Source organism: Haliotis rufescens, unplaced genomic scaffold, assembly GCF_023055435.1.
Source record: "Haliotis rufescens isolate VD_foot unplaced genomic scaffold, xgHalRufe1.0.p SCAF_27, whole genome shotgun sequence".
NCBI classification, from domain to species: Eukaryota; Metazoa; Mollusca; class Gastropoda; order Lepetellida; family Haliotidae; genus Haliotis; species Haliotis rufescens.
In genome coordinates this window covers 6,397,439-6,662,092 of record NW_025963968.1, presented here as the reverse complement: position 1 = coordinate 6,662,092, position 264,654 = coordinate 6,397,439, and the positions used below count along the sequence as shown (strand labels likewise).

General features: G+C 40.8%; 3 protein-coding genes and 1 long non-coding RNA gene across 5 annotated transcripts; 1 reads left to right on the top strand and 3 right to left on the bottom strand.

Annotated features, from left to right (window-relative positions):
* The first annotated feature begins 3,817 nt into the window (after positions 1-3,817).
* On the top strand, positions 3,818-18,788 carry LOC124115924 (hephaestin-like protein). Its single transcript, XM_046477090.2, has 12 exons — positions 3,818-4,130; positions 7,349-7,593; positions 8,377-8,592; positions 9,789-10,122; positions 10,646-10,752; positions 11,352-11,517; positions 12,293-12,552; positions 12,674-12,882; positions 12,985-13,132; positions 13,584-13,796; positions 14,524-14,749; positions 15,637-18,788. Exons 1-12 carry the CDS (start codon positions 3,988-3,990, stop codon positions 16,586-16,588), a joined length of 3,219 nt encoding a protein of 1,072 aa, XP_046333046.2. The 5' UTR covers positions 3,818-3,987; the 3' UTR covers positions 16,589-18,788.
* A 1,855-nt stretch (positions 18,789-20,643) lies between these two features.
* Positions 20,644-51,558, bottom strand: LOC124115930. Its single transcript, XR_006858047.2, has 4 exons — positions 51,268-51,558; positions 42,341-42,460; positions 21,353-21,548; positions 20,644-20,750 (listed from the first exon to the last, which is right to left on the bottom strand). It is a non-coding gene; the product is annotated as an uncharacterized LOC124115930 (long non-coding RNA).
* A 47,051-nt stretch (positions 51,559-98,609) lies between these two features.
* On the bottom strand, positions 98,610-203,988 carry LOC124115921 (metal transporter CNNM4-like). Its single transcript, XM_048402612.1, has 6 exons — positions 202,640-203,988; positions 133,702-133,845; positions 109,184-109,315; positions 106,435-106,596; positions 104,793-104,873; positions 98,610-104,099 (listed from the first exon to the last, which is right to left on the bottom strand). Exons 1-6 carry the CDS (start codon positions 203,985-203,987, stop codon positions 103,501-103,503), a joined length of 2,466 nt encoding a protein of 821 aa, XP_048258569.1. The 5' UTR covers position 203,988; the 3' UTR covers positions 98,610-103,500.
* A 15,152-nt stretch (positions 203,989-219,140) lies between these two features.
* On the bottom strand, positions 219,141-259,837 carry LOC124115920 (WW domain binding protein 1-like). 2 transcript variants are annotated; one of them, XM_046477085.2, is made up of 5 exons: positions 259,692-259,837; positions 224,687-224,780; positions 223,423-223,599; positions 221,925-222,090; positions 219,141-221,507 (listed from the first exon to the last, which is right to left on the bottom strand). In XM_046477085.2, the coding sequence occupies exons 1-5, from the start codon at positions 259,767-259,769 to the stop codon at positions 221,045-221,047; spliced, it is 978 nt and encodes a 325-aa protein (XP_046333041.2). In that variant the 5' UTR covers positions 259,770-259,837; the 3' UTR covers positions 219,141-221,044. The 2 variants fall into 2 exon arrangements, with proteins under 2 accessions (XP_046333041.2, XP_046333043.2); XM_046477087.2 differs by lacking the exon at positions 259,692-259,837 and adding an exon at positions 245,444-245,990.
* Positions 259,838-264,654: the final 4,817 nt, after the last annotated feature.

Here is a 264,654-nt window from a genome sequence, read left to right as displayed (position 1 = left end):
TCTAAGACCTGCATCACTTCGGGCTTTCCTCCCGCATTAAGCTGACACGCTGTGATATAACTGGAATACTGTTCAAAGCGGCGTAAAACAAAACTCACTCACTCTACCCACGACATTTATTACACACACTACACAGTCCGAATCACAGTTATATTGGTAGTTGCCTTAACGCTGCACTCAGCAATAATAGTCGAGACAATCCAGTGATTGATATCATGAGCATCGATCCACGCTGTGAGGTTAGGTTACGATCACACCCTATCAACTAAGTAACTGAGTCTGACCATCCGATCCATTAAGTCGCCTTATTACGACCAGTCTGGAATAACGGGGTCTGATAAAACCGGGTTTCTCTTTATATAGTTATAATGAGGAGTGACCGTAAGTGTTTTATTAGGTGAGGTGAGGTGAAATTGGGTTTAACGTCGCGTCCAAGATTATTGCACTTCTATAGCGACGTGCATGCACGTGTATGTGTGTGTGTGTGTGTGTGTGGCTGCTTGTACTAGTCCGGACTGATGCCGATTTATAGTGCTAGCTCACTGAGATACCATGCCGCAGTTTAACATGAATACCCCACTCAGACACAGTATACTGACTCCGAGCCGACCAGTCCTTGTTTTAGCCCCTAAATGCCGAGCGCCAGACAGGGTAACAACAAGTACCATCTTTTAACGTCTTTTTGTATGACGCGACCCGGGATCGAACCCTGGACCTTCCGCTCTCCGGGCGGACGCTCTACCACAAGACCACGGAGGCGGTCGTTTATTAGGTCAACTACGGTATGTGTAATATGGCATACGGATGTGGCAATAATAACAGGAAGCATACACATGACACCTTGGGGAAATATTAATAAAATCTGATAAAACCGAGAAACCGCTTTAATACTTTGATCCCCAAACAATGCTTGTAAGACATTCCTGGTGACACATCTCGATAGCGAAATCACCGCTGAAAGACGCTTTACTTGGCAACCATATAACCAGACTGTTACTCCTTTTAAATATTCTAATTTACAATTAACTAAAACTGTCCCATTCACTAATTGTCCTTTACATAAAATAAACATATTGAATGATTCGATACATGCATGCAGAACGCTTTGAATTAAACTAAGATTACAAAACCCTTTGATAATGAATGGATTGATGGTGATGCAGATTAAACCCTGCATATTAAGCTGGGATTAGGTGTGACATCAAACACGGACTCACAATAAGCAATACGTGCACACGAAGGGATTTCCAGTATACTTTAGTGTCTTGAATACAAAGGGACCAGCAGACTGCAGTATTACAGTCACCAACAGAGGTTAGGAACCCTTAACCTCTTTGAAGTTGCTTAAGCTCCATCTTAACCTTAAACTGTAAATACACTTTAACTTCATTAAAGTTTCAAGCGCGGATATAGCCTTTAAAAAATGGGGTGCACAGCTTGTAAATGAAAAAAAACAATGAATGGAAATATTTCAGGAAACCGTTTGCATTTATAAGCTAAAACCTAGTCAATTAACTGTTATTTTTGTTGAAAACGTGTCACCAAGTGATTGGCTATATATGTTTTTTATATGTTAACATGATTGACATTCCTCAATGGAGTGTTGTGTTGAGTGCGCAAGCCTGTATTTCTAGGAATATCATGGTTGATTATTGCCTTTCTTTGTTTAAAGAATTTATCAATATAAGGCTATATCAAAACTGCACGGTCAACTAATTATACAAAATATTGGTCATTCTCACTCACACACGTACAAATCCCCGCAAGCCAGCCAATCATTCCCTGGCATCACCTGTCATGACGGGAGACCGGCATTGATGAAGTCAACAGCGGAGAGTAACCAGTCTCGATTATCCGACAAAAGTGATTCCTTGCGTAAAAGGCAAACTAGCGGTGAAAATTATGTGAATGGATCACTGAAAATCAGTAATGACACCGGGTGCTCGCGAAAGAAATCATTCTACCACGCCCTATTCATTGCACCATTCCATGTAGTTATATATTCAAGGATGACCCCTAAATCGCGCCTGGTATTGGAGCCCATTCAAATGGCATTTCAAAATACGATCTGTATGTCACCGTACGTTTTTGCACCGCTACTCGTGGTATTAGCCATTGGGTTATACGGTCCAGGTTCTTTGGTGGCGGGGCGATTGGGTAGTCTAGTGGTTAAAGTGTTAGCTCGTGACGCCGAAAGGCCCGGGTTCGATTCCCCACATGGGTATATGGGTGCCCATTTCTGGTGTCCCCCGCCGTGATATTGCTGGAATATTGCCAAAGGCGGCGTGAAACAATACTTACTCACTCACTCTTAGGTAGTAGATGTAGTAAGAACTTATATTGAAAGGCGTTCTTGTGCCTTAGGTATTCTTTCCGTTTCTATTTCGCGAAGCTGATGGAAATTACTGAGTGTGCTTTCAGTGTCGGTGCTTCAAACACGGTGCGTGTTGTTATATACCCACAGTTATCTGGATAGCACTGGCCGCCGTCGCATGGTGTGCAGTGTCAGGCAACGCACACGTAGTAAATTACTGTTTTATGCAAATTGTTTGAGTGGTGGATACTACCGTTAGGGCATGACATGCTTACCCTTTTCGCGAACACCTGGTGTCATCACTGAATTTCACTTATCCATTCATATTATTTACATCACTATTTTGCCTTTTACACTCATTGGTATCTGTTTCATCAAATAATAGAAACTGACGGTTTGTATCCACACAGAAGGACATATCTAGAGAGAACGGAATCGTCGACTACTTAGCGAACACCTGGTGTCATCACCTAAATATTTTTTATTTATCTGACCTATTTCAATCCAACTATTTTACTTCTGATATACGTTATGATATACATTATTGAAATATGCTAAGAACGTAAACCATGACACATCTCCATTATTCCGCTGATTATTTATTATTGTAAAAATTGAAAATATTTCAGTACAAAAAGTCTCCCAATATTAATGAACCCAATACGCAATAATTCTCAGACCTCTGGATGTGGAGCGGTGAAGTAGCCTAGTGGTTAAAGTGTTCGCTCGTCACGCCGAAGACCCGAGTTCGATTCCCCACATGGTACAATGTGTGAAGCCCATTTATGGTGTTCCCCGCCGTGATATGTGTGGAATATTGCTAAAAGAGGCGTAAAGCCATACTCAATCAACCTCCATAGTGCCTTTGCATACCAGCGAATTATGCCCCTGCCATTGCATAGCTCCGAACCGTCGAGTAGACGTTACCGCCATCAGCAACATGCAGTCTGTTTGTTATGTTGTATAACACCTGCGTGAGTGGCCAGGTAAACAATACTCATTGTCACCTGACATGTCTCACACCTGTCGAGCGTCCAGGCCTTCAGATTGCGATTCTTAACTGTTCCCCAGGTACTAGATTAGCTCTCGCGTACATACGCCGACGTTAACACAGCATTGATACAAGACACCATGGGCATATGCTTAGCGTGAAAGAAAAGTCTTAAGACCTTTTGAACTTTTTTTCAGCAAAATAAGTCGCAACTCTGTAATTAAGCAGGAGGGTTGATCACGTCTTTGGGTCTTTCCCTAACGTTCGCTAAGTCACTTCAGGCTTATGTCAACACAGAAAAACATGGGGAAGCCATCTTAGTCTCGGCATCACGTTCATTGGTGACCACAGGGCATGCCAGTATTTACATAACGCGGCCTACTATGATATAAGTCAGTGGTCTCGTATCTACTGCTTTCACTCTCGTACGTAATCACCCCCGACATCTCAGGCCAGTCTTCCACATACTCAGCCACTGAAATCATGCCTACCCAGGCCCTCTAGTCTTCAAGCCCTTTGATGTCAACAGCCTTACTGTGTGCTAGACGCGTCGTCATAATTTTATCTTTTTTTATGTTTGTTCTTAAATATATTTATTCATTATTTTCATTTTTTCCAACTTTTACGCCTGTCTCCTGTCTGGTTGTCTCAGCTTAGCGTCGCCATTGACTGACTAGAACGCATGATGGTTATTATAACGCTGGTGATTGTTCTGGCCCTGTGTGGGGTGAGTGTGTGTAGGGACAGGGAGTATTTCCTGGCAGCGGTGGAGGTGGATTGGGACTACGCACCTACAGGAACCAGTGTCGTCAAGGATGAAGCAGAGTAAGTTTTTGTTTGTCTGTTTGTTTGTTGTTTAACGCCACACTCAGAAATATTCCAGCTATATGACGTCGGTCTGTAAATAATCGAGTCTGGACCAGACAATCCAGTCATTGACACCATGAGCATCGATCCACGCAGTTGGGATACGATGACATGCATCAACCAAGTCAGCAATCCCGTTAGTCGCCTCTTACGACAAGCATGGTCGCCTTTTACGGCAAGCATGGGTTGGTGAAGACCTATGCTTCCCCGAATCTTTACGGTCAGCAGGGTAAGTGAAGGCAATAATGAGCAATATCTTTAGACAGTGAAACCTCGTTAACTCGAACTACGCTTATCTCGAACTACATATTCGACATATGTCCCGACAACTTCGAGTTTCTTTGTTTCATTGTTTATTCGTATTCTGTTATAGGTGTTCTGTTTATTCTAACGACCTTGATTGCGGGAACGTTTTACCTTTCTCCCGTACACCCATCAGGTGGGCAGTATCCATATACCTATCACGAGATGTTATCATCATTGCAAGAATATCAATAGAATTGAAATTGAGACACACATTTTCTCAAAGGTTATGCTGATGAACAATAATGAACTGCCTCAGGGAATTAAAACAAAGTAATGATTTTTATTCAAATGCACGAATATAGCAACTTCTAATCATTGCCTGTACTAGACATAGAGTCTTCTCTGGTTTTATTGAAGTTTGTGCTGCATTCAAGCTGATGACATTCAGGATATATGCCAGAAATTAAAAGGTCACCCATTTTATAATAAATAGTGCTGAGTCCAGTAGTTTTTCAGAGTGGGACGAGGATGAATATAGTATTATTGTTTTGTCACGAACCGCTGAGATCAGGCTTACAACAAAGACTCAAAAAGAGGCTGTTACAAATATCCTCTGATTTGAAAAGCTCACGTTGTCGTTCGCACAGACTTGGGGGCGGCACATTGAAGTACAGAAATATAAGAACAAGTTTAACATATCACCACTCTGTAAATCTAGTGCAACGTCGATTGATCCAATTTCAACATTTTAATGTCTTTCCAATATAGCAGTTCCGTCCCCGACAAAAAAATCTTTCATCAAATCCCAGAAGAGGAAATGACTTAACTTCATAAAAAGTTCATCGTTTAATAAAGCTAAACTCCATGTGATTTCAAGATTATACACGACCTCGTTATAACTGAAAAAACTTTAAATCATGCCAGCAGGGGCGGAGGGGGGGGGGGGGGGGGGGGGGGGTACCGCAAAAGAAGGTTGTACAAGGAGTTACTTGATCCTGACCAATCTCTGTACTTGTTCTGTAAAATGTCGCACACGACTGTTCCTGTCGTCACCATCACGTTGGGCTGTGTCCTGTCAACTTCAAACATTGTTGTTGTTTTTAACGTATATATAAGTTAACGCTTAAAATCGAGATAGGAATTTACGCAGTGCACAATAAGTTATGTCTACTTTCTAATACCATCACATCCAATGATACACCTATGATATATATACATGTTGCTTTACATCGGGTAATAAGATGATACTGGTGTCATCACTGATTTTCAGTGATCCTTTCAATTATTTTTTACTGCTCCTTTGTCTTTAGTACCAAATGGAATCTCTTTCGTGGGATAATCTAAGTTCTTCTCTGGCGTGGGCATTTAATATTATACTGTGCATGAAGTTATTAAACTCTTCAGTCCAGGCAGATTTCTTGTTTTCAACAAATCTTACGATTAATTCCAAATTGCTAAAATTCATGTTATGTTTGCTTGAAAATATTTAACTTCATAGTCCGTTTCTTTGTATTTATGTTAAGATTATATTTCAAGACTTAGCGGTTATCTTGGGACATTAAACTGAATTGCATTTTGGTGCATTACCCAGAAAAAGCCGGAGAAGAGATGATAAACAATATTTCAAATTGTTCTCGACAGATATGATATTGAAAGCGTCATCTAGGAAAGAAAATGATCAGATATGGTTTGTTTGTTTATTTGTTGTTTAACGCCGCACACAACAATATTCCAGCTATATGACGGCGGTCTGTAAATACTCGAATCAGGACCAGACAGTGATTGACATTATGAGCAACGATCCACGCAATTGGAATACGAAGACATGCATACGAAGACATACGAACCCAGTCAGTGAGCCTGACCACCCGCAAGCATAGTCGCATTTTACGGCAAGCATGGGATGCTGAAGAATTATTCTATCCCGGATCTTCACGGGTCGATCAGATATGGAATGACACGTGTATCAAATAATACGATTATTTATGCTCCTGTCTTATGGTTCATTTACCAAAAATATCCGTAAATGAAGAAGTCGAAATGGTCTGGCCTAAAAATGATATCACCTTTGAAAGAGAATGCTCATGATGTACAGTAAACTACGTTTATAACGAACTGAGCGATATAACGAATTTTATTTTAATCCCGACCATTTGTTGTATAAATGCTGTATGTATGCTTATAACGAACTACGGTTATTACGAACTAAAATTAGTGGTCCCTTCGAGTTCGTTATAACCGTAGTTTACTGTATGTTTAAACTTGCACATGTTGATTTACAGGCAATAGTTAGGTCATCCATACTTGACGTCACAAAGGAGAATTTCTATAAAGGAACAAGGAACATGTGCTGTCACTTTGTATGCCACAGTGGAACAAATATATTTCGACTTTGTAACTGAAATCATCGCCTCCAGGAGTCAGAGCACGAGAGATGAAGTGGTGTGGCGGTGGAACTGAATGAACTGATATTTTAAGAATGTAATGAGGAATTTAGCATTAGTATTCAATAGAATGTATTGTGATCTGAGGGGAGGTATGCAGGGGCTATCTTGTTACTACTCATAAACAGAGGCGACATTTTAAAATCAGTTTTCTCAAAATCTCACCAGGAACAGGTATTACTGAGATCAAGGATAAGTACAATGTATCATGCATCTAATAGTTTTATTTATTAATTCCGAGCTCCAGACAGGGCAACACAAAGTAACATCTTTTAACGTCTTTTGGTATAACGCGGCCGGGGATCACACCCTTGACCTTCCGCTCTCGGGGCGAAAACTCTACCACTAGACCACGGAGACGGTCGATTTTCATTAGATGAGAGCTTGATGACTGCCTTCAAAGGAATTGTTAACGGAATGAACACTCATTACAAGTCATGTGAAGTAATACGCTGACACTGTGGTACACTAGTGGTTTCATTCTAGATCGGCCAAAGCATTCATCGAGAAGGGTCCTGACCGTGTCGGCAGCAAGTATCGCAAGGCAGTATACAGTCAGTACACGGACAAGACGTTCACAAAGGAGGTATCCAAACCACTCTGGCTGGGTTTCATCGGGCCGACCTTGAAAGGAGAAGTTGGGGACAAGTTGATCGTCCACTTCAAGAACCTAGCGACAAAGCCCTATTCAGTTCATCCACATGGCGTCAAATATTCCAAGTCGAATGAAGGTAAAGCTTGACATACATTCTCTAAAGCGAAATGCGATATGTTGGGTCAGTTGCAGGCTTTATGAGCGCTTCTTGCTGTTTCGCACTCTGAATAATTGTATGTTCCTGATGTAAGGGTTAAGGGTTTACACGTTTTGAAGGTTCTTGTCCTTGAACTGTTTATGATCTTTGTTTATGATCCTGATTATCTATAAGAACACGACCATATCCTCAATAAAGTGACTTTATGCATTATCATTTAATCCATGCAAGGTCGGAATTCCGAAGCAAGTTAAGCCCCTACTACCTTATATCCCTCTAAGGATCTTGGTGCCTTTCCGATAGGGACACGTGCTATAACCATTGTGGTTGTTGATAAGGGCAAGTACTGGGACGGGTGCCCTCAGAAATAATATATAGAATGCTTGGTAAAGTTTAACATTGACGTATCTATCTCTGAAAGGTTTTGGGGGAATGTGTAGCCTTGCTGTAAACTATTCGCCGTTCTCCTGGATTCGCGTTCCAACAAGAGAATACTATGTGACCCCATTCTTGGCGTTCTATTGTGATAAGGCTGAAACAATGCTAAGTTAATAGCTACGAGAGTAACCTGCTCATATGATCCTGAAAGAGTATTTGAAGTAGAATCAATTGAAAATTGAGAACAATTTACATTTGACTTTAACATACATGTTTTTACCTCACAGAACCCCTAATTGTCCACATGTCGCAAAATAATAATAATAAATACAATACACCTTTTGAGATTATATTTGACAACGCCAATCCGTTGGTGTCTTCTAGGAGCTCTCTACAGTGACGGAACTAAGGATGGAGACAAGATGGATGACACAGTGATCCCTGGTGGAGAGCACACGTACACATGGGAGATAACTGAGGAGTTTGGACCCACACCTGGCGACAAGGCGTGTATCCCCTGGGCCTATCACTCCCACAGTAAGGACGCGGGTAAAGACACAAACAGCGGACTTTTAGGAACGCTGCTCACATGCAAAAAGGGTAAGTGCGTCAGGTGAGCTGTAATCAACTTGAAATGAGTGAGTGAGTATGGTTTTACGCCGCTTTTAGCAAAATTCCAGCAATATCCCGGCGGGGGACACCAGAAATGACAACTTGAAGGCATACATAAACAGATGAAATGTCTCACATGATTCATATAATACACCCTAAGCGAACAATAAGGAAATATTATTTTTGGCAAAAGTGATGTTTGGTATTCTCAAGCCTATGGGATTACAAAATACAAATGTACGCCCCTAATGAAATCTGTTTCGTCGCACAATCAAGTCTGGTTATTCTTATATTTTCAAATTTTCATAACTGAACTGAGGAACGGGTTTTCTGCAAATCTTATTTTAAATTCATTATTTCGAATTTCACACACATTTTCTCTTCCTCTTGGCAAATACGAAATTAGTATTAGTTTTAACTCAGACAAAAAAGGATGAACCCCAAGACAGGATGTAATTCGATGCTAATATTGACGATTGGAATCTTACTTGTCAACACATTAACTACGTTTTACTTTTCATTAAAAATATTTGAACTAGCATTGGTGGTTCATGAAGTCAGAAGGTAGAACGTGGGTATAGATTATGTAACTTAAGCAAACGTCAAGTTACTATAACTTGAACTTCACTTTCTATTAGTTTGTCCATGTTAAAATGTGTAACAGTTCCTGTCATCTCACTGTACACATCGTGGTGGTGTTTAAAATCATACATATGTCGGTAACTAATTATTCTCATTCGTTGTGTTCTGTATATCATTGGATAATGACAATCGATGCTGACACTGACTAAACAACAACAATCGCGGCATCGGTTTTCTTGATAGACAATTTTGAAAAATGGCGCTTGATCCCATTCTTGAATGAATTTGTACATGTCCATGCTCTACAAAGAACCAATTTCGCAAGGATAAGTTAACGAACACATAGTGTCCCGCCGTGATGTTGCTGGATCTTGCTAATACGTTGCAGAACCAAGCTCACTCACTCACTCACTCACTCACTCACTCACTCACTCACTCACTCTACATGCCGTCGAAGATTAATTTATTTAAGAAGCTATTTGAACGTTCCTGCATATACCAAACATAAATGTGAAGACGTTCGCAACTAAATCTCGCAATAGCACATATTCTTGAATTGGGCGAGGTATGGACGTGTTCAGTATTTAGGGTTTAATCAACAGGTGCCCTGGACGAGGATGGTAATCGAAAGGATGTGGACAAGGAATTTGTCGCTGTGTTGAAGATCTTTGACGAGAACCAGAGCTGGTATCTGGACTATAACATGAACACCTGTGAGGACCCCGCGTGTTGTGTGGACCTTGTGAAGGGCAAGGATGATGGGTTTGCGGAGAGCAACCGAATGCATGCACTAAATGGCTACGTGTTCGGTAATGGTCCCAAGTTCGAAGCTTGTTCCGGAGACAAGGTTGTTTGGTACGTCATCGGCATGGGCAGTGAGGATGACGTGCACAGCTTCATGGTGGACGGGGAAAGTATGACGTACGAAGACCACAGGTGAGAGTACGCCATTGACCCTACTTCTGGATCTGTTTCTTAATGTATATGTATCTAAATTTCTGCTCGGATTGGCAACGTCAAAACAAGGTAATTTGGACCAGATATATATACCAAGTTTTCAAAGAGCTGTTTGATCAAGGTTACAGAATTCAAGGCCTCAGTAAAGCTTTCAAAAGGTTTTGTGGTAGACATGTGGAGGACATTTCCGAATATGAGACAATTTTGACATGTTCCCGTGTGTTCTTTCAGTTGAACAATTGACTTGCCTTTGCATGTGTTTGTGACGGATGCCACTGGTGGGGCTGGATACGTTCACAATTTCGAGAACACCTGGTATCATCACTATTTAATAGTGATTCATAAACACATGTTCATGATATAGTCGGAATCGTACAAGAGACTCTGCTTTTTGCCGAGATTTCTTATGAATAAGGAAAGGGTTTTGTCGCTTTTAATAACATAACAAACGAATATATTTTCAACATCCCGCTTAACGTGACACTGTATTTTGTAATTTCAGAGTACTGTCGGTGGATGTGTTCCCGTCCAAATTTGTGTCAGCAGAAATGGTGGCAAGTCATCAAGGCTGGAAGCTTGTGTACTGCAAAGCAAACGACCACTTTGACGGTGAGACAGAAAGTCTGTTCAAATGATTCCAAACTATTAAGTGCTTTATGAGTGAGCGAGTGCGTTAAGTTTAACGCGGCTTGTACACGGAGTGAAATGTTATTGTCTAGCAATTACATTATTACAATGTCAGTCATCACTGAGGAACAGATCCAAGGTGTATCAGCACCGTATCCGTGCTCGTGGGTTTCACCGAAGTGGTAAACGTCTGAGACCTGCATCACTTCGGGCTTTCCTTCCACATTAAGCTGACACGCCGTGATATGACTGGAATACTGTTAAAAGCTGTGTTAAACCCAACTCACTCACTGTGGAACATACGGGATGTCCTATCAATGTCCTTGTTCCATTCCATCAGCTCACAGTGGACCGGTATACTTTGTTGTTTGTTAATTTTGTTTTGGTCTGGGTTGTTTTGCTTTTTGTTTGCTTTTATCTTTGTATTTCAGGGGTGTTCAAAGGACTGATTGAATGCTTGGTAAAATCATGAATATATTTATAGGCTTTTAAAGTGACTCATTTCGATAACCAAGTAAGAAGGGTAACATATTCACTAAGAAAACTAGATGCCTAACTAATGAAAACTGTTCCTTGTCCAGAGGGAATGCAAGGGTTCTTCAACGCGAAGAAGTGTGCGGACAAGCCGGAGCCTCTGATTGAGGAAGGTAATGTCCGCAAAGTGTTTCTGATGATCCACGAACATCTGTGGGACTACCTGCCGTCAGGAGTGGACAAACTCACGGAGAAAGCGCTATTGGATGACAGGTACCCTAGATGTAATTCAGAAGGGACGAGAACGAGCTCTGACAGGGTTTCTATAAGGTCTGGGTGATTGCGAAGTTCCACCATATTACCATAGCGTCATTCGACAAATTCGTAAAACTCACCTGTGGGCATTTATCCACTAATGTATTGGACCCGTGAAGGTCCGGGGTAGAATAGGTCTTCAGAAACCCAGGCTTGCCGTAAAACGCGACTATGCTTGTCGTAAGAGGCGACTAACGGGGTCGGGTGGTCGGACACGCTGTCTTTGTTGATGCACGCTATCGTATCCCAACTGCGTGGATCGATGCTCATGATGTCAATCAATGGCTTGACTAGTCCAGACTCGATTATTTACAGACCGCCGTCATATAGCTTGAACATTGCTGAGTGCGGTGTTAAACAACGAACAAACAAACAAAACAAACGCTAATGTATTGTAAGTAGCCAGTGTTGAAGGGCTACTTTGCACTATGGCTCAAGGTATATATATTATGGACGTCTAGGGTCATAAAGTGAGTCGTTTTGAATGCATAATTTTGCATTTTTCGAAGGATTGTTTCTCGCCTTTTGGGTTCATTTTGCATTACAGTAAACAAGTTTATAACGAACACGCTTATAACGAACTGACGGATATAACGAACCTATTTTTTAGCCCAGGTCATTTGCTGTATATATGCTTATAACGAACTACGGTTGTTACGAACTAAAATTAGTGGTCCCTTTGAGTTCGTTATAACCGTAGTTTACGGTATTTCTTTACTTGCATTATTTGCAGCCCAGAATCTCAATACTTCATCGGCAAGTCCACCGCTATCGGCAGCCAATACATGAAGGCGCGGTTTGTTCAGTATGAGGACAAGGAGTTTCAGAAGGTGAAACGTAAAGGCGTGGACGACTTCCATCTGGGGATCCTTGGCCCCATCATCAGGGTCGAGGTTGGGGAGACTCTCGAGGTCACACTGTGGAACAACGCCACACGACCTTTCTCATTCTACGCTCAGGGCCTCATACAGTATGGACAGGCAGAGAAGGATGGTGCGTATTGACATCCGTTCCACACCATCACAGTCAGTTACACCATCTACACAGTAAGTAACAGTAAGGGTTGACAAAACATTTGTTGTGCATTCTATAACTGTCTATGTCTACTGTCTAGATTCTGTGCAGTCCATCACGACTGGGGGACAGGACTACCGTATGTACCGGTTCTACGTACCTGAGACAGCTGCCCCGACAGACAAAGACACTGCGTGTGTCACCTTCATGTACCAGTCGGCCGTGGATCCGGTCAAGGACATCAACTCAGGTCTTCTCGGCCCGCTGCTGGTCTGTAAGCGGGGTTCTCTGGATGATGAGGGCAAGCAGGTTGGTTTATACATTTATCACGTTGAATTACGATTCCCGAATCGCAAATATTTTATTCCTGATTCAGCATGTGTGAAACTACCTTCTACAATTATATTTCAGAAAGGCGTGGACAAGGATCGGGCGTTGTTCTTTGGCGTGTTTGACGAGAACAAATCCTGGTACCTGGACAAGAACATCGAGAAGTTCACCATAGCCTCCAAGATCGACAAGAAAGATCCAAAGTTCGTGGAATCCAACAGAATGAGAGGTAAGCAAGCAGCATTCAGTAAAATGCCAATGGGAATATATGGTAAGCTAAAATAAAAAAGTCAGTATCTCGAACCAAAATGTTTGAAGAAATCGTGAAATAAGTGAGATTTCGGGATGTAATAAATTAAATCATATTTGTGATAATTGAATCAATGTTTATTAATTATTTTCCCAATCATATTGAACTGTCATTCAGTGTGGGAGGTAACACTTATACTGAAGCGACTATGCTTCTAGTAAGAGGCGACTAACGGGTCGGGTGGTCAGACTCCCATACTTGGTTGATGCATTTCATTGTATTCCAAATGCGTGGATCGATTCTCATGATGTCAATCACAGGATTGTCTGATCCAGACTCGATTATTTACAGACCGCCGTCATATAGCTGGAATATTGTTGAGTGCGGCGTAAAACAACAAACAAACAAACAACTTATCTAAATACTCCAGGTGTGAACGGTCGGGCGTTCGGTAACCTGGGCGGCATGGAGTTGTGTCGGGCGGAGCAGATCTCTTGGCATCTGTTCTGTGTGGGGGACCAGACCGACGTCCACTCCATCTACTTCCACGGCATGGACTTCGACGTGGACGGCAGTGTGAAGGACACAGTGGAGTTGGTGCCGGGCAAATCGCTGTCGTTCGTCACACTCATGTCTCACATAGGTGAGTCAAACACCACGGTCAGACGGGATGTCACATGAGTCAGAAAATATCATGGCGTCTACTTTTGTCTCACTTGCATGTCATTCCTTATCATTTTGACATGTCATACCAAATACATAAAGCTGAATAAAGCCGTCTCAATTTTTTCGTCAAGTCATAAAAAGATTTGAATGTGTCTCATGTAACATTTCATATAGCAAATAAATGTCCGTTGACGACGTACACAAATAGAAACAAATTGGTTTTACGTCCCTGTTATTACATGAAAGACCCGTGAAGATCCGGGTTAGAATTGGTCTTAAGAGGCGACTGACGGGATCGGGTTGTCAGGCTTTTTAACTTTGTTTATGCGTGACATCGTTGCGTAGATCGATGGTCATAATGTCAATCACTGGAACAGCCGGTCCAGACTCAATTATTTACAGGACCCGTGAAGATCCGGGGTAGAATAGGTCTTCAGCAACCCATGCTTGCCGTAAAAGGCGACTATGCTTGTCGTAAAAGGCGATTAACGGGATCGAGTGGTCAGGCTCGCTGACTTGGTTGTTGCATGTCATCGATCCCAATTGCGCAGATCGATGCTCATGATATCAATCACTGGATTAGACAGCCGTCATATAGCTTGAATATTGCTGAGTGCGGCGTTAAACAACAAACCAAACAAAAAACAATTATTCACAGAGCAGCGTCATAAACAGTAAATGACCATGTAGCCGCTTCTCTTCAGGTAACTGGGGTATCTTCGACCGCAACACGGATCACTTCAAGGCAGGGCTCAGCATGTTGTACGAGGTGAAGAACTGCGACTACCTCCACCCCGCCCTCCTGTCCTACACACACCTCCCCAACCCCCCGAAACGCCAGTACTACATCGCTGCCATGGAAACAGAGTGGGAATATGCGCCTTCCAAGAAGTCGGTTGTCGATGATAGCGAATTGACAGATCCGAAGAGGTTAGGAAAATATTTGACGAATTCAAATATTATTTAGGAAAAAACCTAAACAGACTAAACGAAATGCAAGTTTATTTAAACCATGGTCAGGACATAACATATTTTTCTATTTTAGAATGAATGTAGTTCTTGTTTCTTATTGTGTGACTAAGCAAAGCTCATTGGCTGAATCTATAGAATATAATGTGAAATGCTCCTTTTTCTTCTTTTTTTTAATACTTTTTTTATTTATTTTTTTATTTGCAAATAGAAAAAAATGTGTAAAGCTTATTTCGGACTTTTGGATTCTAATTTGTCTGCAATGCTGCTAACACGGGGATATTATTTAAAGCCCATCCCTTCACTCAATCACTCTTCAAGACATCCACACACACACAGTCATCTACTGAATAACTCACTGATCCACTCACTAATCCAACCATCCAGTAACTGATCCACCCACCAAATACCCACCTCACTGATCCACTCACTAATCCAACCATCCAGTAACTGATCCACCCACCAAATACCCACCTCACTGATCCACTCACTAATCCAACAATCCAACAACTGATCAACCCACCAAATACCCACCTCACTGATCCAACCATCCAGTAACTGATCCACCCACCAAATACCCACTCATACACTTACTCTACAATGTTCACTCTGGTACTGATTATCTATTGTTTGATGATAATGTGGAACCTATGACAATCCATAATAGTTCTTGTAGTCCTGTGTGGATGGGTAGCCTAATGGTGAATCCGTTCGCTCGTCACGTCAAAACCCGGGTTCGATCCCCACATAGGTACAAATTGTTGCTGGAAATTGCTTTAAGCGGCGTAAAAATGTAATCTCACATCTAGTCATGGCAACATTTATTGACTGTTCTGTTTGTTTTCCAGCAAGTCCTACGCATTCGCACTCAACGATAACAAACACGTGGGCACCAAGTACCGTAAAGCTGTGTTTAAGGAGTTCCGGGACTCCGCCTTCAGTGTTCCCAAACACAAAGACGCCGGGGACGAATACCTTGGATTCCTTGGCCCCGTCGTCAGGGCAGAAGTAGGCGATGTCGTGGAGATAGTGTTTAAGAACATGGCGTCACGGACGTATTCCCTACATGCTCATCTGGTCAACACAGACAAAGCGAACGAAGGAAGCTTGTACTCCGACCGGACGGACACGAAAACTGACGACGGGGTGCCCCCTGGCGGATTCCATGTGTATCGATGGGAGATAACCAAGGGCCCTGGCTCAAAAGACCCGGCTTGCATATCATCGATGTATTACTCCGCGCACAACCAGGTGAAAGACGCTTACTCCGGGCTGATCGGTCCGCTGATCATCTGTAGAAAAGGTGTTCTTGGCAAGAAGAGGGTTAGGAAAGATGTTGATAAAGAATTCATTTTACTCTTTTCAATCATGGACGAAAATCAAAGCTGGTATCTTGAATGGAATCAGAAGAAGTTTGCAACAGACCAGAAGAACCACGAAGATGCAGAATTTGTAGAAAGCAATAAGATGCATATGATAAATGGGTTTGTATATCAGTCACTTCCGGGTTTGACGATGAACAAAGGGGACACGGTGGCCTGGCACATCCTCGGCTTCGGAGGGACACAGGACATCCACACCGTGCACTTCCACGGCCAGACCCTGCTCCAGCGGTCAGGGGGGGTGCACAGTACTGACGTCATCACCGTGTTCCCCGAGGTGGGGGTATCAGCGATAATGAAGGCTACCAACCCCGGCAAGTGGTTCCTGCATTGTCACGTCAACGACCACATAGACGCCGGCATGGACACGACGTATACCATCTTGGATGTGGAGAAAACAAAAGAAGAGTCGAAATAAATGTTTCAAGGTCGTTTCATTCGAAATGCTTCAGTGTCATTTGACACATAGAAGGGGAAGTTTATTTAAATATAATACCTAGTTTGTTATACCCTTGCTCTTTTCTCAAAAGTAACACCCTAACTTGACCTGCTCATTGATGCCAAGGCCACATTTGAAACGAGAATCCTGATAGTATTATTTATGCTGAAGTTCATTTTTCCGCTTTTAGTATTGTTCACGCAAATGATTATAAGATTTGTATATTTATTGCTATTTATTGCTTGAAATTATATACGAGATGTGCAGAGACATACGCTCGATATTGAAGTGCCAAGTTGTAGAAAGGTCAGAGTGTTTCTTATAAATGTGTGACTGTCATGATAGTTATCTGCTTATTTGATAAACATTACAATGGGTAGTTATTAGAAGTCATCTAACATGACTATACCATTAATACAATATTTCAGAAAGGATATCAGAACTGCTTGAAAAGTCGGTAAGCACAAAGACCATATTGTTTATGTTTTGTATTATTTCGTTAAAAATGTAAAGTACCGCTGAGATAGTTTCCCTTGTGAATTAACTGTATACATCTACATTAAACTACGTTTATAACGAACACGCTTATAAAGAACTGACTGATATAACGAACTTATTTTTTAGTCCCGACCATTAGTTGTATATATGCTGGATATATACTTATAACGAACAACGGTTATTGCGAACTAATATTAGTGGTCCCTTTGAGTTCGTTATAACCGTAGTTTACTGTACAACCAACGTGTGTCCAGGAATATATGTTGAGGGTTCCAATACTGTCGACTGAACTTTTCCTGTCCTTTTGGTAAAGGTAATTCTGCACTGGAAAAAGGAATACGTTCTACAATAGGTCAGCACAATCAATGATGATGATGATGATGATGATGATGATGATACGCAGTTGTGAGACAAACACAACAATGAGTTGTCGTTGTCTGATCACTGATGTTGCGGTTAATGTTTAATCCACCTGAGCTTGTGCCGAGTGATGTATAGCACCTCCAATGTAGCACCTACAATGTAGCAACCCCAAGTAAAAGTACAGAGGATCAGCCGAACAAGGCTCGGCTCGTAATTGGCGTATCGGGACCGTGTGCACAATTACGTGATTACTTCCAGACACTCTGGCTCCAGATACTGACCTTGTCTCGCGAGACCTCTGTGTGTGCTGTGTGTTTCTAAATGTCTTACCTTTCTGGTGAAATGGCAAACCACTAAATATCTCAGCTTGTGGTAAAACATGTACGTGTGTTGTATACAAAACATTCAAAAAAAAATTAAAATTAATCACTTATAATGTTTGTACTGAAAACTTCACCATCTAATAGCGGTTATTGAGTAAAATCGAAAAATGACTTAATCACGTATGATGTTTAATGAGACATTTACTTAAAGAAATGTCTATGTTGGTGATGTCACGTGTATAGTCTGCACTTCCTCGTTGTGTCTTTGATGGCATTACTAAGCTGACAGGAGAGAACTGTGAAACTTTGTGCTTGAATACTTTATTTCTCTACGACTTTTCAGACTACTCATTGCATCGACTAGGTCGACGATTGTTTTCAAGTTCAGCGCCGCCCCCAGCAATATTCCAGCTATATGACGGCAGTCTGTAAATAATCGACTCAGGACCAGACAATCAGGTGATTGGTATTGCAAGCAACGATCCATGCCCTCGGCGTACGATGACAGGCTATCAACCATGTCAGCGAGCCACCCAATACAACAAGTTCTTACGACCAGCATAGGTTACTAGGGACATGGGATGAAGTCCAAGATGTGATCTGAAGTGTCGTGGAGAAATAATATATTCATCAGCCGTAAAGTGTCATGCTTCCATTCCGACTTGTGTCTCACATTTCTTTGATGTCAATGACCTGTGTATATAGTGTCTGGTACCCGTATTGAGGACGGGTGGCTCCACCGATTGGTTCAAACTGGGTCTGTCTATCTACCCCAAAGATGTTTTGTAATAATTAAATCGCATATAAATAGCTAACGAGGGGGAAAGAGGGGTCATATTTCCATCTCCAGCAGTTAGACAGTACTTTCACTGGTTTGTAAGAGTTGTTCAATATGGGCAGAGACCCGTGAAGATTCCGAGGTAGAATTGGTCTTCAGCAACCCATGCTTGCCGTAAAAGGCGTCTTGCTTGTCGTAAAAGGCGTCTAACGGGATCGGGTGGTCAGGCTCGCTGACTTGGTTGATGCATGTCATCGATCCCAATTACGTTGATCGATGCTCATGATGTCAATCACTGGATTGTCTGATCCAGACTCGATTATCTACAGACAGCCGTCATATAGCTGGAATATTGCTGACAACAACAACAAAAACAATATGGGCAGACAACAGGTAGCCGGTGTGTAGAATGTCCGCATAGCATGGTATACCGTGGTTCTATTCCAATAATGAGTGTAAATTGCTAAAACAATGTTGTCATCCTCGCCGTATTGCTGGCGACAAACCATACTCCCTCTTCTTCACATGGGTACACCATGTGCCAAGACATCGCTGAAGGTCTCCATTGTGTATATTACAAAATTAAACAATGCTGTTAGTTTGGGCGGTTTCTGATGCTCACATATCAACGTATGAGGTTGATAACTACTGTATACTGAATGATAATTAAGTTTTGTCGATTACGATTCTGTGTCGTAATGATGGTGTGACGTCAATTATTCTATGCTAACGGACCACCATGTGCTATCCAGCTGTGTTGTTCATAATATTGTTCTCATGCATGCAGAGGTTATGATATATGGCGTTTCAAGTCTTGGTGCTGGATGATCCGCGTCTGATAGAGTTACCAGTCGATGATGTGTATAAACCACCAAGTGATCAAGGAACTTTTCTGTTTAATATCACTACCCATAGCTATTTGTAAATATATATAGAAGTTGAACTTTTTGTTTGTTTTTTGTTTTGTTTTTTTGTTGTTGTTTTTTTTTGGTAGATAATATAATTATATTAGTCAACATGATGCCATAACCAATCTGAAATCATCCCGCTTTAATATTGCTGATGCGGCCTAATGCAATATTTGCTCACTTATTCACTCACTAACACTCTTGTGTATTGGAACCAGGGTTGGACTAGCACCCCCGCACCATTAAACAGGTCGTGGGTAGCGACTCAGTTACATCGGCATGACAGACTCTTGGCGTCGTACCCTGATGGCGTGGCTCGTTCAGACACTGGGTTCTCTCGTCCAGCCTCGATTATTGACAAGCACCCGAGATATAGCTGGGATTGTACGGACTGTTACACGACATCCATACATTCATTCACTCACTCACTCACACACTGCATAACAACTGTCAGTTACGTTTACAAAATACATACCCATATTACCCATGGGGGTAATAAAATAGAGTGTTAAATTTGCATCTGTGTTTTTAATATTCTCAGTAATAATATGATGTCACATTGCTTCATTCTTGGTAACAGTACGATGTGACATCATACATTGTTCATGACGTCACACTACTATTACGTCATCTGAACACATTGAAGTCTCTCTGTGTTGATATTGTTTTCGATATTCTTCATTCTATTTTGCTACCTTAAATATCAATATGGAATACCTTCCACTAAACTTAATAAGTTCAGATTATCAATCCCTCACTAAAGAATGCTGGAAATCCCTCGTCAAAGGGACATCATTCAATGACTCGGGTCAGATAATCCACAGTTCCGTGTAGTTCGTTGGCTTATCTCTAAGTATGCACCTGCATCATCAGTATGGGAGCAACGAACCCAAGACTCCATGTTAACTTCTTCCTGTCCTGCCTTTCCCGGAACACTCGTCGTTAGGGAAGTTCAAGGTCATATTCAAGGTCAAGGTCTTATTCAAGGTCAAGTCCTTGGAAAACACGATCGCTCGTGCAAGTACACAACTATTGTCAGCCACACCCATCGGACTTGTTTCATCCATGACGCGTGGCCGACAAGCGAGGAACTACTGAAATGTACTGAGAAGATCCATGATGATCCGAGCGAGGAGAAAAGCCGAGGCAAACAGTATACACCGGAAGGATTGGGACGTTTTATTCATGACGGAAGTACAGAAAATGATGTAGAGCCATAGCTAAAATAACGGTAGCATCGTGTCATCCCTTGACGCACCCCGAGGACCATTCTGCAACACAAGACGCAAGTACAGTGATGCAGCATGTATATACATAGACCAATACGTAAACTACATCACCATAACAGAATTCCAGTTATATCGCGGCGTGTCAGCTTAATGTGGGAGGAAAGCCCGAAGAGATGCAGGTCTCAGACGTTTACCACTTCGGTGAAACCCACGAACACGGGTATGGTGCTGAAAAACCTAGAAACATAATCGGGGTGAACCGGGATTCGAACCCACAATTATAGGTTTCTGGCGTGCCCAAAGGACGCAACTCTGCACAGCGAATCGCGGCGCCTTAGACGACTGGGCCACCTGTGCCCCCAACAGAGCAAGACACACGTTCTTGTATGCTGTATGTACATGCATACTAGACATATCTTTGTCGGTACATACCTGGTAGATACATTGAAGTGTTTTACATACCCTGATTAGCGATATGTCATCAACATTGAGACGGGGGATGGTTTTACGAATTATGGCCATGTAAGGAAACAAACCCGGATCTTCATCGTTAATGGCTAACGACGTAACCATTAGGCTACTAAACTACACATATGTATGTAATTCATCAGGCGTCAGCTGGACACGTAACCAATATAGCTCACCTGGTCCTAAGCCGTGTGGTGTGTGGCTGGTGGTTGGAAGTCGCGTCACCTTCTGCCGAAGTAGATGTGGACAAGGTCGTCGACACACTTGAATTCATTCGCCGTGAAGTGGCCATTTCGGTCCGAATCACAAAGATCATATATCTGGTAGAACGCTAGGTTCAGGAAAGACGACCTCTTTTGTTGCGGATGCATCCTGTGAAAGAGGAAGAGAACGTTGGATCCCCCAAATAACAAAGTAGGAAATATACAGCTAGTCAACCTCAATAATCCAGACAGATGGCCATTAAAGGTTCATCTATAGGAAAAAAAACACGCCGTCGGGGTGAAGTTACCATAAGGTTCAGGCAGCCATGTGAGTGAGTGAGTGATTGAGTGAGTGAGTGAATGAGTGAGTGAGTGAGTGAGTGAGTGAGTGAGTGAGTGAATGAGTGAGTGAGTGAGTGAGTGAGTGAGTGAGTGAGTGAGTGAATGAGTGAATGAGTGAGTGAGTGAGTTTGGTTTTACGCTGCTTTCAATAGTACTTCAGTTATATCACGGCGAGTCAGTCTAATGTGGGAGAAAGTCTCGAAGTGATGCAGGTAAGTGAGATGTTCCAAGATAGCCATTCATTTCAATAAGTATTCCGCAGAATCTGGACCCCTTTAAACCCTTTCTGGCGTTGTCGTTCTAGAATTAGATGTTTCTCCTGTAAGACTGAAGTCTCCGAGTTTTACCACAAGCTCAGTAGCTTTATCAACCAAGCTACAACAGTTTCTTTTGGCCAAGACATTAAAACTGTCCTCTACTGTGTTGCCAAATGAACATATTACTTAATGGGGTTTTCTTTACGCATAAGCAACAAAATCTCTGCACTTCAATTCAATTCAAAACTAACATATTGTGTTTAGTTTCAACACAATCAGAAAAAAGTCTATAGTGTCACTTAATTTTCCGATCCATCACTTTATGGTTTGTTTACAGTCATGACATAATTACTACTGTGCGAGGTCAGGCAACAAACGCTTGCTTTTTTATGCAAATTGTGAGAGTGACAGGTGCGACCGGAAATGCTTACCCTTTTCGCGAACACTTGATTCCATCACTGATTTTCAGTGATCCATTCATATCATTTTCACCGCCATTTTGCCTGTATTACTGAAACTATATTTTTTGTTATTAAGCTAAAGACATCCTCCATCTCAAACCTCAACAGATATCCCGTCTGCCAATGAAGATTTACTGAAGCATGAGGCACTTTGTAAGTATCCAGTCAGCTTGTTCAACTGTTTAACTCTTAATGTATCTGGCTTCTTTTTTCTGTAGGGGTGGTCGGGTAGCCTGGTGGTTAAAGCGCTCGCTCGTCACGCCGAAGACCCGGGTTCGATTCCCGACATGGGTACAATATGTGAAGCCCATTTCTGGTGTCCCCCGCCGTGATATTGCTGGAATATTGCTAAAAACGGCGTAAAACCATACTCACTCACTCACTCACACTCACTCTTTTTCTGTATACCATTTGTTATTTCTACTGTACATCTGGCTTCCTCCAAGTTTTTGTGTGCAACTTGTTACCCTGCTGTTGCTGATGTTAATTGCCTGCCTACCACTACGAAACATGACCATGTACGTCTTGTTACATCGTTGTGGTCATTCCAGCTTAATAACGATGTATGAATCTTCATCCAAACGTAGTTGCATACAATAAACCAGTAATGGTTTTTCATGAAGCTGTATGTTTTCATAATTTACTAACCAACTTCTAGAATGCCAAACAGTTATCAGCAGTTGATCAACTAACTGTATATAAAATTACAGTAAACTACTTTTATACGAACACGCTTATAACGAACTGACTGATATATCGAACATTTTTTTTATTCCCGGCCATTTGTTGTGTATATGCTGTATATGTGCTTATAACGAACTACGGTTATTACGAACTAAACTTAGTGGTCCTTTTGAGTTCGTTATAACCGTAGTTTACTATATGCCACAATCAGATGAGAAGATTCAACTCGGTCAGGATCTGAGGTTGTTTGGTGTATTAATGTTATAATGAGTGAAGCTAGAACGGCTTGAAATAGCTTTTAATTTAATTATACTGTATTTATTGTTGAATGTTATATTTCAGTCGCTGTGATAACCTATTTATTTAACGCAGGTCAGAACGTCGGTAAAACATCTGGTAGAGTAAATATAAATGCTATTGTTTTGTATGTGTTCTTCAAACTAGACAAGTTAATGTTGAGACGATAAGGATATGTCATTTCTCTACTCCCCAGTCGTAAAGAGATGCTCTCGACCCTTCCGGAAATGTCAGCCATGACAGGAAGTGGGCCTCGAAAGGGCCTCATCTATTTTTATATAGAAACAGGAGACGGCAGTTCTCCTTCACATACTAAATCAGTTCACATGACACTATTTGCTGAAGTGAATGAGATTGCCAAACATTTTACTGCCAAACGAGAAAGTAACTTTCGTTCCAGAAATAACATAATGGACTCTTGTATGTAAAGTTAGACCTCCTGGATCTAATACAATAGATGTAGATATAAGACTCTAAACTCTAGATTTTCAATCTCACAATGACATGTCAAAGAACGCACTGGATAACGCCGGTGTGAGAGTTTGTGTAAGTATCACCATCCTAAAGCTAGAACTTACCATGAGGATATGCCAAGTGAATAAGATAATATACTCTGGAAACAGGAAGGTATAACGTTGAAAAGACTGGAGTAAGAATGGCGTAAAATATGTTGAATTCTCATGCATGGCGTCATCACGATTACACAATCGAATTAAACAATGTATCACAAACAGAACCGAAGTCTATTGCACAGTCCCTCAACGATATTATTTACTACCATATGCAATCCGGTTTACTACAATATACAAACCGGTTTACTACCATATACAAACCGGTCTACTACCACTATGCAATCTGCTTAGCTACCATACGCGATCCGTTTCACTACGACATAGAAGCAGTTTACTGCCATATATAATCCGGTTTACCACCATTTGCAATCCGGTTTACTACCCTATACAAGCAGTTAACTACCACATATAATCCGGTTTACTACCATATGCAACTCGGTTTACTGCCATATACAAACCGGTTTACTACCATAACCGGTGTGCTATCCGTTTTTTTACCCTATACAAGCCTGTTAACTACCATATATAATCCGGTTTACGTGTGTATTAATCTTTATATTCATCAAATTACATATTGGTATATTCATTTACAAATCCACTAACGTAGTCATACTGAGTTTCATTTCCACGTGTTTGTGGTGAGAGGTGAGATTGGATGTTCATAATGTGTTACCTGGTAGATTGTATGTCAATGAGCCCCGTCAGCGTGGATATTTCGGCCACCGTGATATACATGTAGATCATATATTGCCGATTGCGGTGTAATACAACATTAACACACTGAAAAATCACCCTTGTTGTCAGAGTAAGTGAGTGAGTATGATTTTCCACCCTTTTTGAATTATTAGAAATATCGTGGTTGGGGACACCAGAAATGGGTTTCACACATTGTACCTCTTTGAGGAATCGAACAAAGGCCTCCGGCCTATCGCGCGAACATTTTAACCACTAGGCTTCCGTCCGATGCAGACCAACCATTCCTCCACACAGACACCCCATCAACCCTGTCGGTACCTATGACGAGGTTTTCAGTATATCTATAAGTGTTATCATTTGTAAAGTAATAATTACATGTCTATGTCACTCCAAACATTTCTTCAAATGGAAATATACACACAAAATAAGAGATACAAATCCTGGTGTATTTCGAAATTTACCCTACTCGCTGTCGCTATAAAATCCTGCCCCACCGTTGGCACCGTCAAAAACACACGCAAAGGCAAGTAAATTATTCACATGAAAAAAATGGGAACATATGAAACTAGATAGAATAGGGAATGGCATCTGATATCCTGTCACTGATGTGTCACATTTGGAAGGGTCCGCCACATGTCTACCATAAATCGTTTTGAAAGCTTCGCTGAGACCTTGAATGCTGTAACCTTGATCAACAACTTCTGAGCAAGAGTCATATGACGCACTTTGAAGTGATGGTAGAAAGAGTGTGCTTGAGTGTATGTCAGACGTTTGAAATGTAGACACTAAGGGCTGGTGCTGCTTGAATATTGCTCAACTTAAAGGGAAAGTTGACTGTTGGAAAGTTGAAGTAATCCCTCTTGTCATATAGCCTTGTGGAGAGCGTTTTGTTAATCTGATTCTTTATGCAAATATCTGAATATGAAATAGATGAGGCGGTGTCACTGATCTCCTTTATTGGACCAGAAAATGCAGTGACACGCTGGCGCATTTACAGATTTTGTTGAAGCTAAATCAAGCGACACATAATGATAGACATGTCGTCCTAATTTTTCTTAATGATTATAAGCAATTATCAACATTGCCGTTGTTTACAACTAATCAAACGTTCAGGAAAATAAAGCGACAAAAAAAATTCTATATCCAGTAGAAATCTCTGCATAAAGATGAGTCAATTGTACGATTCTGACTATATCACGCGCATGTGTTTATGAATCACTTTAAAATAGAAATAATACCACGTGTTCGCGAAAAGGTCAAAATAAAGAATTGCATCGGACATAATTTTTGTCACTGATGCGTCAAATGTGGACATTCCTCCACATGTCTACCAAAAAACGTTTCATTTAACTTGTCTATTGTGTAAAACATCATCTTTTCCCTGATGATGTATTTTTCCATAATGAAGCTGATTATTAAGCAACTATATGCTTATGCCAAAGGTCAGCTATGTCCTCAACATGTTCAAGTTGCAACCAAATTGCGACAAGTTATCTCAACGTCGCCACTCACTGATGAAACACACCATACACCCTCCACGCATGCACACAAATCTGTTTCGACAACCGACTATTTCCACCAAGTTTCTATAATTTGAAATATTAGTTACCTCTATTTTCGAATTAGGTGTAAATTATCAATTAATCACATCAAAATACAAAAAAAGCATCAATTTGTTCACCGCACACTCCGTCATACCTCCCCGCGTTGGGAAACTATCAAGTCTGAGATAATTTGATGAGTAATATATGAGATATAAACGTGCACCCGAACGTGGGGTTGCAAGACATATAGTGAAAAGTCACGGCTTCTAGTGACGTCGTTCCCTCAATCATGATCTATGGGAACACTATCAGGAATTATCTACGAATAACGATAATATATTGGAGAGTCAACCTACTGCAATGTCGTCCTTTCATACTGCCAAAAATATTAAATAATGGCTTCCTCCCACGCTGAGCAGCCTGCTTATTGATTCCAGCTTGTTCTCAAGATGAAAGCAATATCGTAACTCATTGGTTATAGGCCTTCAACACCAAGACATGATGCCGTCCACAACCTGTCATTGTTACATCAACGTTTGAGGTACTTTATAAAGGCTATAGGCGATGAAGCGAATTGTGCAATATTTGAGCTCGGATGAGCAGCGTGATTAGTTTCGACTTTAGTCTAAACAGAAATTCCTCATTAAAATATTCATCACTCAGAAACTCAAAATTGCTAAGTAAAGGTCTCCTATACAGTTCGCTGGTTTTGTTCGCTGATCCTGGGCGAATTTGTCCGACTAGGGTAAGTGAGTAAAGTTTCACGGCGCTTTTTGCAATAGGTCGTAGAACTCTCTTTGAAATCTTTGTAGAAAGAGCGTGCTCGATTCTACCTCAAACGTTGTGAAATGTAGACACCAGCTGGAGCTGCTGGAATATTGATCGACATAAGGGAAAGGCGATTTTTGGAAAGTTTTTCTCCCTCTTATGCAGAGACCTGAACATAAAAAATGAGGTGGTTTCATTGTTCTCTGTTACATCTCGTTCTCAGGTGGTTAAATCGGTGGAAGGGAATTGGCTATTTGAACGTTTTAACAATATCAGGTCATTGATATACCCAAAATATTTCAGCCCAAATCCCTTGTTTTGACCTTGCGAACCCGAGTAGAAATTCCGATTCATGTGCATAAAAAACAGACCCGCAAGACGCGGAGCACAATTGGTGCCCATGGGGATGCCAACTTCATATGCCTAAAGATCACAAAGATGTTATCAGCGGAGAAGTCCAGCATTTCACAAATTGTTTTCTCAGTAAACTTCAGATGACACATGCTTCCATTTTGGACAATTCATCCTGCACCCCTGAAGACTGAGATATAACTATACCCATGGTCATCACGTCGCGTGGGATAGTGGTGTACAAAGTTGAAAAATCATTTTTTGACAGAATCGAACCCGGTTCTTTTCTGAGATTTCAAAATTTCAAGCAAAGCCTTTGAGTTTTTTTGATAATCAACATGGTATTAACTCCACTTTTCTCAAGAACGTTCAGACTATATAAAGAAAGTCCTTCCTTGATAGCATAAAGGAATGTGGTTAATCTTTAAGACAGAGATTTGGTCGTATAGGTGCCTGACCCAGCAATAAACCTCTCTTTGCACGTATTTGTTTTAGCTCTGGAATCCTGATCAAAGAAAGAATGGACATGTCTTCAAGTCACAAGGAGAATGTATCATACTATTGTGTCTCCTCAGAATAAAAATGCATCAAACTAGTATGTCGCCTCAGAAGAAGAATGTATAATACCAGAGTCTCCTCACAAGGAGAATGTATCATACCAGTGTGTCTCCTCAGAAGGAGAATGGATCATACTATTGTGTCTCAGAAGAAGAATGCATCATACCATTGTGTCTCCTCAGAGGGAGAATGCATCATACTATTATGTCTCCTCAGGAGGAGAATGCATCATACTATTATGTCTCCTCGGGAGGAGAATGCATCATACCATTGTCTCCTGATCAGAAGAAGAATGTATCATACCAGTGTGTCTCCTCAGAAGAAGAATGCATCATACTATTATGTCTCCTCAGGAGGAGAATGCATCATACTATTATGTCTCCTCGGGAGGAGAATGCATCATACCATTGTGTCTCCTCCGAAGGAGAATGCATCATACTATTATGTCTCCTCAGAATAAGAATGCATCAAACTAGTATGTCTTCAGGTTTTAGAGTTAAGTCAAGTGTTGATAGTACTGATGCTTGGTTACGACGGATTTCTTCTTCAGGTAAATTACTGTTATATGCACATAATGGTCATATTCACTGTCAAATATTGTAGGTGAATTAAAAGTATTTTCTCAATCACAGTATCCTAATTCAGGCAACTAAAACTCAGCTGTTCACCCGGGTCCGCATGTAGAAAACAGTTATTTCATATCATCTATTTACTTGTCAATATTATAGTTTAATGTGTATAATTTACCGACCAAGAACATTGTTGACGATTACTTGTACCAACTGCACATGGTGTGCCCAGACCTAATCATAGTTGGAACCCGCACTAGATCATCAACTACATAATGGACATTGGAAAGTTTTGATTTTTTTCCTTTCTTCGTTATAGAAACATTCAATCAACCCCAATATAAAGTATTACCGGTTAGTACAGCAAAGATAATCAACGACCAGCTTCCCATCCTTCAGAGCTAGGTGACTGCCTGCAAAAGCCTGCTTGTGAATATCTTATGTGGGACCCTGTACAGATCTGATGACAGATTTAGCACACGGCGAGAGACCAACATAGTCATATAGACCTCTGTAGTGCAGTCTGAGTCCTATCTACTCATCATTTATTCTAAAACCACCTCATACATTTGACTGTTATGGAGTGAAACCATTCTGAGAATGATCTTTGCAATCTTGCATATATGATTCTGTAAAGACCCACATCTTGGGGAAATAGTTACATATTATTTTAGTTTATGATGATAAATGATGAGCAATCAAGTGTGAAAATGGTGAATATAAACTCAATTATTATCATCTAGGTTTGGGTGACAACCCCCATGATGCTAGAGTCCATGCTTAACATAGCATCGTATTTTGCGTCTTCGAGGTCGATGACAACCCGTTAACCATGCCAATGTTCCATGCTTTCGTGCCCACTTCATTTCCACTTCCAAGCTTATGGACAGACTATGCTCCATGCTCTAGTATCATATCATATGTCTCCTCGGGAGACTGTATCAAACTATTGTGTATCAGAAGAAGAATGTATCATACCATTGTCTCCTCAGAAGGAGAATGCATCATACTATTGTGTCTTCTCGGAATAAGAATGCATCATACTAGTATGTCGCCTCAGAAGAAGAGTGTATCATACCATTGTCTCCCCAGAAAGAAAATGCGTCATATCATTCTGTTGCCTTTGGCTCCGGAACGTCATTTCTTCTGCAAGTACGGTACAAGCTTGCCTCGGTGTTGAGAATGACCTGTGTTTAATCTATTGGGTTAATGTCGATACTTAACGCAGTATCCCCTCCTCCCACGCCTGTGTATGTCCATTTCACGCATGTCTGACTCCACACGTCATTAATCATATAGCTCTTCACTGCAGACACAAGACACCAAACCTGCTTACTTGTCCACTATATCACATGCCCATGATCCGTTTCATCAAATAAAATGATCATCCCAGTTGCCTTACAGCTCGACACAAGGCTCAGGGAGAGTGTGGACAACATCTGCCTTTTCGCTGGTATAGGCAGCAACCCATACGAAGAATGTGATTTATCACGCCCAACAGAAGGCCAGAGGGACGTTTCTCGCACCAATTTGACGTGTTGAGTTGTAGTCATTTAAGCCAGACACGGCCGTCTCGAACGAAGCAGTAGTTAAGGCTCGTTGTGGGTTCTTGTCAATGCGTTCTTGTCTGTTGCCGCAAACTAATTCAGTTTGTTCCTATGCCAGATGGCAGGCCTTCTGTCATTATCACTTGACAGTGGGACCACCTTACCCTCACAGCCTCAGTTCAAACCTTCACTCTTAGTTGTTTCAGTTGGTTAAATTGGCATTGTATTAGATAGGATGTCTGCAATATATATTCGGATTAATAGGATAGCAATCCTGTTGAACCCCACTGATATTGTTCTTCAAATTGTATAAGATAAGAATAATGTGTTAATTAACATGTGTTATTCACTATTTAATAGTGTCCGTCTGTGAGATGAAGACTGGCGTGGTAAATAACATATAGACAACTGCAGGAGATCTGTTGTAATTATTGACTGCAATTCATCATGGACTATTCACCATGCTCTACAAGCTTACTGTCGTTTATTCATAGTTAATGAGTTGTCATTTTCTTCCACACACCTGGGGCACGGATCGTCTAAGGCACCGCGATTCGCGTTGCGTCCCTTGGGCAAGCCAGAAACCTATGATTGTGAGTTCGAATCCCGGTTTGACCTGATTATGTTTCTAAGTTTGTCATCACCATTCCCGTGCTCGTGGTTTCACTGAAGTGTAAACCCCCCCCCCCACACACACACACACACACACATTAAGCCGTGATAGAACTGGAATACTGCTAAAAGCGGCGTTAAACCCAACTCACTCACTCACTCACTCACTCACTCACTCACTCCAAACACCTACAATATGAATGTCTGATAGTCATAGAGAGAATGATAAACACAAACCTTGCAGGTAAAACATATATCCACATCCATCTTCAACTACACAGCTGCTACTCTACTGAACCAAAAATCCTAATGTCTTATGAACTTAAGGTAGCAGAGAAAGCCCAGTTAGTCGGTTTCCAAAGGCACGGGCATACCATAACGGTCAACTTGAAACAGGTCATGTCACGACGACCTGAAAGGACTTCCAAGGTCTACAAGGACTAAGTGAAAACATGGTAGTCTAAAAAAGATCCTATAATTCCATGCTGGTCCACAAAGACCCTGCCTAAACGTTTATAAAAAAAAGTGGTATCAGTATTTACCATAGCATATGCTATAAATATCATTTATGATAAATATTTTCGTCACCACTGACACGATAAAATCAGTTCCAAACGTCAACGCCCGAAAATAATCAGCGTTGATTATCTGCCAAAACAGATTCCATTGGAAAAATGGTGATGGCAATTTTATGAATGGATCTCTAAAATTCAGTGATGATACCAGGTGTTCGCGAAAAGGGTAAGCATGTCCTTCTTCACCAATATCACCCGCCACACTCACAATCAACATAAAAATTAAGGGTTTATTTCTCAACGACAAACCCAGTAATACCCCTGCCATGCGAAGGCGGCCTGCAAACAGCCGAGTTAGGAACGGCGCTATATACAGTGTAAGTGCAATGATCTTGGCCGCGACGTTAAACCCCATTTCAACTCACCTCAACGAGTTAGGACCAGACCAAGACTCGTTACAAACTGGCTTATAACGTACACACTAAACCAAAGACAAAATGTATTTTGTGAGGAGACAAAACACAGTAAAACCTCATTAAAAACATGAAGAACATTTCCTTGAAAAATCTGGATTGACGAAGGTTTGGTACGAAGTAATATTCCTTTGTGCGAATATATAAAATGTCAATGCAAGAGAGTAATTAGAAATGTAAAAGAAATGAAGTTATTTTATTGAAAATCAGTGATGACACCAGTTGGCGAAAAGAGTGAAAACGTCGGAAAGATTTAATCCGAACCAAAGACAAGCACTGTAGTTGTGCGTCCCACACGTTTTCTTGGCACCTTCTCAAATAGAAAAAAAAAACAGTTTAAAAAATGAGTCAAGTTTGATAGGTAATCACTTCAAAATTCGTTCACAGGAAGAGAATTAAAAGTACATGCTTAAATTGTTAAGTGTCCCATGAAACGTGAAAATTGAAAACCAGTGGGGGCGTGATGCACCTGTGGATGGAGATATGTGACGTAGTAGAAAGCCTAACATGTAATGGACGTCTCGGGTTGTTTAATACTTCAGGAAATGGCAAGTCCTATAAGATGAATCGCCTTGGACTTTAAAGTACCATTAGACTTTGAAGACAAATTGTATTTTGCTTCAATAATTTTGTTAATACTTTCTTAAAGACGACATATCATTTCCTTTCTTTTTATCTTATTTTCTACGGCGACAATGACATTTAAAGTTTCATATTTTGGGGAGCAGACGGTTGTAATCCCATCCCACTCTATATATGTTTCTGCGATTCTTTGGCATCGTGCTGTATAGTTTTTATTTCAAAGGGGAAAGAGTATCTCAAAAGAGTATGTATTTAATAATGTTAGGTTTGTATTAGCAAAACAAACTGTTGTGTTCAATCTCCACATTTCCAAGAGGTTAGAGCAAAGACACAGTTCAAATAACATGGCATTACTGTAGGCAGTTTATCCTCGTATCGAAAACTGGACGGACCCAAAGCTGCAGTGCAAATTTACAAACCTGTATTAAATAGAGAATGGCTTCATATTTCAAGTTGTGTTTTCTCTCATCATATGTGTAAGATGTTGAGAATCGACATAAGTCATTATTTAAAAAGTGTACTAAAATGCTGTCTTCGCACGAAAGTGACATTTTTGTGTTAGGTATTCACAGCAAGGAAACTGAAGGTGCACTTTGAAGTTTCTTGTTTTAATTTAAGGGTTATGATTGAGGGCCGTATCAAAAGCTGACCGGAGTTAAAATAATATGTTACTGAATTTCGTTTACCGTATAATCATGCGTTCCCGTTGTACAACACTTGAACCGTGAAAACAATTAACGTAAAGAGAGCAATTTGACGTTTCTTGTTGTTTTAATTTAAGGGTTATGATTGAGGGGGGGCGTATCAAAAACTGACCTGAGTTAGTCCAGATATTAGGGGCTATCGTGCAGATGTGCCTACAAGCATCACATTTGGCACAGGTGTAGAGCAGAACATACTAAATTCATTTTGGAGAGCGCCAAAGCCGGCTCTCCAGCATATTCCTTCCTTTTGCATTGCGGTTGTGAAAGGTCTTGCACCGGAAACTGTAAATGCAGTAGAGCTGGAGTCCGCTGCACGGGGTTATGCAAATGTGAAGGTGGATGTGTGAACAATCACAATACCTCGATCAATGAGATTAAACCTTGCCACAGTGATGTTTACCTTACACTATAAATATTTAAGCTTGTTAGGTTTTTTTTAATACTTATGTTCTCAGTTGAGAACTTTTACTGTGACGTAAAATGACCATAAAAATAAATTTGATTTGAATAAAGTATATTTTCAAGCACTAAATTGTCCCAAACGCACTTCCATGTCAAAACCAAGCTCACATTTGGAATGCTTGAGGTCAAAAACTTACAAAAAGCGCCTTAATTCATGATCCTATGACTTTTGGTTATGAAGTTAGGAGAAAAACAAAAAGGGACTAGCGGCCTTCTTGGATTTTTCCAACATGGCCGCCCCAATGAGCGCCGGCTTTAGCGCCCTCCAAAAATGGATTAAGTATGGTCTGGTCTACACCTGTGCCAAAGTTGATGCTTGTAGACACATCTGCACAATACCTCATAATGGTTCCCTTAGGGCCTGGACTACACACACTTTATGGACAACAAAATCTATGTAAATTATACTGCGATAGCGAAGTTCCGGTGTAGTTCTTTATACAACGGCCAAACAAGTCTTGCTGGACAACAGCTTCAGGATCTGTGCTGACACGACGTTATTACTGTCTAATAAAGAAGTTGTTATCCATAAACTGTGTCTACTTTGACATCCGTCAACTTCTTAGAAATGCCTATCAAAACAATTATACACTCTTCACACAAAAAACGCATAGTTAAAAAATAAGGATATTTATTAAGCCGATGTAAAAGTATCTACACGGAATAAGCGTGAACACAATCAAATGAAATTAGACAAAAGCATTGTCGTCATTGTCAGCATTAATTCAGTTCAGTCATTGCACATGTATAGCCACAAGGGGGCGTCATGGTCAGTACCTGTTCACACCACCTCTTGCAGCCGTCACTGCTCGACACCTCCTTGGCACAGATTGCACAAGTCGTCGGATTTTTTCGTGGGGAATTCTTCGCCATTCCTCCTGTAAGGCGTTGGCGAGCTGTGCCAGTGTGTGGGGACACTGGTGACGTTGACGGACGCGTCGATCATGTTCGTCCCACAAATGTTCAATCGGTTGAGATCAGGCGATTTGGACGGCCATGGAAGGACATTGTTGTTCTCATTAACAAGGAAATTAACTGGTGCACGTGCTGTGTGGGGCCGAGCGTTGTCATGTTGGAACAGCTCCCTCTGGCGGTCCAAAGTTGGGAGGAGGTGAGGACGCAGATTTTGGTCTATGTATCGGTTTGCTGTAAGATTGCCCTGGACAACCACTAACTGTGATCTACCCGTGTAGGATATGGCTCCCCACACCATGACACACCCTCCACCAAATCGGTCTACCTGTCGAACGAAGTTCGGCGCAAAACGTTCATGTCGACGTCGGTATACACGTTGTCTTCCATCTCGTCGTTGAAGAAGAAAACGTGACTCATCGCTGAACCAAACGCGTCGCCAGTTCCTGAGCCTGTACTCTGTTGCACCACCGGACACGTCGTTGACTGTGTAGACGTCGCAAGACAGGTCCAACTTTTGGTCGTCTCGCTCGAATTCCCACTTCCATCAGACGATTAATGATGGTTTGGTCGGAAATTCTTCGCATACCAGGCGCTTGTCCTGCAGTGTCCGTTGCTGTAGAAAATCGATTCCGAAGGTGTTGCAACCGTATGTACCGATCCTGAGCAGGGGTGGTCACCTTTGGTCTTCTGGGATGATCTCGAGTCGAATAAGTGCGGGTATATCGATCCCATAGTCGAGATATGGTGCTTTGGTGAACGTTAAAGTGTCTTGCAACGGAAGAATGGGACTTCCCTGCTTCCAAACGTCCAATGGCGATATTTCGGTCAGCTGCAGTTAGTCTTGGCATTTTTCGATCTCCGTTCACGTCAGAAAGTTCGTAATGAACTGATGAATTTTGTACGGTCTTTTATAGTCAGTGTCTCTAAACTTGTTTCCAACATTTTGCACGTGCATTGTGCTGAAAACTTTTTCTGAAAGCAATTTCCGTGCATCCTTTGCATTTTTGCTGGTAAACGTTTACAATAAACATTTTGAGATGTGTTTGCGCGCAATGCACAAAAAACATGACATGATTAACGGGAAACAAACATAAGAATTGTCTTCATGACGATTGCTGGGGAAAAAAATCTACTTGGAATTCTCAAAACACCTATGCGTTTCTTCTTTTTTTTGAATAGTGTATATCATTAAAATTCCCTCAAAAGAATCCGACCTCGGCAATGTCGGACAAGCCCATTTTATGCACAGGTGGATATTTCCCGCATATTATCACAATCCTCACATCGATTACCTGTACCTTTTCTCCCAATACCGATTGTCATATCTCTCCCGCTTTTGGATTCGATCGTTAGGCCATCGCGTTTATCTGCGTTGCCCAGCTACATACATGGAGAACAACTCGCTAGCGCATCCCTCTAAAAAATAACGTCGTCCGATGTATGACGTCATCAAGTTGCGACCGCCTGTTCGAATCTCCAGAAATGACGTCATGATAAAACAATGTTTTATGTGAAATAAACTACGCTTTGTTCTTCATTGTTCTTTGCGATTAATCGCGTGGCTATCTCATATCATATCATATATGAAGTGAACAAAACAACAGGAATAAAAGGACCGCCTCCGTGGTCTAATGGTAGAGCGTCCGCCCGGAGAGCGGAAGGTCCGGGTTCGATCCCAAGCCACGCTATACCAAAAGACGTTAAAAGATGGTACTTGTTGTTACCCTGTCTGGTGCTCGGCATTAAGGGGCTAAAACAAGGACTGGTCGGCTCGGAGTCAGTATACTGTGGGGTATTCATGTTAAACTGCGGCATGGTATCCCAGTGTGCTGGCACTATAAATCGGCATCAGTCCGGACTAGTACAAGCAGCCACACGCACACACATACACGTGCATGCACGTCGCTATGTAAGTGCAATAATCTTGGACGCGACGTTAAACCCAATTTCACCTCACCTCACCTCACAGGAATATAAGATACCAAATGTATTTTCTGCTGCTGTCTACTTTTGATACGACCCTACGACCACATGCATCTCTCATTGTTAAAGTCAACTGGACAGGGGAGAAATTCACCGGAAGACGACTGATATCAGTGTATGTTGACACCAGATAAAAAGTGGCGGTTACAAACCAGATCAACTTGAATCTAAAAAACGATCACATGTAGAAATCCGTCACCTAATAATTAGTTAAAACACTTTACTATATGGATGTTATCAAGTAGATTTACGAGTGTTTAAAAATATAAGTAATGTTTCTTTCCTTTGAAGTAGTCTGGTGTTTGCATGTACGTGTATTGGAACACATTTTTACACAAGCAGGTACTGATCGACGTTTTGTTTCCCGTAACTACAGGGTAGATGTTCTGTATTCAACTGTACACTATGGCAATATTTCCTCTTCATTGTACATATCCGAGCTGCATTTTCCAATTTCCCCGTCTGTCCATGTCTCCCCGCTTGAGCCCCTCCAGTGTAGTAATTACAAGATTAGGCACCACCGCCCCCGCTGCGATGCTCTGCCAGAAGGGCACTCGGTCATGTTCCTGCTAGGTCAACACTACACCAACACCAAGCGTCTTTGATAGCTTCTTGGCGAGCTGTAAGCCTGCTGACATCGGGAGGCCTGACACAAGTAGTTAATCTTGTTAACTGGATGTAGTTTCGTCAGGACGGTCCGAATTAGGATGTGTTTAGCGATACTTAGACTAATTCGATTAATACACGATTACTGTGCAATGCAATGAAGTTCATTCAAAGCCGTATTTCAATATTTCTGAAAATTATTCAGTATATAACGTAGCTTTCAGGATTGAAGAAATTAGGTCTTAGTTCGGTTAGAAATAAACATTTCTATCTCATAGATAGTCAAATGATCGGTTACAAATTGGCAATTTTATACCAACTTTCATATTTGCAAGACAAGGAATTATTTAGTTGAGGCTCTTCCTTGCGTTTAACAAACTCCAAAGTCAAAATTTGTTTTTGTTTTATTATAAACAAACATATCTTTAACGAAATTATATTTTTTAAAATCTCAGTATATTCCTTTATACCTAATCTGTATGTTACTCAGCTGCTCTTGGCGGCACGGGTTGCCCAGTCGTCTTATACCGCAATTCGCTAGCCAGTGGTGTGTCCTTCACGCGTGCCATAAACCTTGGGTTCGAATCCCATATTCGCCCTCATTTCGTTTCTAAGTTAGTCAGCACAATGGCTGTGTTCGTGGGTTTACCAGAGTCGTAAACGTCTAAGGCCTGCACAAGACCTACCCGTGTCAATCACAGGTCGGGGCGGTCGGGTAGCCTAGTGGTTAAATCGTTCGCTCGTCACGCCGAACACCCGGGCTCGATTCCCGACATGGGTACAATGTGTGAAGCCCATTTGTGTTGTCCCCCACCGTGATATTGCTGGAATATTGCTAAAAGCGGCGTAAAACCATATTCACTCACTCACTCAATCACAGGTCATTACTCCAACAAATTGGTAAGGCTAAATTAAGACGCACTGATAATATGTGGAGCAACTAGTGGTACCAGTCACGAGTCTATATACTCTGAAACTAACCATACACCCTTATCCAAAAGACGGCAATCTCATAAATTAAGAACATTTTACAAAATAGTTAGGAAGTTGGCCCCTGATTATCTATGTAATCTTGTTCCTCCTAATTTCTCAGCGGGCGCACGTTGATATTTAAGAACTTGTTCGCGGCTTCAGACTGTAAATGCTAGAACTTTTAACTCCTACAAATCATTTTTACCCGACACAGTGCGAATGTGGAATGAATTACCGATTAATGTTCAGTCCAAAAATACTGTATATGATTTCACTCAAAGTATCACCGCAACAGAAGATCCTAAAATATTTGGCTTTAACTTTGACTATGGTACCCGCTTCTGCGTTCAAGCATATATGTGTGTACGTACATGTGCATGGATACACTGTTTGGTTATGTACCGATATATGTATCTGTGTAGTTGTGTGTAATTGTATATTCGCATCGAGATATTTGCAACGGAAGATATTCTAAATCTAAATTTATTATTTTATGTACAGTTTGTAGGGAGGGGTGATTAAATAGGCTTGTACCATGTGTTCCCGTGTTGTTTTCGGTGAACCATTGACGTGCCTTTGTATGCGTCAGGGAAGAGATGATGTTTTACACAATAGAAAAGATTTTTGGTAGACATGTGGAGGAATTTCCAAATTTGACGCATCAGTGACAAAAATTATGTCCCATTGTATTCCCTATTTTGACTTGTACCATATCTCCCCGTTTTTATTTCAGGTGAACAATTGACTTGCCTTTGCATGTGTTTGTGATGGGTGCCAACGATGGGACAGGATACGCTCACCTCTTCGCGATCACCTAGTATCATCACTATTTGAGACTGGTTCATAAACACATGCCTATGATATGGTCGGAATCGTACAATTTGCTTTGAGCAGGGATTTCTTACGATTATGGAAGGGTTCTGTCGCTTTTATTTACAGGAATAATGACAGGTGGAGGCAGACATTTGCATGGAAGACGACTTCAGCCAATGGTCCGAAGTCAGTTAGCTTCAATCGGAGTCTAACCAGACGTCCCGTGCGGGGGAGCGAAAGTACAAAACCTATACCGTGTTTTAATTAGAGGCTGCAGTTTGTGCCCTGGCAGCATAGTCTGTTCATTGCCCCCCTCGTTTGGGAGTGAGTTGCCAGCAGATTTTGCTAATTATACCGCGTTATCTCGCTACTTGTGGGGTCAGTTTTACCCCCGCACATCCACGTGGTGGCGGTGCTCATTATTCTCACCAGGGGGCAGTCAGGGGGAATGGCACGCCGGGCACAGTCAATCATACGTTTGCTGAGTTGACTCGGTGGATAATTGAATTCAGGTTACACTGAGTTCGATAAGATCGGTTCGCTAGATCTATCGGTATAATTGGGACTCTGCTCCTTCCTTATACGAGATCGGTTTCTGTATTACGCCTGCAGAAGGATGTAAGTATCTACTCGTGTAGAAGCGAGCCATGCAAGAAGATGGGGAAGAATATGTATAAGCGGTGTCGGTAGAGGAAAAGATATGCTCGACCGTTACACGAACATCTTGTTTCATCCTGCAACTGAAGAGATAGTAGCCTAAAGTTTGGAACAATGGCCTTATCCTCACATTATTACAATGAAAATACAGTAAACTACGGTTATAACGAACACGCTTATAACGAACTGACGGATATAACGAACTAACTTTTTAGTCCCGACTATTTGCTGTAGTTATGCTGTATATATGCTTCTAACGAACTACGGTTAAAACGAACTAAAAATAGTAGTCCCTTTGAGTTCGTTATAACCGTAGTTTACTGTATTTATATTGGGAGTCGATGCAGTCACCTTGACCTCCTCTCAACAACATGTGTTGCGAAGAACATATTCAGTCATTTCTCAGCGGCCTAGGTCGCACTTGACACATACATTGATTTATACGTCGATTCTTATAACGAGTCATACATTGTACCATACGTTAATTAATACATGGATCTGTACTTTCATTCATATGGTGATTTACACATTGATTTACCCATCGATTCTTGGGTGTAGTCATACATTGATTCATTAATTTCTACATGGATTTGTACGTTGATTCATATAATGATTCACACATTGATTCACAGATTGATTTACGTTGATTCACACAATGAATCATATATTGATGTACGTTTTTATCATATAATGGGTAGGTTTTTCGGCAGGATAAAGCCAACGGATAACATACTATATCCGTTGATATCATATGCGCATAGAGATGCAAATAACAAAGGTCAAGTACAAACAAACACAACGTCGCCTTTGTCATTTGGCGATTGAGTCAGAATTAATCATCGGGAATCTGGAGACACTACTGGGATAATTGCTATCATTATCAAAAGAATAGTCTAATATACTGAACATCAGTGTCTAACTAGCTAAGGCATTTACAAGTTTGGGCAACTTTGGATATATAACTTGCGAAACAATTTAGCGAGGACACAAGCCTTGCAGGATCAATTTTCATATCTGTGCGTGTAGACCTCTGCGCCTTGGAACCTTTTCCCCAATTTAAAACAGTTGCATTTGGCCGAAATATGTCCTAATTTTGTAACCTTGTTTCGCTGTGTGTACATCTGTCTGCACTTCGTAATGTTATGACAGGTGAGACAGACTCTCAACAATCGTGACGCATCATAGACTAGGGTTAGAGTAGCTTCCCTTTCATAAAGGGCAGTTACTCTAGCGGACAGACCGTTGGATTGCCGCGAAAGGCAAGTAGGAACAATTTGTGAAGGCAATTGATGTTTTGCCTATATGTAGTTATGTAGGGGGTGTTATGGTTTGAGGGGGAATTTGGGGGCACTGGTCACCGTTCACGGATTTCTACAACAGATGCCACGGGGTGTCCTTTATCTGCATGACAACGCCAGACCACATGCAGCCCGAATCGTACAGAACTTCCTTGCAGCCAACAACGTCAACGTGCTGCCGTGGCCAACACGCTCCCCAGACATGTCCCCCATAGAACACCTCTGGGATGTCACGGATCGTCGTGTTCGACAGAGACCCCATCCTTACACCAACCGAAAACATCTGATCCAGGCCCTCCAAGAAGAATGGCGACGTATCCCACGTGACGTCATCAGACGACTGACTTTTTCTGTGCGCCGAGTATTTACGTGTCTTGCAGCAGGGGTAGTCATACGCGCTATTATTGTGACGTGTCATTGCAATTGAGCTTATTTAGATGTGTGTGCCCTTTGGCTGTATGGCTGTCGTTTTAAATGTAGATTTCGTTGAGATTTTGATCTTTTCAATTCATTTTACTTCATGCATCTGTATTTTGTATTTTTTAAACTAGAGTGATTTAAAACTTTGGCAAAGTTTCTTTTGGTCAGTTTCTATCAGTTCATAAATTGATTCAAACATTGATTCATGTTTAATTAAAGAGTGTAGATTCTTGCATTTGTTGTAGTCGTACGAATGCGAACACCGCTCAGGCACTGACACAGTGAGTACATCAATGATGATGACATATTGGTCGCTAACTGTAAAACATCGACGCAAGAGAATAACAAGTCTCGATTCTCCGCCGAAATAGATTCATCGAGTGTAACTTACAAAATAGCGATGAAAATCATATGAATGGATCACTGAAAATTAAAACATGTTTAAACAATTACATGTGCCTATGAGTGTATGAGACCCAGTGATCTGAAGCCAGACAACTTGCTGTTAATAGCGTCCCTTATCCGTGTCAGGATACGCTGGTCGTGGGTTCAAATCTCAGGTTATGCTCCCTGCTTTGTTAATACAATTCCAGAAATCATGGGTTTCACCAAAGTAGTACCTCACTTCATGCTTTCCTCTCACATTAATCTGACACGCGGTTATCGGACTGAAATACTTTTAAAAGAGGCATCCAAACTTAAAAAAAACACTGATGTCTAGTGTTACTAACTACACCCAATAGAGTTGTATCCGTTTAAGTATGGTCAATTTGCAGTTTCGCTTGACGTTTTTACACAATACTTCGTCAGGGGAAATATCACATTCGTGAGATCAGCGACTATCCCTTCAAGACATACGTTTTCGTGACCAATTTTCAAATTCCAAATGCCTTTATTCTGACATTTTCACCAAATTCTAGAGCTGTCGTGAAGTTGGTTTTATTACAACGTGACGTCACATTTTAATTGTGACGTAATAAATAGAAGTTATCTTTTTCAAAGAGGTAAAGAGGTCTTAAAGATACCAGATATTAAATACATCTGTTGGAATGTGGATAGGATTAATGAACCAATAAATATTCATAACATAACATTGATTTACAAAGGACGTTTCACAAACAACAACCGGTCATAAGTAGGCATTATAAAGTTCATAGTTTAAGTAATCAGGTTTCGTTAAGTCAGCTCGGTCAGCTCAATATAGGGTCCAACGACAGCAAATAAGCATGGATTGTAATGGAGTGTCGACACCACGTGTTACATCGTGGGCCCGCATGGTGATAACTTCTCATCACGTACTCACATGTCGAGCAGGCCTGTAGTGAATCCTGTAGACGGTGTGAGGAGGAGGCACGAAAGGGCGCTGATGAGGAGGCAATCTACAGCTTTCATTACAGGTCAAAGGTCACAGGCAGCTTTGCACCTGCGCAAAATTAAAATAATCGATTTTTGAAACATTCAACTTAAGACTTAACGTTGATGATGATTTGTATCATTTTAATTCATATTATAACGTGCAAAAGACATTGTCATAAAACCTTACTGATTTATCATTTTGGACTCCATATGAAGTTGAAAACTTTTTTTAATGGTGGTACGATAGTTATCAATTTGAACTGGAGATCATGTTCAATTTGCAGGATAAACGATTAAAGGATTTCAGGGTTTTGCGAGGAGGCTTCCAGAATTTCGGTGACATGCTAGCAATATAATATGCTCAAATAAGGAGGTATTCGTTTATCCAAAGAAAAGAATATATTCCAGTAGCTTAGGGAAATTAATGAAGAGATTTCATCAGAGGTCATTTAGGTGATTAAAGCTCATGCACTGAAATAAATCCAAAATGGCCCCACAGTCCATTGTGCGTCAATCGGAATCGCAAATAAGTCATTAACACTCATGTTCTCACAGTCCGACCTTTTATTCGCCCCAAGGTCTGGTGTGTTTATTTTGAAGAAGAGCGAGAAAACAGAAATAAAAAAATTGGCTGTTCCATTTATATATTTATATATAATCAATAATACAGGCGATACTTTAATGAAAATGAGATATCTATTGGCATCATCTGTTGTCTATTAGATGATGCATAGGCCACGAATTGTTATCATCAGATCACAATGGCGAGAGCCATCACGTGGTAGACAACAGTTAGTGCCGAGACATGTTATTTGTCGATTACATTTTTGCCTGAATCGGATTATGATTAGTTTTATTAAACTATAAATTGGCATGACTATTACATTTCCACAAACTGGTCCATTCAGATGATGGAACGTAATAATTACAGTCTCCATTTTAGTTTACTTACTGTCGGTAATACCCGTCTTGTTTGTCAAATAGGATACAGGTTGAATAAAATAATATACTAAATATATCAGCCCGGGAAAGATGGATCAAATTTATGTTTCACACACACCAAATATACAGGAATCAGGATACACACCGAAATGACGTGTACATCGTGTCGCCCCGAGACCTTTCCCTTGTTATCAAAGTTAGAAGCATATTATGTATTAGATGATGGCTTGACCTCGAGGGGGCACGGGTGGCTCAGTCGTCTTAGGCGCCGCGATTCGCTGTGCAGAGTTGCGTCCCTTGGGCACGCCAGAAACCTATGATTGTGGGTTCGAATCCCGGTTCGCCCCGATTATGTTTCTAAGTTTGTCAGCACCATACCCGTGCTCGTGGGTTTCACCGAACTGGTAAACGTCTAAGACCTGCATCACTTCGGGCTTTCCTCCAACATTAAACTGACACGCCGCGATATGCCTGGAATACTGTTAAAAGCGGCGTTAAACCCAACTCACTCACTCACTCACTCACTCACTTGACCTCGAATTATTTTAACGTTATTTCACTAGCGATAATAATTCGGGGCTTCGGTTCTCATATGTAGTGTTGTGATGGTTCGGTTCTCGCTATGTATTGTTGTGGTGGCTCTGTTCTCGCTATGTAGTGTTGTGCTTTGGTTCATCAAATTAAGAGTGAGTCGGTGAGTTATGTTTAACGCCGCTTTTAACAGTATTCCAGTTATATCACGGCGTGTCAACTTAATGTTGGAGGAAAGCCCGAAGTGATGCAGGTCTCAGACGTTTACCACTTCGGTGAAACCCACAAGCACGGGTATGGTGCTGACAAACCTAAAAACATAATCGGGTCGAACCGGGATTCGAACCCACAATCATAGGTTTCTGGCGAGCCCAAGGGACGAACCTCTGCATAGTGAATTGTTGCGCCTTAGACGACTGGGCCACCCGTGACCCCTCAAATTAAGAAGCATGTTGTGTGTTAGAGAATGTCTTGACCCCGAAGTGTACTGGCCAAAAATAGAAACGCATAGCTGAAATCTGTTTTTCAAACTTGACTATTATTAAAGATGAAGGCTTGAACTCAATATATATGTCATTGCTAACTGTGAATATTGACTTTACACTAACTCACTGCACCCGAACACAACATTTGGTGACTTGTCGCCAAAATACAGCATCTTGAAACCAAACTGGGAGAAATTGCATGGAGAAAAAGCTGTAAGTATGCTGCACGTGCAAATACGGCTACCAAACCTTTATACCGATGGGTATAAAAATTTAGAAGTCCTGCTGCGAATCACTCTCCGATGTTCTGTATACGTGACTCTCATGATGCCAAGACTGAATGAAGACTGTGGAAACAGAGCCATTGGACGTCTGGAAGCTGTGGAAAGTCAGACATCAGTAGCCAGGCACTTTAACGTGAGACAGAGTACCATTTCTCGTCTGTGGCAGCGCTACAGACTCCACAACTCTACAAGAGATCGACCGAAGACCCAGGAAGTGGAAGACCCAGGGTCACAACTGCGGCGCAGGGCCGCTTCATCCGGGTGTTGCATCTTCGCAACCGGACAATCAGTGCAGCATACACAGGTAACAATGTTCCTGGTCTTCGTAGAGTTTCAGCGCAAACCATCAGAAATCGTCTAAGACAGCATGGGATAATGCCAATGAGACCATATACAGCGCCCGTTCTGCGGCAACATCATCGTCGTGCACGTCTGCAATGGAGCAGAAATGTTCGACCATGGACCCTAGTGCACTGGAGAAGGATATGGTTCAGTGATGAGTCGCGGTTCATGCTGTATCGCCATGATGGTAGGATGCGTGCCTACGGACGGAAAAATGAACGCTACACTCGACACTGTATTCATGAAGTCGACCGATACGGCGGTGGAAGTGTCATGATGTGGGAAGGCATATCCGTGAATGGTAGGACAGATCTGGTGCACGAGCAGGGAAATTTAACTGCTGTACGCTACCGTGATGAAATCCTTCAACGTCAGATTTTCCAGCAAGACAACGCAAGACCGCATACTGCACGTGTTACCATGGATTATCTTGCCCACAACAATGTTACTGTGCTGCCATGGCCCTCCAAATCGCCTGAGCTAAACCCCATTGAATATTTGTGGGATCTGCGAAACAGACGTGTACGACGCCGACAGCCTCAACAACAGACGCTTCAACAGCTGAACCATGCATTGCAGGATGAGTGGAGAAGGATTCCACAACGCCAGATTCGACGACTCATACAGTCCATGCCCAGGCGGTGCAGAGCTGTGATCGATGCTCGTGGTGGTAGCACCCGGTACTGACTTTGGCACAGTGCCATCACAGACACAGATGCCCCTTAGAACATTAAAATTTGGTTGTTGTATCTTCATTATCTATTGTGTAATCCTATTTCATTAAACATGTAATGAAACACTGATTATTCGGTTATGCGTTTCATTTTTTGGCCAGTGTATTATAACGTTTGTTCACTATGCTTTAGCCATCATTATCTATCGATAATAATTCGGGGCCTAATCATCATTTACTAGGAAACGGATGATGCTTGACTTTATTTCTGAAATATATTCATATATATTCATTTTGCATTATTGTTAATTACCAGAGCGGTTGTCCACCTTGACATCATGAAAGGTTGCACTGTGTCTCAACCCACTCTGGGGTAGGCTAAGAGATACACTAGGGTAATATCTTGGCTGAAATCACCATTTGTCTGTACATGAGGAGTGAGTGAGTGAGTTTGGTTTAACGCCGCTTTTAGCAATATTCCAGCAATATCACGGCGGGGGACACCCGAAATGGGCGTCACACATTGTACCCATGTCGGGAATTGAACCCGGGTCTTCGGCGGTGTACATGAAGAGTGAATATTTAGAGGGGCGGTGAGGTAGCCTTGTGGTCAAAGCGTTTGATCGTAAAAGTTAACATTCCTATGTCTGATGCCTATTTCTGGTGTCCTCCGCCGTGATATTGATGGAATATTGCTATTTCCCCACATCCTGATAACATGTTGGTGCTTCGGTTCTCGCTATGTGGTGTTGTGATGCCTCGGTTCTCGCTATGTTGTGGTGGTTCTGTTCTCGCTTTGTTGTAGTGCCTCGGTTCTCGCTATGTTGTGTTGTAGTGATTCTGGTCTCGCTACGTAGTATTGTAGTGCCTCGGTTCTCGCTGTGTAGTATTGTAGTGCCTCGGTTCTCGCTTTGTAGTGTTGTAGTGCCTCGGTTCTCGCTTTGTAGTGTTGTAATGCCTCGGTTCTCGCTGTGTAGTATTGTGGTGCCTCGGTTCTCTCTGTGTAGTGTTGTGGTGATTTTGTTCTCGCTATGTAGTGTTGTAATGCCTCTGTTCTCGCTATGTGGTGCTGTAATGCCTCGGTTCTCGCTGTGTAGTGTTGTGGTGCCTCTGTTCTCGCTATGTAGTGTTGTGGTGATTTTGTTCTCGCTATGTAGTGTTGTGGTGCCTCGGTTCTCGCTATGTAGTGGTGTAGTGCCTCGGTTCTTGCTCTGTAGTGTTGTAGTGCCTCTGTTCTCGCTATGAAGTGTTGTGGTGACTTGGTTCTCGCTATGTAGTGTTGTGGTGCTTCGGTTCTCGCTATGTAGTGTTGTAGTGCAACGTTTCTCGCTGTGTAGTGTTGTCGTGCTTCGGTTCTCGCTATGTAGTGTCTTGGTGCCTCTGTTCTCGCTCTGTAGTGTTGTGGTGCTTCGGTTCTCGCTATGTAGTGTTTTGGTGCCTCTGTTCACGCTATGTACTGTTGTGGTACCTCGGTTCTCGCTATGTAGTGTTGTTATGCCTCTGTTCACGCCCTGTAGTGTTGTGGTGCATCGGTTCTCGCTATGTAGTGTTGTGCTTTGATTCTCGCTGTGTAGTTTTATGGTGCCTTGATTCTCGCTGTATGGAGTTGTGTTGCCTCGGTTCTCGCTATGTAGAGTTGTAATGCCTCGGTTCTCGCTCTGTAGTGTTGTGCTTTGATTCTCGCTGTGTAGTTTTGTGGTGCCTTGATTCTCGCTGTATAGTGTTGTGGTGCCTCGGTTCTCGCTATGTAGAGTTGTGCCTTGATTCTCGCTGTGTAGTGTTGTGGTGACTTGGTTCTCGCTATGTAGTGTTGTGGTGCTTTGATTCTCGCTTTGTAGTGTTTTGGTGCTTTGATTCTCGCTCTGTAGTGTTGTGCTTTGATTCTCGCTGTGTAGTTTTGTGGTGCCTTGATTCTCGCTGTATAGTGTTGTGGTGGCTCTGTTCTCGCTATGTAGTATTGTAGTGCCTCGATTCTCGCTGTGCAGTGTTGTAGTGCCTCGGTTCTCGCTATGTAGTGTTGGAATGCCTCGTGTCCAGCTATGTTGGAACGGTTCTTGATATGACGTGTTGTTGTGTTGAGTAAATAAGCGATATATCAACAGCTAATTTAATTTTTAAAATGAAGTGATGAAGAATTACAATTGAAATGAAACTTCATCATTCTCTACAAGAGGGGAAATATTGCTAGAAGCAGTCTATCGCCAATTTCCCTCTGAATAGTTTCCAGTAACCCAAGACGCCCTATCCCTGTAAAAGTTTAATACGTGTGTTAGATTCATTGATCTTCACGAGATCGTGGTTTCCATATCCAGCTATAAATAGTGTTGAAAATTATTTTTTTAATAACAGAGTTCTATCATCCTATCATCATGATTTCAGTTAAACGGCACTGTGTTTAATCTGTATCGTCTTCTGTTGAGGCACCCCCGTCTCCGTCCAATAAGCAAGAATAAAGAGTTAAGTTCTCAATTAGTTCGCGTTATAAAGTAAGTGGCACTCGCACCCTATGCGTGGGTTTAACCAACTTGGTAATGTCTATGACCTCTGTCACTTTGTACTGCTTTTCTTCACTGACTCACTCACTCACTCACTCACTCACTAGTGTTTACGACCTCTGTCACTTTGTACTGTTCTTACTCATTAAAATCACTCACTCACTCACTCACTCACTAGTGTTTACGACCTCTGTCACTTTGTACTGCTCTTCCTCATTAAAATCACTCTCACCCACTCACTCACTCAATCACTCACTCACTCACTCATTCACTTACTCGCCTTTTTGTTTTCGACCTCTGTCACTTTGTACTGCTCTTCCTCACTCACTCACTCACTCACTCACTTACTCACTGGTGATTACGACCTCTGTCACTTTGTACTGCTCCTCTTCATTAAAACCACTCACTCACTCACTCACTCACTCAATCACTCACTCACTCACTCACTCACTGGTGATTACGACCTCTGTCACTTTGTACTGCTCCTCTTCATTAAAACCACTCACTCACTCACTGGTGATTACGACCTCTGTCACTCACTTTCCATTGCTCTTCCTCACTCACTAACTCACTCACTCACTCACTCACTGGTGATTATGACCTCTGTCACTTTGTACTGCTCTTCCTCATTAAACTCACTCACTCACTTACTAACTCACTCACTGGTGATTACGATCTCTGTCACTTTGTACTGCTTCTCTTCATTAAAATCACTCTCACTCACTCACTCACTCACTCACTCACTCACTAGTGTTTTCGACCTCTGTCACTTTGTACTGCTCTTCCTCATTAAAATCATTCACTCACTCACTCACTCACTCACTAACTAGTGTTTTCGACCTCTGTCACTTTGTACTGCTCTTCCTCATTAAACTCACTCTCTCACTCACTCACTCAATCACTCACTCACTCACTCACTGCTGATTACGACCTCTGTCACTTTGTACTGCTCCCCTTCATTAAAATCACTCACTCACTCAATCACTTAATCACTCACTCACTGACTGGTGATTACGACCTCTGTCACTTTGTACTGCTCCCCTTCATTAAAATCACTCACTCACTCAATCACTTAATCACTCACTCACTGACTGGTGATTACGACCTCTGTCACTTTGTACTGCTCCCCTTCATTAAAATCACTCACTCACTCAATCAATCAATCACTCACTCACTGACTGGTGATTACGACCTCTGTCACTTTGTACTGCTCCCCTTCATTAAAATCACTCACTCACTCAATCACTTAATCACTCACTCACTGACTGGTGATTACGACCTCTGTCACTTTGTACTGCTCCTCTTCATTAAAATCACTCACTCACTCACTCACTCACTCACTCACTAGTGTTTTTGACCTCTGTCACTTTGTACTGCTCTTCCTCATTAAAATCACTCACTCACTCACTCACTAGTGTTTTCGACTTCCGTCACTTTGTACTGCTCTTCCTCATTAAAATCACTCACTCACTCACTCACTTAATTACTCACTCACTAGTGGTTTCGACCTCTGTCACTTTGTACTGCTCCTCTTCATTAAAATCACTCTCACCCACTCACTCACTCACTCACTCATTCACTTACTCACTCACTCACTAGTGTTTTCGACCTGTCACTTTGTACTGCTCTTCCTCATTAAAATCATTCACTCACTCATTCACACTCACTAGTATTTTCGACTTCTGTCACTGAAATGCTCTTCCTCACTCACTCACTCACCCACCCACCCACCCACTCACTCACTGACTCACTCTTTCAGCGTCAAGTACACATACACTAAAACCCCATCGATTGGTGTGTAGTACTTGTGACCTGTGAGGTCCGGTACAGTATGAGGTCAGCGCAGTACGTGTCTAGTTCTACACTGCACGCCATATTGACCGGGTAAATGGTGACTAGGGAACATCGACTTGTTACAGAAAATCTGCTACATCGTGTTTTGCCTGGTGTTCTTCGAGGCACATTTGTTTCATGACTTTCACCTAGAGCAGCTTCCCATCTATGTGAATTGTCCACGAAGTTGCATATCCAAAGACATGAACGTGAAATATACAAGATTTCCGGTGTTTTATAATTACATTTGTTCATTTTTTTCGGGCGCGGGTAAATGTATGAACACAAAACTCTAGTTCCGGTTCAGAATAAATATATCCATAGCTCTTTGAATGTGTTTACAGCAATGCCACATTAACTGCCAAATCCGACATATACGATACACACCGTCATCGTTATACATGTAAGTATCGTTATAAAGTACTGATCAGAAGTGTAGCTACTAAGTATAATAATTAAATAAGCATCCAGAAAAAGTATTCGTCGACACAGCTAAACTGTCGCGCAAAGGAAAAATACATTTGAAAACTGGATTTGACCGAACAATTAAAAACGGTATCAAAACGTCATTAGGCTGAAAACTTAAGGACCAAAACACAACTACGATACCCCTATAAAAAACCAACATAATCGAATAACCATTTCTTGTCTGTTTCAAACTAGTCACCGTGAAACATGAGTGTGTACTTTCGTTTGCCGGCAGTATATAGTCACAAATTCTGAATGTAAGCCGGTTGACATGTACTGTGATTTATATTACTTTCTTGAAATTATGCTTACAAATCATCGTTCACACCAAGCTAGACCAGATGTTTACTATTACTGATGGTTTGTTAATAATAATAATAATAATAATAATAATAATAATAATGATGATGATGATGATGATGATGATGATGATGATGATAAAGCAACAAAACCCTTTCCATATCCATAAGAATTCCATGGTAAAGCAAAATCGTATTTACGATTCCGACTTTATCATGAGCATGTGAATATTAATCACCATCGAATAGTGATGACACCAGGTGTACGTGAAGCATAATAAAAAAACATACAGCAGAAAAAAACATAAATTAAAAAAATATTATGATGAAATCTAAACAGATTACTTGGGGAGGATGACAACGCTGGTAACTTGAAGAAAACTATTGTCGAAATGTATTTACTGTATAGAATACCAAAACAAACGACAAATCAGAATTCAGCGTAAATAAAGAATGAAAAAACCTAAATCAAATATTCAGTATGAAATCTTTCATAAACAGCTTTGGTTGCAATTTACTTACCTTCAATACTCGATATAAGTGTGACCTCTCTCCGATTGCAACAGCAAACGCGTGTCTTATGTGTGTCTGTTTGTCCAATCAGTCATTGGAGACTACAGCTACCCTCATATACACAAACACTTGATTCTAAACAGTCTTCGGCCAGGTCTATCACTCGGACGGTCCAAACAGTAGGACCATGGAAGGCTTTGAAGTTTCTGCAATGTGGCTGCTAGAAGTGCTTTGTTTGAAGACGTGTAAAAGACTAACAAAAATTAAGGCTATTTGTGTTTATGTCCGACCTCTCCTTTATAACCCGTCCAGTCGCCCCCCTCCCCCGTCCCTCCCCTCCCCTCCACCCACTCTCAAAGGAGGCATTAGAGGAACAGTATACTATTCTGTCGCATCGTCATCGCATATCCCCTCCCACGACAACTCTCCTCCAACAACGACCAGTTGATACACAGTCCGGCCTGTGTGATTGGAGCTCAACGTGATTTATTTCACAAGAGCTAGTAGGGATATTGTACACAATTCATTTTGTCACAAAAGCATTGCTGATGCCTGTACAATCAAGCCAAAGCTCTGCGATGAAGGCGGAATATATATATAGCCATCTTTGTCTCTGCAATATCCCGCTTACCGATGGTGCCGACAAGTGAGAACCTGAGTGTCATGTTAAGGGGTCACTGCGCATGGCATAAATCCCGGTAAAGCACCGTGCAGGTGAAGTACAGCACTCACCAACACTGTTACTTGCTAGTTTATATTTATAGATGTGTTTTGCTGGCTTTGCCTTAAGTATTCTACTTCTCATTCAATGTAAAGGCAATGTTCTTGAAGCACAAGTTGTATACAGACCGGTAATGAACATGTTAACATGAACTTATTGCATCTAGCTGAAAAGATTACATGGTGTCAAGTAAGATTGAACTTATTGTATCGAGCCGAAATGATTACTTGGTGTCATGTAAGATTGAACTTATTGCATCTAGTCGAATAGATTACATGGTGTCATGTAAGATTGAACTTATTGTATCTAGCCGAATAGGTTACATGGTGTCATGTAAGGTTGAACGTATTTCATCTAGCCGAGATGACTACATGGTGTCATGTAAGATTGAACGTATTGCATCTAGCCGAGTGGATTATATGGGGTCATGTAAGATTGAACTTATTGTGTCTAGCCGAATAGATTACATAGTGTCATGTAAGATTGAACTTATTGTATCCAGCCGAGATGATTACATGGTGTCATGTAAGATTGAACTTATTGCATCTAGCCGAGATGATTACATGGTGTCATGTAAGACTGAACTTATTGTATCTAGCCGAATAGATTACATGGTGTCATGTAAGATTGAACGTATTGTATCTAGCCGAGTAGATTACATGGTGTCATGTAAGATTGAACGTATTGCATGGAGTCGAAATGATTACATGGTGTCATGTAAGATTGAACGTATTGCATCGAGTCGAAATGATTACATAGTGTCATGTAAGATTGAACTTATTGCATCTAGCCGAGATGATTACATAGTGTCATGTAAGATTGAACGTATTGTATCCAGCCGAGATGATTACATGATGTCATGTAAGATGGAACTTATTGTATCTAGCCGAAATGATTACATGGTGTCATGTAAGACTGAACTTATTACATCTAGCCGAGATGATTGCATAGTGTCATGGAGAGAATGACTTGGGAGTTAACAATTCAAAACCCAGTTGGCTGTTGCAGAATTTCTGCCAAACACAATGCACATTACGTTCTTTGACTTGTGTTTGTGACGGGTGCCACCGGTGGGGCAGGACACGCCCACCTTTCCGCTACACTTTGTATCGCTACTTGATAGTGATTCATGCACACATGCTTATAGCATAATATAATGTAGCCATAGGTTGCTAGAGGCTTCTGATGATTATGAAAAGGGTTTTTTTTCGCTTTTATCGTACTGTGAGTTGTAACAAGGATATGTCTGGTCACGATGATTTAGAGGCCGCTACCACACAGTTGGAATATATTTGAGTGCGGCTTTAAACAACAAACAAACAAATATTACAAGGAGAATATGGCAATTGTCTTCTGTTTAAATGCATCTAAACACATATAACTCATCACAGCATTCTTCTCATACGTAAAAAATACTATTTTGACAAACATAAAAACTTTCGCGATCATGTGTTCAATTGAAAATAACTTAAATTTCACTTTCATCTCACGGGCCTCTAATCTGATAGGGTGGGGGCGGTGGGATTTGTCTTTGGAGGGTATCTTATGATGCCGCCCCCGACCGCTGATTTTATGTAACATTTTTCATGACCCACATCCCCATAACTGGCCAATCCCTAAATAATGCTCAAATTGTGTAAGTCATTTGTTTCCTGACTCCCCGCCCCCTCCAATATCAAAATTTTCTTATTTGTGTCAACTCGCTTGTTGCGATCTACAGTTCTTGGCATGAATCAGCTGCTTTTAACGTTTTCTTCGGGATGTCCTATTGTCAACTACATTGCATCAGGGTTTTTAATGTTATGGATGGACCAATAGGTTGTTCTTTTACAAAAGTATCTTTCCAAAAGAAATCTGTTGGGTTTTTTGTACTTTCATCTGAGCACGTTTGCTCGTCATCTTGAGTGTTTGCCATGTCACGTTTATCGTAGTTCCACAGTTGATCACACCCAAACGTCCAACAACGTAATATCTTTCCGTCAACAGTAGACAGCTGAAACTCAATATCGCTTTCAAAATTGTAAATGTCTGCTGTTTTTCACACATTCAACATGTTACGGTGATACGTTCTGATCGACACGCATTTCTTACACTGTAGTCCGGTGATAACCTTGTCTTCGTTTCGCCTGAATACAACCTTGGTCCAGCAGCACCATCGGTGCTCGGAGGTTGGACCAAATTGGTAAATTAAAACGTCTACGACCGGCGCAGTATTGGTTCTTTCTCTTTATACTGAGCTGACAGACGGTGACCTGACTGACATCACTTTCCATCTTACTCAAAGTGATAACTACTATTAATCCGACTGAAAACAGAATGTGCTGAAACCGGCGTGAAGGGTTATTGCTCTGTATGACCATACAAATTATATTTTTTAATAAAAATGTATCATTTTTTCACCAAATAAATTATAAATGCTTATGATACAGTTAAAGATACATTACAGATAATGCTGTTTAACAGTGGAGGTTGGAGGATGTTTTCACATATGTGGAACGAAAACTTGAGGTTTGGGGAAATTATAAATTGTTTCCTCTCGAAAACTTGCGAACAAGCGGTTTTTTTCAAAAGTCATATAGGCAGAAAAGGAAACAAAAGAAAATAGAGATGACAAACCGTGATGCTCAGGAGACCATTGTACAAAGTGATCTTAGCTCACGACTATCGTAAGCCAATGTTAAGGTGGAGGAGTTTTTATCATCTTAGCCCTAAGATCGCTTTCTCCTGGGGGCCATCACCAATTGGTGGCTTGTCCGGGGATGGAGCGAAACAAATCCTTTGCTGTAATATTTATTCTCGCGGGAGTATTTGGTAAAGGACAAATATCGGCTATCACTTTATGCTTTTATCGCCTTTCAGACTTACTCACATATATCACAATCATGACTAAAAGTACACAACAATAGGACCATGAATATCGCAAGAGTATACCGTTAATGTATAATACAGTTACAGTGGTGATATATTGAATTGTTTAAAAACAAGTTGATAGAGCTACTTTCATTGCTCAAACTACAAAGGGTCCAGGTATCTTGTTTCCATACAACAGGTTTCTAATTTCCCACATAATGATAACACTGCGTGAAGTCTCTGAGTGTCCTCTAGAATCTTGTTCTGATCGTCATGAAACCAACATCCCTCAAACATTTAAGGAAGCAACACGATAATTACGAAAAATAATATTCAATCGGCTTTTTTAACACACGACAGAAACACTTAGGTACTGCAACTAATCTTTGGATTGTATCAACAGAGGTACTAATTGGTGTTAAGTGTTTCTGCGGCTGCAATTACAATAAGAAGCTCTCAGTTAGCTCCTGATACTGCTACAGTTTCAAGCAGCACAAAAACAGTGTGTGTGGATGGAAGGGGGAGCCATGGTGGCACCGACTCCGTTAAACAATGGAACTTAGCCCCGCTCGTTCCTGGTACACGTTCCTACCTCAAGCACAGCCCAATGTCCGGATCCCGGCTGGCTAGGAATAAACACCTATTGATTCTATTAATACTTTGCAAGTACTGATTTTTCTATATTAAGCGCAGGCATTGAGACCGATTTTAAGATTTAGCTTATTGACGGCGAATCAATGAAGTGTAACGCCTGTCTACGTCATGGCACGTGGGTGGAGATTATCGAGTTATGTTATCGCTCTTTTAATGGTTACATTGGGACGTATGCATAAAACCGAGTCTTTGAAGCTACGGCAGATAAAACTTAACGACCGGTTTGTCGGGTAAAGGGTAAATATATAAAAATGTACCAATTGTGTGTTTGTAACCGTTCAGAGCGAAGACAAATATATCATATCTAAATTGGTTGTGGATATTTTTGCTCGGTTAGACTCTGAAAAATATTTGTGATACAATGGTCTCGTCAAAACAATGCTGAAGTATACCACCCATTGATACACGGCCCAAAACGGAGAATCTTTGTTTGTAAAACGAAAATAGAGTGTATACATGATAGACGGAAATAACGCATGTTTAATCTGGGACTAGTTTGGCACATGGTCAACGTCAGTACAGTTCATTGTGGTATAAAGCAAATATCGCTAATTACGCACTCTAGTGTGAAGTCATATTAATTTAGCGCGTTTCAAAAGACCCTGACAAGATGCTAATATTACAACTCAGATGACACTCGGAAAGATGCAAGCCAGACCACCCGATCAATTCAAATATGCGACAGTAAGTGAGGAGGTGAGAAAACACCCTGTGAAGGTCATAGTATGGGATCACATCGCGCATCATATTGACAAGCGACAAATCATATATATTTTTTTTATTTCCCAATATAATTTTTCCCCTATTTTGTAAATTCCTCTGAATATCTAACATAACCTTTCTGGAATTCACTTAACCAGGCCTTTGATGGTGAAACCTTGACTGAAAAGTTTATCTGTACGAAAATGTCTTTCCGTGAAATTTGAAACATCCTCTTAATGAACAAAGCTGCTGGTAAATGCAGACGCCATAAGCTCGAGCTGGTGGATATGAATGAGAAAATCATGATGGGAAAATCGAAATCACCTTGTCATATAATTTGGTACAGAGGTTGCCATCATTTTGAATTCCTATGCATAGATCAACGTGATGTTGTTTGTCAGATGTTTGTTTGTTAACTTTTGCACTACACCATGTATATTCATCAACTAATGCCAAACACGATGATCAAAGCTTCCCTATCAGCACTAAACTAAAGGTATTTACATGGTGGTTTATTTGTAAAGACCATAAGTGTGATCGATTCTGCTGTAAATCTTCATTGCTCTAAGACAATAATCAATCAATAAACGACAGTGATTTTCACAGCCCTCCGAACACACAGCAGCACTGCATTGGTGCTTACCGTCAACGTCGGCCACTTAACGAAGGCAGCCCCTCCCTGATACATGGTAGATCGGTTTCGTTAAAAGTGATTGATTCGTCTTTTACACTCAGCCTTCCTTAAGCTGAAGTGATAGGTGAAACGCATTCCTTGTTTTGATCATGAGTATCCTTGACGGATTATAGGGTTTGTTTTTACTTCGGAACCAGGTTATAGTTTTCAAATGTAAACCTGAAGGTATTCATCACAAATACGAAATAGAATCCGCCTACACAACAATATGGGAAAACCAGACCTGGTCTTATGTGATTAGTAAACCAAAAAATTGATTAACTCCCAATATCTAGATTGTTTGGACAAATGAACTGACGTCAATGAAATATATTTTTATAGATAACAAGACTTGTACTATAACTGTACCGAAATAGATACACTCCAGCTATTCGCGGTGGCCATATTCTCCGCAAACTTCAACATTGATTGCCTTCTTTTCCTGGAGAATAGAACTTTGGACTCGAAACTTTACGCTACGAATAACTTTTATTGCGTTATTTAGTTCGTTTTCTGTTTATGTTCACGTTCTTCGTGTCGGTAAATCTGACCTGTCACGCCTCGCTCCTACCGTAAATCGTCTATTAAATGGTGGTGTTATTCTAATATCACTGAAGCACAGACCGGCGTCGAAAGGGGTATCTCTCCACATCATTACAGAGCTTTATATAATACTGATGACATATTGCACTTTTCACAACGTGTACCATGTGCTAGAAGTCGGGGAAAGAAGATGGGTTAAAAGCATGGTTTAAAAAACATTCTGTTATTTGAGGACTTACCACACATGTGAATAGCAAATGGTTGTCGAACCAGAAGATAAACCTACACAATTACGGGGTGTGTATGTAATGTCGGTCAATGGTTTAGTAAGTACAAAAGGCAATGTTACTTAATACGATGTGGATTGAGTCGGCTCCGACAAATAATCCAAGGAATCAGAGCAATTTTAAACTCTGGCTTCCAGACATAAGATCCCCTCGTTCATGTGAATGTTCAAAAGCTTCAACACCTCCCTATATATCAGGATACGCATCATGCTTAACTCATGACAGCGAGAATGTTTATGGATAACAACCTTATTATAATGTAATAGCGACATTTTTGTACAGATCCTTACACATTTGTCAAGCAAGACTGAATAATGAAAATGATACAGAATCATATATGGTAGATGAATTATTAACAGTAACAATAATTATCATACATGAGAGTGATAACCATGAGTAGGTAGAGTAATAACAACAGAAGGATAATAATTGTAACAACATGATGGAAAGAAGCACACGATAAGGAAGCCAAATAAACAGGAAGCCAGTTAATCAGAAAGCCAATAAAACAGGAAGCCAATTAATCAGGAAGCCAAATAAACAGGAAGCAAATTAATCAGGAAGCCAAATAAACAGGAAGCCAATTAATCAGGAAGCCAAATAAACAGGAAGCCAGTTAACCAGGAAGCCAATGGAACAGGAAGCCAATAAATTAGGAAGCCAAATAAACAGGAAGCCTAATAAACATGAAGCTAGTTAATCAGGAAGCCAATGAAACAGGAAGCCAATTAATCAGGAAGCCAATGAAACAGGAAGCCAATGAAACAAGAAGCCAATTAATCAGGAAGCCAAATAAACAGGAAACCAATTAATCAGGAAGCCAAATAAACAGGAAACCAATTAAACAGGAAGCTAATTAAACAGAAAAGCAATTAAACAGGATTACATTACATAGGTGTGATGAAAACTATTGTTTGATGAGTTCATAGCAGGCGGGTGGGATTAAATAGCCTTGCTCTCCGTCGATAGATGGCAAGTGGAAGCGAACCTGGACTGCTTCTGCTAGTCTTCTTTTAGTAAAGACTGGGGCAGTTGCTGATGTGGTCCGACATGGTTGATGCACTGTCTGATTTGGTGGGTGAAGTTTGTGCTCTTTGATTCTGGTGTTGATCTTTCACCTACATAGGATTGACCACAGTCAATTATATACACCTATCAAACAATTATTCATAATCAAGAAATTAACAAATCTGGAAAGAATCCTTAATGATGCTCAAAATAAATTCTTATTCCCGTGAGGATACCGGGTTAGAATAGGTCTTCAGCAACCCATACTTGCCGTAAAAGGTGACTATGCTTGTCGTAAGAGGCGACTAACGGGATCGGGTGGTCAGGCTCCCTGACTTGGTTGATGCATGTCATCGTATCTATATTGCGTGGATGGATGCGCATGATGTCAATCACTGGATTGTGTTGTCCAGACTCGATTACTTATAGACCGCCGTCATATATCTGGAATATAGCGGCGTTAAACAACAAACAAACAAACAAAATGATTTTATTTATTTTTAAAAACACTTTTCTGATATGCCGTGGTAATCAAGATTGGAGCTAGGTACGCTCCCTATTTTGATTTGTATCATGTTCTTGTGTCTTTCAGGTGAACAATTTGCTTGCCTTTGCATGTGTTTGTGACACGTGCCACCGGCATGCAGGATGTCTCACCTTTTCGCGAATACATGATATCGCCACTAGTCCATAATGATTCATGTTATAGTCGGAATAGTGGAATCTGCTATAAGCAGAGATTTCTTATGAGAATGGAAAGGTTTTGTCGCTTTTATTGTACTCGCCACAATAGTTCTCCAAGCAGTGTTACATGTTACATATAGTGATGAGGAAGAGGCCGACAGCCGTTTCACAGACCCAAGGTGAGATCCGGAACAATAATATAAATTGTCAGTTTACTGACAATGCTTGGAAAGTTTGTTGTTACTCCTACTGACAAGTGAGTGAGTGAGTGAGTGAGTTGGGTTTAACGCCGCTTTTAACATTATTCCAGTTATATCACGGCGTGTCAGCTTAATGTGGGAGGAAAGCCCGAAGTGATGCAGGTCTCAGACGTTTAACACTTCGGTGAAACCCACGAGCACGGGGGTTGGTGATGACAAACCTAGAAACATAATTTGGGCGAACCGGGATTCGAACCCACAATCATAGCTTTCTCGCGTGCCCAAGGGACGCAACTCTGCACAGCGAATCGTGGCGCCTTAGATGACTGGACCATTATATATTACTGGGTTCAGCAATTGTACCACCAGATCACTGTCTCAAAGATTAACCATAATCATTAATACAATCAAAGAAGAAGGCTACTACTTATTCGCAGAAAGTATTTCAGACAAGTGGAATCAGTACCATGTGAATTCTCAAAAACTCAAAGGATTTGCTTCACTTTTCGCAATCACAGAAAAGAGTTCAATTCTGTCAAAAAATGATTTTTCAACTTTGTACACCTCTTTCCCACATGACAAACTTACAGGGAAATGTCATTCAGTGATCCATGGGGACTTTGTTGCAAAAAGTAGTGACCATCGATACAGTCTATCTTCTATCTTCAGAGGTTTAGGAGAATTTGTCAAAAATGAAAGCAAATGTCTTTTGAAGTTTACTGAGAAAACAATGTGTGTAATGCTGGACTGATAACATCTATGTAAAACTTGGGGGAAGACATTTAGGGAAGAAGTAGGCATCGCCATTGTGGGTCTGTTTCTGCATGCATGCGAATCGGACTTTCTGCTCGGAATTGGCAAAGTCAAAAAAAGGTAATTTGGCCTAGAATTATATCTATGATCTGATATTATCATTCAATAATCACCAAATAACCAATTCCCTTCAACTGATTTGCCAGGTGAACTAGAAAAAAAAAGAGAACCAGCCTCATCTGCTTCATATTTATACCTATGAATAAAGAATAAAAATACTCTCCACAAGACTACGACAATGTTTTATGATTACGTACGTGTAGAGGACATTTCCAAATTTGACGCTTCAGTGACAAATGATGTCCGATGCAATTACCTATTTTGACTTGTGACATACTTTGACATATGTTCCCGCGGTTGTCAGATGAACAGTTGACTTGCCTTTGCATGTGTTTGTGACGGGTGCAACAAGTGGGGCAGGATACGCTAACCTTTTCACGAACACCTATTATCATCACTATTTGATTGTGATTTATTATTTACATGCTCATGATATAGACGGAATCGTACAATCGACTCTGCTTTTAGCAGAGACGCCCTATGAACTAGGAAAGAGTTTTAATTTATATGTTATTAAGTTATATTCCTACTTACACTGTATTTGGAGATAAGAAAAAAATAGAAATTAAAACAAGTACATAGAACTTGATTTTAGTTCTCATTTTTGCAGCTATCAATAACTAATATATTGTCACGTTCCGTGCTGTGTATTATCCAGATGTTTATGCTGAATATATCAGGGATTAAACATAGATCTTTAGCACTTTAAATGCTGCAGTAAACTGTTATCTTTGTTCTAATCATATGTTGACTAGACACAACAGAAATATTGTTAATAGGATATCATTTATAGCACTGCAAGGTATCTGCTTACTATTTTTCCATGATCAAGGAAACATATCCGCGTGTAAGTTTCTTGATTTACACGAGGTATGTGATAGATAGTGTTCATGCGTCAACTTTGCATCAGCATTTAGAAATATCAAGTAGTTTGTACCTGATAAAATGTTATTGACAGATTAAATACGAGATCCAAGTCCAAGAAGACATTATATAGGTATACTTTACGCCATCTGTGGTCATCAGGATCAGGATCATACTCGATTCGTTTTCTTATCTTCAACTGCGTTTCAGAAAAATGTCCGTAGGCGGTCTTTTCGTATTTACCCACAATGGACATTTCTGCAACAGTGAGCCAAGTCCTTCAAGTGGTAAAGATAAGAAGTCACGCGAGACGACGATCAAGGAATGGTAACGAATGGTAGACAGCAACAGTGACGATTATCAACAGAAGAGTAAGTGAGTGAGTGAGTTGGGTTTAACGCCAGTTTTTACATTATTCCAGCCATATCACGACGTGTCAGCTTAATGTGGGAGGAAAGCCCGAAGTGATGCAGGTCTGAGACGTTTACCACCTCGGTGAAACCCCCGAGCACGGTTGTGGTGCTGACAAACCTAGAAACATAATCGGGGCGAACCGGGATTCGAACCCACAATCATAGGTTTTCAGCACAGCAAATCGCGGCGCCTTAGACGACTGGGCTACCCGTGTCCCCGAAGACTGATCGAAGTGAGTTAGTTTAGTCTCTTTTACAATTAATCACAACTCAAATCAGTTTAGTAGTTGGACGAGTTAGTTCTAGACAGAGACTGGATCGATAAGAGTAACCATTAATATTAGAGTCCTGGGTAAATAAATAGACTGAATTCTGTTTCAGACACTATGGAGTGACAGAAAATGCTTCAGTTTATTTAAATTTTGGCACTTGCAATAAAAAAAAAAACCGGATACAATAAATCCTCATTCCCAGTTGAAGCACCATCACCAGTCACTGCTGACTGCTGGTGAAGGAGATTCAGACGAACAAAGCATGAAGCTGAGGCAATATGACAGAAACAATAACAGAATAACAGAGCGACCAATAATAGCTTCTGGATATAATCACGTACTGGTAGACCCACGCCGTCTCCCACGGTGAATATTGGTGGAATATTTGCAGAATGGTCAAAACACAAGAAGGTTGATACAATAGTTGAAAATGGAGGCCAAACTGTACTGTTCCCTCTGATGCAAGATTGCGAAACTATGTTATAAATACATGGCTATTAACCTACAATTTCTTTGTCATAGGATAGTAAATATGACCGGAGGAACAACAGCTTTTCTTCTGATAGGACAATTGGAGCCGTCAAGGTGTAACCCTTTGTCAACATTAAGGTAAGCTGCAGACCCCTGCTTCGCTCCACAATGACAGTCAGTGGCCCACACAAGGCTGCTAGCAATGGAACTCACACGGACTGGAGTTAATTACTGAAGGCGCTGCGGGAGATTCGCAACAACGTATAACGTAACTGTAAGCTTCGTGCACGGAATTAGCAGAGGGGTATCCGGTTCACAGTGCTGGCTTGGAGGGTAAAGCAATGTTACCTATTGCACGAGATACACCCTTGGGTGTGCCATTGTTCATAAATGAATGATATTAATAGTTCCTGGTTTCTGTGCCTAACTGATGTAGCAAATACACATCTATTCAAACGTTATGTCACACAGTCATTGTGTGTGTCACTTAAAAAAGAAATTGCAAATATCGCCATCATTAATAACCTCCACATGTTGCAATATGAATGAACTTTAAACACCATAATTTTAACATCACAATTCTATAAGTGATTTATTTCAATACATATAAAAGAGTACGCCAGAGAATACCCAGTCTCGATGATCCGACGAAACAGATTCCATTGGACTTTGGAAGGCAAAATTGCAACACACAAAGGCAACTGAGCTTGTTCAAAACATAATCACCATATTTCACTGCAAACTACTACAACTTGAAAGCAATTAATAAAGACATTGCTCCTAACTATTATCAATGTGTACCTACCAATCCAGAATCGTTTTTGGTTTTTATACGCCAAAGACTTAAGCATATCTACTTACAAAAATGCTTTTTGCATGTTTTAAGTTCAAAAAATGCAAATATTACAAGCTTTTTAAGACAAATATTTCCCCAGAATATTTGTTTGATATCAATTTTAAAAGATTTAGACTAACTAGCACAATTTAGATCAGCTCTCATAGGTTTAGGATCGAAGTAGGCAGACATAGAATCATAGCAAGAGAATTGAGAATATGTGAGCAATCTGATTTCAATGTGATTGAAGATGAGTTTCATTTTCTGTTAGTTTTTTAGCCATTTTATGTACATCCCACACAACAGAAAATGCATATCGATCATGTCAACCACTGATAAAGATACCCTTTAAAAACTATCAATGTTAATTTATAATGCTATATTAAAAAGAATATGAGTGTGTTAGTGAGTATGGTTTTACGCCGCTTTTAGCAATATTCCAGCAATATCACGGCGGGGGACACCAGAAATGGGCTTCATACATTGTACCCATATGGGGAAAAGAACCCGGGACTTCGGCGTGACGAGCCAACGCTTTAACCACTAAGCTACCCCACCGCCCGTAATTAGAATATGACCTGTTAAACATATCTGCAACCACTCCAGGAAACAGAATTGTACTATGGTAATGTGGATATAAAACTAATCTTATCTTATCTAACCATATCACCCGGAATGTCCAAATAACTTACCAAACAACTGCTCATTACAAACCTAACACTGTTCAAAAGAAGGTTTTACTTGAAACATTACACTACAACTCGTAGTCGGAAATCTGTATCACAAGTTAGGGATAGAATGTTACACGCATGTATTGTGCCATGCGTGAACTCATCGGAAGGCATCACGTGCTCTGGGGTGATAGTAGAAGTCAGCACGAGGCCAAACAAAGATGGCGCGCGTGCACCGGAAGTGTTGTTTGAGCGGTAGATTAACGCTGTCCGGGCGGGAAGTGGGTATCGATGGTTGACATTTACGTGATGTCGCCTCCTGTCGTTATGTACACTCTCCCATGCCCGGAGGGGGTGGGGGTGGGGACGAAACCATTAAGGGTGATGTATTTGTGCTGTAGCGGAGGTAAAATAAATACATGTAGGATATCTGCTCTCTTCTTTCAAGGCACTCGTGAAGAGCAACCTCCCCGTGATGAGTGCTGGGTAACGCTAATAGCCCTTCCCCCGTGTGGACCCGGAGTAGAATGTGTCCTCAGCACCCAATTGCTGGTCGTGAAAGGCGACCAAATTGGGCAACCCGTTTGCCGTGGGTTGCGCCCCTGTGTCGGTGGAGGACGGGGTTCTGGTGGTTGAGGGCACTGCAGCTGGAGCCAGGAACCGGTGGAAACGTCATTTTTTGGATAATATCACAGCAATTTCTTTAATATATAAATCGTTTTCTTAAAATGATTGTATTCTTCACATTGCCTAGAGTCCTATGCCAGAAAGCGGTGGCTCATGGGCCAATCTGGGGATATAGACCGCTGAATTCTGTGTTTCTTAAGAAAAATGTTATGGGCCAAACCAGCCTGACATTTCTTCTTTTAGTTACAATAGCTATTTATGTCTCTGTTTCTGGAGTATTACATCCATGTAACCCTGGTGTTTCACAGGCTGGCTTCCACTGTGGCACCGTCCTTGTTGACACTCGATGGTGGGTGGGGAGCATGGATGCTGAATCATATTATTCCTACCATGTCTCAACCAAATTCTTCTGGTTCAACCAAAAACTACAAACGTCGACACGTTGATGCTTTGGCTTCTGATGATGAGGATGTATCAAATGATGTTGTGGATTCGTGGCCAAGATTTGTTGTCATTGCTCCTGCTGATGGCGACACACTAAAATTAAACCCTTTTGCGATCTCCAAGGGCATCCAAGGTGTCTGTGGAGACGTAAAGAATGTTACGCGCCTTCGAAATGGCTCAATCCTAGTTATTTATCCAGGAGACTAAACTCTTGAAAATTAAACATACCAACAACATCTCGTACCTTGATGCAAAGAAGTTGGTTCCAACTGTATCTCAATCTCTATCTAAAACATATTGAGCTGCGATTTCCACCCCTGCTCTTGTACCTAAAGTCACAACTGTTTCAATCTCATGTCAAACAACTATCTCTTGGATAAAGCATGATCAGATACTCCTTGACGACCATACTCATGTCAGCATGAGCCACTAAGATCATCATCTTCCTCTGAGACAGGCGCTCAGCCCATACAAGAAAAAAGAAATGAACCAGTGCATTCATATGAAACTCAAGCAGTGGGCGAAGCCCACTTGACAAAAAAGGAAAAGAAATTACGTAGGACCAGGGCACTCCAACATTTGGAGGTGCCTTCTCCTCTTACAACCCCTGTGGACGTTCATAATCCATATGAACCTTTGCAGATGGAGGTTACTCCCACTCTGTTTGCTCATGGGGATGGACCTCCTTCCCGTTCAAGGTCACCAGTTGAGCCACCATGAGTGGCTCTCTTAATATTGTCCAATGGAAATGCAGAGGACTGCGGAATAATTTCAGTGATTTGTAGTTATTAATTCAGGATTGTAAGCCATCAGCATTTTGTCTACAAGAAACCTACTTACAAAATGCTGACCATATTGACATTAGACAGTACGTTTCACATTATTTCTTTTCTCCTCCAGGGTCTAAGGCCACTGGAGGGTCTTCAATCTTGGCGAGGCAGGGTGTGATTCACAGTCTTGTCCCTCTATATACACCACTTCAAGCTGTTGCTGTCCGTTTAACTTTGAACATTGTTTTCACGTTATGTTCTCTATATGTACCTCCATCTTCCACTCTTCACGTTATGTTCTCTATATGTACCTCCATCTTCCACTCTTCACGTTATGTTCTCTATATGTACCTCCATCTTCCACTCTTCACGTTATGTTCTCTATATGTACCTCCATCTTCCACTCTTCACGTTATGTTCTCTATATGTACCTCCATCTTCCACTCTTCACGTTATGTTCTCTATATGTACCTCCATCTTCCACTCTTCACGTTATGTTCTCTATATGTACCTCCATCTTCCACTCTTCACGTTATGTTCTCTATATGTACCTCCATCTTCCACTCTTCATATAACTGATCTCCAAGCACTTTATGACCAGCTCCCCAAGCCATGTGTCATTATGGGAGATCTAAGAATAAAAAAGATCCCTCCAAGCAGGGATCTAACTTATAAAATTTGACAGTTAGATCCCTAAGGGCGCAAGGGATAAATATTTCAAATCATCAACTATCAAGGATCTTTTTAATGGAAAAAGTTCTCGTTTAATTATTGTTGTTTTTTAAAGGAAATTGAATTGTTTGAAAATTTTTGATAAATTTGTTTTGAAAATGTCTATCCGTCGTTTTAAAAATTGATAGATTAAAAGTGCAAACTGAGATTGGTAGTGGCTGCATTCTTGAAGGGGGTTAAAGTACTGTAAAATTATTGCCCCCCTGAAAGAGTATGTAAGTTCCACATCATTTTTAATCGTAGTATATTTGTTAGTTTTAATTGATAGCTGCAATTGACTACAATCACCAGCGGCTGAAGGCATGGTGTATATCCTGCTGCGGAGCGTCGAAGGAAGCAGAAGTATTGTAAGTCCCCACGGTCCCCAGTATGGTGGCAATACTTTGGATGCTGGCGATCTCAAGCTCGTTTTTATCATGTTTTGTCCTGTATAGTAATATTGTTTTGTCGTTCAATACTAGTTTTAAATAAGTCTGTGATACTCTAGTTTTTTTACTGTCCTTTGCTGACAGGTATTTTAGAAAGACTACACGTATTTTGTATGTATGTTTAAATTGTTGTAGTCACGATATGGCTGAAATACTGCCGATGTAACTGTAAATCTTAACTCACTCACCCTCTTCTTTAATATACGCATGCAAGTAGAAGTTGCAGTAGCAGTAGAATTGTGTGCACTTTTCTACTGTGTAGAACTTTTGACTAGTACCAAAACAGATGAAATAGAGGAATAGAGGTTATACAAGCAGTAGTATTTGTACCAGTAGAGGCAGTAATACTTGGGAGAAGTATCAATGAGTGTGAGGTATGTATGAAGTGGAATACGTCGTAGTAGAATTAGAAGGAGCAGAACAAATGGTTGCTGAAGAAGTCGTAAAACAAAGCATAAATCGTAACGTAAAATACCGGAAACCGTAAAATTAAAAGTAATAGTCGTGATCGTTGTAGATGTAATGTAAGCTGTAATATCGGCAGTAGTAGTAGACAAAGGCGTAGATGTAGCAGGAGCAACTAGCTTCTGTTATACAGTAAACTACGTTTATAACGAACACGCTTATAACAAAAAGACCGTTACAACGAACTTATAGTTTGTGTCGACCATTTATTGTAATAATGCTGTATACAGTCAAGTCCCGTTAATCCGACATTGTTGGTTGCATATGATTATGTCGGATTAACGAGTATGTCGGATAATTGAAATTAGGTAGTATAAACGTTCATGATCGACAATTGGACAACTACACGATAGATAACGATACGAACACGTTGGAAAGGGAAAAATGAAATATCCATATTTTTGTGTTACATTGTCAGCGGAATATGTTTTCTAATCATGCATCCACTAAAGTTTAACACAAAACTACTGTTACGGACTGTATGACTGATTCAAAATTGACTGATTTTTAAAGCTTAGTCTGGTATGGAAGTAGCTAATTTGAAACTAGTGCCGCAATGCTTAAGAAAGCTGCTTTCTTAGTGGCTAATTTCGACTTCCTGCTAGTAATTTCATTGGTGTGTCAAAGTTCGCGAAATGTCGTTCTGACGTGACCTGTAATGGGATTATCTCAGCGGTAGCGAGAACTTGTATCCGATTTTAATGAGATTGAGGTAATCTAGGCATGTGATGAATCCTGTTTTGTTTATTTAAAGCAGTAATTGTTTATTGTTAAGAAAGTTTATCTCTGCAGCCGTTGAAATATGCAGCTACTCGCCGACTCGTCTCGCATCAAAACACGGGGCTGTATACTCGTGGGCAGATGACCACGGAGCACGCTGATCACTGTGTCGGATTAACGAGACTGATTAATGAGTGATTTCAGCACATCGTTGCAAATTAGGTGTGTCGGAGTCGGAGTGCGAGACTGTCGGATTAACGGGTCTAAATAGCACTGATTAAATCGGTTTCCATCATTTGTGTCGGATAAAGCCGATTGTCGGATTAACGAGACTTGACTGTATATGCTTATAAAGAACTAGAGTTACTACGAACTAAAATTAGTGTTCCCTTCGAGTTCGTTATAACCGTAGTTTATTGTATATCTATAGTCGTAGGAGGTAGGGGAGGTATAGAAGAAGAATCATACGTTTATATATATAATTAAATCAAAGGATTAATGCCGTCTGTTTTAGAAACTGATCGACGTCTTAAAAGATGGGTTTACCTGCCCCCTTGTGAAATGCCCACGTATTCTGCTAATGGCATTGATCTCCGTATTAACATGTCCAGCCTTTATATGATGAAACTTCCGTCTTGTTATAAAAGAAACAGATCATTGATTTCCTTCATCCATCCTTTGATCCCCGCTCTCGTCTTAAGAGGCGACTAACGGGATCGGGTGGTCAGACTCGCTGACTTGGTTGATGCATGCTATCGTATTCCAATTGCGTGGATCGATGTTCATGATGTCAGTCACTGGATTGTCTGGTCCAGACTCGATTATTTACAGACATCATGGCAATGACAATGGCCATTTGACTTACATGCTTAATCTTGAACACTGTACACACACTCACTTTAAGTGGAGGCATAGGTGGCACAGTATTTAGATCGTATCCTCATCTCTCCCAACTACCCGGTTCGATTTTGCATATGAGTACAATGGGTTTTTTCAGACCGCCGTCATATGGCCGGTATATTCCTAAATGCGGCGTTAAACAACAAACAAATGATGCCAAAAGACGCTGAAAGGTGGTATCTGTTCTGACCCTGCCTGGCGCTCAACCTTCAGGGGATGAAGCAAGGACTGGTCGGCTCGGAGTCAATATAAATGGGGCTTCCTTTTAAACTGCGGCATGGTATCTTTATGGGCTGGCGCTACATAACTGGACTACTACACACAGCCACACACACACATACACACACGAACGCACCCACACACGTTCCTCGATGGGTGAAATAAGCTTGAACGCGACGTCCAACCAAATTTCAGCTCACCTCACCATCTTCGTCCATCAGTCTGCATTTCACTACGCCGTGATATAACCGGAATACTGTTAAAAGCGGCGTTAAACCAAACTCACTCACTCACTGCATTTCACACGATTTATTTATCTTCCATAGTTCTGAGGTGAGGTGAAATCGGGTCAAACGTGTGGCTGCTTGTACTAGTCCGGACTGATGCCGATTTATAGTGCTAGCACACTGAGATACCATGCCGCGGTTTTACATGAATACCCTACTCAGACACAGTATACTGACTCCGAGCCGACCAGTCCTTGTTTTAGCCTCTTAATGCCGAGCGCCAGACAGGGTAACAACAAGTACCATCTTTTAACGTCTTTTGGTATGACGCGGTCGGGGATCGAACCCCGGACCTTCCGCTTTCAGGGCGGATGCTCTACCACTAGACCACGGAAGCGGTCGGCAGCATAATGACAGGGTGTCAACTTTAAGGGATTATGTTCCTTCCTCTGCCACTGTTACACGATGGGCAGCGGAGTTCAAGAGGGGAATAGAGAGAGACTCGAAGATGATCTAAGATCAGGAACACTTCAATTTCCACAGGGGGTGGTGGGGTAGCCTAGTGGTTAAAGCATTCGCTCGTCACGCCGAAGACCCGGGTTCGATTCCCCACATGGGTACAATGTGTGAAGCTCATTTCTGGTGACCCCCACTGTGACATTGCTGGATGTATTGCTAAACCGCACTCACTCACTTTCCACCACTAAGAAGAATGTTGATAAAAAAACATGATATGATCATGGACAACCGACGACTCACACAGCCAATACTGTAGACATCTCGTGAGAGAGTTGAGAACATTCTGAGGAATGAACTGAGCATGACAAAGATTTCAGCACACTTGGTTCCAAGGCTTCTGAGGCCTGACCAGAAAACCTCCTTGTTCATCATATTTCGTGCAAATTAACATCTTTTGAAATCAGACCTATTAAACTTAAAACATATACTTCTTAAATTTGATTAATTGAAAAAACACAAATCTGTCCTTTTCACTACAATACATATAGTATTACTCAATTTCAGCTGTAAGGTTTCTATACTGCACGATTTATAGCTAAATTAAATGCTTAATTCTAATGCCATTCTACACCAACGTCTGGACACAAGTGACGTCATTGGTGTCCTCTTATATATCCCTTGTTGTCTCATACTCGATAATCTAGTGTATTTTATTTCCAGCTTAATATGATTGATGTCATTAGTTTCCATGGCTCGTTTTGGTAAATGTGAAAGTCAGCGCCAGACAATAACCAGTCTCGATTATCCGCCGAAACAGATTCAAAATGGCGTAAAGGTCAAAATGGCTGTGAAAATTACATGAATGGGCCACTGGAAATCAGTGATGACACCAGGTGTTCGCGAAAAAGGTACGCATGTCCTTCCCTACCAGTAGAACCCTAAATGACGTCATAATGTCCCTCTTTCAGGTCACTAACTTCCTGAGGTGTATCTGACCGCTTCCGTGGTCTAGTGGTAGAGCGTCCGCCCGGAGAGCGGAAGGTCCGAGGTTCGATCCCCGGCCGCGTCATACCAAAAGACGTTAAAGATGGTACTTGTTGTTACCCTGTCTGGCGCTCGACATTAAGAGGCAAAAACAAGGACTGGTCGGCTAAAACAAGTATACTGTGTCTAAGTAGGCTATTCATATTAAACTGCGGCATGGTATCCCAGTGTGCCAGCACTATTAATCGGCATCAGTCCGGACTAGCAGCCACAGACAGACGTGCATGCACGTCGCTTTATAAGTGCAATAATCTTGGACGCGACGTTAAACCCCATTTCAACCCACCCCACCCAGGAGTATCTCTCTTATATATGTGTATTTCATTGGACTGTCATCTCTTAACGCCGTGTCACTCGAATAGGACCCACAATTCTGTAAAGGTTGCGAATGGGTCCAAGAAATTTACCATAATAGAATAGGGAAATAAAGGATGACATATTTATCTGGAATGTTTACTTTAACGCCCTGACTCCCTGATATCTGAAGTAGTTTTTTAGTGAAATTATTTAAGCAACACTGAGATCAAAGTGGTTACATTGAAAAGTTTGGAAATGGAACATACAACCATACAAAAGATAAACCTACAAAACACTGAAAATGATCACTTTCAATCACAGAAGTGCAGCGATATTCTAAGTGTGCCTAACCTATTCCAGTGATAACTGTTTCATTTTTTCATTTTAATTTGTTGCTCAACGCCGCACTCGGCAATATTCTAGCGGCTGTCTGCAAATAACCGAATCTTGTTCAAAGAATACAGAATACATCATGAATATCGATCCACGAAATTGGCGATCTTTTTACCACAAAGTGCAAAAAACTCTCCTTTTGAAATGATGTCCAGCCTGTCGCTTTCGGTCTGGTTCCCGGATCAATGTGCGCTGCGACCACTAGTGACGTGTAGAGACGGAGCCACTGTTACGCTGTATGTAAAAACGGTCGTTTACGACTGAATATTTTTAACTAGCACGTATTATGTAGTAAACTTTAGTGTAGAATATCAACATATGTTCTTCAGCTAAAACACGGATTGACACCATGGAAGATTGGGAAAAACGACATGAAAAACGGTACTAAACTGAGGACCAAAAGAAACGTTACCAGCATTAACTGATTTGCCACTTTGAAACAAAGATGCCAACCTGTTCAAAAACAGTAAAGAACACATCTCACGAATACAGCCTTCATGTTCTCTGTCGTTCTTTGCACGTGCTTTGCGGATTTTGGGAGATATTCGTGTTTTTCATCAAATTTTTAAAACTTTCTTGCCCAAATTATCGTGCAATTTCCGGGTAAAAATTACGCACGGATCTGTTCCCTATCATTGGTTGCGATGATTAACACCAACGAACATGCCAAGACTGACCGCTGTCCAGAGGGAGAGAGCCATAGGTATGCTGCAGATGGGAGCGACACAGAGAGCGGTTGCCATTAACATGAACTGCTCCAAGATGACCATTACCAGACTGGTCGCACGTCTCCGACAGACTGGCAGAACCGCAGACAGACCACGGAGTGGCAGACCAAAGGTCACGACCCCGCAGGATGACCGCCTTTTACGGGTACTTCATCTGAGGAACCGATTTCTTACTGTGACGTCATCAGCTGCCAACAGCTTAGGACATCCGGTCAGCAGACAAACAGTGACCAGACGACTACGACATGTTCTCCGGGCTTATCGCCCTTTCAAGGGCATGACCTTGACCCGTCAACATCGACGTGCCAGATTGTCGTGGTGCAGGCAAACTCAGCGATGGCAACAAAGGGAATGGCGGCGAGTGCTGTTTAGTGACGAGAGCAGGTTCCAACTCTTCAAACCTGATGGACGGACGCGAGTTTATCGACGACGTGGTGAACGTACGGCTCCTCGTTGTGTCCAGGAGGTGGAACCTTACGGGGGCGGAAGTGTGATGGTCTGGGGCGGCATTTGCGGGGACGAGAAGACGGAACTTGTCATCATCGAAGGCAATCTGACAGCACAACGCTACATTGACAATATCTTACGGCCAGTGGTTCTTCCTTTCATCAAGCGTCCACAACTGAAGGGTGTTCCAACAAGATATCGCCACACCCCATAAAGCCCGTATTACCAGAGACTTCCTCAACGCCAACAACGTGACTGTCCTGCCGTGGCCAGCTCGATCACCAGATCTGTCACCCATAGAACATCTCTGGGACCAGCTGGGGCGTCGTCTTCGGAAACGTCAACATCCTCCCTTCACGAGACAAGCGTTGATCGTTGCCCTCCGTGAGGAATGGAATCGGATACCTGCAGTCGATGTGAGGACGCTTGTCTACTCAGTTCGACGCCGCATTCGAAGATGCATTGCCGCTCATGGAGGTCATACCCCGTACTGAACGGACTGGGCCGTCGTCACTTTAAAGTTGTAACCAATGTTGTTGATCGAATACTGGACGAATGACCCCTTGTCAAGAAATGTCCCTGTTGGAGGTCAAGGACTTTGTTGTTGAATTAGTAAGTTCGCATTTTACTATTCTGAATGATACATTTCTACAATACAATTGTTATTGCTGCTTCAAATTGTGTTAATCATTATTTATCCTAGAAATATCGTTGGTAACGTTTCTTTTGGCCGTCAGTTTAGTATATTGCCACGGCATTTTCTACGACAGAAAACGCGAGGCATTCGCCAGCCTGAGGTAACATTGCATCGATGGAATAATGCAAACTTGTTCTATTCATCAGCCATTGTGTTATTTCCCACGACAAGTCCTTAAATTAACTATTGCAGAATTCCAACATAATAAATCCCTTTTACGGATCTATAATTATTATACACCCGTGCCTTTACTAATAATTGAAGAATAAATAACGTTCAGAAAAAAAAATGATCTAAAATGTTACTTTTATATCAACGTTTCCTCTCAAATCTTATTTCATGTTTTTGTCACTTCTGACAATGTTTATTAGATATATTCCAAATGAAAATCTACCATGCACCCAACAACCAATCAGTTGCAATAAACACACCTGTCATAGTTTGAAATAAAATATTTACCCATATTATTCAGCCCCTTGTAAAATGTGCCATCACAGGCGTTAATTCATTGATCCATTTATTTATGTTACTAGTTTTTGTTTATACATATAACAGATTATACTTATATATTATGACTGTCAAAAAGTCATGCATGTGTAATCTAATACTAGTACACATGCACAAGTATACAAAGATATCAAATTAAATTATAACATTGTGCAATGAAGGTATCTATTGATGTAAAGAGCAAAAAGAATATCATTATTTATGTATTTGTGAGGAATTGCTTTTTGGGGGGATACATCAGTTTATAATAAGAAAATGTAAAACTCAAGGTCAAATGAAATTAATAATGAGCTTTATCTATTATATAGACTCTGACATGTTTATACAACAATCATTATAAAGATTGAAATGAGTTTTTAATTTAAAGGATGAAAAATTGTAGTTGGTATAAATACCCATAAATATACATGTTTAAACTAACATAAAGGATCTCCTGTGTCCAATATTTAATTTTTTTAAATGTCATTACAATGTCTATCTTTTATTTATCATAATTGAAATGTAATCAAGGTTTAAAGCAACAAACATCCACCATTCATCTATAACATTGTATTATTATATGTGTAATGATTTTTGCATGCTATTATTAGCTCATCTGTACATGGTCACATGACCAGTAGCAAAGAGCCTCGTTTTGGTGATGAGAACATAGATGGAGCCTAAATGTATGATTACTATGATAAGTGAGTGAGTTGAGTTTAACGCCGCGTTTAATGGTATTGCAGTTATATCACGGCGTGTCAGCTTAATGTGGAAGCAAAGCCTGAAGTGATGCAGGTCTCAGACGTTTATCACTTCGGTGAAACCCACGAGCACGGGTATGGTGCTGACAAACCTGGAAACATAATAGGGGCGAACCGGGATTCGAACCCACAATCATAGGTTTCTGGCGTGCCAAAGGGACGCAACTCTGCACACAGAATCACGGCGCCTTAGACGACTGGGCCACCCGTGCCCCCGATTACTGTGATGAACGTGGTGTCATTAAATATTGAAAAATACTTCAATTCCGGAGTTCTCAATTACGAAACAGGCAAACAACGAGTGAGTGAGTGAGTATGGTTTTAGGCCGCTTTTAGCAATATTCCAGCAATATCACGGCGGGGGGCACCAGAAATGGGCTTCACACATTGTACCCATGTCGGGAATCGAACCCGGGTCTTCGGCGTGACGAGCGAACGCTTTAACCACTAGGCTACCCGACCGCCCCAGGCAAACAACGAACATTACTTGGTGTCGGAAGTAAAGAAGAACGCCTAAACATGGATTCTAGTCGACTCTCTGCACCTCAAATGAGTCGGGAAATATCCAGCCAGCATGTTGACCTCATGTTCACCGGACCCCTCAGGTGTAAAGATAAAGCGGTAAAGAAAAAGCGGTAAAGATAAAGCGGAAAAGATAAATTTCCTGCTAATCTGGGTGAATGAAGAGGGCAGAGACGTCTTTAGCACACTAAGCATCAGTAATGGTGACAGAAAAAGTTGGCTAAAGTATACGAAGCATACGAGAACTATGTCAAGCCAAAGTCGAACGTGATCCATGCACGATTCCTATTTCTGTGGAGTACCCGGTGATACGCAAGACGACTTCATTACTGAAATCAAGCTTTCAGTGAGAGATTGCAAATATAAACCCAAACTGATGACCAAGTAAGAGATAAAATTTCTGAGGAACAATCGCCCACCGGTTTAGAGAATAGCTAATCAGTGAAGGCAGTAAAACTAACACTCAGCAATAGACATAGCAAAGACACATGAACTGGCACAGGCCCAAATTAAAAGCATCGAGGGTGATAATAAACCTATCAGCAGTATTTGGATGGATAAAATGAAGTAAAAGAAGAACTACAAACTACAGCAGCGACAGAGGTTAGGTCAATGGGGCCAAGGACAATCTGAAAGGAGTGTAAAATCCTAAAAGCAGGTACAAACAGCCAGATGCATGTGGAGGAGGCGGCAATAGATCGCATACGTCCTCAAGCCAGTGCCCAGCAAACAAGCATCAGTGCAAGTTGGTTGGCTGGTTTGTTGTTAAACGCCGCACTCAGCAATATTCCAGCTATATGACGGCGGTCTGTAAATAATCGAGTCTGGACCAGACAATCCAGTGATTGATATCATGAGCATCGATCCACGCAATTGAGATCGATGACATGCATCAACCAAGTCAGCGAGCCTGACCACCCGATCCCGTTAGTCGCTCTTACGACAAGCATAGTCACATTTTACGGCAAGTATGGGTTGCTGAATACCTATTCTTCCCCGGAATCTTCACGGGTATCAGCCCAAGTAATGTAACAAGTGGGATCACTTTGAAAGGTGCCAAAACCACACACATACTTAATGAAGAATGGGAAGACCAAGCTATTACACAGCACAGGGTCGGAGCGATGCAACATCCTACTGCGCTGAACTGTATATAGACTACATTAACACTACAGATCAAGACGTCAATATGACGGTCAAGCATTTGTGAAATTAAAGCTGAGCCAACAAGAGGTCACCAGTGAAGTAAGTTTCAAAATCGATACAGGTGCAATGTCGTATATCATTCCAGAAAGCTGTTTCATAATAAGGACATAAGCAAAACCATAGCCATGGAACCGGCACGCATCAACCTTCTCCTTGTGGTGGAATCAAAATACAAGGCCAGCTGGGAAGTAACACTGGTTTGCACACACAAGAACTTAACATCAACTGAAAAGTTCATAATACTGGACACCAAAGGCCCTCCAATAATAGGCCTGCAGACATGTTTGAGACTAAACATAATCCATGTTCTCTGCTGTAGACAAAGTACACATTGGACACATGGGCACGGAGGAAACCAAACGTCGTGCATATAATGTGATGTACTGGCTGGGAAAGTCCTCCCAGATAGACGATCTAGTCTCAAACTGCAGCATCTGTCAAGAAAATCAAATGTCAAATCCTAAATAACCACTCAAACCTCATGAAATACCATCACGACTCTGGCAAATGATAGGACCCTGGCAAATGATAGGACCCTGGCAAATGATGGGACCCTGGCAAATGATAGGACCCTGGCAAATGATAGGACCCTGGCAAATGATAGGACCCTGGCAAATGATAGGTACAGACTTATTCCAAATGGAAGGCCCCAGCTCCATTGTTGCCTTGATTACTTCAGCTGGTCCTTTGAAGTCTCAAGTATCCACGACGCAAAATCGGAAACAGTCATTCAGAAGCTAAAATGTTTCTTTGCACGTCACAGCATTCCGGAGATAGTCAAATCAGATAACGGCCCCCAAGTACAGCTCTGACGAATTCAATAAGTTTGTTTAAGTCTGGAACTACAGCCATGTCGGGATTAGCCCAGGCTACCCAACATCCAATAGCTTGGCAGAGAAAAGAGTGCAAAGTTACTTCGATCCTGGAGTTTTCAATCATGAAAAATATCGCTCAATTATATACATTTATCAACATTTATCAATGCGGAGTTAACTACAAAAGAAACGTTTGGGCCGAGATTTTATTGTGTTTCAAAACGAATATATTTAAATTTTTTTACTTATGAGCAGCAAAATCAAAATTCAAAATTAACATATCGTGTTTATTAGAGTCAACAAAATCAGTAACGGTACTATCGTGTCACTGGATTTTCTGGTTCATCACTCACTTGATTGTCTGGTTTGTTTACAGGCTGACGTCACATGACAGGAGTAGTGCTGTGTGGCGTCGGGCAATGAATACAGAAACTTATCTTTTCATGCACATTGTATGAATCGCGGATGCCACCGGTAAGGCAGGACATGCTTACCCTTTTCGCGAACACCTGGTGTCATCACTTATTTTAAATGGCCCATTCATATAATTTTCACAGCTATTTTGTCCTTCCAAATGGAATCTGTTTCGGCAGAAAATCTAGGATGGTCATCTCTTGCATTGCCAATATATACTCTTCAAAAAAAGAAACTTGACACTGACTTTCAAAATGTAATATAATGCGATTGTTTCAAAATAGGACACAGAAACCATAATTGAAACACTGTTTGAAGATCAATGTACACAATGTTCAAAACATTAATCGTGTCACCTAGACAGACACAGGTACACGATACAGTTAATGTCACAGGGGTACAGAAAATGTCAGTATCGGTTGTGCCCACCACGTGCATCAATCACCGCTTGACACCGACGACCCAAGTTGTCAATAACACGCCGTTGGATGTGCTGCCATTCATGCTGAAGTGCATCAAGAAGCGCCGGAAGTGTTTGGGGCGGTGGATTCCTTCTGCGAACGCGTCGATCCAACTCGTCCAACAGATGCTCAATTGGAGACAAATCTGGTGACCGGGCTGGCCAAGGTAATGTCTGGATGTTGTTGTGGTGTAAGAAGTCCTGACAAACACGTGCAATATGCGGTCGAGCGTTGTCCTGCTGGAACTGTCCGCCATGAACGTTGACGTGAGGAAGAACGTAAGGCTGTAGGATCAAGTCTCTGTAACGCACACCTGTCAATGCACCTGCCACATGCACGAGAGGCGTCCTACCACCGTGATGAATTCCGGCCCATACCATGCCACTCCTGCCGCCAAATGGGACAACCTGCTGCACACAGTTGGGGGCGTAACGTTCACCCCGACGTCTGTAGACACGTGCGCGCCCATCAGCACGTGTGAGTAGGAAACGGGACTCGTCAGTAAACAGTACATTTCTCGACCTTGCACGTGCCCATCTAACCCTCTGTTGGCACCAAAGCAGACGGTCCGCCAGATGACGTGGGGTCAATACATGACGACGAACAGGTCTTCGTGCAAAAAGTCCAGCCTCCCTCAGTCTGTTGCGTACCGTTTGATCTGATATTCTGCGTACCCCAGGGATCTGTGTGGTTGTAGACGTGGCTGTGGTAGTGCGGTCTCGGAGGTGTCGCAGCCAGATGTATCGATCTTCTGCTTGGGTTGTCACCCTTGGTCTTCCTGACCTTGGTCTGTCGTCAACTCTGTTGGTGTTGTTGTATCGGGTCCACAGTGCGGAGATTGTCTGTTTGAATACGCCAAAGTGCCTGGCCACTTCTTGCTGAGTTGCTCCAGCTTGTAATCATCTCCCAATGGCGTTGTTCCGTTGAGCTGCATTCAGTCTTGGCATTCTGTCACCGCCTCTACTGCCGTTAAAAGGACTGTATGAACAGCCGTTGATGTGGATTTTTATACCCATTCAGCAGGGGGGCCTGCATGCCTAAATACAGGCGGTTGCGTTTGGATTAAGCTGTAAAATTGATCCCCAAACGCTACGTTTATGTGCTTTGCATGTGTTTTCGCGAATTATAGACACATCATCTTTCTGTTTGACTTATTTGGTTCTCATGTTATGTAATTATTTTAGATATTTGGCAAAAAGTGGTTTTACATCTATGTCAAGTTTCTTTTTTTGAAGAGTATATACATATTTACAGAAATGTGACAAAAGCCGGCTGGAAATAACACGATCGAACTGTACGTCAATAACTGAAGCCTAACAATCATTGTGATACATAGGATATTGTATAATATATACTGCTACCGGCAGAGCAGGACAGAGTTATCCTTTTCGCGACCACCTCGTGTCATCACTGATTTGCAGTTATCCATTCATATAAACTATTCCGCTTTTAACGCCCAATGAAATCTGTTTCGGCATATAATCGAGACTGATTGTTCTTTGGTGTGGACGTTTTATATTTACAACAAATAATTGACAAAGTACAGGAAATCGGTCTTCCTGATTGATAACATCTTGGTGAAAATTATGGAGCAAAACCTTCCCTAAAGAAGTGAATCTTGCCGACCTGAACCTCCATGCATTTGGATTTTAAGTCTTTATAGATATGAGAAAAATGCATTTGGCAAAATCAAATAATTTCCCATTCTGTCACAAAGACTGACGTTTTTGTTTTAATGGTTGACTGAATCAGGCATCCTCTAGAATAGGAAATACAGGACAAAGATTTCTCACACTGGGGAAACCTTAAAATTTACAAATTGTGAACTTTCCCTCCAATTGTATAATAGTAAAGACGCCTTTTGTTCAATCTATTTGTTTTTTTTCTATTTTATGTCTCATTGACAATGGTATTTTATTATAACCACGTGTGAATAAGACATTAAACATAACCTTTTAAATTTAAAAACACTCTGCCCAGAGGCTACGGGAATATTAGCTGATATGGCAGCAGTTTATAGGTAATGTTCGATAATCGCCAATCTGATGATGGCTATTATCGGCGGAAGTAAAGATGTACGAACCAAACACATGCCAATGTCAGTAGATCATTTATCAACATCGCTAACAAAACCATACTGTCCTCCGTCTTGTGTACACTAATAGTCCTAATTAATTGTGTTGATGCAATCCAGTTGTCACATGTCAAACATTGTTCGTGATATCACATACTCAGCGGGGTAGAATAGGTCTTCAGCAACCCATGCTTGCCGTAAAAGGTGACTATGCTTGTCGTAAAAAGCGACTAACGGGATCGGATGGTCAGACTCACTGACTTGGTTGATGCATGTCATCGGTCCCAATTGCGTGGACCGATGCTCATGATGTCAATCACTTGATTACCTGGTCCAGACTCGATTATCTACAGACCGCCGTCATATAGCTGGAATGTTGCTGAGTGCGGCGTTAAACTACAAACAAACATACTCAGCGTGGTTAAATCACTTCCTATTCAAAGATGTGTGATCAATGGTTACATTGTCCGTAAACTATGGAAGCGTATTACTGCCACGTAGAGGATACGTTGATATCTACGAAGATACTTGCATCGACGTAGATCATATGATCTATCTAGAACGAAACATGTACTATCGAACAATATCAATGTCTGAGTAACGATACTCACGATAATAATAGTGAGTGAGTATGGTTTTACGCCGCTTTTAGCAATATTCCAGCCACATCACGGCGGAGGACACCAGAAATGGGCTTCACACATTGTACCCATGTCGGGAATCGAACCCGGGTCTTCGGCGTGATGAGCGAAGGCTTTAACCCCTAGGCTACCCGACCGCCCCTCACGATTATAATACCATATACGTAGATAAAAGAGATGATATATATTTTGAGTATGTGGCACTAAAAAGCTCCCATACCTTGTCAATATTACGTTACAGGCTCCGAAGTTTCCCCTGCTGAATCTGAGCACAATCATTGTCACCGGGCGCCACGCTGACACTTGCAACAATGAGCCTCATGTCAGACGTTAGGGGATTTATTCTTGCAATCTCAGGTAAAATATTGACGATAACATCACATCTCATACAGAGGTCAGGCGCGTGGGCGTTCTGATGCAATGCTCGATAAATGTGTGTTTATTAAACAGTGTAAACGGGTATTGATTTTTTTACACAAAAACGAGACAAAAATTCACATTTAAATTAAAAAAATGCATCCACACGAATCAATAAGGACTTCTCTTCAAATCTGCAAAACTTTTTGTTCTCTGTGTGGGAACAGCGAAACAATCCGATAATGGATCAGATGATATTAAGATGAATGTCTTCATTCTTCATCTTAAAGCGACAGCGTGATGACCGTTATGGGGCTGTGCAATGTGTGCTAACTTAGGGGCTTATTCCACGTCCTCTATCATAGGATATCAATCCACTAATAGCTATACTTAACATCAATTTTTGTCATCAAACGTGCAAACTGTTCTGTTTGTGCACTTCCGGAAGATCCACGTCACATCCTGTAAGACGCAGACAATCACTTCCGGTTTGACACAGAGACCGGCAAAGAGTAACGGTGAACGCCTTCCGGCATCTCGTAGACGAGGATTAAAATAAAAGTCGGATCTTGGGTATTTAGAGAGTAAATATGTTACTCGTTTTTCATATTTTTGGAATACGTGCATCTGCGGAAAATATTGTTGTATTTGGACGGTGTGATTTGCATTGCTTTAGTTTGAACTTGTTTTTTAAAATAGTAAAATTGGCTGTCAGGTCAGGTTATAGTATAGGCAATACATGATTGAGCGAAAGACAACTCTGTATTTAGTCATCCTTAAACCTGTGTGGCGTTCTGTGTCTTCCTACTTGTCAGGTGAGACATCTTACAGTAGACAATGAAAATACCGATATTGTTTCATTGACATGCTGAAGTAAACTCGTTCTTAAACTGTCTTGGTCTCATGACGTGTGTGTGTGTGTGTGTGTGGGGGGGGGGGGGGGGGGGGGTGGGGGGGGGTGCCTCTGTGTATTGTATGTAGTGCCTCTGTGTGTATGGTGTTGGTGTGGGTGTGGGTGTGGTAGTGGGTGTGCCGCAGATGTTTTACGTCAAGTCGTTCCATGTGAGGCTCATAACTGATCAATCAACCATCGTACAACGAGAATTAAAAAAATTATGACACCCCAAACACACCGACAAGTACAATTAAGCTTCCTAACATCAAATATCGGTCATTCTAAGGGGGGACTGGTCAGTGTGTGTGTTGTGACCTACATTCCAATCTTTGAGGCAGTGTAAAGAAGTCACTTCCGGCAGAGGTTTCAATGGCGGCCAATTAGTTCTACCTTGACCATGGAAGATGAAAGAGGAAAGTACTGTAAACACCAACATAGAGGAAGTATTTAGCTTGACATAGTCCTGTCTGTAATTTGGACAGGTCGACCTTTTGTTGCAGGAATAATGAGCCATTATTATCAGAATAAATGCTTCAAGGCGGCACTTCCGTGTATTGCTTTCTGTAAATTACGTGTCAATTATCATCCTACACAAAGGTTTAAACCTGAACTCTCAGAGATTAGAAGGTTTCTGAAGTCAGCACGACAATGTTCTTACAGTCTCCTGTTACAACATATTTAAATTTAAATAATGTTCAAATTCAATACACGTTGTGAGTAGGATTATACGCATATTTAGCCGCATCACCAATATTAAATCACCGCTGCGTGGAAAATTGGGAATTGGTTCAAACACAATTTGGGAATCGAACACGTATCGTGGGCGTGACAAGCGAAAGCTTTAACCACTGGTGCCTGCCATCAGATGAGCTTGTGCAGGGTGTAAGGTATTATAATGTGAAGAGTGTTTCATCAGACGGAATCAGGTTACAACGGCACCGCGTCAAAACCACTCCTTTGCCAAAACGGATCGTATATAAAAGAGAGAATAGAGAGAAAAACATCGGCTAAGCATGTATAGACCAGTAGAAATTGCATTGAACCTGGATATTTCTTATATCAGGTCAACTTTTTTGTTTAAACTTACCAGAAGGGTGATATTGGTCACTATGAAAAAGCAAACAAAATCAAGGTTGGGGAAATGGTTTTGGCTTGAGGTCAGTTTTCTTTTAACACAAATGTCATCAAGAATGCATTTGTCTTGGTTCCATAGTACATGTTAAAAATGTTTGTCTTCATTCTAATCTGTTTTTTTTCAATTCTCACAAAGCCTACTATGATCAAATGCAATATTTTTAATTTTTATCATTTTGTCCATGTCGGCCTTCTTGAATTCAAGATGGTCTCCTTTAATTGATGTTACAATATAGAATGTTGTTATGAAACTCAAAATTTATAATTTCATTTATATTCTGATACATTTCATTAACGAAATCTTAACATTGCATATGTTCAATAAATAGTAATTTTAATATGACTAATACTTGCATTATCATCAGTTTCTTGCAACTCTTGAAAGAGTTTTGGCTCAATACTTTATCTAGAGGACATAGAGGGAGAGGCGAATGTTGTTTGCCTTTCCTGGCATCAATTTGACCCTGGCAAAAACTGCTGTCTGAATAATTGTTTAACTATAATGTTTTCATGCCTGACAGGGGGCACGTTTGGCCAAGTCGTATAAGGCGCCGCGATTTGCTATGCAGAGTTGCGTCCCTTGGGCACGCCAGAAACCTATGGTTCTAGGTTCGAATCCCGGTTCGTCCATATTATGTTTCCAGGTTTGTCAGCATCATACCCGTGCTCGTGGGTTTCACCGAAGTGGTAAATGTCTGAGACCTGCATCTCTTCGGGCTTTCCTCCCACATTAAGCTGACACGCCGTGATATAACTGGATTACTGTTAAAAGCGGCATTAAACCCAACTCCCTCACTCACTCACTCACGCCTGACAGGTGCTATTGGCAATCTCATATAATACATTGAATATTTTTTTAACTTGCAGGGGTTAAAAATATCAAGAAACGTCTTTACTCTCTCAACAACCAAGAGGGAATTCATAGATTTCCTTTAGGTAATTAATCTAATAAAGCACCTATTACAACCAGTCTTTTTAAGGTTTTCATCAATGAATTAAAGCTTCCCACTTTCAAACTGATTTCTCGTTGCAACTTTACGACAATGATTTCTTCCGACTGAAAATAATATTTCATTCTTTAAAAACGCTTGATTGATATGTTCCATGCATTTGACAGGATCCTGAATTATACAACGTATGCCCTCAGGGACTTCAGTCACAAACCCGTGATATCCGGGTTATAATCCTCATTAATCCATACTAGCTGTACAATTCGACTGACGGGATCGGGTGGTCAGGCTTGCTGTCTTGGTTGATGCATGTCATCGTATCCCAATTGCGTGGATCAATGCTCATGATATTAATCACTGGATTGTCTGGTCCAGACTCGATTATTTACAGACGGCCGTCATATAGCTGGAATATCACTAAGTGCGGCGTAAAACAACAAACCAACTTCAGTCACATTAGTACAGTTCAAAGAACATCCATTTGGGATCAAATTCATTATATGTCCAGTGCACATAATCATATTTTAAACTTATTTCTATTTAATAAATGAAATCTGAACCGGTAAACAAGCAAACAGTTGCTTATATAAAAAAAACGATCCAAACAAAACAGATTACAGTGAGTGAGTGAGTGAGTGAGTGAGTGAGTTGGGTTTAACGACGCTTTTAACAGTATTCCAGTTATATCACGGCGTGTCAGCTTAATGTTGGAGCAAAGACGTGTATATACGTCCGTGTTTGGAGGAAAGCCCGAACTGATGCAGGTATCAGACGTTTACCACTTCGGTGAAACCCACGAGCACGGGTATGGTGCTGACAAACCTAGAAACATAATCGGGGCGAACCGGGATTCGAACCCACAATCATAGGTTTCTTGCGTGGCCAAGGGACGCAACTCTGCACAGCGAATCGCGGCGCCTTAGACGACTGGGCCACCCGTGCCCCCGATTACAGTAAGTGCCTTTATATAAACATGTTCATGTGAAATACATATGTACAGTACAATACATAAAATTAATCTGTAACCGTAAGTTTGAGCTAGTGGTTTCCGAACTAAAGGAATGCAGTATTTTCCATATTTTATCCAAAATGTATTTATATTATAACAACTATTAGATCTAGATGTTTTTACTTTTTACAATAAAATCGTAAACAGATTTAAGAATGTCCATGTTTATTGTGTCGCTGAATGAAGAGCTTACGTATAAAACGGTTTTCCGGTTATATCCATGGATGTAAAATAACATATTATTTCCAATACTTTCATAGTTTTGGTATTGGAAAGGAAATGTAAAGCCTGTTCAAAATGATATCCATATTTGCAGTCTGATCTGTTAAATACATGTCGATTAACTTTATGAGCGTATAATTCGCTGCAGCCGAGGCTGAGGCGACGTCAATGTATAATTTGACAGAATCTAGAACCTAAGTTTTAGTCGGTATATTTATTTGTAGTGTTTGGGCCATTGATTAGGGTGTTAAATTCTCTTAATGAGCAAGCGTTAACAAAGTTATCGGAAAGCGTTCCACAGTTCCACAGTTTAATTGTACTAGGAAGACGCGGGTTTGTATACCTTTGGGTCCTACTGTTGATTATTTGTAAATTAGGTCCATCCCCAAGATTAATATTATTTTCATCATCATCATCATCATCATCGTCATCGTCGTCGTCGTCGTCGTTGTTGTTGTTGTTGTTGTTGTTTGAGATTTAAGCCGGAATTAGTTCACTGAGATATTCAGGTCCAATACTGGAATTCAGTTTATAAAAGGTCTTCAATTTGGAACCTTCTTCCTTTTAGAGATTTATAATTTGTTACATTATAAAATGTATCATGACTTGTGCCACGAAGCGCACCGCAAATAGTTCCTAATGCGTCCAAATGTAGGTTTCCTATAACAGAGATTGTTCGTTTGTGCAATTGTCCCAAATGTGACAACAATAGTCGAAGATGGGCACTATGTAAGACTGATACATTATCTCTAGAGTTTTTCTAGATAACCGATTTTTTAAACTTATTTTATTTATTTTTTTCTAAGCAGTTGATTATGGGACTTACTTTTTGGACAATATCATCGATATTCATTTTCCATGAACAATCACTTTGAAGCGTTATACCCAAATGATTATGGTATTCTACGTCTTTAATTGGAACATCATTCATTTATGATATCGGCCTATTACCCGGATCGGCTTTTCGGGTGAATGTTTTAAGTCTTATCGGGATTGATTCCTACTTTTCATTTGCTGCCCCAGTTTGAAATTTAACAAAATCATTATAAATACACGTGGCTGCCTCAACTGGATCATCAATGATGATATTAATTGATATATCGTCAGCAGAAAGGCGTATACTGCTCTCAATCACTTTATCAACGTTATTAATATACGGGAATAAATAGCAGTGGTCCCAGCACAGATCCCTGAGGTACACAGCTAGAACACCATATAATTAATTCTGACGTATAACCATTCATAACCACTTCCCGAGCTCTATTGTTTAGGTAACATTCAAACCAACTTAGTAAATTGCCTCGTATGCCGGAGGCTTTAAGTTTATTGATAATACATTTGTGCCATACCCTACCAAAGGCTTTATACATTACCAAACACAGCTCTTTTTTCTTTTCCCTCAACGAAGGCCCCAGAGAGAAAGGGTACGTAGGTATAACTTTGTTGATTTGACGTTGACGTTGACGTTGACGTTGAGACGTTTGATAAGCAACTGGTGAGGGCTACGGGTCGATAAATTAAACAATCCTTTACGTAGAGTAGAGTTATTGATGCTTCTTTCCATAATGACGGAACATATTCATCTTGGACGGACTTATTAAATAATTCTGCTGGTATCGGAGCCATATTGTTTGCAGTCAGTGTAAGTAATTTGATCCCTAAACCAGCAGGTCTTGTTGCTTTAGACGTTTCTGTGGATAAAAGAATATCACGAACTTCATTATCGCTGAGACTTTCAATTTTGCAAGATTCGGTTGTCGGAAGATCTGATTCCGGATTTCTTACTTTTGATTGATCCGAGAAGAATCCGTTTAGGACATCGACAATATCTTGAATATCATCATAAATTTTATCATTAAATACAAGAGGGAAGAAAGATGGACGATAAGAACGCGTTTGACATAATATTTAAGTAAACGCCTCCCTGGTTCCGTGTGTATTGTATATATATTCTTCATGAACCCTTTTGGATTTTATTCTTAGTACTCTAAAATAAGCCCAATCAGATAACATAAATACTTATTTATAGCTTGTTTAACTGCCATGAAACACGTTCAGATTTTCCTTATGAAAGTATTTCTCTCTTTTATAGTAGCACAACTGGGACAATGATCACTGGATCATCTACTCCGAAAAAAATTAACATTATTAACACCTGATACCAACTTACATTATATCAATCAAAGTTCTAGAACTGTTAGTAATTCTGGTTGGTTAAGTAATTATTTGCTTCAGACTGTGAATACATTGCAAATACTGTTACTATCTTTTGACTATTTTCACCCAGTATGTCTATTTAAAGTCGCCAGTAAAAAACTATATATACTGAACCGCAAAAGAAACGTCACCGTGATTGGTATATGAGAAACCTTATTTGTCCAAACACTGTAAACATACTTTGAGACATATTAAAAAGATGAAACATGGCAAAACTAATCATCAAGGTTGAAATTAACGTGTCAAATGTTCTTAATGTTAAACACAACACTAGTCTCTGAGAAAATGGCATCACAAGTCAGTATCTCGTGTGTCCGCCATGTGCATTGATGAGTGCTGTGCAACGTCGATACATGGAATGGATGAGGCGGTTAATGAAGGCCATAGGCACTTAAGCCCACACTCTGAGGGACGCCTGACACAGTTCAGCTGCAGTTGGCGGCCTTGGTCGGACGTCATTCAGCCGTCTTTGAATCTCGTCCTACAGGTGCTCAATGTGATTAAAATCGGGACTGGGGGCAGGCCACTACATGGTTCTGATGCCATTCTGCTGGAGGAAGTCTCTTGTTGCTCTCGCGGTGTGGACACGGGCGTTATCATGCTGAAACTCGTGGTTGCGGCGACGTGCCAAATGTGGTATGGCGTGTGGTCTCAAGACTTAATCAATGTACAGAGCTGCTGTGACACCATAGCCTCTCCCTGGACCGATATTCTAGAAGACCACAGGGCCGATCCTCTGTGCAAGACCAATTCCACCCCACACCATGATGCTCGAACCACCCGACGAGTCTCTCTCAACAACACAAGCATCCTAATAAAGTTCCCCATGGCGTCGCTAGACTCTCTCTCTCTCTCTCTCTCTCTCTCTCTCTCTCTCTCTCTCTCTCTCTCTCTCTCTCTCTCTCTCTCTAAAGACGGCCCCGGCGATGGTGGTGTCAGAATGGGTTCTCGGTGTGGCCTGCTCGTCAATCGTCGACCCACGGTGTCCGCACTAATTTGTCGCTGGTGTGTCCCCATGGTCTGTCGAGCAGTTTCCGCAGCTGTCGCACAATCTGACGATCCTGACGTCGGGTAGTGACCCTTGGTCTTCCACTACGTGGTCGGTCATCTCTAGTGTTGGTGGTCTGGTACTGTTTTGGGAGCCTGTATATGGTCCTTACGTGGACTTGAAATGCATTGGCTACTTGCCGGGCGGTTTGTCCAGCTTGCAATCGTCCAAGGGCTTGGTGTCGCTGATTTCTTGTCAATCTTGGCATGTGGTAGCAGTTCAATAACGAATGAATGTTATCCGATCTGGGTGGATTTTTATAGGGCAAGAAATGGGGGAACGCATGTGCATTTCAATTTGCACGGAACCCACGTGCATCGGGTTACCATGGCCGTTGCAGTGATGCGATTGGGCGATCAGTTTTATTGTCATCCGCTTTGTTCTTTTATCAAATTCCTTTTTTTCCGGACAAGATAATGACATTAAATTGTTAAATTTTAGAAACGTTGACAAAAATTACCCAGATATTTAAATGTCAACTTTTCATGCAATGTTACTTGGGGTGACGTTTCTTTTGCGGTTCAGTATACATATTAAGTTCAGCTGCATTACCTACTGGGTTGATCAGTGAAGTCCCAGCAGTGTATGCTTTTGTCTACCGTAAAAGGAGACTATGCTTGTAGTAAGAGGCGACTAACAGGGTCGGGTGGTCAGACTCGCTGACTTGTTTGATGCATGTCATTGTATCCCAATTGCGTGGATCGATGCCCATGATGACAATCACTGGATTTTCTGGAACAGACTCGATTATTTACAGATCGCCGTCATATAGCTATCGATGGGGTGTACATGAAAATCAAAAAGTGGAATTTCTCGACTGTAGGACAGGGGCCGTCAAACGTGTGAGATTGCAATGAGACCCGGGCGTGGCAGGCCTTAATCAACGACACCTAGAAAAGATTGTCCCATTACATTAATTGCACTAGGCAATAGATTCAAATACGCTCCTGTTATCAATAGAGAATTCCATACAATAACAGGAAGCCGAATTCCAACATCTACCTTTAAAAAGCGTCTCTGTGCAGCCCGCTTGAAAGTAGGGCGTCCTGTGAAGGATGTGACCCCAACAGTTTACCACAGTTTACCATGCCCAGGGCGTCACCGATTATCTTCGACGAGAATGTATACGGGCATTGGACTGGCCCGCTAAGTACCCTGACATGTCGCCCATAGAGCATCTGTGGGATGTTCTAGGGAGGAGAGTGCTCGCCCGAGACCCAGCACCTGCCACCGTGGCCCGGCCTGGGGTAGCTCTTCAGGCAGAAATGTGGTTACCAAACGAAAGTTAATCAACAGTATGTCATCAAGGTGTCTTGCATTTATCGCCCAACATGGATATTGATCTACACGCCCGAAACCATATTCCCGAGGCAAGGAGGTTAACTGACTACAAAAGTCCAGTTTCCACCCTTGCCGAACTAGGCTGGAATTTCGTGGCTCGATCGTAGAGGCACCAGTGGCTAAAACGAGTTATTTGCATTCAAAGTCCCTCCTATTGGCCAATCAGATTCCACCTACCATTATGCTTGCATTTGCTTCAAACAAAATGGCGGCGCCCACTCAAGACGATCTGATAGATAATCAAGAGCTATGTTGTAATAAAACGGGTCTTACCCCGCGAAGTACATCACATTACTTGAGTACCTTGATTAAGAACAAGAAAATATTTTGGAAAATACCTGTCGACGCTCAGTGGACTTCACACATGCTTTGCATATCCTGCCATCGACCGAAATCTGCACGGCAGTTTACGAACCGGATGTCGATTTCGTTATGCGATTTTGATTGGACAATGCAAAGACTCGTTACATAACTCCGAGTGAGTGAGTGAGTTAGGTCTAACACCCCTGTAAACAGTATTCCAGTTATATCACGGCGTGTCAGCTTGTGGGAGAAAAGCCCTAAATGATGGTCTCAGACGTTTACCATTTTTGTGAAACCCACGTATGGTGCAAACAAAACATTAATCTGAAATTTCAGCCTTGTTCGGCAAGGGTTGAAACTGGACTTTAATAGACAGTTAAGTCCCTTGCCCCAGGAAGATGGCCCGAAATGTATTTTACATTTATCGTCATAACACCTTCATTATCATTTCATCAGTTCCATCTTTCCTCGGTAGTATATAATTGTTAATGAATTGTATTGCTTATGTACCACCGCTGGTTGTCCCCTTGGATGAATAAAGGTTGTTCTTGGGGGTGGTGATGTTGTTATTGTTGTTGTGTTGCTTACAAAATATGATATCCCCAGTTCCTGTTCAACAGAAGAGGCATAGGTGCAGTGTTCAGGACAGGACATATGGATGGAGATCAGAGTTTATATCTTACTGAATGCAAAGAAAATGGTATCACTGCGAAGCAAAGATACTTCGGCCACAACCAAATTCATAAAGCTCACCAACTGTTGTTCGGAATAGCCCGACAAGTGTTTGGAACAGCCCGACACGTTCGGAATAGCCCGACAAGAGTGTTTGGAACAGCCCCACACGTTTGGTATAGCCTGACAAGACTTTTTGGAACAGCCCGACATGTTCGGAATAGCCCGACAAGCGTGTTTGAACAGCCCGACACATTCGGAATAGCCCGACAAGTGTTTGGAACAGCCCGACACGTTTGGTATAGCCTGACAAGAGTGTTTGGAACAGCCCCACACGTTCGGTATAGCCCGACAAGAGTGTTTGGAACAGCCCGACACGTTTGGTATTGCCCGACAAGAGTGTTTGGAACAGCCCCACACGTTTGGTATAGCCCGACAAGAGTGTTTGGAACAGCCCCACACGTTTGGTATAGCCCGACAAGAGTGTTTGGAACAGCCCGACATGTTCAGAATAGCCTGACAAGAGTGTTTGGAACAGCCCGACACGTTCGGAATAGCCCGACAAGAGTGTTTGGAACAGCCCGACACGTTCAGAATAGCCCGACAAGAGTGTTTGGAACAGCCCCACACGTTCGGAATAGCCTGACTTGAGTGGTTGGAACAGCCCGACACATTCAGAATAGCCCGACAAGTGTGTTTGGAACAGCCCGACACGTTCGGAATAGCCCCGCTGTAACAGGTTCGCTAGAGGTCAATTACTTGTCTTTGGGTTTGAATATGATTCACATTGAAAGGTTCTTTGCATGTATAAATAAGTGTTACAAGTTATGAAACACAGAAGAAATTAGACGGATATAGTGTTGGCTGTTCTGTAATATCCAACACTGCTCTGGTATGTTAAAATCTGTTATTCATATAAATGTATGATAAACAGATCCTCCAAACTCCTCATATTTTGGTCCTGTGTCATTTGTGTAGGGCTGTTCAACTTTAGACTAAGGTGAACAGGTAACAATTACTTGTCCACTCAACCTTACCTAATCCTGACATAAGCCACCTGACAATTATGAGGTTACAGGATGGACAGAGGACCAACAAAACCCTCATGACAATATATAATGATGGCCATGCTCAAGTGAGGCGAACAAAGACGAGGAAGACAGATATGGAACAACAAGTCTGTTTATTTCTGAAAAGTTAACAAAGCACACGTAAAGATATGGATCCGCCGGATCGCTATGACGATACATGTGTGTACTGTACAAGCTAACACTGGCCTAGTAGCAGCTCCAGGCCTCCATCCCTCTGTGCCCTTCACTTGCATTCAACAAATGCATTCTGGTCCATTATATCAGGAACTACCCAGGTACAGTCACATCAGGTCAGTGAGAAAAGCCAAGACTGACACTTGAGAGGATGCTTACCCCTTTGGTATGTGTGGGTCCATTTAGAGGGAATTCGGGACTTAGCAGTGTGGTACGCAAGATGCAAAATAAATCGTATTTGTTAAGCAGATTCCAAATAATTAAAAATAATAATGGTGTAGGAAGAAACTTCCTTTATATATTTATTTTGATGTTTTTTTTCAGTAATTTATCTTTGATTCACACCCTTTTCTCGATGCTGCTGAGATTTGTGTTAAACTAGTATTAGTAATCGGAATTAAAGGGTAGGCAATGAGACGCCGAGTGAAAAATTAGATTTATTCGGCATTCAGTGGAGGATGGGGTGAGCATCATCATTTGATCACCAGATGAAATCAGCAGTTTCTTTTTTCAAGGTCTATATGGCCCAGGTCCAGAAAACCTCGACAGATGATGCAGCAAAAAGCAGCTATAAGTCGCTAAAAGTCATTTTCTCAAGGACTTGCCAGCAGCTGTACCTGGGTATATATATTCATGAAGTCAAACAGTCTCACATATCAATCAGATCACCATCAGATACCAACATTCTCCTTAAATTCACATCAACTGAGGAAAACCATGAAATACTACTCAAGTTTTCATAGGGATTTTCTGTTCCAAGAATATTCTAAACTGGCAACTCATACTACCATATTCAAAGTAATAAGAGCCCATGCATTTAGAAAATTGACAGTGAAATTTGTTTTCAGACATGACCAAACCTAGTTCAATTGTCAAGGTAAATAAACCCTTTTCGATAATAGTTGCTAAGCATTCCCCCACATTGGTCTAGAAGTTGGTCAAGGGTGCTTCGAAAGATTACTTACACATGGAGGAATACGGTATCTACATACCCCTATCAAAAGTTGAGTAGTGTATCTCTCTGAAGCGACTGAGTATAACACTGCCTAGTCATGGCCTGTCAGCTTAATCTTGGAGGAAAGCCCCAAGTGATGCAGGATGGAGAGGTCACGACCTTGGTGACACCCTCCAGCACATGCACCACTGACTGAGTTTGGTTTTAGGCCGCTTTTAGCAATATTCCAGAAATATCACGGCGAGGGACACCAGAAATGGGCTTCACACATTGTATCCATGTCGGGAATCGAACCCAGGTCTTCGGTGTGACGAGGGAACGCTTTAACCACAAGGCTACCTGACATGAACCAAGCTGAGAGACCAAGCATCAGGATCAGGATGAATTCAGGTCCTGGGTGCCCATGTTCTGTAGCTCAGAGGAACAGAAGGACCATGTAGGGAGTTTCTAAACAGGTTGTACTAATGAACAAAACAAAAATATCTTTGGATAAACAATAAAAATAAGTTTCAATGTTGAAGGACAAATATACAATACAATTGTTGTTACTATACATTTTTGTTTGATATATAACACTTTCGGATAAATATGACTAAATGTGATGCTGAATAATTATCTCAAGGAGTACATGCATGAGATCAACAATAGGGGTCTAGAGAGAGACCTCTTAACTGATATATAGAGGGGGAGGCTCACACACAGTTCAATCCAACAAGGCCCTGGGGAAAAGGTTAGTTCAGTAGTCCAGGGTGAAAATGACAAAGGTATAAAAAAAATGCTTTAAGTGTTTCAAACAGTTTCAATATTCTTTCAATGTTAACAGTCCATAACAGATAGAGATCAACATTGCATAATACGGGCATTTTTCACGAATATATAACTCAAAAAAAGTTAAGGACCATCCGATTCTGTCATATTGCTTTACTATTACTCATGCCATGATGGATAAACGTTAGTAATGTGAACAACATCGGGTAGTCCTTACTGTTTTTTAGTATTTGACACAAGTAACACTTTCACCAACAACAAACACATGTTCATGAAAGGAACACCTTAGGTGTTAAAACATGCTTTTTTCATTTGTTTTATATGCCAGGTGAATTGCTGTCTGTCATTGCTTCAGCATTAAACCTGTGCCTATGTTAACCTTCACTTGCATCATACTGACCAACATGGCCCCAATAACTGACACTCCTGATTCAGCCATCCTTTTGCAGTTTCACCTCACTCAGCAATATTCCAGCTGTGGTGGCGGTGACATGTTCCTTTTATCTGATCTACACGGTTGGGTAACTTAAGAATAAAGAAGGGTATCTCCTCCCCATAGGACTAATAACTAAAGTCCCTTCAGACCACACATTTTTTATTTATTGTTTCACAGGCTCGCCGCCCCTACAGAAAAGCAGCAGGCAAAGAAATAAACTAATCATAGTGAGTGAGTGAGTTAGGTTTAACGCCGCTTTTAACAGTGTTGCAGTTATATCCCGGCGTGTCAGCTTAATGTGGGAAGAAAGCCCTAAGTGATGCAGGTCTAAGACATTTACCACTTCGGTGAAACCCACGAGCACGGGTATGGTGTTGACAAACCTAGATATATAATCGGGGCGAACCGGGATTCGAACCCACAATCAGAGGTTTCTAGCGTGCCAAAGGGACGCAACTCTGCACAGTGAATCGCTGTGCCTTTGACAACTGGGCCACCCATGCCCCCCAAAAAACTAATCATAAAAATATTTATTTTTATTGTCTTCTGTTAGTAATATGGACCTCTTAATATAAAATGTTACACATAAACTCAATGTCTACATCACTATCAGTGATTCAAGAAGGCAGACGCAGTTTTAACTCCATGGCAGGATGACTTCCAGACATTAATAAATGAATGATTGACATAGCTATTTACTTTTATTTTTATTTCGACCAACCTTGTTTGGAACAGCTGGAATAACTGTGAAACATAAAATAAAAAAGTGTGCAAAACAAGGCTGATAACATGGAACATAATAACCTTCACTTTTCTATTTCAATAATAGACAGCATTCAAGGGGTTAACGACATATCCTATTATTCCAGTCACATTCCTGACCAGTCGTACCCTATGGGAGCCTGGTGTTGTGCAGTCACCTGGTGTTGTGCAGTCACCTGGTGTTGTGCAGTCACCTGGCGTTGTGCAGTCACCTGGCGTTGTGCAGTCACCTGGTGTTGTGCAGTCACCTGGTGTTGTGCAGTCACCTGGTGTTGTGCAGTCACCTGGTGTTGTACGGTCACCTGGTGTTGTACGGTCACCTGGTGTTGTGCGGTCACCTGGCGTTGTGCAGTCACCTGGCGTTGTGCAGTCACCTGGTGTTGTGCAGTCACCTGGTGTTGTGCAGTCACCTGGCGTTGTGCAGTCACCTGGTATTGTGCAGTCACCTGGTGTTGTACAGTCACCTGGTGTTGTGCAGTCACCTGGCGTTGTGCAGTCACCTGGCGTTGTGCAGTCACCTGGTGTTGTGCAGTCACCTGGTGTTGTACAGTCACCTGGTGTTGTGCAGTCACCTGGTGTTGTGCAGTCACCTGGTGTTGTGCGGTGAGTGTGCAGTCAGACAGTCCTTCCCAGGTCTACTGTAAAACAGGTGCTTCTAACATAACAGCTCAGTCTAGCTACTGGACAGGTATACACAGTGCATGTGAGAGTGGAAATGTGAGGGCAAATATGGACTAAAGTGCTCACACAACTAGACAACAGCAGTGCAGTGAAATAATGTAGTTAACTAGAGCTTACAATGTTAAGGTTCTCAAGCTTTGACTGGAGGTGGTGACAGTTTAGTCGCCTCTTACGACACACTTAGGTTGCTGGAGTGAGTGAGTGAGTTGGGTTTAACGTCGCTTTTAACATTATTCCAGGTATATCATGGCGAGTCAGCTAAATGTGGGAGGAAAGCACGAAGTGATGCAGGTCTCAGATGTTTACCACTTCGGTGAAACCCACGAGCACGGGTATGGTGCTGACAAACCTAGAATCAGGGCGAACCAGGATTCGAAGCCACAATTATTTGTTTCTGGAGTGCCCAAGGGACACAACTCTGCACAGCAAATCGCGGGGCCTTAAACAACTCGGCCACCCGTGCCCCCTTTAGGTTGCTTGAGACCTATATTCTTAACCGGAATCCCACAGGTACCCTATGCTTACAGTTGCACCATCAAGAATTTTTGTACTTTTGTTTCTAAAGCTCTTCTGTATCCTTTAAACATCCTCCAGTAAATAATCATATTACTTCCTCAAAATAATAACATTCTCGCCATTCCATCTTCAAAATTTTCAAAAGTTTTTACCGCAAAACCAAATGTGATTATTCCTTAGCCTCATGTAAATCCAGCATGGCAGCTGTTGTAAATATTCCCCCACCTATAGAGGATGGTTCCAATCGAGAACAGATGGTGATATTACATGCACACTGACTAAAATAATGATGCTGAGTTGTGACAGAGAAATAATCCATGATGGTTCCCAAAGGCAACCATGCGATTGTACCTTAAGTACACACTGCCAGAATTATCCAAAGATGTAATTTTTAATGTCACATAGAGCAAATGGGGTGAAGCAATATCTGGATATCCTGTAAAGAATCACGTCTGGACAAGGCAAACCAGTGACTGAAAGCAGGATGGTTCAACATCATTGGCACACAATGCACACAGCCAAATGACAGTTGCAAGAGGACTGAGTGAATGAGTAGGGTTTTATGCCGCTTTTAGCAGGAGTCCATCAATATCATGGCAGGGGACACCAGAAATGGGCTTCACACATTGTATGTACCCATGTCGGGAATTGAATCCGGGTCTTCGGCGTGACTAGCGAACACTTTAACCACTAGGCTGGGGTAAGAGGAACTAATGAAGGTTTTATAGTGCTAGTCCACTAAGATACCATTCAGGGCGAACCAGGATTCGAAGCCACAATTATTTGTTTCTGGAGTGCCCAAGGGACACAACTCTGCACAGCGAATCGTGGGGCCTTAAACAACTCGGCCACCCGTGCCCCCTTTAGGTTGCTTGAGACCTATATTCTTAACCGGAATCCCACAGGTACCCTATGCTTACAGTTGCACCATCAAGAATTGATGTACTTTTGTTTCTAAAGCTCTTCTGTATCCTTTAAACATCCTCCAGTAAATAATCATATTACTTCCTCAAAATCATAACATTCTTGCCATTCCATCTTCAAAATTTTCAAAAGTTTTTACCGCAAAACCAAATGTGATTATTCCTTAGCCTCATGTAAATCCAGCATGGCAGCTGTTGTAAATATTCCCCCACCTATAGAGGATGGTTCCAATCGAGAACAGATGGTGATATTACATGCACACTGACTAAAATAATGATGCTGAGTGGTGACAGAGAAATAATCCATGATGGTTCCCGAAGGCAACCATGCGATTGTAACTTAAGTACACACTGCAAGAATTATCCAAAGATGTGATCTTTAATGTCACATAGATGAAATGGGGTGAAGCAATATCCTGGATATCCTGTAAAGAATCACGTCTGGACAAGGCAAACCAGTGACTGAAAGCAGGATGGTTCAACATCATTGGCACACAATGCACACAGCCAAATGACAGTTGCAAGAGGACTGAGTGAATGAGTAGGGTTTTATGCCGCTTTTAGCAGGAGTCCATCAATATCATGGCAGGGGACACCAGAAATGGGCTTCACACATTGTATGTACCCATGTCGGAATTGAACCCGGGTCTTCGGCGTGACTAGCGAACACTTTAACCACTAGGCTGGGGTAAGAGGAACTAATGAAGGTTTTATAGTGCTAGTCCACTAAGATACCATGCCGCAGTGAATACCTAACTCTGACACAGTATACTAACTACGAGTAACAAGTCCTTGTTTCATCCCATTAATGCTGACCAGGCAAGGTAACAACAAGTACCATCTTTTAACATCTTATGGTGTGACCAGGCCAGGAATCGAACCACCAGGCTTCTTCTCTCTCTGGGCAGATGCTCTATCCACGAGACCTCCAAGGTGGTCCTAAATGACCTGAGCCTGAACCAGCTTGCTTCTTGTGACAATCCTAAGAGTATTTGGTTGTTGACAGGTTTCAGGAAAACATATAGTCATGTATCCTTCATGGTTAACATGGCAAGGTCAGATCCAACATTTTTAAAAGGGAGGGGTCCAAATACCAAAATATCAAATCCTCTCTCAGTGTAGGGGGTGAAAGAGATTGTCCTACAACATACCTTTGGTTTTCAAAAGCGGGAGGTCTGGACCCCCCACCCCCACCCCGACCCCCCTCTGGATCCGCGTCTGAATGCATTAATGTACTGAAATAAGGACTAGCATGAGGTATCTCTTCCTAGTTTTTCTGTCACCTCAAGACAGATTTTATAATGAAGGATGGTTTGAACTGAATGCAACAGAATGATCTGAAACGGCTTAAGTGTATTCTAAATGCACACAATATTCATGCCATGGCCATGACACCCAGAACAATCATCCCGACAAGGAAATTCACTCTGGAATGGAAAAAGAATCGGATTCACACCAGGTCAGATGTGTCCATCAGCAGCCGTACCTAGTAAGCAGTCAGCACATATACAGGAGAAGGAATGTACCACGTTATCTTGTACCTAACAGCCAGGCCAATTAAAATTTATTATAGATGTGCTATTCTAAAATCTTAAAACAATTTCATAAATACAAACAAATTGAACAGAGGCATCATTCCTGCACCTCCAACTGGACAAGCTTGTGCACTTAATCCTAACATTTGTCCTATGTAAATTGCAGATAATATAAAGCCTCAAGGTATTGCCAACCAATTCCTTGTCACTCAAATTATCCATTTCTTTTCCAGTGTTACTGTAACACTTAGTCTATTTCTCAAATCATTCTTAGTAGATAACATACAATCAATATGAAACTGCCACCTTGGCTTCCTCAGGCTAAAAACCTATGTCGAAGAATCGTCCTGGTTCGTCATTCTGACAAAATAGTATCGTCCTGGTTCGTCACTTGGACATAACTGTGTGAGCGTAACGGTGCTGTTACCAATATTCTAGTGTTATAAAGGTGGGGGACACAAGGAGAATTTCACTGCACCATGTGGGGAATCAAACCCAGACCTACAGCATGACCGGCAAACCAGAAGGCTACCCCAACAAAACTGATCTGACCTGATTCAACTATTGTAGGAGGGAGAGAGCGAGGGAGAGAACGAGAGACTGAATGAGTGAGCAGGTGAGTGAGTGCAAAGAGAAACAAAACGTACACATGTATCAACTTCCCTTAAAGAAACCATTTAAGTCTGAAGGAGTTATCTCCCTTACCTGTATCAACCAGCCATCTTCCTGAAGCTGGGAATACCGACACACAACAGGAGGTACATGCATTCTGTACAATCTTCACATTAACAGTAACATACATATGTAAATTTTACAATGAGTTACCAATATGCTGCCAGAAATGACAAGTCATCCTCAAAAGTGCTTATATTTCATCAAATTCAAAAAGGGTAAAGTTTCTAACAACAATATTAAGGGGAGGAGTTATAAAGAACAAGTTGTAAACTATGACATCATTTGGCATTTTATACGTGATAAGTGTTATATATCCAGACGCATACAGAAATCACGTCATTGACTTTGTTCTGCTTCATTTAACCACACAACACAACACTCGTACTCACCAGTAATTAATGCCCTATCAAGGAATAAACTACGATCAAAACAAATAAATCTGTAGAATCTACCCAAGTGGGGCTTTGTTCAGATGTCTCCTGAAGTCAAAAAGATACTGAAGCCCCTAAAAATAAGTTGATGTTGATTGTAATTTAATGCCGCACTTACCAATATTCCAGCTGTATGACAGCAGTCTGTAAATAATCGAGTATGGACCAGACAATCCAGTGATTGACATCATGAGCATGGGTATACGAAATTGGGATACGATGACATGCATCAACCAAGTCAGTGAGCCTGACCAAGCAGTCTCTTTAGTCGCATCTTCTCACAAGCATGGTCGCCTCGTATGACAAGCATGGTTGCCGTTTACGTCAAGCGTGGGTTGCTAGAGATCTATTCTAATCCGGATCTTCACGGGTTTCTACTAATAAACATGAACTAACAAAAGAGTATATATAGTTTGTTTGTAAACCAAAATGGTATATATCTGCTAGTCTTCTTCGGGGATATGATGATATATATTATGGCATCAAACAACATCCAGGCCTTCTGAATGAAACTAAACCAATCAAAACATGCTGATCAGAAATAATGAGAGTAATATTTCACAAGGGTCGCATGTCCTCCATTCTCATCCTTGACTATTTCATCAATGTAATTATTTCAAACAATCATAAACTGTTAAATGTAATGAAAGTCACTATTTAAAAATTCCCTTGTGGTTTCATGAAACCTGAAAATTGTTCTTGGTTTCCTATCTTGATGTTCCAGAGAGTGTGTCATATTCGGAAGGATTTGTTTGTTTGTTTGTTTGTTTCGGAAAGATTTGTTTGTTTGTTTGTTTGTTTGTTTGAGTATTTTAATGCCGCTCTCAGTAATACTCCAGCTAGGTGTCGGCAGCCTGTAAATAAGCAAGTGATTGATATTATGAGCAACAATCCATGCCATCAAGGTACAAGGACACTCAATGAAGCAAGTTGCCAAGTTGCCCTATCACAGGTATGAGGGACAATCAGGGATACAAATCCGTAGTCCTGACATCCAGCCAACCAAGGGAGATAACTCTGCATAAGAAGTTCCTGTGTCTTGTACCACTAGATGTCCCATAACACACACGCACCTCCCCAAATAATATACTACAGAGTCTATATGAAGAAAAAGAACAGCTTTCCTAAGAACTGTAAAATGAAATACATTGTGTCATGTAATAATTATTCATTCAATCTAAAACTCTTTTCTGTCACACAAATCACAGACAATATACACTGGTCCATCTATTTGATTAAACTCCACGCACAGTAGTAAATTATTTCCATCATATTTAAGCTTCTTTTTCCGCAGGAAGCTCCAAGAAGAAGCCAAATTCATTATAATGTTCATGGCTCAACAGCCTCAACATACAGTAACATCAATCATGTCTTCCTCACAACTCATTTTACATGAGAAGGTTGTCACCTGTTCAACAGAGGTCCAGTATTTGGTAGCAATGCTCTCAGTTATTCTGTCACTCCCCAAGAAGAAATTGATAAAAATTCTCAACATTTATAACCTAAGTGTTCAGCTTAAAATGCAAATTCTTACATCGAGCGTTAAAGATGCGACCCTTAGTCTCTTTTTCCCTTCAAAATTTGTTTAGGCCCCTTCTGTTTGTTTTGGTCACATAAGTTTCCTTTGGACAAAATTCTTATATCTATTAAAACATCTCAACAGTATACATACCAATATTTCATAAAGACCCTTGAAACATATCTTTTTTTCTTGACCCTCCCAAGTTTATTCTATAATTGTGTACCCTCAAGGCATTCCCCAAGTCTACCCTTGACATCCACCCCTTTGCTATGTAACTGCCTAGTACCTATATATGCATATTAATCCTCTACCCTCTATTTGCTTTTCAGTTGCTTCTTGCTCAGGTGAACTTGCCAACGTCCCAGAACTGATTTTAGGTCTGCTTCTCTCAATAACATTACTAACATCACTAAACCACTGGTGAATTAAGATAGAAATCACAACTTATTTTCTCCAAAAAATCAAAGATGGAATACTTTCATTTTTCAGGACAAAGAGAACAATATTTCATGTGCAGATGTTCACAGATGTGAAAGACCTATTTGTTCAAAAGATAAGTAACAAAACAGCTTCTAATATAATTTTTTGCAAAACATCAATATGATAAAGGTTGAAACTGCAAATATCTGCTATGAGGTAAGATATAGATTTGTTCTGAATATGGTAGATAACAAATTGAAGGTAATCTAAATTGTACAAAATATTCAATCAATTTCTCATTATTCTGAGTAAGGCCACAACAAATTAACTTCATGTTTGTCCAATTATCTTGACAAGGGGATGATAATAATTTGAAAAAAATAATGAATAACATTATTTCAGATTATAAAATTGTCTTACAGTCTAAAGGCAGGTGGAATTCTTTAAAATATTCCATCATGTTGGCAGCCTTGGCATGTCTTGAGACACACCCTGTCTGAGATAGAAGAATCTCCATCAAATATCTTACCATGTTTTAGAGGTTGAAGTCAATTCCAGGGAACAAGTCATTAATTTGTTGTGGACCCAATTTCAAGCTTGTTGATCTTTATGGAATGTCACGTCAAACACATCCAATCAAGGTCAAGGACACCAGTCTCCTGATATCCTGTGTAAACTATGACAAATTGTTCACATCTAAAGCAAATGTTGCTTGGTGTGGAGTACATGATGGTGTGAACATTGGAGCCAAAGCCAGGCTAAATACTAACAATATCAAACTGTGAAGCATGGTTTACGAGCTGATAGTTGACGGTTTCTCAGCACAATCGTTACCAAAACCTACATATACAGATGTTCAACATGCAGAATTTACTGAAGCCTAATAGAAATGCAAACTTTTGTTATACTACTCAACATGATTAGTGCAGTCTGCATCTTTAGCTACTAGTCCGAAGCCAAAGTCAAGTAAAATTTCTGTTCCGTCCGGTAAGCTCAGCTAATAATATTCCATACAATAACATTAAAATCTAATTGAAGTGATGTTAAGAGCCAATTTTGAGCTATTGTTGGTGGGGTTAGGTCTATTTAAGTTTAGTGGTAATGAAGGCAGTCATTAGGGTGGGGCTGTCATAAGGGAGGGGTGGTAATCAGGGAGAGGTAGTACTTAGAGAGAGGCTCGGTAATTATGTCAGCACATTTTAGCGAAAGATTAGAAATGTGTCCCTGTATGGGTAATGAACTTTCCAGTAGGGAGTCTCGAGGACCTCCACAGCATTGTGTGTCCTTCATTCATTAATCAGTATTAGAGACCAGAATAACATTAACTAAATGTACTCTACTGACACATGTGAAGCTAGTGTTGCATTTCTACAGTGCTTCAGCAAAGAAAGACTAGAGTCTTGTTGGTGAGAGTTCTACAGTGCTTGGTATTGTCCACTTCCAAATGGTGTTTAATCAAATAAATACTGTAAGAGTTATCTGCCCCTGTCGGGTGCAGCTACTGCTATAACTTGGGAGAACGCTTGGGAGAACGCTTGGCTTCCCTCTGGTCTCCATGTCCAACTAGTGGAGTCTTCTCTTCATCAAAGTCAGCTGGAGTTGTCTCCTCTTTAACAGAATCTCCATCTGCATTCACGTCCCCTTCCTTGACTTTCTTCAACATGACATCATCCGAATTGGCTGCATCCTCGGACCAGTCCTCAAGTTGAGCTTTTGACGCCTTCTTTTCTGCTTCGCTACTGGAGGCATTTATGATCTCAACGGTAGGCATGTCCGGCGTTGAGGCCTTGTGATGGAGGCCTTCAACAGAGTCCTTCTTGTCCAAGATATCACTGAAGGTCACGCTGCTGTTGTTGCGACTCATTTGAGAGGAATTGAGCGCCTTGTGCCATTCCTTCTTGAAGTGTTCCTCTTCATTCTGGACATACTCATGCTGCTTTCGCACCATCATCGACGTGTGCCTGGCAGCGATGTAGTGACTGCGTCGGATACGCAGGTACTGCACAAAGGACTTGGCCTTGATGGTGAAGTCCGGGGTGTACGGCTCCTTCTTGCAGTCAACACTCTCCTGGACAGGCGGCGCCAGCTGTCTCTCTTTAAAGACTGCAGAAACACAACAGATATGTTAATAGCTTTTGGATGCATACATGGTACAGCCACTGCTTTCATCCACTGCATCATGTCCTTCATGTCTAACATCATGAACACACTGAATATCGTACATGTCTATAACTTGTATCCCTATGTTATGTGGTAATTTTGACACTTAAGAAACATTCATAGTGTTCTCTCCAATCACATGAACAGCTGTCAAAGAGCTCATTCACTTATAAAAGAAATCTTTCTCTTAAAAATAACTATCATTTGAGTATTAACACTGTCTGTGCGACGCTACAACCACGTTATAGCATGACTAATCACCATAAGCATGTCCGTCCAAAACCCTATCATGTCCAAAAACCTATGATCCGACGATATCTCATACAGGTCCTTAGGTTGAATATCCTACAGGTATATACATTGTATATCAAACAAATACATATATATTCCCCCTGCATGCATTAAATATTCTACAGATCTATGCAATTAAATATCATATATTTATGCATATTGTATATCACAGGTTTTCATAACGCCTTTCCTATACGTACTTCCATTTGGTACCTTTGTCCATACTTTGCTGAAATCTGAAGGTCTGAATTATTCACTCAGCTGTTTATTCACACCCTACAAGTCTATCTACTTCCTAGCCACCTACAGTAGAGTGATTAGTGATAGTTAATTAGCATGTCTTACTGAGTGCTCCGCTGCCAAAGTAGCTGAATGGTCCCGCTTCAAATGCCACGCTCTCCTTCCCCACGTACACGTCAGCATGGCCTGGACAGAAAACATCATGTTGGAACAACTTCCTACTAAAACAACTGTGATTACAGGATTGAACACAGGGTCACACTATTTTAGCAATGTTATTCTACCAATAACCATTCCTTGTGTAGGATTAATATCTATATAAGTTACAGTGTGGTATAATCCCTTTCTGGGCGACTTGTTTTTTTCACTGGCCAGTATGGAAGAAAGATGGGCCAGGCCTGACATTTCTGGATATACTCCCAACTCTCCACCTCGTGATTCCACCCCCAACTGCTCACTTCCAACCCCTAACTCTCCAACTCAGGATTCCACCCCAACTGCCCTACTTCCACCACCCCACCCTCATGCTTGCACCCCCCACCTCTCCACCCTCAGGATTTCACCCCAACTGCCTACTTACACCACTCTTTGGGTGTCTAGCCTTGGATATTCTCACAACATACAGGTTGGGTAACTCTTTGGGTGTCTAATCTTGGATAGTCTCAAAACGTAAAGGCTGGGTAACTCTTTGGGTGTCTAACCTTGGATAGTCTCACAACGTAAAGGTTGGGTCACTCTTTGGGTGTCTAACCTTGGATAGACTCACTACATAAAGGTTGGGTAACTCTTTGGGTGTCTAACCTTGGATAGTCTCACAACGTAAAGGCTGGGTAACTCTTTGGGTGTCTAACCTTGGATAGTCTCACAACGTAAAGGTTGGGTAACTCTTTGGGTGTCTAACCTTGGATAGATTCACTACATAAAGGTTGGGTAACTCTTTGGGTGTCTAACCTTGGATAGTCTCACAACGTAAAGGCTGGGTAACTCTTTGGGTGTCTAACCTTGGATAGTCTCACAATGTAAAGGTTGGGTGACTCTTTGGGTGGCTAACCTTTGATAGTCTCACAACGTAAAGGTTGGGTAACTCTTTGGGTTCTAACCTTGGATAGTCTCACAACGTAAAGGTTGGGTAACTCTTTGGGTGTCTAACCTTGGATAGACTCACTACATAAAGGTTGGGTAACTCTTTGGGTGTCTAACCTTTGATAGTCTCACAATGTAAAGGTTGGGTGACTCTTTGGGTGTCTAACCTTGGATAGTCTCACAACGTAAAGGTTGGGTGACTCTTTGGGTGTCTAACCTTGGATAGTCTCACTACATACAGGTTGGGTAACTCTTTGGATGTCTAACCTTGGATAGTCTCACAACGTACAGGTTGGGTGACTCTTTGGGTGTCTAACCTTGGATAGACTCACTACATACAGGTTGGGTGACTCTTTGGGTGTCTAACCTTCGATAGTCTCACACCGAATAGTTGGGCAACTCTTTGGGTGTCTAACCTTTGATAGACTCACTACATACAGGTTGGGTAACTCTTTGGGTATCTGACCTTGGATAGTCTCACACCGAATAGTTGGGCAACTCTTTGGGTGTCTAAACTTTGATAGTCTCACAACGTAAAGGTTGGGTAACTCATTGGGTGTCTAACCTTCGATAGTCTCACAACGTAAAGGTTGGGTAACTCTTTGGGTATCTGACCTTGGATAGTCTCACATGGAATAGTTGGGTAACTCTTTGGATATCTAACCTTGAAGGATGAGGATGAAGTAGTCACACTCAATCCCAGCCCTGTACAAATAGTTCTTCTCACTATCATCTTCTGTGAAAGTAAGGTTCACGACAATGTTCTGTTGAAGGAGGCGCTTGAGGACGTTGCGAGTCAAGTTGTCTTCGGAGAAAGGCTCCACACCTGCAAGAGAAGAGTGAGTTAGAATGAACTCGGCTCTGAACAGTATTGCAAGAGTGCGTGAGTGAGTTTGGGTGAACTCGATTCTGAACAGTACTGCAAGAGTGAGTGAGTTAGAATGAACTCAGCTCTGAACAGTATTGCAAGAGTGAGTGAGTGAGTTGGGGTGAACTCAGCTCTGAACAGTCCTGCAAGAGTGAGTGAGTTAGAATGAACTCGGCTCTGAACAGTATTGCAAGAGTGAGTGAGTGAGTTGGGGTGAACTCGGCTCTGAACAGTCCTGCAAGAGTGAGTGAGTTAGAATGAACTCGGCTCTGAACAGTATTGCAAGAGTGAGTGAGTGAGTTGGGGTGAACTTGGCTCTGAACAGTACTGCAAGAGTGAGTGAGTGAGTTAGGGTGAACTCGGCTCTGAACAGTACTGCAAGAGTGAGTGAGTGAGTTGGGTTGAACTCGGCTCTGAACAGTACTGCAAGAGTGAGTGAGTGAGTTGGGGTGAACTCGGCTCTGAACAGTATTGCAAGAGTGAGTGAGTGAGTTGGGGTGAACTCGGCTCTGAACAGTACTGCAAGATTGAGTGAGTGAGTTGGGGTGAATTCGGCTCTGAACAGTACTGCAAGAGTGAGTGAGTGAGTTGGGTTGAACTCGGCTCTGAACAGTACTGCAAGAGTGAGTGAGTGAGTTGGGTTGAACTCGGCTCTGAACAGTACTGCAAGAGTGAGTGAGTGAGTTGGGGTGAACTCGGCTCTGAACAGTACTGCAAGAGTGAGTGAGTGAGTTGGGGTGAACTCGGCTCTGAACAGTACTGCAAGAGTGAGTGAGTGAGTTGGGGTGAACTCGGCTCTGAACAGTACTGCAAGAGTGAGTGAGTGAGTTGGGGTGAACTCGGCTCTGAACAGTCCTGCAAGAGTGAGTGAGTGAGTTGGAGTGAACTCGGCTCTGAACAGTACTGCAAGAGTGAGTGAGTGAGTTGGGTTGAACTCGGCTCTGAACAGTACTGCAAGAGTGAGTGAGTGAGTTGGGTTGAACTCGGCTCTGAACAGTACTGCAAGATTGAGTGAGTGAGTTGGGTTGAACTCGGCTCTGAACAGTACTGCAAGATTGAGTGAGTGAGTTAGGGTGAACTCGGCTCTGAACAGTACTGCAAGAGTGAGTGAGTGAGTTGGGTTGAACTCGGCTCTGAACAGTACTGCAAGAGTGAGTGAGTGAGTTGGGTTGAACTCGGCTCTGAACAGTACTGCAAGAGTGAGTGAGTGAGTTGGGTTGAACTCGGCTCTGAACAGTACTGCAAGATTGAGTGAGTGAGTTGGGTTGAACTCGGCTCTGAACAGTACTGCAAGATTGAGTGAGTGAGTTAGGGTGAACTCGGCTCTGAACAGTACTGCAAGAGTGAGTGAGTGAGTTGGGTTGAACTCGGCTCTGAACAGTACTGCAAGAGTGAGTGAGTGAGTTGGGTTGAACTCGGCTCTGAACAGTACTGCAAGAGTGAGTGAGTGAGTTGGGGTGAACTCGGCTCTGAACAGTACTGCAAGAGTGAGTGAGTGAGTTGGGTTGAACTCGGCTCTGAACAGTACTGCAAGAGTGAGTGAGTAAGTTGGGTTGAACTCGGCTCTGAACAGTACTGCAAGAGTGAGTGAGTGAGTTGGGGTGAACTCGGCTCTGAACAGTACTGCAAGAGTGAGTGAGTGAGTTGGGGTGAACTCGGCTCTGAACAGTACTGCAAGAGTGAGTGAGTGAGTTGGGGTGAACTCGGCTCTGAACAGTACTGCAAGAGTGAGTGAGTGAGTTGGGGTGAACTCGGCTCTGAACAGTACTGCAAGAGTAAGTGAGTGAGTTGGGGTGAACTCGGCTCTGAACAGTACTGCAAGAGTGAGTGAGTTAGAATGAACTCAGCTCTGAACAGTACTGCAAGAGTGAGTGAGTGAGTTGGGGTGAACTCGGCTCTGAACAGTACTGCAAGAGTGAGTACGGATGAACTTAGCTCTGTACAGTACTTCAATTGTACCACAGCAATGTCTGCTTCATGAGGAGTGACATAGCCACAGACAAGATATTATCAGAGACAAGAACACACCATTAGTTACAGTGGCATGGGCCACTGGGACACTCCTGCCACCTCAGACAATGTGAACTAATTCTGACATTTGACATGTTGCTAAGTGAATCAAAATACTGCACGTACCATACACTAAAGAAAAATTGGAAAAGTGCCAGAGATTTTAAATGTAGATCAAACAAAAACTTATCAAATTAAATAACTACATGAAAAATCAATTCGCTTTGGACAGTATTTCAGCTATATCACAGTGAGCTGGGTTTAACACAGCTTTGAACAGTATACCAGTTATATCACGGCGTGTCAGCTTGATGTGGGATGAAAGCCTGAAGTGATGCAGGTCTTAGGTGTTTACCATATTGGTGTAACCCACCAACACAAGTACAATGTTGACAAATCAAGCAGCATAATTTGAGATTCAAATCCATAATTATAGGTTTGTGGAATGCTTAAGGGACACAACTCTGCATGGTGAAATGACTGAGCCACCAGTGACCGACATTGATCTGACAAGAAGAAGCTTTATGCAACTCACTGGTCCACAGAAACTGGAAGGCTGCCAGTGCCAACTGGGGGGAGAGTTTGGTGAAGTTCTCCTCCTCTGGTCCGCTGAATACACTGTAGTCCTGCTTTTCCCGCCTCCGCGGTTTCTTCTTACGGTTGTCAGCTGAAAAACAGTTTCCCGGAATTATGATAGGTTACAACATGACATGACAACACCAGCAGCACCTGTACACACAAATGACAATGCATCATCACAATTCACACAAATGTGAGTATTTGAGTATGTGAGTATGAAAGTATGTAAGTGTGTGAGTATGAGAGTGAGTATGTGAGTGTGAGAGTATATGTGAGTGTGAGTATGTGAGTATGAGAGTATGTGAGAGTATGAGAGTATGTGAGTATGAGAGTATTTGAGTGTGAGAGTATGTGAGTGTGAGAGTATGAGAGTATGTGAGTATGAGAGTATGTGAGTGTTAGAGTATGTGAGTGTTAGAGTATGTGAGTGTGAGAGTATGTGAGTGTGAGAGTATGAGAGTATGAGAGTATGTGAGTGTGAGAGTATGTGAGTGTGAGAGTATGAGAGTATGAGAGTGTGAGTGTGAGAGTATGTGAGTATGTGAGTGAGAGTATGTGAGTGAGAGTATGTGAGTGTGAGAGTATGTGAGTGTGAGAGTATGTGAGTGTGAGAGTATGTGAGAATGAGAGTATGTGAGTATGTGAGTTGCAAGTGAATGTGGCATAGGCACAATTTCAGCCACAGCAATGGGAACAACTTTTGGATAAATTGTTTGAAAGGCATATCTTAGAAGTTGATGGATGACAAAGTAGACAAAAGATTATGGATAACAACTTCTTCATTATACTGACATAGCAACGTTTCGGTGTAGATCCTGTACCATTGTTAAGCAAGACTGAATAACAAACATGGTACAGAGTAATATATGGTAGGTAAAGGATAAACAGCAACAGTTATCATACATGAGATAAGGATAAGAGAAGGATAATCTTATAGCAACATGATGGAAAGGGAACACATGATGAGGAAGCCAGACTTAAACCGGAAGCCAATTTAACTGCATTAAAATTCATAGGTGGGATGAATTAAAAAAAAATTGAATGATGAATTCATTGTATTTGCTTGTCTGTTTGTTGTTTAACGCTGTATTCAGATACATTTGAGCTATATGACGACAGTCTGCGAATAATCGAGTCTGGACCAGACAATCCAGTGATTGATATCACGAACATCCATCCACACAATTGGGATCTGATGACATGCATCAACCAAGTCAGCGAGCCTGACCACCCGATCGCCTCTTACGACAAGCATAGTCACTTTTTACAGCAAGCATGGGATTCTGAAGATCACTCTTAGGCTGATGAGATGAAATAGCCTTGATCTCAGTGATACTGTAGTGCCAGGGGACCACATTGTTCAGAGGAATGTCATTTTGTTTTTTAGGGGTCGGTGGCCCAATGGCTAGAATATTGTCATACAAAACATTCATTTGCAAAGTAAAGCAGCATTCACAGTATTACCCAATATTAAAGACATTATCTAAATTTGAAACATTTGAATATTGCCTTAATGGAATTCAAACAACCGAAAAAGGAAAAACAAACTTGAATGTTAAGCTGAACAAATGGCTACAGATCTATCCACCCACGCAAAACGATCCCCGATGAATTTTCCTGCAAAGTGGGTACACTTTATGCACTACATACATGAGTTACCTCCCTTCTATCAATAGTTTTCCACTCAGTTACACACTGTAATTCAATTACCATGAAAAAATCAACTTCATTGCATAATCAATACTTTTATCCCACCAACACAGTATGTCAGCATGCCCTAGACAAGGTCACGAAGCAGCTTTAAAGGCAATATTGAAATAAACTCAAGCCTCAACTTCATAACACCACCAAGATGATAGTTAAAGGTAAATGAAATCCCTTTGTCGCTGGATACAGACAGGAGTGTCAATGGATCGGAGTCTGATGCTAGTGGACACAGAATGTTGATCCTGCGTGGTGAATATACACCGTATCACCACCCTCGGGCTCAATAGGTAGTAGGGCAGCAGTGTGTGGTAACAACTAGCACCACAGGTCCACAGAATCGTGTTCCGATGATTAGAATGGTAGATCATTAAATAACCTTCGGTGTTTTTCGTAAATTCATCACTTGTGGTGATGCAGACAAGGTACATATTCTTCTTGTGTGGATGTCCGCTCCATCATTCACCTTGCATTTAGTTTTTAATTTGGGTCCCAGTATGGGCGACTTTCAAAAGGACATGTTGACATAATGATGTCTTCATTTACCGTATTCGACGTAATAAGCGCCCCGCTCTAATAAGCGCCCATGGCGATAATTGCTAACATATTAGCTTGTGAACAATCCCAATTAGCACCCCTTCAGATTGATCAATGTACACAAGACTTATTTATTCGCGTATAATACACAATCGTGTGTTATATACACCCTTAATTATGAGCAATTAAATTCTGGAAAAATATATCTGTCGTACATAAACATTTCAGGCTGTCAGCATAAACCACAAAATTTATCTTTCAACTCTGTTTTTTCCACCAAAATAATATTCTAATAAGAGCCCCCTATTTGTAATTTTGAGAGCGACCTGGGCGCTCATTACGTCGAATACGGAATTTCAAACACCAACATACTTGATTTGGAATACAAATATGAAAGGTATCATAATTATATGTTTTTTTTCCATTTCTTTCTACACAGTTCTACATATTTTGTAGTCATACCACCTTGATTGTCAGGGTGGTGGTGTAGCCTAGTGGTTAAAGCATTCGCTCGTGACGCCAAAGGCCCGGGTTCGATTCCCCACATGGGTACAACATGTGAAGCCCATTTCTGGCGTACCCCGCTGTGATATTGCTGGAATATTGCTAATCAGCAGCTTAAAACCATACTCACTCACTCACCTTGATTGTCATAAGTCTCTGTATTTGAGTGAGTGAGTGAGTGAGTGAGTGAGTGAGTGAGTGAGTGAGTGAGTGAGTGAGTGAGTAAGCTTCAAACAGTATTCCAGTTATTATAATACAGCGTGACAGCTTAAAGTGGGAGGAAAGCCAGAAGTGATGCACGTGTCAGATGTTTACAACTTTGGTGAAACCCACAAGTACGGATATGGTGCTGACAAACCTAGAAACATAATCGCAGTTCCTTAAACGACTGGTCACCTGTGCCCCACCTGTATGTGAGTGAGGACAGTTTAATATTCCAGAATATCACAGTGGGGAACACCAGAAATAGGCTTGACACATTGTACTTATAACGGGAATAGAACCCAAGCCTCCTGCCTAACAAGCGAATGTGTGAACCATTAGGCTACCAGCCACTGATAAGCTACAAGTAATGTGTGTCTTAGCATGAACATGACCATCAAATTTCAAATTGTTCTGAGGTCTTCCAAATTGTTCCGTGGTTTTCCATTTCATAAATTTCCAGTTAGTCTAAGGTCCTCCGTTATATAAATACTAAGTTGGTCTGACATCCTCCGCTACATAAATTTCAAGCTATTCTAAAGTCCTCCATTACATAAATCCAAAGTTGTTCTGACATCCTCCATGACATAAATTTCAAGCTATTCTAAAGTCCTCCATTACATTAATCCAAAGTTGTTCTGAGGTCCGTCACATAAATTTCAAGCTATTCTAAAGTCCTCCATCACATTAATCCAAAGTTGTTCTGAGGTCCTCCGTTACATAAATTTCAAGCTATTCTAAAGTCCTCCATCACATAAATCCAAAGTTGTTCGGAGGTCTGTTACATAAATTTCAAGCTATTCTAAAGTCCTCCATCACATAAATCCAAAGTTGTTCTGAGCCACAATTCCTCCAAGCTGTACCTGATTGTTTCAATCCAAGGACACAAGTAGCTTCTCCTTAATAGATGAAATTGAGACGCCAGAAAATTAGATTGTTTCAGTCCCCACTATACCAGGCAGTAGATTGATGGTCAGTGATAAGTTTAGGCCCCCATAGGGTTGAAAATGGGCAAAGTATGGATTATCTAATTTGCTCTCTCAACTCAATGGCTAGACTGTGCTTGGGAGACACACAGCTCAGTTCTTGCCCTCACCTCAAGTAGAAGAGCACAAAACTGCCCTAATTTGGCCATTCCACTGAAGCAGAGTACACCATCTGCTCTAACTGGGTCATTCCACTGAAGCAGAGTACACAATCTGCTCTAACTTGACCATTCCACTGAAGCAGAGTACACAATCTGCTCTAACTTGACCATTCCACTGAAGCAGAGTACACAATCTGCTCTAACTTGACCATTCCAGTGTAGAAGAGTACACCATCTGCTCTAATGTGGCCATTCCACTGTAGCAGTGTACACCATCTGCTCTAACTTGGCCATTCCACTGAAGCAGAATACACCATCTGCTCTAATGTGGCCATTCCACTGTAGCAGAATACACCATCTGCTCTAATGTGGCCATTCCACTGTTGCAGAGTACACCATCTGCTCTAACTTGGCCATTCCACTGTAGCAGAATACACCATCTGCTCTAATGTGGCCATTCCACTGTAGCAGAATACACCATCTGCTCTAATGTGGCCATTCCACTGTTGCAGAGTACACCATCTGCTCTAATGTGGCCATTCCACTGTAGCAGAATACACCATCTGCTCTAATGTGGCCATTCCACTGTAGCAGAATACACCATCTGCTCTAATGTGGCCATTCCACTGTTGCAGAGTACACCATCTGCTCTAATGTGGCCATTCCACTGTAGCAGAATACACCATCTGCTCTAATGTGGCCATTCCACTGTAGCAGAATACACCATCTGCTCTAATGTGGCCATTCCACTGTAGAAGAGTACCCAATCTGCTCTAACCTGTCCATTCCAGTGTAGCAGAATACACCATCTGCTCTAACTGGGTCATTCCACTGTAGCACAATACACCATCTGCTCTAACTCGGCCATTCCACTGTAGCAGAATACACAATCTGCTCTGTTAAGATGGAAGTTGCAGAAATAGTCCCTACTCTGCCATGGCATTTATACTGGACAATTACCAAAGTGATTGAGTTTGGTTTAACTCCTCTTTGACCAGTATTTCAGTACATCACAGTGCTTCAGTTTGTTGAAGCAGAAAAACCCAAAGTGTAGATGTAGAAACCCACAAACAGGGGTTTGGATTGGGCTAACAAACTGCAAATAATAACTGTGGTAAATCTGCCATTTGAACATGGATCGGCAGATCCTGACAACACTAAGGGAAACAACTCTGCAAAGCAAAGTGAATAGTTTTGCACAAAAATACATAGTCTTAGACCAGTTCGCCATGCAGGCATGGGAATCAAACAATGAAAAGGTGAAAACATCCACAAGTGTGTGAGTGCATATGATTTTACATTGCAGTCAGCAATTTCCAACTAAATTGAACCTAAGGAAAGTGGCAAATGTGAAGAAAAACTTGTTGAGCATCTTCATCAATAAGTAGAAAAATGTTAAAACATCTTTAATACATTTCTGAATTTCATCTTCCTTTGAAATCGTTCTTTTGTTTGTCTCTGGTGAGAATACAATCAGTGATGCCTTCCAATTGCCTGGCTGCACAGGGAAAGAATTGATCGTTGTATTTTATGGCTTCCATGGTGCGTTCAGTGATGGCACTCGCAACTCCTACAAGAAGGGCTCTTCCATGTAACCTCATCTTCAGACAAGTTTAATTCAACAAAACCCAACATCCTTCTATTTTTAAATCTATGTATCTTTACTCATCTGGTCTCCATGAGCTACAAGACCTCCTTCAACCAAACCGCCCCTCAACCTTTCTTCCTCATATTAATGTAAAGCTATTTATCATTACTCGTAATAAAGTCCTGCAATCTGAGTGGCCAGTTTCTATGTCCACATTAACAGCTTGCAATAATGATGTTGCAATGCTTGCTGTCATGTGAATCCACATAACCCACTCTAGTTACAGATCTGCCTGGTCAGTATTGGAGACCCCCACCAGTAAAGACACTTATATAAATAGACCTGTCTGGTCAGTATTGGAGACCCCATCCAGTTACATATCTGCCTGGTCAGTATTGGAGACCCCTCCAGTTATAGACCTGCCTGGTCTGTATTGGAGACCTCCACCAGTACAGACACTTATATAAATAGACCTGTCTGGTCAGTGTTGAAGGCTCCATCCAGTTACAGATCTGTCTGGTCAGTATTGGAGACCCCATCCAGTTACAGATCTGCCTGGTCAGTATTGGAGACCCCTCCAGTTATAGACCTGCCTGGTCAGTATTGGAGACCTCCACCAGTAAAGACACTTATATAAATAGACCTGTCTGGTCAGTGTTGAAGGCTCCATCCAGTTACAGATGTGCCTGGTCAGTATTGGAGACCCACTCTAGTTACAGATCTGCCTGGTCAGTATTGGAGACCCCCACCAGTGCAGACACTTTATATAAATAGACCTGACTGGTCAGTGTTGAAGGCTCCATCCAGTTACAGATGTGCCTGGTCAGTATTGGAGATCCCTCCAATTAAAGACCTGCCTGGTCAGTATTGGAGAACCCCACCAGTACAGACACTTATATAAATAGACCTGTCTGGTCAGTGTTGAAGGCTCCATCCAGTTACAGACCTGCCTGGTCAGTATTGGAGACCCACTTTAGTTACAGATCTGCCTGGTCAGTATTGGAGACCCCTCCAGTTACAGACCTGCCTGGTCAGTATTGAAGACCTCTCCAGATATAGATCTGCCTGGTCAGTATTGGAGACCCCTCCAGTTATAGACCTGCCTGGTCAGTATTGGAGACCTCTCCAGTTATAGACATGCCTGGTCAGTTTTGGAGACCCCTCCAGTTATAGACCTGCCTGGTCAGAATTGGAGACCCCTCCAGTTATAGACATGCCTGGTCAGTATTGGAGACCCCTCCAGTTACAGACCTGCCTGGTCAGTATTGGAGACCCCTCCTGTTATAGACCTGCCTGGTCAGTATTGGAGACCCCTCTAGTTATAGACCTGCCTGGTCAGTATTGGAGACCCCTCCAGTTATAGACCTCCCTGGTCAGTATTGGAGACCCCTCCAGTTATAGACCTGCCTGGTCAGTATTGGGAGACCCCTCTAGTTACAGACCTGCCTGGTCAGTATTGGAGACCCCTCCAGTTAGAGACATGCCTGGTCAGTATTGGAGACCCCTCCAGTTATAGACCTGCCTGGTCAGAATTGGAGACCCCTCCAGTTATAGACCTGCCTGGTCAGTATTGGAGACCCCTCCAGTTATAGACCTGCCTGGTCAGTATTGAAGACCTCTCCAGATATAGACCTGCCTGGTCAGTATTGGAGACCCCTCCAGTTAGAGACATTCCTGGTCAGTATTGGAGACCCCTCCAGATATAGATCTGCCTGGTCAGTATTGGAGACCCATCCAGTTATAGACCTGCCTGGTCAGTATTGAAGACCTCTCCAGATATAGATCTGCCTGGTCAGTATTGGAGACCCCTCCAGTTATAGACCTGCCTGGTCAGTATTGGAGACCTCTCCAGTTATAGACATGCCTGGTCAGTATTGGAGACCCCTCCAGTTATAGACCTGCCTGGTCAGAATTGGAGACCCCTCCAGTTATAGACCTGCCTGGTCAGTATTGGAGACCCCATCCAGTTATAGACCTGCCTGGTCAGTATTTGAGACCCCTCCTGTTATAGACCTGCCTGGTCAGTAATGGAGACCCCTCCAGTTATAGACCTGCCTGGTCAGTTTTGGAGACCCCTCCAGTTATAGACCTGCCTGGTCAGTATTGGAGACCCCTCCAGTTATAGACCTGCCTGGTCAGTATTGGAGACACCTCCAGTTACAGACATGCCTGGTCAGTATTGGAGACCCCTCCAGTTACAGATCTGTCTGGTCAGTATTGGAGACCCCTCCAGATATAGATCTGCCTGGTCAGTATTGGAGACCCCTCCAGTTATAGACCTGCCTGGTCAGTATTGAAGACACCTCCAGATATAGATCTGCCTGGTCAGTATTGGAGACCCCTCCAGTTATAGACCTGCCTGGTCAGAATTGGAGACCCCTCCAGTTACAGACCTGCCTGGTCAGTATTGGAGACCCCTCCTGGTATAGATCTGCCTGGTCAGTATTGGAGACCCCTCCAGTTATAGACCTGCCTGGTCAGTATTGAAGACACCTCCAGATATAGATCTGCCTTGTCAGTATTGGAGACCCCTCCAGTTATAGACCTGCCTGGTCAGACTTGGAGACCCCTCCAGTTATAGACCTGCCTGGTCAGTATTGGAGACCCCTCCAGTTACAGACCTGCCTGGTCAGTATTGGAGACCCCTCCTGGTATAGATCTGCCTGGTCAGTATTGGAGACCCCTCCAGTTATAGACCTGCCTGGTCAGTATTGAAGACACCTCCAGATATAGATCTGCCTGGTCAGTATTGGAGACCCCTCCAGTTATAGACCTGCCTGGTCAGAATTGGAGACCCCTCCAGTTATAGACCTGCCTGGTCAGTATTGGAGACCCCTCCAGTTACAGACCTGCCTGGTCAGTATTGGAGAACCCTCCAGTTACAGACCTGCCTGGTCAGTATTGGAGACCCCTCTAGTTATAGACATGCCTGGTCAGTATTGGAGACCCCTCCAGTTATAGACCTGCCTGGTCAGTATTGGAGACCCCTCCAGTTATAGACCTGCCTGGTCAGTATTGGAGACCCCTCCAGTTATAGACCTGCCTGGTCAGTATTGAAGACCTCTCCAGATATAGACCTGCCTGGTCAGTATTGGAGACCCCTCCAGTTAGAGACATTCCTGGTCAGTATTGGAGACCCCTCCAGATATAGATCTGCCTGGTCAGTATTGGAGACCCATCCAGTTATAGACCTGCCTGGTCAGTATTGGAGACCTCACCAGTTATAGACCTGCCTGGTCAGTATTGGAGACCCCTCCAGTTATAGACCTGCCTGGTCAGTATTGGAGACACCTCCAGTTACAGACCTGCCTGGTCAGTATTGGAGACCCCTCCAGTTACAGATCTGTCTGGTCAGTATTGGAGACCCCTCCAGATATAGATCTGCCTGGTCAGTATTGGAGACCCCTCCAGTTATAGACCTGCCTGGTCAGTATTGAAGACACCTCCAGATATAGATCTGCCTTGTCAGTATTGGAGACCCCTCCAGTTATAGACCTGCCTGGTCAGAATTGGAGACCCCTCCAGTTACAGATCTGCCTGGTCAGTATTGGAGACCCCTCCTGGTATAGATCTGCCTGGTCAGTATTTGAGACCCCTCCAGTTATAGACCTGCCTGGTCAGTACTGAAGACACCTCCAGATATAGATCTGCCTTGTCAGTATTGGAGACCCCTCCAGTTATAGACCTGCCTGGTCAGAATTGGAGACCCCTCCAGTTATAGACCTGCCTGGTCAGTATTGGAGACCCCTCCAGTTACACACCTGCCTGGTCAGTATTGGAGACCCCTCCTGGTATAGATCTGCCTGGTCAGTATTGGAGACCCCTCCAGTTATAGACCTGCCTGGTCAGTATTGAAGACACCTCCAGATATAGATCTGCCTTGTCAGTATTGGAGACCCCTCCAGTTATAGACCTGCCTGGTCAGAATTGGAGACCCCTCCAGTTATAGACCTGCCTGGTCAGTATTGGAGACCCCTCCAGTTACAGACCTGCCTGGTCAGTATTGGAGACCCCTCCTGGTATAGATCTGCCTGGTCAGTATTGGAGACCCCTCTAGTTATAGACCTGCCTGGTCAGAATTGGAGACCCCTCCAGTTATAGACCTGCCTGGTCAGTATTGGAGACCCCTCCAGTTACAGACCTGCCTGGTCAGTATTGGAGAACCCTCCAGTTACAGACCTGCCTGGTCAGTATTGGAGACCCCTCTAGTTATAGACATGCCTGGTCAGTATTGGAGACCCCTCCAGTTATAGACCTGCCTGGTCAGTATTGGAGACCCCTCCAGTTATAGACCTGCCTGGTCAGTATTGGAGACCCCTCCAGTTATAGACCTGCCTGGTCAGTATTGAAGACCTCTCCAGATATAGACCTGCCTGGTCAGTATTGGAGACCCCTCCAGTTAGAGACATTCCTGGTCAGTATTGGAGACCCCTCCAGATATAGATCTGCCTGGTCAGTATTGGAGACCCATCCAGTTATAGACCTGCCTGGTCAGTATTGGAGACCTCACCAGTTATAGACCTGCCTGGTCAGTATTGGAGACCCCTCCTGGTATAGATCTGCCTGGTCAGTATTGGAGACCCCTCCAGTTATAGACCTGCCTGGTCAGTATTGAAGACACCTCCAGATATAGATCTGCCTTGTCAGTATTGGAGACCCCTCCAGTTATAGACCTGCCTGGTCAGAATTGGAGACCCCTCCAGTTATAGACCTGCCTGGTCAGTATTGGAGACCCCTCCAGTTACAGACCTGCCTGGTCAGTATTGGAGACCCCTCCTGGTATAGATCTGCCTGGTCAGTATTGGAGACCCCTCCAGTTATAGACCTGCCTGGTCAGTATTGAAGACACCTCCAGATATAGATCTGCCTTGTCAGTATTGGAGACCCCTCCAGTTATAGACCTGCCTGGTCAGAATTGGAGACCCCTCCAGTTATAGACCTGCCTGGTCAGTATTGGAGACCCCTCCAGTTACAGACCTGCCTGGTCAGTATTGGAGACCCCTCCTGGTATAGATCTGCCTGGTCAGTATTGGAGACCCCTCTAGTTATAGACATGCCTGGTCAGTATTGGAGACCCCTCCAGTTATAGACCTGCCTGGTCAGTATTGGAGACCCTTCCAGTTACACACCTGCCTGGTCAGTATTGGAGACCCCTCCAGTGCAGACACTTATAGACCTGAGATTTCTGTTGTGTGGTGGCTACAAACAGCCAGCTTCATGGATGTGGGAGACGAGACTGTGTGGGTGGGGGTCTTACAGTGAGGACATTATACAACACTTATTAAACTCGCAAATGGCATTCTCGTAAAGCACTGTCTGATTGGAATGCATCACATCACGCTCTATGCACTCTGCACACTCTCCGCACTCTGCACAACAACCTTATGCTTGTCTAAGCAGTCTAAATATTCACCCAGATCTGCCAAACCTGTAACAAGCAAGATCCTCGAATGAGAAATGTGATGGTGTTTGATGGAAAGGATCACTGGTAATCAGACCTCCATCAGATCATAATACCGGGACTGAAGCAGCTCCTGGCTCCGCAACACTGCCACATCTCATTACCATGTACACACTGAAGCAAACTTCCTTTACATCCACAGCCATGAATTATGGAATATTTCAATTTCAAAGAAATTAAACCAGTATGTTGATCCTAATGGCAAAAGGATTAGTATTCCCACGCTGATTAAAATATTGAACACATTTGGAACACTCCGATGGTTGCCAGTGTTTTTAGGTTCAATACAATTTAGAGCCAGCATTTGCCAAGTGCTCAATCAATTTCTGGTAAAAACAATGGTTTCAGTGAGCTTAAGCATCCAGAGCACCACACTGATTCAATGAAAGGAGACCACCACAGTTCCACACTTCCAAATTCACACTGATCTGTGACAGCCATTAGTTTCATACTTCATCAAATTGTAATCTCAGATTTAAACTCTGAATCAAAGTTTTTCATGGTAACTTAATTTAGCTTAACATTCATGAATTGAATTACTTTTTCCACATTGAATTTTGGTATTCCAATGCAGGAGGGTCAATGAGAGCTTCTGCAAGATAATTGATTGTTAAATGATGAGTTGGAGAATACAATTAGTGAGTGAGTCGAGGTTTAAACATACAGAACTGCTTTGAACAGTAGCTAACAACTTTTCATCATCCCAAACTGGCTCCCACAGGAGATATTACTTGGGTGAGATCAAATGATATCTACATTGTAGATATCGCTGCAATAGAATTGCATCACAATGCTTTGAAGACCATTGGTTACCATGACATCACAATCAAATGACATCACTAATGGCTCTGCTACTGAAGCTGTTAGCAGTACTTTTTACATTTAAGACACTGCTTATTACTGTCTACAAACTGAAACAGATGGAAGAATGATGTTGGATGATATATAAAATCTCACCCTGGTGTCTTTTGATATCAAACCTCAGAGTTTTTCCACTTTTATCAACTTGTGTTGATATATTTCATATCAAAAGACACTAGGGTGAGATTCTCTATATATCACTCCATACATCACTCCATATCAGCTTAATGTGAGAGATAAGACCCAAAAGACATTTACTACTATTGCTAAACCCTCAAGCAATAGTACGGCAATGATAGAACAAGGAACAAGTCTTTAGGGGAAATCAGGGATTCAAACTCACAGCTAGGGAACCTGGTACAATTTGTTTGTACTCAAATTCCAGATATGTGAACAAGGCAAGTACATAATTATTATACTAGCAAAAAGATTCATCTACATATCAAACATAAAACAACAAGATTTATCTTTCGAGCAATTTCTTTCACTACTAAAAGACACAATTTGTTTGGAAAGTTTTATCGCTAAAAAAAATAATCAATTTAACCAATATGCTCAGAAATGGCAAAACTTACATCTCATAATCTAACGAAGAAGTTGAAACATACTACCTGTTAATTAGTAATCATCTATTTCTTGTAAACAAATATTTATAATCTCCCTCTCAGTTTGAGAAGACGACATATCCTACACAACCTGCCTGTCCTCACCTATGAAAACTATAACTTGTGTTAATACTGTCATATATATACATGTTAATACCTACACTTGTAACAATATACATGAAATGGAATAATAAAAAAAAAAGATTTAAAAAAAAAAAGAAAACAAAAGTACATAATTGAGTATGGACAAGCCAATCCAGTGATTGATATGATGAGCAACGATCCATGCCTTCTTGGTATGGTGACATGCAATGAACGAGCCAGCGAGCCTGACCACCTGATCCACTACGTCGCCTCCTATGACAAGCATGACAAGGAACCTGGGAAGTTGATGTTGTTGTTGATTGTTGAGTAATGCCGCACTCAGCAATATTCCAGCAATATGACAGAAGTATGTAAATAATCGAGACCAGACAATCCAATGATTGATGTCATGAGCATCGATCCACGCAATTGGGATATGATAACATGCATCAACCAAGTCAGTGAGCCGGACCACCCGATCTTGTAAGTCGCCTGGGGAGTGTTGTGGGATAGAGTTTAACTGAACCTTTCAAATATGCTTCATCAAACAGATCACATCTCCTCTATCTGATACAAGAAATCTCGAGTTGTTTCTCATTGGTTTAGAAGTGGTAGTTAAGTAGAAAGTAGACTGTAGAAAGTACAGAAATGAAAGTCTGTTCAAAACCATCATTATAAAAATTTGAAAGGTCACAAATCTAGTACTTCTCACAGAAGACACATCGTGTCTGAACAAGAGAATGAAGTCATCTATATCCCCCGCCCATTGTCCAATCCAAAAGACAATGAAATGTGCAATCAAATGTGACATAAATTATCAGTTTGTCCACCTGCTTGTGGAAGAGGTTGAATACAAGAGCTGCTGTATAACATCTCCATAAAATATCTGTTTTTGTAAGACTGTAATGATAAACAAAGGTTAACAAAGGAAACCCACTGCTTCCATTCAGTTCATAGACTAAGTCCAAATTTTTTAAAATTACATAAAATATACTAAAATGCAGGGGAAACCTAAATAGCAAAAGGCACATCTACACCATATATGATGAATGTGTGTACCAAGTTTTGTTAAGTTATCTCTAAGGTTTACAAGTTCTGCTCCAGAAACGAAACGTGACGGAGCCTGTTTCAATATCCCCCACCAATTTCATTGTGGTGGGGGAAACAAAGAATTAGAAAACTAACATCAACAAAAGGCAAAAAAAAGATGTTAACTATACATGAAACCATCCACATCAGAGATGCTGACCTGTCACAATATCAACTTATCATAGGACAATTACAGTGTAACCCTGCTGATCTACAAAAGCACCCTTCCCATTAAAACTGTTCCAATTAACAAAGTTCGGAAGAAACAAATAATTGGTTGGTAGGAAGGTCCTTTTAACAATGATACACAAACACACACTATTGCATCCTACATTCATACAAACTGAGACTGGAAACTAATAATCTACACCATTAATCCTGAAGTGTGGCGGTCACAATTATTGGATCTAATCAAATTTATAGTTGGCATGGTGCAAATAACTCTATTTCTATTCTGGCAAGATAAATATTCAAAGATCAGAGTGTCAGTGGTTGATTTCCTTCCACCGAACATTAGAATCCCTACACCATATAGCTTGAAGGCTTGTGAGCATGTGCAATGATATGTCATCAATAAAACTCGGGGAAATCAAGCGAAGCATCCCACTTGCCACCAGCCTAGGACCCTGCTATTCAAGCCTTGGGCACCAAGAAGTATTTCTGAAAGTCATCTGGAGTTGAATGTAGCCACACTAGGCTAGGTCAAGGAAAATCCCTGCATACAGATGTTCTGAGCATCAATCATCCAGTGGGAGAATTTCCAGACTCAGTCTTTCACTACATGAAAATTCTGAAATGATGAGTTCATCAAAACCAAAGATCAACATTTCACATTCAATGAAGATGGAGATCTCATTGATACCACAGTTTCCAAAATGCCACTTAAAGATAATTCCTATTCAGTGTAAGATAGATCCCAGGCCACACACAATGAAGACATTCTGAGATCAAATGAAGGAGAACTGTTCGCCACATTGCTGACAATACCACTGGTGCTGAATCATCATCAAGAAGAAAATTGTTTCTGAAAATATCCCTACTTGCATATATCAAGATCTACAAACAATAGTGCCCGTGTCTGTCACAATTTGGGGTCCTCTGACTTGATTCTATGAGGTCAGCCTCTGTGTTACCATAATAGGGCCAGCTCCAGACTAGTTGGAGGGCAATGCCTGCACCTACTGGAAGCTCATCATGCAAGCCAGTCTACCAATTTCAGAGTGTAGAGTTGACAACAAGCCAGTCTACCAATTTCAGAGTGTAGAGTTGACAACAAGCCAGTCTACCAATATCAGAGTGTAGAGTTGACAACAAGCCAGTCTACCAATATCAGAGTGTAGAGTTGACAACAAGCCAGTCTACCAATATCAGAGTGTAGAGTTGACAACAAGCCAGTCTACCAGTATCAGAGTGTAGAGTTGACAACAAGCCAGTCTACCAGTATCAGAGTGTAGAGTTGACAACAAGCCAGTCTACCTATATCAGTGTAGAGTTGACAACAAGCCAGTCTACCTGTATGAGAGTGAAGAGTTGACAACAAGCCAGTCTACCTGTATTAGAGTGAAGAGTTGACAACAAGCCAATCTACCTGTATCAGAGTGAAGAGTTGACAACAAGCCAGTCTACCTGTATCAGAGTGTAGAGTTGACAACAAGCCAGTCTACCAGTATCACAGAGTCAACATAGAGTTGACAACAAGCCAGTCTTCCTGTATCAGAGTGTAGAGTTGACAACAAGCCAGTCTACCTGTATCACAGAGTCAACATAGAGTTGACAACAAGCCAATCTTCCTGTATCAGAGTGAAGAGTTGACAACAAGCCAATCTTCCTGTATCAGAGTGAAGAGTTGACAACAAGCCAATCTTCCTGTATCAGAGTGTAGAGTTGACAACAAGCCAGTCTACCTGTATCAGAGTGTAGAGTTGACAACAAGCCAATCTTCCTGTATCAGAGTGAAGAGTTGACAACAAGCCAATCTTCCAGTATCAGAGTGTAGAGTTGACAACAAGCCAATCTTCCTGTATCAGAGTGAAGAGTTGACAACAAGCCAATCTTCCAGTATCAGAGTGTAGAGTTGACAACAAGCCAATCTTCCTGTATCAGATTGTAGAGTTGACAACAAGCCAATCTTCCTGTATCAGAGTGTAGAGTTGACAACAAGCCAATCTTCCAGTATCAGAGTGTAGAGTTGACAACAAGCCAATCTTCCTGTATCAGAGTGAAGAGTTGACAACAAGCCAGTCTACCTGTATCAGAGTGTAGAGTTGACAACAAGCCAGTCTACCAGTATCAGAGTGTAGAGTTGACAACAAGCCAGTCTTCCTGTATCAGAGTGTAGAGTTGACAACAAGCCAATCTTCCTGTATCAGAGTGTAGAGTTGACAACAAGCCAATCTTCCTATATCAGAGTGAAGAGTTGACAACAAGCCAGTCTACCAATTTCAGAGTGTAGAGTTGACAACAAGCCAGTCTACCAGTATTAGAGTGTAGAGTTGACAACAAGCCAGTCTTCCTGTATCAGAGTGAAGAGTTGACAACAAGCCAGTCTACCAGTATCAGAGTGTAGAGTTGACAACAAGCCAGTCTACCAGTATCAGAGTGTAGAGTTGACAACAAGCCAGTCTACCTATATCAGTGTAGAGTTGACAACAAACCAGTCTTCCTGTATTAGAGTGAAGAGTTGACAACAAGCCAGTCTACCTGTATTAGAGTGAAGAGTTGACAACAAGCCAATCTTCCTGTATTAGAGTGAAGAGTTGACAACAAGCCAGTCTACCTGTATTAGAGTGAAGAGTTGACAACAAGCCAGTCTACCAGTATTAGAGTGTAGAGTTGACAACAAGCCAGTCTACCAGTATCAGAGTGTAGAGTTGACAACAAGCCAGTCTACCTGTATCAGAGTGTAGAGTTGACAACAAGCCAGTCTACCAGTATTAGAGTGTAGAGTTGACAACAAGCCAGTCTTCCTGTATTAGAGTGAAGAGTTGACAACAAGCCAGTCTACCTGTATTAGAGTGAAGAGTTGACAACAAGCCAGTCTACCAGTATTAGAGTGTAGAGTTGACAACAAGCCAGTCTACCAGTATTAGAGTGTAGAGTTGACAACAAGCCAATCTTCCTGTATCAGAGTGAAGAGTTGACAACAAGCCAGTCTACCTGTATTAGAGTGAAGAGTTGACAACAAGCCAGTCTACCTGTATCAGAGTGTAGAGTTGACAACAAGCCAGTCTTCCTGTATTAGAGTGAAGAGTTGACAACAAGCCAGTCTACCTGTATTAGAGTGAAGAGTTGACAACAAGCCAGTCTACCAGTATTAGAGTGTAGAGTTGACAACAAGCCAGTCTACCAGTATTAGAGTGTAGAGTTGACAACAAGCCAATCTTCCTGTATCAGAGTGAAGAGTTGACAACAAGCCAGTCTACCTGTATTAGAGTGAAGAGTTGACAACAAGCCAGTCTACCAGTATCAGAGTGTAGAGTTGACAACAAGCCAGTCTACCAGTATCACAGAGTCAACATAGAGTTGAGAACGAGCCAGTCTACCTGTATCAGAGTGAAGAGTTGACAACAAGCCAGTCTACCAGTATCAGAGTGTAGAGTTGACAACAAGCCAGTCTACCAGTATCAGAGTGTAGAGTTGACAACAAGCCAGTCTACCTGTATCAGAGTGAAGAGTTGACAACAAGCCAGTCTACCTGTATCACAGAGTCAACATAGAGTTGACAACAAGCCAGTCTACCAGTATTAGAGTGTAGAGTTGACAACAAGCCAGTCTACCTGTATCAGAGTGTAGAGTTGACAACAAGCCAGTCTACCAGTATCACAGAGTCAACATAGAGTTGACAACAAGCCAGTCTACCTGTATCAGATTGCTGATGTAGAGCTGAGAACATGACCACTAAATGGACCAAGAAGTTTCAATCAAATACAGCGGATGAAGTTACAGCACAAATACTCCCACGAGATGCCAATAATAGGCAGCCATGATGAAAGTGTTTTCCAGACCACTGCTTCTGGATAATGTTTTATTAGGAAAAGCATTTTCCACACCACGTCTCCCAAGTAATGTGTGCTTTAAGGGCATGTTTTTTTTGTCTTTTTGTCTCACAGAATCTGATGTTATTACAAGTAGCTCAGTATAATGTTCTGGTGTTATTAGAAGTAGTTTAGTGTAAGGTTCTTCAGTGTAAGTTTCTGACGTTGTTACATTACCTCAGTGCAGGGTTTGATGTTATTATAAGCAGTTCAGTGTAAGGTTTGATGTTATTACAAGCAGTTCAGTGTAAGGTTTGATGTTATAACAAGTAGTTCAGTGCAAGGTTTGATGTTATTACAAGTAGCTCAGTGCAAGGTTTGATGTTATTATAAGCAGTTCAGTGTAAGGTTTGATGTTATTACAAGCAGTTCAGTGTAAGGTTTGATGTTATTACAAGCAGTTCAGTGTAACGTTTGATGTTATTATAAACAGTTCAGTGTAAGGTTTGATGTTATTATGAGTAGCTCAGTGTAAGGTTTGATGTTATTACGAGTAGTTCAGTGCAAGGTTTGATGTTATTATAAGCAGTTCAGTGTAAGGTCTGATGTTATTATAAGTAGTTCAGTGCAACGTCTGATGTTATTACAAGCAGCTCAGTGTAAGGTTTGATGTTATAACAAGCAGTTCAGTGTAAGGTTTGATGTTATTACAAGCAGTTCAGTGCAAGGTTTGATGTTATTACAAGCAGTTCAGTGTAAGGTTTGATGTTATTACAAGCAGTTCAGTGCAAGGTTTGATGTTATTACAAGCACTTCAGTGTAATGTTTGATGTTATTACAAGCAGTTCAGTGTAACGTTTGATGTTATTATAAACAGTTCAGTGTAAGGTTTGATGTTATTATGAGTAGCTCAGTGTAAGGTTTGATGTTATTACGAGTAGTTCAGTGCAAGGTTTGATGTTATTATAAGCAGTTCACTGTAAGGTTTGATGTTATTACAAGCAGCTCAGTGCAAGGTTTGATGTTATTATAAGCAGTTCAGTGTAAGGTTTGATGTTATTACAAGTAGTTCAGTGCAACGTCTGATGTTATTACAAGCAGCTCAGTGTAAGGTTTGATGTTATTACAAGCAGTTCAGTGTAAGGTTTGATGTTATTACAAGCAGTTCAGTGTAAGGTTTGATGTTATTACAAGCAGTTCAGTGCAAGGTCTGATGTTATTACAAGCAGTTCAGAGCAAGGTTTGATGTTATTACAAGCAGTTCAGTGCAAGGTTTGATGTTATTATAAGCAGTTCAGTGTAAGGTTTGATGTTATTACAAGTAGCTCAGTGCAAGGTTTGATGTTATTATAAGCAGTTCAGTGTAAGGTTTGATGTTATTATAAGTAGTTCAGTGCAACGTCTGATGTTATTACAAGCAGCTCAGTGTAAGGTTTGATGTTATAACAAGCAGTTCAGTGTAAGGTTTGATGTTATTACAAGCAGTTCAGTGCAAGGTTTGATGTTATTACAAGCAGTTCAGTGTAAGGTTTGATGTTATTACAAGCAGTTCAGTGCAAGGTTTGATGTTATTACAAGCACTTCAGTGTAATGTTTGATGTTATAACAAGCAGTTCAGTGTAACGTTTGATGTTATTATAAACAGTTCAGTGTAAGGTTTGATGTTATTATGAGTAGCTCAGTGTAAGGTTTGATGTTATTACGAGTAGTTCAGTGCAAGGTTTGATGTTATTATAAGCAGTTCACTGTAAGGTTTGATGTTATTACAAGCAGCTCAGTGCAAGGTTTGATGTTATTATAAGCAGTTCAGTGTAAGGTTTGATGTTATTACAAGTAGTTCAGTGCAACGTCTGATGTTATTACAAGCAGCTCAGTGTAAGGTTTGATGTTATTACAAGCAGTTCAGTGTAAGGTTTGATGTTATTACAAGCAGTTCAGTGTAAGGTTTGATGTTATTACAAGCAGTTCAGTGCAAGGTCTGATGTTATTACAAGCAGTTCAGAGCAAGGTTTGATGTTATTACAAGCAGTTCAGTGCAAGGTTTGATGTTATTATAAGCAGTTCAGTGTAAGGTTTGATGTTATTACAAGTAGCTCAGTGCAAGGTTTGATGTTATTATAAGCAGTTCAGTGTAAGGTTTGATGTTATTATAAGTAGTTCAGTGCAACGTCTGATGTTATTACAAGCAGCTCAGTGTAAGGTTTGATGTTATTACAAGCAGTTCAGTGTAAGGTTTGTTGTTATTACAAGCAGTTCAGTGTAAGGTTTGATGTTATTACAAGCAGTTCAGTGTAAGGTTTGATGTTATTACAAGCAGTTCAGTGTAAGGTTTGATGTTATTACAAGCAGTTCAGTGTAAGGTTTGATGTTATTACAAGCAGTTCAGTGTAAGGTTTGATGTTATTACAAGCAGTTCAGTGCAAGGTTTGATGTTATTACAAGCAGTTCAGTGTAAGGTTTGATGTTATTACAAGCAGTTCAGTGTAAGGTTTGATGTTATTACAAGCAGTTCAGTGCAAGGTTTGATGTTATTACAAGCAGTTCAGTGCAAGGTCTGATGTTATTACAAGCAGTTCAGTGCAAGGTTTGATGTTATTACAAGCAGTTCAGTGCAAGGTTTGATGTTATTATAAGCAATTCAGTGTAAGGTTTGATGTTATTACAAGTAGCTCAGTGCAAGGTTTGATGTTATTATAAGCAGTTCAGTGTAAGGTTTGATGTTATTATAAGTAGTTCAGTGCAACGTCTGATGTTATTACAAGCAGCTCATTGTTAGGTTTGATGTTATTACAAGCAGTTCAGTGTAAGGTTTGTTGTTATTACAAGCAGTTCAGTGTAAGGTTTGATGTTATTACAAGCAGTTCAGTGTAAGGTTTGATGTTATTACAAGCAGCTCAGTGTAAGGTTTGATGTTATTATAAGCAGTTCAGTGTAAGGTTTGATGTTATTACAAGCAGTTCAGTGTAAGGTTTGATGTTATTACAAGCAGTTCAGTGTAAGGTTTGATGTTATTACAAGTAGCTCAGTGCAAGGTTTGATGTTATTATAAGCAGTTCAGTGTAAGGTTTGATGTTATTATAAGTAGTTCAGTGCAAGGTTTGATGTTATTACAAGCACTTCAGTGCAAGGTTTGATGTTATAACAAGCAGTTCAGTGTAAGGTTTGATGTTATTACAAGCAGTTCAGTGTAAGGTTTGATGTTATTACAAGCAGTTCAGTGTAAGGTTTGATGTTATTACAAGCAGTTCAGTGAAAGGTTTGATGTTATTACAAGCAGTTCAGTGAAAGGTTTGATGTTATTACAAGCAGTTCAGTGTAAGGTTTGATGTTATTACAAGCAGTTCAGTGTAAGGTTTGATGTTATTACAAGCAGTTCAGTGTAAGGTTTGATGTTATTACAAGCAGTTCAGTGTAAGGTTTGATGTTATTACAAGCAGTTCAGTGTAAGGTTTGATGTTATTACAAGCAGTTCAGTGTAAGGTTTGATGTTATTACAAGCAGTTCAGTGCAAGGTTTGATGTTATTACAAGCACTTCAGTGTAAGGTTTGATGTTATTACAAGCAGTTCAGTGTAAGGTTTGATGTTATTACAAGCAGTTCAGTGCAAGGTTTGATGTTATTTTAAGCAGTTCAGTGTAAGGTTTGATGTTATTACAAGTAGCTCAGTGCAAGGTTTGATGTTATTACAAGCAGTTCAGTGAAAGGTTTGATGTTATTACAAGCAGTTCAGTGCAAGGTTTGATGTTATTACAAGCAGTTCAGTGAAAGGTTTGATGTTATTACAAGCAGTTCAGTGTAAGGTTTGATGTTATTACGAGTAGTTCAGTGTAAGGTTTGATGTTATTATTAGCAGTTCAGTGTAAGGTTTGATGTTATTATAAGCACTTCAGTGTAAGGTTTGATGTTAATACATGCAGTTCAGCGTAAGGTTTGATGTTATTTTAAGTAGCTCAGTGTAAGGTTTGATGTTATTACAAGCCCTTCAGTGCAAGGTCTGATGTTATTACAAGCAGTTCAGTGTAAGGTATGATGTTATTACAAGCAGTTCAGTGTAAGGTTTGATGTTATTATAAGCAGTTCAGTGTAAGGTTTGATGTTAATTCAAGCAGTTCAGTGTAAGGTTTGATGTTATTATGAGTAGCTCAGTGTAAGGTTTGATGTTATTAAAAGCAGTTCAGTTTAAGGTCTGATGTAATTACAAGTAGCTCAGTGTAAGGTTTGATGTTATTACAAGCAGTTCAGTGAAAGGTTTGATGTCATTACAAGCAGTTCAGTGTAAGGTTTGATGTTATTACAAGTAGTTCAGTGTAAGGTTTAATGTTATTACAAGCAGTTCAGCGTAAGGTTTGATGTCATTACAAGCAGTTCAGTGCAAGGTTTGATGTTATTAAAAACAGTTCAGTGTAAGGTTTTTATGTTATTATGAGAAGCTCAGTGTAAGGTTTGATGTTATTACAAGCAGTTCAGTGTAAGGTTTGATGTTATTATAAGCAGTTCAGTGTAAGGTTTGATGTTAATACAAGCAGTTCAGTGTAAGGTTTGATGTTATTATGAGTAGCTCAGTGTAAGGTTTGATGTTATTAAAAGCAGTTCAGTTTAAGGTCTGATGTTATTACAAGTAGCTTAGTGTAAGGTTTGATGTTATTACAAGCAGTTCAGTGAAAGGTTTGATGTCATTACAAGCAGTTCAGGATAAGGTTTGATGTTATTACAAGTAGTTCAGTGTAAGGTTTAATGTTATTACAAGCAGTTCAGCGTAAGGTTTGATGTTATTACAAGCAGTTCAGTGTAAGGTTTGATATTATTACAAGCAGTTCAGTGTCAGGTTTGATGCTATTACAAGTAGTTCAGTGTAAGGTTTGATGTTATTACAAGCAGTCCAGTGTAAGGTTTGATGTTATTATAAGCAGTTCAGTGTAAGGTTCTGACGTTGTTACATTACCTCAGTGTAAGGTTTGATGTTATTACAAGTAGTTCAGTGTAAGGTTTGATGTTATTACAAGCACTTCAATGCAAGGTCTGATGTTATTACAAGCAGTTCAGTGTAAGGTCTGATGTTATTACAAGCAGTTCAGTGTAAGGTTTGATGTTATTATAAGCAGTTCAGTGTAAGGTTTGATGTTATTACGAGTAGTTCAGTGTAAGGTTTGATGTTATTACAAGCAGTTCAGTGTAAGGTCTGATGTTATTACAAGCACTTCAGTGTAAGGTTTGATGTTATTATAAGCAGTTCAGTGTAAGGTTTGATGTTATTACGAGTAGTTCAGTGTAAGGTTTGATGTTATTATTAGCAGTTCAGTGCAAGGTTTGATGTTATTACAAGTAGTTCAGTGTAAGGTTTGATGTTATTATTAGCAGTTAAGTGCAAGGTTTGATGTTATTATAAGTAGTTCAGTGCAAGGTCTGATGTTATTACGAGCAGTTCAGTGTAGGGTTTGATGTTATTACAAGCAGTTCCGTGTAAGGTTTGATGTTATTACGAGCAGTTCAGTGTAAGGTCTGATGTTGTTACGAGCAGTTCAGTGTAAGGTTTGATGTTGTGATAAGCAGTTCAGTGTGTATTGCTTAGCCTGTATACGATAGAGCCTGTATCAAACCAGTGATTGATATCATGAGCAATGTCCCATGCCAGGGTATGATGACATGCAATGAACCAAGAGTCAAGCTGGTTGAACTGCAGTTGTGTTGCCATGGAAACAGCTGGGGTATCCCAGTTTGTATCCATCATGAATACAACACTGTTCCTGCAGGCTTGAAGTGTGCTCACAAACTTGACCAGTCACATGTGGAATACTCCCCAGCCCTGATGAACCTCATCTTACTCAAACCTTCAAAGTTGGTATCAAATGAGTTTCTTGATAAACACAAAGCATGATGTTGCAACTTCATGGAATAACTAAAAGCATCTGCTCACTAACAGGGTTAAATATATTTTTCTGTGAGATTGAACAGTCATGTAGCAGGTTTATTGACATTCTCAATTCCACCATGCCTTTGTAAACTTCCCAAGCCATGTAATACTGCTCCATGACAACTTCTAACCCAGGTCAAAAATCAATCTAAATCTGGCAATAACTGATTACATGGGATCCAAACTCTAAACATTTAGAGTTTCTACCATATGGTTATTTTAAAATTGCCAAAACCAATGAAAATTCGACTCAATCGATCTCTCAGTTTCTATTAAGCAGTGAAGATGGAGTGGACTTATGGACTACAAGTCCTTAATAAGCATTTGAAGTTGGAAGAACTCTGAAGTAGCCCTGAAATGTCCTAACAAAGAATAAAGAAGTTGCTATCCATAAAAAGTGTCTTGTATTTATGGACTACTATATACAAAGATGACAACCCAAAACTGACGCAATTTGGGTAAAAAAAAAAGTGCTTTGAACAAATTACAATTTTCATTGTAAGCTTGACAGAATGTATGGCCATGATAAAAACCAATCATCAAAGTGATCACCAACACTTCTCAAAATCAAATTTGTAAAAAAGGTAATTATTACATGATTAATAATTGATTGCATATGTGACAATGCCTGTAGCAAGATCAATACTTATCTATATTATTGGCAATGTTCCTTTGAAAGAAAAATGTAATATAGTTTTCTTCATTGTATTGACAGAATTTGGTTTGAAATGTCGTAATGACGCCTCCACAATAGTTATGGTTGACATGTCTGTTATTAGGAATCAGCGCCAGTGTGGTCTGTGATGTCTCCAGACCAACTAGCTGACAGAAGGGGCTACCACAACAACAATAAAACACTACAACTTACTGAGAATATCAGTCTCATCTATGATCTCTGATTGGATGATTTCCTCGATGACGTCCTCCAAGGTCACGACCCCAAGAATCTGATACCAAGGGTCGACATCTCCCTCGTTGCGTAGGTACTGTACTATGGCCATATGGGAGTTTCCTGCAAGACATGAACACGTGTTAGAGTTGTACAGACAGTGAGTGAGTGAGTGAGTATGGTTTTACGCCTCTTTTAGCAATATTCCAGCAATATCACGGCGGGGGACACCAGAAATGGGCTTCACACATTGTACCCATGTCGGGAATCGAACCTGGGTCTTCGGCATGACGAGTGAAGGCTTTAACCACTAGGCTACCCGACCGCCCCTTGTACAGACAGAGGTATTTAAAGTAGAACATTTATATTTTTCCCTACACCACACACTAAATCATACCCTTGTTTGTCACCTGTCACGATAATAAAGTTGCCCTATACGTACATGTAGCCTTCCACACTTTAGATGCTAGTCCGAAACACAAGAAAAAATATTTTTCACTCCAACAAACTTTATAGTAATTGTAGCAGCCCAAACATATCTTAGTCACATGATGGGATTCAAACCACAGACCTTCTGATGTGTCAAACACTTTGTCTGCATGACCAAAGACGTTAATCCTGCCAGCAAGCTACACCCTGCTACGCTGACAAGGTAAGGATGTCATCTGTGGGAGGACTCCACACCCTGCTACATTGACAAGGTAAGGATGTCATCTGTGGGAGGACTCCACACCCTTTTACACTGACAAGGTAAGGATGTCATCTGTGGGAGGACTCCACACCCTTTTACACTGACAAGGTAAGGATGTCATCTGTGGGATGACTCCATGCCCTGTTACACTGACAAGGTAAGGATGTCATCTGTGGGAGGACTCCACACCCTTTTACACTGACAAGGTAAGGATGTCATCTGTGGGATGACTCCACACCCTACTACACTGACAAGGTAAGGATGTCATCTGTGGGAGGACTCCACACCCTGCTACACTGACAAGGTAAGGATGTCATCTGTGGGAGGACTCCATGCCCTGTTACACTGACAAGGTAAGGATGTCATCTGTGGGAGGACTCCACACCCTGCTACATTGACAAGGTAAGGATGTCATCTGTGGGAGGACGCCACATCCTGCTACACTGACAAGGTAAGGATGTCATCTGTGGGAGGACTCCACACCCTTTTACACTGACAAGGTAAGGATGTCATCTGTGGGATGACTCCACGCCTTGCTACACTGACAAGGTAAGGATGTCATCTGTGGGATGACTCCACACCCTGCTACACTGACAAGGTAAGGATGTCATCTGTGGGATGACTCCATGCCCTGTTACACTGACAAGGTAAGGATGTCATCTGTGGGAGGAATCCACACCCTGCTACACTGACAAGGTAAGGATGTCATCTGTGGGATGACTCCATGCCCTGTTACACTGACAAGGTAAGGATGTCATCTGTGGGATGACTCCACACCCTACTACATTGACAAGGTAAGGATGTCATCTGTAGGAGGACTCCACACCCTGCTACACTGACAAGGTAAGGATGTCATCTGTGGGATGACTCCACACCCTGCTACATTGACAAGGTAAGGATGTCATCTGTGGGAGGACGCCACATCCTGCTACACTGACAAGGTAAGGATGTCATCTGTGGGAGGACTCCACACCCTTTTACACTGACAAGGTAAGGATGTCATCTGTGGGATGACTCCATGCCCTGTTACACTGACAAGGTAAGGATGTCATCTGTGGGAGGAATCCACACCCTGCTACACTGACAAGGTAAGGATGTCATCTGTGGGATGACTCCATGCCCTGTTACACTGACAAGGTAAGGATGTCATCTGTGGGATGACTCCACACCCTACTACATTGACAAGGTAAGGATGTCATCTGTAGGAGGACTCCACACCCTGCTACACTGACAAGGTAAGGATGTCATCTGTGGGATGACTCCACACCCTGCTACATTGACAAGGTAAGGATGTCATCTGTGGGAGGACGCCACATCCTGCTACACTGACAAGGTAAGGATGTCATCTGTGGGAGGACTCCACACCCTTTTACACTGACAAGGTAAGGATGTCATCTGTGGGATGACTCCACGCCTTGCTACACTGACAAGGTAAGGATGTCATCTGTGGGATGACTCCACACCCTGCTACACTGACAAGGTAAGGATGTCATCTGTGGGATGACTCCATGCCCTGTTACACTGACAAGGTAAGGATGTCATCTGTGGGAGGAATCCACACCCTGCTACACTGACAAGGTAAGGATGTCATCTGTGGGATGACTCCATGCCCTGTTACACTGACAAGGTAAGGATGTCATCTGTGGGATGACTCCACACCCTACTACATTGACAAGGTAAGGATGTCATCTGTAGGAGGACTCCACACCCTGCTACACTGACAAGGTAAGGATGTCATCTGTGGGATGACTCCACACCCTGCTACATTGACAAGGTAAGGATGTCATCTGTGGGAGGACGCCACATCCTGCTACACTGACAAGGTAAGGATGTCATCTGTGGGAGGACTCCACACCCTTTTACACTGACAAGGTAAGGATGTCATCTGTGGGATGACTCCATGCCCTGTTACACTGACAAGGTAAGGATGTCATCTGTGGGAGGAATCCACACCCTGCTACACTGACAAGGTAAGGATGTCATCTGTGGGATGACTCCATGCCCTGTTACACTGACAAGGTAAGGATGTCATCTGTGGGATGACTCCACACCCTACTACATTGACAAGGTAAGGATGTCATCTGTAGGAGGACTCCACACCCTGCTACACTGACAAGGTAAGGATGTCATCTGTGGGATGACTCCACACCCTGCTACATTGACAAGGTAAGGATGTCATCTGTGGGAGGACGCCACATCCTGCTACACTGACAAGGTAAGGATGTCATCTGTGGGAGGACTCCACACCCTTTTACACTGACAAGGTAAGGATGTCATCTGTGGGATGACTCCATGCCCTGTTACACTGACAAGGTAAGGATGTCATCTGTGGGAGGAATCCACACCCTGCTACACTGACAAGGTAAGGATGTCATCTGTGGGAGGACTCCATGCCCTGTTACACTGACAAGGTAAGGATGTCATCTGTGGGATGACTCCACACCCTACTACATTGACAAGGTAAGGATGTCATCTGTAGGAGGACTCCACACCCTGCTACACTGACAAGGTAAGGATGTCATCTGTGGGATGACTCTACGCCCTGCTACACTGACAATGTAAGGATGTCATCTGTGGGAGGACTCCACACCCTGCTTATATACTGAACATAAGTGGGGGAAGGTTCAGCCTAGGCCGGAACCTCATAACAAAGAAGTTGACATCCATAAATGCTCTTCCTTAAGACCAGACTGTTTGCAGAAGGGTATATAGAGGTTATCGCGCGAGTGTGTTTGGGGATGGTAAATATCCTGCATTAGGAATAAACATTGTATTTAGCGAGCCTTGGCGAGCTAAATACATAGTGTTTATTCCTAAAACAGGATATTTACCATCCCCAAACACACAAGCGTGATAACCTCTTTATCATATAATGTCATTCTTTAATTCTGTGTTACAAAAACGCTTTCCCTCTCTCACAAACATTACCGAATCATTGCGAGTTTTCCTGGAATGAGCGCATTAATATTTATTACGTCACAGGGTAAGTGATGTGTCAGTCGGACAGTGACAGTAGCCAATAGAGTTCCAACTGAAATCTCTTTTTTATACAGTTGCGAAGCAACATATACGCAAAACAACAGTTGTTTTTAATTGCCTTTCACGGCAATCCATCGGTCTGTCTGCTAGAGTAACTGCCCTTTGTCAAAGGGAAGCTACTCTAACCCTAGTCTATGAGACGTCACGGCCACGGACAGACGTTGTTGACAGTCAGTCTGTCCTGTCATAATGTTAAGAAGAGTAGTCAGATGTACACATAGCGACAAAACGAAACAGGGTAATAATTCAAACATATTTCGGCCAAATCCAACTTATTTTAATTTGTGGAGAAAGGTTCAAGCCGCAGAGGTCTACAAGCACAGATGTGGCTACTGATCTCGCTTAGGCTAGGCCTCGTGCCCTCGCAAAATTGTGTCGAAATTTATATCTCCAAAGTTACCAAAACTTATAAAATGCCTTAGCTTCGTCACAGTTAGTCATTGATTTTCAGTATATTAGACTGTTCTTTTGATAATGATAGCAAATATCTCTCTAGTATATCCAGATTCCCGATGGTTAAATCTGACTCGATCGCAGAATGACGAGGGCGACGCCATGTTTGTTTATAAACAGTGAAAGTAGTCCCTACTTGACCTTTCATATTTGCATCTCTATCCGCATATGACCCCAACGGATATCGTTTTTATCCGTTGGCTTTATCCTGCCGAGAGACCTACCCATCATATGATAAAGCCATATACCTGGTATTCAACCATTTGAGCTAATACCGACCTGTCTGCACTAAAGCACAGCCAAAATTCTGGTCTTGAACCAGTTGAGCTAATACCGGACTATCTGAAGTTGAGCATAGCCATGTATCTGATCTGTGACCTGTTGAGGTAATAGCGGACTGTCTGCAGTAGAACATAGCCATGTATCTGGTCTGTGACCTGTTGAGATAATGGCGGACCGTCTGCAGTAGAACATAGCAATGTATCTGATCTGTGACCTGTTGAGATAACAGCGGACTGTCTGCAGTAGAACATAGCCCTGTATCTGATCTGTGACCTGTTGAGGTAATAGCGGACCGTTGGCAGTAGAACATAGCGATGTATCTGGTCTGTGACCTGTTGAGATAATGGCGGACCGTCTGCAGTAGAACATAGCCCTGTATCTGATCTGTGACCTGTTGAGGTAATAGCGGACTGTCTACAGTAGAACATAGCCATGTATCTGGTCTGTGACCTGTTAAGGTAATAGTGGACTGTCTGCAGTAGAACATAGCCCTGTATCTGATCTGTGACCTGTTGAGGTAATAGCGGACTGTCTGCAGTAGAACATAGCGATGTATCTGATCTGTGACCTGTTAAGGTAATAGTGGACTGTCTGCAGTAGAACATAGCCCTGTATCTGATCTGTGACCTGTTGAGGTAATAGCGGACCATCTGCAGTAGAACATAGCCATGTATCTGGTCTGTGACCTGTTGAGGTAATAGCGGACTGTCTGCAGTAGAACATAGCCCTGTATCTGGTCTGTGACCTGTTGAGGTAATAGCGGACTGTCTGCAGTAGAACATAGCCATGTATCTGGTCTGTGACCTGTTGAGGTAATAGCGGACTGTCTGCAGTAGAACATAGCGATGTATCTGGTCTGTGACCTGTTGAGGTAATAGCGGACTGTCTGCAGTAGAACATAGCCATGTATCTGGTCTGTGACCTGTTAAGGTAATAGTGGACTGTCTGCAGTAGAACATAGCCATGTATCTGGTCTGTGACCTGTTAAGGTAATAGCAGACTGTCTGCAGTAGAACATAGCCATGTATCTGGTCTGTGACCTGTTGAGGTAATAGCGGACTGTCTGCAGTAGAACATAGCGATGTATCTGGTCTGTGACCTGTTGAGGTAATAGCGGACTGTCTGCAGTAGAACATAGCCATGTATCTGGTCTGTGACCTGTTAAGGTAATAGTGGACTGTCTGCAGTAGAACATAGCCATGTATCTGGTCTGTGACCTGTTAAGGTAATAGCAGACTGTCTGCAGTAGAACATAGCCATGTATCTGGTCTGTGACCTGTTAAGGTAATAGCGGACTGTCTGCATGTATGTCCTACATACAGGCAGGTCTCCATCCTATATTGCTACACATCCAGATGCAGTCCTGGTACAGCACCACTCAGACCTTCGGAAGACGTGCAATTAGGTGAAAGCTTCCTACTAAATAATGTAGACTACTGACTCATACATAATGACGCCTTATTTGATGAGAGATTATTTATTTATCATGGCAAGTAAATGCTAATTGTATTTCGAGGGTGTTCACCAAGATGAAACATGAAGATACTGGATGAGGCAAATCTGTCCGTGTTTTTTTCACCAATGTACATACACATCATCACATGCCATTCCACACTAATGAAGTGAGTGAGTGAGTGAGTGAGTGAGTGAGTGAGTGAGTGAGTGAGTGAGTGAGTGAGTGAGTGAGTTGGGTTTAACGCCGCTTTTAACAGTATTCCAGTTATATCACGGCGTGTCAGCTTAATGTGGGAGGAAAGCCCGAGGTGATGCAGGTCTCAGACGTTTACTTCGGTGAAACCCACGAGCATGGGTATGGTGCTGACAAACCTAGAAACATAATTGGGGCGAACCGGGATTCGAACCCACGATCATAGGTTTCTGGTGTGTCCAGGGGACGCAACTCTGCATAGCGAATCGCGGCGCCTTAGACGACTGGGCAACCCGTGCCCCCCGCTTCAGAAATGAGGATTTTTTCAAAGAATAGTCCAGAGCACTTAGTGTAAACCCTGTTTCACTGCTTCTCTAAGTGGCCTGTATAAGTTGGCATGCTGAACAAGGGAGATAGTTCTATGGAGATACAACTTCATTATTACAATGAATGTAACATTTCGGTGTAGATACACACACCGTTATCAAGCCGATGGTTCTGTTTGAACACAACAAAAATGTTCGCTATGTTGACATTTGCTCTTCGTCATATTCAGTTCCAAATTGTAGCAAAATTGAAGTCCTGAAAACTCAGAATTATAGCCCTCAAATGCTACTAGTCAATAAGAACTACCATTATTGGGATTTTAATGTCCTTATTAGGCTACACTAGCATGAATCTCAAAGGCTGATGAAGACACTTTTGCTCAGTTCCACACTTGCACTGACCGGGCGGTCGGGTAGCCTAGTGGTTAAAGCGTTCACTCGTCAAGCCGAAGACCCGGGTTCGATTCCCGACATGGGTACAATGTGTGAAGCCCATTTCTGGTGTCCCCCGCCGTGATATTGCTGGAATATTGCTAAAAGCGGCGTAAAACCATACTCACTCACTCACTTACTCACTTGCACTGACCCACCAAAACACTTCACATCAAATCAGATTGAATCAGATACCCATGGGGACAGAAGCCCAGCTTTATTCAGTGACAAATAACCTGCATGGGGAGGATGTGCTGAACCATCTAATTTGTCTTTAAAAAATACCAACCAACCCTAGGAAATGACACACTGAGTTTTCATTGATCATTCCGCAACACCTATTTTGATACTTTCTAATATCTGAACAGAGAGAGGCTGAGAGATGTGACAGCAATATATTACCGATTAAGTTGATAGTGTTTAATGTGTTGTTCAGAAGAGACAAGTCATTAGTACTCAATACTATCAGTTTCCTTTGCTTCCATACGTTGTGCTTATACATCATTTGATGTCTCAAACAGTTCCCTACTTTGACTTGTACCACATGTTCTCTTGCTTTTTCAGAATTGAATTGCCTTTGCATGTGTTTGTGATCTGTGCCACCCATGGGGCAGGATATGCTCATCTTTTCGCGAACACCTGGTGTCATCACTATTTGATAGTGATTCACACATTTTCATGATAAGGTTGGAATCATACAATAGACTCTGCTTTTAGCAGAGACTTCTTCTGAATATGGAAAGGGTTTTGTCGCTTTCATTTATAGAACAATAATACATGTCCAAATACATAATCCAAATCCAAAGAAATCTTTATGCTGACTCTCACATACTTTAACGTAGGCTAACACTCGTCGCACGGAACAGGGTCCAAGTGATTCCGCATTTTTATGAATGTTACAGGGAATCATGGGTAGACTGCTGACACCCACAGGATCAGAATCAGGTCAGTCAAAGACGAGAGGATGCTGCAGCGTTAGTAACAGTTTTAGACCACTAGTCCTCATAATGACAACATATAGAAAAAAAACTTAAAAAGGGCAAATATCTACTAGTCCTTAGGATACCTTACCTATTAATCAGTTTGGCGCAGATAGAACTAGTGCCAATTTCTAATGCTGTGCTGGGGTGGCCGTTTCCCCGTATATTATGCGTAAAGATTGACATTCAGTATCTCATTCGAAAATAATAAAACAACCTGGATGCTAACAACATAAAAAATATGGGTAATAAAACTTGTATTGATCTGGGAAGTATTCCCCATTATCATACACCCTCATCCTCATCCAGTTGCACAATAGTTCCCTCCCAGACATGTGGCATGCTGGATGCCTCCCTCACATAAATATTCACCACCATTAAAAGTTACTTACACTCACAGACAGCATATTCATCTTATTTAGCGATAATACAGTGAATTATTAACAAAACTCATATGCAGCTTTTATGCCTTTTTTTTTAAACTGATATACTTGAAGCGATAATGACAGTAACAGCCTAAGTGGTATATACGATGAATGATAGCCTGGTTCACCGATTCCTGGACAGTGTTTCCTTCACGAGACACTTCACAAACTCCAATGTTCTTGGCTGTTTGCCCAGTCCACAGCTATCTCTAAAAAGTGACATAGATGCCTATAGTCTGGCGACGTGGATCCAGCGGTTAAAGAATTTTGCAAAATGATGCAGTAATAACCGATAGAGATGATTTCAAACATATGTACTTATTTCCCAATAAATTCAAACTCATATTGAATTTCAGATTTTTATTATTTTCTTACCAAAGACATATAGAATTTTTGTAAAATGTCAAATCCGGTATTGATTTGTTCTGTTGGAGGCAATGTATACCAGACATGTTGCACTGATGTGTGATAACACCTTATACTGACCTGATCATTGGCCTGGGCCAATCAGAGCTGACTGAGAACATATTCTCAGGGCACAAAAGCCTTGTAATCCTAAACTTAATTCTTTATGGCCTCTGAAAGACTAAACGTACAATTAACTCAGATGAGGCTGTTCTCTGATAGAATGGATCACTTCCAGTAGAACCAAAATCAATATGTTTTAACAGGACAGATTATTTATCAAGGCAGGGCTGTAGAAAAAGGTATCTTTAGATTCAAATGCATTTCTTTTACACTCAATTTTCCATTTCTTTCTGTTTTAATTCAAACACTTTTCGACTTATTCCTTTATCTTTTTGGCAGTCTCGGAAGTTGGACTTATTTAATGCACTGGATCGGTGTATTTACTAATTTAGAGTTTTAGGAATGATGGAAAAGTACATGGTCAGCAGAAAGAGTACAAGTGCAGTAGGCAGGCAAAGAACACTAATTCATTTACGATAGTTTTATTTTAGTTTCAAGCAACAATTACAAACAATTGGTTGGATGAGATGAGGAATAGCTGAGTGGTTGGATGGTTGGAAGAATAGGTGAGTGGTTGGATGGGTGGGTGGGTGATTGGATGGGTCCAAGGATAGGTGAGTGGTTGGATGGGTCTAAGAATAGGTGAGTGGTTGGATGGTTGGGTGCAAGAATGGGTGGGTGGTTGGATGGGTGGGTGTTTGGATGGACGGAGGAATAGCTGAGTGGTTGGATAGGTGGGTGGTTGGATGGGTGGAAGAAAAGGTGAGCAAAATTCCAGCAAAATCATTGCAGGGACACCACAAAAAGGCTTTACACATTGTACCTGTGTGGGGAATCGAACCCGAGTTTTCCGTGTGACAAGCTAACGCTTTGAAAACTAGGCTATCCCACCAGCCCTGAAGGTGGAAGAACAGATGAAAAGACAGAAAAGCGGTTGAGTGGATGGATGACTATGAGTGAGTGAGGCGATGGAGGAGGGTGGACATATATTCATGGAAGTAGTTAACGCATCATTGGGAAGAATAGGAAATGATGCAGTTTGTTTTATCATTGTCCTCCTCGCAATGATGCAGACAATCCTTGTTCCTGGCACAGCATGACCTTGAGATCACAACTTACAAGGTACAGTAAACGACGGCTTTAATGGTATAAATTTTAATTTGTTATAAGCGTAGTTCGTCATAAGCATATAACAGCACATATACAGCAAATGGACGGGACCCAAAGACAGTTTGTCATATATCCGTCAGTTCATCATAAGGGTGTAAACGTAGTTTACTGTATTCATTGACCAGTCACACGCCATGACTTTACGATGTCAGATGTTTACCCTTCACATTCACACATAAGTTATTTATTCCATAAGACACGCAGCTGTTTGGTTGTCAACAAGTCAACAGTTAATTACATATATAAAGTCAAATCACAACCAGGAATAAAAGGGATATATACTCAAATCACAACCAGGAATAATAGGGATATATACTCAAATCACAACCAGGAATAAAAGGGATGTATACTCAAATCACATCCAGGAATAAAAGGGATATATACTCAAGTCACATCCAGGAATAGGAGGGATATATACTCAAGTCACATCCAGGAATAGGAGGGATATATACTCAAATCACAACCAGGAATAAAAGGGATATATATTCAAGTCACATCCAGAAATGGGAGGGATACCTGTCACAACCAAGAACGTAAGTGATTTACAACCAGGCATATGAACGATATGGCTTGTATCAACAGAAAACCACACAAGCCCGCCCAATCAATACAGGCAATTATCCCTGACAGAGAGAGCCAGACCCGCCGGTCCTGCCATTACAGGCAGACAATACCTGCAGCCTTCTTAATGACTGAAGACCATCATCAACCCAGACGTACCAGCCACTTCCTCTAATCTGCCCTTGGTCGTTCGGGTGGTATCACAAACTGGATGTATCGATGTATCAGCTATGTCTTCTGGGCATTCCTCGACAATTACATGTACATACCTGTATATGCATAGGTATTCAGAATGTTCACAGGAGACACATTTGTTTTTTCGTTTGTTTATAGTTAATGCCGCACTCAGTAATAATCAAGATATATGATGTCAGTCTGTAAATAATCAGGTCTGGACCAGACATTCCAATGATTGACATCATGAACATCAATCCACACAATTGGGATACGATGACATGCATCAAACTGAATATCGTTCCTATAGCTTTTGGCATTACAGAAACATCCTCATGCGGGGGACAACTGGCATTATATAATTCAGTAGTGTGGAATACCCACGAGGGGTTCAATGCCATGTTCTGACGAGTTGGCAATTCTTCATAGCCTCATACAGCCTCACAATGACCTAGTGAAGTTTGTTAGCAATGTTCCAGCAATTTCATGACAGGGGACACAAGAAATGGCCTCGACACATATTCATACAGTTGGGGGAGATGAGCAAACGATCTTACCACTGACCCACCCATGCCTCTACTTACAGTGAGTGTCTGTTCGTCCGCAGACCTGATGTGCATGTGAGTACAGTGTTCAAGATTAAGCATGGAAGTCAAAGGGTCAGTGTCATTGCCATAATGTCTGTAAAATAATTGAGTCTGGGCCAGACAATCCAGTGATTGACATCATGAACATCGATACGATAACATGCATCAACCAAGTCCACAAGTCTGACCACCCTTTTACAGCAAGCATGGATAAACGTCTGAGACATGCATCACTTTGGGCTTTCCTCCCACATCCTAGGCAATATGTCCGCAGGACAGACAATTGAGAGCATGTGGTATTAAGGGACCCATCTTGACCTTCAGTCTCCAGGACGACATTGTCGTGACATGTTAGTGCTGACGAAGCAGCTCATTAATGGGGAAGTGAGTGAATAGGTTCCTCATCACTGAGGGATGTTGAAACAAGAAACAATTCAATGTCTACCAGATGACAACAGATGTAACATTAATGATATAACACTACTAACTACAGACAGAGGAGGAAGTGTTCTATAAAGACTTAATGAACAATATTGATTGTCGAAGTCTCTTGTGCCAAGAATGTCCGTGACATTTGGTGATGAAACCGTCACACATCTACAGATGGTGATGGATCAGTCGTTACCTACACTAATAGTAAAACAGGTGCCTAGCTCAGCTAGGTGTGTTAAGGTAATAGATGGTGATGGATCAGTCGTTACCTACACTAAAAGTAAAACAGGTGCCTAGCTCAGCTAGGTGTGTTAAGGTAATAGATGGTGATGGATCAGTCGTTACCTACACTAATAGTAAAACCGGTGCCTAGCTCAGCTAGGTGTGTTAAGGTAATAGATGGTGATGGATCAGTCGTTACCTACACTAATAGTAAAACAGGTGCCTAGCTCAGCTAGGTGTGTTAAGGTAATAGATGGTGATGGATCAGTCGTTACCTACACTAATAGTAAAACAGGTGCCTAGCTCAGCTAGGTGTGTTAAGGTAATAGATGGTGATGGATCAGTCGTTACCTACACTAATAGTAAAAGCAATAACTAACTCTGACAGAACGTGAATATTTACAAGGCACTGAACAATCTTGTTAGCATTAAGAAAAAAGAATGAGTGAATATCGTTTATATTGCTTCTTGCATCACTCTAACATGTTCATAGAGAGGACACCTGGCATTATTCAAGGCAATAGCTTTGAATAAGCACAAGGGGAATCTCCATGTTCGGACAAGTTAGCAATTCTTCATAGCCTCATACAGGTCAAGAGTGTGCTAGTGAAGTTTGTTAGCAATTTTCCAGCAACATCATGACAGGGGACACCAGAAATGGCCTTGACACATTGTCAACTATTATTGTCTGAAGAGGCGACTAATGGGATCAGATGGTCAGGCTCGCTGACTTGGTTGATGCATGTCATTGATCCCAATGGCGTGGATCGATGCTCATGTTATTAATCACTGGATTGTCTTGTCCAGACTCAATTATTTACAGACCGCAGTCATATAGCTGGAATATTGCTGAGTGCGGCGTTAAACAACAAACCAACCCTCCTTGACACACTGTACTCATATGCAAAATCGAACCTGGTAGTTGGGGGAGATGAGCAAACGATCTCACCACTGGGCCACCTATGCTTACTTACAGTGAGTGTCTGTTCGACCACAGACCTAATGCAGGGATAATTCTAGAGTGGGGCCTTGTGCTGTTAGTCACTAAATTTGAAAAAAAAGACCCACATTTTCAAATACAATGGGGCACTTTAACATTGTGCTGTATGGGCAAGTGTGGATGTACCTCTGGAATATTTGAACTTTTCACATAAAGGGCCCATTGCTGTGAATCCTGCTAATGTGAGTACAGTGTTCAAGATAAAGCATGAAAGTCAAGGGGTCATTGTCATTGCCCTGATGTTAAATTAATAGATTTGGTTACTTTGGTAGCAAACCGCAAAGACCCCAGGAACCTCCTTAATCTGTGAGTGAATGAATGCTGTTTTATGCCACAGTCAGCAATTCTTGCTAAATCAAAGTGGCATGGACAAGGCAACACATGTTGAGCAATGGCACATGTCGGAAATGATGGGGAAATGATTAAACACATCATGCCGTGTTATCCAGGTCACACATCATATCTCGCTTCCTTGTATAAACAGTCGCATACACAGATTACATTCTGTACTTAATGAGGTAATCAAACAACCACAAATCTTCATCCTGGCAAGGCAAACATCATCAAAACCACACGATCTCTTCAATAGGTGCAAAAAGGTTTTGAGTCCGTAGATTCTGTTGTATGCTTATAGACTATTATTATTTTGTTTTGTTTGTTGCTTTACACCACACTGCTATATTCCAGTTATATGACAGCGGTCCGTAAATATGAGTCTGGACCAGTCATCTGGGCATTCCTCAACAATAACATGTACATACTTGTATATGCATAGGTATTCAGAATGTTCACAGGAGCGACATTTGTTTTGTTTTTTGTTTATACTCTCAGTAATAATCAAGATATATGATGTCAGTCTGTAAATAAACGAGTCTGGACCAGACAATCCAATGATTGACATCATGAGCATCGATCCACGCAATTGGGATACAATGACATGCATCAACCAAGTCAGAGAGCCTGACCACCCGATCCCGTTAGTCGCCTCTTACGACAAGAATAGTCACTTTTTACAGCAAGCATTGGTTGATGAAGACTAATTCTACCCTGGATCTTCATGGGTCAGACTATTATAAGATGACCTTAGACAAAAATATTTTATTGGACAGGGGCTTCTAACAAGTCTAAGTCACAGAATGTCTCTTTATATCCATGTCCAACACTACCAAAACAAAAGACACCTGACAGTGAGTGTCACTGCCTGAACTGCCTGGAGAGGCTTGTCACTGATACCCGATGTGAAAACAACAGATCAAAGGAACCAGCAACAGATTCGCTGTGAGTGTAACCACCTAACGAAAACAATAATCACCCCAATAATGCCTGTCTCGGCACGTCCACACAACCATCTCCCCAGAAGCACAGGCGAAAACGATACAAAACCAGACGAGTTCGTCACCAACAGATTAGCAGAAGTTTGCGATCACTCCGAAATAACAACATTTGTTATGATTCCGTCTTCCTCCAGCTTTACAGATACGGGCAAACCTGATTGACAGAAGATCAATGCCAATTGTACATCCAATTCTATTACCAGTATTGACCACTGCAGAGAATTACAGCCTTGTACAATGAAGCCAATTATTTCATAGCTTTTGTCTTCAAAGTCTTTATTGGCTGTTGATTAATGTTATTGTCTGAAGGTGCAGATGGGATGCTGGTCCTTCCGGTGCAGGAACCATGTGGTGGAGTGTCACGCTGTATCCCAGCAGGATGGACACTCGACATAAGACAGCCAGAATTCCGGGAATGTTTTAAGGACATCATGAATCAATTTGTTTTGTCAAAGTATTTTCGCCAAGAACATAAAAGCTTAAGTATCTTTAAGATGTTCTGCAATTTTTTTTACTCAGAGAAACACAACGGTTGTTGCAATGGGTTTCTAATTAACCCTCAACATAAGCATTGCTACAGAGGTTTTTTTTCTAAAATTCAACATAATATATTTATAAGTAAAATTGATGTTTGTAACCTTTCAAGAAGATTTATTCACTGTGTTTGTGAACATATGCCTTCGTTATTAATCCTGCTAAGGTACATTATACACAGTACGGGTAGCCTAGAGGTTAAAGCGTTCACTCGTCACGCCGAAGACCCGGGTTCAATTCCCGACAAGGGTACAATGTGTGAAGCCCATTTCTGGTGTCCTCCGCCATGATATATGCTGGAATATTGCTAAAAGCGGCATTAAAGCATACTCACTCACTCAGTGCATATTATCATGGAATTGTTTTATCTTTAAATTTTTGTCTTTGATGGTGCATCATGCACAATCAAATCAATGACAAACTAGCCATGTTAAGAAAGAGGGTTGTGTTCTCAGGTGTCTGCTGAGCCATATTTCTTCGGTCAAGTTTGCAAAACTCATCTCACAGCATCCCCTACAATTGTTTTTAACTTCATGGCATATCACTTGAGATCTCAAACCTCATGACATATTATTATTTGAGATCTCAAGCCTCATGACATATTATCACTTGAGATCTCAAACCTCATGACATATTGTCACTTGAGATCTCAAACCCTTATGACATATTATCACTTGAGATCTCAAACCTCATGACATATTATCACTTGAGATCTCAAATCTCAGGACATATTAATATTTGAGATCTCAAACCTCAGGACATATTATTATTTGAGATCTCAAACCTCAGGACATATTACTATTTGAGATCTCAAACCTCAGGACATATTATCACTTGAGATCTCAAACCTCATGGCATACATATATCACTTGAAACCTCATGACATATTATCACTTGAGATCTCAAACCTCATAAGATATTATCACTTGAGATCTCAAACCTTATGACATATTATTATTTGACTGTTTAAACCCATGACATATTATCCCACTTGATTGTTAAAACCACATCATATATCCACATATGCTGCCTCAAATTGAGGCAACTAGAATAGCCAGGATAACTGAGGACTAAAATAATAATTCATTAGTATGATTGATTGTATGGTTTAGATACAAACATAGTCTTTAGCATTGCACCCAAACTACCCCTAATCTGTCTCCTTCCCATCACAAGTTATAACAAGTAATTATTAATTGATTACTGACTGATATAACATGGGACAATGCCTGTAGCTAGGGTCTGGTGTGCTGTCCCATTTCATGAAGGTCACAAGAGAGAGTGAGTGAGTTGGGTTTAACGCCGCTTTTAACAGTATTCCAGTCATATCACGGGGTGCCAGCTTAATGTGGGAAGAAAGCCCAAGTGATGCAGGTTTCAGACGTTTACCACTTCGGTGAAACCCACGAGCATGAGAATGGTGCTGACAAACCTAGAAACATAAATGGGCAAACCCACAATCACAGGTTTCTGGAGTGCCCAAGGGACGCAACTCTGCATAGCGAATCGCAGCGCCTTAGACGACTGGGCCACCCATGCCCCGAAGGTCACAAGAAGAAGGCCTTCCTTCAATGTGGAGAATAAAATTCTCTGGCATGTGACTTCAAGCCAACACTCCTACCACTGGGCCAACCATGCCCTGAAGGTCACAAGAAGAAGGGCTTCCTTCAATGTGGAGAATAAAACTCTCTGGCATGTGACTTCAAGCCAACACTCCTACCACTGGGCCAACCATGCCCTGAAGGTCACAAGAAGAAGGCCTTCCTTCAATGTGGAGAATAAAACTCTCTGGCATGTGACTTCAAGCCAACACTCCTACCACTGGGCCAACCATGCCCTGAAGGTCACAAGAAGAAGGGCTTCCTTCAATGTGGAGAATAAAACTCTCTGGCATGTGACTTCAAGCCAACACACCGACCACTGGGCCACTGTTACTACCATCATCATCGGGTCGATGTAATTCTCATGCACATGCATCACAAGTCAGTTATAACACCCGATATGATAGCAACCAAGTCCTTCTTTATACTGAATGTGAAACAGCCAGATGCTATACAATATTCATATTCCTGAGCAAACTGCACTTGCGTCATGAGTGATGGGAAGTGTTCAGAGGGCTTGATTAAGGAGATAAACATTCTGTTTGTGTGCGTTATTGAATCGTCAATGCCTGGAAATTACGCATTTAAATTATCCTGCATCAAATACTCCATAACACACAAATTTACTGCCTTTATTCATTGGTCATTTAGACTAAATATTAAATTCTTAAGATTTTATTATGTCACATCAGCATTTTTGTACCCACTACTGTATCAGCAATGATTAAAATTAAGAATGAAAGTCAGGTGTTGTTTCTAATAACCCTAAGCTTAAATACTCATGGTCCTGTGAGGAAGCCCTATTTGTGCTTCTATGGTTTTCAGCACCACACTCGCACTCATGGGAATTCACCCAAGTGGTAAACTTCTGACTTTCCTCACTCACCTGCCTAACAAACTTTTCACACTCTCAATCACTACCAACTCCCAACCACCCAACAAACCGTGACCCAATGAACCAACCACCCACCCAATGAACCAATCACACAACCAACCACTCACTCGCTCACTCCTAACACTCTATCTATCTAAAGTAAAAGTATACAACAATGTTTCAGAAGCTATACCAGACGTCTGGTCTGAAGCTAGAATATCTGCCCTATCGACAATTCACCAGTATACAACCACATTTCAGAAGCTACTCAGACGTCTGTTCTGAAGCTAGAATGTCAGCCCTACCCACAATTCACCAGTATACAGCCGTGTTTCAATTGCTACACCAGACATCTGGTCTGTTCTGAAGCTAGAATGTCAGCCCTACCCACAATTCACCAGTATACAGCCATGTTTCAGTTGCTACACCAGACGTCTGTTCTGAAGCTAGAATGTCAGCCTTACCCACAATTCACCAGTATACAGCCATGTTTCAGAGGCTACACCAGACGTCTGGTCTGTTCTGAAGCAAGAATGTCAGCCCTACCCACAATTCACCAGTATACAGCCATGTTTCAGTTGCTACACCAGACGTCTGTTCTGAAGCTAGAATGTCAGCCCTACCCACAATTCACCAGTATACAGCCATGTTTCAGATGTAGAGATGTGACACTTCTGAAGCCAGAATGTCAGCCTTACCCACAATTCACCAGTATACAGCCATGTTTCAGATGTAGAGATGTGACACTTCTGAAGCAAGAATGTCAGCCCTACCCACAATTCACCAGTATACAGCCATGTTTCAGATGTAGAGATGTGACACTTCTGAAGCAAGAATGTCAGCCTTACCCACAATTCACCAGTATACAGCCATGTTTCAGATGTAGAGATGTGACACTTCTGAAGCAAGAATGTCAGCCTTACCCACAATTCACCAGTATACAGCCATGTTTAGGATGTAGAGATGTGACACTTCTGAAGCCAGAATGTCAGCCCTACCCACAATTCACCAGTATACAGCCATGTTTCAGATGTAGAGATGTGACACTTCTGAAGCAAGAATGTCAGCCCTACCCACAATTCACCAGTATACAGCCATGTTTCAGTTGCTACACCAGACGTCTGTTCTGAAGCTAGAATGTCAGCCCTACCCACAATTCACCAGTATACAGCCATGTTTCAGAGGCTACACCAGACGTCTGGTCTGTTCTGAAGCAAGAATGTCAGCCCTACCCACAATTCACCAGTATACAGCCATGTTTCAGTTGCTACACCAGACATCTGTTCTGAAGCTAGAATGTCAGCCCTACCCACAATTCACCAGTATACAGCCATGTTTCAGATGTAGAGATGTGACACTTCTGAAGCCAGAATGTCAGCCTTACCCACAATTCACCAGTATACAGCCATGTTTCAGATGTAGAGATGTGACACTTCTGAAGCCAGAATGTCAGCCCTACCCACAATTCACCAGTATACAGCCATGTTTCAGATGTAGAGATGTGACACTTCTGAAGCAAGAATGTCAGCCTTACCCACAATTCACCAGTATACAGCCATGTTTCAGATGTAGAGATGTGACACTTCTGAAGCCAGAATGTCAGCCCTACCCACAATTCACCAGTAAACAGCCATGTTTCAGATGTAGAGATGTGACACTTCTGAAGCAAGAATGTCAGCCGTACCCACAATTCACCAGTAAACAGCCATGTTTCAGATGTAGAGATGTGACACTTCTGAAGCAAGAATGTCAGCCCTACCCACAATTCACCAGTATACAGCCATGTTTCAGATGTAGAGATGTGACACTTCTGAAGCCAGAATGTCAGCCCTACCCACAATTCACCAGTAAACAGCCATGTTTCAGATGTAGAGATGTGACACTTCTGAAGCAAGAATGTCAGCCGTACCCACAATTCACCAGTAAACAGCCATGTTTCAGATGTAGAGATGTGACACTTCTGAAGCAAGAATGTCAGCCCTACCCACAATTCACCAGTATACAGCCATGTTTCAGCGGCTACACCAGACGTCTGTTCTGAAGCCAGAATGTCAGCCCTACCCACAATTCACCAGTATACAGCCGAGTTTCAGTTGCTACACCAGACGTCTGGTCTGAAGCTAGAATGTCAGCCTTACCCACAATTCACCAGTATACAGCCATGTTTCAGATGTAGAGATGTGACACTTCTGAAGCAAGAATGTCAGCCCTACCCACAATTCACCAGTATACAGCCACGTTTCAATTGCTACACCAGACATCTGGTCTGTTCTGAAGCTAGAATGTCAGCCTTACCCACAATTCACCAGTATACAGCCATGTTTCAGCGGCTACACCAGACGTCTGTTCTGAAGCCAGAATGTCAGCCCTACCCACAATTCACCAGTATACAGCCATGTTTCTGATGTGACACTTCTGAAGCTAGAATGTCAGCCCTACCGACAATTCACCAGTATACAGCCATGTTTCAGACAATTCACCAGTATACAGCCATGTTTCAGACAATTCACCAGTATACAGCCATGTTTCAGACAATTCACCAGTATACAGCCATGTTTCAGACAATTCACCAGTATACAGCCATGTTTCAGAAAATTCACCAATATACAACCATGTTTCAGATGTAGAGATATGACACTTCTGAAGCTAGAATGTCAGCCCTACCAACAATTCACCAGTATACAGCCATGTTTCAGACAATTCACCATTATACAACCATGTTTCAGATGTAGAGATATGACACTTCTGAAGCCAGAATGTCAGCCAAGCCAGCAAGACCCATGAAATGAGAGCCTCTCTGTCCCCTGCAGAGATTCCCTGGTAACACGAACCAGCTAGTGTCACGTGTAAACTAGATTTCTTGTTTATGTTGTAGAATAGCTTCAGAGCAAGCCTCATATGAAATATATTTGAAAAATATTGATTTAAAGTTAGTTCAGCAAAGTCACGATACTGGAAGGTAAATGTTGTGATGATGTGCCTAAGTTAGAGTGTGACAACATTAATAAGTAATGGCGATAGGTACTGGCGCTGGTAATATTCCTGCCATATAGCCATAGCAGCCAGCAAATAATCAAGTCATGAAACAGTGCAAAACAGGTGCTTGATATCATGAGCAACATTGAGGAGTTATGGTTTAGGGGTTTGGTTCATGCAGAGGCGATCAGTAGCTTGTCTAATAAGTAATGGCGATAGGTACTGGCGCTGGTAATATTCCTGCCATACAGCCATAGCAGCCAGCAAATAATCAAGTCATGAAACAGTGCAAAACAAGTGCTTGATATCATGAGCAACATTGAGGAGCTATGGTTTAGGGGTTTGGTTCATGCAGAGGCGATCAGTAGCTTGTCTAATAAGTAATGGCGATAGGTACTGGCGCTGGTAATATTCCTGCCATGCAGCCATAGCAGCCTGCAAATAATCAAGTCATGAAACAGTGCAAAACAGGTGCTTGATATCATGAGCAACATTGAGGAGTTATGGTTTAGGGGTTTGGTTCATGCAGAGGCGATCAGTAGCTTGTCTAATAAGTAATGGCGATAGGTACTGGCGCTGGTAATATTCCTGCCATGCAGCCATAGCAGCCTGCAAATAATCAAGTCATGAAACAGTGCAAAACAGGTGCTTGATATCATGAGCAACATTGAGGAGTTATGGTTTAGGGGTTTGGTTCATGCAGAGGCGATCAGTAGCTTGTCTAATAAGTAATGGCGATAGGTACTGGCGCTGGTAATATTCCTGCCATATAGCCATAGCAGCCAGCAAATAATCAAGTCATGAAACAGTGCAAAACAGGTGCTTGATATCATGAGCAACATTGAGGAGTTATGGTTCAGGGGTTTGGTTCAAGCGGAGGCAATCAGTAGCGTGTCTTTGAAAGGCATTTAGAAGTGATACACATAGCAAGAGAACATATGGATGTCAACTTCTTTATTATGAGAAACACCATGTTTCGGAGTATATGCTTACTCATTCATGAGGTGAATAAATGCAATGAAGTAGAGAACATATAAATGTACCTGTAAGAACAACAAAAGTAATAAGATAACAAAGGTGGAAACTTAACAAGGTAAGCCAACAGATAATTGGTGCTGATAGGTGATTAGCAATGGACAAATGGAAGCCAACACTTAACAGTTAATTAGTTCTGATAGTTGATAGTGATGAACAACTGGAACATTTGATTCTTAGTGTGTCCGCGATTAAGGAATTCAATTCATGAAGGGATACGGTTCAATTCACCAAATGCACGAGTGAATCGTAACAGCCCTAGTATATAGATTCGAAGAAATGTATTTTTAATACAAATAATTTGTTTGTTTATCACTCCCTTTTTTCACATTATTTTAATAATTTTAGGGATAACACTATATTTGCTATTATTACAATCTTGCATATATTTGGCATGCAAAACATGGGGGACCAGCAAAATTAGCAATATCACGGCAGGGGACACCAGAAATGGGCTTTACACATTGAAACCATTTCCAGTACTACTAGTAGTATTATAAGTAGTAGTAATAGTAGTAGTAGAAGTAGTAGCAGTAGCAGCAGTAGTAGTAGTGAGTGAGTGAGTGAGTGAGTTTGGTTTTATGCCGCTTTTAGAAATATTCCAGCAATATCATGGCAGGGGACACCAGAAATGGGCTTCACACATTGTACCCATGTCGAGAATCAAACCCGGGACCTTTGCATGACAAGCGAATGCTTTAACCTCTAGGCTTTAGGCTACCCGACCGCCCCGAGTAGTAGTAGTAGTAGTAGTATTAGTAGTAGTAGTAGTAGTAGTAGTAGGACACATCTTAGTCTGCAGACAGCTAACAAAGGAGAAAATGCCACACTCAGCAATATTCCAGCTATATGATGGCGGTCTGTAAATAATCGAGTCTGGACCAGACAATCCAGTGATTGACATCATGAGCATCATTCCACGTCATTGGGATACAATGACATGCATCAACCAAGTCAGCGAGCCTGACCACCCAATCCCGTTAGTCGCCTCTTAAGAGAAGCATTATTAGCCTTTTTCGGCAAGCATGGGTTGCTGAAGACCTATCCTACCACAAATCTTCACAGGTCTAGTAGTAGCAGTAGCAGTAGTAGTAGTAGTAGTAGTAGCAGTAGTAGTAGTAGTAGTAGTAGCAGTAGCAGTAGCAGTAGAAGTAGTAGTAGTAGTAGACGTAGTAGACATAGTAGTAGTAGTAGTAGTAGTAGTAGCAGTAGCAGTAGCAGCAGTAGTAGTAGTACTAGTAGTAGTAGCAGTAGTAGTAGTAGTAGTAGAAGTAGTAGTAGTAGTAGACGTAGTAGTAGTAGTAGTAGTAAACGTAGTAGTAGTAGTAGTAAACGTAGTAGTAGTAGTAGTAGTAGCAGTAGTAGTAGTAGCAGTAGCAGTAGTAGTAGTAGTACTAGTAGTAGTAGCAGTAGTAGTAGTAGTAGAAGTAGTAGTAGTAGTAGTAGTAGTAGCAGTAGCAGTAGCAGCAGTAGCAGTAGCAGCAGAAGTAGTAGTAGTAGTAGTAGAAGTAGTAGTAGTAGTAGTAGACGTAGTAGTAGTAGTAGTAGTAGTAGCAGTAGCAGTAGTAGCAGTAGTAGTAGTAGCAGTAGCAGTAGCAGTAGAAGTAGTAGTAGTAGTAGTAGTAGTAGTAGAAGTAGTAGTAGTAGTAGTAGAAGTAGTAGTAGTAGAAGTAGTAGTAGTAGTAGTAGTAGAAGTAGTAGTAGTAGTAGAAGTAGTAGTAGTAGCAGTAGCAGTAGCAGTAGCAGTAGAAGTAGTAGTAGTAGTAGTAGTAGTAGTAGTAGTCGCAGTTGTTGCAGTAGTAGTAGAAGTAGTAGTACTAGCAGCACACATCTGAGTCTGCGGATAGCTAGGCGACGGCAAGAACTTGGCAAAGAACAGGTAAAAAGTTTCTTAAGTGGAACCAACAACATTAAGTCCCCCAAAACATGGGTATGATAATTTGACAGCACCAAATATAACTGATCTGATTGAAATCACCAAGCTGCTTCCAATATTGATCTAGTGATCAGATCCTATAGCCACATGACCTTCACATTGCAAGTCTAGTGTAAGCAGGGAAATGGCAGTTCCCATCGGGCTGAGCTGCAGTTCCGACAATCGAACATCGATCCATTGACTGAGGAGTATGCAGAGGTTGAAGTGGCCGAGCTTGAGCCGTGACTCATCGTACGTAAAAATAGACTTTACCTCAGCCTTCTCATTTTGCATTTTCTGCCCGAATTGTGCCATGTATTGATCTACCAATATAACAAGCTCATACACTCTCCATGCCTCCCTACTCCAGGGGGATGAGCTGGAGGCAGTTGGGCCCCCTTACATCAAGTACAATCCCTCGCTGATGGGCCAGGCTTCTTGTTAAGACAAAAGGGATATGAAGAGTCAGTCATTAAAGACATCGTGATAGTTCTCTCAAGATCCCATCAACTTCTCATTGATGTCTGGTGCAGTTATTGCTTGCCCCTGAGAACTATGAGCCACCTGACAGTGCCGCCAAGCCCCAGGATTACTGCCAGACTGGAGTGAAGGGGTGGTTCCGCGCCCTCTCTGATCATGTTCTTATCTCACTACTGCAGATGGCATGTCACGCAGCAAGCTTCAAAATGCACAGAACTAATGTCACATCACCTGAGCATGCTAGATACCCTGAGATTCATATGAACAAAATTCATGTCAGACCAAACTAAGCTCATGGTGGATTTTCCAATATATACCCTGTTTCCCCAGCCACCCAGGATTCAATACACATTCTAGTTATACAGTGCAATGGCCATGATATTCTTCCCCTGGTACACTGTCAATATCTGGGTTCAAAGCCATGGTACAATATTCAGACCTGGATTGAAAACCTGGGAACAATATTCCAACTCAGCTTTAATACCCAGAGACAATAGTCATACTTAAAATCAATACCCTGGGACAATAGTCATACTTAAAGTCAATACCCTGGGACAATAGTCATACTTAAAGTCAATACCCTGGGACAATAGTCATACTTAAAGTCAATACCCTGGGACAATAGTCATACTTAAAGTCAATACCCTGGGACAATCATCATACTTAAAGTCAATACCCTGGGACAATAGTCATACTTAAAGTCAATACCCTGGGACAATCGTCATACTTAAAGTCAATACCCTGGGACAATCGTCATACTTAAAGTCAATACCCTGGGACAATAGTCATACTTAAAGTCAATACCCTGGGACAATAGTCATACTTAAAGTCAATACCCTGGGACAATAGTCATACTTAAAGTCAATACCCTGGGACAATAGTCATACTTAAAGTCAATACCCTGGGACAATCGTCATACTTAAAGTCAATACCCTGGGACAATCATCATACTTAAAGTCAATACCCTGGGACAATAGTCATACTTAAAGTCAATACCCTGGGACAATCGTCATACTTAAAGTCAATACCCTGGGACAATAGTCATACTTAAAGTCAATACTCTGGGACAATAGTCATACATAAAGTCAATACCCTGGGACAATAGTCATACTTAAAGTCAATACCCTGGGACAATAGTCATACTTAAAGTCAATACCCTGGGACAATAGTCATACTTAAAGTCAATACCCTGGGACAATAGTCATACTTAAAGTCAATACCCAGGGACAATAGTCATACTTAAAGTCAATACCTAAGGACAATAATCATACTTAAAGTCAATACCCAGGGACAATAATCATACTTAAAGTCAATACCCAAAGACAATAATCATACTTAAAGTCAATACTCTGGGACCATTATTATACTTAAAGTCAATACCCAGGGACAATAATCATACTCAAAGTCAATACCCAGGGACAATAATCATACTCAAAGTCAATACCCAGAGACAGTCATACTTAAAGTCAATACCCAGGGACAAAAGTCATAGTTAAAGTCAATACCCAGGGACAATAATCATACTTAAAGTCAATACCCAGGGACAATAATCATACTTAAAGTCAATACCCAAAGACAATAATCATACTTAAAGTCAATACTCTGGGACCATTATCATACTTAAAGTCAATACCCAGGGACAATAATCATACTCAAAGTCAATACCCAGGGACAATAATCATACTCAAAGTCAATACCCAGAGACAGTCATACTTAAAGTCAATACCCAGGGACAAAAGTCATAGTTAAAGTCAATACCCAGGGACAAGAATCATACTTAAAGTCAATACTCTGGGACAATAATCATACTTAGAGTCAATACCCAGGGACAATAATCATACTCAAAGTCAAGACCAAGGGACAATAATCATACTTAAAGTCAATACCCTGGGACAATAATCATACTTAAAGTCAACACCCTGGGACAATAATCATACTCAAAGTCAAGACCCAGGGACAATAATCATACTCAAAGTCAAGACCCAGGGACAATAATCATACTCAAAGTCAAGACCCAGGGACAATAATCATACTCAAAGTCAAGACCCAGGGACAATAATCATACTCAAAGTCAATACCCAGGGACAATAATCATACTTAAAGTCAATACCCAGGGACAATAATCATACTTAAAGTCAATACCCAGGGACAATAATCATACTTAAAGTCAATACCCAGGGACAATAATCATACTTAAAGTCAATACCCAGGGACAATAATCATACTTAAAGTCAATACCCAGGGACAATAATCATACTTAAAGTCAATACTCAGGGACAATAATCATACTTAAAGTCAATACCCAGGGACAATAATCATACTTAAAGTCAATACTCAGGGACAATAATCATACTTAAAGTCAATACCCAGGGACAATAATCATACTTAAAGTCAATACCCAGGGACAATAATCATACTTAAAGTCAATACCCAGGGACAATAATCATACTTAAAGTCAATACCCGGGGACAATAATCATACTCAAAGTCAATACCCAGGGACAATAATCATACTTAAAGTCAATACTCAGAGACAATAGTCATACTTAAAGTCAATACCCAGGGACAATAATCATACTTAAAGTCAATACCCTGGGACAATAATCATACTTAAAGTCAATACTCAGAGACAATAGTCATACTTAAAGTCAAGACCCAGGGACAATAATCATACTCAAAGTCAAGACCCAGGGACAATAATCATACTCAAAGTCAAGACCCAGGGACAATAATCATACTCAAAGTCAATACCCAGGGACAATAATCATACTTAAAGTCAATACTCAGGGACAATAATCATACTTAAAGTCAATACCCAGGGACAATAATCATACTTAAAGTCAATACCCAGGGACAATAATCATACTCAAAGTCAATACCCAGAGACAGTCATACTTAAAGTCAATACCCAGGGACAAAAGTCATAGTTAAAGTCAATACCCAGGGACAAGAATCATACTTAAAGTCAATACTCTGGGACAATAATCATACTTAGAGTCAATACCCAGGGACAATAATCATACTCAAAGTCAAGACCAAGGGACAATAATCATACTTAAAGTCAATACCCTGGGACAATAATCATACTTAAAGTCAACACCCTGGGACAATAATCATACTCAAAGTCAAGACCCAGGGACAATAATCATACTCAAAGTCAAGACCCTGGGACAATAGTCATACTTAAAGTCAATACCCTGGGACAATAGTCATACTTAAAGTCAATACCCTGGGACAATAGTCATACTTAAAGTCAATACCCTGGGACAATAGTCATACTTAAAGTCAATACCCAGGGACAATAGTCATACTTAAAGTCAATACCTAAGGACAATAATCATACTTAAAGTCAATACCCAGGGACAATAATCATACTTAAAGTCAATACCCAAAGACAATAATCATACTTAAAGTCAATACTCTGGGACCATTATTATACTTAAAGTCAATACCCAGGGACAATAATCATACTCAAAGTCAATACCCAGGGACAATAATCATACTCAAAGTCAATACCCAGAGACAGTCATACTTAAAGTCAATACCCAGGGACAAAAGTCATAGTTAAAGTCAATACCCAGGGACAATAATCATACTTAAAGTCAATACCCAGGGACAATAATCATACTTAAAGTCAATACCCAAAGACAATAATCATACTTAAAGTCAATACTCTGGGACCATTATCATACTTAAAGTCAATACCCAGGGACAATAATCATACTCAAAGTCAATACCCAGGGACAATAATCATACTCAAAGTCAATACCCAGAGACAGTCATACTTAAAGTCAATACCCAGGGACAAAAGTCATAGTTAAAGTCAATACCCAGGGACAAGAATCATACTTAAAGTCAATACTCTGGGACCATTATCATACTTAAAGTCAATACCCAGGGACAATAATCATACTCAAAGTCAATACCCAGGGACAATAATCATACTCAAAGTCAATACCCAGAGACAGTCATACTTAAAGTCAATACCCAGGGACAAAAGTCATAGTTAAAGTCAATACCCAGGGACAAGAATCATACTTAAAGTCAATACTCTGGGACAATAATCATACTTAGAGTCAATACCCAGGGACAATAATCATACTCAAAGTCAAGACCAAGGGACAATAATCATACTTAAAGTCAATACCCAGGGACAATAATCATACTTAAAGTCAACACCCTGGGACAATAATCATACTCAAAGTCAAGACCCAGGGACAATAATCATACTCAAAGTCAAGACCCAGGGACAATAATCATACTCAAAGTCAAGACCCAGGGACAATAATCATACTCAAAGTCAAGACCCAGGGACAATAATCATACTCAAAGTCAATACCCAGGGACAATAATCATACTTAAAGTCAATACCCAGGGACAATAATCATACTTAAAGTCAATACCCAGGGACAATAATCATACTTAAAGTCAATACCCAGGGACAATAATCATACTTAAAGTCAATACCCAGGGACAATAATCATACTTAAAGTCAATACCCAGGGACAATAATCATACTTAAAGTCAATACTCAGGGACAATAATCATACTTAAAGTCAATACCCAGGGACAATAATCATACTTAAAGTCAATACTCAGGGACAATAATCATACTTAAAGTCAATACCCAGGGACAATAATCATACTTAAAGTCAATACCCAGGGACAATAATCATACTTAAAGTCAATACCCAGGGACAATAATCATACTTAAAGTCAATACCCGGGGACAATAATCATACTCAAAGTCAATACCCAGGGACAATAATCATACTTAAAGTCAATACTCAGAGACAATAGTCATACTTAAAGTCAATACCCAGGGACAATAATCATACTTAAAGTCAATACCCTGGGACAATAATCATACTTAAAGTCAATACTCAGAGACAATAGTCATACTTAAAGTCAAGACCCAGGGACAATAATCATACTCAAAGTCAAGACCCAGGGACAATAATCATACTCAAAGTCAAGACCCAGGGACAATAATCATACTCAAAGTCAATACCCAGGGACAATAATCATACTTAAAGTCAATACTCAGGGACAATAATCATACTTAAAGTCAATACCCAGGGACAATAATCATACTTAAAGTCAATACCCAGGGACAATAATCATACTCAAAGTCAATACCCAGAGACAGTCATACTTAAAGTCAATACCCAGGGACAAAAGTCATAGTTAAAGTCAATACCCAGGGACAAGAATCATACTTAAAGTCAATACTCTGGGACAATAATCATACTTAGAGTCAATACCCAGGGACAATAATCATACTCAAAGTCAAGACCAAGGGACAATAATCATACTTAAAGTCAATACCCTGGGACAATAATCATACTTAAAGTCAACACCCTGGGACAATAATCATACTCAAAGTCAAGACCCAGGGACAATAATCATACTCAAAGTCAAGACCCTGGGACAATAGTCATACTTAAAGTCAATACCCTGGGACAATAGTCATACTTAAAGTCAATACCCTGGGACAATAGTCATACTTAAAGTCAATACCCTGGGACAATAGTCATACTTAAAGTCAATACCCAGGGACAATAGTCATACTTAAAGTCAATACCTAAGGACAATAATCATACTTAAAGTCAATACCCAGGGACAATAATCATACTTAAAGTCAATACCCAAAGACAATAATCATACTTAAAGTCAATACTCTGGGACCATTATTATACTTAAAGTCAATACCCAGGGACAATAATCATACTCAAAGTCAATACCCAGGGACAATAATCATACTCAAAGTCAATACCCAGAGACAGTCATACTTAAAGTCAATACCCAGGGACAAAAGTCATAGTTAAAGTCAATACCCAGGGACAATAATCATACTTAAAGTCAATACCCAGGGACAATAATCATACTTAAAGTCAATACCCAGGGACAATAATCATACTTAAAGTCAATACCCGGGGACAATAATCATACTCAAAGTCAATACCCAGGGACAATAATCATACTTAAAGTCAATACTCAGAGACAATAGTCATACTTAAAGTCAATACCCAGGGACAATAATCATACTTAAAGTCAATACCCTGGGACAATAATCATACTTAAAGTCAATACTCAGAGACAATAGTCATACTTAAAGTCAAGACCCAGGGACAATAATCATACTCAAAGTCAAGACCCAGGGACAATAATCATACTCAAAGTCAAGACCCAGGGACAATAATCATACTCAAAGTCAATACCCAGGGACAATAATCATACTTAAAGTCAATACTCAGGGACAATAATCATACTTAAAGTCAATACCCAGGGACAATAATCATACTTAAAGTCAATACCCAGGGACAATAATCATACTCAAAGTCAATACCCAGAGACAGTCATACTTAAAGTCAATACCCAGGGACAAAAGTCATAGTTAAAGTCAATACCCAGGGACAAGAATCATACTTAAAGTCAATACTCTGGGACAATAATCATACTTAGAGTCAATACCCAGGGACAATAATCATACTCAAAGTCAAGACCAAGGGACAATAATCATACTTAAAGTCAATACCCTGGGACAATAATCATACTTAAAGTCAACACCCTGGGACAATAATCATACTCAAAGTCAAGACCCAGGGACAATAATCATACTCAAAGTCAAGACCCAGGGACAATAATCATACTCAAAGTCAAGACCCAGGGACAATAATCATACTCAAAGTCAAGACCCAGGGACAATAATCATACTCAAAGTCAATACCCAGGGACAATAATCATACTTAAAGTCAATACTCAGGGACAATAATCATACTTAAAGTCAATACCCAGGGACAATAATCATACTTAAAGTCAATACCCAGGGACAATAATCATACTTAAAGTCAATACCCAGGGACAATAATCATACTTAAAGTCAATACCCGGGGACAATAATCATACTCAAAGTCAAGACCCAGGGACAATAATCATACTTAAAGTCAATACTCAGAGACAATAGTCATACTTAAAGTCAATACCCAGGGACAATAATCATACTTAAAGTCAATACCCAGGGACAATAATCATACTTAAAGTCAATACCCAGAGACAATAGTCATACTGTTGTTTAACGCTGCACTTAGCAATATTCCAGCTATATGACGGCAGTGTGTAAAATAATCGAGTCTGGACCAGACAATCCAGTGATTGACATCATGAGCATTGATCCACGCAATTGGGATTGATGACATGCATCAACCAAGTCAGTGAGCCTGACCACTCGATCCCGTTAATCGCCTTTTAGGACAAGCATAGTCGCCTTTTACAGCAAGTATGGGTTGCTGAAGGCCTATTCTACCCCAGGATCTTCACGGGTCTTATCATTATAGAAAATCACACTAATGACCAAAGGTAATTACATATGCTGAAACCTCCAAAAGATGAGGAGTAATGGATTCATGCAACACACAATCTTTCCAATAAGGTTTCCTCCTGATAACATAATGATATCATTAATGAATCAATGTTTGAAGTTTTGCCAAAAATGAGACCAGAAAAACTTCATTTACGTATCGGAAGGAAATCTGCTGACAACCGATCAGTAGCGTTAGAAATTGGCACAAGTCCTGTAGTCCTTGCCGAACTGCCTAATAGTTAAGGTATCATTACAGGACTAGAATAAATTTGCCATTTTTAAGGGTTTGGCTATATGTTAATATCAGAAGGGCTAGTGGAGTAAAACAGTTAGTTTCTATCGCTGCCATGGGTTTCAGATCTTCTTGCTCGGCATCCATGGAGGATCTGGTTTTGCCAGCAATATCACAACCAGTAGAGCAAGCCTGGATCACACAAACCAGTGGGTGATGGTGTGAGCAACAATCCACCAACTCCCTGGTAGATACTGGAGTCATTCATACAAGGCAGTCAATGTGTCCACCAACTCCATGGTTTAGTACGAGTGAGTATTGTTTTACGCTCCTTTTAGCAATATCATGGCGGCGGACACCAGAAATGGGCTTCACACATTACAAGGCTACCCCACCACCCCGTTTTAGGTATGAATCACTGAGGTGAATCACCCAAGTGAACGAGTCAGTCAGTCTGGTTTGACACCAGTTATTACAGTATTTCAAGTAATGCAGGCCTCACTTCTTGGGTAAAATGAGTACAGGTATGGTGCTGACAATACATGCATCCAACTCAGAAAGAACAGGAATTTAAAGTGGTAAAAATACTATAAAAATGAAACTTTCCAACAGAAACATGTCAAAATTGGCAGGGTTAAAAAACAACATGTAATTTCACTTTGGGGAGTATTTCATGAACTTTAAATAGGATTAAAGGTCACACTGATGATTAAAGGTAATTTTGAATCACATTCAGGAAGAAACGTGAATTTAAAGTGGTAAAAATACTATAAAAATGAAACTTTCCAGCAGAAACAAGTCAAAATTGGCAGGGTTAAAAAACAATATGTAATTTCACTTTGGGGAGTATTTCATGAACTTTAAATAGGATTAAAGGTCACACCGATGATTAAAGGTCATTTTGAATCACATTCAGAAAGAAACGTGAATTTAAAGTGATAAAAATACTATAAAAATGAAACTTTCCAGCAGAAACAAGTCAAAATTGGCAGGGTAAAACACACTATGTAATTTCACTTTGGGGAGTATTTCATGAACTTTAAATAGGATTCAAGGTCACACTGATGATTAAAGGTCATTTTGAATCACATTCAGTAATAGGTATGGTCTGATTGGTCTTCACATTCAGTAATAGGTATGGTCTGATTGGTCTTCACATTCAGTAATAGGTATGGTCTGATTGGTCTGTGGTGAGTCCCATACATTATTATTAGTTGTGGTTGCAGGTAGGAATCCATCGCGAAGCTATGACGTCACCATGTACCGACCTTGTCTATTTGACGTTACATGTGTTCGGCCACTACGTGGGCAATCATCTCCACTGTTGGTCAACTGATGATGTTCTTGCACCAGTAAGTTGTGGAATGATGGACAACAAGGTCTCTGGCAACTCATGGAATGCTCCATCCAGCTTCTGTAAAACCATGTGGCCTCCTCCACTTTTCCAGACTTAATGGGGTACAGTATTTTTGTTCTAAACTTTAAATCAAACATATAAAACCAACAGCTACTAATTAAGACCAGATGACAAGGCATCCAATGAATCTATTAAAACATTCTCAAACCTTTTGGCTATAAAGAGTGTGCCATGTTTTATGCATTTTCAAAGAAGTTTGTGCAATTATTGAAGCTTCGTTTTGGTGAATGTTATTGGATTTTTTTCTAATTTTAAATGTAATTCATTATAAAATCTTACATCACTTCAGTTTGATAATATCACTCATCAAACATCTTAGTGTTTCTTTAGACGTTAAAAATGAATGCAAGTATGCACACGCACACGCACACACAGTGGCAATTAAGATGACTGACCAACCCTGCCCCACAATCTGCCCTTGACCTTGAATTCACTGGCATAGATTGGCTTTAACCATAGGCTGACCTTCACCTTCACTTGCCATAGAACCTGTTTTCATGTTCACTCTCACCTAGAAATGTTAATGTGAAGGATGTGACCATTAATATGAACAGACATGTCCTTTTGATTCTTCTGGGAAGACTCTCCACTAAAGGCCTAACTAAAATGGACCTAAAAAGCTCTTAATTCCCAATATCCACATGATCCCTCGCTGCCTTGTAAAGAGAAGCTTTTTTTCCTGCTCATTGAACGGGACAATAATTGCATTCTGTCATAATGCCTATGACGCTGTTGGGCAATATGTCATTAGCAGTAAATACTTTGATCATTATTGGATTAAGCACTGACAACAATAGACTTTTCATGCTAAAAGCCTATATTTGCAAATGTTTGTTTTTAGAAAAGGGACCTTTCAGCATGATTGGCTAAGTAAAGATGGCCACCAGTGTAGTATTACCCTACAGACCAAGAGTAGATGCATACTGATCGCCACACAACTATTAACATGCCCACAATCAATACTGAATACTGTGGTGATCACAATCAGTCTTCCGCTCTTGCTGTTCGTCACCACAATATTAGAGCTATTTCAAGATCGCTTTTATATAACTAATTGAGTGTGGAAACAAACAAAAAAACACATGGTCACCTTTAAGAAGTACCTTGACAGGTGGCTCTGTTCTTTCACGACACATGGTCACCTTTAAGAAGTACCTTAACAGGTGGAGCTGTACTTTCATAACACATGGTCACCTTTAAGAAGTACCTTAACAGGTGGAGCTGTAATTTCACAACACATGGTCACCTTTAAGAAGTACCTTAACAGGTGGCTCTGTACTTTCACGGCACATGGTCACCTTTAAGAAGTACCTTAACAGGTGGCTCTGTACTTTCACGACACATGGTCACCTTTAAGAAGTACCTTAACAGGTGGAGCTGTACTTTCACGACACATGGTCACCTTTAAGAAGTACCTTGACAGGTGGCTCTGTACTTTCACGACACATGGTCACCTTTAAGAAGTACCTTGACAGGTGGCTCTGTACTTTCACGACACATGGTCACCTTTAAGAAGTACCTTAACAGATGGCTCTGTACTTTCACGACACATGGTCACCTTTAAGAAGTACCTTGACAGGTAACTGTACTTTCACGGCACATGGTCACCTTTAAGAAGTACCTTAACAGATGGCTCTGTACTTTCACGACACATGGTCACCTTTAAGAAGTACCTTGACAGGTGGCTCTGTACTTTCACGACACATGGTCACCTTTAAGAAGTACCTTAACAGGTGGCTCTGTACTTTCACGACACATGGTCACCTTTAAGAAGTACCTTAACAGGTGGCTCTGTACTTTCACAACACATGGTCACCTTTAAGAAGTACCTTAACAGGTGGCTCTGTACTTTCACGGCACATGGTCACCTTTAAGAAGTACCTAAACAGGTGGAGCTGTACTTTCACGACACATGGTCACCTTTAAGAAGTACTTTAACAGGTGGCTCTGTACTTTCATAACACATGGGCACCTTTAAGAAGTACCTTGACAGGTGGCTCTGTAATTTCACAACACATGGTCACCTTTAAGAAGTACCTTAACAGGTGGCTCTGTACTTTCACGACACATGGTCACCTTTAAGAAGTACCTTAACAGGTGGCTCTGTACTTTCACGACACATGGTCACCTTTAAGAAGTACCTTGACAGGTGGAGCTGTACTTTCACGACACATGGTCACCTTTAAGAAGTACCTTAACAGACGGCTCTGTACTTTCATGACACATGGTCACCTTTAAGAAGTACCTTAACAGGTGGAGCTGTACTTTCATGACACATTGGCACCTTTAAGAAGTACCTTGACAGGTAACTGTACTTTCACAACACCTGGTTGCCTTTAAGAAGTACCTTAACAGGTGGCTCTGTACTTTCACGACACATGGTCACCTTTCAGAAGTACCTTAACAGGTGGAGCTGTACTTTTATGACACATGGTCACCTTTCAGAAGTACCTTTAAAGGTGGAGCTGTACTTTTATGACACATGGTCACCTTTAAGAAGTACCTTAACAGGTGGAGCTGTACTTTCATAACACATGGGCACCTTTAAGAAGTACCTTAACAGGTGGAGCTGTACTTTCACGACACATGGTCACCTTTAAGGAGTACCTTGACAGGTAACTGTACTTTCACAACACGTGGTTGCCTTTAAGAATTCTTGACAGATTTTGTGTGATCACAACAATGTACAATCTCATTAAAATCAGATCTTAGTTCTCGCTACCGCTAAACAAAGATCTGAAGACATCCCATTACGGGTCACATTAGATCGACTTTGACCGACCAATGGAATGACTGACAAGAAGTCGACATAAGCCAATCAGAAGCCAGCTTTCTCGTGCTTTACGGCACTAATTTCAAATTGGCGACTACGCCTCGAAACATATTTTGACAACTTCTTGATTAAAAATTTGAAACCTGAACAAAAGATCATTCTCGAATGGCTAATATATGGTCTAGATTGTATAGATTCAGTCGTTAAACCCGTAACTATCGTTCGGAATACCCCGTTTTAAAGTTTTCGAGGCTGCATGATGAGAAATCACATTCTGACTGTCACTTTCATGATCTGGTAAGCGACGCTCTGATTGGTTGGATGAAAGGTCGTTCTGACATGAACCCTAATGGGATGTCCTCAGATCTTTGTTTAGCGGTAGCGAGAACTAAGATCTGATTTTAATGAGATTGCAACAATGTAGGGCATATTGCTCCATATATGGACTAATGCATTGCCTGGCCCTGATTTATTACTGATAGTCATTGATGGAATACTGCTTACAATAGCATAAAACATAAACAAAAGTTATTTTTTAATATTTTAAATGTATGCTGGGCATTCTCAGCTTCATCAGATCCATCCTAAGACAATGAAAGGTCAACTAGTTCTATTTTCTCTGTTCACCAAGTACTTCAAGCCAAAAATACATTCACAATCTCATTAAGGACTAAATTATACCTATCAATGGTTCAACCCAAATGTATCCCTCTAATACTATTATGTAGAAAGAAACCCAAAACCAATCAGTTTCAAACGAAAGAACTTCACTTCGAAGCACCTGCTTTAAGCCTCTCCACAAACTGAAATGGCTCTAGGGAAGCTCCGGTTACCTGCTCCCTCCAGAACATGTGCTGGTATGATTGGCTGCAGCGACACGAGGGGAATCACACGTAGGAAGTCACTGATAAATATTGACCAATGTCATTAGGGACCATGTCTGATTTGTCTTCCATCACATCTCAAACCTTTCAAGAGGACGGGTCTAATTCAGCATCTGCCTTCATCCCACCAACTGCCACAGAGAATTACATCGAAGCATGGATGAATTAACCACTTTTTCTTTCCCTGACAAAATGCGACGTTAAAAACTTGTGCGAGCCTTCAGCTAGAGACTGGACTTCTTTAGAGTTGTTCTTTGGGGGTGAAAACAATTTACTTTGAAAATAATTCAGGAGTCGATATTGCTGATGGCCCTTTTCCATGGCCATCATGGCAGGGGACCTGCTGATGTTTTAGGCAGTGGCTCAGTGGGCTAGTTTACATCATCCATCTCACACATTTGTAAAGTATAGGTGAGGTGAGATGGGGTTCAAGATTATTGCACTTATATAGCGACGTGCATGTACATGTGTGTGGCTGCTTGTACTAGTCCGGACTGATGCCGATTTATAGTGCCAGCCCACTGAGATACCATGCCACAGTTTAACATGAATACCCTGACTGTACTGACTCCGAGCCGACCAATCCTTGTTTTAGCCCTTAATGCCAAGTGCCAGACAGGATAACAAGTAATTGGAATATGTTCATTTTTGGGGGGGACTTTCTTGCATATTTGCTTACAGTAAAGTTACTTCCTCGATATTTATCGATAATTGATCAATATTTAGTTAGCGATTATAATGTGTATCGATAGCCAGCCCTAAAAACAACACATGGACTCCTATTAGATATGATCGGATCCATTTGTATGATGAGTACAGATTAGACCAGATGCATACCCAGAAGCATGAAGCAAAACGTGTCTCAGAGTGAATATATGATAATTTGCCAAGCACCAGAATGGGTAACAACAAGTACCATCTTAAACGTCTTTCGGTATGATGCGGGCGGGGATCAAACCCCAGACCTTGCGCTCTCAAGGCGGACGCTATACCACTAGACCATTGAGGCGGTCGATCTTCATAAAAGCACATACTGATATTATATACCTTAACATCTATTTTTATTATTATTTAATTTTGCAAACATTAAAGCAGGTCCATTCCTGAAACAAGAAATCAAGGGTTGGCAGGGCCATGTTATGCATGTTGTGATTAGGGCTGGTTATCGATATGTATTATAGATATCGGTAATTTTTTAACAAAATATCGATCAATTATCGATAAATATCGGAGAAGTAACTTTGAGCAAATATGCGAAAAAGTCCGAAAGAAATCAACATACTTCACACCCCGGGTGAGTGGTGACACATTTATGCATGGATTACTTTGTGGACATTTAGGATATAACAGAAACTGTTGCTTTCCGTCTTCGATATTTGACAAGATTGACAATATCAAGTCTTTTTTGGTAAATTTAAACTTTATTTCATCACAATAGTTTATGTAAGATATTATCAATAACACAATTTTTAAAGATAATGGTTAATATGTCTTCCCATCGACAATAATTTTGATTATGGATATTTTTAGCCAGCCCTAGTTGTGACACAAATGGTGTTGATGTGACACAGCAATATACGTCGGACATATTGCCAATGTGACATTGAATACTACTGGCTCACTCTCAAGATATGAGATATAAGAACATAGTCACATCCCAGTCAGATCTACTGATTCATAATCTGAGCTAAGGCCATTAACACCAAGCCCAGAAGAGTGACTGAAAGGGCTAACTGTGTAATTGCATGAAAATCTCATGGAACTTTGATCTTTTTAACTTTGTATCTTCAATAGATGAAAACAGAATAATCTGGAACTATTTTCTGTGAAGAAACTGGTATGAAAGGATGCTCACTCCTGATTATGAATACTGCTTCTAATTTATCATATGAATTTTTAAACAAGCACTAAATGTCCCTTTCAAATATTCAAAAAACATACAACCAGCAGGAAGCAGATGAAATGGAATTTACTGCAAAGAGACATGCTGACAATTTACTCAATTAAAAGGTAAAGTGATCTAACACTGTTTATTTTTTATTTTGAGTTGAAAGTATTTTTGAAAGTTGCTGAACAGCAATTTTCAAGAAAGAACAGAAAATGCTGACAAGGAGAGAGCCACGAGGGTGTGTCGGCAAGCCGTGACATGTTGACAGTCCGGTACTAACGTGAGTGAAGGCCTTGACGGAAGTGGCCAGGAAATCCACTCAGCTCTATGTGACATGTTCCAGGTCATGTGATATTCCTGGGTCACATGACACTTTGATGTTGTGAAGGATTTTCGCGGATTAGTGAATACCTGGGATGAGTCCGGGACTTTCGATGTATGGTCGTAACATAACTGCCTCAGTGTCCTGGCAAGGTCAGGTCAAGGAAATGGCTTTAATAACAATCTCAGTACTGAGATGACACCAGGATAGGGTCAATCAGGTTTCATGTTGGAGAGTGAGTGAGTGAGTTACGTTCCATGCCTAACTGTACAGTACTCATAGCAGTTGTATAGAAATAGTAAAAACGAGCAACTGCAAAGAAACTAAGGCTGAAACTACAAAAGCTTTGTCATCACATAATTATGACTTTGAAACAAATAGATAATGGTGAAAAGGATCATATTGTGTCTTTGAGGTATCATTTCAGTACTAACAGAAACCCAGTAGTCACCAATATTGTGGTGTGGGTGTGTGTCTGTCTGTCGTGTGTCTGTCTGTCTGTCAGTGATGTGTGTGGACTGCATGCGTGTGGACTGCATGCGTGTGTGCGTGCGTGTATGTGTGCGTGCATGCATGTGTGTGAGCGCGTGTGTGTGTGCATGTGCTGAAGAGGGAATGAACCATGAAACCTGACACACTCACTCTCTCTATGAAATCAAGATCTAAGGACACTCCAAGTATCAACAGATAATTATCTAACTGGTACATCAAAAACAGTTTCATCACTGTCTGTCTGTCTGTCTGTGATGTGTGTGGACTGTGCATGCGTGTGTGCATGCATGTGTGTGCATGTGTGCGTGCATGTGCTGAAGAGGGAATGAACCATGAAACCTGACTCACTCACTCTCTCTATGAAATTATGATCTAAGGACACTCCAAGTATCAACAGATAATTATCTAACTGGTACATCCAAAACAGTTTCATCACCGTCTGTCCTCAAAGTGTGCTCCCACAGTAATCACAGAACATTCAAGGTCATCACATCGGTCATGGTCATTCCCAAACATAAGGCCACATCAAATTATGAATTCGTTGATCAGACTACTTGCTTCCGTTGTTTTAAAAAAATAAATAGTTATTAGATTGTGAGGCGAAGAGGGTCATAATTAGCTATACTGTTAACCCCACTGGTCGAAGAAAGCAAAAATGACACCTCTGTGTCACCTTCAGGAATGAGAATGTTTTGTTTTTTGGTGTTTTTTTAAAAAAACACTTGGAGTTAGCCAAGGAATCTGCATCATTCTGAGACAAGGGAGTTAGCAGATTTTAAAAGTCTAGTTTCGAGCCTTGCCGAACTATGGAGTTATAGTTAGGCTGGACTAACGAGTCTGTGCATCTAGTCCAACCAAAACGACATCCGGTTCATAAGATGCCATTTTCTTTTCAAGTTTTTAATCAAGGTGCTGACATGATTTGATGCACTTAAGACATGCGAAGTAAGACCCGTTTAATTACAACCAAGATCTTGATTATCGATCTGATCATCAAATGCAAATATGCAAGTGATATAAGAAGTGGAATCTGATTGGTCAAATATGATACAGACATACCGGAGAAAAGCAATTTTCATCTTAACTAATCAATTCTCAAAAGACTCAAGGAATTCACTACAAACCTCAGTTTTGACCAAAAATCCTTCACAAACAAATAAGGAGGTTATCAAGGCCTTGTGGCTATCACAAGCCATCAGTCCAACACCAATCAACCATGCTGTTATCAGAGTTATCACTGACACATTCCTCATGTCACACAACTGTCACTCCAGACCAACAACAGTAGATTAATGTCGTGATAAAGTCATGTCTTCATGGATTCAAAATTATTCATAACCAAGATCTTCATGACACTAATTCCTCTGAACGGACACAACTTCAGGTTATTATTTCTAGCAAGGCAATATCAAATCATAGCAACAGATTGTAACGTCACGTGTGGGTACATTAACCCAATTCATAAGATGTCAATAATGTAAACGAAAAATACTCGTAACCTCTAAGGCCAAATGGGGGGGGGACAGGTGGCCCAGTTTCTAAGGCGCCGCGAATCACTGTGCAGAGTTGTGTCCCTCACAGTTGTGGTTCGAATCCCGGTTTACCCCGATTATGTTTCTAGGTTTGTCAGCACCATACCCATGCTCGTGGGTTTCACCGAAGTGGTAAATGTCTGAGACCTGCATCACTTCGGGCTTTCCTCCCACATTAAGCTGACACACCATGATATGACTCACTCCTCACTCACTCTAAGGCCAAATACATTAAATATCCGATTTTCATACATGCCTGACTACCTCACATCCGTATAAATGTCCCTAAGTTATTCTACACAACTTGTGATAGGGATAGGGTGTATCCAGGTGGGGTCCGAATGTGACTGATTGCTTGGATATGTTGTCATACAAATAGTATTTGATATTGCCCTGGAACTGAAGCAAGTGCTGCTTCATTTCAAGTTGATTCAACATAAATACACAGTGTCGTTGACATCGTTGTGTTACATTACAGAATGAAATATCTTCGTATCCCTATCAAACGTTGAGTAGTATATTATATCTTCAGACCATGAAAAAATGGTTCATTTAGTATTTCCTTTTTTCTTTGCTTGATGTAATACAAAAATAGTCCTAAAAATCATCCCTGCTACTAACAAATCCCATCAACAGTTACCATGTACACAAATGCTCTGAACAGTGTCAGCTTAAGAAACATGATGGGGTTTTGTTATTTAAGGTATAAATTTCTCCCCATGTTGCAAGGTATTTTTTAAGACCCTCAGTTAATGATAAATCTGCTAAACTCTGAACATCCTGATATGATCCACGCTGTTTCTGTATTCTTGAAACATGTCTTTATAATGAGGAATGGTGACTTGGTTTTCGATCTGATCATGTACATCACGTGACAAATGTTAATATCCAATCTGCCCTGCTACAAACAAATCACATCAACAGCTACAATGCCCTGAACACAGCTTGAGAAACAAAATGTTGGGGTTTTGTTATTTAAAGTTAATTTGAGTTATTGCAGACTTATCTCAACACAACAAAAACTTGAAGCGCTATAAAAATGAGAAAATTGAGTTTAACAGAGTTTGGAACTGTATCTCACTCATGTCATGTACATAATGTGGGAGGAACTCTCACCACATTGGTAAAAGCCACAAGCATGGATAGGATGCTGACAGATGAAGAGCCATAAACAGGTGAATCTGGGACTCGAACGAATGATACTGGTCACTAAGGGAGGCAACTCTGTACATAGCTGCAGCAGTTTAGCCCAGGCTTGTGATTTGTAGTGTTTGTTTGTTTATTTGTTTGTTGTTTAATGCCACACTCAGCAATATTCCCGACAATCCTGTGATTGACATCGTAATCTTAACATTTGGGATACAATGACAGGCATCAACCAAGTCAGCAAGCCTGACTATCTGATCCAATTAGTCGCCTCTTACGGTGAGCACGGGTTGCTGAAGACCTATTCTATCCCGATCTCCACGGGTTTGTAGTGCTGGTGAATACCAACTGAATGCATCCTTACAGCATGGAGTGAAAATGTCAAATTCTCAGTCCTGATAAACGATACACAAGCTATTTGACCAGAAAAGCTGAGTTTTCTATTTATTTAAATTTTTGAATATTCATATTTTGAAAAACATAGTCCCATTGAGGCCGACTCAAACTAATTCCATCAAAAACTGTTATTTCACTTAAATGAATTATTGATTTTATATTTTTAGACAATATGGTCTTTCATCGCTGAATGTTTAACATGTACACTTTATGCTGTTACCCAGCAAAGATAATGGCAAAGTATACACAAGGCAAATACTGGGGATGTAACACTGGATGCAAGCATTGATCAACTAAAACGTACCTGGGCTGATTGCAAGACATCGATGACAAGTACAAATATTGATACCAAGAATAGGCCACAGTGCCATTAGGTGTCATATCATGTTACATCATGTCACACAAACACATTACAACCAACATACCATGAACCATGCAGACTGTATTCAATGGTTCACATCTGTACCCTATCTTAGACCTGTGAGTGAGCGAGTGAGTGAGTTTGATTTTACACCGCTTTTAGCAATATTCCAGCAATATCATGGCGGGGGACACCCGAAATGGGCTTCACACATTGTACCCATGTCGGGAATCGAACCCGGGACTTCGGCGTGACGAGCGAACGCTTTAACCACCAGGCTACCCGACCGCCCCTTAGACCCGTGAAGATCCGGGGTAGAATAGGTTTTCACCAAGACTATGCTTGTCGTAAAAGGCGACTAACAGGATCAGATGGTCAGGCTTGCTGACTTGGTTTACGATGCATGTCATCTTATCCATTTGCGTGGATCGATGCCAATGATGTCAATCAGTGGATTGTCTGGCCCAGACTTGAGTATCTACAGACCGCCGTCATATAGCTGGAATATAGCTGAGTGTGGTGTTAAATAACAAACAAACAAACAAAACCCTATTATATTCAAACGTATTTCCCATAAATCCCCTACAGCTTCACTAACAATCATCAACAGGCACCAGTTCACCACGAGACTGATCTATATAACAAGTTTCATCTTGCAATATTCAACGGTTTTGGAGCTCTGCCCCAGAAACAATCACTTTTTAGTCTCAGAAGTCCAACTTGTCTTTATGAAGAGAAAAAAAAAGTGAAACAGCAAAAATCCCAAATCATCAAAAGGCACCAGTTCACCAGAAGACTGATCTGTATAGCAAGTTTCATCTGGAAATATTCCATGGTTTGGAGTTCTGCTCCGGAAAACGGAAAACAGAAAACCGACGGCTGATGGAAAGACATGCTGATCGCAAAATGGGGGGATAATATACTGCAAGAGATTCAGTGTCATCTTCTGATAAGTTCCATCAACCATAACAAAATATAGGCACACGCACACTAGTGGGCAACATGGATTAACACAGAGTGCACACTATTTTTAAACACTGATACCCCCTTAAATGGATTTTCAGTCAAGTAGACTCGAAAGTTTTGGGTTTTTTAACAGATTGAGTGAGCTGTGACTGGTCAAAGACACCCTTGTCCTGCAAAGTGCCCATATTCACAGACCCATGAAGATCCAGGGTAGAATAGGTCTTCACAACCTATGCTTGTCGTAAAAGGCGACTAACGGGGTTGGGTGGTCAGGTTCGCTAACTTGCTTGCCGTAAAGGCAACTATGCTTGTCGTAAGAGGTGACTAACAGGATCGGATAGTCAGGCTCGCTGACTTGGTTGATACTGCCATCGATCTCAATTGCGTGGATCCATGCTCATGATATTAATCACTGGATTGTCTGGTCCAGACTTGATTATTTACAGACCGCCGTCATATAGCTGGAATATTGCTGAGTGTGGTGTTTAACAACAAACCAACCAACCAACCCTTATTCACAAGCACTTAGCCTATCAATGGAGGCACTATAACCACAGTGATATTAGCTTAGTGTTTGTCTGCAACATGTGTAACACTGTGTTGATGAGGTGTCATAACATATGCCAAGGTGACTCGTATCACTGGTGTGACGTGTGATACACATCTGATACAAACATAACATAGAAAATAACTAGCAGTAAGAGCCCATATTTCTATACACCCATTTTCAAGTATGTTAACCCCCAGTCTATAAATCTTTTAACTTATGTAGTTTAAATTGTCAACATTTATAAGATGCAGGGTGGGACAAGGTCATATATTTCCTTCATGTTTTAACTTGATGTCGTTAATGTGCAATTTACCTTATGACAAATACCAGGGTATGAAACTCCCAAAGATTTCAGCCAGACCACAGGACTGGCTAGCTGAAATACTTGCCAGCCCTGACCAAAACCTGCCTGCCCACTATAATCATATGTTTCTCAGGATAAGCTAATTAAAACTTTAAATCGAATTCATTGAACATGAAGTAATGCAAGAAAAGAAATAGCAAACACTTTTTAGGTCAGATTTGTATTTAATATCCTAGAATACATCATGTAAATATCCTTATTCCTAAATAGGGCCTAAATTTTAGGTTGTCTAAAAGCTAACTGGGTTTCTTTTTGGTTACATTTTATCATTCATCTTTACATGTGAATTAATGCTTATCATCGGGAAATATTTAGAATATTTTCACATATGAAATATAACCTGACCGTCGGGCAGGGGGATTTGAAAATCTGGCAGCCCGAGTTGAAATCAACCCGTCTCGGACGGTCGGGCAGGCAGGTATTTCGAACGCTGCAAATACATGTTCAGATGTCCACAAAATGTTTTGTTGAAATTCTGTCTGATAAGCTTGAATGGAACACTTGTAACAGAACAGGTGCATTAACCAGCAAAGACCTCAAGTCAGACGACGTCTGTTAACAAGGACATGCCTAAAGTAACAGACCATGTCTGCCAACAAGATGTGAGGTGAGGTAAAATGGGGTTTAACATCGCGTTCAAGATTATTGCACTTATATAGTGACGTGCATGCACGTGTATGTGTGTGTGGCTGCTTGTTCCTGTCCAGACTGATGCCGATTTATAGTGCTAGACAATTGAGATACCATGCCGCAGTTTAACATGAATACCCCACGCAGAATACAGACTCCAAGCCGACTGGTCCTTGTTTTAGCACCTTCATGCCGAGCACCAGGCATGGTAACAACAAGTACCATCTTTTGTTATGACGCGGCTGGGAATCAAACCCCAGACCTTCCGCTCACCGAGCAGACGCTCTACCACTACACCACAGAGGCTAGCCTGTTAAAAAAAACATACCGCAAGTCACAGATATTGTTAACAAGAACATACCTTGACCTTGAGTCACAGACCATGTTTGGTAACAAGGACACTGTACCTTAATATTGAGAGTCTGAGTTATCATTAATTCAACTGACCGCCTCCGTGGTCTAGTAGTAGAGCGTCCGCCCGGAGAGCGGAAGGTCCGGGGTTCGATCCCCGGCCACGTCATACCAATAGACGTTAAAAGATGGTACTTGTTGTTACCCTGTCTGGCGCTCAGCATTAAGGGGCTAAAGCAAGGACTGGTCGGCTCGGAGTCAGTATACTGTGTCTGAGTGGGGTATTCATGTTAAACTGCAGCATGGTATCTCAGTGGGCTAGCACTATAAATCGGCATCAGTCGGGACTAGTACAAGCAGCCACACACACATACACACGTACATGCACGTCGCTATTTAAGTGCAATAATCTTGTACGTGACGTTAAACCCAATTTCACCTCACCTCACCTTAATTCAACTACTATAGCAATGTCCCAACTACTATAGCAATGTCCCAACACCATGAACACCACCATTAATTCTAACACTGCTCTAATTCCAAATCGTTGGACATCACCTTTTCCTCCTCTCCAACAGTGCATGTAAAGAATGTGTCATACAGCCATCCATTGATTTCTCAGTGCAAAAACCCAACACAATATATGCACCCCTGACTTGCCTCATACTTCACGATTAATATTTTATGTCCTTTTTGTCAGCTTATGAACAGTGACAATTGAACCATACTCAGATTTATTACTAACATTATCAGTCATTGATTTGGATATGAAACTTGCTCCCTTCGTAGAGTTCCTGTGAGCTAGAAATGCATGCAGGCTTAATGAGTTTATTCAGCAATCAGTACAAATAGTGACAACAAGCAATTAGAGAAAACAAAAGTTAGAAATAATTATGCAATGATTGTTCAATAGCCATGAAGTATCCCCTTTCCAACTTTAGCTGCACGATCTCTGTCAACAGGACTCCTTCCTCAATCCAAAAATAGGGATCAATTATCATGAGGCAAATAACCAATGAGAGATATTGTTTTCTTGCTATTTTTTACCAATGCATCTATTACCGTATTCGACGTAATAACCGCCCCGCTCTAATAAGCGCCCACTGCGATATTTGCTAATACTGTATATTGGCTAGTGAACAATCCCATTTAGCACAGCTTCCGATTGATCAATGTATACAAGACTTATTTATTCGCGTATAATACGCACTTGTGTGTCATATGCATTCTTAATTATGGCCAATTACATCTTGGAAAAATATATCTGTCGCATATAAACAATTTAGTCTGTCAGCATAAACCACAAAATTTATCTTTCATCTCTGTTTTTTTCCACCATAATAATATTCTAATTAGAGCCCCCTATTTATAATTTTGAGGTGCTTATTACATTGAATACGGTACATCCATATCACAAGAAAGCGAACTTTAAGAATTGTACTTATATGACATGAAATGAATCTTATCTTTGGAAAACCTGATCGTGTAATCATTGTTGGCGGTGAAGTTTACAGAAGCACAGGTACTTCACCACAGTAGCATGTACCATTGTACCATGATACATATCCTGTACCATGAGTCCATGTAGCTTTACAACATGTATGAATACACACTGCCAATTAGAAAATGGTCAAAAGTAACAAATGTTGTATTTGGGATAACACTTTCTTAGTAAAGTACAGATTCTTTATTGGGTTGAGTCCCATCCAGGATTCGAACCCACACTGCCAGAGTGACACATGTACACAAGACATGTATATTCAATTATTAATTAATACTGTATTCGACGTAATAAGCGCCCCGCTCTAATAAGCTCCCACGGCGACATTTGCTAAGATACTGGCTAGTGAACAATCCCAATTAGCACCCCTTCTGATCGATCAATGTACTCCAGACTTATTTATTCGAGTATAATACGCACACGTGTGTTATATTCACCCTTCATTATGGGCATTTAATTCTGGAAAAATATATCTGTCGTACATAAACATTTCAGGCTGTCAGCATAAACCACGAAATCTATCTTTCAACTTTGTTTTTTTTTCACCAAAATAATATTCTAATAAGAGCCCCCTATTTCTAATTTTGAGAGCGCCCTGGGCGGTTATTACGTTGAATACGGTAATCGAGATATGGAGGTGAATTAACTTTCAGCAGTTTCTCAGAAATAACAACTTTATAGAAATGTGATTGGCGGAATAACATATTATGTAATATAATTTGATGAGAAGTTATGACGGCACTATTATTTTTTCATCCACAAATCTACCGCTGCACAATTACAATGCGAGTACATTATTTAGAGGACAATCTGCTCATTATCTTTATAAAGAAAACATGAGTGAATTTGTAGTCGTACATAGCAGGTGAAGATATTTCAGCCATAACGTTCAACAGCACGAGTTATATATCAATAATAGCAGATCAAAATCTGTCCATGATGAAGAGTATAGCAACAAGTATATCACAGTTTTGTTTTTAAAACTAGTATCAGAGTACTGAAAAGATACAACTATTAAATATAGAATACTAAACGAGTTTGCATGAAATACCAATTTTATTAAACGAGTGAATAGTTCTGGTATCTGACAAGGGAAAGCGAGTAAACAGACCTGGTATCTGACAAGCGAGAGCAAGTGAATAGTTCTGCTACTGACAAGGGAAAGCGAGTGAATAGTTCTGGTATCTGACAAGGGAAAGCGAGTGAATAGTTCTGGTATCTGACAAGCGAGAGCGAGTGAATAGTTCTGGTATCTGACAAGGGAAAGCAAGTGAATAGACCTGGTATCTGACAAGGGAAAGCGAGTGAATAGTCCTGGTATCTGACAAGTGAAAGTGAGTGAATAGTTCTGGTATCTGACAAGGGAAAGCAAGTGAATAGTTCTGGTATCTGACAAGGGAAAGCGAGAGAATAGTCCTGGTATCTGACAAGTGAAAGTGAGTGAATAGTTCTGGTATCTGACAATTGAAAGCCAGTGAATAGTTCTGGTATCTGACAAGGGAAAGCAAGTGAATAGTTCTGGTATCTGACAAGGGAAAGCAAGTGAATTTTCTGTTATCTGACAAGGGAAAGTGAGTGAATAGTTCTGCTACTGACAAGGGAAAGCGAGTGAATAGTTCTGGTATCTGACAAGGGAAAGCGAGTGAATAGTTCTGGTATCTGACAAGCGAGAGCGAGTGAATAGTTCTGGTATCTGACAAGGGAAAGCAAGTGAATAGACCTGGTATCTGACAAGGGAAAGCGAGTGAATAGTCCTGGTATCTGACAAGTGAAAGTGAGTGAATAGTTCTGGTATCTGACAAGGGAAAGCAAGTGAATAGTTCTGGTATCTGACAAGGGAAAGCGAGTGAATAGTCCTGGTATCTGACAAGTGAAAGTGAGTGAATAGTTCTGGTATCTGACAATTGAAAGCCAGTGAATAGTTCTGGTATCTGACAAGGGGAAGCAAGTGAATAGTTCTGGTATCTGACAAGGGAAAGCGAGTGAATAGTTCTGCTACTGACAAGGGAAAGCGAGTGAATAGTTCTGGTATCTGACAAGGGAAAGCAAGTGAATAGTTCTGGTATCTGACAAGGGAAAGCGAGTGAATAGTCCTGGTATCTGACAAGCAAAAGCAAGTGAATAGTTCTGGTAGCTTTCTCTCGTCAGATACCAGAACTATTCACAAGTTTCATAAAATTTGTATTACACGATCCACAGCATAATCCAACTGAGTTTGAAAAGAATAATACTTCAAACACATCAATAGTTGACACGCATTATTTAATACCATACACATACTGTAGTTATCAAAACTCCCATACTTTAAAATAGACTTAAGGCTGTCGTTGTGCTACGATCACGAAGCTTAGAATCACATCACAATGCCCTCGGACGTAATTAGTGGAATTTTGTTGCAAGATCCATCAGCCAAGCAACAGAATTGCCGGGTCATCAAATGTGCATAAGCTCCTCTAAGTGATCTATCACCTCTACATGCAATGTCACAGAAAAGCCCAGGGTTGTTGGGAATTTTTAATATTTGTTAGAGAATCTTGTTCCTGCAGTACATAAGCACACGCTTTGGTATTACACAATGTGTACAGCTGTATGTTTATTAAACAGGTGATCTCTTCACAGGGGAGTAATAAAGGAAAGGAAACATATAAAAACAGGCTATAAATCGCCAGCAACCGAAGTTGGGCAACCAAACTAAGTCTGTGGACTTACAGTACCTCTGCCACCTGCAGGTAATACCACCAACCCTCTAGATGCTTGCGAATGATGACAAGTTAACAGAACACCTATTCACCTTGGAATGATATGGTATTGCATATTCTCTCAAGGGCCTCTTAACATGTAACATGTACCTTTATGTATCGAACTGTGGTTCCTTTTTTAAACCTTTCTATGGAGATATGTATCTTATCATGGTTGAATGAATGGCAAGAGAACAACTTTTTAATCACGCTAATGCAAACCTCATATCATTGATCAGCTTCTTTATTACAACTGTAGCGTCCTACAACTGACATTAATCAAATAAATTAATCTGAGCACAACTACTTCCAACAACAGGACAACTTGACAATTAACCACCTCCAGAATTATCTAGTAATTATTCCCCAGTGGAGACCTGGAGAGAAACATGTCCCCAGCACCCCATGCTTGTTGTAAAGGCTGACTAAAAATAAGTATTTGGATTCACAATACATGACCTGATCCATTGTGTGACTGTGCAGCCAAATGGGTACCTTGCTGTTTACATCTGGTCTGTCCGCTGTATGTGTAACTTATAGGCCGTGTTACTATAGCGGAAAATACACAGACTGAATAACGGACTTCATATTGGAACAACATAAATGTGATCCGTAGCCGCTAATTGGCCATTCAATGCACAGAAAGTTTATTTGTTTGTTTTTTAACGCCGCACTCAGCAATTTTCCAGCTATATGAGGGCAGTCTGTAAATGATCGAGTCTGAACCAGACAATCCAGTGATTGACATCACAGGTATCGATCCATGCAAATGGGATAGGATGACATCAATCAACCAAATTAGCAAGCCTGACTAGCTGATCCCGTTAGTCGCCTCTTATGACAAGCATAGTCGCCTCTTAAGACAAGCATAGTCGCCTCTTTAGACAAGCATAGTCGCCTCTTAAGACAAGCATAGTCGCCTCTTAAGACAAGCATAGTAGCCTCTTAAGACAAGCATAGTCGCCTCTTAAGACAAGCATAGCCGCCTCTTAAGACAAGCATAGTAGCCTCTTAAGACAAGCATAGTCGCCTCTTAAGACAAGCATAGTCGCCTCTTAAGACAAGCATAGTCGCCTCTTACGACAAGCATAGCCGCCTCTTAAGACAAGCATAGCCGCCTCTTGAGACAAGCATAGCCGCCTCTTGAGACAAGCATAGTCGCCTCTTAAGACAAGCATAGTCGCCTCTTAAGACAAGCATAGTCGCCTTTTACGGCAAGCATGGGTTGCTGAAGACCTATTCTACCCGCAGAATCTTCACAGGTCCACGAGCAAAGTGAACTCATAAAAACTGCAATGATGCTCAATAAACTGACTTCATCTATTTTAATTTTTGTTGTGGGAAGACAGGGATCATGGACATATACCACAAGTGAAGATGTTGCAAACACACCAAGCATCATAAATGAAGTGAATCCGGGACTCATACAGAAAAGAAGGACCCTTGAAGCAAGAACCTCTACACTCTAATGGTCCTTAACCTGTGGGATTGCGGGTAAGGAAATAGGTCACCGGCAACCCATGCTGGTTGTAAGAGGCCAGGGAGGTCAGGCTCGCTGACTGGGTTGATGATGCATTGTCATCTTATTCCAATTTTATAGCTGGAATATTGCCGAGTGTGGTGTTAAACAAGAAACAAACAAATCATTATGAAGGTGAAGGTTAATTAAGGCTGAAGCAATGACTGCATTTCACCCAGGATATAAAAACAAAAAGTGTAAATAGCACGTTTTAACTCCTGGGATGTTTAATTTTTGCACATAGTTTGACTTAGGAAGGAACACATGACAGTGAAAGAAAGTGTGATTATTTACAAATGGAAATCATATAGAGCAACAACAACAAACAAAATAACCATACTAACTGTTCATGGAACTAAAAGCAAACAAGTCAAGGCAAAGTTTGACCCCTCCCCCACAATATTATGACTAGAAATAATGCTCAGCTCACTCACTCACTCCACCGACAACCACACCAACCACTGGCCCACATGAACAAACTTTACTGTAAGATCCATAATTATCACAACAAATAAAAAATTCAAAGACGGATGATGTCATTGACAAATCTAACATATGGGATATTCAGAAAAGAAATCATCCTTCATTATTAAACGGCTTTTAAAAAAACACACTTCTCTCTCTCTACTTGATCTATATCATCTTCATCATGGCTGACCTTCAAGCTGTGACCTCTGGAAGCAAACTTTCCTGTGACAAATGTCCTGTACAGGGTATTTAAACATTGAAGGAGAAATAAAAACCTACATCATGACAGCTAGGTCGCTGCAAATCTCCCTGGGACAAGCACAGAATATTAAGGCCTATAAAAAATACAAGTTTACTCAAGGCATGAGTAAGGACAGATTTGGGACTCCCGTGAGTCTTACAGCATATTCCCACCGTCATGGTGTTAACACAACTTTTACACCAGTTAACACAGAGAATGACACACAAGAATTATTATATGTGCCTTGTGATACTTTCTTTAGTTTTTTAGTTTATGGACTTCACTGATCAGAGCTAAAGCCACCATCAGAAAACAAAAAATATACCACACAGCCTTCCAATCGTGGGTGTCTTAATGATGACAGCTTAACTTGTTTTGAGAAGTATATAGTGTAAATGCAATTTATTTCCCCACGGCTTTATCTTTGATAGACTAGAACAAAAAAAGACCAAGCTACAAATTTTTTTTAAATGTACCAGTAACTATAAAGTTCAAGGACAGATCCAGCATGTTTAAAAGAGAGGGGTCCAAAATATCAGAATCCTCGCTCAGGTAATCTTACTGCCTTTTACATACCACATTTCATTTTCAAAAGGGAGGGGTCCAGACCCCCTGGACTCCGCCTCTGGATCCGCCTATTAAGTTTATATATAAACCTTGATTAAGTTCATCCTACTGAGTCCCTGGCCGCTGATGTCTTCTCATAAGGAGAACAAAGCTTTCTCAGAAGTAAGTACATACACCATACTGTGAAGAAGTCATGCAACATCCTACACTTAAAACAATATTAGCTTTTATTTTTTTCTAGTAAAGCAATCGATTCAAAAAGATTTTTTTGCCAAATGATATTTTTTTTTTTTTTTTTTGTTTGTTTGTTTGTTTGTTTGTTTGTTTGTTTGTTTGTTTGTTGACCTATTCTAATCTGATATTCCCGGTAACATATAATATTTCAAAATATTCAGCTACTCAACTGTATTTTGATTGATACTTTTATTGTGATGATATCCACAACTGTTGGCCAGTGTAATCTGCAGACCATCAAGTAAGAAGGGTCACTGACCTGGCCTGTGGTAATGCCAGTCCTGATGGACGACCCAGTCACTGACTTGTCATGACTTCATGTAGGGTACAGTTACACATCAATCATGTTATCCCACTTTGTTGAAGGGACCATTTACGAATATTATAGTCAGATTAACCACAAACAGAGTGAGTGAGTATGGTTTTACACCGCTTTTAGCAATATCACGGCGGGGGACACCAGAAAGTGAACATATTTTAGTCAAATCTGAATCAAGCTTAATATTTTTCAAATATTTTCTGAAACAAATTATTCTCTTAAAAAACTTCAGTAGTTGTCAGGAAACATCTGTAAGGTCACCAGAACATGGTGCATGTTCCCGTTCTTTTACCAGTAATGTAACACAGCCCTGACACTTCACTCTTGTTTGTTTGTTTGTTTGTTTGTTTAACACCACACTCAGCAATATTCCAGCTATATGATGGCAGTCAATAAACAATCGAGTCTGGACCAGACAATCCAGTGATTGACATCATGAGCATCAGTCTGTGCAATGGGATACGACGACATGACTCTTATTAATGATTTAAACCTGAGTGAATATCAAAGGCCGCAACAAATAATTTTTTGTTCTTCAGTAGCACCTATCCCTTTTCTAACACAAAATACCAAGCCATGAAGCCCTGGTAAGCATAATGAGAAAAATATGTGTAGAGACAAATACATTCCTTAGAGCTCAAGAGAAGGAATTCCCCTTAAAAGCATTTTCATCTAACCATTTATGTTCCATCAGGCTGAAGAGACATCAACATCAGCCATTGGGAAATTTGAAATCTTTGAGTCCTCGAAAATAATTAGTGCAATCCGAGACTAAACCTGTAGTCAGGAGCCGTAGTGTAAAAAAAAAAAAATGTCCGTCTGAGTCAATTGTAGTCACATGTGGAGACGGAAATCTACTTAATAGATGCCAAAGGACAAGGCTATAGGTCTTAGAAGCTTTTAGCAATGACTTAAATAACTGGGGAAAAGTACCTACAGAATTAGTTATAAAAGAGGTGAAACTTATGAATAAATAGTGAGTGAGTGAGTGAGTGAATTAGGAGATAAACACACTGTGTTTTCAATGTAGAGCTAGGTTACCTGTAGATTTAACCCCGCTAAATTGAATTTGGAACCGAACGCGCAATAGATGCCAAAGGACAAGGCTATAGGTCTTAGAAGCTTTTAGCAATGACTTAAATAACTGGGGAAAAGTACCTACAGAATTAGTTATAAAAGAGGTGAAACTTATGAATAAATAGTGAGTGAGTGAGTGAGTGAATTAGGAGATAAACACACTGTGTTTTCAATGTAGAGCTACGTTACCTGTAGATTTAACCCCGCTAAATTGAATTTGGAACCGAACGCGCAATAGATGCCAAAGGACAAGGCTATAGGTCTTAGAAGCTTTTAGCAATGACTTAAATAACTGGGGAAAAGTACCTACAGAATTAGTTATAAAAGAGGTGAAACTTTATGAATAAATAGTGAGTGAGTTTGGTTTAGCGCCTCTTTCAACTGTATTCCAGCTATATCGAAGCTTGTCAGTTTAATGTCGGAGAAAAGGCCAAAGTGATGCAGGCCTCAGATGTTTACCACTTTGGTGAAACCCACATGCATGGGTATGGTGCTGACAAAGCTAGAAACATCATTTTTTAGGACGAACCAGGATTTGAACCCACACTAGGTTTCTGGTATGCCTAGGGACGCAACTCTGCACATCCATGGCCTCCCTTACAGACAAAGAAGGCAGTGGCGTAGTGGATACAGCACTAGTTGGTCCCACCATAGACTTAGGTTCTGGTCTCACAGGGTCAACATGGTCCAAAGATAGTGGTTAGATACATTGTATAACCACAAGACCTGGGCAAACACAATCGAGCGAGTATGTGAGTATGGTTTCACGTTGCTCTTTAGCAATAGTATAGTAATATCACGGCAGCGGACACCAGAATGGGGCAGCACCAACAACAAAAATGACAGAAGCATTTCACTTCTCCCAGTTCTCAAGAAATATTTACTTTTCAGACAGCCTGTTTAATCTTGTACCCAGCAGAACTAGGTGTACAAGACACAAGTGCCTCTTCTTGTGTCATGCAATATAGCATATATAACATGGATGCAATAAATATCATCTCACAAATCAGACCTCACAAAGACGTCATATATCACTTTTAGCATGCCTATTTCGCAATCTTAAGTTATAACACCCTATATCGGTGAACCTGTAAACTAGACCGTATTAGTAGTGGTCTGAGTCAACATTCATGGGATACACCCGGAATTAAACATGCACTGCAGCGTAGAAATTGGCACTAGTCCTACAGTCCTTGCCAAACTGACCAATAGTTAAGACAGACAGAGTGTTCCTATAATAACTCATCAGCAGCTATCAGAATGAGGCCAAAGTCATACGTAGGCGTTTCCAAAAGATACAGTGAAGTTTCAGAATACATGAAAATAAGAACATTTCTTAGCATTTGCAATACAGCAATATCTGCATAAAGATGGGCTATAGGAAAGGTTGCTGAAGACCTATTCTACCCCGGATCTTCATGGGTGGGACACCCATGGACTGGGGCAGTTGCATCATGTCAGGAAGCCAGTGCATCTTCACCGTGCAGTTACACCTCTCACTACCACTGCCACCAAGAAAGTTGAGTATCCCCTGGTATTTTGCGATACAATACGTATCACGATACAGACTGACGATACCACTGGTATCATGATACACTGACAATTAGGAAAAAAGGATGAAATTAGAAAAATTTAATTCTAAAACCTCTGGGTTCATACATTTACTTATTATTATCGAAAAAACAAAAACTTGTTAACCAAAAAAAACAAGATAAAAACAGTTTTAAATGAAGGGATGGTTATTGAATGTAATATTTCAATAGAAGACACGTCCTCTATCACCATGTCCTGGTATATTTCACTTACAAGTTGCACTATGCTACTTCTGCCATTACGGGAGGTAAATCTATCAGTTTCTGTTCTATTTATAGCGTATCTCGATCTCACTAACTGACGATTCAAGTATCGTCTGTACCCTAGTATGACGGATATCAAAGGTATCAGTGAATCGTTACAGCCCTAGCCACAATATCAATGAACAATATGTGTCTGCTGCTGTCCTACATGAATAAACCAGAACATTAACATTGGTTTATACAATGTTATGAGAACTAGATATGGCTGATACTGGGAAGAGAGATGAAAGGTCGATCAGCCAGAGTTGCAGAGACAGCTTGTTTATCTGCTGAAAACCGGAGATGATTCAAAGTTGGCCATTCAATAAATGAAGTACCGTATTTGACGTAATAAGCGCCCCGCTCTAATAAGCGCCCACAGCGATATTTGCTAATATATTGGCAAGTGAACAATCCCAATTAGCACCCCTTCCAATTGATCAAAGTACACAAGACTTATTTATTCGTGTATAATACGCACTCGTGTGTTATATGCACCCTTAATTATGGGCAATTAAATTCTGGAATCAGCATAAACCACGAAATTTATCTTTCAACTCTGTTTTTTCCACCAAAATAATATTCTAATAAGAGCCCCCTATTTCTAATTTTGAGAGCGCCCTGGGCGCTTATTACGTCGAATACGGTATGTGTGAGAGAATCATCTGCTTCACAAGATATTGAGAAGTTGATTTGAAAGGATAATAGGCCGTCTGCTATATCTGTTAGCCAAAAGACCAGTACTTAAATCAGGGCATGTTGATTGATTTCTGGTCAGACACGCACGTAATATTTCGTTCACAATGCAGTAGGTACCGGGACCTATCCAGGATTCAAAACCAAGAGCACCTGGCAGGTAAATAGGGGGAGATGTTATTTTGTTCAAAACTTGGATTTTCTTCCTATTTTCTTATATTCGGAAGTCCTTATCGTTGTACAGATCGAGCTCCAGATAACTTTTATGGCAATTGATTTTTTACCCTAGGGTTTCTATTTTAATTGGGTTATAACATTTTTCATTTGGTAACAGATATTTTTTCACTCATCTATTCATCAATCTTTTGGGTTTTTCCCGAAATTAGTGAACATTTTAAGATTTTAAAAAAATGAAATAATGTTTTCGATGTATAGCTCGTAATTGTGTCTTTGAAATAAGCTCCTTTGTACGCATGCTGAAAAAGCTTCATTGGGTTTTTACGAGTGCTGTTTTTATACATTTGAGTTTTTTGGGGGGTATTTTACTCAAATGCGCTGCTTATCTGTAGCTCTGGTTGTAAATCAACATTCCATTCAATAGTTTTTTAAACTAAGCATTAAAGCCTCTTCCTCATTATTGGTCCTGACATCACAGAACTACAAGTACCTCAACCAAGCCATCACATTTAAAATAATCAAATTAACATGAATTAAGAACAATTTTGGAACATTTTAATTCCAATTTGGGAAATTTGTGGACTTTAGATGCAGACTGAGGAACGAATACCAGCCTCTAATCAGATCCAGATAAATCCCTGATTCGTCTCCGTGTCCTGGCGCCATGGAGTGGTGCTCATGCTATCACCCACTGTTGGCAGACTTTATCATGGTGGGTGGTAACTTTTTTGTTGGGCTGCATGAAATTTTCCTCCACCTGCCATCATGATCATGATCTGGCAGACTATTTTAAGACTATATACAGAGCTCCACATAAGCTTTTGGTGTTGTGGGTATTTTACCAATGCATTTTGAAATCATTGGGTATCAGTAATTCTATCTGGGTATTCAAATTTCTGTTTCCCACTAGTTTTTACACATGTGGGTATTCAAGTTAAATATTTAAAAACACTATTCATCTAGTTCCTGAAAACTGGTGTCGTGTGGGTTCGAGAGCTTTATAGGACTCAAAAATACCACGATACTTCCACAAGAAAGTGTGATGGCAAATGATCATGATGTAACTGTCATCGTGGAGTTTGGCAAGGTTGACGGAATGCCCGTTTATAATTTCAAAATAAGTTGCTGATTTGCTAATCGAATACGCAGGGTTACTTCACAATATTTTGATGATACGCACCACTTTTATTTTTATAGCATATCTGTAATGTTCGTTGCGTATTTGATACGCTCGGATTTTATTTTACTGCGTATTTCTGCATTTCTGATGCGTGTTTCACGCAGATACGCAGGTTATCTGTAGCTCTGTGTATACCTATTTGGTTTTATCATAACTCCTTGTACATTCTCGAGTAATTGTTTGCATTATTTCTACTGAATCAAGACGCAATTTTTCTCTTATTTCTGAATATAGCTATATGTGTCAGAAAACAACATTCACTCACTGTCCTGCTCCTGTCTACCTGAGGGACATACATAGAAACTGACGAGCAAGCTGGTGAGCAAATCCACCAGCAGCATGCCAAGGACTACTGATTCCATTACGTCAAAAGATGAATTATTAATGTTGATGGAATTAGGCGGTGTGTTCACCCACCTATTGAGAACATGTGGCAGCTTTCAGGCAGCGTCAGATAATGAAAGTACAGATCCCACTCCAATACATATATATCTCTAGCCAACCTTCCATGTGGAAAATCATTGATGGCATTCTTTCTAGAAACTGTTCCCATAAAAAAATTGGACAAAGTCATTTCAAGTTATCTTCCTGTGAAACAATGTCTCTGTCTATAGGCATGATAAGGTTAATTTCAACAGCAGAACTGGAATTTCCCAATATGAGACACACTAACAACTACATTGTTACAATCCTTTTGACTCTGTAACAAAAAACATCTTTTGGATGTGGTCATAGTGTTTCTTCTCCCTCTAATAACACATGCATCATTTTCAGGAACAGAATTTAGCCTGCTAGCCCAAACCATGAGGTGAAAGGGACAGTACGTTGATGGTTCTGGGTGTATTTAAATCATGCATAAAATAATTTCCGAGTGTGACGTCACACCTTTAGTTCATGGTCGATTCAATTCTCAAATCAAAACAACAGAGCTCCGCACAGTGAAGCCGACATCCCATGCACTGTGCAGAATAACTGGCTTCAGTCATGTTTTTATTTGAGGCAACTTGAAGAGAAAGCTTGTGTGTTTTTCTTACAGACGAGTTACAAAATACTGATTGCCAGCTTGATTTGATTTGAGTCAGTGTTTTATCAAAGACTAGATTACAACATAAATGCCTCAGTCGTGTGATGCCAGTCCCTCTCCTACCCAGAGTTCCTTGCAGCCAGCATAGTACCTGTGTCACATCGTCACATCTTACACAGTCCTTTCAAGATATTGCATAAGTTTTTATGCTTCATTTTGGACACGTCAACACATTCAGATAAATATGTTTATATGAAAAAACATAAAACTTAAAAAACTTTTCCCATTTGCATACTTATCCTCAACTTTCAAAGGAATGTCTTCACAAAGGTGTGTACACCTGTATGTCTTCACAAAGGTGTGTACACCTGTATGTCTTCACAAAGGTATGTACACCTGTATGTCTTCACAAAGGTATGTACACCTGTATGTGTTCACAAAGGTGTGTACACCTGTATGTGTTCACAAAGGTATGTACACCTGTATGTGTTCACAAAGGTATGTACACCTGTATGTCTTCACAAAGGTGTGTACACCTGTATGTGTTCACAAAGGTGTGTATGTCTTCACACCTGTATGTGTTCACAAAGGTGTGTACACCTGTATGTCTTCACAAAGGTATGTACACCTGTATGTCTTCACAAAGGTATGTACACCTGTATGTCTTCACAAAGGTATGTACACCTGTATGTCTTCACAAAGGTATGAACACCTGTATGTCTTCACAAAGGTATGTACACCTGTATGTCTTCACAAAGGTATGTACACCTGTATGTGTTCACAAAGGTGTGTACACCTGTATGTCTTCACAAAGGTGTGTACACCTGTATGTCTTCACAAAGGTATGTACACCTGTATGTCTTCACAAAGGTATGTACACCTGTATGTGTTCACAAAGGTATGTACACCTGTATGTGTTCACAAAGGTATGTACACCTGTATGTGTTCACAAAGGTATGTACACCTGTATGTCTTCACAAAGGTGTGTACACCGGTATGTGTTCACAAAGGTGTGTACACCTGTATGTCTTCACAAAGGTATGTACACCTGTATGTCTTCACAAAGGTATGTACACCTGTATGTCTTCACAAAGGTATGTACACCTGTATGTCTTCACAAAGGTATGTACACCTGTATGTGTTCACAAAGGTGTGTACACCTGTATGTCTTCACAAAGGTGTGTACACCTGTATGTCTTCACAAAGGTATGTACACCTGTATGTCTTCACAAAGGTATGTACACCTGTATGTGTTCACAAAGGTGTGTACACCTGTATGTCTTCACAAAGGTATGTACACCTGTATGTCTTCACAAAGGTATGTACACCTGTATGTCTTCACAAAGGTGTGTACACCTGTATGTGTTCACAAAGATATGTACACCTGTATGTCTTCACAAAGGTATGTACACCTGTATGTGTTCACAAAGGTGTGTACACCTGTATGTCTTCACAAAGGTGTGTACACCTGTATGTCTTCACAAAGGTATGTACACCTGTATGTCTTCATGAAAGTATGTACACCTGTATGTGTTCACAAAGATATGTACACCTGTATGTGTTCACAAAGATATGTACACCTGTATGTCTTCATGAAAGTATGTACACCTGTATGTGTTCACAAAGATATGTACACCTGTATGTCTTCATGAAAGTATGTACACCTGTATGTGTTCACAAAGATAAGTACACCTGTATGTCTTCACAAAGGTGTGTACACCTGTATGTCTTCACAAAGGTATGTACACCTGTATGTCTTCACAAAGATATGTACACCTGTATGTGTTCACAAAGGTGTGTACACCTGTATGTCTTCACAAAGGTATGTACACCTGTATGTGTTCACAAAGGTATGTACACCTGTATGTCTTCACAAAGGTGTGTACACCTGTATGTCTTCACAAAGATATGTACACCTGTATGTGTTCACAAAGGTATGTACACCTGTATGTGTTCACAAAGGTATGTACACCTGTATGTCTTCACAAAGATATGTACACCTGTATGTGTTCACAAAGGTGTGTACACCTGTATGTGTTCACAAAGGTGTGTACACCTGTATGTCTTCACAAAGGTGTGTACACCTGTATGTGTTCACAAAGGTGTGTACACCTGTATGTCTTCACAAAGGTATGTACACCTGTATGTCTTCACAAAGGTGTGTACACCTGTATGTCTTCACAAAGGTATGTACACCTGTATGTCTTCACAAAGGTATGTACACCTGTATGTCTTCACAAAGGTATGTAAACCTGTATGTCTTCACAAAGGTATGTACACCTGTATGTCTTCACAAAGGTATGTACACCTGTATGTGTTCACAAAGGTGTGTACACCAGTATGTGTTCACAAAGGTGTGTACACCTGTATGTCTTCACAAAGGTATGTACACCCGTATGTGTTCACAAAGGTATGTACACCTGTATGTCTTCACAAAGGTATGTACACCAGTATGTGTTCACAAAGGTATGTACACCTGTATGTGTTCACAAAGGTATGTACACCTGTATGTCTTCACAAAGGTGTGTACACCTGTATGTGTTCACAAAGGTATGTACACCTGTATGTGTTCACAAAGGTATGTACACCTGTATGTGTTCACAAAGGTGTGTACACCTGTATGTCTTCACAAAGGTGTGTACACCTGTATGTGTTCACAAAGGTGTGTACACCTGTATGTCTTCACAAAGGTGTGTACACCTGTATGTCTTCACAAAGGTGTGTACACCTGTATGTCTTCATGAAAGTATGTACACCTGTATGTGTTCACAAAAGTATGTACACCTGTATGTCTTCACAAAGGTGTGTACACCTGTATGTCTTCATGAAAGTATGTACACCTGTATGTGTTCACAAAAGTATGTACACCTGTATGTCTTCACAAAGGTGTGTACACCCATATGTCTTCACAAAAGTATGTACACCTGTATGTCTTCACAAAGGTGTGTACACCTGTATGTGTTCACAAAGGTATGTACACCTGTATGTCACTATGTGTTCACAAAGGTATGTACACCTGTATGTCACTATGTGTTCACAAAGGTATGTACACCCGTATGTGTTCACAAAAGTATGTACACCTGTATGTCATCACAAAGGTATGTACACCTGTATGTGTTCACAAAAGTATGTACACCTGTATGTGTTCACAAAGGTATGTACACCTGTATGTGTTCACAAAGGTATGTACACCTGTATGTGTTCACAAAAGTATGTACACATGTATGTGTTCACAAAGGTATGTACACCTGTATGTGTTCACAAAGGTATGTACACCTGTATACATTCACAAAGGTATGTACACCTGTATGTGTTCACAAAGGTATGTACACCTGTATGTCTTCACAAAGGTATGTACACCTGTATGTGTTCACAAAAGTATGTACACCTGTATGTCTTCACAAAGGTATGTACACCTGTATGTGTTCACAAAGGTATGTACACCTGTATGTGTTCACAAAGGTATGTACACCCGTATGTGTTCACAAAAGTATGTACACCCGTATGTGTTCACAAAGGTATGTACACCTGTATGTCTTCACAAAGGTATGTACACCTGTATGTGTTCACAAAGGTATGTACACCTGTATGTGTTCACAAAGGTATGTACACCCGTATGTGTTCACAAAAGTATGTACACCTGTATGTCTTCACAAAGGTATGTACACCTGTATGTGTTCACAAAGGTATGTACACCTGTATGTGTTCACAAAGGTATGTACACCCGTATGTGTTCACAAAAGTATGTACACCCGTATGTCTTCACAAAGGTATGTACACCTGTATGTCTTCACAAAGGCATGTACACCTGTAAGTGTTCACAAAGGTATGTACACCTGTATGTGTTCACAAAGGTATGTACACCTGTATGTGTTCACAAAGGTATGTACACCCGTATGTGTTCACAAAGGTATGTACACCAGTATGTGTTCACAAAGGTATGTACACCTGTATGTGGTCACAAAAGTATGTACACCTGTATGTGTTCACAAAGGTATGTACACCTGTATGTCTTCACAAAGGTATGTACACCTGTATGTGTTCACAAAAGTATGTACACCTGTATGTGTTCACAAAAGTATGTACACCTGTTTGTGTTCACAAAGGTATGTACACCTGTATGTGTTCACAAAAGTATGTACACCTGTATGTGTTCACAAAAGTATGTACACCAGTATACATTCACAAAGGTATGTACACCTGATTGGCTTCACAAAGGTATGTGTTCACAAAGGTATGTACACCTGTATGTCTTCACAAGCGTATGCACACATAGGCATATACATGTGTTCTGTACATATTTACAGTTCATCCTTATTAGATAAATGTGTATATGTCTGGAGGCTATGCAGAAGCTTATTCAAATGAATGCATATTTGCCTCAGGAGTAAGATTAATCAATATATGTGCACTGCATTTAGACACATGACCAAATATACATTTAATATTACAAAAGGGAACTGTTACAGAATCTACAGATATATCATTTTGTGAACTACATGATTCATGCCAGTGTGTCTGACCCCGACAAGCCAACCCCTCATACATATGGAGGCCACCTGTTTCTCCGTCTCCGGAGAGGAGTAATGTCTCTAAGCTGACAGTAAGATATAAAATGAATTTTTAAGACTCTTAACCTGTCCTTTGCATGTCATTATTGGGCATACAAAGACACGGTAATTTTTCAAATGCTTAAAGATGTACAGCCTTAAGCATGAAAGCCTGTGTCTAATAATAATGTTCAAAACCTGAGTTTCATCGGGACCCTAAATTCCTATACTACTCAAGGGGCCAGGACCCCCTTAATTTTGAACATATTTTGGATGCATATTTACAGAGAGAAAATGTGTGCATATGCTATGTAGGACCAAATGAACAAGCCTCTAGTTTGCTAACTCTTTATCACAATTCATGTTTCTACTCATGTTATCAACAACCAGATTCTTCCAAACAGCAACAAAAAATATTTTGGGAGTTTGACATGATTTCCAATGAACAGACTTTGAATTATTTGCGCTACCTTCAAAAATGGAAACCAGTTCTACTCCGTATTGAACCCATGGAGCTTTAGTTTGGAATGGGACACTCCTCGGGGAATTGATGAATTGACAAGTTCGACACTTTGCACATCCAGTGGGCATAATGCACTGCCACTTGAAGTCCTCACGAAGCATCCGGACACCATCAGCAGCAGCCTCAGTGCATCACTGATGGGTAAACACTTGACTAGACTGTTATTAGCTGCATATACCCTACAAGGTGCTAAAATACATATATGCACTGTCAATAGCTATCTTACAAGGTGCTATAATACACATATCAGCATTCCTGTTTACCGGTAATTACCAGTTTTTCACCAGTAAAATTGGGCTTGGCCCGGTAATTCATGTGGCTGCCAATCCCTGTGGACCGGCAAATAAAATACCTTATAAATCTTTGCTGTTGAACAAAACATCTGTGATATTCATCTAAGTACATTTTTCTTGGTTACCATCAGGGTTTCACGCTTTCTTTTTCTAGGTATTAAATATCCATTTGTAGCGACTTTGTCTCGAAATATTTTTAAAAAAAGAAGAGAAAATTGTGACTGAAGTTTGTGTGAATGATGTATGGATCTAACTAAGTTACTTCAGAGATGACATCTTTGCACTGAACATGATGTTGAAAGAATTAAAGCCAAATACTTTTCATACGTTTTTTCATTTGTTGAAAGTTGGGACTGGCAAAAATTAGGGGGGACTGGTAATTTTTAGAGTTTCAAAAAACAGCAGGAACACTGCATATGCACTGACAATAGCTGCCTCACAAGGTGCTATAATGCACATATGCACTGACAATAGCTGTCTCACAAGGTGCTATAATACACATATGCACTGTTAATAGCTGTCTCACAAGGTGCTATAATACACATAAGCACAGTCAATAGCTGCCTCACAAGGTGCTATAATGCACATATGCACTGACAATAGCTGTCTCACAAGGTGCTATAATACACATATGCACTGTCAATAGCTGCCTCACAAGGTGCTATAATACACATATGCACTGTTAATAGCTGTCTCACAAGGTGCTATAATACACATATGCACTGTTAATAGCTGCCTCACAAGGTGCTATAATACACATATGCACTGTCAATAGCTGTCTCACAAGGTGCTATAATACACATGCACTGTCAATAGCTGTCTCACAAGGTGCTATAATACACATGCACTGTCAATAGCTGTCTCACAAGGTGCTATAATACACATGCACTGTCAATAGCTGTCTCACAAGGTGCTATAATACACATATGCACTGTTAATAGCTGTCTCACAAGGTGCTATAATGCACATATGCACTGTCAATAGCTGCCTCACAAGGTGCTATAATACACATATGCACTGACAATAGCTGCCTCACAAGGTGCTATAATACACATATGCACTGTTAATAGCTGTCTCACAAGGTGCTATAATACACATATGCACTGACAATAGCTGCCTCACAAGGTGCTATAATGCACATATGCACTGTCAATAGCTGCCTCACAAGGTGCTATAATACACATATGCACTGTTAATAGCTGCCTCACAAGGTACTATAATACACATAAGGACAGTTAATAGCTGCCTCACAAGGTGCTATAATACACATATGCGCTGTCAATAGCTGCCTCACAAGGTGCTATAATACACATATGCACTGTTAATAGCTGCCTCACAAGGTGCTATAATACACATATGCACTGTCAATAGCTGCCTAACAAGGTGCTATAATACACATATGCACTGTCAATAGCTGTCTCACAAGGTGCTATAATACACATGCACTGTTAATAGCTGTCTCACAAGGTGCTATAATACACATAAGCACTGTCAATAGCTGTCTCACAAGGTGCTATAATACACATATGCGCTGTCAATAGCTGCCTCACAAGGTGCTATAATACACATATGCACTGTTAATAGCTGCCTCACAAGGTGCTATAATACACATATGCACAGTCAATAGCTGCCTCACAAGGTGCTATAATACACATATGCACTGTTAATAGCTGCCTCACAAGGTGCTATAATGCACATATGCACTGTCAATAGCTGCCTGACAAAGGTGCTATAATACACATATGCACTGTTAATAGCTGCCTCACAAGGTGCTATAATACACATAAGCACAGTCAATAGCTGCCTCACAAGGTGCTATAATACACATATGCGCTGTTAATAGCTGCCTCACAAGGTGCTATAATACACATACGCGCTGTCAATAGCTGCCTCACAAGGTGCTATAATACACATAAGCACTGTCAATAGCTGCCTCACAAGGTGCTATAATACACATATGCACTGTTAATAGCTGTCTCAAAAGGTGCTATAATACACATAAGCACTGTCAATAGCTGTCTTACAAGGTGCTATAATACACATAAGCACTGTCAATAGCTGTCTCACAAGGTGCTATAATACACATATGCACTGTTAATAGCTGTCTCACAAGGTGCTATAATACACATATGCACTGTTAATAGCTGTCTCACAAGGTGCTATAATACACATAAGGACCTCACTGCCAATTACTAAACCAATATCTGCAATCTAGCAGCAGCTCAATCAACAGCTGATTGCTAACTGTATTGGAATACACTGCTAGTGTGGTAGTTTTATCATAACCTTCTGTTAACTGGGTCATGATGAACTTACAGCATGTTATGAAAGGGTTCATTAAGTACACAACCGCTTAATGAGACATCTACCACGCCTGACTCTCACTCTGCCCAGTACTTTGCACACTGGCAGTTGCATATTTAGCCTCGAAACAACAGCAAACAACATACTCTCATTCATTCTAAACTACTGTTTTCCACACAAAAATTAAATCTAAACATATTATAAACAAGGAAATAAACTCATAACAGAATTTTGGTTTGACTCATATTTCAGCAACACACACTTTAATGTCTGCATGCTATATGTTTCTACTACCTTGATTACAAAATGTTTTGTTGTCTAACGCTGCACTCAGCACTATTCCAGCTATATGACGGTGGTTTGTGAATAATCGAGTCTGGACCAGACAATCCAGTGAATGACATTATGAGCATCGATCTATGCAATTCGGGTATAATGACATGTATCATGTGTATCAACCAAGTCAGCGACCCTGACCACATGTTTCCCATTCGCTGCCTCTTACAACAAGCATGGGTTGCTGAAGAACAATTCTAAGCCGGATCTTCACGGGTCAACACAATATGGTGATCAATGGTTGAAATTAAGTGTGAAAGTCAGGGCATTCTGATCATAAGCTATACATTTCAAGGTGGAGATGGGGAAGTTTCTACATTGAAATACTATTATAGCAAACCTCAAGGACCCCACGATTCTGAACAAGTCTGAACACTGGTGAGATACAACCTGTGCCAAACACACAACAGGAACAAATACAAACAAAACATCTACACAGTGTGACTGGAGGGTATATAATTGAAAATGTCAGAATTCAAGTAAATGTCTGTGATATATCCCTTGTAAACCAGTCTCCATATCTGCAGGTGATATAGGCCTTGTAAACCAATCTCCCTATCTGCAGGTGATATAGGCCTTGTAAACCAGTCTCCATATCTGCAGGTGATATAGGCCTTGTAAACCAGTCTCCTTATCTGCAGGTGATATAGCCCTTGTAAACCAGTCTCCCTATCTGCAGGTGATATAGCCCTTGTAAACCAGTCTCCCTATCTGCAGGTAATACAGGCCTTGTAAACCAGTCTCCCTATCTGCAGGTGATATAGCCCTTGTAAACCAGTCTCCCTATCTGCAGGTTATATAGCCCTTGTAAACCAGTCTCCCTATCTGCAGGTGATACAGGCCTTGTAAACCAGTCTCCCTATCTGCAGGTGATACAGGCCTTGTAAACCAGTCTCCCTATCTGCAGGTGATACAGGCCTTGTAAACCAGTCTCCCTATCAGCAGGTGATAGGGAGACTGGTTTACAAAGGCTCTATATGCAGATAAACCAGCCTGCTAAAATCTGGTGTCAAAAATTAGTTTACACCAATGATAAATAGAAGAACATTACAAATAACACAACATGCATGTGCATAGCACATTAATTGTACTGCCTCAACCAGTTATTGCCAAGAACCAAAGATCACCAGGTAATACTTGCTTTGAGATAACTAGTATAACCCCCTTGTTCCAAAACCATGAATGCATCCTGACCTTTCCTTTCCAATGTATTTTTATAACAGAAATGATTTAAAACACAGCAAAAGGTCAAGTTTACTGTCTAAACCGATGTTACTATTCTTAACAGACGAGGCAGAAAACTCAATCCTTTTGTGTTTACAGTTGAAAATTTTTGATAAAAGCCCTTTCATTTGATATATTTGGTATACTAAAGTTAATGGTTTGGAAACTAGAAAATAGAAAATTCCAAAAAATCTTTAACTTGCAGTCTGACAAATCTTGTGAAGGCCTGTGCAAAAAAAGCATCAGACCGCAGTAGAATGTTACATAAGGCATGAATCATAGCTATATACTAGATGTTGGATAGTACCCGCAGTACATAGCTGAGGGGAATGTGATTAAGTGACATAAGCTGTTGGTCATAACTGGTACATCAAGTTGACAGGAAAGCTCTATTTCCACTAGTTTGGTTCCCTCCCATCACAGAATACGAGATTGAAATGGGAACTTTGTTCAGACTTATCATACTTGTAGAAAAATCAAAGTTGGTATTACAGTTAACTTTTATATTACTAGACATACACAGTGAAATATGTTTATAACGAACATGCATATAAACATGATAAACATGATAAACGAAACGATGGACATAAACTGTTTTGAAGTCCCGTCCATTTGCTGTTTAAATGCTATTAATATGCATATCACAAACTACGGTTATTACGAACTAAAATTAGTGGTTTCTTAGACTTTTTATAACCGTAGTATACTGTATTTCAGAAATTAGGGGAAAATGGTAATCACTGGTCTGTGGCTATTACTTATTCTTGTTTCAAAAGGAAATAAGGAACAGTTTATCAAAATCCTACCTTGGAGAAAGTCTTGCAGCATGGAGTCAAGTTTGATGTCACTGTCAACAAATAAGGGCCGATGATCGTAGAATTTACACACTGTTCCCAGAGGAGTCTTGTCATCAGGATCAATTAAAGTCAAATCCTTCGTGTTCAGCAGGTTCACAATGTGACTTTTCTCTCCATCAAAAACAGGTATTCTTGTGTAACCATGATTCATGATCTCAGACATTGTGTCAAAATCCAAAACGGTGTTAATATCCAACATGTACACATCTTCAATTTTAGTCATCACATCGTCCACCTTTTTGTTAGAAAGTTGCAATGCTCCTGCAATAATATTAGCTTCCTCATTCTGAATAACTTTCGAATCAGCAGTCATTCGTATCAACTCTTGTAACTTTTCTTTGTTGTAAACTTGACCAATTTCCTCACCAAGAACTTTATCAAGAAGAAGACTGATTGGGAATGATAATGGGAAAGTGACTATCATGAAAAACAGTGTGATCCATCTAGTCCTTGCACCAATTGCTAGCCCATGTCTTGAACAAATTGCCTGTGGGATAATTTCTCCAAAAATGACAATTGCAATTGTGGACATTATGACAGCAATAAGTCCATTGGAGAGATCATCCATAAGAATTGTCAAGGTATTGTTTACCAGCACGTTACCTAACAACAATGTACACAACAAGAAATTACCTCGTTTCCTCAATGGAACAATGACACGCGCATATTTTTTCTCATTTGGAGAACCACACTTTTCAATAATTTTAAGTTCAGTTTTATCCAAAGCCATCAAGCCAAGATTCAGTCCACTGAAAAGACCAGAGAGACACAATAAAATAGTTAAGCTAACTATTTGGAGCCATAACGGTAGGAGGAAATATTTTTTCTCTTTGGCTTTGACCGCAAGTCGTAGCCAAGGATCGTTGCCCTGTTTAGTCCAATGCGACTCTTCTTTCAAACACAAGTAATAATATTTTTCATTTCGGTCTGTATTTACGCCTTCTAACGAAATATTAAATTCTGCAACTGTATCCGATATCAATCTACTGACGCTAAAAGACTTCGTCTTTTTAGAGTTTTCACACGTGTACCCCTCCGCAGGTAGCAGTTTATCCGGTCGAATTTCTTCTGTTGTGAATGAAATCTCTGTGGAATTGGTGAAGTTAGTGCCGATAAGTCGGATTGAGGTGTTTTCGTAAACAGTCACTGTGAGGGTGCCGCTGGCATCTCTACTACCCGCGTGTGTAGACAGTATTGCAGCCACCGTCGATGTTTTGGGGTTACTTGCTTTGCACATCGTGACAAGAACTGCTAACAACCACACAGACAACTTTATCCATCCACCACCATCAGCCATGTTTTTGCGGAAACAAAACCGGAAGCAGTTGCTCGGTCAGTTCCGCCCATTGACCTAAAGGGAGATAATTCATAGCAGACGCTTTTCAGGAAATAAACTTCACATCAAGAAAACTGTTCGATTATTGAATGTACAGCGCTGTAAACTTAATTGAACTTATTCACTTTTATTTTGCGTTAAATAAAATGTTTACAACAACCCAATCCTATACAGCGCTGTACATTCAATAATCGATCAATTTTCTTAGTATATATATATCGTAACTGGTAATTTGGTAGATTAAATAATAATAATAATAATAATAATAGTAATAATAATAATAATAATAATAATATGCATTTACATTTGCATAGCGCAGCATTCACCCAATAAGAAACCTTGTAACCCAATTTCATATTTCTAACAATTCGTTTACATCAGACGGTTTGGATCTTATACAGATCTAAATCTAACTTAAAATTATATTTTGTAACGTCAGTCACGTAACGTAATTACTTGTGTATCTTTGGGTTACGAAATATGCAAGGTCGCCTATCGTCTGTGCATTTGTGTGCGTGCATGCGTGCATGCGTGTGCGTGTGCATAAATAGTCATACCACACGAATTGCTCTCCTACATGTTTCAGTTTTATCTTATCAGTCTACTTTTTCACAAAATCACCCAGCCACAGATTGCTTTTTAAAAACTGTTCCAAGAATGAGTGTTGGTTAGATAGACACAATCAAATAAAACAATAGTTCTTTCAGTTTTCAATTACATAAAAATAACTCGGTAAACTTTCTTTTGCCCCTCAGTTAATATTTTTAATATACATTTACGTTGACGACTGAATAGGTAGCTGGTTATTAATGTTCGTTCCCAGCATGCACTTTGTTCTACAATCAGGCAGGAGGGGAACATGTCTTCCCATTACTGAAAAATAGTTTTTCTTGAAATGTTTCAGGGACATATTAAACGTTTGTTATGTCCGAAAATCTCAGAGTTGGACACTTTAATATTCAAATTCGATGATAAAATGTATGTCGCCACGATTTTAATAAACAATTATCAAACACACATCTGTTTTCCGAGACCCCAAGTACTATCCAAGAGTAAAACGTGAAAATATTGCATTCAAGGACAAAACTTTATGCAACTCACCGGACACTTGTAGGAAGTTTGAGTCCACTGACCCCGGTAACGTCCAGCTCAAGCTGTGTGTCTGTCTGATGTCACCTGCAACAATAGACGCTGCCGGCGTGTGCCCCAGAAGGCATTTACGAATCTTCAATATTATACCATCCGTGACTATTTAATTGATTACATTCTATATCCATGAATTTCCGTCAGGCGAATGACTCGGTGTTATTCATTAGAGACTATTATATCACTAATGTTTATGTAATCTTGAAATTGTCATGTTGCGTCGTCGATATAAATGACCAGTGACAGGGATGGACGTGATGGAGAGTAGAGTCATCTTCAGTATGTTCGGAATGTTCACGTTGTACGGCTTAAGGAGTACTCTGGATCCCTTAAGTATTCAACATCACCCATTAAACCGCTGAAGTGATTCAGTTAAGAATATACTCGTTTTGATGCCTATGAAATCTGTTATTTTGTTTTTATCATATTACCATGTGATATATAACATTGTTTTCATATCATTACACATAAACATTGTCTTGTTCAAAATTACACATAAACATTGTCTTGTTCTCCATCACATAAACATTGTCTTGTTCTTCATCACATATAAACATTGTCTTGTTCATCATCACATATAAACATTGTCTTGTTCTTCATCACATATAAACATTGTCTTGTGCTTCATTACACATAAACATTGTCTTGTGCTTCATCACATATAAACATTGTCTTGTGCTTCATTACACATAAACATTGTCTTGTGCTTCATCACATATAAACATTGTCTTGTGCTTCATCACATATAAACATTGTCTTGTGCTTCATCACATATAAACATTGTCTTGTTCTTCATCACATATAAACATTGTCTTGTTCTTCATCAAATATAAACATTGTCTTGTTCTTCATCACATATAAACATTGTCTTGTTCTTCATCACATATAAACATTGTCTTGTGCTTCATTACACATAAGGGCGGTCGGGTAGCCTAGTGGTTAAAGCGTTCGCTCGTCACGCCGAAGACCCGGGTTCGAATCCCGACATGGGTACAATGTGTGAAGCCCATTTCCGGTGTCCCCCGCCGTGATATTGCTGGAATATTGCTAAAAGCGGCGTAAAACCAAACTCACTCACTCATTACACATAAACATTGTCTTGTGCTTCATTACACGTAAACATTGTCTTGTGCTTCATTACACATAAACATTGTCTTGTGCTTCATCACATATAAACATTGTCTTGTTCTTCATCACATATAAACATTGTCTTGTTCTTCATCACCTGTAAACATTGTCTTGTTCTTCATCACATATAAACATTGTCTTGTTCTTCATCACATATAAACATTGTCTTGTTCTTCATCAGATAAAAACATTGTCTTGTTCTTCATTACACATAAACATTGTCTTGTTCTTCATCGCATATAAACATTGTCTTGTTCTTCATCACATATAAACATTGTCTTGTTCTTCATCACATATAAACATTGTCTTGTTCTTGATTGGCGTAGTTTATTTATGCAAATATGGATTTCGTCATAAATATCAGTATTTGTTCTGACACTTTTTCATCAAATCTATGTATTTTTTAGCAGGATTTTGATATTTTAAATATATCTACGTATAGCCGCTGATAAATACGGTGTTTATGTACATCAAATATGTCGCATGTACGTCTTGAAGGTTGTTGTTTTTGTTTTGTTTTTTTATCTATTTTTGTTATTTTATTTCTATTATTATTTTCTTGTTGTGTTATATTGATTTTAAGGGTGGTAGCATTCAGTTTCAAATCGTTGGCATTTTTATTTATTTATTGTGTGTTTTCTTGTTGCTTTCTTTGTGGGGTGTTGTTTACAAATGTATTATCATTCATTGGTGACAGTAATACATGACACTTTTATGAATTACAACTTCTTTATTCTTTTTAACGACGTTTCGACGTTTCGACGTTTCGGGGCTACTTCTTGCCACTCCGTCAGGCGAATCCAACTTCTAAATTCCTACCAAAGACTTCGTTGGTGACGTTCTTCATCTCTATAATGACCAACAAACAAGCTAGTCAAACACATTTGTGCAATACAGTACTGAGCCACAACAAATTGGTTATCTGTTTGTCTGAATCACGAACTAAGTGTAGACTCTCAAGGACACGTGAGTATAAGCGACAACAATCGTTCCATAATCTTAAGAAATATCTGCAACAAGCTCAGTCCATTGCACGATTCTGATTGTCATACGTATGTGTTTATAAATCATTATCAAACAGTGATGATTCCAGTTTTTCGCGAAAAGGTGGGCGTATCCTGTCCCATCGTTGGTCTCCATCACAAACACACACAAAGGCAAATCAGTTGTTCACCTTAAAAAAAAAACCGTAACCTTTGGTACAACTTCAGTTCAGATTACATACATACATACATACATACATACATACATGCTCGAATGTACGAAGGGTGTTCATTAAAGATTTCCCCTAAACCACTTAGGGTTATCATATTTGGTTGAAATTTCACATGTGTATTGATACATGTATCTATGGGTTATGTCTGAATTTGCAGCACCGAACTATTAATCTTACCACTTTTACAGGTGTTATGATCGAGTAGGGTGTGACAATGGAGCCAGTAGAATACCGAGCAGTGATTAGGTTTTTATATTTGAAAGGTCGCACACCAAAAGAAACTTTCGATGAAATGAAAGCAACTTATGGGGAAGATGCCCCATCATATGACGTTGTTAAACACTGGCATCGCCAGTTCAAGTGTGGTCGGACATCTGTTGAAACAGCTGCCATTCCTGGTCGCCCCCATTCAGCCATTGATGAGGACACTATCCATCAAGTGGAGACCACCATTTTGGCAGACCGACGTATAACTGATCACCAGTTTGCACACGATGTCAAGATCAGTGTAGGGTCTGTGGAAAAAATCATCCATGACAATTTGAACATGCATAAGGTGTCTGCACGATGGATTCCACTAGGTCCATCGGAAGTGGGTCAGGGGAGATCTTTAATGAACACCCCTCGTACCTCTTACGTTGTGAAATGTGGATTCCAAAGGCTGGAGCTGCTGAAATATTGTTTACATAAAGGGCAAGTTGACTTTTGGAAAGTTGAAGTCATCCCTCTTATCATACAGTCTTGTCACACTGTGCCATAAGTCTTAAATATGAAACAGAGATCATTTACCCGGGGTTAACGCGTCCACGCGCTGACATCAAAGTCCAGTTTCACAAGGCAAGTGGACACTCTTGACTGGACTGATTGCTTGGGCTCTTTTATTTCTAGTTCAGCATACATCTTTGGATCTTGCCAATTCCGATTCACATACATTAACGGGTTTTTTGGTTTCTATGTTTGCTGTTTAGCCGCACAATATTCCAGCCATCTGACGGCGGTCTGTAAATAATCCAGTCTGGACCAGACAACCCAGTGATTCATACATTAACGTACACATCAGCAATATGGAGAGGGGGGGGGGGGTGAAATAAGAAATAATGTTTTGTTATATTTGAGTTGAATGAATTTGAAACAATCCAAATAAATAATACCTTGTTAAACTCTTCTGACTTTAAGCGATGACCTTGCCTTCTGTCTGCTCCCTACTGCATGCGCGACTGCCGGTGTATACGTATACGTGTATATCTACTCACCGACAAAACAAACGCGAACCACAGAAACCTATAGAGAAGTATGTACGTTGAGAAGAGATGTTTCCAGTGTGTACCAATTGACAAAACTAACAATAATCTAGTGTCACCACAGAGTGTCACAATGTGCTGCACGTGATTTCCAAACTTTACACGACAAATGGTGCATCTCGAGTCATGGATCTGTGACGTCACATGTGATGCGTTCATGACCGTCGGTTCACACAACATAACAGTATGTAAACCAATCTTATATCTCTTGAAAATGAGTCATCTTCATTATTAACTGACATATATGGTATTCGCGTTAGTTTTGTCGGTGAGTATGTATAGGAGTGCCCCCAGCACATCGTTACAGCAGATCAGATCTTTGATTACCCAATATTTCCTGTACATTCTGATTGCAACAGAAAACCATCTTGTACTACAAAGTATTACCATCTAAAATGTGTAAGCTGCTCTCTCGTCTGCATCTCGGTCCTGGGACGTCTTGACACCGTGCTCCCAGTGAACATCCGGGTTAGCAGTGGCCTTCAGCAACCCATGCTTGTCGTAACAGGCGACCATGCTTGTTAAAAGTGGCGACTATGCTTGTCATAACAGGCGATCAACTGGATCGGGTGGTCAGGTTCGCTGACTTGCCTGATGCATGTCATCGTATCCCAATTGCGTGGAATGTCCACACTTGATTATTTACAGACAGTATGATGGGTATTCTTATCATGTCTGTAAATATTCTTTCACTCTACAATCAGCATTTCCTCTCAGTACTTGTTTGGCGGCATGGAAAATAGTACTTATATCTGTAAATGAAGAATCAGACCTATAAGACCTCTCTATTCCAATATTTTCAGATGAATCAAGTTTCAGTGCCTCTTTGGTGAAATGTCTAACTCTCTCCTCCCACTATTCACCAACCACAGAAAATGGGGGAAGGGGGAGAGGGGCACGGGCGGCCCAGTCGTCTAAGGCGCGGCGATTCGCTGTGCAGAGTTGGGTCCCTTAAGCGCGCCAGAAACCTATGATTCGAATCCCAGTTCGCCCCGATTATGTTTGTAGGTTTGTCAGCACCAAACCCGTGCTCGTGGGTTTCATCGAAGTAGTAAACGTCCGAGACCTGCATCACTTCGGGCTTTCCTCCCACATTAAGCTGACACTGGAATAATGTTAAAAGTGGCGTTTTACCCAGCTCACTCATTCACCATAGAAAATGACATTGTTACGCCGGAACTATGATTCAAATTTGTCCAATAGTTTTAATTCATTTTCCGTTTTCATATTAATGATGCTGTGTAAATAAATACAAAGCTACTTCTTCAACTGACTATGGCGGTTATCATTCAAGCAAGGTATATACGTTATGTACTGTATTGTTTCATTAGCTGTATTGTTAACGCACAAGACATTAGTATTGCTCATTTATTGCTTTTAGAGATCAAAATGGAAATAAATGTTCCATTCGTTCATGATAACTTGAATGCATGTATCATCAATACAGGTGCTGGAATGACACAATGTTGTAACACCCCAGGTGAGAAGATTGACCTTTGACATTCTCACCCACAACCATCATGTTACCCACGCGTGGTGTCTCCGGGGGAGACGGGACTTTATAATTAAAATGTTTTTCTCATCCACTCGAATCCAACTGTTATCAAAATGAAAATCACCCCATGAGAAAATATGATTACTTCGCAGGCACGGAAACAATACAAGTGTAAAAACGGATTCCCACAGACATTCATTCAAATCTTATTGATTTATATTAATACAACCAGATAAAGGCGAAAGAACTAATTCTTTACATGTGTATATGCTATTGTGTAATTACTGCGTTTCTTTTGCCCAGAACATTTGGTCGTCGTGGCGCATATTACAGTGAGTGAGTGAGTGAGAGGGTGGATGGGCGGTTGAGTGAGTGAGTGAGTGAGTGAGTTGGCGGGCGGATGGGGGGTTGAGTGACTGAGTGAGTGAGTGAGTGAGTGGGTTGGCGGGCGGGCGGATGGGCGGTTGAGTGAGTGAGTGAGTGAGTTAGCGGGCGGGCGGGCGGGTGGGTGGTTGAGTGAGTGAGTGAGTGAGTTGGCGGGCGGATGGGCGGTTGAGTGAGTGAGTGAGTGAGTTAGCGGGCGGGCGGGCGGGTGGGTGGTTGAGTGAGCGAGTGGGTTAGGGACACATAGGACGTTGGTTATGATGAGCAGAGTCGGTAGTTTACGGTACATGCATTGCACAATTTTGCTTTATACAAGTAGATCTATACAGGAAGCACAAGGTGTGGTTGTGGTGTGGGTGCCCTGGAGCGCGCAGCCTGACCCTATCTAGGCTAAGGGTCAGACCTTCCTGTCCCTCTGTCACTGGGCCAAGGCTTATACAGCAAAGGTCATCTAACGCGGATTAAGTCATACATATAAATAACAGTAATTAATGAGAAGTGGCAGTCGCAGGTCGTTCAGGTTGGCTGACAGTAAACGTACAATACAATGGCGATTAACGATGGGGAACATCAACTTATGACAGTTAAGCGACCCACACATACACACCATGGCTTTGGAATTATTTGTTCAATCAAAGGTTGGCCTGAATCGGTTGCTATGACAATTTCTATATTCCTATGAGCTAACAACGCGGACATCTTCGTCATGTCATGGATGTCTGGCCTCCTCTCACTCTCTTTACTAACAGTAGTTCGTGTCCTTGACAACCAGGCAGATCTTTATCTCAATATTAATGATTTATCAAGCAAGGCTTGTAGGTTTCGTGTATATCTACAAATATACAAATCAAAATTTTCTAGGGATAGGTCATTCTATTCAAATATACACTTGACATGTAATGAATCCGCTTTGTGTATCATGGCAACATAAAACATATCCCTTCTAAAGCGGAGTAGTATATATTAATGTTTTAAAATATTTTTCGAGCACGAATTTGAGGGACATACATGAATACTATTAAGACGAATGTCGTAATATCAGAAGAATTTTGTATTATCATAACGGTACACATACGATCATAATAATCTCTTTGTAAAATAAGCACACGTTGGTAATACCGTCTGGGGATGACTGTTGTATTAATTCTGACTGATCCATCCTGAGGGGGCGGTCGGGTAGCCTAGTGGTTAAAGCGTTCACTCGTCACGCCGAAGACCCGGGTTCGATTCCCCACCTGGGTACAATGTGTGAAGCCCATTTCTGGTGTCCCCCGCCGTGATATTGCTTGAATATTGGTAAAAGCGGCGTAAAACCAAACTCACTCACTCCATCCTGAGATGTAAGCCAGCTAATTGCTAGTTATTGGACTCTGCGCTGTATGCTGCCACGTGTGTTCCCACACCCACACATTTCAACAGACACAACTTGAGCCATGCACGCACTTCACGTATATTTTACGAGTGCTTCGAAAACAGTTTCCTCAAATGAGCAGTTCTTTTTTTGTTAATGCTGCACTCAGCAATATTCCCATGTGGCAGCGGTCTGTAAATAATCGAATCTATACCAGACAATCATGGGATTGATTTTATGAGCATCGACCTATGTAACTGGAATATGATGACACGCCATCAATCAAGTCACCCAGCCTGACCATCCAGTCTATTTTGTCGCCTCTTACCACAAGCAAAGATTGCTGCATTGCAATCTCATTAAAATCAGATCTTAGTTCTCGCTACTTTGTTTAGCGGTAGCGAGAACTAAGATCTGATTTTAATGAGATTGACTGCATTGGGGCATATTCTTGTCCAGAATCACCATGGACCAAGTGAGGTACAGGTCATCGTATCCCAATTGCGATGTTCTTGATGTCAATCACTGGATTGTCTGGTCCAGACTCGATAATATACATACCGCTGTCATAAAGCTGGAATATTGCCGAGTGCGGCATTAACAACAAACAAACCAATACTCATGACTCATCACAACAATGGCTTGGTTTTGAGTGAGTGGGTGAGTATGATTTTACGCCGCTTTTAGCAATATTCCAGCAATATCACAGCGGGGGACACCAGAAATGGGGTTCACACATTGTACCCATGTCGGGAATCGAACCCGGTTTTCGGGGTGACGACCGAACGCTTTAACCACTAGGCTACCGCCCGGCTTGGTTTTGAGCCCGTTTTAAAAGGTACTATTCAGAAATCTTAGTCATTCAAACAAATAACTCCTATGAATAAGAGAATTCTGTGCTAAGTACTGATACAATATAGACCAGAGATACTCCGGTCATGTCCTCTCTACTGGGTACAGGGTATTTATGTATTGGAGAAAACACGCTCACCCCCTTGGTTTTTCCCGACCCCCAGGGCATGCTCTGTCTACCAAAACCGAGGGAAAGTGTTTTTCCATGCTTATAAACCGAAAAAAGAAACTTAAAACAACATTTATCAACATTTTTATGTTTCGAACATACTTTCCATGAACCTTAGGAAACGCGCGTAAAATATCTGTTGCTGGCGTACGGATCTTGAAAAGGACATTCTAAAAACCAGTGAGGCTCATCAACACCTCTGTAGCTTCGTGGTACACTCACTAGGCTACAGATATGAAGGTTGCGAGTTTGATCCTCGGGAATATAAAGAAAACATTTGTCATTTGATTTTACATTTCATTACATGTTACAATCTGAACGGAAGTTATATTAATAAAATACCCAGGACATTATATAAAATCCCAGAGACATTACAACGTCCCTGTTTATGAGATTTAACCCGACTGGAAAGTAAAACCTCACAATAGGTCTTAATACCTATAGAAAGACGTCTCTTACTTAATAGCGATCCCAATGAATAGGTTTATAAAAGAGGTGAAACGATACAGCGAGTTCATGGGTAACCTGTCATTTGTCAGACAGGAAAACCAGGATTAGTCAGGTTGGTTAGTCAAGTAATAGTCACCTGTTTACCGTTCATTCAAGTAGAACTGTCCAGAAATCACACATTTTGAAGTATTCACAAGAAATCACATATTTTGAATTATTTACAGGATATTTATTCAACTTTAGCACTTATACAGCAGAAATGTTATCATTTTACATAAGATGTCTGACAAATGGGAGGTCTGACACTTTGGAGTGAACCCGGTCACAATACGCATATTTATGTCAAATCACGTGGACATGTCTGGACTATATTTATTTCAGAGCATGTGAAATTGAGAATCTTATTACAACACATTTTGTAGTATTTGACTGACAAAACCACGAGGGTGGGGTTGGGGTCATTAGACAAGTAGTAAGTAGTTTATTTTAGCAAGTGTATCGGCTTGTATCTTCAAGATTATTGCACTTATATAGTGACGTTCATAGGGGGGCACGGGTGGCCCAGTCGCCAAAGGCGCCATGATTCGCTGTGCAGAGTTGCATCCCTTGGGCACGCCAGAAACCTATGAGTGTGGGTTCGAATCCCGGTTCGCCCCAATTATGTTTCAAGGTTTGTCAGCACCATACCCGTGCTGGTGGGTTTCACAGAAGTGGTAAACGTCTGAGACCTGCATCACTTCGGGCTTTCCTCCCACATTAAGCTGACACGCCATGATATAACTGTAATACTGTTAAAAGCGGTGTTAAACCCAACTCACTCACTCACTCACTAGTGACGTTCATACACGAAGGGCACCTGGAACAATCAACAACACAAACCAGCAGCTAATGACGTAATTTTTTTATTAATAATATGAGGTATAAAACTGTACAACAGATATAAGGAAGAGCATGGCCCTGGATATGAGTGCATGCACTGAGTAGTAAATATGGTTCCACTGAAGGCCAGAAGGGGACAACATCTATAGGAAGCCAGCCAGGCACCTCTCAATCTCTCACACTTGTATGTGCACGTGTCTTTAGTCATAACTGCAGTCCTGGCAAATAATTCAAGTTACTAAATGTTCATGATTTTCACAACATGCCATTTAACATCAGGAGTTGTAAGAAAACAGAAACCTCACAATGGAAGAGCACCTGTTACAAAGTGAAATAGTTTGCTATTTGTTCAAGTCTGATCTCAGAAACAGTGACACATAATATAAATACTTTACAGAGCAAACAGTTTGCGGACCGGGTTAGAACCACCACTACTTCCTGTCAGCCATCGAATAGTCTTGCCATAAGTCCAATAAAATTGAAAAATGAAATATTTTGGTTTCTAACCCACCCCAAACACTCACCCAACCCAAACCCTACCCGTAACACCCTACTACAACCAACCCCAAACCCCAACCAACCCCACCTCCCTAACCCCAATCTACCCCAAACACATCCAGTAGCTGTTTATTTGAACCAGGCAATAACCAGTATTTTGTCGTGATTGGCATTTGGGCATCAATCATTTTGTGAAATATTGATTCAAATGGTTCCTATGTGTTGCCAGTTCTACGTGAAAATGTACAAAGTTTTAGGTTCTAAAACTTTATTCCTTAATGGTGGCAGGTAATTACTTCCGCTTTTATTCAAGGACGACATTTATTCACAAATTTCCAGTATGTACTGCTTTGCTTTGACTATCCAACATTTATTGGTTGCTAGTACTAGTAAGTCAATAGTCTCCAGTGCTACAATTCCTCAGCTACCACACAGTCTGGTATTGCCTCATGTTATACATCGTATCCCATGTTTCCCTACTGTCTCTGTCGTAGCCCACGTTTTACATCATATCCCACATTTCACTACTCTATCTCTGTCCTAGCCCATATTATACAATGTATCCCACATTTCACTACTATATCTCTGTCCTAGTCCATGTTATATATCATATCCCACGTTTCACTACTCTATCTCTGTCCTAGCCCACGTTATACATTGTATCCCACATTTCCCTACCCTATCTCTGTCCTTGCCCATGTTATATATCATATCCCACGTTTCACTACTCTATCTCTGTCCTAGCCCATATTATACAATGTATCCCACATTTCACTACTACATCTCTGTCCTTGCCCATGTTATATATCATATCCCACGTTTCACTACTCTATCTCTGTCCTAGCCCACGTTATACATTGTATCCCACATTTCCCTACCCTATCTCTGTCCTTGCCCATGTTATATATCATATCCCACGTTTCACTACTCTATCTCTGTCCTAGCCCACGTTATACATTGTATCCCACATTTCCCTACCCTATCTCTGTCCTTGCCCATGTTATATATCATATCCCACATTTCACTACTCTATCTCTGTCCTAGCCCATATTATACAATGTATCCCACATTTCACTACTATATCTCTGTCCTTGCCCATGTTATATATCATATCCCACGTTTCACTACTCTATCTCTGTCCTAGCCCACGTTATACATTGTATCCCACATTTCCCTACCCTATCTCTGTCCTTGCCCATGTTATATATCATATCCCACGTTTCACTACTCTATCTCTGTCCTAGCCCATATTATACAATGTATCCCACATTTCACTACTATATCTCTGTCCTTGCCCATGTTATATATCATATCCCACGTTTCACTACTCTATCTCTGTCCTAGCCCACGTTATACATTGTATCCCACATTTCCCTACCCTATCTCTGTCCTTGCCCATGTTATATATCATATCCCACGTTTCACTACTCTATCTCTGTCCTAGCCCATATTATACAATGTATCCCACATTTCACTACTATATATCTGTCCTTGCCCATGTTATATATCATATCCCACGTTTCACTACTCTATCTCTGTCCTAGCCCACGTTATACATTGTATCCCACATTTCACTACTATATCTCTGTCCTTGCCCATGTTATATATCATATCCCACGTTTCACTACTCTATCTCTGTCCTAGCCCACGTTATACATTGTATCCCACATTTCCCTACCCTATCTCTGTCCTTGCCCATGTTATATATCATATCCCACGTTTCACTACTCTATCTCTGTCCTAGCCCATATTATACAATGTATCCCACATTTCACTACTATATCTCTGTCCTTGCCCATGTTATATATCATATCCCACGTTTCACTACTCTATCTCTGTCCTAGCCCACGTTATACATTGTATCCCACATTTCCCTACCCTATCTCTGTCCTTGCCCATGTTATATATCATATCCCACGTTTCACTACTCTATCTCTGTCCTAGCCCATATTATACAATGTATCCCACATTTCACTACTATATCTCTGTCCTTGCCCATGTTATATATCATATCCCACGTTTCACTACTCTATCTCTGTCCTAGCCCACGTTATACATTGTATCCCACCTTTCCCTACCCTATCTCTGTCCTTGCCCATGTTATATATCATATCCCACGTTTCACTACTCTATCTCTGTCCTAGCCCACGTTATACATTGTATCCCACATTTCCCTACCCTATCTCTGTCCTTGCCCATGTTATATATCATATCCCACGTTTCACTACTCTGTTTCTGTCCTAGCCCATGTTATACATTGTATCCCACGTTTCACTACTCTATCTGTCCTTGCCCATGTTATATATCGTATCCCACGTTTCACTACTCTATCTCTGTCCTAGCCCATGTTATACATTGTATCCCATGTTTCACTACTCTATCTGTCCTAGCCCACGTTATACATAGTATCCCACGTTTCCCTACTCTATCTCTGTCCCAGCCAATGTTATACAATGTATCTCACGTTTCCCTACTCTGTCTCTGTCCTAGCCCATGTTATACAGCGAATTACACGTTTCACTACTCTCTGTCCTAGCCTCGTCTTAATATGCAATTCTTGTAGTTTGGGAAGACATGGCATGTAATACAGGTTTGACAAATGTGTCTGTCCAGGAGAATATAAAGACTGGAATATACAAGCCTTCAGCACCACTTGTTCATCAGTGTGTCAAAAGACCGCAGATGCATTTTAACTCTTTAAATGACAACAAATTATCTCAAATTTATCTAAATTTCTCTGAGTTGTCAAGACTGTGATTATTACTAAGGTTTTCTGTGTTAGCTTTGTTTTTAAAACCTTGCTGAAGGGGATTTTTCACTAAAAGCATACCCTTTGTTAAATGTAGCAATAAAATAAGCACCCTGAAAAAAAATTTCGGAAAGAAATAGGTGATGACAAATAAGAAAACAGTTTGTTGTTTTAGCACAACAACACCCCTCCCACCCCTTTTGATGTCAGCTCTTCTGTTTTGATTGAAGCAACACATTTGCGGACTGCAGATCAACACACATCTGCAGACAGCAGATCGACACACATCTGCAGACAGATCGACACTCATCTGCAGACAGCAGATCAACACACATCTGCAGATAGCAGATTAACACACATCGGCAGATAGCAGATCAACACACATCTGCAGACAGATCGACACACATCTGCAGACATCAGATCAACACACATCTGAAGACAGCAGATCCAAGGTCTTTGAAAACATTTGTTACTGAATTTATTGACTTGGATTCTGACCCTGGTGATACAGCGTCCATGGTCAATGAGGTTTAGCTAATGAGTCGTGAGTGGGTTGGGGCTTACACTGATTAGAATAGTATTTCAATTGTATCTCAGCGTGTCAAAGAGTAGATCTTGGACTACAAAAGATCAGGGACGAGGTGCTGACGTGCCAGGAATCAAGATCAGAGCAAACACGGGATTCAAACACAATCATCGCATCTTGGCATGGCAGGGACACAACTCTGCACAACAAAATGCATGGCCTCTTCCCAATCAACACCATCGTATGGTAGGGGAGGTGGGGGAGCCTAGTGGAAAAGCTTTCACTTGTTACGCCGAAGACCTGGGTTCAATTCCCCTAATGGATACAATGTATGACACCTGGTGTCCCCGCGTGATATTGCTGGAATATTGTTGAAAGGGACATAAAACCATACTCACTCACTCACTCCATGTTCAGTAGCATATGCACATGTTCCTCGAACATGGTCAACATGTACATAGGCGGATCCAGAGGGTCCAGGAGGGCCGGACCCCCCACTTTTGAAAACCAACTGAGAGAGGATTTTGTAATTGGACCCCTCCCTTTTAAAAATGTTGGACCCCCCCCTTGATGTACACGCTCAGAGCAATGTTCAGTGCCAATATATCAGCCGCAAAGTATCCATGCTGCATGCCGGGATTCAAACCACAGACCAAGTCATCTGGTCCTAGTCACCAAAGAAGTTGACCTCGCCAGACAAGGTAAAATCAGCACAGAAAGATTCTACTCCCTGATACTCAACAATCAGTACAACAGTTATAACATCAAACAAATCATAGGTTCTGTTTGTTGTCTAACGCCGCTCTCAGCAATATTCCATCTATATGATGGTGATCTGTAAATAATCGATCTGGACCAGACAATCCAGTGATTGACATCATGAGCATCGATCCATGCTATTGGGACCTGATGACATGCATCAACCAGGTCTTTTATGACCAGTATAATTGCTGGGGAGCCACAACAAATATGTAGGTAAAGAGTTTATGCATGAATCTTTGCAGAGCTTCTACAAACAACATAGCACCATACATGATAAACAGGAGATAGAATTATTTCATAATGTAAGCAAAACAAACAATAATCATGTTCTGGTCATCCATTACTGGCATTATTTCTCAAATATCACCTAGTAATCAAAATCATTCAACTAACAAATTAACAAATTTTATCCATTACCAAAAAAATATGGACATATGAATATTGATGGTAAACATGGCTTGCTGAGGGTACCACAAGTGACTGAATAGATCTCAGGCGTCAAAGGGAAATTTGTAATTCCAAGGGTAGCCAACAAAGGTGATAAAGTGAATCAAAGGTTGCTAATTAGTTGCAAAGAAAAACCTTGTGTATCCCAGGTAACTTGTTTGTTTGTTTGTTCATTGTTTAACACTGCGCTCAAGCTATATGACAGCGTTCTGTAACCAGGACCAGACAATCCAGTGACTGGCATCATGAACATCAATCCATTCAATGGGGATGCGATGACATGCATCAACCAAGTCATTGAGTCTGCCTCCAGATCCCATTAGTCATCTCTCAAGGCAGGCACGGATTGCTGAACACCTACTCTACCCTGGATCTTCTCAGATGGCCAGGTAACTAATGATTCTTGTTGTTATGTGAAGTTGTCACTTACGAGTAGGTTCCCCACAGTTGCTAAGGCTAATACAGTGTTTATATCTAAGCTTAAAGCAGCACCCCCTGTCGTTGATGTATGTAAACAAATAAAACCATGAAAAACACTTATCAACAACAGATTGTTACAGACAACACATATCTTATAAAAACTTAATTTCTGAGCACTTTAGAAAACAATCGATAAAAGAGATTGATGGAAAAGGATCGAGCAGTAAGGCACCCTGGGAAATATTATAGTCTGGGGTCACAGAGAGATCAAAGGTTGAAAAATGCACCATTTTACATACAGATAAATACATGCAGCAAGTCCCGCTTACTAACATACCCTGACAACCTATTGTATACTACTTCCCTAAATACATCACAGCACTTTCATATACATGTATTGATATTTTACAAGATGTAGTTATTATTAAAATTCAAAGTTGTTAAACAAATTACTTGTGGAAGAACCCTTTGATTTCCTTTAGATTATGGGATATTGGATAAAATTTCAGGTCAACTAAAATGGCTGATATGCACTCATGTTCAAAATATTAATTATTCCAGCGGAATAATTTCATTTAGTTCAAGAATAGTTGTAAAGAAAATCTTGAAAATCCCACATGGAGGCTACTTTATAAATATCTAACAATCATTGTTCATTCACAACACATCATACTATCTAGATTACTCTGTCAAGACTAATAACAATAGAGTTGTCTCTATTCTCTGGCTTATCTCAATATCTTGCCAGCCACACAGGAAGCCACAATGCTAGAGTTATCTCCCTTACACAAAATAAGGCAGGTTGGTTACTAGAGTTATCTCCCTTACACAAAAATAAGGCAGATTGGTTACTAGAGTTATCTCCCTTACACAAAATAAGGCAGATTGGTTACTAGAGTTATCTCCCTTACACAATATAAGGCAGGTTGATACTAGAGCTATCTCCCTTACACAACATAAGGCAGGATGGTTTGTATCACAGATTCGATGGCAATGTTTTGTGGCATACAGTTCAATCACCTTATGCTATCCAATTTGGACAATACATCCAGTTCTGCACATCTTTACAAATATGCTCTGTCCCTCCTTCAACAACGTTGCAACCCACATGGTGAGGGCCACTTTGTAAATAACATGTTGTTGCATAGAGTTTTTCAACTGAGTAAACCTCAGTAGCACTGGACATCGTTTGCTTTTGTTTCCTGTATAGGGTGAAACAAGGACAGCTTGGCCACTTGGTCAGTCTCAGGATTGAGCAGAGTCGGGATGGGTGGGGATAGAACGTGGGTGGGTTGGGGAAGAGGAAGGAAAAGAGTTCGCTGGTGAAGAAGATGTGGGGTGGGGGACAGAAGATGTCGGGGAGGGGAAGTTATTTGTAGGGGTGGAAACTAAGGATGTGTGGGTGGGGACTGTGTTTGTGGAGTTGGGTGCAGAAGAGGTGGGTGTGGCACTACCATCTGGACTGGGGGTAGCAGGTTGTAAACTTGCAGTGGGACTATGAGGTGCTGGACATGGGACATGTGACGGGGAGGGAGAGGTGGTGTCGGGGGGCACTGGGTTAGGGAGGGGCAATGAGGAGGGGATGGGGATGTGGACGGATGGTACAGGTGTGGCCTGGGTGGTGTAGGGGGGTGGGGGGTCCGTCCACCGGTCAATATCAACAGTCACAGCTGCCTCTTCCTCGTTATCAATCAGACTGGCTTGTGGTCTGAAAGACAACAAAATGCAAAGATGTCAAGGTGGAACATAATTTCAATACTTACAACCACAGGAACTATACATATCTACATTCCACCATTAGTTTGTTTGTTTGTTGATTAACACTGCACTCAGTAATATTCCAGCTTTTTTACGGCACTCTATAAATGATCGACTCTGGACCAGACAATCCAGTGATTGACATCATGAGCATCTGTCCACGCATTTGGGATGCAATGATATGCATCAACCAAGTCACCGAGCCTGACCACCTGATCCTGTTAGTTGCATCGTACGACAAGCATAGTTGCCTTTTATGGCAAGCATGGGTTGCTGAAGACATTCACAGATCTGACCCGACATTCCACCATCAGAACTTATTGTGTAATATGTCATAATTATAAATTATTCAGTTTCAGAAACTTACGCATCATTGATAGTTCTCAAGACAGGAAGTGAAGGTGATGTATTATGAGAAGGTTGTTGTCCGCTAACAGATGTCTCTGGCAGTCTCGTTTCATAGAGCGAGTTATAAGGAGGAGGGTCTTTAGGCATCTCTTTCGCCTCATCATATGTTGGGAGCCTCACCCGATCTGGGAAACCATGAACACAATTTATGACGACACACAAAGTTAAGACATGGGTGGTCCAATAGCCAGCACCACAATAAGCCATGCTGGCCTATAATCACTGGCTCCCAATCCCAGGTTTGCCCTGATTATGTTTCTAGGTTTGTCACCACCAATGCGTGGGTTTCACATACCTGTCAACTCTCACGCATCTCGCGTGAGTCTCACGCATTTATCACCTATGTCACGCTCACACGCAAGTTGGGAAATTCTCACGCATTCATATAAAATGTAGATAAAAATATAATTTTTCAGAATACATGCTGTCAAAGGCCATTAAAATGGTCTTAAAATCACTCAAAACCAGTTTTCGGCCTGCACCTTTGCTTCTCACACATTTAGACATCCAGGGGTTGACAGCTATGGTTTCACCAAAGTGGTAAACATCAAAGACCTATATCGCTTCCCTCCCACTTTAAACTGTGACACACCATGATATAACTGAAATGTTCAAAGCAGCAGTAAACACAACTCACTCACTCTGAGATCTCCTCTTGTATTTCTAAAGGAGTGAGTGAGTTGGTTTTCACCCCACTTTGAACAGTATTAGAGTTATATCACAGCTTGTCAGTTTTAAGTGGGAGGAAAGCCCAAAGTGATGCTGGTCTCAGACATTTACCACTCCGGTGAAACCCACGAGCACGGGTATGGTGCTGACAAACCATAAAAACATAATCGGGGCGAACCAGGATTCAAACCAATGATCACAGACCAAGATGCAATAGAAAGAATATAATGCACCAAATCGTCGTCCTAAAATGTGCTCAAACGCAAAATTAATACCACGATCGATGAATTAGCCCGTGCTTGATTTTTATTTTCAGCTCCCTGGGGAGTAAACAACCAAAGCTGAAGTTTAACAGCCACATGACGTCCCCATCCTACTGGGTACCCAGTCACTGCTGGGTGAACTATGGTACATCTCGAACAAAGTCACTTTCATATATGGATGAAAGTGAGTGAGTGAGTTAAAATTTTACATCGCATCAGCAATATTGCAGCCATATCACGATTATGGATGAAAGAGAATTAATTGATACCCTGGTTGATGATGAATCAGTGTGCACTTGATGTTTATTCTCAGCTCCCTGGGGAGTATACAACCCAAGCTGAAGTTTAACAGCCACATTACAATCTCATCCTACTGGGTACCCATTAACTGCTGGGTGAACAGAGGCACATTACAAACAAATCACCTTCATATATGGATGAAAGAAAATTAATTAATACCTTGGTTGATTTCGAACAAAGTCACTTTCAGATTTATATATGTATGAAAGAGAATTAATAGCTTACCTGGATCAAAAATAGGTGTAATGAAAGCAGCATCTAGTGCCTGTGCTATCCTTGACCTGTTTCGTGGTCTCCCTCGATTCCCCCGTCGTGAGGGAGACTGACGTCGACGGAATCGTTTTTGTTGATATAAACAACAGCAGCTCAGAAGGATTATCAACGCCCATATCAACCAAAACCCTGAAAGTAATAGAGAAAAAGCTAGTGTCAAGAACCAAAACATATAAGCTTCCAACATTCACTAGGGTATAACATGGCATGGCACATGAACATGGCATATGGATGAAGATAGAAAAACAGACAATTTTTCAAAGAACCTAAATAACACCTCCCCGTAACCATGGTAAAAGGAACTTAATTCATCAGCCAACACGAATTATAAATACAACATGGTTTGTCATATTTTAAGAAATAACAACAGAATACTGCCAAGCGAGGGGCCTGTACTATTTGTTACAACAGAATACTGTAAAGCCAGGGCCCTGTACTATTTGTTACAACAGAATACTGTTAAGCTAGGGGCCTGTACTATTTGTTACAACAGAATACTGTAAAGCTAGGGCCCTGTACTATTTGTTACAACAGAATACTGTAAAGCTAGGGCCCTGTACTATTTGTTACAACAGAATACTGTAAAGCTAGGGCCCTGTACTATTTGTTACATCAGAATACTGTAAAGCTAGGGGCCTGTACTATTTGTTACAACAGAATACTGTAAAGCTAGGGCCCTGTACTATTTGTTACAACAGAATACTGTAAAGCTAGGGCCCTGTACTATTTGTTACAACAGAATACTGTAAAGCGAGGGCCCTGTACTATTTGTTACAACAGAATACTGTAAAGCTAGGGCCCTGTACTGTTTGTTACAACAGAATACTGTAAAGCTAGGGCCCTGTACTATTTGTTACAACAGAATACTGTAAAGCTAGGGGCCTGTACTGTTTGTTACAACAGAATACTGTAAAGCTAGGGCCCTGTACTATTTGTTACAACAGAATACTGTAAAGCTAGGGCCCTGTACTGTTTGTTACAACAGAATACTGTAAAGCTAGGGCCCTGTACTATTTGTTACAACAGAATACTGTAAAGCTAGGGCCCTGTACTATTTGTTACAACAGAATACTGTAAAGCGAGGGGCCCTGTACTATTTGTTACAACAGAATACTGTAAAGCTAGGGCCCTGTAGCATTTGTTACAACAGAATACTGTAAAGCGAGGGTACTATTTGTAAAAAGAAGGGCCCTGTACTGGTTGCTGCAGTACTCACACCAGAGTTCGTAGTAGTAGGCACAACACTTCCCCTTGCCGCAGCAGTGGCCCTTGTCACACCACAGAGTCTTCCCATTACAGAACTCCTGGGCCTGGGGAATAGACAGTAGACAGTCAGTAGACAATAGACCATACAGAAAGTACATAGCCATCATAGACAGATGATACAGTAGACATAATAGACAGACAACACACAGTAGACAGTTAGTAGACAATAGACCATACAGAAAGTCAGCAGAAATCACATACAGATTAGACAGTCATTAGTCATCACAGATAGATGACACAGTAGACATCATACACAGATGACACAGTAGACATAATAGCTTGGACAGTCAATAGACATCAAGACAGATGACACAGTAGACATCATAGACAGGCATCATAGACAGATGATACACAGTAGACAGTCAGTAGACATCAAGACAGAGGACACAGTAGACATCATAGACAGACGACACACACAGTAGACAGTAGACATCAAGACAGATGACACAGTAGACATCATAGACAGATGACACACAGTAGACAGTCAGTAGACATCAACACAATTGACACAGTAGTCATCATAGACAGACGACACACAGTAGACAGTCAGTAGATATCAAGCCAGATGACACAGTAGACATCAAGACAGATGACACAGTAGACATCATAGACAGATGATACACAGTAGACAGTCAGTAGACATCAAGACAGAGGACACAATAGACATCATAGACAGACGACACACAGTAGACATCATAGACAGATGATACACAGTAGACAGTCAGTAGACATCAAGACAGATGACACAGTAGACATCAAGACAGATGACACAGTAGACAGTCAGTAGACATCAAGACAGATGACACAGTAAACAGTCAGTAGACAGTCAGTAGACACGATACCACAAAGAGTAATGAGACACCATAGACAGACAATAGACAAAAGATCAAACAGACAGTCAGTTTGTTTGTTGTTTAGTGCCGCACTCAACAATATACCACCTATATGACAATCCAGTTATCGATATCATGAGCATTGATGTACAGAAATGGGATACGAGTCTGACCACCCGATCCAATTAACCACCTCCATAGCATGGGTTGCTAGAGACCAATTCTCAATCGGATCTTCATGGGTCTAGTTGGTCAGTAGACATCATAGACAATAGACAGACAGTAGAAGAAAACATAAAATCACAGACTTTTGACAATGATATGACTTTTCCCATTTTATCATTTAATGGATTTCGATAACAATACGAGAAACTAGTCCAATCACGTTCTGATAAACACACAAATGGTGTCACCTAGCAGGAACTACTCTTGAAAGCTCCATGCCTCGCTGTAATGCCCACTTGCTCCAAACACTATTGCTCAAAGTCCCCAATAAGTTTAATTAATCAGGCAGTTTCTGATGTGTGTGCTTGTTTCTGTCAACCAGCATGGCTGTGAATCACGGGGGCACGGGTGGCTCAGTCATCTAAGGCGCTGCGATTCGCTGTGCAGAGTTGTGTCCCTTGGGCGCGCCAGAAACCTATGATTGTGGCTTCGAATCCCAGTTCGCCCCAGTTATGTTTCTAGGTTTGTCAGCACCATACCCGTGCTCGTGGGTTTCACCGAAGTGGTAAACGTCTGAGACCTGCATCATTTCGGGCTTTCCTCCCACATTAAGCTGACACGCCGTGATATAACTGGAATACTGTTAAAAGCGGCGTTAAACCCAACTCACTCACTCACTCACTTGGCCCTCATTCAGAAACAGGGTGGTTCAGTCGTTAACTGTATACTTTCAGCGAGTGAAATTATGTACTAAACAATTGATTGTTTTAAAAATTATATCATGTGGTAAAGGGATTATCACTCTCACTCCCTTGTCGTAAATAAAATATGAATGAATATAAGGAATATAAATAAGTCATTGTTGTCACCAAAGGATCACATACATATAATACGTAGGGACTTCCCGCGCTACATGTATTTCGATTGCGGAAACGTTATGTTGACATTTAATTGTCAAACTGCCTCAAATATGACTTTTAGCGAGGCATGGTGCGGCATTTATGATATGTGTATCCATTCTCTTGCAACTAAAGTTCGTTTCAAGGCGTCAAAAGCGGTAATCTGACCGTGGTTGCTGTTAATAACGGTGAGTTGTGTGATCTACCGATCACTTCGCATACGATTTCGCCGAAATTATTGTAAACATTATTATAATTATTGAATGAAATTTTCAATATAATTAAAATAATAAATTGCAAACATTAGCCCAGATAAACAATGAACATTTTTTTTATTACCAGTATTACCAGATATTATAATAATAGGATTAAATTGCCTACTTCAGTTCGGATTTGTTGACTGGTATTTCCAGTGTTACGTGATCGCAGTGATCAGCTGATAATGTTTTCTGAGATGGGGGAAAACATCGTGTCATTGGAAAACTTGAGTTTATTGAAAATGTTTGTAAATTTTGGGAGCCATGCTTTACCACGCGCTATAACTGAGTTAGCGTTATATTGAAGGGTGCAATAACGAGGGAATACTGTAATACAATTTGTATTCCTAACATACAATATGATCTGGAAACACACAAGGGTAAGATAATAAGTTTTTATGATAATTTATGAAAATCTTACCATGTATATCAATTAATTTGCATATTTGATTAATGAGTGTATTAATCTGAGATGATGTCGGTTTATAAGTCGGTTCACGACCTCAGGTAAGACCTCTGGCTTATTGGCCTATCGGCCCTCTGTCTTACTTTGGTTCTCAGTCGCGATACTTTACATCCATAACATAATTATTAACCTAAACAATCCCAGCATGCTTCAAACATAAAGGCCCTGCGGGATTCCAGGTTAGAATAGGTCCCCAGCAACCCATGCTGGCCGTAAGCGGCATCCAAATGGATCAGTGGTCAGAGTCAGTGACCTGGTTGATGTATGTCATCATACTCCAGCGACATGAATCAGTGCTCATAATATCAATCACTGGGATGTCTGGTCCAGGCTCAGTACTTTATAGCACCATCATGTAGCTGGAATATTGCCAATTACAAACAAATAAATACAATTTCAACATAATCTCCCGCTCACCTCTCCACTGCCACTTATCAGTGAGTTATCTCCCCTTGTGTGAACAATGTTCATCCTCATCCTCGGAACATATGCTACGTTATTGCAGTACCTACTCTGATCCTTTTCTACATCACGTTTAGATGTGCAGCCTCCGACATTACAACAAATCACCCTGGAGAGCCATCACTGGTTACATTATGAGGTGAGGTGAGGTGAGGTGAGGTGAGGTGAAATGGGGTTTAACGTCGCATCCAAGATTATTGCACTTATATAGCGACGTGCATGCACGTGTGTGTGTTTGTGTGGCTGCTTGTACTAGTCCGGACTGATGCAGATTTATAGTGCTAGCACACTGAGATACCATGCCGCAGTTTAACATGAATACCCCACTCAGACACAGTATACTGACTCCGAGCCAACCAGTCCTTGTTTTAGCCCCTTAATGCCGAACGCCAGACAGGGTAACAACAAGTAACATCTTTTAATGTCTTTTGATATGACGCGGTCGGGGATCGAACCCTGGACCTTCCGCTCTCCGGGCGGACGCTCTACCACTAGACCACGGAGGCATTCTGGTTACATTATGACCAGCAGCGGGAACTCCCAGACCATATTACTTGAGAACAAATCATGTGCTGAAACCCTCTCACGGTTCATCAAGTTTATCATCTTAAAACATCATTTTGTAATTTGCATATTGATACATACATAGAGATTGTATCGTCTAATGAGAGCTTCAAAATAAATTTCTATTTCTATTCAAACATCTTTTCAGCCGTGAAACCAGCACATTAGCATTACTCCCTGCAGCTCGTAATCGTCATCACACAACTTGTACACAAGTCATCTAAGTACTCATTACTATTTTTTTTCTGTCTAAGGTTATCCTGGCCGGATCTAATAATAGACTTCTTCAAGCTGTGGTGGCTGAAATAGTGCCAAGCAAACAGCTAATGTCTTTTGTTGACAAACACTTCCTATCGGTTGTTATGACCATGATAAATAGATCATAAATACTTCTGTTTTTTCACAGAATGTCAGCTTGTTTCAAATTGTTTCTTTTCAAGTTTCGTAATTATGGCTCCTTTCATGTCTTTTGCCTCCATCCATTAAACACTCACTCACTCATTCGCTCACCCACCCGCCCGCCCATCCACTCACTCACTCACTCAGCTGGTATAGTTCCTTGGTAGGGGAACAGTGGCACCCTCCAGTGGAAAACAGTGTATTGTGTGAACTTCATATGATTATAATGATAATGTCAAAAAAAGACAGTTAGTGCTGTGAGGTAAAGCAAAACCATTCTTGTTGGCATGATTGAATGAAGGAACCTTTGTTCTAGCAAACATACATACTTGAAGAGGGTCAAATATGGGTTCCATTGGTATAAAATGTAAAGGATGTAATCAAGGTGTCCTCTCCAGTGACATGGCTGGATTACATTCACTCACTCACTCACTCACTCACTCACTCACTCACTCACTCACTCACTTACTCACTCACCCACCCACTGACTCACTCAACCTGTGAAGATGCGGGGTAGAATTGGTCTTCAACAAACTATGCTTGCCGTAAAGGACAACTATGCTTGTCGTAAGAGGCAGCTAATGGGATCGGGGGATCAGGCTCGCTGACTTGGTTGATGCATGTCATTGTATACCAATTATGTGGATGGATGCTCATGACGTCAATCACTGGATTGTCTGGTCCAGACTTGATTATTTACAGACCGCCATCATATGGAATATTACCAAGTGCGGCGTTAAACAACAAGCAAAACACTCACTCACTCACTCACCCACTCACCCACTCACTCACTCACTAACTCACTCACTCAGATTGAGACATAGGGTCTTGTAAGGGCAGTCATCAGCTTCTGGTCTGATGTTTTATCAGAAAATTTACAGAAAACCAACTTGACTTGATCAAACTTTGCTGGAACTGGCAACTGACCCTAATGGATCCTAGTGTCCCTTCAATGGCATCCGATGATCAAAATAACCTTGGGCATGGTAAACAGGTTATGTTGACATGCATTTGTCACATACTGTAGTAGGTCACACAAACACATCTGTCAGTCTGGGGTCTACAGGAGGTGAATAATGCTGGCAGGCTGACAGTGTCGCTGTAGATTGTGTTCATCATCTCCATGTTTCCCATGGGTGTCTTATAACTGAACTCAACATTAAAGCTCAATGACGTCACGCTATTGTTGTCATACGTGATGCTGAGCCAAGAATTCTCTGCCATTCTGAACATGAATTTTTGTGAAACTGACTCAATTGCAAAGCAAGACAATTAACTGCACAAGCCTTAGAGAAGTATTCTGAGTGATGTGTCATTGAGGTGTGGTGAAATGGACCTTAGCGTCACGTCCAAGATTATTGCACTTACATAGCGACGTGCTTGCACATGTGTGTGTAGCCGCTTGTACTAGTCCAGACTATTGCCAAATTATAGTGCTAGCCCACAGACATACTATGCCGAGTTTAACATGAATACCACAGTATACTGTCTCCGAGCTGACCAGTCCTTGTTTTAGCCCCTTAATGCCGAGCGCCAGACAGGGTAACAACAAGTACCATCTTTTAACGTCTTTTGGTATCATGCGGCTGGGGATCAAACCCCGGACCTTCCGCTCTCCAGAGAGGCGCTCTACCACTAGACCACGGAGGCGGTCCTGTGTCATTGAGTAACAATGTTGATAAACACTAGTTCATCCATTGTTCACTGAGGTCAGCATCATCACATCTTGGCATAGCCTTGTTATCTCAGTGTGACATGGGAACAATAAGGAGCGGTCATCACACAAACAGTTATAGAGGACACAATAGACCTGCATGTCTGGTCTCCGACATAAACACCAACATGAACAATCCCTCACGTCAGCACCCTGACAAGGAATACCTTCTGTACACGATGACCTCCAATGGACCTGGCAATCTGTCACAAGTCGTGACCTTCACAATATGTATTTGACAGTCAGTAGGCCACACTATTTTAATTTTATATTTCATGAATTTATTCCAGCTTTTCCACACAAGGTCGGTCGAAATACAAATAAAAATAAACAGAGACGTCAATCATTTATTTTTTTTATATGAAAGTCATTCTGAAGTGGAGTTAGAACTGCAGCTGATGGTGACCTAGACATGGAATTAAAACATAACATTTTTATTGTATAATAGGATCTGTATTACTAGCGGGAGGCATAATTACAAAATAATTATGATTAATTTATTTCTTTTCCAGCTGCTTTTCAGTAGGGGCGGCTGGCCTGTGAAACGAAAAATAAAAAGTCATTTTGTTTAAATTGCTTGGTCTACATCTACCAGTACCTGGGTAACTAGGTACTATTGAAAGAAATGTTTTCCTATTTTCATTTACCGTATTAGACGTAATAAGCACCCCGCTAATATATTGGCCAGTGAACAATCCCAAATAACACCCCTTCCGATTGATCAATGTACACAAGACTTATTTATTTGTGTATAATACACACTTGTGTGTTATATGCTCCCTTAATTATGGGCAATTAAATTCTGGAAAATATATCTGTCGTGTATGATATGCACATACTTTTCTTTTGTATCATTTCAGGCTGTCAGCATAAACTACGAAATTTACACTCTTTCATCTCTGTTTTTTTTTTCTCACCAAAATTATATTCCAATAAGAGCCCCCTATTTCTACTTTTTAGAACGCCCCGGGCGCTTAATATCGAATACGGTATATTTCAACAGTAAACCCCATGTGACAAGGCAGTAAAATAAGCATGGATCTGAGACCTGTCGAAAATGTTTAGTGATAAATTATTTGCGGAAAAAGGGCTTTGTTTCCTCAATAGACAATATGTTCAGATACCATGCATACACAGAGAGATCCACAAGCATCAATGTCTCAATGATAATCAGGCGCTGTGTTCGGGGGACATGACCGGCCATCAAAAAGTATATTTACTACAGGTCTATGACATGCTGTGATGTTTCTAAGGCTCATCATCAAAACAGTGAGTGGTGCTATAGATTTTACGAGTGCTTCCAGCAGAACCTAATTTCTCACTCAGTGTCAAGATGAGCACACAATGATGTAGGTCCCAGGTACTGACACCATTATCAGCAGCAGAGGTTTAACATATCTGATTTCACACTCTGGTGGCACACTGATGAATACATGCTGAACGAGACAAAAAGTGAGCATGTCTCACGAATACCCTCGACTTGGACTCCCAACATACTTGTAAACATGAAAAATGCAATATTTTCAAAACATGAAAAAAAATCATTTTGTTTTTCAGAAAATACACATATCAAAATTAAACCTCTATTAGTATGGAAACTGTTGCCTACATTTTAAAAGAATCCATGCAGTACTTTTCAAGTTATAGGTCACACAAATGTTCAAGTAAAACAATTCTTTCTAGGTAAAAAAATGAAAAAAAACCTATATGTTTTCTGGAAATACCAATATTGAAATCAAACTTCGCACTGCACTTCTCCTGTAGGTATATAAAGTGTTCACCAAGTTTGAAAAGAATCTATGCAGTAGTTTTTAAGTAAGAGGTCACATGATAAATGTCCTCGGAAGGATGGACAGAAGGTTTCAGGTCAGGGTTAAAATAACTTCTATCCCCTTTCAAGACTCCCCATGGATGAAAAGACAAACAATTCTACCACAATAGTATCCGACTCACATGATGATGGTGTAGATCCATGGTGGAGTTTCCAGCATTCATCACAACAATGTGTCAACCAACAGTGTCCACCAATACTGGACAGCAACACTGGACACCAACAAGTGTCCCTGCTTCGACATGAGTCCTCCTGGCAGGTGCCCTCTGACACTGGACTGACCCCTTACACAATACATGAGATAGCTGTGACCTGGTGGTCAGATGAGACAAGTATATGGGGCCACGGACACAACGATGGCCACACACGACCCCCCAACACAGCCAATTAATGTCCATTTAAACCCTGCAACACCTTTGAGGAAGGAGATGTATGGATACAGATCATGCTAAGTTGAAGTTATTTCAAGATAAGGCTAATGCCTTTGTACATTAATCCTATTTATCATCAAAAACTGGCTCCCACAGGAGATATCGCTTGGGTGAGATCAAGCAATGTCTACACTGTAGATATCGCTGCAATGAAATTACATCACAATGCTTTGCAGACCATTGTGACGTCACTGGTTACTATGACGTCACAATCAAATGACATCACTAATGGCTCTGCTACTGAAGCTGTTAGCAGTACTTTTTACACTGAAGACACTGCTAATTACTGTCTTCAAACTGAAAAAGTTGGAAGAATGATGTTGGATGATAAATAAAATCTCATCCTTGTGTAGACCTATTGATATCAAATATATCAACACTCGTTGATAAAAGTGGAAAAAATCCTCGGCAAGCCTCGGAGTTTTCCCACTTTTATCAACTCGTGTTGATATATTTTATATCAAAAGACACTCGGGTGAGATTCTCTATGTCATTGGCTATGTCATTATATTGTTATCTTTGTACATTCGTCCCACCTTGTGTTGTGTACACATCATGATATATATACATAGTACTCTATGCACTTACTAAGCATGCTAAGCATCCATCTGATGAAGGAGCAAGAAGTAGCTCTGAGACATCATACAAAGAATAAAAGAAGTTGCTATCAAAAGAAATTTAGTGTCATGTTTTTATGTTCTCCTAACTTCTAAATGCCTAACAAATCTTATATTTGGCATAAGACTTTATCATCCAAAACTGGCTCCCACAGGAGATATCGCTTGGATTAGATCAACTTGTGTTGATATATTTGATATCAAAAGACACTCGGGTGAGATTCTCTATGTCATTGGCTTTGTCATTATATTGTTATCTTTGTACATTCGTCCCACCTTGTGTTGTGTACACATCATGATATATATACATAGTACTCTATGCACTTACTAAGCATCCATCTGATGAAGGAGCAAGAAGTAGCTCTGAGACATCATACTAAGAATAAAAGAAGTAGCCATCAAAAAATTTAGTGTCATGTTTTTATGTTCTCCTAACTTCTAAATGCCTAACAAATCTTATATTTGGCATAAGACTTTCTTAGTGAAGTACAGATTCTAGAACTATTTTGAGTTGAGTCCCATCCTGAACCCACACTGCCAGAGTGAGGCACCTAACTGCCACCACATAAAGTCAGTGATCTAACCCACTCAGCCACCAAGGCTTCCACTCGGGCAGTGTGGGTTCGAATCCCGGATGTGACTCCACCCAAAAATGTACTGGAATCTGTACTTTACTAAGAAAGTGTTATCCCAAACATAACATTTGTTACATTTGACCACTTTCTAAATGGCATTGTGTGTTCATTCTAAATGTCTATCAAAACCATCAAAGCCAGTGCTATTTTCCTCAAAATAAATACAACTACTTGACACTTAAAGCAGATAAGGCAACCTTTAGCCTTGGTTTGGGTAGATAAATCATTTCCTTACAAAATAATACCGTATTTGACGTAATAAGCGCCCAGGGCGCTCTCAAAATTAGAAATAGGGGGCGCTTATTACAGTATTATTTTGATGAAAAAAACAGAGCTAAAAGATAAATTTTGTGGTTTATGCTGACAGCCTGAAATGTGTATATACGACAGATATATTTTTCTAGAATTTATTTGCCCATAATTAAGGGTGCATATAACACACGAGTGCGTATTATACGCGAATAAATAAGTCTTGTGTACATTGATCTATCGGAAGGGGTGTTAATTGGGTTTGTTCACTAGCCAATATATTAGCAAATATTGCTGTGGGCGCTTATTAGAGTGGGGCGCTTATTACATCGAATACGGTATGTGTCCTGTATGTGGATGTTGAAAGTGTGTACAGCTAGAAATAGAATAGATCATGTTTATGCATATCATTCCACAGAAGTTGAAAACAAGCAATGTTGATGTACTATAGCGTATACTTGCCTCAAACTTCAACCTACATTTACTGAGTGAATACTGACTATGTTAATGATGTACTTTCTAACACTGTTTACAAAGCCACATTTAGCAGTGTTCGGAGTGCTATATTATACAATCTTAAAGGGAAACAACACTCTAACTTTCAGTCGTCTAGTTTTAATTATCCCACGTTATCACCAGATTCCAATTAGCGAGCGGGAATCCCCTTCAATCTTTGCATATGATTGGATGATGCTTACTGAAACCTTTCTCCTTGCAAATCTGTCTGCATGTGTAGATATCCATGTATAATTATGTAGTTTAGTATATACATGTACATATTATTTTTGCATCAATGAAGTTCAGTTCATATACTCAAAAAGCAACGCCCCTTATATTTCAGGCAAATTGCTTAAAATACAACAATTGTTACTCCCTTCTGTCATTCATCATTCACTAGGTGCTCAGTTAATGACTTTATTACAGGTAAAATTAGTGCTAGAACCACTGAGATTACCTGACAAGTGAGTGAGTGAGTTGGGTTTAACGCCGCTTTTAACATTATTCCAGTTATATCACGGCGTGTCAGCTTAATGTGGGAGAGTAGCCCAAAGTGATGCAGGTCTCAGACGTTTACCTTTTCGGTGAAACCCGCGAGCACGGGTATGGTGCTGACAAACCTTGAAACATAATCGGGGCGAACCGGAATTCGAACCCACAATCATAGGTTTCTGGCGCGCCCAAGGGACGCAACTCTGCACAGCGATCACCTGACAAAGACTATACAAAATAACCCAATAACGTTCACCTCTGCCTCTGAGGTGGTCAAGAATATATAGCAATCAGTGGTTCGCATTTGGCATTTCTGGTGTCTGGGTTGTTATTTAATCTAAGATTGGGTTATATATCCAGATCTGATGTGGTGAATGTATCACATATTATTTAATATGCACGCGGCAGCGCAAGAGAGGAATTGTCAGTTGAGTTGAGAAAACATTGGTCAAAGGATTATCTGATATGTTGATTGATTAATCACTGAAATCTTGCACAGTGGACCATATCTGGGTTTGAAGTGCCGATGTAAAAACAACATACTCTGTTTCACTCGTTGATTGATTGCTCACTGTTATCTAACTCAATGGATTTTTCTTAAAGAACCATGTACGTCACGAACATAGTTGTCACGTGTGCTATCTCAGCTGACCAATGAGACATGACACCTATGTGAAACACCCAAAGTAAACTTATGTCATCAGTTGAGAGATGGACACAGGTAATAATATCCGGAAATGCTATATATAGTATGACCAGAAATTGTTGAGAATTTTAGGGATATGTTTTAGTGGATATCTAGTATAAAAAACAGTGACCAGCTATCAAGTGCTTGGTTTCATTCAAGAGAGACAACTCAGTTAATCCTATTTCATTAGTTTGTCAAGAGTTATCCCCCTTGTTTACTTGCTAGCAGACGTCATTTTCAGTGATCCTCAGTATGGATGATTTAGAGAAGAGGAGGTTGATTTTAGAGTATTATAACAAGGACATCAGATCAGCTAAAGTGATTTCAAGTAGAACAGGCATCCCTTTGTCCGCTGTTTATCGTGTTTTGAAAAATATTGATAGTGGAGATGGCATTGAGCACAAGAGAGGCGCAGGTAGGCCCAGAAAATTGACAATCGGTGACAGGAGGCAGCTTGGTATTCTTGTTTCTAAAAACAAACGAAGGAGTTCCTCTTTAGAAAACTTAAGACTGGATATGATTGATAGAGGAACTGTGGCTGTCTGTAAGGAGACAATTAGAACTGAGCTGCATGCAGTAGGTTGGGAGAAAAGTCGAGGAATTCCATCACCGATCATGAAACCTGAACAAAAGGAGCGAAGGTTGAACTGGTGCTTAGAGCAAAGAAATTTTAACTGGGACAATGTGATTTTCTCAGATGAAAGTTCTGTGTGGCTGTTTCCTAATACACTAAAATTCTGGACCAAACAAACTGAAAAACCTTTGTATCAGCGCCCAAAGTACAGTCAAAAATTTCACGTGTGGGGTGGCATATCTGTGTTAGGGGCAACGCCCCTGTGTGTATTTGAAGGGAATATGAACAGTGAGCGGTACACAGATATTCTCGAGGGACATATACTTTCATGTGCTCAAGTATTCTATGGAAATTCTTGGATTTTCCAGCAAGATAATGACCCAAAACATCGTTCAAAGCATTCTCAGGCCTGGTTTCGGACCCAAAATATGACATGATTAGATTGACCAAGCTACAGCCCTGACCTAACTCCAATAGAAAATGTTTGGGGGCTTATGAAGGAAAATGTCAATAAAATAAATCTGACAAATATTGCTGAAATGAAGGAAGTGGTGGTCCGATATTGGGACAGCATGAACCACGACTTTCTAACTTCTTTGATCAGCAGTATGCCCCGCCGCCTTGAAGCCTGCATTGCTGCCCATGGTGACTTGACAAAATACTAAGTGCTCACCTGTCTTTGAAGCTGGAGTTATGTTGTACTAATATTCACATTAAATACGTGAGAAATGAGTGAAAAAAAATAAAAAATTACAATCTTTAAATTCCCAATAATTTCTGGTCATACTGTTTATTTGAAAATATTGCATTGTTACAAAGACAAAGTGTTTTGTACAGCTTCAGATGTATGGGATATTGTTCCTTTATCTGGATATTGATGGACATATTCCTCGAACAAGTAACTGCCTGATATTATACATAATATTTTGGTCAGATGTAATTATGCTATTTGCATTTTGTTGTCATTCATGTGATGTAGCAAGAATGCGGAACGTTTCAACAGTGATTGATAAAATTGTTCCACATGTAAAAAATATCTGACAAAAGCAATCAGTTGTTCCATAGTGCTACGCTTAAGGTTATTATTATTCTAAATATCTAGTAAAGCTGCAACTAAACAACTTGATATTGAAATATATTATTTCTGATAAAATAATAGTTTCAGATACAATTCATCCGATGTTTGCATCAAAATTCTTTAAGTTGTATTATTGCATATTTATTTAACCAAATCACTGATAGATTGGTTAAATATGTGCATGATTGTTCAGAATAATCCAACAAGGGTGTTTGGAATAACCATACAAGGGTCTGAATAGCCCAACATGAGTGTTCAGAATAGTCAAAAAAGAATGTTTGGAATAGTCCAACAATGGTCTATGGAATAGTCCAACAAGAGAGTTTGGAATAGCCTGACATGATATAGCAATACAAGAATGTTTGGAATAGTCCAACAAGGGCGTTTGGAATAGCCATACAAGAATGTTTGGAATAGCCCGACAAGGGCATTTGGAATAGTCCAACAAGGGCTTTTGGAATAGCCATACAAGAATGTTTGGAATAGCCTGACAAGGGCGTTTGGAATAGTCCGACAAGGGCGTTTGGAATAGTGCAACAAGGGCATTTGGAATAGCCATACAAGAATGTTTGGAATAATCCAACAAGGGCGTTTGGAATAGCCATACAAGAATATTTGGAATAATCCAACAAGGGCGTTTGGAATAGCCATACAAGAATGTTTGGAATAATCCAACAAGGGCATTTGGAATAGTCCAACAAGAGAGTTTGGAATAGCCAAACATGATATAGCAATACAAGAATGTTTGGAATAGTCCAACAAGGGCGTTTGGGATAGCAATACAAGAATGTTTGGAATAGTCCAACAAGGGCGTTTGGAATAGCCATACAAGAATTTTTGGAATAGCCATACAAGAATGTTTGGAATAGCCCGACAAGGGCGTTTAGAATAGCCATACAAGAATGTTTGGAATAAACCAACAAGGGTGTTTAGAACAGCCATACAAGAATGTTTGGAATAAACCAACAAGGGCGTTTAGAACAGCCATACAAGAATGTTTGGAATAGTCCAACAATGGCGTTTAGAACAGCCTGACAAGGGTTGAAGGCATGCTAATATGATAATGTGTCAAAAGTGTGCCGGACAATAGAAACTCATCTTTATGTGTGAATACAATTCACATCGAAAGGTTTGGTGTATACATTAATTATGTATTCATGAGAACACAGCAGAAATTAGGTGGGATATAGTGTTAGCTGTTCAGTAATACTTGACACTGCTATAAATGGAACAATTCCATGTGTCATTAAACCTGTGTGTGAAACAAGACTTGCTTTACAGTGAGTGAATGAGTGAGTGAGTGAGTGAGTGAGTGAGTGAGTGAAACCTTGTTACAATAAACATTATCAGTCGATATCTGTTATCATTATTGTAGTGAATGAGTGAGTGAGTTGGGTTTAACGCTGCTTTTAACATTATAACTGTTATATCACGGCGTGTCAGCTTAATGTGGAAGGAAAGCCCGAAGTGATGCAAGTCTCAGACGTTTACCACTATGATGCTGACAAACCTAGGAACATAATTGGAGCGAACCGGGATTCTAACCCACACTCATTGGTTTCTTGCGTGCAAAAGGGACGCAACTCTGCACAATGAATTGCAGCACCTCAGACGACTGGGCCACCGGTGCCCTCTGCCTTACACCCCACTTGTACACACAACAACTACTCGGGGGCATGGGTGGCCCAGTCGTCTAAGGCGCTGAGTGAGTGAGTGAGGTTTTACCCTGATTCTAGCAATATTCCTGCAATATGATGGCTGGGAACACCAGAAATGGGCTTCACACATTGTACCCATGGGGATGATGATGATGATGATGATGATGATGATGATGATGATGACGATGACAACGACGATGATGATGATGATGATGATGATGATGATGATGATGATGATGATGATCTGGTTTATAAACTGTGTTTCAGTGTGAGTACTGTGACCTACTCTTGTACATTCTATATAAGTAACAGGCCTAATAGAAACATAGATTAATTCAGAAAGCTGAACTGCACATCATTAACCAAGTTACATATATTAGCAACTGAAACCATCCATCTACATAATCTGTGATGAATACATGTTCATTAAACAAGGCTACAGTATGCCACACTACATATCATGTTTCTTTCTATGAGGTGGCGATATATAAGTTAATAAAGTACCGGCAGTGACAATCAAGTGTTGGGCAATGTGCCATGAACATGATGGCAGGGGGAAAATAGATTCAGCACATCCTGTGTCCCCAGAGCAGAAAGAGGATGTAGTATATGAAAGTAGAACCCCTCCACCTCCCCCACACAGATAAGAAAGAGAAAGTAGTATATGAGAGAGGACCTCTTCATCTCCTTCACACACATAAGAAAGAGAAAGTAGCATAGTATGTAAAGGATGAACCCCTTCCCCTCACATGCATGTACACACAGTCTGTCACTGGAGAACACCTCCCCAATACCCACAGTCTGTCACTGGAGAACACCTCCCCAACACCCATAGTCTGTCACTGGAGAATACCTCCCCAATACCCACAGTCTGTCACTGGAGAATACCTCCCCAACACCCATAGTCTGTCACTGGAGAACACCTCCCCAATACCCACAGTCTGTCACTGGAGAATACCTCCCCAATACCCACAGTCTGTCACTGGAGAATACCTCCCCAATACCCATAGTCTGTCACTGGAGAATACCTCCCATACACCCATAGTCTGTCACTGGAGAACACCTCCCCAATACCCACAGTCTGTCACTGGAGAATACCTCCCCAACACCCACAGTCTGTCACTGGAGAATACCTCCCCAATACCCATAGTCTGTCACTGGAGAATACCTCCCCAACACCCACAATCTGCCACTGGGGAATACCTCCCCAACACCCACAATCTGTCACTGGAGAATACCTCCCCAATACCCACAGTCTGTCACTGGAGAATACCTCCCCAACACCCATAGTCTGTCACTGGAGAATACCTCCCCAACACCCACAATCTGCCACTGGGGAATACCTCCCCAATACACAGTCTGTCACTGGAGAACACCTCCCCAATACCCACAGTCTGTCACTGGAGAATACCTCCCCAACACCCACAGTCTGTCACTGGAGAATACCTCCCCAACACCCACAGTCTGTCACTGGAGAATACCTCCCCAATACCCACAGTCTGTCACTGGAGAATACCTCCCCAACACCCACAGTCTGTCACTGGAGAATACCTCCCCAATACCCATAGTCTGTCACTGGAGAATACCTCCCCAACACCCACAATCGGCCACTGGGGAATACCTCCCCAACACCCACAATCTGTCACTGGAGAATACCTCCCCAATACCCACAGTCTGTCACTGGAGAATACCTCCCCAACACCCATAGTCTGTCACTGGAGAATACCTCCCCAACACCCACAATCTGCCACTGGGGAATACCTCCCCAATACACAGTCTGTCACTGGAGAACACCTCCCCAATACCCACAGTCTGTCACTGGAGAATACCTCCCCAGTACACACAGTCTGTCACTGGAGAATACCTCCCAAACACCCACAGTCTGTCACTGAAGAATAGTATCAGAGACCCAGTGTCTAATAGAGGCCTCGCTTCCAAATTTTCAACAGGGCGTATGACACAGTATCCAGAGGCCAGCGTCTATTGGGAGATCCGCATTTAATAGAGGAAATACGGTAGTTAAACAGTCTCAATAAGACTCAAGGATCAAAATAAAAACGATTGTGATTGGAGTGATTGGAGTGAGTGAGTGAGTGAGTGAGTGCGTATGGTTTTTTGCCGCATACAGCAATATTCCACCAATATTATGGCGGGGGACACCAGAAATGAGTGAGTGAGTGAGTATTGTACACATTGTACCTATGTCAGGAACTGAACCCGGGGTTTTTGGTGTGAGGAGCAAACACTTTATCCACTAGGTTACCTGATCGCCCTGTGGTCATGTGGAGAAGAGTTGGATTAGATGAGGACGAGTAAAATACTTCTCTTCTCACACAGACTATTCCCCCAGTTGTCTAAGGCATCGCGATTCGCTGTGCAGGTTGGCAATGCCAGAAACCTATGATTGCAGGTTTGAATTCAGGTTCGCCCCGATTAAGCTTCTAGGTTTGCCTATACCCGTGCCATACCCGTGCTCATGTGTTTCACGGAAGTGGTAAACATCTGAGACCTGCATCACTTCGGGCTTTCCTCCCACTTTAAGCTGACATACCACGATATAACTGGAATACTGTTAAAAGCAGCGTTGAACCCTCACTCACTCACTCACTCATTCACTCACCCACTAAATGGCAATTACTCTCCCCCACAGACACATTCAGTGTTATCATGGTAATTGGATGCTAACTGTCACAGGCTGCCAGGTTAAAAACACATTTGGGGTAAGAATACCCTGACCTGTCGGCTCTAAGAAACATTATATTTCTGCTTGACAATCTAATCCCTCTACCTTTGTGCGGAATAGTAGCACATGTTCAACCAACCCCATGGTTGGTTCCCTTGGGGTGACGACTATATATAAGGCCAGGCTTGTAGATGAGACCACTCCCAGGCTTCCAAACAATGCCTGGGGCGCTGCTCAAGGTCATGCATCTGTATCTTCATCCATCCCATGCATCCCCAGTTGCAGTATACATTAGATATGTGATCATTTTTACATTTACACATAGCATACAATTATAATTACATCGAAATCAAAATCACAATCACACTACACACAATCACACTACACACAATCACACTACTTCACACAATCACAATCATCCATGCAATGCATCCCCAGTCGCAGTATACATCAGATATGTGATCATTTTTACATTTACACAATCACACTACTTCACACAATCACACTACACACAATCACTTTACACACAATCACATTACACACAATCACACAACACACAATCACACAACACAATCACACTTCATCACAATCACACATTACAATCACATGGCACACAATCACATTACACACAATTACATTACACACAATCACATTACACACAATCACACTCCATTACAATCACATTGCACTCAATCACACAACACACAATCACACTTCACACAATCACACTTCACACAATCACACTTCACACAATCACATTACACACAATCACACTTCACACAATCACACTTCACACAATCACACTTCACACAATCACACTTCACACAATCACACTTCACACAATCACATTACACACAATCACACTTCACACAATCACATTACACACAATCACACTTCACACAATCACATTACACACAATCACACTACTTCACACAATCACACTACACACAATCACTTTACACACAATCACACAACACACAATCACTTCACACAATCACACATCATCACAATCACACATTACAATCACATGGCACACAATCACATTACACACAATTACATTACACACAATCACATTACACTCAATCACACAACACACAATCACACTTCATCACAATCACACATTACACACAATCACACTCCATTACAATCACATTGCACACAATCACACTTCACACAATCACACAACACAATCACACTTCACACAATCACACTTCACACAATCACATTACACACAATCACATTACACTCAATCACACATTACAATCACATTGCACACAATCACACTACACACAATCACATTACACACAATCACATTACACTCAATCACACAACACACAATCACATTACACACAATCACATTACACTCAATCACACAACACACAATCACACTTCATCACAATCACACATTACACACAATCACACTCCATTACAATCACACTTCACACAATCACACTTCACACAATCACACTTCACACAATCACACTTCACACAATCACATTACACACAATCACATTGCACACAATCACACAACACACAATCACACTTCACACAATCACACAACACACAATCACACAACACACAATCACATTACACACAATCACATTGCACACAATCACACAACACACAATCACACTTCACACAATCACACAATCACACAACACAATCACACTTCACACAACACACAACACAATCACACAACACAATCACACTTCATCACAATCACACATTACACACAATCACACTCCATTACAATCACATTGCACACAATCACACTTCACACAATCACACAACACACAATCACACTTCACACAATCACACTCCATTACAATCACATTGCACACAATCACACTTCACACAATCACACTACACACAATCACACTTCACACAATCACACAACACACAATCACACTTCACACAATCACACAACACACAATCACACAACACAATCACACTTCATCACAATCACACATTACACACAATCACACTCCATTACAATCACATTGCACACAATCACACTTCACACAATCACACAACACACAATCACACTTCACACAATCACACTCCATTACAATCACATTGCACACAATCACACTTCACACAATCACACTTCACACAATCACACTTCACACAATCACACTTCGCACATCACACTACACACAATCACACTACACACAATCACATTGCACACAATCACACTTCACACAATCACACAACACACTTCACACAATCACACTACACACAATCACACTGCACACAATCACATTGCACACAATCACACTTCACACAATCACACTTCACACAATCACACTTCACACAATCACACTTCACACAATCACACAACACACAATCACATTACACACAATCACACTACTTCACACAATCACACTACACACAATCACTTTACACACAATCACACAACACACAACACACAATCACTTCACACAATCACACATCATCACAATCACACATTACAATCACATGGCACACAATCACATTACACACAATCACACTTCACACAATCACATTACACTCAATCACACAACACACAATCACACAACACAATCACACTTCACACAATCACATTACACACAATCACATTACACTCAATCACACAACACACAATCACACAACACAATCACACTTCATCACAATCACACATTACAATCACATTACATACAATCACACTACTTCATACAATCACACTACACACAATCACATTACACACAATCATATTACATCATGATCTCTTTCCAGCAGTGTTCCTGCTTACAACTAGAATATTTCTGTGTGAAACCTGTTCTCAGATTTGATATATTTTTTGTGCAGTATGTCTTGTTTCCTATTACCTACAAGAATATGAGAAATATATCAGAATTGAAAATCCATCAAACTGCTTGTGAGAAACATGAATTAATTCATTTCTTCATTTGTTTGATCTTCTATCATTTCTAACTGATGAGCTTATCCATATAAAACCAGTTCTTCTTATTAATGTCTAAACCAGCAACACAAACACAGACAGAGTCATCGACTTATCGTGGCTTGTAAACATCGTAAAGACAACAACAAACCTGCATACATCATCCTGATGAAGCACAGAACACACCAACCAAGCAGGGAGAGATTTACCTTTTTAACGGAATATGACACATTTTGCACAATCACCACAAGGAATCTAATGAAACCGCAGATAATCCCTTGGATGGCCAGTACTGATGGTATGCAGCTGATCAAATAGCACAGAAATGGTTACATTATTCCTTGTCAGTCAACTTTATATTTTTCATGAATTAGAATTATAAATAAAGAACATAACAGAACCAAAACATAAGTTTGCTATTTTTGTAAATAATAACAGACATACAAATGCACCAAACCCATCTCTGGCCAAGGTGAAGGCTGTGCCGAAAAATTGAATAGAAGTCACATGTACATTTTTCTCTTTGTATTTACTGAACAATATATACCAAATACAATCCCATCCAATCACTTATGCTGTTGTCCAGCTTCCTACCTCACTGGAACCTTGTCTTGCGCTTCCGATTTCTCTGATGGTTCGAAACAATTCCTCCATGACTGGTTCAAACACAATGTAATATTCAGTTTATAAATGTAATCACAGTCGTTCTTCCAGCCCGAAAGGACTTTACCTTGGAAGTTACAGTCTCTTTTGGTTCACGAATTGTTTTTTATCCTTCACAAATTAACACTAAAAACACATTTATGTTCACGTCCAACATCTGCAACCCAGTCAGGCTTCCTTTTGTTATTAAGGACAGGATACAGAGTACGTCCAGGTTAAAACCTTGTTACAGATGTAAGCTGCTGCAGAGAGGTTAACTGTCGTTTTCAAATAATCCTCAGCATGTATAATCCTCTACCCACTCTGAATCACATATCAGGTATCGAAATATCCGTATCTGAGGACAGGTAATACATCAATACCTGACAGGTATCACATCAATACCTGGACAAAGTGACAACACAAGATACTCCACAACAAGTACTGGGAAATCTAATGCTAACGCATATACCAGCTGATAATGAGGTCACATTTAACACGGTCCATCGCTATTCATGTCTTTGCGACTTCAGTGTCAGCCCGGATATTTTAGATACACGTAATTCCCACTTTAATAATAGCTGTACATAATATCCTCCCTCCTACTATTCTTGGGGCTTTTCACGTCATGCTGTAGCTGAGTAAATGTCTGAGTTGTGTCTATTTACAAACTTGTTACATGTGTCCGACTGGCATTGACTGCAATGAATTCTTACCAAGTATATGTACTTAATGGTAATTATACAGCTGTGAATATTTTTACATTAACAAATAGCATCAGACAAATATCTGCTTGTTACCTGTGTCTCTTGTTAATATTCATACATACCGATCACACATTTACCTCAGGACATTTTACAGTTCCATATAATTAGTATACAGTAAATTTATTGACATGGAACAATTATATCATGTATATTCATTATGTAGATACACAAATTAATGAAGTTAACTTTAATGATAACATATATATATATTCTTGTGACAGGTTGTGAAGGGCAATCAGGACTTGTGATCAAATTCTCAATCCCACAGTGTATGAGTGAGTGAGTTGGGTTTAACGACGTTTTTAACAGTATTCCAGTTATATCGCGGCGAGTCAGCTTAATGTGTGATGCAGGTCACAGACGTTTACCACTTTGATGAAACCCACGGGCACAGGTATGGTGCTGACAAACCTAGAAACATAATCAAGGACCTGGATTCGAATCCACAATCATAGGTTTCTGGCGTGCCTAGGGGACGCAACTCTGCAGAGTGAATTGCGGCGCCTTAGACGACTGGGCCACACACCCCACACCCCCCACCCACCCCCACAGTGTATGATATTTGAAACAAACTATATACTTTAATGAGAAATAAACGAGTGGGAGTTGTTTATCGTACACATAAAACACTGTAGGGAGAATAAAACATATGTTTTTCTCTCCCTTCAGTGTTTTATTGTTCAATAAACAACGACCACGAGTCGTTTATGTCTTATATGAGAACAACATTATGTACAGCCTGACTTTAACATGTTTAAGGATCTTAATAAACTGTACAAGCATTACAAATATTTACCCAAATTTTAATAATGATGACTCCATGAATAGAATCTGACCTTGGAACTGTCCATTTTACGAACAGGCGGGTTAAGTTCGGTATTTCCTGCCTATTCTCACAATCCTCATGTCGATTATCATGATTATCTGAACCATTTTTTCTCTGGACCAGACAATCCGGTGATTGATATCATGAGCATCGTACCACGCAATTGGGATCGATGACTCTGGTGCGCATCATATTTTCACCTGGTTATAACCACAATTATTATTTACAATACTGATGGGGGCACGGGTTTGTCCCAATAATGTTTCTAGGTTTGTCAGCACCATACCCGTGCTCGTGGGTTTCACCGAAGTGGTAAACGTCTGAGACCTGCATCACTTCAGGCTTTCCTTCCACATTAAGTTGCCATGCCACAATATAACTGGAACAATGTTAAAAGCGGTTTTAAACCCAACTCACTCACTCATTCACTACAATATTGATAACAGATATCGACTGATAATGTTTATTGTAACAAGGTAAACAAGCATGTTTTAAGTTTAATTACAAATAATTATAATAATAATACACTTACGAGTATATATCTACAACAGGCACAAGTTTGTTTATTGCAATCTACTTATCTAAGGACATATTCTACTCAAAACAAGTTAAGGACCATGGATTCTTTGATATTACTACAGTTTATCATGACATGGAAGATTAATTATAGTAATATGAAAGAATTGGTTGGTCCTTAACTTTTTTTAGTCTTAAAGTTATAGATCACGAACATTAGTTACTGTTTTAGAACAATCTCAAAACAAAGGAGGTGACTCTAATCAGTGCTATTGGCCTTAAACAAACTCAACTGACAATAATACCAAGCTACATATGCACAATCAAGTTACATATACTGTAAACTACGGTCACAATGAACTCAAAGAAACCACAAATTTTAGTTCGTTCTATCCGTTATTCGTCATACGTCATTTTGACCGTCAGACATCTTTTATCAAATCATGTATCAATGCCCCACTCAGCAGTATTTAAAGCTATATGACTGCGGTCTGTAAATAATTGAGTCTGGACCAGACAATCCAGTGATTGACATCATGAGCATCGATCTGCACAATTGGGATACAATGACATGCATCAACCAAGAAAGCAAGCCTGACCACTGATAAGTTGCCTCTTACGACAAGCATGGGTTGCTGAAGACCTGGTGGGAAGAAGCCCAACATGACACACGTTGTTGCGGTTGGTGAAACCCACAAGCACATGTCTGGTCCTCAAAAACCAAGGATCATAATCAGGGTCAATCTAAGATTCAAACCCATGACAAGCTGGGTCCTGACAGCAGGAGGCTGTACCCGCACAGCTACTTGCTGTGAATCTCAAGGTAACAGAGTATCCATGCCTGCTGAGTAAGATGCGTATGAATGGAGTGGTGCAATGTCTATCCAATAATTATGGGCCAACACTCTGCGAAGGCCTGGTCCTTTTCCTGAGAAGGACTAAAGATTAATAGGAAACACACAAAAAATTGAATGCTCATAGCCTACTTGAATCTAGTGCGCCGTAAGTATATCTACTCAGGGTCAAAACAAGTCTTGCCTCAGTGGTTGAGTAAATATTCTCAGTAAATTTCCATTATCCTTTTAAATATTCAAAAAGTAATTTCTCAGTAGTACATCTGCACTTCATACAAAGGGACTGTCCATTTGATATTCTCAGGGGGTCTGGGATTTTATAGAAGAAAATTAATTGCCCCACAAAATTCTTGAAAAAAATAATTATGCTTCAGACTGTTGGACAAAAAACAAAAAAATGACCCAAAAATGACATTGTTGCAAGGTGTTTTTCTGAAAAAATATTCAGGCTCATAGATTTAATTAAACAACATCCCCACCTGGATACACCAGCACCCCCTCTGGATCCACCAGCACCCCTTCCAGACCCAACTACACCACCCACCACCACCACCCGTCTGGATCCACCAGCACCCCCTCCAGATCCAACTACACCACCCGTCTGGATCCACCAGCTCCACCAGCACCACCTCTGGATCCAACTAAACCACCCGTCTGGATCCACCAGCACCACCAGCACCACCAGCACCACCAGCACCACCTCTATCTGGATCTTCCAACAACCGACTCTGGTTTTGCCAGTTTTCCCCTACTAAATATGGGCTCGTAGGAACGTTAAAAAATACCATTGTAAAAGCTGATGATTAAATTTCCTCATGCTTAGATCATGTAGATAAATAAAATTTCTACATCGCAAGTGAAATATAACATGAACATATACACAAGTAAGTTTCTATTTAACCAAGTCAGTAAATCTGGAATCCTCTATACTGTACATACACAAAACATGAGTAATACTTGTCACATAAACAATACACTGTAGACCTGATAACCGGGCCACCGACTCCCAGAGTAAGGCCTGTTACTCTTAGGCCTGGTCTGAGCAGCTGTTATCAGCTGTTATCAGCTGGTTATCTACAATGTCTTACAGCTACTTGGTAACCTAGCAACACAAGAAAGAAAGAAAGAAAGACTTTCAACACCCCAAAAGAAAATTATGCTTAATTTCCTGTCATTTGTGTCACCATAATTAATTATTCTAAGCTACGGAAACATTAGAAGTATTTATAACAGTAACAGTCTGATCTGGCATGCTTCAGTCGTAGATTTTTAAGACGTGTCCTTGTTCTTAAGCCTGCAAATTAGGTTAATATCATCTTACAAGAACCTTGTGTGACAAGATGGCAATGAGTATCTTCTCATAGAATACTAATACCCTGACATATGTCATACAACAAACTGCAAATCCTATCTAACTTAACAACAAAATAATTTGTCACATTAATCATGCCAAACAATATCTCTGTGACAGCTGCTATGAGGGCTGATCAACCACTTTCAGAGTGATATCACTCAACTGTATACCGAGACTGTCCACAGTGCGTTTGTAACTTGTGTTTCTCAAACTGCTATCTTCAGTGGTACATGTGGGGGGCAAATATTTATTTCTTCACTATATGTGTCATAGGGGACGGGTGAAGTCTAAATTCTGAATTCTTAACTTCATTGGGGTTGGGGCGGGGTTAGATAAAACAATCCAATCAGACAATGATGGGGGAAATATTTTGGTTCATGTCATTGGGGCCCTTATGTGATTTTCAAAAGGGGTGTTTGAACCTTATTGACCAGTTGAAAGGGGAGTCTTGTTTACACTACACTATTTGAAAAAATACTATAAAACTGGCAGTTTATTATTATCATGAAAGTAAATGTAATCTTCATTGTGGTATGTGTGAGTAGAAGTTAATGCCACTTTCAACAGTATTATCAAACCTACTGCTGGACACCTCTAAACTGAGGTGTTATGATCAGACACTATACTGTGTGTGACACATGCTCACATATACATCCATGCCCACAGCTGGACACCTCAATACTGAGGTGTTATGATCAGAAACTATACTGTGTGTGACACACATGCTCACATCAAACAGCCATACATACAGCTGAACACCTCAATACTGAGGTGTTATGATCAGACACTAAACTGTGTGTGACACACATGCTCACATCAAACAGCCATACCTACAGCTGGACACCTAAATACTGAGGTGTTATGATCAGACACTATACTGTGTGTGACACACATCACACATCCATACCTATTGCTGGATACCTCAATACTGAGGTGTTATGATCAGACATTATACTGTGTGTCACACATGGTCAAATACATTCGTAACACCGTTGGGCCTCATTCTAAACTGTGACTTAAGTACTACGACTACAGCAAGTGTGTGTGGCAGTATGGAAACAAGCAGTCATGGCACTTAAAAGTCACTATTTGGAACAAGGCCAAGGGTTCCAAATTCCTTGTTGACTTCCTAATAATCACACTCATTAGCTGCGCAATAGATAACAACATTAGCTGACCTGGAATCTTACTTGCCCCCAAAACACTCCTTTCCATTGTTGATGTTCTACTCGCATCATATTTTTAACAGATGGTTAGTTTTACGTTTTTAATTTCTTACAATGTTTTGGCAGATAGTTTGTTGATGCAACTTTGAGCAATACATCCACATGGCATGCATGATGAAATGTTTATTTTTTTTAAAAACTTTGCCGTGAAAACAGGGGCAAGTCTGTACCTGACACACTGATAAAACCCAGAACACACTGACATCACATTGGCCACAAACCAGCTGTCTCCTCCCACAATAGGTTTTAGTCCCGGTACAGCCCCCTACATCATCACATAAACATGGTGGAACGCGACATCAACAGAAGAATAACCTTCATATTAAAAAAAAACCCAGTGATGTCATCCGATTGTTCTCAAGTCAGGGACGTTGTAATGTCCCCGGGATTTTATAGGATATTCCAGGTATACTTGCTATATAATGTGTTAAAATATCCCGGGAAGTCCATTAAGACAACTTCCGTTCAGATTGTAACATGTAATGAAATGTAAAGGTGAGGTGAAATTGGGTTTAACGCCGCGTCTAAGATTATTGCACTTATATAGCGACGTGCATGCACGTGTGTGTGGCTGCTTGTACTAGTCCGGACTGATGCCGATTTATAGTGCTAGCTCACTGAGATACCATGCCGCAGTTTAACATGAATACCCCACTCAGACACAGTATACTGACTCCGAGCTGACCAGTCCTTCTGTTAGCCCCTAAATGCCGAGCGCCAGACAGGGTAACAACAAGTACCATCTTTTAACGTCTTTTGGTATGACGCGGTCGGGGATCGAACCCCGGACCTTCCGCTCTCCGGGCGGACGCTCTACCACAAGACCACGGAGGCGGCCAATGAAATGTAAAATCAAATGACAAATGCTTTTTTTTATATTCCAAAGTCCCTCTGAGTGTACCACTAGGCTACAGAAGCGCTGATAAATCGCAGTGCTTTTGAGAATGTCCTTTTTCAAGAATCGTACGCCAGCAACAACTATTTTATGCCCGTTTCCTAAGGTGCATGGAAAGTATGTCTGAAACATAAAAATGTTGATAAATGTTGTTTTAAGTTTCTTTTTTCAGTTCATAGGTTCAATAAAATACTTCCCTCAAGTTTTTTTATAATATTTAAAACCCTTTTCCTTGGAATAAAACCTTGGCGCTGACACCCCTCAGTTTTATCCCGCAGATGCAGGTTTTTAATATCATAAAAACCCTCAGACATGGTGTATCCTACACTTAAAACACTCAATTGTGGTCATACTGTTTCTGTACTTTCAAACAACAATGTTTTCTTGAAGATTAGTACATGTATATAGTATACAACCTTCAATATGTACACAATCAATGCTTTACAAGGATTAATCTTCAAAAACCAATTAACTTCCCATGCTTGGTGCAACACTAGGCTTGGTGCAACACGAGGCTCAAACCCTATTTGTTTCCTTTATTGATATGCTGGATTCCAGACAGACAGACAGACAGACAACAGACAGACAGACAGATAATATATTTGAGTCTCACATCGTTACGTTTATAATATATTGGAAATAAACTCTTCAAAAATATCTTAGTAAAGTAACAAGCCACTTTATGAGAGACGATATGACATTGGTTAAAATGTATACATTTTCACATATGTTACACGGGATAAAAATGACTGTACCAGGCTGTTCACTAAAGAGAATAATTTATAGTACTACATGGTTTAAAGCATCCGATCTGGTTGTTAAAATATTCTTGCAGGGCTTTGCAGTTGTAAAAGTCAATTCTGGGCTGGACAGTATAAAACCTACTTTCTGTAAGCATGGTAAGTCACTAAAACTATCGAAATCAGAACATATGTAACGACATTTGGAAATAAGATAAAAACCTAAGACCTTCATCGTGTGGACAATATAATAAAACATGCCAGACTAACAGAGTGAATCATTGAGGGTGCATTCAGACATGAAACTCCTTCTATACGACATGTGTCTAATACAACATTTCTCCCTCCCTTGCCCCCCCCTAAACCCCCATCCCCTTACAGCATTGATCTGTTAGATTTTGTTTGTTTGTTTGTTTGTTTGCTGTATTAATGCCGCACTCAGCAATATTCCAGCTATATGACAGAGGTCTGTAAATAATCAAATCTGGACCAGACAATCCAGTGATTGACATCATGAGCATCGATCCACGCAATTGGGATAGGATGACATGCATCAACCAAGTTAGCGAGCCTGACCCCCTGGTTTACTGTGCATGACATATATATGACATAGGCATGTCATGTCATATATATCCAATGGCCTAAGTTCTTAGTCTGTATTCAACAGGACTACATATCATAACTAACATTACTCTATATAAGAAACAGAACCGTCGTGAAATCTGATTCCATAAAACTTCCCTAATCTCTCCACTGATCCATATATCATGCATAGAAAACTCATATATAATTTCATGTCATGAACACTTGTTCAGAAGGCACTTCACTGCTGTCAAATGGACCAAAGGGAAACAACACTCCAACTTTCAGTCGTCTTGTTGGCGTCGTTTTAATTAACCCGCATAATCACCAGATGCCAATTAGTGTTAGCGACCCAACAAACTGGGCTTCGGACCATGTCGTTGACAGCAAGGCGGAATCCCCTTGAATCTTTGCATTTGATTGGATGATGCTAACTATAACCTTTCACCTTGTAAAATCTGTCAGTGTGTGTAAATGTGTATGTACAATAATGTAGTTTAGTATACAGCAAATTCGTGAACGTATTATTTTTGCAACAATGAAGTTAAGTTCAAATACTCAAAACAGAAACGACCCTTAGTTTTCAGGCAAACTGCATATACTGTATTCGACGCAATAAGCGCCCCGCTCTAATAAGCGCCCACGGCGATATTTGCGAATATATTGGCTTGTAAACAATCCCAATCAGCACTCCTTCCGATTGATCAATGTACACAAGACTTATTTATTCATGCATAATATGCACTCGTGTGTTATATCACCCTTAATTATGGGCAATTAAATTCTTGAAAAATATATCTGTCGTATGTAAACATTTCAGGCTGTTGGCATAATTCACGAAAATTACGATCTTTCAACTCAAAATAATATTCTAATAAGCGCCACCTATTTCTAATTTTAAGTGTGCCCTGGGCGCTTGTTACGTTGAATACGGTAATACAATTACTACTTCCTTCTTGTCATTAGGAGATAAACATACATTGTTTTCAATGTAGAGCTAGGTTACTTGGTGATTTAACCCAGCACAATTGAATTTTGAACCGAACCTTGCATTGTCCCGTGTGCCATCTCAGCTGATTAAAGACACATGACACCTATGTGAAACGCCTGAAACAAACTAATAGTCTAGAAAGTAACTTAAGCGACCAACATTTACTACAATATCTGAAAAACTATTGGACCTACTCCAGTCAAAGTTGGTATGAGATTATTAAACAGTCATACATAACTGGATATAACATTTAAAGACAATCGGTGCATGAATAAATAATCTGTCTATTTAGCTATCACTATATTTCATCAACAACCAGACCTGTTCGTCACGGGTGGAACGAGCATTCATTGAAACAGCCATCTGCATAATGCTACCCCTTCGTCACAGGGCCATATGACACAGCTGAACCAATCAACTCAACTCGAAAGGGTGCCTGGGAATCATGCACGCACGAATACGGTGTTAACGTTGGGCGTCTCAATGTGCGTGATACGTAAAACATATCCGGCAACTGATATCAGTTGTTCCAAAGTGCTACACTCATGGTTATTATTTTAAATATATTGTAAAATTTGAAACTAAAATAACTTCAAATATAGTATTTCTGAAAAAATGATTATTTCAGATACAATTCCTCCGATCATTGCATCAAAATTCTTTGAAGTTATATTTATTGGGTATTTTGTAACCAAATCTCTGGCAGTTTGGTAGAAAATGTGTCATTGCAATTTCCAGCATAGTTTACGAGAAAATACACACATTAATCATTATTTCTGCACATAAAACAATGACTAGCAGAACAGACAATATAATCTAAATGGTAAGTCATCATGTCTAGTGATGATTTATCTCAAATGTCACATTTGTATTGACTGAGTTTGTTATCGCCTGTTCGTTTCCCTGAATTCTCTGGAGGGATACGATGTAACTTTTTACAGTACATAATATAATGTTGACGGATAGGATAACGCTTTCAAGTTGTATATGCATTAATCAACAACAAAAACACATGTGAGGTGGCAGTAGCTATTAATTGTATACCTATGTTAAGATATACAGCTTCTCATACTTCAAGCCTCTGATAGTCTGTGGTCTAGTGGTAGAGCGTCCGCCCGGAGAGCGGAAGGTCTGGGGTTTGATCCCTGGCCGCATCATACCAAAAGATGTTAATAGATGGTACTTGTTGTAACCCTGTCTGGCGCTCGCCATTACTGTGTCTGAGTGGGGTATTCATTTTTAACTGCGGCATGGTATCTCAGTGGGCTAGCAATATAAATTGGCATCAGTCCGGACTAGTACAAGCAGACACACACACACACACGTGCATGCACGTCGCTATATAAGTGCAATAATCTTGGACGCGACGTTAAACCCAATTTCACCTCACCCTCTGATAGGTGTCGCTTTGTAGTTGTACAGTGAGAGTAGCCCCGAACACTCTATTCGAACCAGCCAAAACAATAGTCCATAATAAGTAAATTTTGATTCTGCAAAGAAAAATTAGATCCATATGATGCTTGTAATGATATTTCCCTCTAAACATTTTTTAAAAATACCTGATTCATTAAATTTCAACCATGATAATAAATCATATTGATATCTATCATGTGTCATACAAACGCAATTAGAACAAAGCAATAACTTTATATTTTTAAATTCATGATTTCAATTTGTTAAAAGTTTAAGCTGCAACATAGACATGACACTATAAAAATACAGACAGAACTATCATGATAATACTAAGTTGAGAATCTACATGACCCATCTTATTGGGATTTGTTGATTCCTCCATGGCAAACATGTCTGAAACAAACAATGTTATTTGGGTTCTAGCAGCAGGACTGGGAAACAGCGACACCAAAGAAGCCCCCATTCAGAAGTTGAGTATATGTTAAACAATACAACAGGTCAACCAGATAAACGGTTCATGTCTTCATGTGCAATGTTTCTGGCAGTGATTTCTTATAAATATGGCAAGGGTTTTGTTGCTTTTGAATTCACAATAATCTCAAGGCCACAACAAATCTAACAGTGTATCGTATCAAAAACTCTGTCAGATGACATGGGCCAGAAGGGACAACTGAATGTATCTTTAACATGGGATCAGTATTAGATACAGTGTGGTGGTTTTGTACCATAACACTTCAATGTGGGATGAAACTCCCCAGAGACAAGGGTTGTACACATTAACCACCCTGGTGCAGCCAATGATTGTTTGTTTGTTTGTTTGTTGTTCAACGCCGCACTCAACATTATTCAAACTATATGACGGCAGTCTGTAAACAATCAAGTCTGGATCAGAATGAATTCACAATAATCTCAAAGTCCGATACTGGGATGTTTCAATAAGGCCACAACAAATCTAACAGTGTATCGTATCAAAAACTCTGTCGGATGACATGGGCCAGAAGAGACAACTGAATGTATCTTTAACATAGGATCAGTGTTAGATACAGTGTGGTGGTTTTGTGCCATAACACTTCAATGTGGGATGAAACTCCACAGAGACAAGGGTTGTACACATTAACCACCCTGGTGCAGCCAATGATTAGTTGTTTGTTTGATACTCAAGCTAAATGACAGCGGTCTGTAAATAATCAAGTCTGAACCAGACAATCCAGGGATTGACATCATGAGCATCGATTGGAATACGAAGACATGCATCAACCAAGTTTGTGAACCTGACCACTCAATCCCATTAGTCGCCTCTTACAACAAGAATGGGTTGCTGAAGACCTATTCTAACCCAAATCTTTGTCACTTTTATTTTATTCAATGACCATGAAGTCCAACCAGTGAGATATAGCATGTTTATAGCATGTATATAGCATGTTTATAGCATGTTTATAGCATATATTTGGTACCACTAGCACTCCTACAATGACCATATCAGCTAGTGGGTGACATAGCGTATTAAAAGCATGTACATTGTACTACTTCCAACACTCCTTCAACATGTTCAACAACACCCATTAAGATCCGGATTAGAGCAAGTCTTCAGCAGCCCATGCTTGCGGTAAAAGGCAACTATGCTTGTCGACTAGCAGGATCGGGTGATCAGGCTCACTGACTTGGTTGATACATGTCATCTCATCCGAATTGTGTAGATCAATGCTCGTGATGTCAATCACAGGATTGTCTGGTCCAGACTCGATTATTTACAGACCGCCGTCATCATGGTCATATAGCTAGAATATTGCTGAGTGCGGCATTAAACAATAGACAAACAAACAAATCAGTGAGTCAATGAGCATGAATGGCCAGCTAGAGGGTGACATAAAATGTATATAGCAGGCATAATGTACCACACAGTGCTAGTTATTTCAAGACCCGTGAAGATACCGGGGTAGAATAGGTCTTCAGCAACCCATGCTTGCCGTAAAAGGTGACTATGCTTGTCGTAAAAGGCGACTAACGGGATCGGGTGGTCAGGCTCGCTGACTTGGTTGATGCATGTCATCGATCCCAATTGGGTGGATCGATGCTCGTGATGTCAATCACTGGATTGTCTGGTCCAGACTCGATTATTTACAGACCGCTGTCATATAGCTGGAATATTGCTGAGTGGGGCGTTAAAAAACAACAACAAAACAAAAAAAAGTTATTTTAACATTATGTGAAGTCTCCTCTCATAATACTTCATTGCATTGTCCTAGCTTTATACAAGGTAATCAGTGATATATAATATAAACACAAAGAAACATTGATGCTGTCCAACTTACAACAATATTTATTTATATTATGCAAAGCCTGACCTTTTTTGTTTTTGGTTTATGGAGTTTTAGCTCCAAAATTGTTTAGCAGGTAGGAAAAAAGAAATGAAAGGGGTGGGACGAATAGGGAACGAGACAATGCCAGGGCTGGATTAGCAGTTAATGAGGTGAGGTTTTTAACATTTTACTCCTTTCTGGTCGGCAGAATAAAAAAAAATACTGCTTTTCATTTTTGTACTTTTCACTTTCCAATTTTGTTTGTCGTGTAGGTAGATTCGTCAACAAAGTTTTATATACATCTTGCCTTATGATAATGTATACGCAGAATATATATGATGAATACCTCATAATAGTTACCGTATTCAACGTAATAAGTGCCCAGGGCACTTTCAAAGTTGGAAATAGGGGGCTCTTATTAGAATGTTATTTTGGTGGAAAAAAAAGAGTTGAAAGATAAATTTCGTGGTTTATGCTGACAGCCTGAAATGTTTATGTATGACAGATATATTTTTTACAGAGTTAATGCCCAAAATTAAGGGCGCATATAACACACGGGTGCTAATTTACGCAAAATAAATAAATCTTGTGTACATTGATCAATCGGTAGGGGTGCTAATTGGGATTGTTCACTAGCCAATATCTTAGCAAATGTCGCTGTGGGCGCTTATTAGAGCGGGGCGCTTATTACGTCAAATACGGTATTTGCTATTTAACTTCACAGCCAACCTCTTATTTCCTCACCTCAACATAGGGCAGAGAGGATGCTAGTTTTTGCAACTCATCGCCATTATGATGTTTGTTTGTTTATTTCCTGCCACACTCGGTTTTTAGGACAAGTCCAAAACAATGCACGCTTTAACAAACAAATGTCAGGTTGTGATATAGACCATGCCATTGCCACAACCTCTGTTGTCTCATAGAAGGCATCCAGTCTCCCCTGGCAAATGGCAACCACTTTAAAACATAAAAACTGTGTTCTCATATTGCTGGAATTCAGATCCTAGTTTCTGATTTAGAGTGGTAGTATTCTAAACCTGAAATATGTGACATGCCTGACCTCGGGAATGTATGACTGACCTGAATTAGGTCAGATTGACTTATGTTGATCGTCACTTCGGAAACTTCCATCAACCAGTAGAAAGACAAATGTCATGAATGTCTACTTTGATTACTCAACTCACGTCACGTAAACATATACTTTGTTTCTGTTTGTGGGGCTATGTATTTCATGTGTTCAGTTCATACATTATATGACACAACAAAGAAATTCCTGATTGCTGTCCCTATCAAATATTCTTATCCTCAGTAAGTGTACATGATCTCAACCTAAGCCTGTTTCACGCAGTCATGGTTACACAGGGGCTTTTCTTCTTGTGGAAGACGAATGGGGTCACATCGCTGCAGTAAACAATGGACCAACGCACGTAACGCATAACCTGAGTCTTCCTACAAGCTTGCATGCATAACAGAACGTGAAGATTTGACGGTGTTTGCAGTGTAGAATGGAGGACGCATACAATTCAGCAACACACACCCCTCTTCCGATTTCCCATCTACAAATTAAGGCTCTTACACCCAATGTCAGTTTGTCCTAGTTTCGGAATGCTTGCTTGGTATTGTCGGGAAACCCCGGCCCATCAGCTGACAGGGTACTCGCAACAATGTTTCAGACGAATGGTGCGTTCTCAAGTAAACACAAACATTAACGGCCTTGGAAAAGAGATTATACTGACCTGTGTTGGCAGAACATAGGTGAGAAAAGAAAGTAGGTATGTAAAATACACCACTACGTCCATGGCAGAACATCTCATAGCAATGCATCCACTAACTGTCTACAAGCCGTAAGCTAAACTTAGAACGCGGAAGCCGTAGTACTATAAATAACTCATGCAGTGCCATCTACCGACTGGGCGAAACTGTGTTTACCTTGAAGTGATGCGTGTTTTGCGTTAGGATAGATGGGCGTGTTTGTTATGCTGTCGTAATGAAGCCATCACTCCAAGGCCAGGGCGCTATGCGGCTTTCATCCGAAACAATTTAGACAAACAAGTTATTTGTGTTAATTAATTAACTGACACTCGCTCATGTTATCGGGTTATAAATGCATTAACTCACACTTTCAAAACTGACCTGAAAAGATTTTATGTCACGTGCGTTAGTTAACAAGTGCTTTGATAAACTATTTGCTTTGGTAATAATTAACTCTGATGTGTTTGTTTGTTGTTTAGCGCCATGCACACTCGGCAATATCCAACCTACATGCGGCGGTCTGTAAATAATCGCGTCTGAACCAGACAATCCAGTGATTGACGCCATGAGCATAATGGGAAACAATGACACGCTATCAACCAAGTCACCGAGCCTGACCATCCGATACATTTGGCCACATCTTACAAGCACCGTTTACAGGAGACCGTTTTCTACCCGGAATCCCATGATTCAGATATGTTTGCTTACATGTTTATATACATAGGAGGATCCATCTTTTGATATTTTATCAAACAGTTTTCACCCTACAAGTTTGGACAGGGGAGATAACCTATCTAACACATTTATGATGAACTAAACTGAGGAGGCGTTCCTTGATGGGATTATTCTTACCCCCGAGGACTAGTAGTTTGTGTGACTAAACATTTACGTAGAAGGTTTTAAAAACAACCCTCTGTGAAATTTCCCGAGGGACGCCTTTGATTCAGCTACTGACTGTATACATGAAATAAGGCATAGTTGTAGAAAGTATATTCCCGAACTCTCGCCAATATGATACCACTTAGGAAGACAGTGCGGTACATATTATCCACTGTTTCCTTTTCCAGTTCCGACACATTACGTCCATGCAATTCAACAAATCGCATATTTCTTGCACAGACATTTGTAGAGGATGTTATATTCGTGTTCATGTCATACTATGTTTACGACAGGAGTGTCGAAATTCCGATATTTCCCGAGCGAGAGAAATACCGGAATTTAGGCAATCGTGTCGTAAACATAGTATGACATGAACTAGAATATTATGTTCTATTTATTACCGAAGAAGAGACGAATTTTAGTGTTTACCTGTAACTTGTGTAAGGACAGCAAGTCGCAACAGCAGCGGATCCCCAATTTGTCGAATGACGTCAACAATCTTCAGTATGACGTCGTTTCTAGTGTGTCGTCATTCCGACCACACGTCACAATAAGATTTGAATGACGTCAACAGTGCTGTCCGGATGACGGAAACAATACACTGTTGTCTCGTGATGTGATATGACCCGAGGACACATATATAGAATACTAAACGAGCTCCCGTGTAATACCAACTTTATGAAACGAGTGAACAGTTGTGGTATCTGACGAGCGAAAGCGAGTCAGATACCATAACTATTCACGAGTTTCATAAAATTGGTTTTACACGGGAGCGAGTTTAGTATTTTATTTATTACTGGCCATTTATAACGTTTCTAGAATTATACTGTTGAGTGTGAATAGGCTGACACCTACACGATCCACGGCATAATCTAATTGAGTTTTACACAGTAATACCTCAAACACGTCAAAAGTTGAAACGTATGAATTTAATATCAGACAACAGTCCACCTTTAGAATTCAGGCGCCCGTTCCACAAAATTATCGTAGCGTTAAGGTTATCGCAACTCATATACTTTAACTTAGACCAACGACTGTCGTCGCGCTACCGCACGATCGCCTTGTCGAACGGGGCTTTGCACATCAAAGTTCACAATCACGTCACAATACCCGATGACGTAATTTGTGGAATTTTGTTGCAAGATCCTTTGGCGAAACAATGCCATGTGACGTCAACCTAGCAACAAGGTTGCTGGGGTCATCGAGTGTGCATAAGCTCATCTCAGTGATCTAACATCTCCACACGCAATGTCGTTGAATAAGCCAAGGGATGTTGAGAGCTTTCAAAATGTGTTCGTGAAACGTGTTCCGAGAGTACATAAGCACGCGTTTTGGTATTACACAATGTGTAATACAGCTGTATGTTTATTAAACGGGTGATCTCTTCACGGGCAAGTAATAAATAGAGAATCTCACCCGAGTGTCTTTTGATATCACATATATCAACACGAGTTGATAAAAGTGGAAAAACTCCGAGGCTTGTCGAGGCTTTTCCGCTTTTATCAACGAATAAATCGTTTTCGGTTTCCAAACGGAATAGGTACGTGCCGAGATTTGAAACCATTCAAATAGTCGTTAAATTTGTCGCATAACAGTAACACTTTTCAGAGCCTTTGAAAAAGTACATCTTCAAAAGTCTCAGTACTGACAGTAGTTGATTGATGAATGGAGTATGTAGTGATGTTGTACAGGACGATACGTATCTCCACTGCACTATACTCCGCGTGACTGAACCACACATCTTCCATCAAGGTGTATATCCAGTTCTATTAAGGGATGAAGGTGATGATTTGGAGATTTTACGTGCGCTTTCCGACATTATTCGTACTTCGCACGCGGGCCATCCAGGCCATTTTCGTGTTGTTTGCCTTGAAGGAAGGAAGGGTTTGTGCGACAGAAGAGGCAACCCGAGGGGGCGTTAGGGTTGCATATTTAGATTTTGAAGAATTTGAAATTTGGAATTTTGCCCGAGGTGGAGGGACGAGGTGAGGTGAGGTGAAATGGGATTTAACGTCGCGTCCAAGATTATTGTACTTATTATAGCGACGTGCGTGCGTGCGAGCGTGCGTGCGTGCGTGCGTGTGGCTGCTTGTACTAGTATGGACCGTGCTAGCACACTAAGATACCATGCCGCAGGTTAACATGAATACCCCACTCAGACACAGTATAGCCGACCAGCCCTTGTTTTAGACCCTTTTAACGTCTTTTGGTATGACGCGGCCGGGGAACGAAGGGAGAGTAGGGGTGGTGTGATTTGTTTTTGTTTTTGTTTGTTTGGGTTTTTAGATTGGTGGTGAATTTTTGTGTGTGTGTAATTATATACGGCATAGAAGGCCAGTTTTGATTAGGAAGATGCCTAAGGCTTTAAATTGAGTGAGTATGGTTTTATCCGCTTTTAGCAATATTCAGCAATATCACGGCGGGGGACACCAGAAATGGGCTTTAAACATTGTACCCATGTCGGGAATCGAACCCGGGTCTTCGGCGTGACGAGCGAACGCTTCAACCACTAGGCTACCCGACCGCCCCTCAGGCTTTAAAGGTTTGTGTATTGTGTAACGGGCTTAGGAGTTTTTGTAATGTTAGGTGTGTGTTGATGTCCAGTTTGCTCTGAAGCGTCAGTCTGTGTTGTTTGTAGTGCGTGCAGTCCAGTAGGACATGTTCTGGTGTTTCTGTTTGGTTCCAGTGTGTGCATTTGCCCCTTTTGGCGTTTCTTAATTTTATTTAGGAGGGAGTTTAGTCTGGTGTGGACTGTTTGTAGTTTGGTTATTGCCCTGTCAATATTTTTAGATTTGTGGTAGTTTTTTAGTTTTTAATGGCTTTTGGGGCATCTGTATTAGAATACAATTTGAATTTTAGGTATTTAGTTTGACACTTTTGGAAATGTTTTTGTTTAGCTGGGCTTTTTATCTCATTTTGGGATATAGGTAGATTTAGGCTCACTTTTTGGTAGTTTGAGGGCCGCTTTGGCTGCTTGGTCGCTGTGTTCGTTGCCAAACACTTTGACATGGGCTGGGAGTCAGGGACCCAAAGGAATTCTATTTGGTTGCCAAGTTTGTTTGTTTGTTATTTTTTATATTTTTTTTTGCTGTTGCGTGCTATTCAGTATTTGGTTTATTAGTTTTGGTTGGTTTTTCATATTTTTTCATGTTTTTAATTTCTCGGAGCTCGCTCAGCGAGTCCGTTAGAATTTGGATTTTTGGTGTTGTTTGATTAGCGAGTTGCGTAAGGCCGTAGCCATGCCCATGAGGTCGGCCGCAAAGACCGATTGTTTGTCCGGGAGCCTATAAGATTTTGATTGCTTAATTAGTTTAGATATGTGGATTCCGAATGCGTTTTGAGCCCGGGCCAGAGGACCCGACTGTGTAGATGTTGCACCAATTTGGCCATTGCTCATGTATGTATGCTAGTGTCGTGTGGTGTGTGTTTTTTTATTTATTTTAGAGAGTGATGTATTAATTTGAGGGATTTGTTATGTATATGTGAGATATTCTGGGTTCGGTGTTTTGTCTTAGCTTGTTTAGGATTATTTAGTTATGTAGTCTAATGTGCTTTGTGATATTATATCTATTATATTATATCTATTATATGGTCTCTGATGCGTGTGATTGTTTTTTGTGCTTGATTTTGGATTGAATTTAATGTATTATTCAATGTGGTGTTTAGAGTATTATAGTTTACGCAGCCGTAGTCCTTTTTTGACCTAATTAGCGAAGTGTAAAGGGATAATAGGGTCTCCTTGGAGGCCCCCATACTTGAGCCTACCGGGCAGCGGAGGGTGTTTAGATCCTTAGTGCACCTATTTGGTAAGTTGAAGATAAGTCCTAGGAATTTGGTTTGTTTTTGGAGTTTGATGGGATTATTTTGTCCGTGGAGTTTGGGGGTGATTGGGCGCATACTTTTATATTTGTATACTACTCCAGTGGTGTTTTCGTGGTACTTTATTCTAAAGGTGCTCTAATCCAGTGTTTTTTTCGGCGTTTAACGAGAAGCTACATTTATGTGCCCATGTCTGGACTTCATGTTGTGCCTGCAGGAGTAGTTTTTTGTCCATGTTGACGCTTTATG

Bases quoted from the DNA above. Each gene is read 5' to 3' on its own strand.
- LOC124115924 (XM_046477090.2), top strand. From the start codon at position 3,988: ATGATGGTTATTATAACGCTGGTGATTGTTCTGGCCCTGTGTGGGGTG. The intron at 8,593-9,788 runs GTAAGTGCGTCA...TTTAATCAACAG, and splicing joins GCTGCTCACATGCAAAAAGG to GTGCCCTGGACGAGGATGGT. The intron at 12,883-12,984 runs GTTGGTTTATAC...ATTATATTTCAG, and splicing joins TGGATGATGAGGGCAAGCAG to AAAGGCGTGGACAAGGATCG.
- LOC124115921 (XM_048402612.1), bottom strand. From the start codon at position 203,987: ATGGCTGATGGTGGTGGATGGATAAAGTTGTCTGTGTGGTTGTTAGCA. The intron at 133,846-202,639 runs GTAGGATTTTGA...CATGTCTTGCAG, and splicing joins GCTGCAAGACTTTCTCCAAG to GAAACTCCCATATGGCCATA. The intron at 106,597-109,183 runs GTGAGTTGCATA...CTTCTCTTGCAG, and splicing joins CTTCCAGTTTCTGTGGACCA to GTGTGGAGCCTTTCTCCGAA.
- LOC124115920 (XM_046477085.2), bottom strand. From the start codon at position 259,769: ATGAGATGTTCTGCCATGGACGTAGTGGTGTATTTTACATACCTACTT. The intron at 222,091-223,422 runs GTAAGCTATTAA...ATGGTTTCCCAG, and splicing joins TACACCTATTTTTGATCCAG to ATCGGGTGAGGCTCCCAACA. The intron at 221,508-221,924 runs GTAAGTTTCTGA...GTTGTCTTTCAG, and splicing joins TTGAGAACTATCAATGATGC to ACCACAAGCCAGTCTGATTG.